Source organism: Lithobates pipiens, unplaced genomic scaffold, assembly GCF_037356315.1.
Source record: "Lithobates pipiens isolate NorthernLeopardFrog02 unplaced genomic scaffold, aLitPip1_a1.2 Scaffold_19, whole genome shotgun sequence".
NCBI classification, from domain to species: domain Eukaryota; kingdom Metazoa; phylum Chordata; class Amphibia; order Anura; family Ranidae; genus Lithobates; species Lithobates pipiens.
Genome location: NW_027507764.1, coordinates 421,558,868 through 421,771,041, shown reverse-complemented (window position 1 = coordinate 421,771,041; position 212,174 = coordinate 421,558,868). Strand labels below are relative to the sequence as shown.

General features: G+C 41.7%; 2 protein-coding genes and 1 long non-coding RNA gene across 5 annotated transcripts; 1 reads left to right on the top strand and 2 right to left on the bottom strand.

Moving 5' to 3' along the window:
- Positions 1-1,654: 1,654 nt before the first annotated feature.
- On the bottom strand, positions 1,655-23,499 carry RIOK3 (RIO kinase 3). The gene is made up of 13 exons (XM_077492574.1): positions 23,083-23,499; positions 16,770-16,891; positions 15,170-15,315; positions 14,775-14,882; positions 9,849-9,958; positions 7,924-8,067; positions 7,704-7,831; positions 7,169-7,351; positions 5,884-6,043; positions 5,674-5,754; positions 5,233-5,322; positions 4,413-4,520; positions 1,655-2,540 (listed from the first exon to the last, which is right to left on the bottom strand). The coding sequence occupies exons 1-13, from the start codon at positions 23,482-23,484 to the stop codon at positions 2,430-2,432; spliced, it is 1,893 nt and encodes a 630-aa protein (XP_077348700.1). The 5' UTR covers positions 23,485-23,499; the 3' UTR covers positions 1,655-2,429.
- Positions 23,500-28,359: 4,860 nt separating this feature from the next.
- Positions 28,360-198,250, top strand: SLC35D4 (solute carrier family 35 member D4). Of its 3 annotated transcripts, none has more exons than XM_077492571.1 (15): positions 28,360-28,580; positions 36,909-36,955; positions 41,655-41,732; positions 63,806-63,887; positions 65,399-65,476; positions 68,777-68,802; positions 69,329-69,380; positions 78,403-78,451; positions 80,279-80,324; positions 80,705-80,740; positions 85,042-85,076; positions 108,387-108,456; positions 112,519-112,612; positions 166,360-166,424; positions 194,837-198,250. In XM_077492571.1, exons 1-15 carry the CDS (start codon positions 28,509-28,511, stop codon positions 194,895-194,897), a joined length of 891 nt encoding a protein of 296 aa, XP_077348697.1. In that variant the 5' UTR covers positions 28,360-28,508; the 3' UTR covers positions 194,898-198,250. The 3 variants fall into 3 exon arrangements, with proteins under 3 accessions (XP_077348697.1, XP_077348698.1, XP_077348699.1); XM_077492572.1 differs by lacking the exon at positions 194,837-198,250 and adding an exon at positions 179,311-179,487; XM_077492573.1 differs by lacking the exons at positions 166,360-166,424; positions 194,837-198,250 and adding an exon at positions 143,333-143,466.
- On the bottom strand, positions 63,881-82,207 carry LOC143997126 (uncharacterized). The gene is made up of 3 exons (XR_013277649.1): positions 82,039-82,207; positions 69,558-69,634; positions 63,881-64,306 (listed from the first exon to the last, which is right to left on the bottom strand). It is a non-coding gene; the product is annotated as an uncharacterized LOC143997126 (long non-coding RNA).
- Positions 198,251-212,174: the final 13,924 nt, after the last annotated feature.

Here is a 212,174-nt window from a genome sequence, read left to right as displayed (position 1 = left end):
GCACTGCCACTTTGTTCTTTTACTGACAAATTATATACTGTGTGTCATTTCTGTATTGCTTCAATGGCCAAATGTTGCAGCCATTTTATCGTTAACCACATTCTCTCATCAAAAAATAAAAAATTGGTTTAGAAATGGTTTAAAATGTCAGATTTATGCCCACTACTGGAAACTAAAAATACTGCCTGTTATTTACAGTTTCATAGAACACTGATTGTATAGATTTCGGTATACTTCTAGAGGTTGGACTAGAGACTTGTGTCTCTCTCTTAGGGCTCATTTGCTTCAGCACACAATAAAGTGCCTACCACGATTTTTTTTTTATGCTTCAGTGATGATTTTTTTTTAAATTTGGCAGATGCCCCATGTGAGAGATTTCATATTTGCAATACAGCCAAAACAAAGCAAAGCAAAGCTGAATAAAAGCCTCTCAAAAGCTTCAGGTGCTGTAGGGCGAGCTTTGTTATAGACCTCTGGAGGCTTTGAAGAAGCTTTGAAGTACCATGAAAGCAACATGGGGGTACCATTTTTTTTTTAAATAAAGCTAAGCACAGCAAACACAATGTGTGAACAGGACTGTAAGGTAACCAATTTTATTTTGTGACAGGGGCTTTGAGAAGCATTCAGAGTGCTAAAAAAGTATGTCCGATGCCACATTTTGAAGCAAGTGTAAAGGCCCCTTTCACACGTGCGGACCATATGTCATCCATCCCTTTTCAGATGAAATACAAACATAAATGCATACATATGCGATAGCGGGTGTCAGTGGATAAACATCCGCTGACACCCAATATCATCCGTCTCCACTATGATCCGATTCTGCAGACGGAGGAAAATCCCATTTTTCTATCTGTCTACAGAGCGGATCGGATGAACACGGACAGACGGTCCGTGTTCATCCGATCCCCCATAGAGGAGAGCGGAGATCTGACAGGGCGGTCCCTGCACATCAACGGAGCGATCCCCGCTGCGCAAGCGGATGTTCACGGGGTGGATCATCACGGATCAGTCCCGTGTGAAGGGGGCCTAAAGCAGCCCTTTCCCACAAGCCATCCTGTCCATTCAACATTATGTAACTGGTTACTAACATTTATAGGTAAATTTGATCAAGGAAAATTCCGATTGCCTCTTTGGGACCCGGAAGGAATTTTTTCCCCCTGCTGTAGCAAATTGGATCATGCTTTGCTGGGGGTTTTTGCCTTCTTCTGGATCAACTGTGGGAATAGGATTGGGTATACGGGATTGTATGACATTTTTTATTTATTTATTTTGAATTTGATGGACTGGTGTCTTTTTTCAACCTGACTGTATTTCTATGATCCTATTCACAGAATACAAAGTGTTCTCTGATTGGACAAGATGAGGTAAGGGGAATCCCCAGTTTTGAAATTCTTCAGATTATAACAGTGAGAGGAACCAGATGGATGCAAACTGTGCCGCCATTACTACAAAAAGACACACACACACACACACACACACACACACACGTTATTATATAACCAGCAGCTGAAGATCCTGGGAGGGCAGAAAGCCCCCTTGAACAATAAAAACAAAGTTTAGTGTATTTTATTGCTTTTAACTGTAAGATGCTGTGTTCCTATTGTTTGGAGAGGAGAAAAAAATAAATAAATAAATAAGTAAAATCAGAAACAAATGCATTCAAAACTCTATTTATTTTAGACCTGGAGATTACACAGATACATTACTATTATGTCTGTTATGTAGTTGTCATTAGAATTATATAGAAGCAAGAAAGAAAAAAAAAACTTTAGTAAAAAGCACATCATTGTTCTTTTCTAGATAGAACTTTTAGGCCACAGGCTAATTAGAGTCAAATGGATCAGATTATTAATGTTAAAAACTATCCTGGTTAATATAGGTTTAGATTATATTATCTCATGTTGATGTTTTGAGAGATCTATAGTTATTTGATAAAAGGGTCAGCACCCTTCTGAAAACTCCATGTAATTCCAGAAGTTAACAAAATGTATATTTGCTCAATCCAAAATCTGTGAGGAAAAAACTATTTCCCCTTCACTCTCAACTCCATAGTAAAATATTTCACTTTCACAATATTTTTTTTTTTTCTTTTTTTTAACCAGTCACCCCAAGCACACTTTTCTGGATTCAACCCATCTGCTTTCACACGGCTCAATGAGTAGCAAAGCAACTGGACCATCTTATGATAAAAAATAAAAAAAACTTAGAGCAAAGTCTGCACTTCTGTGCCACGCCAAACCATGTTGGAGGCATGTAAGCAGACATCATACTCTAGATCGGGAACGGTGTTCTCGAGGGTGAATGGTGATCTCTATCAGCACTTCCAACCTGCATTTGGCAGGGAAATGAAGCACTGCGTTAATGTTGTCAGGAGACAACCATTTTTTGCCTTGTTTGTTCAGCAACTCTGCATGGGCATCACATCAGGGTTATTCATCATATATTCTTGGAGGTCCATCATCATCATCTTTCTGAAAGGTAGAAACCTTCTTTGCATGATTTTGAACATGATCTTCATTCATTTTCTCCAGGGCTTCAATCTAGAGGAAAGAGAATTAAGTGTATTACCACAGATCCAAAATTAACAGCAACTGGGTTAAAGACCACATCTGTCTGTGTTGTCCCAACAGCACCAACGTTAGATTCAAGCTTAAACTGGAAAACAGCTGACGTAGGACAGGTTTAATCCAACCAGGTGCTTCAGAGTAATACAGACCATTCTAATTTCAGACACTTTGATAAATGAGGGCCTATTATCCCAAACATGAACATGTTGGATACCACCAAAAGGGGCTAAGCTACAAATAAAGGTTTCATTTCTTAACAGCATAGAATTCATTTGGAAATATACATTTCAAACCCTTGAAAAGGTTCTCCTTCCCACACACTCATTTATAAAGCTATGAATCCGACATTCAATCATTCACTGCATTTCTAATTTTCTGGCGCACGCGTTTTAAATTATAGTGACTTACCTGTAATAAACATTGGTGAATACCGCATTCTCAGCTTTATACATTTGAGGAGAACACTCACCCCCTTCTCTTTAATTCCCCCCTTACTTTTTTTTTTTTTTCCACTGGGCCGCCCTTCATAAAAACATACTAACATGCCCATTGAATCCAGGAGTTTCTCTGTAGTACCTGGCATTCACTGCTGCACACTGGGTCCCACGCCTTCCTCCTTTACATTATCTGGAAGCTGGCCATCTCTTTCTGGTACTTGCAGCTGGCCCCCTGATGACAAGCCATGTACTATACTGAGGCCTCCTGGGATTCATGGCATAGAATCTCAAGAGGCTGCAGGCAACTGGGAAAGTCATTCTGGCCTAGGTGAAAATTCTTGGAAATTTTCCCAAATATAAAGTGTGCTTAAAAGATAAGTTCCCGTTTTACAAATAAAGAAAATGTATTTTTTATTTAGTTATTGTCGTAGGAACCTAGAAAACATTGCATCCATGATCAGCAGATCACGGGCGCCACGCAGGACTCCTACAGACTGTCAGTGTAAGCTGTCTGTATCTTTTATGATCAGGCAGTTTCACAAAGACAGGAAGAATCAAGAACTACTACAGAACTCAAAAACACCATGGTAGTTCAGCGAATTATTCCAGGCCGACAGCCGCAAAGGCATTTACAGAGCTCTGAATGAATAACACGGCCATATAGGTGCAGTCCTGCACTGCTGCTCTCCTTTCAAATGGTGACAGCCAGGCATGGGGAGAAGTTCCCTGGTCTGCTGTCATAGGGACTGCGGAAACCCAGGAGCAGGAACATGTTATACCTTAAAAACAGGTGTAACATGTTCCCGAAGGTGAACTTATCCTTTAACTCTTCCCTTCCCCAGCATCAAAATACTCATCTTCCTTTAGCCCCCCCTGGTGCCAAGGAAGTGACCTGGAACAGATGTTCCCTCATAGTTGTACATGCCAAGTATTTCCCTTCACTTTAAAATGAACAAACAGAGCCGTAGAGGAGCAAAAAGGGAGGTGGGCTTTAACTGAGCCCGTTTGGCCTGCATTGTCAAAAGCACGGTTTCACGTTAAAAAGGTTAGTATCCACTGTTTTAGGCATATGTAGATGCTGCCAAAAGGCTACCACTTATGGGATGCAAGTGAAAATTCCCAATATGCTTTTCTTTTCATGTTCTCAAGATACCCATATTATCTGCTGGGGCTGTGTTGGCACACACCTTGTACAAAAAACAAAATTGCTTGTATCAAAACAAAAATTAGGAGGACATCTGAATTAATTAGCAACAACAAGTAAACTACACTTCATTGGAAGCTGAACAATAGGTCTTTTCACTTGATCTTGTCCTATTCTACAAAACCATGCAGAGTTGCAGTATGAAGGTTTTGTTAGGCCTTTTATTCAGCACACAATCTATAATAAAATAAAAATGTGATTTACCTCTGCAAGGAAATCCACTTGATTATCAGAGGTGATATTCAGGCCAGAGACCATATTGAAGAGTTCACGTTCATTGGGAGTCTCTGCAACACCACATTTCTGGAAGAACTAGTGAGCAATGCAAATAATATCTTAGTCATTTAACAAGATCTGTGTGTGTCAAATTACTTCAGCAAAAATGAAAATGCTTGCTATTCTGTTTTCCCAGCCAAAACCATCTATTTTAGTCTTGCATGAGGAATGGAAAATCCAGTTATCCAGGGAATCTTTAAAGAGAATTTCCTCATATACAATCTCAGGGATAATGGTTTTCTTTGGATGGGTAATGGGGAAAATCTGCACTAGAAACACAGGAAGGCCATGAAATGCTGAAAGGGCCTTCAGCCTTCCCCTATGCTCTAATATGAAGCATTATGTCTCTCCATGTTGCTGGTGGTGATTTTCCTTTACTTTCTATCTGTGAAATTACTGTCAAGAAAACAGTAATTAAATAGAATCAATAGGGCCCTGATCAGATGTAGAAACTTAAAAAAAAAAAAAAAAACCTGACCTTATTATCATTCCCCACCTCTATCCAAAGCTAGAAGAAAAAAAGAAAGCTTTGACTGGCCAAATATTTATTACAAAAAAATGTTACCACTCCTGCATTATTTATATAAGCAGGACATAATCAGCAATTAATACGAGTTTAACATGCACACACATATCAAGTATCTATCTGTCCAAGTTGGACCAATGTAACAGTATGCAATGTCTGGAATTAAGTTTAGCTTACACTCCACCACAGATTTATTCTTTAAAATGTTTAATCTTTATGTACCTGTGACACATTTCTGCAGTCCCTGTACAGAAATTCCAGTCCATGTGGATGCGTAGGCTCAACTGACTGACTTACATCAATAAGCCACACCTGTGAGAGAAAAAAAAAAAATAATTAAAAAAAAGAAATTTATATATATCGCCCAAAACAAAACCTTTGATAATTTGCCAATCTTACAACATAAATGCATTCACTTTTCAAGTTTAAAAGTATACAGCATACTGCGAAGTATGCATGAGCAGCATTACAGTGTACATCTAAACTTAGCCAAAACCAAGACTGTAAAAAAGGCTTAACTGTTACATACAATGTTAGCAACACCTCAAGCTCTCGAGTCCTAAACCATATGTTCATGTAAAATGTATTCAATCATGAAATAAATGTTATCTTTATTATCTCTCCATCTTCAAGCTCTGATACGGAGCAAGCAAATACACTTACCTTCCCATTATGCCACATCATGTTATATTCACTCAGATCAGCGTGAACAAGAGTACACTCTTCATAAAGCTGCTTCATCATCTAACAAAAAAAAATAAAAAATCAATAAACCCAAACATGCTCCAAGCTTCAAATTAGTCAATGCAGTAATGCACCATACTAAATGTCAGTTTTGGAACCAACACTGTACTGTCATAAATGTAAACTTACAGCAAGGACCTGGTAATAAGCAACTTTGGAGTCTTCCAAACCAAGCTTAGCTTCTTTAAGGGTGGGAGCAGGTACCTGATCCTTCCCAATAAAAGACATGACCAAAACATGCTTCTTTAACAGAACAACTTCTGGGCAAGGAATGCCAGCTTTCGCCATTCTGCAAAAACACAGAAAAAAAAAAAAAAAAATTTATACAAAACATTACAAATATTACATGCTTTGTATCATTTGTGGTTAGCTGTACTTGCTGGGCTTCATTTAGTGTATGGCTTGATGATGTGACTAAGACATCTAAAACTACTGTCAGTAACATCAGTACAAGAATGATAGGACATACCTAACAACCTTCCCTTAGAATGGACACAGGGCAAAAAAGCAAGTGTAATAGTGCAACACCTGTGAACCGTTTGGTCAAGTTCCTGGCTATATCTTTTCAGCGCCCAGACTCCCAATCTGCACTACAATGGCTATGTGATCACCTTACAGCAAACATAGCCCGCAATATAACTACATTAGTTTGTCTGGTACCATGGCTCAGCCCTGCATTTTTTTTTTTTTTTTTTTTACATGCCTTCAACACTCATGTAGAGCAGGGGCGCTCAACCGGTGGCCCGCAGAGCCTGCTGACACGGTCCCCCAACCTCCTGATCTAGTAATGTGGGTCAGCAAGCCCAGATCGTGGGTTGCCAACCTACCATCCCAGAGTATCAGAGTGGATGGAGCCAGCGTTGCAAAGGGAGCAATAGCCGCATAAGCCAATGCTTCCTGTACAGCACCAGCTCACGTGCTAGATGAAGTGCATTTGGTATCACTCCGCCTGGGAAAGGAACCTAACAGCCAGCAGAAACCGAAAGCTAAAAAAGGTCAGTTTTTACTCATCACAGCTTTTTAATAAATAAATAAAAAAGGGGAAGGAGTTTGTTATTAGGCCGCTTTCAAATCATCCATGGGTGCGGCACAGTGCACCTGAGCCTTCCCTGTGGGAGAAGTTACACCAGTGGTTGGGGGGTGTGTGGTAAACACATGTAAATAAGTCCTTATTGTCCTGAGCTGCTCTCACACCTGCATCGCAAGTGCAGTGCAATGCACCTGCGTCTTTCTTGCACTGAATCAATGACTTCCAGTAAAAAAAAAAAAAAAAAAAAAAAAAATCTGCAAGTTTGGTGCACTTTCTAAAAGTGCACAAAAACTCCACCACACCTGCAAGATATAATAGATCTAGAGTACTCCTGCCATTGCATCATTTTGATATGCTTCAAATATCGCTGGCAGCTCTGCATACCTCTTCAGGTTATGCTTTTCCTTTTCGGCCCACATTCGGATAATTTTGCGTGGATTCAATTTGCTGAAGCGATCCTTGAACCTGTAATCATCCTTAATATATTTGTCTCTGTTCTTAAACTCATTTAGAGTTGTCTTGAATACCTTTAGGGCACATTCAGCAGGTACTTTCTGGTCTTCCATGCTTTGAAAAAATTAAAATAAGATTGAAATCGACATATAAACTAATGACGCAGCAGGCAAGAACATCTGAAAGTTTAATCCACCCAAAAGTAACATTTTAGTTTTAGCTGGATGCAAATTTTCTAAATGAGCTTCTGGCTTCTTATATCTGAATACTCCAACAGCATGATCTCTGTGCCTGCAAACACTTTGTTTAGAGATTCAGGCGTGAATGTGCACAGCTCTCACTAATAGTCCCCAAGAGATCAAAGACATTGACTGTTGGTTTAACTCAACCCAACTGAAATATCCCTTTTGGGTGAACCAATCCTTTAAAAAAAAAAAAAAAAATCAAGCTTTTATTATCCCCATACCTTCCTCCATTTGCGTGAAACACAACGGATTCTTTTCCAGTGCTTACACAACCATTAATGGTGTCCAGTATCCCAGAATTCACCATTTTGTACAAAAGTAGTCTGGTCTTTGGGTCCACCACTTTTTCCTATAACACATTAAATCAAAAAAATAAGTTAGCGCGGTCTACATAAACAGCATGCACATGAGTAATAAAATGTAAAGACAAGTTAGACTTACAGCTGTTGACACTTCCTTTTTGTCATGCACTCTGGCACTCTTGCGCTGTTCAGAGATTGAGTGTTGCTTTAATGCATTGAAAACCTGATTGGACAACTTCAAATCCATTCCGATTCCATCTCCAACTTGAAACTCTGGGGCAAACTGAAAGATTTAAACAAAGGTTAGGTTCATCACGTTCTGAAGATTTTATTATCAATATTACGGCAAATATAAAGCATATCCTACTGGTCCTAATTAACAGTTTAGCTCAGTCAAAATAAACCTTTAATCAAAAACTTTATTGGACCTCATTTTCCCCCTCTCGCAGAATAAAAAAAAAAAAAAAAACAAACACACAAACACACACACACAAACACACAAACACACACGTTATCATGCTGGCCATGAAAAACACTTTCTAAAGGCACACAGAGATAACACTGCCCTAAGCCTTTGACCAAAAGCTAGCCAACGCCTTCAGCAGTGTTTGAATCTAGCCTTTAAAGCAATATATAGCGCTTTTCTCCTTTTTGTCTTTATTATGTTCAGGACAAAGAGCAAAACTTTTTTTTTTTTTATACTTTATAATTAACAAATGAAAAAACTGAAATCTGAAAATGTCATATTCAACACACTCAGCATTGGTTTTGAGTCTGCTAACCAAGTTTTCTGCACTTCTTTGCTTCAAAAGAAAAGATAGGTTGGGGGTCCTAACAAATTTTGTAGCAAAAATAAATAAATGTGGATTTTTAGGAGCTTATTCAGTTGGCCGAATAAGGCTGCCCTCCATGCAGGGCTGCTGGGAGATGCTTGTGCTTCCATCTCAGAGGTGCATGTAGGCAGCCCATAGAGGAAGTGGATGGACACGCAGTGGATGCACAGACACAATCACACGTCATTTGGGCATGGATCCGAACACAGATCCGTGCACCCCCTCCAGCTATAATTTGAAACTTTGACATGTGATTTTGTTTGTGCAGCTGCTGTGTATCCATCGACTTCTATGGGTTGTCTGTATGTATTGAGGACAGGCCTAACCGCCCGTCTGACTGAGCTCTAAACATGTGTAAAAATTAAAAAAATAAATAAATAAATTCCCCCGAAGTAATATAGGAGCTGCAATCGCTTACATTCTTCTAAGAATGCTAAACTAAGTTGTTAGACCAACACACTGAATTTTACACTTTTTAGGTCACTAACCCAGAACAAGCAAGCATGCCAGTTAGAAAAGTCACATGGCCTTCTCTTCTAATTGTTCAGGGGGTTAGTTAAAAACAAACATACTGAAGAAAGAGTCAGTATGATAGCCAGCCTGCTAGATCTTTGCAATGAAAGCTTTCTTCTTTAAAGAAAGGTTTGTTAAAACATTTATATAAAGCAATAAAAAAATATTACATAAAATATATATCAGATTGTAAGCATAAAAAATGTGACTGTACCCAAAACACAATGAGGGGAATTTACTAAAACTGGGAGCAGGTGTGTGTATGGTAACAAAGCAGCTTTGAAAACCAGAAGCTGACTGGCTGCCATGCCAAGCTAACCCAGATTCTGCCTGCTCTAGTTTTAGTAAATTTTCACCATTATAGTTTTACTATACAGGTACCTCCATTTACAGACCTGGTAAAATACTTGGTAACAACACCCTAGGTACTCTAGGTTCCTCCCACAAACCAAAATTTCAGTAAGGCAACTGCCTTTTATCAAAATAGCTGCTGTGACCATTGCTTGTGAGCAAATGACTGGGTTAGGGATGTTAAACTGTAGTTAACATTAAACCAGAGGCTTAAATGAACAATTTCATGGTGCCTGTAATGCTTTGCAAAATGATGTCAGCATGATAGAAATGGCTAAAATAGATACATCTTGTGATATTTAAAAATAATTTGGTATTCTGCTATTCTTCCAAACAGTATATAACAAGCGTGTTCTCCTCTGCTTACATTCTCCATCCGAGCTGTATTCTTCCTGCCGCACACGACTTCATCATGTTTGGTTGTAATGTCTTTACCTTTACCAATGAATCCTTTTTTGGGGGTGGTGGTTGGTTTATCTGTATATGAGCATATGAGAACATCACTGGAACACAATTACTCTAACATTTCAAGAAAGTTTTTTAATCCTAAAAAAGTATATACATAGCGGCCACTTTCCATAGGTCCCCCAAAGTGAGATTGGACACTTTCACACTGTATTGAAGCCTCGTTCTAGTGACTCCCATCAAGAACAGCTTAAAGGGAATCTCTCAGGATACAGTCTGTTTTTTGTTTTTTGTTTTTTTAAGTTGCGAGCTCTGGGACTGTCGATCCTAATCTCCGATAAGCAAGAGAGTCACTGACCCAGAACAAACAAGCGCACATTATCTTTCCTGATAACTAACACCTCATTATTCCAGGCTAGTGACTTAAGCCCGGTACACACTATAGGCTTTTTTTCCTTCAATCCAGAGGGACAAACAAAAAAAACTGACAGAGTAATGTACTAACACAATGGATGTTAGAGCAGCGATATCCCCAGCTATGCTATTGTGTTCTGATGGGAACAATGAATAGTGCTGGCAGCCATTGACTACCAGTGCTGATCAGATGCAGGTGGGATGATGGTTTCCCAGCATGCTTGTTCAGAAAATGGTCATCAGATCAGCTTCTGATGGACAGGCAGCTGTACACATGGGTGGAAAGTTGACCAGTTTCTACTGTACTGGCGATTAAAGCTGGCCACGCACAGCTCTATAGTTGGCATCACCCAACTTGACAAAAGAATTTAAGTAGCCAAGTGGAAAACTGACAACTGAACAGTGACAGCATCCTATGAGATGTAGTCATTGTACAGGTTTTCAGCTGTGGGTGCTGTGGCTCCTTGAATATATTAACCGTCAGAGGAGATTCCTCAATTCACACTGTTTAGCATGGGTGTAGAAGCCTATTAGATTTCTCTAATTAAAAGAGGAGTTTCCCATAAAAAAAAAAAAAAAAAGTCAGCAGCTACAAATACTGCAGCTGCTGACTTTTAATAATCAGACACTTACCTGTCCCAGGGTCCAGCGATGCAGGGGGGAACGAAGCCCTGCTCATCCCCCCCCCCCTCCATCGCTGCAATTGTGGGCACCCAGCTGTGGCTTCACAGCCGGGCACCCACTGCACATGACAGGAGGGAGGGGGCGGAGCTGAGCCCTTCCTGCGCCGAGGGGAAGAGACGTCAGGAGCCCAGGCACTGAAGGAGGCAGACTACGAGGGACCCCCTAGCAACCGGCATTTAGAGGAGAGTTAAAAATATATTTTTCCCCCAAATGTTTTTTATTTTTTTGTGGGTGGAACACCACTTTAAGCCCATGGTCAGGACAAGAGAAATCTATGCGAGTAGGACTAGCATTACCAAGCAGCTAAGCAAGGATGAAAGCCCCAGCATATGCACCCTTAAAAACAAGGCAGCAGGTGATAGACCCGTAACTCTGCCCTGCACAGGGCACTAGGATTAACAAGATTGTCTACATTGACATGAGTAAACATGGCACTAAGCTTCTGAACATAAAAGATGAATGTATTGACAAACAGTATTGTGATCACTTTGAGAGCTCCTAAAACACTTACGCTGGTTGCTATAAAAAGGTAGTCGAAAGTGGCACAATAATTTACATTCTTGGATCGGTAGGTGTAACTTAAGATGTGCATGTTGCCAAAAATGTTATACTTATTTTAGGCAGTACCGATACAGATAGCGCTTTCTTATTTTAAGCGGGTGCAGGCATTGTTTACAAGGTTTGTCTGGGCGCATAAGAAACCACGTCTTTCACACACCTTATTAACCCTACCAAAACAATATGGTGGCTTGACGTTGCCAAATGTTAGGCGATATTACCAAGCAGTTGGTAGAATAATCACTTGGTAACGCCATAGTGACCTGAAGCTGTGGGTGCAAGTAGAACAGTGCCAATCTCCAATACCTCTAAGGAGGGCGCTGTGGTGTTGGGATTTTGTGCCTACAGATCTAAAATCTCATCCCTTGATAGGGAATACTTTGAAACAATGCCTACATGCCATTAATTATGCGGAACAAAAAGACATCTCCATTGACCCCAATAATTGGGAACCCCGACCACGCAATTTTTGATTCTATGGGAGAGTGAGCAAACTATTGCATCAGTTTGTGACGGGAGATAGAGGGCCTACTATGGAGGAGCTGACTAATCCCGGGGGCCCCTACCAACTTGAGTTCTGGAATGCAGCTCAATTATAATACTTTCTTCAGACTATACCAGACCCGCAGGCATATACTAGACAATTGACTAAAATTTGATGAGTATTGCTCGGGAACAAAACCATTGTCTCACGTCCTCTCAGAGATGTACAAGTTACTTAACTCCCCTAGGGAGCAACCAGAACTGGCCTGTGTGTTAAAATGGAGTACAGATCTGCATCGCACATTTACGGATTTACTAATTCAAATTATGATTGAGCTTTCTTATAAATCTTCAATCTGTACCAAAATACAGGAAACCAATTATAAGATATTTACAAGATGGTATATGACACCTAGTCAACTTCATGCCATCTTTCCAGATGCGTCAGAGCATTGCTGGCGATGTGGTACAGATAAAGGGACGATTTTGCATATATTTTGGACGTGTCCCAAGTTTACTTCTTTCCGGGCAATGGTTCAAACGATTGCACAGAAATTTACTAAATCTTCAAATCCCGAATGACCCGGAGTTTTTTTATTTATTTTTTATTACGCATTACCACTATTCCAACAAAAACAAAAAATCTGTCCTATGTCATTTACTAAATGGAGCTAAATCCTGTATACCATTGATGTGGAAACAGCATTATGGCTGAGGAAGGTGGAAGATATTAGAAAGATGGAGAACCCGATATTGACAGCAACTGATAGAGACAGGAGATTTATAAAAAAAGACATGGACCTCTTGGAATTTGTTAGTTAATTCAGAAGAGGGTAGTTCCCTCTTAGGGCTGTGAAACACGGATATGAGTCTGAGTTAAGAGCTATGATGTGCGATCAAAGAGACATCAGATGCGATACCAAGCACCATTTTTGGAATCCTTCCCCTATCCCCCCCCCCCCCCCTCCATTTAGATTTGTTTTTTTAAGTTAAAGTATACAGAATGAAGCAGAGGAGCTTTGTCACATAAGGTAATAAACAGGAACTTAGATTACTGTAGCAGTGAGATACTTAGATTTTTGAGTTCTTGTATGTATAAATTGAATATATGTAAAGTTTCTTTTGTAACATATGCTTATTATTTTAGGAGACTATGATCTCTCTGCCCTCCTAAAACTCACAAATGACTTACTAACAGCCAAAACGAACAGTCATTATTCCATACGCTTACTCTTGAACCTTTCTGCTGCCTCTGGTACAGTCAACCACCCCCTCCTCTTCAAAAAACTCAATTTGCTGGGTCTCCAAGGCTGCACTCCGTTGGTTCGATTCTTATCCATCTCTTCGCACCTTCAGTGTCACTTACAACTCCACTTCCTCTTCTCCAACTCCCCTTTCTGTTGGGGTCCCTCAAGGTTCTGTCATTGGACCTCTACTATTCTCAATCTACATGTCCTCCCTGGGTCAGCTGATAGCCTCCCGTGGCTTTCACTACCATTTATATGCTGATGACACCCAAATCTATCTCTCTGACCCTCAGCTCACCCCATCAATCTCCTCACGCATCACTGATCTACTAACAGACATATCAACCTGGATGTCAAACCACTTCCTCAAACTTAATCTATTTCCTCTCCCACGTGCCCTTTCCCCTGCCTTCTCTGTCAAGATCAATGGCACATCTATCAGTCTGTCCACACATGCCAGGGTGCTAGGGGGTAACCTTAGACTCTGAACTGTCCTTTCAGGCCCACATACAATCCCTGTCCAAATCATGCTGCCTTAGCAACATTTCCAGAATACACCCCTTTTTAACTAATGACACCACCAAGCTTCTAATTCATTCCCTGGTCATCTCTCGCCTCTACTACTGCAACTCCCTCCTCATTGGGTTACCTTTACATAGACTATCCCCCCCCCCCCTTCAGTCCATAATGAATGCCGCTGCCAGACTCATCCACCTTACCAGCCATTCAGTGTCCTCCAACCCTCTCTGCCAATCCCTCCACTGGCTTCCACTCACCCAACAAATGAAATTAAAAGTACTAACAATTTACAAAGCCATCCATAACTCTGCCCCCTAGTTACATCACTAACCTAATCCCAAAATACCAACCAAGCCACTCTCTTCGGTCATTCCAAGACCTCCTGCTCTCTAGCTCCCTTGTCACCTCCTCCCATGCTCGCCTCCAGGATTTCTCCAGAGCTTCTTCCATCCTTTGGAACTTCCTAATCCAATCTGTCCGACTGTCCCCTAATCTATCCATCTTTAGGCAATCCCTGAAAACCCTTCTCTTCAAAGAAGCCTATCCTGCTTCTAACGAACACTGTTTTACTTCCTCCATCAGCTCATCCCCCACAGCTATTACCTTTTGTATCAATTGACCCTTTTTAGATTTTAAGCTCTAATGGGCAGGGCCCTCCGATTCCTCTTGTACCAAATTGTAATGTAAATGTAATGTCTGCCCTCATGTTGTAAAGCGCTGCGCAAACTGTTGGCGCTATATAAAACCTGTATAATATTAATAATAATCTCTCATTCTGTAAATACTGTTACAGTATGTATATGCAATTAAAAAAACATTAAAAAATTAAAACAATGTAATAAAACCAGCAAGTGAGAAGACAGTCACTCCATTTCATTTTACTAATGAACTAAATCAATAGGAGTATCAGAGTTTGAAGCGCTGCCAGGAATCTAGTATGAGGTCTCAACAGAGCATAAATATAGCATCATCTGTATCCTCACCAGCTTTATATGGGTCGTGGCGTGTATCCTGCCAATCCACTTCATCCTCGGAACTGTCAGTATCTTCACATGGATGCACCTTGCGATAGTTTTCAAAGGATATGGAAACTGCAAACATCAGAGTATCATGTTAAACTCGTTTGCTGTATATTCTTGGCCACATCAAGATGGATTTACTAAAACTGGAATGTGCAAAATGTGATGCAGCTGTGCATAGTAATCAGCTTCTAACTTCAGCTTGTTAGATTAAGCTTTGGAAACACACACACACACACACACACACACACACACACACCTGGAAGCTAATTTGTTTCTATGCAGAGCCACACCAGATTTTGCACTCTCTAGTTTTAGTAAATCAGCCCCACACTGTCCTCATCACTAGGCCACGTTACCTTTACTGTCGCCATTAAATTTCTTCTCCTCTCTGAGAAGCTGAGCATCATACTCCTTGTCAAACTGCGTCTGCAGCATCTGAGCCAACACGGCATCACTTGATGTATCAATGTTCTCACTGGTTAAGAAAGCACCTTCATCGGCACTAAAATAAGAGTAGAAGATGGAGGTTAACTGATTCAACTGACAAGACACAGTATTATTGCAGCAGAACTTCATGCTCCCAATCAACACTGACTAACTGTTTATCCTTCAGCTGACAGCTTTAGTAAAATGTATAGAAAAGTACATCATGTTTGCTTGTTTTAAACTTTTTTTTTTTTTTCCACATTTCTTCAGTTACTTTCTGGTTTCCAAGCCTAGGAAAATGATGTCATACATTCAGGAGGAGGCGATTCTCAGCTAAGAACACCCTCTCCTGTTTGCAAGCCTGAGCCAAGGGCAGGTGGATTCCAAGATGTAAATGCTAAATGAATCATCTGCACTTACTTAAGATGGCCATGCCTAAGAATGCTAGGGGGTGTTTTTCAAAGTAATTTCTCAACAAAAGAAAGCATAGAGACATAGATGGATGGGGGAGTTTGCTTTGAATATTAAAAATGAATCAAATAGCATTTTTGGTTTGTGGTGCTCAGATGAAGTATAGTTCCACTTTAAGTGGATCTAGTGTAGGGCTGCATTCACACCTGGCCACTTTAAATTGCAGGCAGATTTGCCACGATTTTGCCCGTGATTGCAAAACGCCCGGGTGTGAATGACAAATAGCACATTTTAGATGCCATCAATTTGAATGGCACCTAAAAACACGGTGTGGTTCTGCAGCAATTGTCCCACGGTAAATCACACTGCAATCATGGCAAACCACATTGCGTGAAGGATGTTGCCCAAAAGAAGTGCCTGAACTTTTTTGTGCGACAAGCTTTATGCGACATGGTTTGCCGCACGATTTATCGCTGGACAATCGCGGCAGAACCACACCACACGCGGTTTTAGGTGCCATTCGAATGAATGGCATCTGAAATGTGTTGTGCGATTTGTCATTCACACCTGGGAGTTTCGAAATCGTGGACAGAAACGCGGCACATCTGTCCACCATTCAAAATGCCCAGGTGTGAATGCAGCCTAAAGGAGGAGGAAGAATACCATAGAAAGAATAACTGCTTAAAACAAATCTTAAAAGTGCAATGCTACTGTTGGTGAACTTATCAGGCCTTCATTCCTTCTCATATTCCTCAACCATGATAAAAAACAGTCTCATTTGTATGCACTTGGTGGTTATATGCCAATTTCAACTGGCATTTTTTGACAACTCCTGCAAGAGTTGCATAGGACTTTGAACTGTCTTCCCATAGTATGCTTTATAAATGATATATGGTTTTACATGAGCAGCATGGCTGCTTTCTTCTGTGAGGTTTCAATTCTTCTGAAAGTGCTAATAATGAAGAAAGGTCTGAATTAAGATAAATCTCATGAATATCTTATGTTTTGTACAGCTAGTATATATTGTGATAGATTTATTCAGCACCAGCTTCAAATTAGTGATCACCGGGAATAATAGATCTTAAAATAGGAGAAGATAGAAGCTGATAAAGAACTTACAGCACTTCTTCCGGGAACACATGTCTCTCTTCTTCTAGCTGCAGCTCTCTGGCCAGCTCTTCACTCATGACATCTGTCAGGGAGCACTGACTTACAGGCTTTGCAGGTAAACCCCAAGGGCTCTGAAATGGAGGAGAGAAGCTTTACACAATGCAATAAGCAACTAGTAACCTGTCAAACAGAGTGGATTTACAGAATTGTGAATACATTTTTCATAGGAGATAAATACCCTATTTATCGGCGTATAACACGCACCCTTTTCCCCTTAAAAACAGGGGGAAAAAAATCATGGGTGCGTGTTATACGCTGATCCCCCACCGTAGTGAGCCTCTGGGCGGCTTTCAGCTGCCTTCGGCCCTTCTCAGCGGACGAAAGCCGTTGAGAGTGGGCGAAAGCTGCCCAGAACTACAGAGCGCCGCCAAGATACACAGGACACCCGGCTCTGTATCTCGGAGGCGCCATTTTTAAAAGGCAAAGCTGCAAATGACACTGACAAGGGTGCAACGATGGACAAGGCTGCATGACAAAGCTGCATATGACAGACAAGGCTGCAGATGGACACTGATAAGGCTGCATTGATGGGCATTTAAATGTAAGTTTTTTTTTTCCTTAAACTTCCCTCCTAAACTTAGGGTGCGTGTTATACGCCGATAAATACGGTAAATGGTACCTGCCATTCATTTTACAAAAAATTACTTAAAATGTGAACGCCAGGCAAGCAACTAAATACACAGATAAAATACACACACAAGATTGTTTGACCTGTCAAAGGATTTGTATTTCTGTCCATCCAGTCCTGAGATTTACACAATTCTGCCACAGAGCAGAGTTAAGTCCAGCAGGAACAGAAGTGTACTTTCACTTACATGTCCTCTCCCCTACCCACCATTCTGTGACTGGACAGTGAAAGGAGTAGGAGCACAGTGATTAGTTCATTTTTCTGTCACCTTGATCTCTCCTCATACAGCATGCTCTTTGCACTGCAGAAAATCTGATTACTTGTGCTGCTTCTCCCTCCTCCTCTGAGATATGCAGAACAGGGACTGAAAGGACGACACCAAATCAAAATTGGGTACTTACACTAATGGTACTAAGGTATTTAAATTATAGAGGTTATTATTATTATTATTTTTTTTTATTGATTACAGAGCTGCATTAGTTGTGCCTTTTAGATGTGCCTGGAGTTCAGCTTTAAAATTATATTCCTATTACTCTGAATGATCTTTGAAAGAGGAAGTAAATCCTGATGGGTTTACTTCCTCTTTCATTCCCTGCAAAGGTAAAGCATAAAATGGACTACTGTGCATCGCATAGTAGTCCATTATGTGTCACTTACCTGACACAGGAGCCAGCGATGTCACCGCTGTCCCCTGTAGTCCGGAGCATCCATCTTCTCGGTGGGTCTCGCTGCTCTGCCGCTGTCATTCGGCGAAGCGGCGATGACGTCGCTCCCACGCATACGCACGGGAGCCCCCACTTGCGGCATATTGCCGTTGATCGGTGCCTGTCTTTCAGCAAATATCTCCTAAACCGTGTAGGTTTAGGAGATATTTCTTGGACCTACAGGTAAGCCTTAATCTAGGCTTACCTGTAGGTCAAAGTTGGTTGTAAGTGCTCATGCACACGGACGTTTAAAAAAACTGGCTGCAAAGCTAGCTCCGATGCCTGGAAAAATTGTTGTTTTTTTTACCGCGTTTTGCATTGGCGTTTTTGCGCGTTTTTTAGCGTTAGCGTTAAGTAGCGTTTTTTAAGAAACACATCTCTTGGCTATAGCACTCAGAAAACAAAGAAAATATGTTACGCGTTTATGCGCGTTTATGCGCGTTTTCCCGCGATTCGCGTTTTTACAGCTCTAGCTCCACGCCACGGAACGCACTGGTCCTGGGTTTTTTTTACAGCTTAAAAACGCCTATGCCATTTGCAGCTCAAAAACGCCTAGGTGGGCATGAAGCCATAGACTAACATGGATGGCCGTTTTTAAGCTGCAAAAAAAGCTCAAAAAAGTGGCTGTAAAAACGTCCATGTGCATGAGGCCTAAGGGTTTACAACCACTTTAAGTTTGTAAGCTGACTTTGTGAAGATCCTCACCCATTCATTTTCTTGGATTCTGTGACACGTAATCACTATATGCTGTGAGAAGTCACACATATCACAGAGCCTGCCTTCTGATCTACTGGGGTGCTGAGAGGAGGCAGAGCCTATACAGGAATCACTGCTTGAAGGCAGCATAGTACTATGGGATATGTAGATGTTGGAAATTAAATTTTATTTGAACCCTTATGGTTTGTACACACGATCGGACTTTCCATCAACCAAACCATGGAATTTTGTCCAAAGGGTGTTGGCCCAAACTTGTCTTGCATACACACGACCACACAATTGTCAGCCAACAATTACGAACATAGTAACGTACTACATTGTTTTCCAGCTCTTTAGCGCCACCCTTTGGGCTCCTTCTGCTAATTTTGTGTTAGCAGAAGATTGGCGAGTATTGATTGGCACTTTTCAGTTCATTTCTGAATGGGCGTTCGTCAACCAGCCACGCTGCGGAATCGGAGGAGATAACGTGTTATTTATTATTGGCCTTGGAGTTATTGCTTGGACATTTTTTTGGTTGAATAATGATTTGATATATTTTTGGATGCATAGAATGCACTTTTTGGTTAAGTTCTATTGGCAGATAGCATGTCTAATGTTCTATAAATATTGATGATTGAACATTTCCAGAATAGACACGGTCTCAAATTCCTGGTAATGCTAAAAAAAGAGAGGGGGGAGAAAGAGACAAGTCTCTTTAAAGAATAATGGGATTTTAATTGAGACTCTCAATTAAAATCCCATTATTCTTTAAAGAGACTTGTCTCTTTTCTCCCCCCTCTCTTTTTAGCATGTCTAATGTTATGTGTTTTCTTTTTGTAATACACAATAAAAATATAAAAAAAAATGTGTAGAATAATACTTGGCTATGTGTTTTACTTCAAATAACAGTTTGGGAGTAGGCAGTTACATTTAAAAAAATACAATGTAAAATTGATAAGGGATGCCCACATATGGGATAATGGTGTTGTGGCAACTTGCCCAAATTAAAAAAAAAAAAAAAAAAAAAAAAAAAAGTGCATAATAGTACTCTTAATATCACAAAAGGCCTTTTAAAGTTAAAGCGGAGGTCCACCCTAAAATGGACCTCCGCTCATCGGAATCCCCCCCCCTCCGGCGCCACAATCGGCACCTTTCAGGGGGGAGGGGGGTGCAGTTACCTGGATAATCCAGGTAACTGCACCCACTTCCGGGCTAGCTCTCTGCGGAAAGGGGCGTACGTTACGCCCCTTTCCGCAAGCGCCCGCCCCCTTCAGCAAGTGCCCTGCTGCCCGCTGGGAAACACACAGCTCCCAGAGGCAGCGGGGACCGTCCGGATTGCGCCGCGCGGCTCGCGCATGCGCAGTAGGGAACCGGGAAATGAAGCCGAAAGGCTCCATTTCCTGATTCCCATACCCAAGATGGCGGCGGCACGAGCGAGCGATCGGCTTCGGGTGCCGACATCGCGGGCGCGCTGGACAGGTAAGTGTCACTATTTAAAAGTCAGCAGCTGCAGTATTTGTAGCTGCTGGCTTTTAAAAAAAAAAAAAAAAAAAAAAAAAAACGCGGAGTCCCGGTGGACTCCCGCTTTAATCTGAAATAACTCCATTATCACCAGCAAAGCAGATTCATTATTATCCCATTAAAGAAGAGAATGTGCGCTCCATTTGGAGATTTCCTAAGTTGCCATGTCACAATCTTGTAAACGCTAGTTTACAAGACCGACCGCTTCTGAGCATGCATGTTTGTACTTTGGACTTTTGTACACACGCTCTGAAAATCCAACAGACATGTCTGCAGAAATGTGGAAACCTGCTAACCAACATTTTGTTGGCGGAAAGTCCGACAACAATTGTCCAATGGAGCGTACACAGGGTTGGATTTACCAACAACAGCCTGTCATCGAACATTTCCCATCAGAAAGTCAGATCGTGTTAACGCAGCTTTACTTTTTAAAACAAAACAGTTTCAGATAGGAATGCAAAGTACTGGCATAACCTCTGTTCCCAGCTCCATAGGGGCTTAGGAAGGTGGTGTGCACAAACAGCAGTACACTGATCTTCCCAGTGAATTAATGTACAGAGGGGCGTGTCAGTGCAAGCCTGACCATTGGGGGAAGGCAGGCTGTTCTCCCAGGACAGCCAGAAAACTGACCACATTGAGATGGATGTGCTTTCATGCCTTGTGTGGTCAGTTTGAAAATACTCTCTCCCCCCACTCTTACCATGTGAGAGCAAGCAGAATACACTTAATCTGGTCTTTCACCAATAGCCGGGGTCCCCATTGACTATTAGGAACTGATCAAACTTTATAAAACTGAGATAAATTGTATTTTCTACAAGTGTGCCACCCTGCTGATCTTCTTCTGCCTATAAAGAGGCCAATGCAATATCATAAAAGCAGTAGAACAGAGAAGATATAATCAGTGAGTCAGACAGAAATTCCAGGTTATGTGTGACATCACTGACATCAGATATTGTGCAATAGGTGAACAAAGTACAGCAGTAATTCCATAAACACGGTACGGTAATAAATAGCAATGGGTGTGCTGCTAAATAATCTGCCAGGAGTCACCAGAATGGGAGGAGTTCGTGTCATCTAATGAGACGATTAAAATAAAGATCATACAAACCAGTCAATGCTAATTCTATGAAAAAGTCTTTTTTTTGTCTATTGAGGGCAATAGGATTATAGTAATTCTTGGATATATTGGTTATGTTTGGACTCTAGCAAACTGTGACTCTTAGTGAACACAACATACAGGTATACGAGAAATAATTATAGACACTGACACAAGTACACCTACACAGGTTGAACTGGATGGACCATTATCTTTATTCAACCTTACTAACTATAAAACCCTTCTGAAGGCAACAGTAGAACCCAGATACCCAATAATTACTATGCTGCTATATCCCTCTTGGGCACTAAAATTTTTAATAAATAAAATAGTTTTTTTGGTATATACAGATATCTTTCATCAGAGCGCAGGTCATATTTATTTTCTTTACTGCCATCTGGGACTCCATTAGAGAGATTTATTCTCACTTCCTGTCCAGCTGACACCAGTCTCTCCAGTATATAAAGTACCACACAGTTCTAATTAGGAAAGAGCTTGTGTTGTGAATCTGGGCTTAACTCCAAAGCCAGAAGAGCTGACATTTCTGGTCCAATGAGCTGCAGGCAGGGGATTGCCCACCCCCACAGCTGCTGTTACAAGGGGTGGGAATTGTTGGTGACATCATCGACCTAATATGACCACAGCTCATTGGACCAGGAAATGACAGCTGGGCATGAACCCAATTCTGGACAAAGGCAACACTATCCCTACTTCTGATTAAAGATCACACCGAAATATTGTATTGTAACTATTCCAAAGATTTTCCCCATTATTTCTGGTGACAACTCAGATTTGGGATTTCCCTCACTTTCATTCTTAGGGGCTGTGGTCACCAGGACAAGGGGAGTGAATCTAGTGTGGTCAGAAAAAAAAAAAACCCAGACAGTGGTTCTAACCAGCACTATTCTATTAAACATAAAACTTGCTTTAGATACAGTCACACGGCCAGGAGAATAGACTTTAGATACAGTCACATGACCAGGAATATTAAAGTGGAATTCCAGTCTAGGAGAAAGCTTAAAACGACCCCCACTTATTTCTAACACCTGTACTACCTACCCTGTAGAAGATGTGTATACTTACCTATTCTCAGGGTGCTCCAGTTCAGTCACATGATCAAGCCCCAGCGGCCATCAGGGAAGAGGAGAGATCAGTGACAACAGAGGGAATGTCTGTGCGGTGACATCACCCATTGGCTTTTTATGGGGCATCTGTTCATCCGCTCCCATCATGTGACCTGGGTATAGGTAAGTATACACAGCTACCTTCTCTACAGGGTCGTTGGTATAGGTCTTGGGGGGCGGGTACATTTGTTTAGCTAGTTGTAGCTCAGAGTTCCACTTTAACTTTAGATCCAGCAGAGCTGTCAGAGGTGGGGCAGTGCCCGGCTGGTATAAGGAGCACCACATGGCAGCTGTGTCCTTATATGGTGATGGGCCTGGTGTGACCCCACCTGTGCCCCTGTGTACACACACATTATATATATATATATATATATATATATATATATATATATATATATATAATCTACACACACACACTTTTTTTTTTTAATTATACACACACACATCTCAGTATAGAGAGGGGTGACCATGATGTAGGTGATTGGGGTCTCACCGGCCGGGATTCGGGTGTGATGATGCCCCCTCGCTCCATCTTCTCATTCAGACTAGAATGGGTGCTGAGTGTGGACGGAATGTCGGTCGGTGGTGGCGGTAGGTAGGTTGGTAGGTCGTACAGAAGGTGTAGAGAGATGGCGGACTGTGGGATATGTCCGGACTTGTCCCTCGGTGCTGGTCTCTGGAAGACACTGGCTGTATAGATGTATGAGGACGGAGAAGAGGTCCTAGGATTGTCCTGGTTCCGGGATTGACAGATAACAATGACAGGCAGTAGCTGGGCTCGGTGTGAGGGCTCAGAGTCGGGACAATCGTCTTCTATACCGGGGGTGACGGAGCAGCGCAATGCACTCTGGGAGTAGTGTGACTGTTCCCCTCCCACACTAGGACCGCCCTCCATACGTCTGCATGTCCTCACCGATGAGGAATGTGACTTGTAGAGCTGACAGAGCGGGCCTCTCTGTGTCTCACAAATCCTCCATTCCTATAAGGAGAAGAGGAGTTCAACGCTAAACTAGTTTTCATTTTTTATTATAAGTTGAAGGTGTTTGAATAAATAAGGTGATAGAAGAATGCTATATAGTATTGTGGAGTTCTCTCCAATCATTTACTCAGCAACTTCGGTAAAATGTCTACCGATACCAGCGTGCTCTAGCGTCCGATCCGCGGACTGACGTCACCCGTACTTAGTCACACAGAGCGGGGACAATGATTGGGTGTGCGTGACAGGCAGTCATACATTATCAGGAGGGGGTTTACAGAGGAGATACCATGAATGTGTTACCATGGGGATGGCACTCCTTCCTGACTACATGACGTCTTTGTTATGGATCCTATTATATCATGTTGTCATGACATACTGTCCTATATGTTATAGATCATTATATGGTGTACTGTCCTATATGTTATAACTCATTATGTGACATACTTTCCTATGTGTTATAGATCATTATATGACATACTATCCTATATGATATAAATCATTATATGACATATTATCCTATATGATATAGATCATGATATGACATACTGTCCTATATAATATAGATTGTTATAGATCACTATATGACATACTTTCTTATATGTTATAGATTATTATATGATGTACTGTCCTATGTGTTATATATCATTATATGACATACTATCCTATATGTTATAGATCATTATATGACATACTATCCTATATTATATACTGTCATATATGTTATAGATCATTATATGACATACTGTCCTATGTGTTATACATCATTATATGAAATACTATCCTATATGATATAGATAATTATATGACATACTATCCTATATGTTATAGATCATGATATGACATACTGTCCTATATGATATAGTTCATTTTATGACATACTATCCTATATGTTATAGATCATTATATGACATACTTTCCAATGTGTTATAGATCATTATTTGACATATTGCCCTATTATTCTAAATCATTATATGATCTATATTCAGCCATTCACAGAGAGCTTTGTATTTTATGAATGAATATGGGGTTTCCTTTGATTGGCTGAGGTAGCAATTGTGAAGTCATTCACCTGATTCTCGACCAATTAGAGGAAATCTTGTATTTATTCAGAAAAAACAAAGCTCCCTATGAATGGCTGAGCAGAACCTGAATAGAGGAGGAAGAAGGGGGCGTGTCTCCATCAGATCACCTTTATTGCAGCTGAGCCCAGAGCTACAAGGCTGCTAAACCCCCCTCAGCTTCTAAAAATTCAACAGCAGGAAGAGCACGGGGCAGCCCTGCAGTGAAGATATCCACAGAATCCAGCAGCCTGCACATTGTGGGACATTCTTCATTAGAGATAGGTAAAGCTGGTAACTAAACATCAGCTTTAATTTGATTTAAACCCCAATAAAAGGCTGCTGCCTTATTTCTTTCACTATTTATGTCTAGTTTGTTTATTATTAAGCTCATTTCTTTTACAGGTTTGTGGGTAAGTGTTGTGGGATGTTCAATCACATGCAAGCTATCTGGACACCAAAAACAGGGCTGTAGGAAGGCATGGAGACACAATGGAATCCCCCCAAGGTGAGAGGGAAGACCCAACTTTGACAGCTGTCTCAAGTGTCCTCACTGAGAGATCAAACCTTTACTCCCTGTTTTATAGACAGCTGTCACATTTTAAACACTTGCTGGCCATATACAGTATCTCACAAAAGTGAGTACACCCCTCACATATATATATAATGTTTGGGGGTTCTAAGTAATTTTGTAGAAGAAAAAATATTTTAACTTGAAAGCAACAAATGTCCGAAAAATGTTTAGTGTTTAAGTGGTTAAACTTTTTTCACTCACACACAAAGTCTATTCCATTGACAAATTGTTACAATGTTTATACTTGAGTTCAACTGATAAAGAATGTTGTGATTATTGGAAGACTGCCCGGTTTTTCTCTTCCTTTCTTTTGAGGGCTGTGGCTAAGAAGAGCAGAGAGAATTCCCTTGCATAGAAAGAATTGTGAAACACTTTCGTCAATATCCCGATAACGATTCTTGACGATTAATTGTGCAGCTCCAGTGTACAGCTTGTATAACAGTGTAAATTTGCTGCCCCCCTTTAAAATAACTCAACACACAGCCATTAATGTCTAAACCGCTGGTAACAAAAATGAGTACACCCCCAAGTGAAAGTTCCCAAATTGGGCCCAATTAGCCATTTTCCCTACCCAGTGTCATGTGACTTGTTAGCGTTACAAGGTCTCATGTGTGAATGGGGAGCAGGTGTGCTAAATTTGGTGTTATTGCTCTCATTCTCTCATACTGGTCACTGGAAGTTCAACATGGCTCCCCATGGCAAAAGAACTCTCTGAGTATATCAAAAAAGAATTGTTGCTCTACATAAAGATGGCCTAGGCTATAAAAAGATTGCCAAGACCCTGAAACTGAGCTGCAGCATGGTGGCCAAGACCATACCGCGGTTTAACAGGACAGGTTCCACTCAGAACAGGCTTTGCCATGGTCAGCCAAAGAAGTTGAGTACACTTGCTCAGCGTCATATCCAGAGGTTGTCTTTGGGAAATAGACGTATGAGTGCTGCCAGCATTGCTGCAGAGGTTGAAAGGGTGGGGGGTCAGCCTGTCGGTGCTCAGACCATGCGCCACACGCTGCATCAAATTGTTCTGCATGGCTGTTGTCCCAGAAGGAATCCTCTTCTAAAGAAAGCCCCCAAACAATTTGCTGAAGACAAGCAGACTAAGGACATGAATTACTGGAACCACGTCCTGTGGTCTGATGAGACCAAGATAAATGTTTTTGTTTCAGATAGTGTCAAGCGTGTGTGGAGGCAACCAGGTGAGGAGTTCAAAGACAAGTGTGTCTTGTCTACAGTCAAGCATGGTGGTGGGAGTGTCATGGTCTGGGGCTACACGAGTTCTGCCAGCACTGGGGAGCTACAGTTCATTGAGGGAACCATGAATGCCAACATGTACTGTGGCATACTGAAGTAGCGTATGATCCCCTTCCTTCAGAGACTGGGCCGCAGGGCAGTATTCCAACATGATAACGACCCCAAACACACCTCCAAGATGACCACTGCCTTGCTAAAGAAGCTGAGGGTAAAGGTGATGGACTGGCCAAGCACGTCTTCAGACCTAAACCCTACTGAGCATCTGTGGGGCATCCTCAAACAGAAGGTGGAGGAGTGCAAAGTCTCTAACATCCACCAGCTCTGTGATGTCGTCATGGAGGAGTGGAAGAGGACTCCAGTGGCAACCTGTGATGCTCTGGTGAACTCCACGTCCAAGAGGATTAAGGCAGTGCTGGAAAATAATGGTGGCCACACAAAATTGTGATACTTTGGGCCCAATTTGGATATTTTCACTTAGGGGTGTACTCACTTTTGTTGCCAGCGGTTTAGACATTAATGGTTGTGTGTTGAGTTATTTTGAGGGGGCAGCAAATTTTCACTGTTATACAAGCTGTACACTCACTAGTTTACATTGTTGCAAAGTGTAATTTCTTTAGTGTTGTCACATGAAAAGATATAATAAAATATTTTGTGAGATACTGTATTGTAGATATAAAAAGAAAAATAAATACAGCACTAAACCTAAATCTACACTAGTAGATTTACAAGATACACATAAACACAATAAGATAACCAAAGGAAAAAGCCGCGCACATACATAAATACTATAGTAATATAGTATTTATGTATGTGCGTGGCTTTTTCCTTTTGTTATTGTATTGTAGATATACAGCGGCAAGGCAGCTCAGCTGCACCAGATCAGGTACCTAGTAAAAATTCCAGTATATATCCCATAATTTGTAGACTATACCTTTTGCACAAACCAATCAATATACGCTCATTGGAATTTTTTTATGAAGAATATGTAGCAGAATACATATTGGCCTAAATTTATAAAGAAATTTGATTGAAATATATATATATATATATATATTGGATATGTTTAGGGCTGGGTTCAAACTATTGTGAATTGGATGCGGGCAATAGCAGGACATTTTGACCGACTCTCTATGGAGCCGGTTCACATATCTCCGCTGCGGCTTCGGTGCGAATTTGCACAGAAGTCCTGTGCGTCTTTTGGTCCATTTCAGCTCTGAATTCAACCAAAAATGCGGGCTGAAATCGGAGCTGAAACGGTGAACGGGGATGCACCGGACCCCTGCTGTGAGCCGCATGCGAAGATAGTGTGAACCTAGCCTTATAGCAGAAAGTAAAAAATAATTTTTTTCTTTTTCAAAATTGTCTTTTTTTTTGTTTATAGTGCAAAAAACGCAGAGGTGATCAAATACCACCAAAACAAAGCTCTATTTGTAGCAAAAAAAGGACATCAATTTTATTTGGCTACAGAGTCGCACAACCGCACAATTGTCAGTTAAAGTAATGCAGTGCCTTTTTGCATAAAATGGCCTGGTCATAAGGGGGGGGGGGGTACATTTTCCAGAGGTGATTAAATCCCTCCTTATGTGATGTATGATGTCCCTTTCTTCTTCTATGAACTAAAAAATAAAGTTTTTGCTGGAGATCCACTTTGAACCATTTTACAAATAATCATTACAAATCTACTTTGCTGCCACTCCATTCCTTTCCTCTTTTTTTTTTTCGGTGGTGTTTCACTGGTGTGACCTTGTTTCTCCTGTCCTCCCCACTGACAGCACGATGTGATCTGACTGCTCCCCACCATAGATGATCCGACAAAGCAATCACCAGCCTCCTCTGGGTTCCCAGTGACTTAAATAGTGGGCGGAGATATGCAAATCTTCGCCCAGGTCCCGCCCACAATAAACAGAAGCGTGTGCAGGCAAAGGAAATGGCGTACGCTGATTGGAGGAGGCGCAGAGCAACGTGGAAGTGTCATGGCAGCTTGCTGCTGAGCCTTCTCCTGTGCTGATTGTATTGAAGGAATAAAGAGCGATCGGAGCGGTGGAATGCGGTGACAGATGTATTTTAGGGGACCCGTGGTGGGTCTCACCTTCTGCTTTTTCTATCTGGCCTCTTACTTCACAAACAAGGTGAGATGAGGGGGTGGAGGAGCACACATCTGTGCAGGGATGAGTGGAGGGAGGTGTGTGTGTGTAGGTGTTGGGAAGTTCACTTACAGAGCTGGGATACATGTGATTAGTAAAGTGATCAGATCTTCCAATGTCAGCTCAGGCTGGAAGCAGCTTACTGATGGGGGCTGTCAGGAGGTCATAGCTCTGTACACACTCAGGGTGGTACACCTGTGTACAGATAACAAGGTATAGGCAGCCAGGTGTGTGCCTTCATCTTGCCACTAGTCTGGCTGCCAGCATAAGTGCCCAACACTGTGTGCTAGTATATAGGGTAGTCTGATGGGTCTGATCGTTATAGCAGAAGAGCAATCATTCAAAATGCCTGTTCTCACCTATTTGTTGCATCTCTGTACTGCTGATCCCCCTGCTTCCTCTTTGCAGACACTTTGTTCAAACAGCCAGATGTGATCCTCTTTGAAATCCATGAGACAGGGTGACAATGCAGGTGCATAATGGGGAGGTAGAGGCAGAGCGTGGTTGTCATGCTATAAGGCACTGGTCATCAACCCTGTCCTCAGGGTCCACTAACAGGCCAGGTTTGCAAGATAACTGAAATACATCCCAGGTGAGATCATTTGCCACTCAGTGATTGCAGTATTGTAGTCTGCATCTCCCCAAGGTAATACATAAAACCTGGCCTGTTACTGGACCCTGAGGACAGGGTTGATGACCACTGCTATAAGGACTTCTATCATAGGACAGATTAACCTTTTCAATACCGGGCGCTTAAACACCTTCCTGCCCATAACAATTTTGAGCTTTCAGCACTGTTGCACTTTGAATGACAAATGCTACACTGTACCCAAATGAAATTTTTATCATTTTTTCCCCACAAATAGAGCTTTCTTTTGGTGGTATTTGATCACCTCTACGTTTTTTTATTTTTTGCTAAACAAATAAAAAAAGAAATTATTTTTTTGTTTCAGTTTCAAAACTTTGTAAATAAGTATGTTTTCTCCAGAACCGATGGGCACCAATGAGGTGAAACCAATGAAGTGGCACTGATGAGGTGGCATCGATGGACACTGATATGTGGCACAAATTTGCACTGATAGCTGCCACGAATTGGCATGGATAGGTGACACTGATGGGCACTGATAGGTGGCACTGATAGGCGGCATTGTATTATACTGTACTGATGGATGCCAATCAGTGCCAAACAATCATGCATGCCAATCGGTGATAACCATTGTGGGCACTGATTGGCATCCATTGTGGGCACTGACTGGCATCCCTGGTGGTCTAGGGTGGCATACCTGGTGCTGGGCATCCCTGGTGGTCTGGTAGCGTCCCTGGTGGTCCAGTGTAGGCATCCTCGGGGGGGGGGGGGCTGCGCTGCGCTGATAATCGATCAGCACAGACCCCCCCCCCCTGTCAGAGGAGCAGCCGATCGGCTTTCCTCTACTAGTGTCTGACAGACGTGAGTGAGGAAAAGCCGATCACCGGCTCTTCCTATTTACACTGTGATCAGCTGTGATGACATCCAGTCAGGATTTTGAAACCACTTTCCTAGCCATGCTTCTGCTATAGGGCGGGCGGCAAGTGGTTAATATAAGTGCTCAACCTGTGGCCCTTCTAGCTGTTGCAGAACTACAAGTCCCATCATGCCTCAGCCTTTGGGAGTCATGCTTGTAACTGTCAGCCTTGCCATGCCTCATGGGACTTGTAGTTCTGCAACTGCTGGAGATACTTAGAAAAAGGAGGCAGGTGCTCTGAAATGTGTTATACACACCCCCCTTTTCACCCTCTATGGAGGCTACTTTGATCCAGTTAGCCTGCAGACACCTTCAGGCGGTCCTGGAGTCTTTGCATGACAACTGTTTGTGCTGGCTGGCTGTGCTGCTCTTCAGTTTGCTTACCCATATGTAGGTGTGCTTTTATTAAATGATCTATGCTCATATTGATGTTTGGGCTGTGGCCACGTTTGTTTTTTTTACATGTTATTGAGGATTCCCAGACCTGATGAGCCCTGCCGCACCACAATCTGAGCCGTTATCCATCCGTTTTTTTTTTTTTTTTTTTTTTTATACCACTCGCATCTTCTGCTACGATATATATCCCACATAGACCTTCACTAAGGCTGATAATTGATGTATTCCACCCTGATCCATCCCACTGAAACCCAAGACTCCATAGGAGTACTCGACTTGGAGCCTCTCTGCTACATTGTAACCCTTTTTCATGCAGAGGCATGATGGGACTTATAGTTTGCAACAGCTGTAGGTCCGCTAATTGCATATCCCTGCCCTAGAGAATAAAATAGAGGTAGTTGCAATTTTTCTATGACACACAATATTACCGCACAGGTCTAGGAAACGCAAAATTTCATTAAAAAACACACTAACGTGAATTGTAGGGCAAACAAACGCAATAAATTGCCCATATTTTTGATAAAATATAAAAGACGAGGTTGCACAAGTAAATAGATACCCAACATGCCAAACCTTAAATTTTATGTGCGCCCGTGAAATGGCAACAAACTTCAGTACTCAATATTTTCTATAGGCGCACTTCAAAAGCCCCCTACAGGTATCAATTTAGTGTTACGGAGGAGGTCTTGTGTTAGAATTATTGCTTTCACTCCAGCATATGTGGCGATATGTAACTACTTACTATTAATACTTACTGAGCTCCATCTCGATCCAGCGATGTTGCACGAGACACTCTGCTGTCTAGGACCTCCTGATTGTCTAAGACACAGCAGCACCGCCATTGGCTCCCACTGCTGTCAGTCAAAGTCAGTGAGCCAATAAGGGGAGCGAGGGGGTGGGGCTGAGCCACAGCTGCGTGTCTGAATAGACACACAGAGCAGCAGCTCGGGTGCCCCCATAACAAGCTGCTTGCTCTGGGGGCAATCGGCAGGTTGGAGGGGCCAGGAGCGCCGGTGAGGGACCCGAGAAGAAGAGGATCTGGGCTGCTTTGTGCAAAACCATTACACAAAGCAGGTAAGTATAACATTTTTGTTATTTTTAAACAAAAAAAGAGACTTTATCATCCCTTTAAAACCAAAAATAAAAATGTCATTGATTTGCCTCTTGCCACTTCTTAGATGTGTATTGAAGGAAGAATACACATGACTTGTTTTTAGACAATATTTGCTCAGCTTTAACTAACAGGGATCCAGCTGCACAACATGACTCAACGATGTCGGGATGAAAATTGGAGCCAGCTTAGTCCACTGTCATTTTAAAAGGGAAGAGGTATTTTTATGGCTTTTCACAGTACAATTCTATAAACAAGAGCGGGTAAACCTTTACTGTCATTACATTACAATTCACAGAGCTTCTTTACCCCCTTCATGATGGAAGGTAAAACAAATGCTACTGCCTGAACACATTTTTGCAACGTTGACATGTGTTAGTAAAACTGTACATCTAGCAACTACTTTATTTATCCAGGTGAATTAGACTAGGGTCACAACCATGTGTTTTGCAGTGCATTTTTAGATTTGCAGAAATGTACTGCAGTCCATTTAAAGCAAAGTTCCCACCTGTAAAAAAATAAAACTCAGCAACTACAAATTCTGTAGCTGCTGACATTTAGGCTGCTTTCGCACTGAAAGCGCCGGCTGTTAGCGCTAAAGCGCCACCCTTCGGCTGTTAGCGGGGCACCTTTAACCCCAAAAAAGGGTTAACAACTCCCGGTTTGTGGTGCGTTTTAAAGAGGAAGTAAACCCTGATGGGTTTACTTCCTCTTTCATTCCCTGCAAAGGTAAAGCATAATGGACTACTATGCATCGCATAGTAGTCCATTATGTGTCACTTACCTGACACAGGAGCCAGCGAAGTCACCGCTGTCCCCTGTAGTCCGGCGCATCCATCTTCTCGGTGGGTCTCGCCGCTCAGCTACTGTCATTTGGCGAAGCCGCGATGACGTCACTCCCGCGCATGCGCACGGGAGCCGCCACGCGCGGCATATCGCCGTTGACTGGTGCCGTGCCGCAAAGGCCGTAGACAGCGGTGCCTGTCTTTTGGCAAATATCTCCTAAACCGTGTAGGTTTAGGAGATATTTCTTGGACGTAGGTCAAAGTGTGTTGTAAGGGTTTACAACCACTTAAAGGCATTTTGAAAGTGCTGCCCATTCATTACAATGGTCAGGGCATTTTGGGAGCGCTAAATACAGCGCTCCCAACCCGCCCCAAAGATGCTGCTTACAGGACTTTTCGGAAACGTCCCGCAAGTGCACCGCCTCGCAAGTGCACCGCCTGAGTGTGAAAAGACACACTGGAATGAATGGGAGGTGGTTTTCAGGTGCTTTTCAGAGGCTATTTCTAGCACTAAAGTGCCTGAAAACTGCCCCAGTGTGACAGGGGTCTTAATATAAGCACACTTGCCAGTCTAGGTATCCTGCAATGTTGGCACCCCTAGCTGACTCGTCAATCGGCTTTGGGTGCAGGCACCAGCATCTTCACTAAGGGAAAGAGGAAGTGAAGCCTTGCAGCTTGACAGCCTGTTTCCTACTGCGCATGCACGAGTCTCGTTGCACTTTCTGAATGGTCCCGCTGTCTTTAGGGACCTGTTTTCTGGGACCCCACTGCTAGTGCATCCAGGGGCAGCAGTGTTTTAGCAGAGAGAAACGATTGGCATTGCTAAATGCGCCAAAACGCTAGGCACATTTAATTATTTTAATGGCCACAATAAATTATTATTCTGGTCAATGAAATGAATTAAAGCTCTTCATGCCTGTTAATGTGCCTAAAAGCTTGTAAAAGTTTTAGACACCTTTACAAGCGTCAGGCTTTTTTTCTGTCATAACGCTGCTGCCAGGAGAAAAGGCTTCTAAGCCCACGTACACACGGTCGGAGATTTTGCCAACCAAATCAGTCGGATTTTGCCCGTCGGATTTTGCCCGTCGGATTTAGTCTGACGGATTGTGTCTGAAACTGTTGCATACACGCGGTCGGGCCAAGTTGGCGAAAAATCCGATCTTTCAGAACGTGATGACGTAATTTCGTTACGATGGGACTACATTCAGGCTAGTAGCCAATAGCTTTGATGTAGGAATTTGATCTGAGCATGCGTGGCACTTGGTCCGATGAAAATGCTCTACACATGATCGGATTAGGTCCGTCCGGCCCAGTTGGTCGGGAAATATTTCCAACATGTTGGAAAATTAGGTCGGACGGAGATTCAGACGGAATCAGTCCAATGCATAGCACACACAGTCGGATTATCTGATGACACGGTCCGATAAGACTCATTCCGACAGATTCTCCGACCGTGTGTACAAGGGCTTTGAGAGTTTGTAAAATGTCCTGTGTGCATGAGACCCAAATCTCCTGTACCTCTGAAGCCCAATCTGCACTTTGATCACGCTTCGGAGGCTGACAGGCATGCCAAATTGTACTGCAACTATTTGTATGCCACATGGTTGCAGGTCGTTTACAGGGCTTCCTCATTTGCTTGAATGTGTAGTGTTTGGGCAGCAATTTACGCAAATATGCAGGCCCTCTGCGCTAAGGACCAGGCGCAGAGAGGCTGCATATTTGCCTACGGCTGGCGCCATAGGGTTAGGCTTTGACAAAAAAAAAAACGGGAAGCTGATTGGTTTCTATGCTGAGCAGCACCAGTTTTTGCACTTTCCAGTTTTAGTAAATCAACCTCTTAAGCCTTGTACACACGTTCGGATTTTCCACAGACAAAGTATCAGACTTTTGTCCGAAGGGCATGTGCCGTGAACTTGTCTTGCCTACAAACGGTACACAATTGTCTGCCTACAAACACGAATGTAGTGACGTACTAAATGTACTATGAGCCGATAAAGAGGCAGTTCAATTTTCAGGCGCCAGCCTTTGGGCTCCTTCTGCTAATTTCATGTTAGTAGAAGTTTGGTGAGTGTTGATTCGTGCTTTTATTTTGCGCTTTTCAGTTAGTTTCCAAACGGCCATTTGTCAACCAGAAATGTTGTGGAATTGGAGGAGCTAACGTGTTATTTATTAACTGCCTTGAAGTTTTTTGCTTTGACCCAAGTCCAGTCCAGGAACAGGAGGAGGAGGATTTCTTGGACCAAAAATTGGTTGCTTTATTAATCGTGACCAACTATATCATATGCCTTTGCTGCGGGAGCTCCAGGAGAATAATCCGGATAATTTTCGGAATTATCTCTGGATGACAGACCCCTGCTTTCACCAATTCTTGGCATGGTTGACACCCTATATTAAGAAGCAGGACACATGCATGAGGCTTTTATTTTATTTTTTGGTTGAATAATGATTTGATTTGGTATATTTTCTATATTTTTGGATGCATAGAATGCACTTTTTGGTTAAGCTCTATTGGCAAATAGCATGTCTAATTTTATTTGTTATTTCTTCTTTTAATGCACAATAAAAAAAATTGTGGAGAATATTTGGCTATGTGTTTTAATTCAAATGACAATTTGGGAGTAGGCAGTTACATTTAAAAATAAAAAATACAATGTAAAATTAACAAGGGACACCGACATAGTTGTATCTTTGATCTTAAAAACGACGGGATAATGGTGTTGCGGTAACTTGCCCAAAAAAACCCCCAAGCATAATGATTTTCTTGATATCACTAGAAAATAAAAGCCTTTTAAAATATGTTTGGCAGAACTCCATCAGTATCACCAGCAAAGCAGCTTCATTATTATCCCATTAAAGAAGAGAATTGTGCGCTGCATTTCGAGATTTCATAATTTGCCACGTCGCAAATGTTAATTCTCTGTTATGAACGCTAGTTTACAAGACCGACTGCTTCTGGCTCATCCTTGCTTCTGAGCATGCGTGTTTGTACTTTGGACTTGTGTACACACGACCGGAAAATCTGACAACAGACATTTGGCGGAAAATTTATAAGCCTGCCATCCAGCGTTTTTCCGATGGAGCATACAAACGGTCGGATTTTAGGCCAACAGTCTGTCAACGCACAATTCTTGTCGGAAAATCCGATCGTGTGTATGCAGCTTAAGTATCATTTACCCACATCTCAATTTTGTGCTCACTTAAGGTAGTTAACACTTCTATTTAGGGGGTGTTGTGCAACAACCCTTTCAGCGATATATTCAAAATAACCTGGACCCTCTAAAGCCTCATACACACGGTCGGTCTTTGTACAAACTTTTCCGTGGACTTTTGTACAAAGGGCGTGGTCCACAAGTTTGTATTGCATACACACGGTCGGACTTTTTGACAACAAACACGAACGTAGTGATGTCACAACGTACTGACGCCACTTCAAAAGAGGACGTTCAATGACTCCAGCGCCACCTTTGGTCAACTTCTGTATTGTAGTCTGATCTTTTGCATTGGTTCTGAGCATGCGTGTTTGTACCTTGTACAAAAGTCTGATGCTTTTGCGTACACACGGTCGGACTTTGCTCCATCGGACTTTTGTTGCCAGAAAGTTTGTCCGTTCACACAGCCAACAAAAGTCTGATGAAAACAGAAAAAGTTTGTCCAACGGAGCGTACACACAGTCGGATGTTGCTCCAAAACAGCTCATTTGCATGTTTGTTGTCAAAAAGTCCGACCGTGTGTACGGGCCTTTATTACTAAGCCTAAAACTAGTATTTGGACCAAACTTCCCTTAGGGCCAGTTCTCACCAGGATCACATGTGTTAATATCAATGTTTTAGTGGTTCACTTTCTTTATTGTCTTAGACTGTGTGTTCTTCAAACTCCTGTGAATTATAGAGCCTTATTTAAGTAGAGCAGCTTTAGCACAGCTTTGCAAATCTTAGGGTGGTCAAACACACTTTGATTTTATTATCCAATCAATGATTAATTTGATCAAAACAATTGAACCAGAGACCAACTGAAATAGCCATACTGCCCTTCCAATTACTTTCAACTCCATGTAGATTGGATTCCACCAAAATAAGTTGATTGGCCAAGGCAGAATATTATTAACCATTAGCGGCACCGATACTTTTGTGAATACGATTGATTGTATTTCTATCGATCAGAATATGAGTCTACATGGTGGAAACAGATATGAACGATTAACTTTTTGTTTAACTATCAATTGAAATCTGCTTCCCAGTATGTGGCATTTTGATCAAATGTGTAATTGACTAGAGCCCTATTATACTTTTTAAAAGAAATCAAAGCATCTATGACCACCATTAGTGAGTACTCTGTGTGAAGAAGTGTATTTACACACGAAGAGCCTTGTTCTAGGGTTGGTATGTCTCTGAATCCCTAATAGTAGATAATAGGTCTATGTGACCCACTTTACTCATGTATTGTTGTGAGCAAGTCCTAGCATTTTTATGTTTTTAACTTAATTGATGTCTGTCCAATTAACGTGGTCTTTGTTTTCCAGTATGTTCTGTCTATTCTGAAATTCACCTATCCTACCCTTTTTCAAGGGTAAGTATTATATACACATGTGGGTATATTTAATGATGGAAATGGGAATCATTCTGTAATACTTTTGTCTGTTGGATCATTATTTGGTGTCACACATAAGCAGAAATAAATGGAAACAAATTAAAAAAACAAAAAAAGTTGTTTGCATACCATGTCCATTTTTAATTAACTTGACTTTACCAGTTGGAAGAATGAATGAGATGACAAATGTTGCCCAAAATGCCCTCTAATATCTGAAATGTGTATATATATATATATATATATATATAATATATAATATATAATATATATATACATACATACACTGCTGGCTGTCCCCCAGGGTGGGTATGGCTGGCAGGTACTGCTGGCTTTCCTCCAGGGCGAGTATCACTTTGCCTATGACAGCTGCCGGCTATACGGAAAGAATGGGTTCTGCTCTCTACTGCAGCCTTGTGCTTCTTATACCACTGGCTCCATTCTTCACACTGATGCTCTGGGATGGTGTGTCAGGAACACACGGTTTGGGCTTGCTGCTCCTCCATCCCAGTTCAGGAGGTGGCGGGCCACATAAGGGGATCAGCGATTGGGCACCCCTGCTTTACAACATTCACATCAGTCCCTTTTACTCATGGAGCCTACAATCCCCCGTTTTGACCTCCCATTCCTGCGTATACTAGGGCCAACATAGACAGAAGCCAATTAAATGTCTAGCATGTTTTGGAGTGTGGGAGAAAACCCACCAATGTACAGGAAAATCATACACACTCCATGCAGATAGCATCCTGGCTAAATTTTAAACTGTGGAGCCTAGTGCTACAAGGCAGAAATGCTAATTACCAAGTCAGGGGTCTTCAAACTACGGCCCTCCAGTTGTTCAGGAACTACAATTCCCATCATGCCTAGTCATGTCTGTGAATGTCAGAGATTTACAATGCCTCATGGGAGGTGTAGTTCCGCAACAGCTGGAGGGCCGTAGTTTGAGGATCCCTGTACTAAGTCATCGTGCTGCCCTGCATGTAATTAATACTAATTTCCAGTCTTGGATATTGTGGGAGAGTTGTGATATCAGTACCAGGTATGAAGACCACCTCTTATTTATGGTCTTGCTGATACCTGTCACCAGTTTAGGAAGTAAAGGGAGGCTGCCCAGCAGTGTGGTGATATACATTCACGGTCCAGTGAGCGGCCAGAAAACAATTACCCTACTTACTATGGTTTGTGACAGTGGTGTGCAAATCTCTGAACAGAACTACAAATGCGTGGGCAGAATTTTTTTATTATAACTGTAACTTAAAGTGATTGTAAAGTTGTCTTCTTTTTTTTTTTTTTTTTTAATAGCAAACATGTTTTACTTTCCTGCTCTATGTAATGGGTTTTCACAGAGCAGCCTCCTCCTCTTCTCAGGTTCTTCACCAGAGTTCATGGCCCCTCCCTCCTGTTGAGTGCCCCCACAGCAAACAGCTTGCTACGGGGGGGCACCTGACCTGAGCTGCAGTTCCGTGTGTCCATTCAGACATGGAGACGCAGTTTGCCCCGCCCCCCTCCTCATTGGCTAACTGACAGCAGCGGGAGCCAATGGCGCCGCTACTGTGTCTCAGCCAATCAGGAGTCCTGGATGGCCGAGGCACATGTGTACATCACTGGATAGGGATGGGCTCAGAAGAGTAGTGGGGGGGGGGGGGGCTGAGGGGATCTGCTGCACACAGGTTTTTTTTTTTCTTGATGTATAGAATGCATTAGGATAAAAAGAACCTTCTGTCTTAACAGCTCTTTTAAGCGGTTTTGCTGGGTTTCTGCTTTAAACAGCAAAGTAATCAGAAGGTATTTTCTTATTTTCACAGCTTCCATCTCTCCTAGATCTTCTGGTTCCACCAAATCTAGTAAGGCTCCATGCACACTGAAGCTCAAAAAAGCTTTTTCTGGACGCCAGATTGCTGGCAGAAAACGCTGGTTGAAAAACTTGCTTTTAACAGCGTTTTGTACTAGCGTTTACGAGCGTTTATGGGCGTTTTCAATAAAAATACACAGAGGACACTCCAAAAATCCCACAGTACATTCCAAACTCCCACAATGCATTGAAAAAATAGAATGCCGAACACTAATTAACGCGCGTTTATCAGCGTTTGTCGTTTTTTGGCGGTGAAAAACGGCACTTTGAACGCGAATTTCTGGCGTTCAGAAAAAAGCCCATAAACTCCACTGCTCATTAAAGCTGAAAAACGTCCATGTGTGCATGGACACATAGGCTACCATAGAGTGGAGTTTATGGGATTTTAAAAATAAACGCCCAAACTCCAATAAACTGCAGTTTATGAGCTCCAGTGTGCATGGAGCTTTACTATACAGAAGAAGCACTAAAAAGTTATGACTTAAGTTCAGCTTTAAATGGCTTCATGTTTAATAAGTGATGTGTACCTTGCACATGGGTGCCTGAGCCTGTCCAACATAAATTCTTGCATCTTTCCCTCACCCGTGAAGCCCAGGTGCAGCATACAGCCGCTCATAGACATGAATGGCTGTAAGAGGCTGTACTTTGGTGTATGAATGTATCCTACACTTGGGTATAGTGTACTGCTGTGTGTTAAAAAAATAAAAAAAATAATACATTTTCTAACAATAACCCAGCTGTAAGGTCTATCCCACGCTAGCCTGTAATCGAACTGATGAAACCCAACTCATGGTGGCCCCCCAGCAATCCAGTAAATGGGGCTACTGCACACGCTATGTACACTAGGGACCAAGTTGGAGCATTTTGCTTGCACAGCTGGGCAGTGCAGGGCAATCCAGAAAACTCAAGGGGCAAAAAAAAGGTAAAGTTGGCCATACACAGATCCAATTTTGGCCAAATTTGTCCGTGTTTGGTTCTGTCGGAAAATTGCCATCAGAACAGCAACTGCATCCTATCAACTGAGGCCGAATTAGAGAATTTTATGTATGTATGACTGGCCTTGGTATGTAATTTTGCAAGCTTCAATGATGGGCGTGGGGAGTTTACTTAAAAGATAACTCAATTTTCATGGGGGAAAATAAATAAATAAAAGATAATAAATATATATAATCTCTCTCTAGCTATATCATCACACACACTATACATAGTACATTTAGTTCACAAACCATGTTATTAAAATAACTTTTTTCAATCTGCAGCTGCTAAGCAATATGGCAACCATAAATGTAATTTCCTGCTTGTGTAATTGGCTCACTGATTTTCTCCCCAGGAGTTAAATACATTTAAAGGGGTGCAGACCCTGCAGCTTTTCTCATTAGAACACTGAGAATGCACTAGCTGATTATAATGAACCAGACCCTGCATTCAGAATCAATCTGGTGACAAAAAACAGTTATATCTTCTGTTTCCATGTCCCCTTTCCTCGGTGGGCGGATGAGCAAGGTGTCGCTCCCTTTCTGATGGAAACTAAGCAGAATCTTGCTCCTCTTTGATGGAGCAATTCCTCACTCATCTGTCCAGCAAGGAAACAATGCATGAAAACCGATGAGTATTTGTCTGCCCCCTATAGTTCTCACTGGTAAGGGTTTTTGTTCTTTTTTTCATTTAATGCATACTTTTTAAGCCCCCGTTCACACCTAAGCGTATTAGATGCGGCTGGATACTGCATCCAATTCCCAGGACATTTTAAAATACATTAATTTGAATGCATCTGGTTCACATATGTGCATTGCATTCGCACTGCGCATTGCACAAAAAAAGCGTGCGCTTTCTGGGCATTTCGATGCGAATTACAAGCCCATTATCTTCTATGGGAACGTATCTGATTCGCAGATGCATTCCGTTCTGAACACAAATTATCTCCTTCTCCTCACTACACCTCCCCCTCCCTGCTCATTGATCCGCAGCTAAAACGCATAGGAACCTCTGAACAATTGATTTTTATCTTAGCAGTGAAACCGGAGCTTCATTTTGCAACGCACGTGTAAACCTGGGCTAACAGTAGCAGAATTGTTTTTTGTGCCAAGACCCATATTAAAGCGGGAGTCGACCGGGACTCCGCGTTTTTTTTTTTTTTTTTTTTTTTTTTTTTTTTTTTTTTTTTTTTTAAAAGCCAGCAGCTACAAATACTGCAGCTGCTGACTTTTAAAATAGTGACACTTACCTGTCCAGCGCGCCCGCGATGTCGGCACCCGAAGCCGATCGCTAGGTCGTCTGTCGGGTCCTGCCGCCGCCATCTTGGGTATGGGAATCAGGAAATGGAGCCTTTCGGCTTCATTTCCCGGTTCCCTACTGCGCATGCGCGAATTGCGCTGCGCAATAAGGACGCTCCCCGCTGCCTCTGGGAGCTGTGTGTTTCCCAGCAGGCAGCGGGGCACTTGCGGGAAGGGGCGGGCACTTGCGGAAAGGGGCGTAAGTTACGCCCCTTTCCGCAGAGAGCTGTCCCGGAAGTGGGTGCAGTTACCTGGATTATCCAGGTAACTGCACCCCCCTCCCCCCTAAAAGGTGCCGATTGTGGCACCGGAGGGGGGGAGGGTTCCGATGAGCGGAAGGTCCACTTTAGGGTGGACCTCCGCTTTAAGAGATTTTTGCACATGAGGCCCATATAGTTTTTAGCAACAGTAATGTGACCAATGTTGTGTTTCTTTTTCCTTCTAAAGGAGAAAAAACAATATTCATTAATTATTTGAAGTGTCATTGCCTGTATTAATATGTTTCTCGTCTTTCTCACTATATATGCTGAAGATGATTGTCATTTGTTTCTTGCAGGTGGCAGACATTAGTGGGTGGAGTCTTTCTTCATGTATGTTGGAAAATAGGCTGGGTGGAGATTAACTGCTCTTCCAGGTAAGTTGAACTCCCCCCCCTCTGGTATTTATCTATTTTTCAGGTTAGTTTAACAAGGGGGATGTGTTCCAGACCTCTCCCACCAGCCACTGATCTCTTTGACCGGCCTTCTTCCAGGTTTTAATCTTTTAGCTATTTTTATTGGCCAAGCCAAGATGACGTTGTTCCCGCACAGGAATCCATTCAAGCATCCATGGGATGTGATCTTCAGTTATTTTGAAGTTTGAAGAACACGCGTGTTTGAAGTGTTGATTGAACCTTAAAATTCTCCAGATCTCAATCCATTCAAGCATCTGTTCGGATGTGATCTTCAGCAATTTTAATTGGTCAGGCTGAGGTGATGTCACTCCTGTACAGGAGTTCATTCATCACTACAGATGTCAAAATTGTACAATGAGCTGCGTGTGCACAGCCCAGTGTACATTGCAAACAGGCAGGTAAGAATATTTTATTACAGAAGTCATAGGGGTTGATTTACTAAAACTGGAGAGTGCCAAATCTGGTGCAGCCCTGCATAGAAACGAATCAGCTTCCAGGTTTTATTGTCAAAACCTAATTGAACAAGCTAAAGTTAGATGCTGATTGGCTACCGTGCACAGCTGCACCAGATTCTGCACTCTTCATTTTTAGTAAATCAACCCCATAGTATGTCTCTTCTGTAATAAAAAGCCTATTTGCACATTATTTATTTATTTATTTATTTATTTATTATTATTTTTTTTTTATATAGTAACGTTTCACTTTTAGCAGGGGATTCCCAAGGCCCAATTATTAAAAGGAATTATTACAGGATAAAAAGGTTAAGAAAAGCTGGCATAGAGAGGGAAAAACACTCTATGCACCCCTAAAAGACCTAAATTGTGTCTGGTAATGTATCTGTATTAACCTTTTTACTGATCTAAATTTTGGACAGCTTCATAAAGACCATTGCACTAGGTCTGGTGTACACCATTGTTTAGCTGTAGTCTGTCTAGCAGCTGCCAACACAAACAAATGCAGTTTTTTACCTCCCGCATGATCAAGCACTGAGAGCGTGCAAATATACTTTTCAAAGTAGGAATGCTCTACTGTAATAAATTAACCCCAGCATATAAGGATAGAGGTTCCTCTGTAAAGGATAATGACACTGAAATATAAACCTCTTCCATTGTATCAGTGCTTCTCTCGCATATCTTACCCCTATATTGACCTGGGGTCGCAAAATATTTAGCTCAAAAACAGTGATCGCTTTGGCTTGCAAATAACTACACCAAAGTAATCATGTTGTCCCTGAAGTTGATGTGTTGAAAGCAGAAAAAATGGGCATCAGTTTGTTGTGTATGGGATGCGTAACTACAGACAAGTCAGGGTGCCCATTTCCACAACCCAAGGCTCCTACTATGGCAAGGTGTTGTAGTCTGATGAATCCTGTTTTTATTTTTTAATTTTTTTTACATCCTGTGGATGACTAGGTGCGTGTGTGTTGCTTACCTGGGGAAGAGATGGCACCAGGATACAGTATGGGATAATGGTAATCCAGTGAAAACAGTGTGATGCTTTGGCCAGTGTTCTGCTGGAAAACCTTTTGTCCTGCCATTCATGCTGATCAAATACACCCCTAGCAGGATAGTGCACACTGACACGCTGCAGAAATGGTTTGAGAAACGCAACAAGTTTGAGGTGTTGACCTCCAAATTCCCTTTAGATCTCAGTCCATTCAAACATCTGTGGGATGTGCTGGAAAAACAAGTCCAATCTACGGAGACCCCACCTTGCAATTTAATGGTCTCAACTTCCCCCCCACTGGTTATTTACTGTAGCAGGGCGGCCGCTCTGTGCCAGACCGCGAACGTGATCTGACACTTCTGGGCCTGGGGCACGTAATGCCGGCAGCCCACTCTTGCTGTGATTCTACACAGCGGGAGCTGATAGGCAGGTATGGCAGACTCTATGTCCACCAGCACCTGCCAACTCTTCCATACACAGGCAAAATGACAGTCTGCCTATGTAAACAAGGCAGTGAGAATGGAAAACGGGAACGCCGATCCATGCCTTCCACTAATAAAAGCACCTCCCCCCACTACACTGAAACACCAGCTAGGCACACAGTTGACCCTTTTATTGCCCCTGATGTTAAACCCCTTCCCTGCCAGTGTCATTAGGACCGGGACAGAGCATATTTTTAGCAGTGTATTGGTGTCACTGGTCCCCAAAAAGTGTGAAAAAAAGTCTGTGTCCAATTCGTCCACCTCAATATCGTAGTCCCACTATAGCTGATTGCCGCCATTAGTAGTATAAAAAAAAAAAATCCCATAGTTTATAGACACTAAATTTTGTGCAAACCAATCAATATACACTTAATGGGATTGTTTTTACCAAAAATATGTATCAGAATACATATTGACCTAAATTTATGAAGAAATGTAATTTTTTTACTTTTGTTTTTATTGGATGTGTTTTTATAGCAGAATGTAAAAAAAAATACTGTTTTCAAAACTGTCTAATATATATATATATATATATATATATATATATATATATATATATATATATATATAATAATATAATATAATTTTTTTTTTTATAGCGCAAAATATAAAAACCACAGAGTTGATCAAATACCACTGAAAGAAAGCTCTATTTGTGGGAAAAATAGGACATACATTTTATTTGGGTACAGTGTCACATGTATTATGTCCAATTGTCAGTTAAAATAACACCGTGCTGTCTCACAAAAACTGGCCTGATCACGAAGGGGGGTAAATCTTATGGAGGTCAAGTGGTTAACCACTTCAGCCCCGGAAGAATTTACCCCCTTCCTGACCAGAGCACTTTTTGCAATACGGCACTGCGTCACTTTAACTGACAGTTGCGCAGTCATGAGACGTTGCACCCAAACAAAATTTACATCCTTTTTTTTCCCCACAAATAGAGCTTTCTTTTGGTGGTATTTCATCACCTCTGTGATTTATATTTTTTGCTCTTTAAACAAGACCGATCTGTATTGTTCTACATATTTTTTTTAAAAGAAATTGCAATAAGCGTATATTGATTGGTTTGCGCGGAAGTTATAGCATCTACAAAATAGGGGATAGATTTATGGCATTTTTATTATTATTATTATTATTATTATTATTATTATTATTATTTTTTTGTGTGTGTGTCCCAGTATGATGGCACCCTCTTCTGTATGGCGAGAAGTAAGGGAGCCCAACTCAGACCGACAAGCACAGTTGGAGGTGCTCAGATGGATTTGGAGGAGGTGCTTGCAGAATTCCAGATGGAATATTTCTTTTGGGCTGGGGTCCCATTTGGATCGGTCTGGGTAGGTGACAGGACCCCAAACTTCACTGTCATAAAGAAGAATTGGGATGATGACACCCATCAAATCATTCTCTGCAGCTATTACCTTTTGTACCACCCTCTCCCTTTAGAATGTAAGCTCTACGAGCAGGGCCCTCCTGTACCTTTTTGTATTGAACTGTACTGTAATTGTGTTGTTCCCCCCCATATGTTGTAAAGCGCTGCATAAACTGTTGGCACTATATAAATCGTGTGTAGTAATAATAATAATGACGCTGTCAAATATTCTGAGCCAGACTCACTGGTGGTTTTAGGTGGTACAGCTCTCTCCTGGTGGCATAGAAGGCTCTGCATGCCTTTGTCTTTTAGAGCCTCTATGGCTGGCTTGAAACTTCCTGATTTGTTACTTTCTAGGCCGAACACCATGATTTTTGTTTTGCTTTGGTTGATTGGTAGTGCCCATGTGGTGCTGTATTTCTCCAGGGCTTCCAGGCTGTCTTGTAGGCCTTTCTCTGTTTGGTGACAGAAGTAGGAGGCCATCCACATACAGCAGGAACTTCACCTCAGTGTCATGTAGAGTCAGTCCTGGTTCATGGGAGCATTCTAGAGCTGCAGCCAGTTCATTGATGTAGTGTAGATGTTGAAGAGGGTTGGACTTCGGCTGCAGCCCTGTCTGACTCCTCAGGCCTGCCGTAAGTGTTCAGTTCTTTTTCCATTCACCTTTATGCTGCAGCTGTTTTCAGTGTATAAACTCTTGATAACATATGTTTTCTCTCCTATTGCAGTCTTCAATAGTTTGAGGAACAGGCCTGGGTGCCACATGGAGTCAAATGCCTTCTTAAAGTCCACAAACTGTATTGTGGACATTGTTCTTGATGAGGCTGTGCAGGATGTAGATGTGGTTTGTAGTGCGTTGGTTTGGCATGAACCCTGCCTGACTTCTGCTGAGGACATTGTGTTGTGTCAGGAAGTCGAGGATACTGTTAAAATAGTTTCCCTAGCGTGCTGCTGACACATATGCCCCTGAAGTTGGCTGGATCATACTGGTCTCCACTCTTATGGATGGGTGTTATGAGGCCTTGGTTCCATACTGTAGGGTAGTAACCAGCACTCGAGACCAGATTGAACACTTTGCATAGTGCAGAGTGTACATCTGGGGAGCAGTGTTTAATGTCCGTTAGGTGTTCCTTAATGCTTTGCATTCTTTGTCGAACCGTTTGTTGGATAGTTTCTTGTAGTTGGCTTTTCTCAGCTGGGCTGTTTCTGCGATGGTGTGTAGTATTTTATGGAAGCCCTTTGCTGCCTGGTTCACACCTCGTGGGCTTATCTCATAGGCGTTGTTTTGAAAGTTTTCAAGCTGTTTTTTAATGTCTGGTCTGTCAGTTACCACCTCTGTATTTTGTTGTAGACTGTTTGGACCATTTAAATGATGGTGGCAGGTTGAAGAGAGAGGCTCGGTGGCATTTTGGTGATGGTTTGCTAGAAGATTTAATGTATAGCAGTAGTTGGTTGTGGGGTGACTGTAAAACCATTAATGAGTGTGCGGTTCATATCTGGGATGGCATAGTCTACCACACTGCTGCCTACATGGGAGCTAAATGTGTAGGTTCCTAGAGAGTCTCTCTTGGTATGGCTGTTTTAGGATGTAGAGGCCCAGACTGCGACAAAAATTCAGCAATTTTCTTAAATTTTTGTTGGTTGTACTGTCATAGCTGTTTGTTTGTATCTGTATTGACTCATGATCGTAATTTGCATGGCCTACTATATAAGTGTTGCCATCAGAACTTGTATAGTCCCTTTCCCTTTCTGTCCTAGCATTGAGGTCTCCACAGATGAGCACTTGTCCCAGGTATTGGAAGTATATAACTTCACTTTGTAGAAACACATAGGTGTCTGTTCTAAAATATGGGGGCTCTGCTGGGGCAATGTATGCTGCACACAGGTAGATTTTAGACTGACAGGTAAGGATGGAGCTACTTATTCTTAGCCAGATGTGGCTCTCTCCCTTTTTATTTTTTTTATTTTTATTGCATTGATGTTCCCATGTAGCTCCTCCCTTATACAAGACTAGTATTCCTCCTAAACACCCACCCTGTGTGATGTTTTTATCTTTCTGTGCGGGGACAGAGAATTCCCTATAGCCAGTAGGGTTTCATCCTGTACATGTTTCCAGGAGGATTTGTATGTCCTTCTCACATAGTCTTTGCTTGAAATCTGGATCATTTACTTTGGATCCGAAGGCTGAAGCGTTTAGACCCTGAATGTTCCAGCTACTGATTACTAATGATGTCTTTTTTTGTTTGTATATTAATATACCTTGTAATGGGTAAATTTCCTGGGACAAACCGGGTTATGGGTGGTTGTCGTTGTCTTTTTTGCTCAGTCACTTAGTTTATAGCATGATGCGCTGAGGAGGTTCTTATCCTGTCCTTTTCTCTGCTCTGTAGTGATCTTAACATCCATCTTGGGGTGGGTGGTTTACTCCATTCTTGCCATCTTCATGGCCCTGTTTTCGTCTGTGTATTGTTGTTGTATTGTATTGTATTATTGGGGAGGTTTGGGGTCTTGCCGTTTTTTAATTGTGAATGTCTGAGAATGGTTTGTGCCATGTTCAGGGTTATGAGTTCTCTCAAGAACAATGTCTTTGAATTCTCTTGCCAGGTGACTGACCCCTTGTTTTTTCGTATGTTTGTTGTCATAGAGGTGTCGGGGTATTCTAGAATGGTGGTGTGCCAGGTTGATGGAACGCTTTGACCTGGTTTTGTCTGCCAGCTCTGTGTTGATTTGTTTATGTTGTTTGGTATGTCCCTCCTTGGAAGAAGGGAGGACAGAATTACCTTGGAATTTTTTGTTTTGCAGTCTGTTAGTTGCAGTAATTTGTCCACGATAACTTCCTGTTGTTCCTTGATGTTTGTGCCTGTGTGTGATGAAATGTTTGGGGTTCGTGAAATATGGATCATTGACTCCTGTTGCCTGTTCAGTTGTGGAACAATGAATTTTGGAGAATCTTGTTCCTGGGAACAGCCGTTTAGGCTTATTTCCCAAAGGTATTTCCCATTTGAGTTTATTTTTTCAAAACTATTTCATGAGTTTGTTGCCTGTTCTTGTAGTTTGATGATTTGTTTGGGGTTTCTGGATTATTGGAGTTGGCTGTTGCTGGGCTTTGTAATGTTAATTTTAGGAAGTTGATGAGTCTCACCAGTCTGTTGATGGGCACTTTGTACAGATCATCCCCCTTCTTCTTTTTTTTTTTTTTCCCCAATATAATTTTTATTAATTAATTACAAGTGTAAAAACCATTACAATATACATAGTATGGGAATACAATTGTCCCTTACGGTTAACATAGTACAATAGCATTCATTATATCACGAAAATATATACATCTTTTCACACCTTTTAGTATTGTATAGTAAAGAGAAGAATTCAAAGTAAATCCTATTACCTCGTCCTAATAAGCCCTAGTAAGACCATATAAACATCACATCTAAACCTTCCTACTGATTCTGAGAGAGGCTCATTTCGATACGTGTAAGGCCTGCTGAGAATAAGTAATCAATTTGTATGCTGCGATAATGACTATGGAAACATATGTCACTAGATACTCCCTACTCCGCCTCCGCACCCCTTACGGGAGCTTGCTGTGCAGAGGGGGTAGGGACACATCCGTTCCATTAATAAGCTGTAGTCCAAAGTCTAGGGAGCTTTACCTAATTGCACCTGTGCGGTGATGACACGCTCTTACTTCAATTCCTAGCATCCACCTAATGTGTACTTTCCCTTGGACTCTTGGCTGGAGTCCTTTAGACCCACAGTAAAGTTATTTTATACAGTTTACTACCTAAGTGTTGCTGTTTGTATTTATCACTATGTGCTGTAAAGTAGTACTCCAACATAAGGACAACGTTGAAAGGGGCTTAATATATTTGACTATAGTCGTCGAATCACAGGGAGGTCCTATAGGTAATCCAACATGTCCACAGTGCCGTGTATTTAGCAGGAGTATTATGAGCTTGATGGATTAATTGTTCCATCTCAGAGATTTTTTCAACCCTTGTAATCCAGTTCTCCACTGTTGGAGGTGTTGTAGTCCTCCAGAGAAAAGGGATACATTGTTTAGCTGCATTTATTAGATGCGGTATGATTGAGTGCTTGAGGCTTATATATGAAGTGGGTGCGTAGTTTAGCAAAAATTGCATCGGCGTAAAGTCTAGCGTTCTCGATGTAATTTCTGAAATTAATTTGTGAATGTTTTCCCAAAAGGATGTAATTAGCGTACACTCCCACCAGATGTGTAGAATAGTTCCAGTTGCTTGGCCGCACCGCCAGCATAATGGAGAAACAGAGGGAAAGAACTTATGTAGTATGATCGGCGTTCGGTACCATCTCGTGAAAACTTTATATGAGTTCTCCTGAGTTGATACGTTAACCGAGCTTTTGTGAATGTTACGAAAGACTTGTTCCCACTCCTCATTCGCGAGATCTAGGTTAAGGTCCTTCTCCCAGTTGCGTACCACTAGCAAGTCTTTGGAGTCGTGTTTTTTGAACAGTAGTGAGTATACCTCCGAAATGAGGTGCCTGAGAGGAGGTGTACCTACGCACAAAGTTTCGAATGAGTTCAAATTTCTACTCCAGTGTGATAGCTGAGCAGCACTGTGGAGGAAGTGTCGGAGTTGTAGAAATTTAAAGAATGGGATATCATAACCGGGGAGGGACAGACCCATCTCTCGAAAAGGAAGGATTGTACCATTTACAACTAATTGTGAAGCTCGCAAAATCTGCCTCTCAGAATCTCTCGCTGTCTCTCGAGTGGAAATTCCAGGGGGGAAATCTGGATTGTTAGTTAGGGGAGTCATCGGACCCTGAGATGTAGTCCAGTTTAATTGCGCGGCTACGTCCCTAAACACTCGCACTGATGCACCTGTGAGCGGGTGCGTGGTAGCAGCTTTAGGCGTGTTTTTCTCTCAGAGATCCACGGCAAGTGCATTATAGGAATAGGGTCGAATGAGTCCTCTAAGTTTATCCAATCTTTCGTAGCTGTGTGCACATGCCAATCAATGATTCTTGTAAGGTGGCAAGCTGAGTGATACCTACGTATGTCTGGTAGGCTAAGACCCCCTAGAGCTTTAGGCAGCGCTAGTGTGTCCCAACTTATCCTGGGGGATTTTGATGCCCATATAAAGTTTCTGCACAACCTCTTGTAGGTCGCAAAAAATAGTGCAGGAAGTTTAATCGGCACAGTTTGCATTATGTATAAAATGCAAGGCAAGATGTTAATTTTTATGATAGCTATGCGGCCAAACCAAGAGAACTTGCCATTCGTCCATGTGGAGAGGTCATTTTGTAAGGATTGAAGGAATGGTTTGTAGTTTGTCGTAGAGGTCGTCTAGCAAGGAGGGTAGTTGTATTCCTAGGTATGTGAGGGCTTTGGGTTCCCAGCTAAAGGGGAAATTTAGCTTACAGAGGTCAACGGTGGCCGAGGGGAGAGAGACATTTAAAGCTTTCGATTTTGAAAAGTTAATTTGCAGGTTGGACAATTTGTTGAAAAGCATGAAGTCGTTTAAGATGTTCGGTAGTGTAATTAGCGGGTCTGAAAGGAACAAAAGAATGTCATCGGCATATGCCGCTACTTTATATTGTTTATGTCCGATATCGATGCCTTTAATATCATTATTTTCCCTAAGTTTTCGTAAAAGGGGTTCAAGAGTAAGAATGAAAATTAGTGGCGAAAGCGGGCATCCCTGTCGAGTTCCGTTCGACACGGAGAAGGCGTCCGACAGGCATCCATTGATTCTTACTTTAGCTGTGGGAAAGGAATACAACATCGCCACCATTTGTCGAAAATGTGCGGGTATGCCCAACGTTTGTAAGGTAGCGGCTACATAGTCCCATGCTACCCTGTCGAACGCCTTCTCCGCATCCAACGATAGGAAAAAAACTTTTTGTTGTGATTTATTAGTAAGCCAGTGTTGTATATGCAATGCTTTTATAGTATTGTCCCTAGCCTTTCTTCCAGGAACAAAACCGACTTGGTCTAGCGAAATTATTTGTGGGAGAATCCGGAGGAGGCGGTTAGCTAGAATTTGGGCAAATAATTTTACATCCACGTTCAGAAGTGAGATGAGCCTATAATTTGTAACAATGGTGTCATCTTTACCGGGTTTGGAAATCAACGTTATGTGAGCTTCTAATAAATCTTTATTGACTGAGTCTGCGGGAGAAAGAGAATTAAACATGTTTAGAAGGTGCGGGGAGAGTATCTCCTGAAAAGTCCTATAGTATCCAACAGTCAGGCCATCAGGACCCGGACTTTTGCCAGGCTTTAATTGCTTCAATGCTAAGTTAAGTTCTTCAGTGGTAATCTGTCCGTCTAAAGTTTGTATGTTGTCTATCTCTATTTGGGAAGTTCCGTATTTGGTAAGGAAGTCTAATAGTAATTTTTGCCTGTCGGTAGTCTAAGCCAGATCATCCCTTTTAACCACTTTCAGACCGGACCATTTTGCTGGTCAATGACCAGAGGTCTTTTTACAATTTGGCACTGCGCTGCTTTAACTGGTAATTGCGCGGTCATGCAATGTTGTACCCAAACAAAATTTGCGTCCTTTTTTTCCCACAAATAGAGCTTTCTTTTAAAGGTATTTGACTGACTGCGATTTTTATTTTTTGCGATATAAATGTAAAAAGACCGCAAATGTTGAAAAAAAAATGATATTTTCTACTTTTTGTTATTAGAAAAATCCAATAAACTCAATTTTAGTCATACATTTAGGCCAAAATGTATTCAGCCACATGTCTTTGGTAAAAAAAAAAAGTCAATAACTGTATATTTATTGGTTTGCGCAAAAGTTGTCACATCTACAAACTAAGGTACGTTTTCTGGAATTTACGCAGCTTTTAGTTTATGACTGCCTATCTCATTTCTTGAGGTGCCAAAAAGGCAAGGCAGTACAAAACCCCCCCAAATGACCCCATTTTGGAAAGTAGATACCCTAAGGAAATTGATAAGAGGCATGTTGAGCCCATTGAATATTTTATTTTTTTGCCTCAAGCGATTGAATAATGACAAAGTTGTCACTAAATGATATATTGCTCACACATGCCATGGTTATATGTGGAATTGTACCCCAAAATACATTCTGCTGCTTCTCCTGAGTACGGGGATACCACATGTGGTCGACTTTTTGGAAGCCTAGCCGCGTACGGGGCCCCGAAAACCAAGCACCGCCTTCAGGATTTCTAAGGGCATACATTTGTAATTTCACTCCTCACTACCTATCACAGTTTTGAAGGCCATAAAATGCCAAGATGGCACAAAACACCCACAAATGACCCCATTTTAGAAAGTAGACGCCCCAAGCTATTTGCTGAGAGGCATGTTGAGTCCATGGAATATTTTATATTTTGCCACAAGTTGCGGGAAAATTACAAACTTTTAATATTTTTTTTTTTTTTTCCCCAAAGTTGTCACTAAATGATATATTGCTCACACATGCTATTGGCATATGTGAAATGACACCCCAAAATAAATTCTGCTGCTTCTCCTGAGTACGGAGATACCACATATGTGGGACTTTTTGGGAGCCTAGCCGCATACGGGGCCCCGAAAACCAAGCACCGCCTTCAGGCTTTCTAAGGGCGTAAATTTTTGACTTCACTCCTCACTACCTATTACAGTTTTGAAGGCCATAAAATGCCAAGATGGCACAAACCCCCCCCCCAAATGACCCCATTTTGGAAAGTAGACACCCCTAAATTTAGGGGTACACTGGTGAGACTCACAGGTAAAAAAGCACCTAGGCTGTCAGCGACTGTATCAAAACGCTACAAAAAAAACTGTTGGCGATCGCAGGGATCAGGCCTGACTCTGCGAACGCTGCAGTTATGTGTGTTGTGTTTTGTAAGTGACAGTGATCGATCGATCGATATTGCACTTGGGTGGGCTGGGCTGGGCTTGGCGGAGGGGCTAAACGCAGGTGCTAGCAGGTATCTGGGCTGATCCCGCTAACAATGCATTTTGGGAAACCTAAACTGCTGGCGACGCTAATATAGATCTGATCAGATACTATATTACTAAGGGAGGTGTATGCTTTGCGCGTGGGTGTTAGCGGTACTGGCACTAACCTGACGCTGCCTGGGGCGACGAAGACCTTATCTGACCCTCAAACTTATATCACCCGCCGGGTGATCAGGGGGTTAAACCTTTATTAGGTAATAAATGGCGGGTGCCCTGAAACTATAAAAAAATAACTAACCAACCAGCGTCACCTGTAACAGTTATATGGTGATCACTGGTGAAAGGGTTAACTAGGGGGCAATCAGGGGGCTTTATGCGGTAGTATATGGGGGTCCCTGGCGCTATAAAAAGCTGCGGCGAACCTAAATGCCTACCTGCCTAACTAGCGTCACCTGTGACACTAATACAGCGATCAGAAAAACGATCGCTTATTAGGCTGGGTTCACACTGGAGCGATGCGGGAACGCCACGAATCCGCGGTGGGTTCCCGCATCACACTGCCCTATGCGAACTGCTGGGAGTGTCAGTGAAATGTTAATGACACCCCCAGATCAGTTCGCATATCGCAGTGCGATCTGCAAACTCGGACAGGAATCGGATCGCATGGTGTGAACACCCATGCGATCCGATTCTGCTGCGGACCAAAAAAAGGGTCCCGTGCGAGTTTGCGGCGGGTGCGATGCGAATTCAGCCATACTATCTGTATGGCTGAACTCGAATCGCATAGAGATCGGATGTGATTTGCACTGCAGTGCGGTGCAAAATCACATCCGTTCTCATAAACAGCTGCAATGTGAACCCAGCATTAGTGACACTGGCGACGGGGGTGATCACTGGGTTAAACCTTTATTGGGGGGGTTAGGGGGGTACCCTAGAACTAAAGGGGGCTAACCCTAACTGCCCTAACAGTTATTACAGTCACAAATGACACCAATGCAAAAAAATAAAAAAATTAAAATGCAATTGGTGTCACTGTGACTGGGGGTGCAGGGGTGATTGGGGGGGTGAAGGGGGGGTGAGAGTGTGCCTGGCATGTTCTACTGTATTGTGTAGTGTTGGTGCAACTCACCGATCCTCTCTCCTCTGTGCCGCAACGAAAAATACCGACACGGAGGAGAGATTACATCAGTTCCTCTGCCTGTGTTTACATTACAGGAGAGGAAGTGATGTCACGCTTCACTTCCATTCGTCAGGAGCGATCGCGAGGGGGTGGCCATGAACGAATGGCCACCCCCTCATCCCTGATCGCTCCTGAACGGATACCGACCGCCGCTGGCACCGGGGGGGGCCCGATCGGGCCCCCCACCCGTGGGAAGGCAAGGACGTACATGTACGCCCATATGCCTGCCCGTGCCATTCTGTCGACGTACATCGTCGTGCGGCGGTCGGCAAGTGGTTAATTCTGTTTCATGATTGTGGAGTATCATTTGTGATTTTAGTGCATTTATTTATTCCCTCAATTGAGCATTTTCTTGTTGTAGCTGTTGCATTGTAGATCTAATTTCTAATAGGACAGATTTGATTTCAGACTCGAATGTGTTCAGCTCTTCCCTCAGCTGGTCATTTACATTTTTGTCACCTAACTGTCTTCGAAGCTGTTCTTTGAACTGTACAAAATCTCTCTCTAGATGAGATAAGCAATCTCTGAGGATGTTGGGTGAGGGGACATCAGGCATGTCTATGGACTTTGCTGGTATCTGTTTCTCATCATTTTTATCTGTAGTTTTTAAATCCTTATAAACCTTGGCCTGATCTTTAATTTGGGGGAAGAATTGCGTAAACTCCTCTAATTGTTCGTCTGTGCCTTGTGCCATGATGGTGCCATTGTGATATATGCTCAGGGTGCGTACTGCACAATTATCATCCCTGACCTTGATCCACCTGCCCTTGTAGATACCTCCCATTGTAATTTTCTTGTAATATTTAGAGAAAGCTCTATGCCAGGCTTCCGTGTTCTCAGTATAGAATAACAAATCTGTTTTCTTAATGCCACGTTCAGTGCTGGTGTAGTCGGCATACAGAGTCTCTGGGTTTTTCTCAAGAAGTTTTTTTTTTTTTTTTTTTCATGTCTTTCTTTGCTCTTTTGCTCTTTTCTCCCTCTGAGTAAACACTCTTCAAGACATCAGACCCCCTGCTGGCTTTGGCTTGTGATTGGGGTATTTGCTTTCTGCTGTTCCATTTTTAAGTATAGAAGTTTGTGTAAAGCAAAATGTATATTTTCTAGGTTTCTTTGTTTGCTGTTATAGCAGGATGGTCCTACCTTGTGTCACTGTTTTGCTTGATTCCTGCACTTTATAGCACGCTTGTTCTTGGAAGTGCGAGCTCTCCACCGCTACTGCGTTTTCTTGATTAGCCCTTTTAGATGGGCACTGATGATGTAACAACCACAAATTTACATTGGAGCTACATTATTTTGGCATCCATTCTTGCATCTACAGATGCTGGGGCTGTGCTGGGCATGCTTTACAGTGAGTACAGACAGGGCCGTCTTTAAGGCAGGGCAAAAGGGGCAGCTGCCCTGGGCCATGTCATTGTTGTGGGGCCCAAAGCAGCTGCCTCATACCTGCTAACTATGTCCGTTTAAATTCCCTTTTCCCTTGAGGTTTTAGTCCTGTGCTGTGTCCCGATATCTCAGTGTGATGTGCTGGTACTAATGCTGCCATGCTCTGCCCTATTGTTGTTGTGTACGGATAACTTACCTGCAGACCCTGTGTTTACATGTAAATAACCTGCATTCATATGTAAATAGCAGCAGCATTCATAAGTAAACAGCTGCAGCCAGCGGCATTGATATGTAAATAAAGGCGGCATTCATATGTATATCATGCCCCCCCTGCAGTGAGGAGGTGATGTGCTGTAACCTCTAGCAACTAATCAGTGAGCCGTAATGTGTGCTGTAACCTCTAGCAACCAGTCAGTAAGCAGTAATGATATGCTGTAACAGCTGGCAACCAATCGCAATTGCTGCCTGATCTGATACAGTAAACTGATTTTAAGTCTAGCTGCTATTTATTGTATGTCTCAGAGAAGGTGGAAAATGAAATTGCATGGGCGGCCCAAGAAAAATTTTGCTCAGGGTCCAATCAATATTAAAGACGGCCCTGGGTACAGATAACCACAATTGGCATGCAGACAGAAAAAAAAAAAAAAAGTTGGTTTGGAAGAGACCTAAAAAGTACACCCTTTAAGTGTCCATATCTCTTCTACACTGTGTTTTTAGATAGCACAACTTGGAACAGTGCAAGCAAAGCTCACATCCACTTTAGGAGGATGATATTTATTTAATTGGTTCAGACCTGCTCAGTTCTAAAATTGCTCAAAGGCATACCCACACAAGTTGAAAAAACGGTAAATCATATTTTGCATTTAGCAGAGGGCTCCATGAGCCTATAAAACTGCATCTTTTTATGTTTATTTTTTATACCAGTTATCCTGGATTTTCTGAAAGTATAATGGGTTATTTTTTATTTTTTATTTTTAGCCATTTCAGATTTGGTGATGTTCTTTCGAAACAGAAAGGGGGGTAAAAAAAGTCTGTAAAACAGGACACTTCCCTATTCTACAGTTTTTTATATTAAAATAACTTTGCATTAAGGCTCGGCCTAATAAAAAGTGATATTTTAGTTCTCGGTAGAGTTTGGTGTGCTGGGTCATTATTTAATTCTTGGTTCTTATATGTGATATTCAAGATATCCCCTGCCATAAATCTGTGCTTTCTGAGCAGTCAGGAATTTTACGTGTTCCTGTCCATCGTGTATGGAATTCTCTGTAATGGTAAAAAAAATAAAATAAAAAAAAAAAAAGGTAAGGGATCCAACCTGGAGAAAGTAAAGTTTTTAAAGCGGAACTAAAGTCTGCTGTAATCACCTTGTGCCCAGGATTGCAACATCTGCCCCTGGCATCTTCATCCAGTCTTCTTTGGGTTGGCATTTTTGCCTGGGATAACAAAATTCCCATACGTTCAGAGGGGCGTTAATTCATACACTGTGCGGTGCATGCATGGCTTAGTGTACATTCAAAAGATGTATTGCTGGCCGGCAGGTAGGAAGTATTTATTGCAGAAGAGGCATGATGAGTCTCTATTGCAATACAAACCTACCTGCCAGTAATGTTTCATATAAAGGTTATAGTTACACTTTAACAGGTGTGCAGACCTGGGAAGTCAAGTACAAAGATTTCGCCAAGCCTTTGAGAGATGTAAGAAATTCAGTATTTCCAACATTTTCCAAAAATGTAAATATGTTTTGGGTGGCCTGGCCTTTTTAATTGTTTTGAATCATAAAAAGTAGTTGATAGTAATTTATACATAGCTTTTCTTTTCAAAGTAATAAACTTATTTACTTAGTTACTTATTTTGTCTTTTCAAGCTTACTTTTTTTTTTTTTTTTTTTTTAAACTACATAAATCGAGTTCAAAGGTTTCTTGGGTTTGCGATGGTTGATAAAACACTAGGGAACTCTGCCATGTACTTTGTTTTCAAGGCTTTGCATGAAGTGCTGATGAGTGACTTAACAACTTGTACTGTAGTCATGGATCTGGCATTACAAAGCAAACAAGAAGCCAATTCGTCTATGCTCTGTTTGTTTTTTCTTTAAAGCCTGGGTTTTAAATATTCACGTGCATCCCACATTTCTTAAAGACTAAATTTTATTCATTCTATTTAATATTATTTATTTTATTAATACTTTTATTGTTCTATATGTAAGCTCTAATGAGCAGGGCCCTCTGATTCCTCTTGTACCAAATTGTAATGTCTGCCTTTATTTTGTTAAGCGCTGCACAAACTGTTGGCGCTATATAAAACCTGTATAATAATAATAATAATAATAATAATAATAATAATAATAATAATAATTATTATTATTAATAGTTGTATTTTTAAAATATTTGTAGTATGTCAGGTTACCACCAGATGGCAGTATGTGCCTCCAAAAAGAGGCATGTTGAAGTGCATAGTTTTTAGAACAATGGTATGCAGCAATAAATATTAGAAAGCTATTGAGAATGTGGATAAAAAAAAAAACATGCATACACTAAACGGGTCAATATGTGTGCTGCAGAATGGTTTTCAATAATTGAGGTGTACTTCATTTATTTACTTAAAGTGGCCTTGTCACCTCTGGGTCACTTATAAAGGATCATATGTACTTCCCTTAATTAGGACCAGAGTCTTTAAATACCACAGCTTTGCTGCTGTTCAGCAGGTTTTTGAAAGTTCTTGCTGTGTTAAATACCCGCTCTGCTCCTGCACCATATGCTGAGGGTACTCCTGCTGACTCATGTGTGATGCCATTGCTGGTTTATAAAAACAATCAAAAAAAAAAAAAAAAAAGGCAAAAAAACTTGCTGCAATACTCTTTCAATGCAAAGCTGCTCTTGCAGTACTTGTATACCTCCATAAGATGTCCGCTGTCTTCTGCGTTAAATAACACCTAGCTTCCATGAATCCAGAAGGCACTAGCACCCAGGCCCACTGCTTTTTGGATTGGCAGCTATTGAAACCCTTCGACTGTGAGCCACAGTGTACAGGAAAGGGAGTGTCTGAGAAACTAATAATGGATGCATTTGCTTTCTCGGGATAGGTAAAGAGATGGATGGATAGATAGATATAGAAAGTTCCTTGAAAAATTATTCATACCCCTTGACATTTTCTGCGTTTTGTCATGTTACAACCAAAAACATAAGTGTATTTTATTGACATTTAATGTGATAGACCAACACAAATAATTGTGAAGTGGAAGGAAAATGATAAATGGTTACTTTTTTTTAAATTTTTATAAATATCTGAAAAGTGTGGCGTGCATTGGTATTCAGCCCCCTTTACTCTGATAGCCCTAAATAAAATCGAGTGCAGCGAATTTGACACCCAATTGAGTAAATATAGTCCCTCTGTGTGTTTATGTTAATCTCAGTATAAATAAAACTGTTCTGTGCAGCCCTCAGGGGGTTGTTAGAGAACCTTAGTGAACAAACCGCATCATGAATGCCAAGGAACACACCAGAAAGGTGTTTAAAGTTTAAAGGAGTTGTAAAGGCTGAAGGTTTTTTTTTATCTTAGTGCATTCTATGCATTAAGATAAAAAAAGCCTTCTGTGTGTAGCAGCCTCCCCAGCACTCCTAATACTTATCTGAGCCCCATCTCTGTCCAGCGATGTCCACAAATCCCTCTCCCTCCTGATTGGCTGAAAGACAGCAGCGCCATTGGCTCCCCGCGGCTGTCAATCAAAGTCAGTTAGCAAATCCAGGGAGAGAGGGGATGGGACCTAATGGCAGCTCCGTGTCTGGATACAAGGAGCTGCAGCTCGGCTTGGTTGCCCTCATAGCAAGCTGCTTGCTGTGGGGGCATTCGTCAGGAGAGAGGGGCCAGGAGCAGCAAAGAGGCACCTGAGAAGAGGAGGATACAGGCTGCCCTGTGCAAAACCAACTGCATAGAGCAGGTAAGTATATGTTTTGTTGTGTGTGTTTTTTTTGTTTAGTTTTTTTTGTTTTGTTTTTTATTAGACTTCACAATCACTTTAAAGCAGGGTTAGGCTATTAAAAAAAATATCCCAATCTTTGAACATCTCACGGAGCACTGTTCAATCCATCATCTGAAAATAGAGCATGGCAAAACTACCAAGACATGGCTGTCCACCTAAACTGACAGGCCGAGCTGCCAATAGGCCCATGGTAACACTGGAGGACCTGCAGCTCAGGTGGGAGAATCTGTCCCTAGGACAACTATTAGTCAACAAATCTGGCCTTTATGGAAGAAAGCCATTGTTGAAAGAAAGCCATAAGAAGTCCCGTTTGCGAGAAGCCATATGGGGAACATGGCAAACGTGGAAGAAGCTGCTCTGGTCAGATGAGACCAAAATTGAACTTTTTGGCCTGAAAGCAAAGTGCTATGTGTGGCAGCATCATGTTGTAGGGGTGCTTTTTTTCAGCAGGGACAGGAAAGCTGGTCAGAGTTGATGGGAAGATGGATGGAGCCAAATACAGGGCAATCTTAGAAGAAAACCTGTTAGAGTCTGCAAAAATCTTGAGACTGGGGCAGGGGTTCACCTTCCAGTAGGACAATGACCCTAAACATACAGCCAGAGCTACAATGGACTGGTTTAGATAAAATGGCCCATTCAAAGTCCAGACCTAAATCAAATTAAGCATCTGTGGCAAGACTTGAAAATTGCTGTTCAGACGCTCTCCATCCAATCTGACAGAGCTTGAGCTATTAAAGAAGAATGGGCAAAAATGGCACTCTAGATGTGCAAAGCTGGTAGAGACATTGCAGTAAAAGGTGGTTCTACAGGTTCTAAGTATTGATTCTGGGGGGCTGAATACAAATTTATGCCACACTGTTCACATATTTATTTGTAAAAAAATTTGAAAACCATTTATCATTTTCCTTCGACTTCATAATTATGTGCCACTTTGTGTTGGTCTATCACATTAAATCCCAATAAAATACATTGTTTGTGGTTCTAACATGACAAAATGTGGAAAATTTCAAGGGGTGCTTTTTCAAGGCACTATTATTACTTTTGTGTTTCTTTATAGCAATTGGATTGGACCTGTTTAGACCAGGGGTCTCAAACTGGCAGCCCTCCAGCTGTTGAAAAACTACAAGTCCCATCATGCCTCTGCCTGTGGGAGTCATGCTTGTAACTGTCAGCCTTGCAACGCCTCATGGGACTTGAAGTTTTGCAACAGCTGGAGGGCCACCAGTTTGAGACCCCTGGTTTAGACTGTTACATATTGTAGAAACCTTAAGATGTATTTTAAAATATATCTGTATGTTATATATTGTAAAATATAAATGTAATACATAGCAGCTTATCAGGCCTTAGATTTAGTGGACTGTCATTGTACACAGCCTTTTGAACTAGAAACTGAGTGGAGTATTTTATATATATATATATATATATATATATATATATATATATATATATATATATTTTTTGCAACAAAACTTAGTTTCATTCTTCCCCTTTTATTCAAAACTATAAAAGTTTTGTCTTTAAAATACTTTATATTTTTAGGCTTCAGCATAAACAGTAAATACAAATATGTATAAGATTTATGCGTTCACTTTACTATTTTCGAGAGTCTCCTCTTTGCCAATGATAGCTCTGTGGCAAAGGTGATTAAAGGAATAATTATAAAGTCTCCCCTTCATTTACAGTATATTGTGCATAAACACAAAATTTTCACTAAAAAGCAATTTAAAAATACTTCAAACTCTCCAGAATCTACTTACTCCTACTCAAGACATGTATGAACTAAAATATGGAGACAGCACCCCATTGAAATGAAAACACCCATGCGTGAAAGAGGACTTTGCTGAACATCAGGTTAAAAATATGAACTGTGTAGCAAGCCCTACTTGTCAACCCCATTCAGGCACCATCCCTATCAAATTCTGAGCAAAAACAATCGGGGAGTCCACCAACCCCTAGGAGGAGACCACAAAAATGGAACTTTAAATTGTGCCAGAGACGCAGATGGCATCTCTGCTGACGTTATGGGTGAATGGAAGACCGGTGTTCTGTCAAAAAACTGTCCGGCCATATAGTGTCTGCTCTGTACTTGCACAGCCCTTGCGCAGTACAGAGGAGAAGGAGACTCCAAAAGTCTCAGAAGAAGAACAGCGCCTGCGCACTGAGTCCAGGTGCAAGCCCCACCATCCCGGTGGACATACGGTAGCACACAGTAACAGGGCCCCTCGCCACGCTTCGGGCATGGCCTCAATTTGCTCGGCTGTTTTTTATTCTAACTCTCTATGTCCACTTGGCTGGTGGGGCTTGAACCTGGACTCGCAGCGCAGGCGTCCATCTTCGGTGACCTTCAGCATCTCCTTGTCCTCTGTACTACGCAAGCGCAGTACAGGGTGGACACTATCCGGGGGACAATATTGGACACATCACCGGCACTGGACAAAAGTAATATAGTTGGTTCAGTTGGCTGGCAAGTTGTTTGAAGGTAATACTGAAAAGTATTAGTAATTGTGGACTGCACTGGACAGTTTGAAGACGAAGATTTATAAGCAGATATCATAAGTACATTACTCTTAAGGTTTCTGTCTACTAGTGATTGTTTTCATCCCTCCAAGTTTTTACATCTGCCATCCTAGCCATATTAACGGTTTATGCACAAGCGTAGATCCTGAGGAAGAACATCATAAAAAAACACGTTGATCCTTTACACTTTCAAGATGTTGATTATATGCCACTGAAAATTTTAAGTTTTTTTGGGATATGGCTTATGATAGATCTGTATATGGCTTTTAATGTGATATTTAAAAATTTGTGATTTTATTGAATGATTGTATGTCATTGTGTTCTCTATTCTGGCACAATTAAAATGTACTATTTTTGTGGTCTCCTCCTTACCCTTGCAGTCATACCACGGGGATGGTTGACTCCCATGTTTCTTTTCGTATTGGCTCAGTATCATGTAGCTGGTGGAGACTGGAATGTTGTTTGGGGGGTGGGTCCTTTCTTGCACCTCCTGACCAACACTCCTGAAAGTGAAGACCGAGTGTGAAGGCAGGGAGTGGCATGAGTGCCAGAGTAGCTGGCTAATGTCTGCACTGTAAGTGGATGGAATTGGAATTCACAGTCCTCAGGGCACGATGCACAAGTGGCTTGGTACCAGAGCAGGAGGTAGTAGAGGAAGCTAAGAAGCAGGCTGGAGTCAGCCACAACCGGGCAGCATGGGACCAAATCAGCAGGCAGAGTAAGTCTAGCAAGCAGGCCAAGGTTGGTAACAGCCAGGCAAAGCAGTGTCAGCAGGCAAAGGGGAGTCCAGTAATCAGGCTGAGGTCAAGAGCAATCAGATAAGCAGGTGTAAGGCAGCAAGTATAGGCAAAGGAGAAGCCAGGTTACACACTGCTAGGCAAATCTAGTGGATCAGGTCTCCAGAGACACAGGAACAAGCTGAAAAACATTTGGCAACTTATTTTAATGACAAATTAGTTTAAATAGGCCGCTGGGTACCAAGTGTGTGCGCTAATTGTTACGTGCACACGTGGCAAACTATTTTTTTAATGTATGGTTGCATATTATTTTATTTTTTTTCATCAGGATGTTCCCCCTTTTTTTTTTTTTTTTTTTTTTTTTTACTTTGAACAGTATCTTTATTGTAACAAAAATAACAATTTACAAATAGAATATATGCATAGGAAATGTCAAATATGCATTGGCGATCTTGCCAACGGTTTTCTTTTAATAGACATCTCGTATACTTTATATATTATACTGCATGCTGAGACATGCATTTACATGTATAACAGAAAAGATATTATTAATAATAATAATCATGCTACATTGTTGACACGTGTGTCCTCATCACTCAGTTTCCATTAAATAGCAAAAATGCTGGTGGAGGGCTGTATTTACCGTAGGTAAAAAAAAAGAAGGAAGGATCACCTTGCTAACTAAGGGTTTCTGCGGCTTGTAGCCATCTATCCCAAATTTTAATATATTTGGCCATGCATGCTCTGTGCTTGTATATGAGTTTTTTAGCTTTTTTTTTTTTAATGGTATCATTCTTCCCCTTATTTCTACCTGGTGATCCTGCCTGTAATACACTCATTCTCCCAGGGTGTCACTACTCACCCACTGTACTGTACCTATAAGAGGGAGAGCATTGTGATCCTTGGCTGCTTGCTCTTAATTTAGACTACAGAACACTTCCTCCAGTCCATACGCATATTAATAAACCAGCTAAGCTTTATTATATCATCAAAATACTGTTTTTATTTTATCTCTTTTCTATATTTGTTTTTTGTGTTTTTCAGATCTGATGTTATATCATGGCTTCCTGCCTCAGCTTTCTTTGTGGGAATTATTTATGCTGGTTCCAGGGCTTTGTCAAGACTGGTATCTATTATAACAAATATCTCTTTGCTTCTGCTTTGATCCCCCCCACCCCAAGTTTTTATTCATTTTAAACCTGTTTTTCATAATGACAATCTCATTTGGCTTTAATTTCTTCTCTATTGCTTATTATAAAGGCATGGTCTGTCTGCTGGGACGTTGCCAGCAGGAGTGCACTTTATGTGATGAGCTGGATTGTTGTCTCTTGCTAAGGACTCTGCGTGTCTCTAGTGTTTACGTTAAATTATATGGACACCCACATAAAATATCAGTGTTTGCTTTATGTAATGCTATAAAAGCCATCATTTTTATTACACTATTACACTTTTTTTTTCCTTAATAAAAAGAGCTTTCTTAGGATTCTGTCTGTAGGATGTATAAAAATCTTCAAAGCTGGCGAATTTTGAAAGTACATTAAAGGACTAGAATGAAAAAAAAAAAAAAAAAAAAAAAAATTTCTGTTATTATAATATATAATATATTTTCCTTTGACAACACTAAATGACAGTTTGCTATAATGTAGTGAGTGTACAGCTTTTATAACAGTGTAAATTTGCTGTCCCCTTAAAATAACTCAACACACAGCCATTAATGTCTAAACTGTTGCCAACAAAAGTGAGTACACCCCTAAGTGAAAATGTCCAAATTGGGCCCAAACAGCCATTTTACCCTCCCCGGTGTAATGTGACTAGTTATAGTCTCTATAAGCTGTACACTAGAGCACGATTCTGGTCAAAATGAGAATCACAATTTTTTTTCTTAGAATAAAGTACTCTCACAACATAAAATCTTTCACGTTATACAAAAAAAAATTGGGCTAAGTTTACTGGGTATTTATTTTTTATTTGTTAATTTATTAAAGTAGAAGAAGAAATTCTGAAGAAATTCCTTCAGATTTACCAAAACCATATAATATGATGTCAAACCTTAGGAGTATCAATTTGTATGTAATCAGGCAGGCCCTTGTACTACATGGGTTTTGGTAAATCTGAAGACAAAAATAAGCAGAAAATCTGATATGCCCTGTACACACAATAGGATTTTCCGATGGAAAATGTGTGATAGAACCTTGTTGAAAAACCCATGGATTTTGTTGTCAGAAAATCCTATCGTGTGTACAGGGCAATAGTGTGTGTGTGTGTGTGTGTGTGTGTGTGTGTGTGTGTGTGTGTGTGTGTGTGTGTGTGTGTGTGGGACTTCATTCAACTCTTTGCACCACGGTGTGTTGCAATGAGCTGTGTAAAGTGTATTTTTTTTTATGGCATTTCAGTAAAGTAAATAAAAACTGTTAAAAAGTAGCAACCCATCGTACTGCTCCACACTGCCCCTGGGCAACACACCAGCATGCACATGTTTTATTTTGCGGGTTAGCGTGATTGTGACTTGTCAGAGCCCAGAGAATTGGTGATCTAAAACTGAAATATTAGTTGTGGGTGGACTGATTAATGTAATATGTTACATGCACATTGGTATTCTGTGTATTCTTATTATAAACTGTGTGTCTTTCTCTGCAGCCCATTCCTGTGTTTTTGACTCTACACAATGCAGCCGAAGCTGTGACATATGGTGTTCAAAAAGCATTCTTCAGAGAGGTGGGATATCCTGAAAGCTTTAAAATAATACTAAAGTCTTGTGTTGTTGTTTTTGTTATTTTTAAGCAAAAAAAAAAGTTATACATGTCTGCTCTGAGCAGTGTTTTTTCACAGAGCATCCCAGATCCTCCTCTTCTCTGGTCCCTCACCGGCGCTCCTGGTCTCTCCCTCCTGTTGAGTCCCCCCACAGCAAGCCGCTTTCTATGGGGGCACCTGAGACGAGCTGCAACTCCATGTGTCTGTTCAGAGACGCAGCCTGGCCCCACCCCCTTTTCCTCATCATTAGGGCACTGACTTTGACAGCAGCAGGAGCCAATGGTGCCGCACTGCTGTCCCAACCAATGAGGGGAGTTCCGGACAGCCGAGTCTCCCGTGCAACATTGCTGGATCTAGATGGACCTCAGGTAAGTATTAGGGGGGCTGAGGGTGGCTGCTGCACACAGAAGGTTTTTATCTTAATGTGTGGAATGCATTCAGATAAAAACAATCTTCTGCCTCTACAATCGCTTTAATTCACATTCCTTTAAAGTGATAATATGTAATATATTGCAGTTTATCAATCCTTAAATAATCCTTGCCGCTTTTATTCTTGGTTATTTATTTTTCTCCCAAAAGGTATCTATAGTTATAATCTGGCACATGCTTCAGCCTGTCTGTGGTAGGCAGGAGCAAACACTACATACACGTTCTTCTCTCAGTAAAAGTGGCGTTGCTTGTGCTGTTGCTACAGACCCAGGGGCCCCCAGTGTAAATTGTGGACCTAGCGCCCTCATTACTGTGACTTCCCATGGCTACCCCTGCCCTTACTGCTCCCACTTGATTTACCTTTTCCCCCCACTGTTATAACACCTTATTCACATCTCTCCAGTTTTTCAGTAATGCATGTATTAAAAATTATCCCAAATTCAGTTTTGATGCCATGTTGTGCTCATCTGTGCATTCGGCTCTTACTATCGGGCTCACTTCATGCAGCAGTTTAAGTGTTACAAAGAGTGCTGCATTATCTTTTTAGGGGCACCATGCTAAAATTACACTATTAAAGTGCATTTCCACATTTGCAGTCAAATTGGAATAATACCCACCTCTGTACGTTAGATTTTCCTGTTCACTTGTACAAAATTGAAAAATTGTTGCCCATCTCTTTACTTAACTACCTCAATACAGGGCACTTACACCCCCTTCCTGCCCAGGCCATTTTTCACCTTTCAGCGCTGTCACACTTTGAATGACAATTGCGCGGTCACGCTACACTGTAACCATGTGAAATTGTTATCATTTTTTTATTTAATCACTCCTGGGTTTTTTATTCTTTCCTATAAAAACAAAACAAAAAAATAAGAATTTTGAAGAAAAAAAAGTTTTTCTTAGTTTCTGTCAGTACATTTTGTAAATAAGTAATTTTTCTCCTTCACTGATGGTCGCTGATCAGGCTGCACTGATGGGCACTGATTAGGTGGCACTGATGAGGAGGCACGAATATTCCGCACTTATGGGCACTGATAGGTGGCACTGATTAGTGCTGATGTGCGGCATTGATGGGCAGCACTGAATACATAAATATTCACATAACTATTCACATAAGTATTCACAGCTTTGCTCAATACTTTGTTGAATCACCTTTTGGCACCAATTACAGCCTCAAGTCTTTTTGAATATGATGCTACAAGCTTGGCATTCCCATTTTTAAGGAGTTTCTCCCATTCTTGTTTGATGCACAGCCATTTTCCGATCTCTACAGAGATGTTCAATTGTGTTCAGGTCTATGGCTGGGCCACTAAAGGACATTCACAGAGTTGTCACGTAGCGACTCCTTTGTTATATTGGTAGTGTGCTTAGGGTCGTTGTCCAGTTGGAAGATGAACCTTCACTTCAGTCTGAGGTCCATAGCACTCTGCAGCAGGTTTTGATCAAGGATGTCTCTGTACATTGCTGCATTCATCTTTCCCTCAATCCTACCTAATCTCCAAGTTCCTGCTTCTAAAATACATCCCCACAGCATGATGCTGCCAACACCATGCTTCACAATAGGGATGGTATTGGCCAGGTTTCCTCCAGACATGACACTTTCCATTCAGGCCAAAGATTATAATCGTTTCATCAGAGCAGAGAATTTTGTTTCTCCTGCTCTGAGAGTCCTTTAGGGGCATTTTGGCAAACTCCAGGCAAGCTGTCATTTGCCTTTTACTTAGGAGTGGTTTCCATCTGGCCACTCTGCCATATAGGCTTGATTTGGTGGAGTGCTGCAGAGATGGTTCTTCTTCTGGAAGGTTCTCCTCTCTCCATAGAGAAACACTGGAGCTCTGTCAGAGTGACCATTGGGATCATGGTCACCTCCCTGACTAAACCCCTAATTCCCCAATCGCTCAGTTTGGTCGAGAGGTCCGCTCTAGGTAGAGTCCTGGTGGTTCCAAACTTCTTCCATTTATGGATGATGGAGGTCAATGTGCTCTTTGGGACCTTCAATGCTGCAGAAATTTTTCTGTACCTTCCCCAGATCTGTGCCTCGATACAACCCTGTCTTGGAGGTCTATAGACAATTTCTTGGACTTCATGGCTTGGTTTGTGCTCTGACATGCACTGTTAACTCTGAGACCTTATATAAACCGGTGTGTGCCTTTCCAAATCATGTCCAATCAACTGAATTTACCACAGTTGGACTTTAATCAAGTTGTAGAAACAGTTCAAGGATGATCAGTGGGAACAGGATGCACCTGAGCGAAATATTGAGCGTCATGGCAAAGGCTGTAAATACTTATGTACATGTCATTTTTCTTCAATTTTATTTTTAAGAAATGTGTAAAGATTTCAAACAAACTTCTTTCACATTGTCATTATAGGGTATTGTTTTGTAGAATTTTGAGGAAAACAAAAAGAGGGAAACAATTAATTTAATCTATTTTGGAATAAGTCTGTAACATAACAAAATATGGAAAAAGCGAAGCGCTCTTTATACTTTCTAGATGCACTGTATATTTAAAGATTATGTCCAGGCAACGTGTTGTTTTTTTTTTTTTGTTTTTTTTGAGAAACCAGACAGAAATTCCTCTAGCTTTTCAGATTCAAGGCAAGTCACTAACATCCTGTTAGACTTGTTCATTATCTGGCACAATTATTGGTGTACTGTTGACAGCTCAGTCCTTCAGGTTGATATAGTGCTTAAAAGCGCCATTTTGATTTTTCATATCTGCTGTTCTGTAATCTACTCGTTGATCGCATTCAGATTTTGTGTAAAGGGTTTTGTTATATGGCAAACTTGTCTGTTATTTTTAGAATAAACAATATTCATCTTTTTATTTGTAGCAAAGCTCTTATACAAGAACCTGCAGGTAAGAAACAAATTGTGTCTTTTAACTTATGTTGGGTGTGTTGTGCTTTGTATTTGAAAGGATGGCTGTACTTCTGTGATGAATGTGTGCAGACCAGGACTGAGAACAAAGAACACATCAGGGATCCTGCAAGGTTTGCATTTTGCCCTCCATAGTGGACTGGCTGAAATCCTATGGAACAGGAGGAGGGCTTGGCCAAACTTGTGCAGGGGCTGCTTTCTGCCCTCCTTATTGTTCTCCGCCATGGTCTGCGGCCATGGTGCTCTCTACACTGTACAGTTCAGACAGGCTGAAAGTATACAAAACATTGTTTACATTGTCCTCATCCTATGCAGATAGTTCTTGAAGTAGATAAAACCTAGTGTAGTGACATTCAGCTCTAGTCCTTGAGTCCTGCTGAAACACATGTATACTCCTTATACTTATAGATAGATATTCAACTATCAGATCTGCAGTTAAGTATACAAAAACTCTAGCCTTGCCTTTTCAAGTTTAGGTTGTTACAGATGACATTTTCATTTTTCAGTGTAATACTTTTACTGATCTCAGCGGGGTGTCTTCCATTACATGACTCTCAGGTATGTTTGTTTTTTCTCTACCTGTAGCTACTTTTGTTCTATAAGCCGATAATTGTCTCATTAGAACTTTCTCTTGTAAAAGTGTACATGTTGAATAAAAAAACAGTTGAGCCAAGAGAAAGCTTATGAGTGTTTAGAAAAAAACCAAGGAATGAATGCATGTTATGTTATACTTACTTTCTGTAGGCTGGACATAGCAGGGAAAGGTGCGGAGCTTGGCAAGAGTATGGTGCAGCTTCAAATCTCAACAGCGCCTGTAAATTTAGTAAGATGTCAGGCATTCATTGAGTTTCTGCTAGGCTTATATGAATGAAGTGTCACACTCTGTTCAAGGTAAGATTTCTAAAATATACCGTATTTATCGGCTTATAACACCCACTTTTTTCCCCCTAAAATCAGGGGGAAATCGGGGGGTGCGTGTTATACGCTGATCCCCCGCTGTTTCTATCCCCTTCTGCCACTCTCTGCGGCTTCCAGGTATTTTTGGCTATCTTTGGCCGTTCTCGGCTATCTTTGGCCGTTCTCGGCTATCTTTGGCCGTTCTCGGCTATCTTTGGCCGTTCTCGGCTATCTTTGGCCGTTCTCGGCTATCTTCGGCCGTTCTCGGCTATCTTCGGCCGTTCTCGGCTATCTTCGGCCGTTCTCGGCTATCTTTGGCCGTTCTCGGCTATCTTTGGCCGTTCTCGGCTATCTTTGGCCGCTCTCGGCTATCTTTGGCCGCTCTCGGCTATCTTTGGCCGCTCTCGGCTATCTTTGGCCGCTCTCGGCTATCTTTGGCCGCTCTCGGCTATCTTTGGCCGCTCTCGGCTATCTTTGGCCGCTCTCGGCTATCTTCGGCCGCTCTCGGCTATCTTCGGCCATTCTCGGCGGCTTTCGGAAACCTTTATTCGCATTCATGTCTGGAGGCCACATCAAGCTACTGAAACAGATTTTTAACTATTCATATACAAGGTGATTTTTTCAAACTGAAGAACTAGAATAAGGAAACAAAAGGTTAACAGTAGGGCCTTCCTTTTTACTTTAGAACAAAAGCTAAACTTTTTTTCATTTTGGATAGAGTAAGGGAGGTTTATAACCCCTGTCAGTTTTTTGTGATCTGTGTACCATTGGGGAGATTTCCCATCACTTCCTGGCCCATAACCAACACAGGAAGCGAGAGGAAATCCCTCAAAAGTGAAGGAATCCTGGGATGTCATCAGAACTAGTTTCCTCATTGGAAGGTTTCCTCTGTATTCCAGGTCTTATGACAGCCCAAAATTTGGGATTTTCTTTAAATTTCAATGATAATGGTAAACTGGACAAATAGAGAGGGTGAATATCCCTAGCGGGGACACAGACAGCAATAAAGACCTGACAATCCAATCCCTCTCCAGTCTATCCAAAAAAAAAAAAAACAAATAATAAAGTTTTGCCTTTAGTTACACTTTAAGACACACACGAAAGTTAGGCCTCTTTCACACATATGGACAGTTCGTCTGCTTTTCATCCATCTGTTGCCGGATGAAAAACGGACATCAATCCACCTATGGAAAAAACAATTGACAGCGGATAATTTCCTATTTTTATCCATTTTCATCCGCTTCTGTCAACAACATCCGTGTTTTTTTTTTTTTTTTTTTTTACGAATGAAAGCCATATTTTTCATCCATTTAAAAAAAAACAGATATAAATTGACGAACGGTCCATTTTTGCATGAAAAAATGACTCCGGGACTCAAGTGGTTAAGGACTCTAGTTGACAGATGTAAAAAAACGGATGAAAAACTGATGTAAACTTCATCAGCATGTGTGAAAGGGGCCTTATCCTGTCACACTCGGGTTCGGTTCACACTGAGGCAGCACGACTTACAGCGCGACTGCCTCAGGCGACCTGGGCACGACCGCTGCGGCGACTTGCAAAATGACTTCTGTATAGAAGTCAATGCAAGTCGCCCCCAAAGTCGTACAGGAACCTTTTTCTTAGTCGGAGTGACACGTGTTTCGCTCCAATTAGAATGGTTCCATTGTACAGAACGGGACAAGTGGTCCTAGTGTGAACCGACCCTAACAAATTTCCTGGCTGTAAGCAACAAAACGATGTCCTAGAAGCAAAAACTATAAACATAACTTTAATGATGTTTTATTACTTGTTATTCAGTATGATCAGCTTTTGTAATCTAATCAGCTGCAACACTGGACTGGTTTCATTCTGGGAATTTAAGCTGGGAAACGTGTATTGATATTTTTAAAGAAACGACTTCATTATGAAGTTGTCACTGTACATTACTTATTGGTTTAAAGGTTTTCAGTTTTGTTCCTGTAAAGATTCTCAATTCTGCAGTCACTAAAATGGTTATCTCTTTGCTTTATTTTTACCTTTCACTACCTCTGTTCTCACATTTGCTGTGCTGGCAGATGGCCGTCTTAATGCACCTCATGCTTTCTATAGATTAACTTCCCACAAAGATCCCTGAGATGGAGATTGTATATTTTCCACTGTACTAAATGGATTCAGTGTGCAGGGGACCAGTTTTCTTTTTTTTTTTTTTTTTTTCTCATTTCTTAATGGCGCCCACAAATCATATTTCAGAGTGAGCCATCTGTATTTTATTCACCATAGCTGAGAAACTTTAATCAAGTAATGTGTATAGGCACCACTTAGAATAATGCTCTGTGCAAAACCACTGCACAGGGCAGGTAACTATAATATGTTTGTTATTTATCATTTAAAAAAAACAAGACTTTAGTATCACTTTAAAGTGGCTGTTAACCCACTTTGCCAACTTTACATAATCCTCCTTGTTCCCTAATGACAGGAGCTCCTGTCTGTGTTTTATACAAAAAAATGCCTCCTTTTTTGCTGTATTTCAGAGCGCTTCCCCACGATTGTGTGACCTGCCGGCTCTCTCCTCTGCCCGTTTGACAGATGCAGCAGTCAGGGCCGAGGATGAGAGAGAGAGAGAGAGAGAGAGCCAGCCGGTCAAATGATTGTGGGGAACTGCTCTGAAAAAACACAGACAGGGACTTCTGTCATTAGGGAACAAGGAGGATTATGTAAGATTTTAACAGTTCTGAGAGCAGCAGGAGTTGCGGGGGTGGGCACTGTTACAGGAGCCGACAGGGAGGGATTGTGGGGGAGAGGCCGACAGAGGAGAGAGCAAAAAAGGGAGCCACATAAACTGACCATGGTGTCAGGGCTCAGCAGCCATGTTAAACCATTGTTGGCTTACGGGGGGGGGGGGGGGCAGAACCAGGCAGGATCAGCCAGGTATTACAGGTGATACCGGGCGCCAAGCTACACAGCGCAAACACTATGCTGTATAACATGCTTTAAAGGGACAGGATACATTTTTATTTTCTGTTTAGGTTAACAAGCGCTTTAAGGATTAACCCTTTTGCTGCCACCATGGTGGGGGGGGGGTATTACACACATTCTGGCTTCAGCTGAAAGCGTTTGGGCGGGTCCGCTGTTGCCTGATCTCTCGCCCACCACTCCCCCGCTTACTGGGCTCCGCTTGCCCATTGGTGGGCCCAGAATGTGCCGACGGGTAGAGGGGAAGGAGAAGCGCGGACAAACTTCGCTCTCCTCCCCTTCTTGTGTCACTTCAAGGTCACATTCTTGGTGTCCCCGGTTCGCTTTGCCAGTGTGTGATTTGCAATGTGATCTGCATTTCAAAACATTCAGTGGAATACAGGGGAGACAGGCAGGGTCTTTTAGACCCTGCGTATCTCCATAAAGAGAACCCTTTACCTAAAAATCATTGAGTAAAAAAAAATCATATTTTTTTTTTTTACAAAATAAAAGTTACACCCAAGCGTATAAGGCCCCCCCCCCCAACCCACATATATACACACACGCACGCACGCACGAACGTAAACACTTGTGTCGGGGCGCCTACGTGTGAAAACATTGATTGCGATGCGCATGTTGCATATCGCCGCGTACTCTGCAGTGAGAGCAATAATTCTAACACCAGATCTCCTCCATAATACTAAATTAATACCTATAGAGGGCTTTTGAAGCGTCGCCTATAGAAAATATTTTTTTTTTTTACGTGACATGTTGCTTAAAGATTCATGCAGCTAAAAAAACAAAAAAAATGCTTTTTTTGAGCTTTTATTTCCCTGCCTAAGGATACTTTCAGGGTGTTGTGGGCGTTATCGGTAAAGTGGCACTATAGTTAGTGCTGTTTTAGCAGTGCTTTTCGGCCACTAGCGGGGGGGGGGGATAACCCCCGCTAGCGGCCGAAAAAGGGTTAAAACCGCCTGCATAGTGCCGCTGCAACAGCAATATGCCGGCAGTTGTTTTCAATGGGAAGGGGCGCGTTAGGGGCGGTAAAAACACTGCTCCTACAGCGCTCCAAAGATGCTGCTTGCAGGACTTTTTGTACCGTCCTGCAACCGCACCTCTCCAGTGTAAAAGCCCTCGGGCTTTCACAAGTAGTGGTCATAAGGGCAAACAGAAGCCCAAATAGTAGGGGTAATATGAATGAATGTGTGGGTACAAAAAGCAAAACAGGGTGCAAAATACAATAAACACAAAGAGCAAAATACAGGTGAATATTCCTATTTCGACACAAATTGAAGTAAAATAAAAATATTTGTTTTAAAGTAAGATATTGCCTACTAAATACTTGTCCTGCCCCTTTAAATTCCCGCCGAGGCACCCCTTTTGCATCTATATCAGCACTGGCAACCCTAATGGACATAAAATAAAGTTTGGTTTTAAATATTGTGTAATGCTGCGTACACGCGATTGGAGAAACCGGTGAGAGCTTTTTGGCCGGAAAATGCGATTGTGTTTATGCTCCATCGGACGATTGCTGGCCGAATTTAGAATTTTTCAGTTGGAAAAAGTTCCTATCCTAAAATCCGTTCGTGTGTATGCAATTCCGACACGCAAAAACTCACGCATGCTCAGATTCAACTACAAGATGGAAGCTATTGACTACTGGCTATTGTACTTCCTTTTTCTAGTCCCGTCATACGTGTTGTATGTCTGTGTTCTTGACGGTCGGAATTTGTTGTGACCGTGTGTATGCAAGACAGCTTGAGCGAAATCCCGTTGGAATTCCGTTGGGAAAATAATCGGAGCTTTTTACGACCAAAATTCCGATCGTGTGTATGCGGCATTAGAGTGGTATAGGAATAAATTTTTTTTTTTCTCCAAATAATTCCTCAAAATAACTTAGACCTTATGCACATTGGTTGTTTAGCGCTGATGCATGGGGCACTGGCATTTAGCTTCTGGCACAGATGCACTGTCCAGCCTCCTTGCCAGCAGCCTGCCAAACTCTGAGAAGCTGACAGCTGCAGAAGCCGGGTGGTGCACCTAGCAGTATGTAAGTTTAGTGCGGTATAGGCCCAGGGGTGAATCTCCGGAATGCAAGATATCTGTGTTCTGGGCATTCATCTCTGGGCACATAATGCTCAAAATATACAACAGTGTTAAACAATGAGTGTGCATGGAGCCTTGTACAACCCCAGACAAATTTTCTTATTTTAAATTGTAAACATAGTACGTAACTGCGTCGGCTTTGCCCGGATAGTCAGTTTTTTTAAATATTGCTCTGGCATTGGTGTATCCAAGACCGTGTTCTGGGATGGTGGATGAGGTTCCTGACCAGCAGGAATAATAGGTAGTGACTTTCAATATGCACAAGCAATTTTCATGACACAACCACTACTACACACAAACCTCACTGATGGCTCAGTTGTGCAGGTGCGTTATTGTGGACACTGCGATTCTTTTCTCTTAGGGCAGTTCACACCACAATTTCTGCATTCCAGAGTTTCTGCGTGCGCATATTTTAGGTGTTTTATGTTCCGTTATAGTACTTTATTCCCCTCCTTTTATTTTCATCATTTCAATTCAGAAAGTGTGCATTCCAGTGTGTTGTTCCCCTCTTATTTTCCTCATCTCAATTTTAAAAGTGCGTTCTGGTGCGTTTGTGATGCATTTTGCCACTTTCCATATGCGTTCCATACAGAAAAAAATGCAGCAGATTCTACTTTGACTGCACTTGAACACACTAATGAAAGCATGTGCATTTTCAGACTACAATAAGTAATAGGGGAGATTTCTTCATCCATTTGGATTTGCATTGTAAGGAGGTTCAGTGAAGCACAATTACTATGTGACATTGCAAATCGGGATGCAGAACCTGTGTCTATAATGAGCAAATGTCACTGTTTATGTACACAAAAACTAACTGTATACAGAAACAAGGCTTCTAAAACATTGACACATATTTATAAGATTATTTCTATCAAGATGATTTATTTTAAGAGTGATTTACTTTTTTCACGTATATCTAAAAGTTTGTTGGGCTACGCGTCCTCTCTAAAGCAAACATATAAGGCCATGCAAAGACGACACACATCAGTGGATCTTCATTTTGGCTTTGCATTTTTTTTACTAATAATAAGTCATACAGTGAGCAATGATTTTGAACTGGTAAATCATTCCGTGGATTTCCTTTGAGAATCCAGAAGCTTTGCTTATTGCCCTGGATGATTACTACCCATACATGATGACCTAACAGTTCACCTCTGATCCTACTCTGTATATAGTAGCTGAACTGTAATGTTATTGTACCGTGTCTAAACTCGCGTCAGCTGCCCTGTTTTTAAACGGTTTGTTCAATACGCCTTCAATAACTAGAACAATTCACAGCTTCACATACTGTATCCTGGGGCAATTGTATGTGTGTCATTTAGTTACGTGTTGTAGCAGAGCAATGGGTTTATCGCAGGACTGAGTTTGCACAAAGCAGGCAATAGGTCGCTACAAGGCATCATAATGGTGTATTTTTTATTTCGTTAATAGCATACCGGTACTTTACTTAACACAGCATTGTATCTAAAGTGTCTAGAATGGAAGGCAGCCGGTTGCCTAATGAGCTGTATGAAGTGGTAATTATCCCAGCTGCATGTTCTGCTACTGGGGGTCCTTTATAGAAAATCAGGGAAATTACCTTGCTGGAAATTGTCTGTTTAAATATTAGCTTAAACAATACCTTGCAGGTTTACACTAATAAGAGCATTGTAAGTATTGTGATTTATTGGCATAAATTGTTGTTATTGTGCCAGTAATTTCTTTATGTTTAAAGTATTAAAAAAAAAAAAAGTACACTATATTGTCAAAAGTATTGGGACACCTTTACACGCAGATGTAGGTATATATATATATATATATATATATATATATAATATACACACACACACTATATTACCAAAAGTATTGGGATGCCTGTCTTTACACGCACGTGAACTTTAATGGCATCCCAGTCTTAGTCTGTAGGGTTCAATATTGAGTTGGCCCACCCTTTTCAGCTATAGCAGCTTCAAATCTTCTGGGAAGGCTGTCCACAAGGTTTAGGAGTGGGAATGTTTACCCATTCTTCCAGAAGCTTATTTGTGAGGTCAGGCACTGATGTTGAACAAGTAGGCCTGGCTCGCAGTCTCCAGTTTTTCCCAAAAGTATTCTATCCTGTTGAGGTCAGGACTCTGTGTAGGCCAGTCAAGTTCCTCCACCCCAAACTCCCTCATCTATGTCTTTATGGACCTTGTTTTTTGCACTGGTGCGCAGTCATGTTGGAACAGGAAGAGGCCATCCCCAAACTGTTCCCACAAAGATAGGAGCATGACATTGTCCAAAATGTCTTGGTATACTGACGCCTTAAGTGTTCCCTTTACTGGTACTAGGGGGCCAAGCCCAACCCCTGAAAAACAATCCCACACCATAATCCTCCCCTCCACCAAATGATTTGGACCAGTGCACAAGTCAAAGTCCATAAAGACATGGATGAGCTAGTTTGGGGTGGAGGAACTTTACTGGCCTGCACTTCAACCCGACAAAACACCTTTGGATGAATTGGAGTGGAGACTGCGAGCCAGGCCTTCTCGTCCACATCAGTGCCTGACCTCACAAATACTCTTCTGGAAGAATGGTCAAACATTCCCATAGACACACTCCTAAAACCTTGTGGACAGCCTTCCCAGAAGAGATGAAGCTGTTATAGCTGCAAAGGGTGGGCTAACTCAATATTGAACCCTATGGACGAAGAATGGATGCCATTAAAGTTCATGTGTGTGTAAAGGTAGGCATCCCAATATTTTTAACAATATAGTATACATCAACTAAAGTAAGTACACAAAAGTGAGGCAACCCCAAGTGAGAGTACAAGGAAAGGTGGATTTGAGGAGCTGAACTGGAACTTTACCGTCAGGCAGGGAGCATTTGTTGGAATTGATGACCAAACCACTAGCATAAAGTGCCACCTCCCATGCAGAAGAATGACGGTGACCTTCACTAGGATATCCAATTGAAGTCAACAAAAAGAGACCCAGATGGTCATCTTATATGTCCATAATTTATCGATTAAAATCAGGACAACAGGAAGATGAAAGGTATCAACATATTCTGCGGGGCCAAACAAGCTCCCTTCATCAGAGTTCAAATAAGTATAAAAAAACTTCCTAGCGGATTCTATATATAAAAGCTAAAAAGAAGTTGTTCCAAATTGGCGAGAGATCATTGATGACCATAATTTGATAAACTTGTGCAGCGAGTTTCTCAAGCACACGTTCTATATGACCATAAATATATTCTGATCAGAATAAAATTATTCTAATTAAAAAATTAAAACACTTTGCAGAATATTTTAAAGTTGGAGTCCCAGTGGAAGCTTTTTTTTTTTTTTTTCTCCCCCCATTTGAGCCCTGATGAAGGGGGGTTGTTTGGCCCTTCACACATGTATGCAATCTTTCATCTTCCCTTCCCATGAACCTAATCAATATTTAATATGGACTACTAAGATTACTGTCTGACGCTCATTTTTTGTGGATTTCACAGGAAAAGAATATTGAAAAGGAAGGACTGAAAGGGTTAAGAATACCAAATGCCAGGGTGTTGCATATCAATTGTCATCTGTGTGCATTTCAGCTTTTATTTACCAGTTTGTCTGGATTTCAGCTTTCAAAAGATTATACATTCTCCTAAATATTGTATATACACTGTATTATCTTTGTTTTCTTTACAGTTTGATAGAGACGGTTATTTTTGGGCTGTGATTCATCTAGTTTGTTCAGGTACGTCCACCTGATGGCACATAACATAACGTTAAACTTGGCTGAAAGTAATTAACTAACCCTCAAAATTAAAGTGAATCTGTTCCCCATGTTAAATATTTAAATGTATAGCCTAAAAGCTGACACCACAAGATGTATGTTCTCTTTTAACCATAAAAGCCTCTTCTGTGCTTCCCGATTTACTATTGGTAGTAGACTTCTTGGCTAAATGTAGTCAACTGCCATTCTATCACTGAAGACCACCATCCTATATTTGCAGGTTTGTGGTCTATACCCGTCACCCGTTGTGCCCAAGTGTTTGTGAAGAGATATCCTGATATAATCAGGGTTTTTGTAAAAGTTATTCTTATTTTTTCATCTAACTAGAGAAACTGCTTTTGAAATTTTTTGTCTTAGGAAATTAATTTGTAGATACAGTGAAAGATTTACATATGCATTTCAGCTATAGTATTTCAGAATAACCACAATTACCAAATGTATATCCAACATGAATTCTAAGCCCTTGTACACACGATCGGACATTCTGACAACCAAATGCGTTGGATTTTGTCCGAAACTGTTGTATACACACGGTCGGACAAAGTTGTCGGAAAATCCGATTGTACATAACGTGATAACGTTATTTCATTACGACGGGACTACGTTCAGGCTAGTAGCCAATAGTTTTGGTCTAGGAATTTGTTCTGAGCATGCGTAGCACTTTGTACGTTGGAGTAGGCTACACATGATCTGAGTATGTCCGATCGGAGCATGTTGTCTGAAAATTTTATAGACAAGTTGGAAAAGTTGGTCCGTCGGATATTCCGACGAAAACAGTCCGATGGAGACCACACACAGTCGGATTATCCGACAATACGGTCCGATTGAACACATTCCGTCGGAATCTCCGACCGTGTGTACAAGGGCTAATACGTCTTAACACTTTGCAGCTTGCAAATTCGTTTTTTTTTTTTCATCTTATTTCATGTCGCCTATAACCAAACCCTTATATATAGGGTATATATAGGGTATTGCTGGAGCTCAGTCTAGGGGCTGACTTTATGCATATGTTTACATAGTACACACGATCAGAAAATCGGAAGAAAAATACTGCTTTCAAATCGATCATACGATAATGTTATCGCTTGAACACAGCTTTCGAGAGCCGAACACAACCGTTCATGAGAAATTATCCGAAGGGACAAACGCAAAAGCTTTTCTCGTAGAATATCAAAACAAAAGATTTTTGAATAATCAGTACAGTATTCAACCGAAAAAAATCAGAAGACCAAAACCACGCATGCTCGGAAACTAAAGAATACATTACATTACATTACAATACAATACAATACAATACAATACATTACTTCTTAGTAACCTCTTCGTTTTAGATACGAGACTAGCATGCAAAAAACAGACGACCATTCATCCGATATTCTCATCGCGTGTATGAGGCTTAACAATGGTCTTTTAGCTAACACCCTTCTTCAGATTTCGCTATCCTCTTACATTAGAGTATGACTTCAAAACATTTTTTAAATCTCCTGAAAATCCCACCTTTGACAGTTGTTAATGGAACCCAGACAACAAATGTCACAATTGGAAGAAATCCCTCCACTATTGTTGCAGTGAATACTTTGCATTGCTCACTTTCTCTGAGGACAGTTGCCACCAGAACAAATAGTGACGTTACGTTACATCTCGCCAATGAGGACACAGATGCCAATGACAACCTGCCATAGCTCTAACCTTCCCCCATTTAACTCAAATTGGAAAAAAAAACAAAAACGCTTGACTGAAGTTATACATTTAAAGATAATGCATGTTCTGTGATCTTTTTTTATCTAGGATGCTACAGAGTATTCCAGAAATCTCAGAAGTCAAGTTTGCTAAGGTAGTATACATGAATAATGGTAACTAAATATACATTTATAATATAAATGTACATTAGTATAAGTTCTGTGTCTCTCAGGACTTTGTGCTATATTGAATTTGGGGCCGCTTAACAATGGAAACTGGAACTATTTGTTCCTTCTCTGAGGAGCACACTTAAAAAAAATAAACATTCTTAAACTGTGTGGATTATAATTCAATAGTAACAAAGGATACAACACAATGGTGTGAGGAAATATATGTACTTGCCAAGGGCAGTTGTGTTTTTTGCTCATTACTTTTTATATTACATAATTATGGCATGACAAAGCACTGCATCCAAACAAAATATAACCCAGCATTTTTATGACAGCCGTCTCATTTTATTTTTCTTTTTCTCAGTGACCTTGATCAACAGTATATAAATTATTTTTTCAGGTAAGTATGATCTATATATTTTTTGGGGTGGTGTATAATTGTTTAGGGCTGGGTTCACACTATTGCAAATTGGATGTGGGTTCCCCACATCCAATAAGCAACAGCAGGAGATTTTGACCGTCTATGGAGCCGGTTCAAATATCTCCGCTGCGGCTCCAGTTTGCACAGGAGTACTGTGCGTCTTTTGTTCCGTTTCAGGTCAGAATTAAACCAAAAATTCGGGCTGAAATTGGACCTGAAACCGTGAACGGGGATGCACTGGACCCCTGCTGTGAGCCACGTGTGAAGATAGTGTGAACCCAGCCTCAAACAAACATAAGGTGAAATGGGGAATGTTGGTGAATATTGCCTATATACTTTATATTTTGAATCTATATCAATGATTTTTACTACTGATGAGTTAAACCTTATACCATCACTACCCTGATCAGCCGTGTATAAACTATTTTTTTCAGGTTTGTATAACCTATATACTATATTTCTATCGTCTATTAACATAAACTGAAATGAGAAAACATAGTGACTTTTGTCAAATATGTTTTATATTGTGAGTATTCCATATGAATAGCCTCCTCTGTTGGTGAATCAAACCTTCTAGGTCTGTTATGGTGCCCATTGGCAGGACACATGGGTTCATCCAGAGTGTGGAGTCTAAATACTAGTGGGTCTTCAAGGGAGCGTCCTGTAAGGGATATTGGCCTGGAACCCTAGTAGCAGCCTGCTTTCTTTTTCTACATACTGCACCAGATCGTGGCCCCCAAGATTGCCCCACCAGAGACCACAGGGGTGACACGAATGGAGGAGCTGTGGTGTGGAGACCGTAAACAATGCCGTAGTTGAGAGAGTTGTCAGGTTTAAGCAGGGGTCGAGGCAGACAGCAAGCAGAGCACAGTCAGACAGTCCGGGTCAGGAATAAATACAGACGGGTAGAATACAGGCACTTTGGATCAGCAACAATCAGGCAATGGCAGGCTTCAATACTATAGCTCTGATATAGCTGATAAGAGGACACAGTGCCAGCCTTTTAAAAGGCTGGTGCTTCAATACCATTAGAACACTCCTAGTGGTGTTGGCGTTTGATGCATGTTAGAAATCCATGAACTGAACTATAAGAAGAGTTGCAAGGAAGGAAGGATGGACTGCAGCAGGCCACAGAGAACTGGAACACGGCTGGAAAGCAAGAGCAATGCCTGAACAGGCTGGACAGAGATGTAACAATGCCACTACAGGATATGTTGGTGACAACAGCTTGCAGAAAGAATTGCAGTGCAAAGCAGTTGACATGCTGGAGGTCTTACCTGTTGCTGTGGATGAGAATAGACATCTGACTCGCCACCTGCTAGTTGGGTAAGTATTCAACATCATTTTTCACAGGTGCTTCAGGCTCAATCTTCCTTACATAGCAACATGGTCATGTTGGAATATCTTTATTTATTTATTTTTCTTTGTGCACATGCTCTTTCTGCTCTTCCACTCCCAGTTCTTTATGCTGACACAATGACAAGTTTCCGACTTGCTTAAGAAGAGAGGAGGGGTATCTGACAAAGTCAGTTACAGTGCAGTAGATGTGGTCAAACTCTGGGGCCTATTGGACTGCACAGTGATATTTTAACACCCTGTATAACTGCTCCAACGTGACAATATAGGTGAACTATGAAATGAATACTTTCAGGACAGTGTCTTTCTAAGTGAATACTTACTACAACTTCAGTCAGTTTACCATATTGCAGAACACTGCAATATATAAAGTATGCTTATGGAATTTTTCAGTTTCTCAGCCAAGAAACAAATGATCCCACTGGAAACCAACTTATGGGGACAGGGCTTCTTTGGGTGTCAGATTATGTTAAGATAGGATATTAGGTGTCCAGGTTTCATATTACTTTTTGCATCCAAGATAACGGATGGACATACTGTAGCTGTAAGTTCACAGTTGTGCATCATCTGTAAACTGGTTTGCCCTTTTGAACAGCTGAAAATTGGACTATATCGTACACTTACATTTTGCAACTCTAAAACTGGCACATTTTAATACAGCACATCATCACGTTTTCAGCTTATGTCATTTTGATGTTTTATAGAATTACTTTTTTTTTTTTTTTTTTCTAAATAATTTGTTTTAGATTTGTCAGTCTCTGTATATTCTGTGCTCATTTGTCACTATTGGGGCTAGTTTTTCTGTTTTTAAATGAAATACGGAAGTGTCTTTAAGCAGCTTGGTGCAACTAAGAAGTGGCTTGAACCAACTTTTTCTAAGAACTGGAGGGAAAATCAAAGCAGAACAGATGGCATCTGAAAATATATTACATTTAATTCTCTTCTGAGTCTACAGCCCATCTACACAAGCCTAAAAATTAATGGAAACAACGTCTACTTTCAAAGGCAAAGCCAATTTCTTTGTTTACTCTCTCTCGTCAATAGTCACATGTCGTGACTATAATGATGCCTGACATTTCTTATCAATAGCCATAGAAAATAAAAATCTGTAATATAATCGCCCTCCTAAACATTATTGCGAGCGCTATGTTAATACTTGCTATTCTCACTTTCTTAGTATTGATACATTTATGCATATGCTGAGTTCCCCTGAGGCAAACCCTTTCTAGCACATTCTACTATATCTACAAATGCATGTTTTCTTTTAATACTGGCTGTCTTCATTCTGGAAACTAAACAAACAGGATTGCGTTTCCCAGGCCTGGCCGCGTGGCTACCCTCGTGCTTGCGGAGAAATAAGTTATGAGGTGATATCACAGCAGTTTAATGAATGTGCAGGGATTTCTCGCTAATACATGACAGACTGTTTGATTGCTCAGAACCGCAGGAATGTGGTAGGATTACAATAATCAGTGTAAGGAAACTGTTTAGAGTTTCCAACTGGAATTTTCTGTTTAAATTCTTTGTTCTAGACTTCAGCTAAGAGAATCCAGTTTATATAAAGCAATATGCTCCCAAAACAAGCTAGACAAGGACTGGCCTGTTGTGTCTTGACTATATATTCCACATCCCCTTGCTGCTTGTAAAAAGTTGCGTCACAAGAGCCTAAGTACATTTCAGGTTGGGTTCTCCTTCTGGTAGCCTACTAGAATACAAGCATTATGGAGGCCGAGTGGGGTGAGAGGACATCTATTCATGTAGGATTGAACTCTCACATCCTCCCCTTTTTTTTTTTTTTTTTTTTTTTTTGGTCCTGTAAAAAGATGTCTTTAAAGGATTTTTCCTTGGATACACCTTGAAAGCTTTTTTTTTTCTGCTGGCGGAAATGCATTTCCTGCTCTTTCTTTTCCACGCATGAAGGAGTACCAGCCAGTGGGGGTTATTTACTCAAGGAAAATTCACTTTGCACTGAAAGTGCACTTGGAAGTAAAGTCGCTGTAGATCCGAGGGGGAGATGCAAGGAAAATAAAAAACAGCATTTTAGCTTGCACATGATTGGGTGATAAAATCAGCAGAGCTTCCACTCATTTTAGATCTACCCCTCAAATTTAGAGCAACTGCACTTCCAAGTGCACTTGCAGTGCAAAGTGGTTTTGCCTTTCATAAATAACCCCCAGTGTGTCTTCCAGTTTACTTGCAGTTTTGAAGAAAAGGGGACGCTAGTTAGATTAGGGGGTGGACAGGAAAATGTGAGCTAACCCTTAAGCCGCGTACACACGGGCGGACTGTATGGCCTACTTAGTCCGTCGAAACACATTTCAGCGGACAGTCCGCTCGTGTGTGGGCTTCAGCGGACTTTTTCAGCGTGCAGTCTGGCGTACTAAGTATTTCAGAATTTCCGTAATACTGTCCGTCATACTTTGGTTTCAGCGGACAATCCGCTCGTGAGTAGGCTAGTTCGACGGACTAAGAATGGCGCATGCTCAGAAAGGATTTACACGGCGGAAGGTTGCATTGCTGTGTATTCGACGTCCTATTTCTAGTCCCGTCGTACGTGCTGTACACGTCATCGCGCAAGCTTTCGACGGACTGTTTGTGCATCCGTGTGTGGTCAAGTCCGTTCATTCGAAAGTATGACTGACTGTCCGTCGGATTGTATGACGGACTAAGTAGGCCATACAATCCGCCCGTGTGTACGCGGCTTTATACATATTGGACTGCACATTCATATTCACACACATGGAGCAACTGCTGTAAAAAGGAAATGGAGGTAGTTTGTACAGTAGGCCCACAAAGCTAACATACCAGGATATCCGGGACGTATCTTTTTGCATTTTGTCCTGTATAAGATGTTAGGAAGTCTTTAATATCTTGTTCTGAGAAAACATGCATACAATTTTTGTTTGCAATTTTGTGTCTTGCAGTGTTGTCCTGTTGGCCTCTGCCTCACATCCTACTGGTAAGTTGTATATAGTTAATGCAAATATTATTTTGATATTTTGGGCTCGGTTACAGTTCTTGAAATATGTGTTTGTGTAAAAGCATGTGTATCCTAATGTGCAAAAGGACCAGGATTTCTAGTGTCTACTACTTGTTACTATAAATGACCACTCCTCTAGACTCTCTCCCAACAATTGTGGTTTAGTTTATGATATGATGACCTGCCCTTTTCTGCTACCATCATTCTTCATATCCTGGCTGGTGCAAAAATTTTAAAGCGGACCTTCATCCTTTTCCACTAGCTGCCTCCTCTCCACCCCTTCTTCCATCCTGTATACGTATTGCACTTTTTTTTTTTTTTTTTTACGGCTCTCTTAGGCAAAGGAAAAAGTCTGGCCCCGCCTCCCGCACATCAGTCGCCTTGGGCAAATGACCTGCACACTGCCTCGCTGTGCCTCCTGAAATATGCACATCACATATTCCAGGAGAAATAGCCTTCCATTCCAAAAAGGAGTTGTGCCTATCGGCATGTCATTGGGAGGCCTGCCTACTGAACCAGGAAAAGCCAGCGGGCCTCTTGTTGACGTCAGAAAAAATACATGGAGAAGTGCAAAAGAGTTGTGGCCAGGCAGGAGAGGATCTTAGCGGGACAACACTGGATAGGTGAGTATCTGAAATGTGCAGACACCACCTTAAGGTAGGAGGGGGTGAAAAAAATCAGCTTTAACGTCACAGAAGAGAAATGCAGGACATAGTGTTTGAAATTCAGTTGCCTGGAGCCACTGATCAGTGTATTCTGACAGCAGCGGAATCTGCTGTCAGAATACAATGTCCCTGATGAGTGGATAACACCATCCACTTTGCTTGTGTGGATGGAGGAACTAAAAAACTAACCATCTATGCCCGACTTTAGTCTTTAAAATCATTCCTGACCAACAGCACGCAAATATGAAAAAATGAATACATCTTGTCCGCTCTCTGCTGGGTTGGTAAAGACTCTTGTGGGCCAGTGCAAACCATCCAAAGGAGGTCCCTCTGCTCAGTGATACCACTGCAGCAGTAAAGTTTTTCAGTTTAAACAAGCAGGCGCGTAGATAGCCATATATGTATTACAACCAAATGTAAATAGTACTATTTCTGTCATTCCACATATAGCCGAGATCCCAAGTCATTTTATTACTAAAAAACCAGGGTCCAGAACTTAAACATGGAAAAATAGCATTCTAAATTTAGTTAGACCTCATTTATAATACTGTCTCCGCTCTGGAGGCCTAACTTACAAAAATATATTGATGAGATAAAACAAGTCCAGAGATGAAGAGAGCAGTGTTAATTGTTTTTTTTACCAATGAACTAAATGGAAATAAAATGAACAATCAAATCAATATTTGCTGTGACCACCCTTTACCTTCAAAACCGCACCAATTCTTCTAGGTAATCTTGCACTCAGTTTTGGAAGGAACTCGGCAGGTAGGTTGTTCCAAACATGTTTGAGAAATAACCACAAATATTCTGTGGATGTAGGGTCCCAAAAAAATCCTTCTGTGCCTGCATGTGATCCCGGTCAGACTCAATGATGTTGAGATAAGTGGTCTGTGGGGACCAAACCATCACTTTCAGTACTGGTTGTTCTTTATGCTGAAGATGGATCTTAATGACTTTGGCTGTGTGTTTTGGGGGTTGTTGTCCTTCTGCAAAAAAAAGTTGGTGTCATCACCTGCCTCCTGATGATATGAAATAATGGATAAATATCTGTCTGTATTTCTCAGCATTGAGGACATCATTGATTCTGACCAAATCTCCAATTCCATTTGAAGAAATGTAGCCCACACCTTGCATGGAACCTTCACCATGCTTCACTGTTGCCTGCAGACACTCATTATTGTACTGCTCTCCAGCAAACTAACTGCCTCCTGCCACAGCCAAATATTTAATATTTTGACTCGTCAGTCCTGAGCACCTGTTGACATTTTTCTGCACCCCATTTCCTATGTTTTTGTGCATAGTTGAGTAGTTTAGCCTAGTTTCCACGTCGGATGTATGGCTTTTTGGACACAATTCTTCCATGAACACCACTTCTGGACAGTAGATGTGTGTACCATGTGTGTACCTGGGTCCCACTGATTTCTGCCAGTACTGTGCTGATGGCACTGCTGGACATCTTCTGATGTTGAAGGGAAGTAAGCATGATGTGTCTTTCATCTGCTTCATTAAGTTTCTGTGGCTGACCACTGCGTCTACGGTCCTTTAACATTGCCTATTTCTTTGTGCTTCTTCAAAGGGGCTTAAACAGCACATCTTGAAACCCCATTCTGCTTTGAAATCTTTGTCTGGAAGAGACCTTGCTGATACAATATACCTACCTTCTTTCTTGTCACTGTGCTCCAGCTTGCAATGGTGTATGACCTGTGGCATGAAATTGTCCTCTACATCTTCTTCACCTTTTGTAGCAGAGTTTAGCGGTTTATCCACGGCTCTTGCAAAGCTTTTTCTGTTAAAGTTAAAGGGGTTGTAAACCTTTATGGTTTCAGGCTCCCCCCCCCCCCCATTTTACTTACCTGACAGTGATCTTTCTCTGGCCGCTGGTGTCTCGTGTCCTGATTGGATAGATTGATAGCAGCGCAGCCATTGGTTCCTGCTGCTGTCAATCAAATCCAATGATGTTGGATCAAGTTCTGCATTCTGTGTGAATAAACACCAATGCGGGATTTGGGAGTGCACCCGCATGGGTGTCCACCAAGGAGTGCGCTTCTCCAACGTGGACACTCAATGTGGGGAGGAGCCACCAGCGCCATTGAGGGACCCCAGAAGAGTTGGTTCGGGGCCACTCTGCAAAAGGAACTGCACAGTGGAGGTAAGTATGACGTTTGTATTTAAATGAAAAAAAAAAAAAAGAGGATTTACAACCCCTTACATATGAAATTGATGATCATTCGCGCCTGCTTGGTGTAATTGGTTAATCATGCACCTCACTCTAATCCTACAAAATCCCTGACTTTGTGCAAGTGTAAAAAGTGTGAAAATGTAAGAATTGATGCTGGATTGAAGCTAAAAAGGTAGTCACACCAAATATTTTATTCTGTTCGGTCTCATTGCATTTTGTAAATTTATAAAAATAAACCATTAAAATATACAGTATATATTTTTGAAAGCATTCTTACTTTATAGCATTTCTTCACACCTTCCTAAAACTTTTGTACAATACTGTATGATGGGTACTGCGCAAAGACAAGGTCCATAAAGACATGGATGAGAAAGTTTGGGTTGGAGGAACTTGACTGGCCTGACCTCAACCCAATCAAAATGCTTTGGGATGAATTAGAGCGGAGACTGTGAGCCAGGCCTGCTCATTCGTATCAGTGCCTGACCTCACAAATAAGCTTCTGGAAGAATGGTCAAATTCCCATAGACACATTCTTAACCACTTCCCCACCAGCGCACGCTGATGTTCATTGGCAAAATGGCACGGGCAGGCATATTGGCGTACAGGTACGTCCAATCTTAAATGCCGCCCTGCCATCGCGAGCGCGCTGCCGGCGGCACGCTCGCGTGCTGGTCGAGACCCCCGATTGCCGCGAGCATGCCCGTGATCATCTCATGGGGCAGCTGAACTGGGAGATGCCATTGTAAACAGCATCCCCCTGGTCTGCCTAGCAACAAGTGACGCTGATCTCTGCTCCATGTGAATGGAGGAGAGATCAGTGTTCACTAAAAGAAAGCCCAGCCCCCAACAGTTAGTAACACACCCCTAGGAACACTTAACCCCTACACTGCCACCCACTGGTTAACCCCTTCACTGCCAGTGTCATTTACACAGGAATCACTGCATTTGTATATGGTTGCTGTATAATGACAATGGTCCCAAAAATGTCCATAAAACTATCTCCTATTTTGTAAACGCTATAACTTTTGCGCAAACCAATCAATAATCGCTTTATTGCGTTTTTTTTTTTTTTTACCAAAAATATGTAGAAGAATACGTATCGGCCTAAACTGAGGGAAAAAAAATTTTTATATATATTTTTGGGGGATATTTATTATAACAAAAAGTAAAAAATAATGCGTTTTTTTTTTCAAAATTGTCGCTCTATTTTTGTTTATAGCGCAAAAAATAAAAACCACAGGGGTGATCAAATATGACCAAAAGAAAGCTCTATTTGTGGGGAAAAAAAGTACGTCAATTTTGTTTGGGAGCCATGTCGCATGGCCGTGCAATTGTCAGTTAAAGCGACGCAGTAGAACTGAGCACTCCCACCCCCCCCCCACTTCCCCTGTTAAAGGGGGTCCCACCATTGCTCACTACATCACTCACCCCCATCACTTCTCTCCCCCCCCAAAAAAAAAAAAAAAAGCGACGCAGTGCCGAATCGCAAAAAGTGGTCTGGTCTTTGGCCAGCAAAATGGTCCGGGGCTGAAGTGGTTAAACCTTGTGGACAGCCTTCCCAGAAGAGTTTAAGTTGTTATAGCTGCAAAGGGTGGGCCAACTCAATATTCAACCCTGTACCTAAGATTGGGATGCCAATATGTGTGTGTAAAGGCAGGTGTCCCAATACATTTGGTAATATAGTGTAGATACACTGTAAATTACACTGTCACAGATTTTGCTAACTTTTCACTACCACTGACTGCACCAACCTCTATTCCGGGTTGGGTGTGTTAAATTTCACTGCCACTGCACTGACCACCTATAAAGGGGGGCAAATAAATAGCACTGCTACTGAGCACCAGTGAAGTAGGGGCCTAAGGGCATTGCCACTATTGCTGGGGATAACAGACACCAGTGCTGGGTGGTTATTATTGCAATCACTGTTATACCAATGCAGGTTTATTTTTATTTTTATTTTTTTATTGCGATTTGTGAAACCAGTGTGGGTTTATTATTGTGATCATTGACACCAATGATGGGGGTTGTTACTGCAGTCACTCACCCCAGTGATGGGGTTTATTATTGTGACCACTGACACCAGTGCTAGTGGTAATCATTGTGATTATGTGGTCTCTGACAGCAATGATTGGAGTGTTGCAATCACTGACACCAATGCTGAGGCTATTCCCTGACACCAGTGCTGGGTGTTCTTACTGTGGTTGTTTGTGCGGTCACTGACACCAATGCTGAGGCGGGTATTGCAGTCACTGACACCGGTACAGGGGATTATAATTTCAGATGAAGACCTCAATGGTTGGGGATATTGTGGTCACCGACACCAATGATGACTCCAACTTTCTGTTAGTGTGCATTGCAGTACCAGTATTTTTAGGTGTTGAGGTGGGTTAAATCCTAGTCATTTTGATTGGGCTGCCTAATTTGAAGCAATGCCCTTCAACACATGAAAACATTTGCTATGCAGCCCTCTGGAAACATCAGGTCTGTGCTTGCAACCCTTCCATTATTTTCACGTTGACCGCCACTGATCTATCCTTTTTAGGTTTTATATACTGCTATAGCAAAATCTTTTTATAGAGAGTCAGTTAGGTTAGATTTATAAAAGTCAGCTGATTTTTAGCAAGTCGAGTCACAGGGCCATAATCTTCATGCTTACTTCACTACTAAATCATTGATCCAGAAAAAGCATACGTATCAAGTGTTCAACACCAGATCAGCAGTTTCTTCTCCTAGGCTATTGACTAGTCGAGTAGTGAAGCAAAAATGAAGGTGACTGCTCTGAAACATGCATTTTTAAAAATCAATTATGGCATAATGAAATGGCTCATTCTGGCAACTTTTTCTGTAAAATTCAGCCTTACTATTATTATATTACTATACATGATTTATGTGGTGCCAACAGTTTGCAAAGTGCTTTATAAAATAAAGGAAGACAGTACAGTTATAATGCAATTCAATAAAGGAAGATTCAAAGGGCCCTACTTGTAAGTAGTACAAGTTAAAGGAGTTGAGGGAGAAAGTAAAAGAACAGTTTATTAGGTGGAGGCAAGATAGGTTTTCCTGAAGAGATGAGTTTTCACGGATCACCTAAAGGGTGGACAGAGTAGTATTATTATTATTATTATTATTATTATTATTATTATTCATGATTTATATAGCGCCAACAGTTTACGCACCGATTTTCTATGTATAGGGGGGAACAACACAATTATAGTACAGTTCAATACAAAAGGTACAGGAGGGCCCTGCTCATACAGTTTACATTCTAAAGGGAGGGGTTGGTATAAAAGGTAATAGCTGCAGAGAATGATTTGATGGGGGTGACTCGGGGTCAGGTAGGTGGGTGTTGGATAGGCTTCCCTGAATGAATTTGTTTTCAGAGATCTCCTAAAGGTTGACAGGGTAGGGGCTGATCGGGTATACTGGGGCAGGGAGTTCCAGAGGATGGGAGAGGCTCTGGAGAAGTCTTGAAGGTGAGAATGGTAGGAGGCAATAAGGAGTCTAAAGAGCAGGAGGTCCTGGGAGGAGCGGAGGGGACGATTTGGGTGATATCTGCAAATGAGGGTGGTGAAATGGATGGGGGGGCACGATGTTGTGAATGGCCTTGTATGTTATGGTTAGCATTTTGAATTTTACACGGTGGGGTAGGGGGAACCAGTGAAGGTATTGGCAGAGAGGAGTAGCAGTCACGGATCAGTTTGTGAGGTGTATTAGTCTAGCAGCAGAATTAATTATGGACTGAAGGGTTATAGCCTGCTTAAAGTCGTTGTAAACCCTTACAACCAACTTTGACCTACAGGTAAGCCTAGATTAAGGCTTACCTGTAGGTCCAAGAAATATCTCCTAAACCTATACGGAGATATTTACCCGCATGCGCCGTAGACAGCGGTGAGCAGGCGCACTGGGCAGGCCGCAGATCGCAGTGATTCGCCGGAGCCACGAGACCCGGAAGCCGCTTTGGGATACATGCCAGCGGCGAAGACGGAGGACCGCTTCGGGGGCTTCGTTCTCATGTAAGTTATTCATAATGAGCTAGTATGCTATGTATACTAGCTCATTATGCCTTTGCCTTACAGGGTGTGTTTTTTAGGGTAGCCCATTAAGGAGAGAGTTGCAGTAGTCAAGGCGGGAAATAATCAAGAAATGAATAAGTTGCTTTGTGGTGTCATTAGTTGGGAAGGGTTGCATTCTGGAGATGTTGCGAAGGTTAAGGCGGCAGGGTTTAGCCAGTGATTGGATATGGGGGCTGAAGGAGAGGTCAGAGTCAAGGATTACACCCAGGACCCTGGCATGTGTGGGGGGACCAATGGTTTTGTTTATTAATGGTGAAGTCACGGAGGGGGGGGGGGGGTTTGTCGACCGTGAAGAAGGAAATATAAGAAGCTCAGTTTTAGAAAGATTGAGTTTGAGGAAGTGGTGCGATATCCATATCGATATGTTATTCAGTAAGTTTGAGATCCGTGAGGAGATCAAGGGGGTGAGTTGAGGAGTGGAGAGATGGATCTGGGTGAGTAGGAGATAGCTGAATAAGTTGGAGTAAGGTGTTCCAGAGGAAGGGAAAGGCTCTAGAGCACAGGTGTCAAACTGGCGGCCCTCCAACTGTTGCCGCAAGTACCATGAGGCATTGCAAGGCTGACAGTTACAAGCATGATTCCCATAGGCAGAGGCATCTACGGTAGGGGGCAGTGGCTCTCCTCCATCACGGCAGACCTTTTTTTTAATGTCCCACAAGCGCACCTCTCTAGTGTGAAAGAACTCAGGCTTTTACACTAGAGTGACAGGAGAGATACTTGGTAGTCTTAAAGTGGATGTAAACCCAGTTCATGAAACTTGAGCTGGGCAAATATCTGCATTGTTTTGTTATCTCTTCAAGCACTAGGTCCCATAGCTGTCTCCTGCTCCGTTCTTCTGTTATCAGCCTGATAGCGCCTGACAAGTTCTCCGTCACATATGATAAAAGCAGCCAGAGTTTTGTGCTTGGGTGGATATTTTAAATAGATTAGCACAGAGCTGAATGATTCAACAAACAGCTGAAAGTCTCCTCCTATGAGGAGAAGGTGTGTATGCCTTTCCTCCAATCAGCTGTCTTGGCTGTGTGACCAGGCTTCACTGCAGTGCTAACCAGGAAGAGAAAATCTCCTTACACGACTTTCTAAACAGTATATAAACATGAAGACTGCAGATATACATATAAAACGTATGTAGGGCGTTTGTTTCACCTCTGTGTATCATCTGAGGCTGTTCACTTCACTTGATATATGTGAGGGTTTACATCCACTTTAAAGAGTTCCATCTGCACAGTTTTTGTGGACATGGGCTTTAGAAGACTGAGAGTGAGCTCTGCAGACATTTTTACAGCCGTTTTCTTATTCCGGATCACAATCCTGCATAATGTACTTTTTTGACTTTTTCGATCAGTTGACCATGTCAACTGCGCTTATGCATGGCAGACGATATTTCACCGGAAACTGAATTTGCCTTCATAATCTTTGATAGTGTACCTCACGACAACGCAAATAAATGGTCAACTTCAGTCACTGAGGCACCAGCTAAGCAGGCACAAACAGTTTGTCCTCTTTGAAACTCGGTAAGCTCTGACATGACATTGTATTACTAGCAGAGCATGCAGTGAATGACAAACGCGAGGCTTTCCACCTGTTCGCTAGATGTCTCCTCATACGGCAGAAGCAAAAGAAGTTCTGTATTTTTGTCTAACCCCTGTTGTTTAGGACAGAGTTAGAATTTTGAATTATTCTTTGGGGGAGTTGAAACCAGTGGAAAGGTTGGCAGAGTAGGGTGGAAGACACGGAGCTGTTTGTAAGGTGGATGAGTCTGGTAGCAGCATTCATGATCAACCAAAAGGGAGATAGATAGCATGTGTAAGGGCATGCCTAGATCCTTGGTGTAGCAGAAAGGGCTTTATATAATGTCCTGCTGCTGTACTAGGTACTGTACCAGAGACCTTCTTTCTGGCAATAGTGGTGAGCCCACCTGGATTGCTGCCAGCTGTCTCATTTTTCTTATGCATAGAGTAGCCCTCTGCCTGCATCTCCTCAGCATTTCATATTTTTATCGAGCAGATCTTGGCCAATAATAAACTCCCATGATACAATGGGGTTCCCTATTATTTTCTGTGCAAGCTGTGCTGCGTTATTACTAAAAATGAATTCCTCATTTTGAAGTTGTTTTCTACTTTTCACTACACCGGAGTCATCCATTTTATGTAGCGTGTGGGGCAGTTTGCATGAGGTGTCCTCATTCAGTCATGTGTTCTTTTACTTAACAGGCAAAGCTACCAGAGGGATTTCTAATAAAACAATCTTGACTTCCTTTCTGTTCTTATTTTTATTTCCATTTGTGTAGATTGTTATGCAACATTTTAGTACAACAGTTAGAGAGAAAACAAAGATCTTAAGGCACAGCCATGACACCGCAGTCAACGCACTTGGATATTTGGTCATTAATGAGAATAACGTTTAAAAAAAAAAAAAGGGTGAACTGCCACCAAAGCTTAGTGAGGGGTTAGCATAGTTATATAGTTTTCTAGCCTCTCCTTTTGTTTTGCTGTTCTGCTTTGCCTGTGATAAGCCGAGAGAATGCTTGCCAAGCAAATAAAGGCTATCTAGGTTCATCCACAAGAAAGTACATTGCAACACTAGCAAGCCTAAATACATCTTGCTTAAAGGGAACGTGTAGTGCCTATGCATTGAGCATATAATTTGAGGAATTTTCATAGCGTTTGCTGCAAAATATTTGAAGTGACTTTTCGTTTTAACATGCTTGTTCTTGTTGCAATAAATCTACAGATTTGCAGAATAGCCACTAGAGGAAGCTCTGTATTTGACTTGGCTTCACATACCCTCTCCGCTTGGCAGCTGCTGGGATAGTAAATGGGTCACAAATGGAGCGCATTACTTTCAGCGTGTTTGCTGATTGATAGAGAAGAAGCACTAAAGCATGATCATGGTGTAGCAGAGCTGCAGTGTAAAATTAGCAAATGCATCTGCTCCTATATGCATATAAAATCAACCCCTTAAGACTGTATGCTTACATATGTGGCAGCATTGACTGGTCCTTATGCCATGCTGCCACACATATGACCTACAGTTGTGCTCAAAAGTTTGCATACCCTGGCAGAAATTGTGAAATTTTGGCATTGATATTGAAAATATTAATGCTCATGCCAAAAAACTGTCTTTTATTTAACCCCCGGCAGTATTCCCGAGTCTTGCTCGGGGTGAAAATTCAGTACCATTAGCGGTAACACCAAGCCAGACTCTGGATCGCATCGCTGGATCCAGGATGAGTTTATTTACCTTATCCGCTGGATCCAGCGATGTCCCCCCGCTGTACGAGCGGCTCGTCCTCTACTCAATCTATCAGGGAGCTGAGCTCAGTTCCCTGCGAGCATTGCGACGCACGGGGACGGAGAACGGCGCAAAATTAAAAAAGTTAAATACACACATTACATACAGTATAATGTAATCTTACAGATTACATTGCTGTATGTAATTATTTCACATCCCTTTTGTCCCTAGTGGTCTGCCCAGTGCCCTGCATGTAGTTTTATATTATAAAAACTGTTCTTTCTGCCTGGAAACTGGAGATTGTCCATAGCAACCAAAACTGTCCCTTTACAGCAAAAGTGGTTTTAGACCAGCTAGAAAGCAGTGATAATAAATTAGAATCACTCGCAGAATTGAGTGATAGTGATTTGTGGGGAGATCCATCATCAAACACTGAAAAGTAATGACAGTGACAATTCTGCAACTGAGCAAATTTCAGTGTTTTTGATTTGATTACATTATTGAATAATTTTTATTATTATATTCTTATTTGGTATAATCATTGTTATTTATGTGGCTCCTGAAGAGCACGCGCTATATGGTTTTTGAAATTTAATGTTTCCCTTAAACTGCGGTAACTGTAAGCTTAATCAAATCAGCTGCTCCTTCGGGGGTCAGTGCTACATTTATTATATTATAATTTATGATTTCATTTTTCAAACTTTATCATACCCAGGATGTCTACTAGACTCTGGTTTGGACAGATTTAAGTGAGTTATTCCTAAGAATTACAGGACTACAATATAAAACGCCCCCACGAATAAGTCTTTTTACGACAAAACGTACGTCGGGTGGCAGACATGTTGATGTCATTGCGATACAGCGTAGGTTGGATGGGCGATTGCATGCCGGCCGGCATTTTTTATGGGCGTTTTTACTGCTTTCTATGTAAGTGTATTTCTTTACTTTTTATTAAATTTGTTATACGGAATTATGCTATGGTGAGTCTTTCCATTTCCCTGGAATCCCGGGTACTGCCTTTCTGCTTCACGTGCTGCTGTTGACGGTCCCGGCCTGTTTCATTCAAAAAGGGAGCCTACTGTGATCATGGTCTGAGGAGGCACTGTGGAGATTGACTATGGGCATGAAATCGCTTGCCTTTTGGTAAGCGCATATTTTGTGTGGTGGTGGTCACGATCCTTGGTGTGTTTTGGTTGCACAGAAGATTGAACACTTTTTTTTCACATTATTATTACACTCATTATCACTATTTTTTTTTATTATCATGAATATATATTTTTTACATTTCATTTTTATTGCTACTATTAATCTAATAATATTTATTTTTCCATGAATTCTTATGAAATTTAGGTATTAAGTTTTCACTGGACTATTAGTTTATTAGACTTTTTTATCACTTCACTGGGATTTTTCAAATTTCAAATTTCAGTTTTAACACTTGTTATTTATAATTCTTTTTATAAATGATGGTATGTTTGATTTATTAGAGGTGTATATCAACTTTTTTTACTACTATTGCAATGAATCACTCATAGGTGTTTATATTTCATTTTATTTACAGTATTTATGTATGTGCGTGGCTTTTTTCTTTTGTTACAATATAAAACGCCAAATTTCCAGGTTAAATAACTGTACCGCATTCAGCACCTAAAATCTGAAATAATCATACCACCAGGGAGGTTAAGGATAGTGATCACATGAAGCCATTTATTATCACAGTTTTTTGGATCCTTTTTAAATTATGATAGCAGAAATCGCCCAAATGGCCCTGATAAAAAGTTGACATACCCTGGAATGTTTGGCCTTGGTACATACACAGAAGGTGGCACACACACAGGTTAAAATGGCAATTAAAGGCTAATTTCCCACATTTGTGGCTTTTTAAATCACAAATAGTGTCTGTGTATAAATAGTCAATGAGTTGATTAGCTCTCAGATGGATCCCCTAAGCGGGCTAGACACTGAGCCATGAGGAGGTAGAAAAGAACAGTCAACACATAACAAAGTAATGGAACTTTATAAAGATGGAAAAGGATATAAAAAGATACCCAAAGCCGCGAATATGCCAGTCAGTACCAGTTAATCCCTTATTAAGAAGTGGAAAATTTGGGGCTCTTTTAATGCCAAGGTCGGGTAGACCAATAAAGATTGCAGCCACAACTGGCGGAAGAATTGCCAAGGATGCAAAGAAATCCCACAGGTAACCTCAAGAGAAATACAGGCTCTCCAAAAAAGATGGTGTGGTTGTTTTTAAGGAGCACAATTCAACGATACTTGAACAAAAAAGAGCTGCATGGTTGAACTGCCAGAAGGAAGCCTTTACTGTGCCATTGCCCCCCAAAAAAAGCCCAATGAGGCATGTCAAGGTAGTGTTGGGCATATTGTAACCAGGCTTTTTTGTGGAACTTGTGCAGTAAAGGCTTCTTTCTGGCAACTTGACCATGCAGCTCTTTTTTGTTCAAGTATCATCGTATTGTGCTCCTTAAAAACAACCACACCATCTTTTTCCAGAGCAGTCTGTATTTCTCCCGAGGTTACCTGTGGGTTTTTATTTTTATCCCGAACAATTCCTGTGGCAGTTGTGGCTGAAATTTTTCTTGATCTATCTGACCTTGGCTTGGTATCAAGAGATCCCCAAATTCTCCACTTCTTATTAAATGATTGAACAGTAATGACTGGCATATTCAAGGCTTTGGATATCTTTTTTTTATATTCTTTTCCATCATTGTAAAGTTTCATTACCTTGTTACGCAGACCTTTTGACTGTTCTTTTCTGCTCCCCAAAGCTAAGTATCTAGCCTGCTTAGTGCATCCATGTGAGGGCTAACAAACTCCTTGACTATTTATAGACAGACACTAATTGCAATTTAAAAAGCCACAAATGTGTGAAATTAACCTCTAATAGTCATTTTAACCTGTGTGTGCCATCTTCTGTGTCTGTACCAAGGCCAAACATTCCAGGGTATGTAAACACTTCATCTGCCATTTAGGTGATTTCTGTTATCATTATGATTTTAAAAGGAGCCATAAAACAATGTGATAATAAATGGCTTCATGTGATCACTATGCTTGAATAAAAGACATTTCTTTGGCATGATTAGTCGTATTTCAATATAAATGCCAAAATTTCACAATTTCTGCCAGAGTATGCAAACTTTTGAGCACAACTGTATGTTTGTTTGTGCTAGGAGTGGACTTGATTGTGCGCACTGAGACTGAGCTGTTGCCGACAGCTCCTGGTCTCGTTGTAATTTCCACCTATGGCTTGTGTGATGTCACACAACTTGACTGATTGAAACCCCACTCTGACCGCTAATGTCCGTTTTACAGTTAAAATGTGCCTCTTCTTCAGTAAAGAATCTGTCTTTGAACTTTGCAAACTATCCAGGGATACATACACACATCTGTAAACCAGAGATGCAGAGAGGCTTTGCCTTGTGTTATTATATCTTATACCTTGTGCTATTGTTTATATGTGTACAGTATTTAGCATAATTGTGCACTATTCACCCCGGATACCAAGGATGCTAGTTGGCAGGGGCTGCCTGCATTTTAGCTACTGAAGATGCTAGGTGACAGGAAATGCCTGCATCATTGCAACTGAGGATGCTAGAGGGCAGGGGCTGCCTGCTTCCTAGCAATGGAAGACATTAGGTGACAGGAGATGCCTGTGACCTAGCAGCCAAGGATAGGCAGCAGGGGGTTGTCTGTGTCCTAGCAGCTGAGGATGCTAGGCGGCAGGGGCCATCAGTGTACTAACAAGTGAAGTGTATTTGCTCTGTAAATTGTACATATGTAATGCTTGCACAAGCATTATTAGTGTACAGACAAGATTTTAGGTTAGATCTTGCTGCCATCAAGATTTACTGTACATTAAAAAGCTTAAGCCCTAATGCTGTAAAGGAGCCTAGTAAAGTCCCCCAACATGACAAAGAGCATGTGTTTAGCCTAACTACTTCTGTCCTTGTGTGATTACTTTATATATTTAAATGGAAGACTAAAGATACAAGTATAACTTGCCCTTGCTTGATTCTTGTCAAGATCATATGTAGAATTCTCTTGGACTAGTCACCACAGTAGTTGGGTAAAAGAGCCCTGGCCATAACGGAGTTAGGATTAGATCCTAAACTGGCAAAATGCCAGACAACTGTGAAGAACTAGTTGGAAATTGTACTTGTTCAGCTTCACCATATTTGCAGAGGCGATCTGCAGAAAGATGGGAAGAATGTGGAGTTTTTTCAGATGGTGAAGAGGAGACTTGACTGCTTTGTCATTTTGAAACGCAACACTGTAGTTAAAGTAGAAAAAGAGATAAAAGGCTTCCTGCACAAAATGTTCCACTGTGCAAATTAACAAACAAATCTGTAATTATAGAATTCGAAAATTAGCATGCAAGACCCACAGACCACATCTTGCCATTGGTCCCCTTAATCAATCCATCAATGCTTAAATGCTTTCAGAGAATCTTTTGTCCCCTGCCAGCTGCATCATTTACCTTGATAAATCCGCTGTTGTTGTAAAGATTTATCTTCCTGTTTTATGTGAAGGTTTTGCTAGATGTGTGAATAGCTTCCTCCTTTTTTTTCTTTAGGTTCATCAGTCCCTCCCTAAACATTTTTGTGGATTTGTTTATGTTGTCATTTGTATTTACTGGGAATTCTACGTACGTCTAGAATAGAAAATGATAATGCTTAATGATTATAAATGTTCTATGTTAATGTTTACCTGCTGGGTGTCTTGGAGTAAATGTAATGCTTCGAAAACTAATAGGAAATGTTATTTTTACAAAGGGGGTCAAGTGGCTTTATTTTACTTTGCATTCAAAAGTCGTTTTCTAGATTTTTTTTTTTCGGGTATTTTAAAGCTAAACTCAATGAAAACGTCTAATACACGTGAGAGCTGTTTCACCTGCCAAAGAATTTATATATCTTTTCATTCAGTCCTGCGAGTCCTGTGTCTATTCATACAGCCCCTTCACACAGCATAGCCACGTGAATGACACCATGTACGGTTAAAGAAAAGGGGTGACCACTGTTTACTCCCAGTCTGCTGACTGGATAGTGACAGAGCTGCATCAGACTGATTAGGTCATTCCTCGTCACTCAGCTCCTATCCACATGGTACTTCTAAAGGACATTAGCATGCAGCACACCGGTTTGGCTCCCAGCCCTCTCCCTCGCTCTCCCAGTGAGTTAGAGGGGTCAACGCTGGCAATCCTCATTTGGCTTACTCTGGGTTTGCGTTAACATTAGATCCCTCTAGGAACAATTATGTTTTAAATATGCTCATTACAGCTGTTAATTAAACCCTCCCGCCCAGCCCTGGCCATCCCTTTCATAGGGCTACGAGTGGGTGCTGATAGGTATTGAGCCTTACCCAGAAAAAATTGAGCGAGGAAGCTGTAAATTGCAGGGTGTACTGGCCAAATTGTCTCTATTCAATGGTGCAAAAATCCACTTGCCTAAGATTTGAACTTTGGGTGACAGTGGCCCTTCATTTGTAACATTGGGTTGTCAATTTTAAAACTGGCCATTTTGGTGTTGAAAGTGAAAAATGCAGTGCAAGGCCTGTTTCTGTCTCTATGCCTGCAAAAGTCAAAAGTTTTGGGATCCACTTTGCTGCGAGCTTTCTAATTTCCAATTCATTGTGGATAATGGCACAAACTCTCATGTGATGTTCCCAGATATGCAGCAATGCTTTTAGCTGACATTCGGTGGTCCTCCATGATCATGTCATGGATGGCTTTCACATTTGCAGGAACAGAGAGAAACGGGCCTTCCACTGGATTTCTCACTTTCAACACCGAAATGGCCAGTTTTAAAATTGGTAACCCAATGTTTAACTGTTGCATATGAAAGGCCACTGTCACCCAAAGTTTGTGACATTTCATCATGGATCTACTTCACACATTTTCCTTGGAGAAACAGGAACTTGTTTCTGGTCCTATGCTCTTCCACACTGAATTTTTCTGGAGTTGCTGCCTATCACGTACCTGATGGAGACTGGAATGTGATGGAGGCTTCCCTTGCCCCTCCTGCCTACACTCCTGAAGATGGGAACATAAAGTGTAAAGGCAAGAAGTGGCACAAGTGCCGGGTAGCTGGTTGGTGGTGTCCCCTCTGTAGGTGGGTAGATCTGGCAGTCACGGTCCTTGGAGCAGGAAGTAGAAGCAGCTTGGCACCGGAGTATGGGCAGGAGTGTAACCAGGAGACGAGCAGCAATCGGCAACAACCAGGCAGCAGGGTACCGAATCAACAGGCAAAGCAAGTCCGGAAGGCAGGCCAGGGTCAGGTACAGTCGGGCAATGAGGTACCAAATCAGTAGGCAGATCAAGTCCAGTAAACAAGCCAAAGTCAGGATACCAGGTAACAAAGGTAACCAGGTAACAAAGTAAGGGAACAAGCAGAGGCGAAGTCCAAAGGTGAGCCAGGTCATACACGAACAAACAGGAGCAGCAGATCAGGTCTTGGTAGCTCAGGAATAAGCTGAAGATCATCCAGCACTGTTTACAGTGACATAGCAGTTTAAATAGGCCACTGGCGCCAAGTGCGAATTGGTGTGTGCATGTGCGCACGCGCACATACCCGTGCGTGATGAACTGGCATTGCAGGAATTATGTTAGTCCTTTTGCTTATGAATATTGGCATGGGTGCTATGTGTACAAGTATGAGCAGGTATCCGCACTGGCCTTTTAGTGATGGAAGTCCGGTTTACCTTACACAACCATTTTAAATTTGGACCTGAAAAAGAAAGATAAGTTAAAATCAGATTTTTGCACCATTGAATATAGACAAATTGGCCAGTACACCATGCAATTTACAGCTTCCTCGCTCAGTTTTTTCTGGGTAAGGCTCAGTACTTAGTCTGAACTGTCGGTTCGGACTAATGATCGAGAGTCGGTGGGACCAGCTCCTGATCATGTGACCACTGTGACAGACAATCACATTTGTCATGTTATTGACTGTCACATGATCAGAAGGCAGTCCCACTGACTCTCGATCACCAGTATAAACCGGGAGCTGTCTTTGACAGCTTGGTCACGGTACTGGGAGCCCACAGTGGGCACTCTGTTAGCACATAAAGCTCTGCCGCCCGTTCAAGCTCTCTGTCTTTGCTGCCACATGTAGAGTTGATTTAAAGCCTCAGGCAAAATCATGAACTCAGAATCTTAATTCTGTGCTCCATACAAATGTTTCTCCTAACCCTAGATACAAGTAACTTCCCTGTGCACAGCTCAACACCCTCCCCTTCCCATGGTAATGGTACTCGCCTATCTAATAGCTGCTGATTATTATCCTTTAAGTGGGCAGTGAAGGACCCGCTCCTTTTAATAGACTGACACCACTGCAATACAGTAAAGCCCTGATTGATTCAAACTGTTGACCTTACATTTCCTAGCCTAAGGCCAGATGTGCGGGAGGTTAAATGGAAAATGCATAAAGACAGATTCCATTACATACACTAGCTGTATTTGAAAATACATTTAGTGAATTTTAATTTTTTTTTCTTAATGAATTCATAATTAAAGTGATTTATTTTTTATTTTTTCAGTTTGCCTGTAGTTATACTATTTTAATGATTTTGCCAATGAATTTGGAAAATATGACCACTTACTGCTACCTGAGGAATGCTAAATTTAATTTTACACAGAGAACTGTGGTAGTTTTGTCACTGAATGCTAATCACTTTGATGACATTTGACATAAAAATTCATTGGTCTGTGCATGTTGGCCATTTTCCTTATTACTGCCCAAGAGGCTCTAATGATTAGTGCACTATTCACTTGCAGATAAATAGATAAGAATGATCAGAAGACTTTACAACATTCTAGTAATTCTAACAATATGAAGGCCGGATTCAGAGGCGGCTCTAGGCTTTAGGCAAAATTTAGACATGCGGCCCCACTCACGCCCTTTGCAGGGGTTAAAGTGTTTGTTAATGCATAATAGAGCCCCTCTATTAGAGCCTGGCATAGCACAATATGTAAGCTATTTTGAAAAACGAGTGTTCTAAATACCGAATTTCAGCTGTCTTCAGGCCGGCCACATTACTTGTTTCCGCTTTTACAGCTCCGATGGATGTCTTCTGCGGGAGGAGCCATGATCTCCCTCTGACATAAGCTGGGGAGATCACCTGACTGCTCGTCTCCTCCGCAGAATCCATACGTAGGAGCTTTAAAGCGCCCGTGAGTCATGTGACCAGCCTGAAGACGTCTGAAATTCGGTATTTAGAACACTCGTTTTTCAAAACCACTTGCGTAGTGTTCTATGCCAGCCTCTAATAGAGGGGCTGGCAGTGACAGCTTTAGGTTTTTCTTTTACAATTATAGGGGCGGGGGGGCAGGGTCAGGCCAGAGACAGACATACAGGGAGGTGACAGGTAGGCAGGAGGGGGAGAGAGGAGAGCTGAGATCAGGCAGTGTATGACGGAGAGACGCACTCTGACCACGGTGATCATGGCTCAGCAGCCATTATTTTCGTGGTCAGCGCAGAGAGGGCATTTAGGAAGTGTAGGAAGTGGCAAGTTCAGGGAGGTTTTTTTTTTTTTTTTTTTTTTTTTATTTTTTTTTTACAGTTTAGAGGGGGCAGATTACACAGCACAAGCACTGTGTTGTGTAATCTGCTTTAACGGACCAGAATCTTTATTTGTTTTTTTCTTTTTTTGGGTTAACAAACACTTTAAGGAAGCACCCAGAGGCGGAGCATCTAATTACTGCTGCTGCTTTTGTGGGGGGGGGGGGGGGGATGTGTACTGCGCAATCACTTGGGAAGAATAATAGAAGAGGGTCAGCAGGGACTGGCACAGTACACATCCTACTCACACAGACAGCAGCAGTAATAAGATGCTCCGCCTCTGAGTTCTTCCTTAGCCCCTGAAAAACATAGGGTGGGTATGGGGAAAGGGACTGGGAACCATGGGGTAGGGGAGAAGGATGAGGTGGTAAAAAGGGGGAAGTGGGTAGGAGATGAGGGATGGGTAGAGGAGAACTGGAGTGAAATTGGGGGATCCTGGTCTGTAGAGGAAATGAGGGAGGATGAGAGGGAGAGCGATCCTTGCATCAGAATGCTCACTGGGAGGTAAGAAAGAGAAAGGGGAGGGGGAGTGGATGCATTGATCAGGCTGCATTTCTCCTCTTCTGGTTGCTGGCTTCAAACTTCCCATCCACAAATCCCCTTCTCTTAGGCAAAATTCTGTCGGGGAGTGTGGGTGGGAAAGACACAGGTGGAGAGGGCGGAAGGAAGAGGAGCAGAATCATCTCTCTCTCCTCTCCCGTCTGTGAGGAGTGGGGGAACTGTCAGCGCTGGTTCTCTCTCTGGCTGTGATCCGGAGCTCTTAGTGAGCTTCCAACCCCAACTAATTGGTCCTGATCGCAGCCCCAGATTTTAAAGCTTACAGACTGGCCAGGACTTGGCACTGTACTGATGGCAGGGGGATCCCCGCTGCCAGCCTCAGAGGCGGCTCTTCAATTAGGCAAATTAAGTGGTTGCGAGGCCCCTGTGAGCGTGAAGCCTTAGGGGACCGCCTAATTTCCTAATTTGCCTAATTAAAGAGCCGCCTGTGGCCAGATTAATGGATTATTAAATTCATATTGTTATTAACCTGCTTAAATTCAGCTATTAAAGCAAGCTTATTATCACCTGTATGGGCAGGGCTGGCCCTACCGTGGGACCATGGGTCCCGGGCGGCAGGTTCTGAGGGGGGGGCACATTGATGCCCAAGAAGACATTGGCGGAACTCCCGCCGATCACTCCACTTCTTATCCCACTGTGAGGGTGGCCTGGGCGGCGCCGCTGCTGATGGAGGTAATGGCAGAGCACTCGCTGCCATACTCACACAGCGGACCACCAGCCATCCTCTCCGTGGCTCCCCCTATTGCTGCTGACATGTCGGGACGACAAGAGAAGGTCAGATGACCAGCTGACGGCCAACAACGTGAAGGGCAGGAGCTTCCTGCTGTGCACGGAGACCCCATGATGAAAGAGGCGCGGCTGACACTGAGAGAAAATAAGGGTCAGCGCCATTGATCTCATCACCACCCCTGCCTGTGTCTAAACCCTTCCCACCACTACTGCCTGTGTCTAAACCCCCTGCCACCCCTGCCTGTGTCTAAACCACCCTGCCTGTGTCTAAACCCCCCCTGCCTGTGTCTAAACTCTCCTGCCACCCCTGTCTGTGTCTAAACCCTCCCCACCACTACTGCCTGTGTCTAAACCCCCTGCCACCACTGCCTGTGTCTAAACCCCCTGCCACCACTGCCTGTGTCTAAACCACCCTGCCTGTGTCTAAACCCCCCATCACCCCTGCCTGTGTCTAACCCCCCCCCCGCCTGTGTCTAACCCCCCCCCCCCCACCACCACTGCCTGTGTCTAACACCCTGCCTGTGTCTAAACCTCCCTGCCTGTGTCTAAACTCTCCTGCCACCCCTGTCTGTGTCTAAACCCCCCACCACCACCATTGCCTCTGACTGAATCCCCCCCACCACCACCACATCTGCCTCTGACTGAACTCACCACCATTGTTGCATGTAAATCTGACTTCCTGATAAATTTAATTTTTCCAGAAAAAACGCTTGATACGAATGTTATAAATTTGAGTTGTGGTTTAGTAAGTAAATCCCCAAGGAAAACAAGACTTAGTACTTGGTGGAGAAATCCTTGTTGGCAAGCACAGAGGTAAGACATTTCTTGTAGTTGGTTACCAGGTTTGCATACATCTTAGGAGGGATTTTGGGTCCACTCTTCTTTACAGATCTTCTCTAAATCCTTAAGGTTTCTTGGCTGTCACTTGGCAACGTGAAGTTTCAGCTCCCTCCATAAATTTTCTATAGGATTAAGGTCTTAAAACAAGCTGGCTAGTCTAGCTAGCTTACTCCATGAGCTTAATGTGTTTCTTCTTGAGCCACTCCTTTGTTGCCTTGGTGGTATATTTTGGATTATTGTCATGCTGGAAGACCCATTCACAACCCATCTTCAGTGTTCTGCCTGAGGGAAGAATATCCAAGTTTTTAAAATACATGGCCCCGTCCATTGGCCCCTCAATGCGGCAAAGTCGGCTTGTACTTTAGTAGAGAAACGGTTTCAAAGCATAATGTTTCCACTTCTGTGCTTGACTGTAGGAATAGTGTTCTTAGGGTCATAGTCTGCATTTTTCTTCCTCAAAAATGGCAAGACGAGTTCATTCCAGAGCTTAGACGTTCATTGGCAAACTTCAGACGGGCCTGCACATGTGACTTCTTGAGGGGGCATACCTTGCGGGCGCTGCAGGGTTTCACTGCATGGCGGCATATTCTGTTACCACAAGGCAAACTCTCTTGTATGGAGCTCCAGACCGAGGGCGATTGATGGCTATTGTATTTCTTCCATTTGCAAATAATCGCTCCAACAGTTGTCTTCTTCTCACCAAGCTTCTTGCTGATGGTCTTGTGGCCCATTCTAGCCTTGTGCAGGTCTACAATCTTGTCGCTGACGTTATTTGTCAGCTCTTTGGTTTTGCCCATGATGATCGGTTTGGATGGAAGAAAGATTCTGTGGATTTTTGTACGTATAATGAGCTGTCATTAGGAGCACCTTCTTAAATGGACAGGACTAATCTGTGTACCACATAAGCACATACTGTAGCCAGTCTGTGGGGGCCAGAATTATTGTTGGTTGGTAGGGGATCAAATACTTATTTTATCGAAAAGTAATTTTCCCCACTGTAAGGCCCCTTTCACATGGAGTACACTCTGAGTAGATCAGCAGGGGGTCTGTCTGCTGATTCCCTGCAGATTGGAGCAGAGCAGGTAGATGACCGGTCCATGTCCACTGTTTATGCAGAACAGACACGGACAGGGCCTGCTCTGCACTAAGAGCAGACGGTATAAAAGGACCCAGCTGTCTGTTTTAGCACCAACTGCCCTCCAATTTGATACGCCTAGATGGAGGACAATGGATCCCTCCCTTTCTCTTTCCTTTCTCTCTCTCTTTTATCGGATCAGAGGTAGGAGGGTGTAAATGGACACAAGTCTGTTTTACACTCGCCAGTCCATAGAGGTGAATGGACTGTCTGATCAGGCCTGACTGAGAAGCTGACATGCAGACCTGCTAAGACCCTTCATGTGAAAGAAGCCTAAAGGTGACAATGCTGCTTTGAATATAGGAGTTTTGCAGCAGTGTTATCATCCCACCACATGAAGCTACATGAGGTGGATTTCACTGGCAGGCTCAACAGGTATTTTTGAGACTTTGGAAGGGGATGAGGGCTGCATTCACACTGGAGCATATCGCTCTCAGGTGGAAAGTCACGTGTTTTTGCCGCAATCTTTACCCCTTTTTCGCAGTGTTTTTTTGCCACGATTTTGTACAGGTCAAAAGGTCACCAATGGAAAAAAGCAGAAAAACGGCTGTAATCTGCCCAAAAAGAAGCTCATGTACTTTTTTGAGCTTCAGGCGACAGAATGCTCATATATGAACAGGGGCCATTTAAATGAATGGGTTTTTGATTGTAGGGCGTTTTTGAACTTTTGAGATGAGAGTTTTACGAGTTGAAAATGCTCAGGTGTGAATGGGCCCTAAGGGAAAGCTATAAGTTGCACATACAATTACATTATAAATGTCTCAGCACCTATTTTTAAAGGATTTTTTGACCCTCTGTGATCTTTCCTCTGATAAGATCTCAGGGGGTTCCTTTTTGTACTGCTCATACACACCAGCCCCATTCATTCCTTTGGGTAGGTCATAATTCAAGGGACCACTAGAGGCTGCCATGAGGCTTACCCATAGAAATCAATGGGGCCACGGTTCACATGGGTTATATTAAAGGAAGCCAACTGGTACCTTGTCAGAGGAAAGATTGCCAGGGAGGAAGGTAATTATTATCCCGAATGGTGTAGTGATTTTTTTTTATGAAGTTGCCCTTTACTGGAAGGCTGTAGTTCTATTTTTAAAGTTTACATATAAATAGTAAAAAGAACATGTAAAAAAAATAGCAAAGAGAAGAAGGAAATGGTAGATAATAAACCCAAATAGTGATTAATAACTTGTTATAAACTGGCATCCTGATGTTCCACCCGACTAGAGGTCTTCAAATATCTGTTTTTTTTTTAAACTCTTTAAATGTCTTCGTGCTTCATGTTCTGTTTTTTTTTTTTTCCCTTAAGGTGACCTCCTCAGTGCCTTGGAATTCCCCTTCCTTTATTTCTATAGATTCCATAGTGGGTGTTGTGCCAGGTAAGATAAAAGGCTTATAAATTACTTCTGTATAATTTCTACACTGGAAACAAGTTAGAGTACATATTTATAATAGATTACTGTTAGCTTAACAAGTGAATGTATGGAGGAACATTACCAAAGCATTGTTTTTAAAAAGGAAAACTTTCAAGAGACATCTTTGGTAGTCTTTATTTGGTATGTACAGTATGTTCTACATACATGGCAGTATTTGGAGAAAAAAAAAAAGTTAAACAGTTTCAGAGACATATTTTAAAAAGAGTCTAGAAAGTTGACATTCTTTAATACCGTATATACTCGAGTATAAGCCGAGATTTTCAGCCTCTTTTTTGAGGCTGAAAGTGCCCCCCTCGGCTTATACTCGAGTCATCGCTGTCTGCCCGCTCGATCAGCGTGTCGAGCAGACAGACAGCGGCCATTCTATTCAAAAGCCGCGCCTCCGGCTCCGCCTTCGCCTGTGATAGGCGGAACACTGAATTTCCCAGCAGCCTGTGTTCCGCCTATCATGGACATCGTATCATCCTCGTACTACGGACGAGGATGATACGACGTCTGTGATAGGCGGAACACAGGCTGCTGGGAAATTCAGTGTTCCGCCTATCACAGGCGAAGGCGGCGGCGCAGCTTTTGAATTTTACAATGGCCGCCGACGAAGAGGGCACGGGACGGAGGCAAGGCAAGGCACGGCACGGCACGGGACGGGACGGGGGCAAGGCAAGGCACGACACGGGACGGATGCAAGGCAAGGCACGGCACGGGACGGAGGCAAGGAGGCAAGGCACGGGACGGAGGCTCGGGACAAAGGTAGGCTGGACACACACACACACACACACACACACACACACACACACACACACACACACACACACACACACACACACACACACACACACACACACACGGATGGAGACACACACAGGGATGGATGGATGGATGGATGGAGACACACACACACAGGGATGGATGGATGGATGGATGGAGACACACACACACAGGGATGGATGGATGGATGGATGGAGACACACACACACAGGGATGGATGGATGGACACACACACACACAGGGATGGATGGACGGACACACAGGGATGGACGGACACACAGGGATGGACGGACACACAGGGATGGACGGACACACACACAGGGATGGACAGGCATGTCTCACCCTCGGCTTATACACGAGTCAATAAGTTTGCCAGTTTTTTTGGGGGTAAATTGGGGGCCTCGGCTTATATTCGGGTCGGCCTATACTCGAGTATATACGGTATATAATTTCTTTATTATAATGTCATATTTGCATTGTGATTGTGTTTTTTAAAGCTGGCCATACATTTATACGATTTCCTTAGTAGATTTCCTTTAGATTTACCTTCAACTATGTAGTGCAAGGGTCTGCCTGATTACATACAAATTGAAAGGGTTTAGGTTTGACCTCCTATATGGTTTTGGTAAATCTAAAGAAAAATTGTACAAGAAAATTGTATAATATATGGCCAACCTTGAGCAGCTAAAACACCCCACTTAACACAGTCATATATTCATTTAATAAAATGTATTTTATACCTAATGTGTGCAAATACCTGAACTGGATTTGGAATGAGCTTCTGTAACCCCCCCCCCCATATAGTAGAACTTGGGCTCCGAGAGGGAGGAGTAGTACATCTGCACCCAGGAGTGTTGCCTGTAGGTACTGACAAGAGTAGAGAAGGATGATCTCATCAGTCATCAGTTTGCAGTTTCTTCTTCACTGCCCAGTCACAGGCCAAAAGTAGGGAGTTGACCTAGCTGTTGCAGCAGAGGAAAAGTCAGGTCACCAATCTTTATAGAATTGCTGAACAGTAGAAAACATTGGGCAAGTAAGGAAATAAAAAAGTATATATGTATGTATATATATATGTGTGTGTGTGTGTGTGTGTGTGTGTATATGTATATGTATATGTATATATATATATATATATATATATATATATATATATATATATATATATATATATATATATATATATATATATATATATATATATATATATATATATATAAATAGTGTGTGTGTGTATATATTTGTACCAGTGCACAAAGCAAGGTCCATCAAGACATGGGTGAGCGAGTTTGGGGTAGAGGAACTTGACTAACCTGCACCTGTCCTGACCTCAACCCGATAGAACACCTTTAGGATGAATTACAGTGGAGACTGCGAGCCAGGCCTTCTCTCCAACATCAGTATAGGTGTAGACAGAAAAGATATTCTCCTGCGCTCGTGCTGGTGGTTTTAGTACAAAATGGTAGTATTTTCAAATGATCTATTATATGACGAGAACATGAATGTCCCGCTGCCTGAACTGACTGGGGGAAGTCTGGAAAAGCTGGGTGATGAGGAAGAAAGGAGGGGTGTGACCGAACGCTTGAATCAAGTTGATAAAATTTATTCTAAATAAATGAATACAACGAAAATTACTACGTGTTCATAAAAACAGGTTACCATATTTTCTATTTGATAAAATAATGGAAACGGTTAAAAAACCCATGCAAGGATATAGGCTGAATAAATGGCTAACGCGTTTTGAGGGGATTCCTCTTCATCAGAGCCTTGGAAGACAGAAAATGGTCTGTATTATGTACCGTACATACCATACGGAACCAAGAGCATTGTGATGTGGATGGGTGGGGACACCACTAGAACAGAGGAGAATCCACCATCTGTCATGTGACACATCTCCCACAGTCATTGCTCTCTATATAAATCCACCACATGATACAGACCATTTTCTGTCTTCCAAGGCTCTAATGAAGAGGAATCCCTTTGAAAAGCATTAACCATTGATTCAGTCTATACACTTGCATGGGTTTTTTAATCGTTTCCATTACATTATTTTATCAAATGAGAATATTGTAACCTGTTTTTATGAACACTTAGTAATTTTCGTTGTATTCATTTATTTGTTTAGAATAAACTTTATTTACCAACTTGATTCATGCCTTAGGTCACGCGCCTCCTTTCTCCCTCATTACCCAGCTTCTCCAACATCAATGCCTGATCTCACAAATGGTCAAATATTTCCATCGACACACTCCTAAACCTTGTGGACAGCCTTCTACGAAGAGTTGAGGCTGTTATAGCTGCAAAGTGCAGGCCAACTCAATAGATATAGATATATATATATATATATATATATATATATATATATATATATATATTTATTAGGGCTGGGAAAATTAAAGATTAATTCCTTGATTAATTGTTCATTTTTTTGATCGATCAAAATTCTTTTGATCGGTACTCACCTCTCCGCCGACTTCAGGGAGTTCCGTCGGAGATCTGGCGATGTCATGGACATCACCAGACTCCTCCCCCCTTCCCCAAGTGCCTCGGTCTGCTAACGAAGGGAAAGGGGAGGAGTCCGGTGACGTCACCGGACAGCCTGGACAGTGATGGTAAACATGGATGTGGTTAACTGGGATCATTCAGTGAGCTAAGTGTAGGCAAATTTGATGACCTCCATTTTTAACATTGTTGTAAAAAAAAAAATGTAAACACTCTGGTATGTCTGCGTGACTGGCTAAAGTGATGCCTACTTGCCTACTATAAAGTGACTGACAGTCAATATACTAGATAAGTTTTATAATTAAAGTTAAACTAACTTTCTACGTTTTTCTTAAAGTTTAATAAAAAAAATTACTTACATCAGTGCTACAGTTTGAATTTAAAACTTATTTGTGTGAACTGTGAAGTTAAGTCATGGATTGTGGAAACTAACTAGTGTCGGGTGATTGTATATAGTGTATACCACATTTACCACTGACTAATGCAGAGTTGCAATGCAAGGAGATCAGCTAAAAGTAGTTGGATCTGTATGTGCGTTATAATTAATCGATTAAAAAAAAAATAGATTAATCCAACACGAAAATTTTAATCAGTAACAGCCCTAATATATTATAAAAACAGTGGTAGTATGGAATGTATGTGTGTGTGTTTTCAGATCATGAAGGATAAAATACCGTTTCTTTAACTGATCTGACCGGATTATCACAACAGTTTTACTGAAATTATGTATTGATCTTCCAGTGGGATTTTGGGTTTCCTGTTGATGCTGCTATCTGTAAAATTAAGGAGCAGTCTGTCTCCTGCACATCACGTCTCCTGGACCTTCCTAGCTAAGGTAAGTGACTTCTATTTAGAATGCTTCCTACCGTACAATTATGTAAAAGAAAAGCCACAGCTTGCTTTGTTCTTCCTCTCATCTCGTGGGCAATGGTAGAGAGGGCGGCGGGGTCTTATGATTTTTGGCTGTCCAATAGCTTCCAAGAGCCACAAGTGTGAAAATGTCAACAGCTTAGAAATGAGCTGTTCACATTTTCTATAGCAGTGGCCGGCAGTGAATGTCCACCCACATAAATTCTGGTGTGGGTGTGACATCACTTGTCAGATGGAAGAGGCGCATTCACACATGGAGCAGCAAGTTGGCTCCCTCCTGCCATTCACTTAGCATACTGCTGGTCTCTAAACACACTGTACCACTACAACACATGTGCCATACAGGCTTTGATGCAAGCCACACTGGTGCTGTTACTGCCAATGCCCCCCCCCCCCCCCCTCCCAGGGCCGGATTAAGAGCATCATGTGCTTGGTGCTGAGGATTTTGGTGGGCCTTTTACTGGGCACCCTTCTGCTTTCCATGAGCCTGTGCTGGCATGCGCCCAAACTCAAAAGTAGCGCAGCCGCACAGGCATAACACTAGGGAAGCCTGGCATTTGATTTGCCATGTTTCTGTAAGGGCCGTGCATTGGTGTGCACTCTGAGCTGAAAGAGTGCAGCTGCACAGGCCTAACACTATGGAAGCCCCAGACTTCTGTAAGAGCCCTGCATTGGCGTGCCCCAGGCTTCTGTTAGGACTGCTCATGCAGTGCCCATTATCAATCCCATCACCCTGCCCAGGCGGTGCATGTGGAATGCAGGGCCTGTCAGGGGAGATCTCTTCCCGTTGACCCATTGCTTTCCATGTCCTTTTTGGGTGGCTGGGCCTATATTAAGGTAGGGGCCTGGAGCTGCAGCTCCAATAGCCCCTATGTTAATCCAGCCCTGCCCCGCCCCCTGCCCTCTCCAGAAGCCTTCTGGAAAGCAATGTGGTGGTGCTGGGATTCCTCCCAGACTCTCTGGAACTTGCTGCTACTGCACTAAGCTAAACCTATACACTCCCAGCTCTGCGCTAGCCGGTGACACTCACTGGTGGAACCGCACTTCAGGACTAATGAGCATTTATTCACTCGCTGCCGCTGCAGTGATTCACTTTTCTATACTTATCCAGTTTAACAAATGTAAACATTTTTGCTAGTGTGCATAAAATCTTAATGTCTCTTAAAGTTGTTATTTAGCCCTTTCCTTGCTTTGAAATGTGTAAATGCATGTGAAATGTGTGTTTAACCACTTCAATACAGGGCACTTTCACCCCCTTCCTTCCCAGCCCAATTTTCAGCTTTCAGCGCTCTAGCGCTTTCAGTGACAATTGCGCGGTCATGCTACACTGTACCCAAATGAAATTGTTATCATTTTGTTCGCACAAATAGAGCTTTATTTTGGTGTTATTTATTCACGACTCCGTTTTTTTTTTTTTGCGATATAAGTGCAAAAAAAGCGGAAATTTGGGAAAAAAACAATATTTTCTTTTTTCTATTTGAAAAGAAATCCAATAAAATCAAATTTTGTCATAAATTTAAGCCAAAATGTATTCTGCTACATGTTTTTGGTAAAAAAAATTCCGTTAAGTGTATAATAATTGGTTTGTGTGATCACGGACATATGTACGCAAATGATCATGTACATATGTGTGCAGGTGATCACGTACATATGTGTGCAGATAATCATTGGGACATGTGATTTTAGTGGGACATATGTGGGGGACATGTTTTTATTATTAGGGACATGTGTTTTTATTATTTGGGGACATGTATGTTTTGGGGACATGTGTGTTTTGGGGACATATGTGGGGACTGTGTTTTCACTGTGTGGTGTGTTGTGTGTTTACACTACACTGATGATCAGTGAGTAAAAAGCTGTGAAAAGCAGCCCATACTCACTGATCATCAGCCGGCTGCAGCGTTCTGCTCTCCTCTTCTCAGCGGTGACTTCCGTGTGAGGAGAGGAGAGCCGATTGCCTAGCAACCGGCTGTTTGTTTACATCACATGACGGCCGTGATTGGACACGGCCGTCATGTGATCAGGAGGGCCAATCACAGAGCCCTCCTGCCGATCTGAGATGTGCCGTGTCCGGGTGACACGAGCACATCGGGATCGCGCCGCTGCGCGGGCGATCCCGCTGCTCCTGAAGGACGTTCCTGAACGTCCTATCAGGAGCAGGCGGCTCCCACCCGGCCGTATATATACATTGGCCGGGTGGGAAGTGGTTAAAAACACCTGCCCATGTATTTTGCAGCCATTTTCATTTATATGGTGGATTCATTTGGATAATGTCTGGAAATTTGCTTTATGTCCCCCCACTTCCCTGAGTGGATACCTGCCAAATATACTTGCCTTCAGCCCCACTCCTGAGTTCTTTATTGTGCGTTTTACATTATATGTACCCACTTTCTCAGTCAATGCAATTCTTTTGAATTGAAAAGTATAATTGTTTTTTTAATGTAGCTTCCATGTTCTTGTTTATTTAATGATGGTTATTACTGTAGCACAGTTGTGGTTGAAACAAGATTAGTCCTATTTCCGTCCTATATTCTATATATCTACTTTTTTATTATTTTTATTCTAGTTAGCAGCTACTAATACTCTTTTAAAAATCAGTTACTGTCTTCTCGCAGGCAGTTCTTTTTATGGACACTACCATCTTGCATATGGGAGCCGGATATGGTTTCCTGAGGAACCACAGCCTGCTCCTCGCTGCACATGTGCAAATTTGTGCAACACATTGGGAGGGAGCGGGACCAGGGATGTCATCCTTACCTAGGAGAGGATTACAGAAATGGGAGTGGGTGCTGATAAAATCTGTACCCTTCTCCCCTCCACAAAAAAAACAGGCTGGGAGGGGGGAGCAGGCCAGCAGGACTTTTTGAGTGAAGTTCCACTTTAAAGGCTAGGCTCAGCTTTAAAAAAAAAATGCACATCTTTCTGCAGGTAAAAAAAAAAGTGCAGTTTATGATTATTATTATATTTTTCTGGAAAGCATTGCATACGCTATCAGCTTCAGCAGCCAACAGCTGCAAAGCTGCAAAGGATGTTGGGACTTGTAGTTTCCCAATCAGAAAGGACTGTGAATGAATGAATGAATGGCGTGGCCAGAGCCTTGCACACCCATGTTATTTTCAAACCGTGACAGCCGGTGCCCAGAGAAGATGCCCGTCTGCTGTCACTGGGGAGGAGAGGCTGCAGCTACTGGAACATGTTACATGTTCCACCTGCATTTAGTTTGGTTCAGGTAACATGTTCCAAAAGGTGAACTTATCCTTTATGTAAATCTGTCTCAATTAACCTTTCCACTCAAATTCTTTACTAGGCACCTTCCAGTGGTAATAGTTACCTTTGTCGCCACAGTGGAACTGCAGAGATCCACATTTCAGGTGGGAGAATCTGTCCACAGGACAACTATTAGTGGTGCCTTGGTCTAATTAATGCCGTTACCTTCTAACAATGGCCAGTTATTGGCCACTTGGTCTTCAAGCACTTCATTCTGAAGGTGCCATTAAATCTTGTGTACTTTTCCACACCTCGGAGTACCAGAATTTTTAGAGAACAGCAGTGTGGAAGTGACTGTAATCATAGGTATTTCATGGCTGGTGGTAAGGGGGTGGGGGGCAATTGTCTCCTTGTGACATGTTTGTCCTTAGTAACGTTTGTGGTTATTAATTTAACAAGGAACGAAGCAAAACCTTATAACCATTCAGAATTTGCATTAATTGTCTTTAACACCAGTATAATATAAACCCAGAGCAGTTGCTGTGGGTTCTGTAGTTCCTGGTTGCACATCTGTTTAATTCATGAATCCCCTGTGTCTGCTATGTTGTATTAAATTTCATATACTATACATAATACGCTTATGTCCCAGGAGATGTGCTTTTAGGATTGCTGGGCTCACCACTAAATATACGTATACTCTGCTGACTTGTAGTTACTGTAACGACAGCATAGTTTGATACAAGCAGCAGTAATTAGATGTTGAAAATTCTGAGCCTTTTGGGAATGTAATCCTCTTATGATTTTCATTACTTTGATATTGTCCATACGCAGTAAGTGGCACAGGGCGGACACTTCATGTTTTAGCGGAATGTTCTCAGATCCATGGGAATTAATGATTCCTTTTAAAGGACCTGTCACTATTAATTAAACAAAGAGAAAAATTTGTTTATATAAAGCCTTTCACCTTTTAGAGTGATATTTGGAATGCACTTCCAGAAGTTGGTTGCTGCAAGGCAAGTGGAAATAATTAACTGTTATAGATGTTCAAGTATTGTGTGCTATGGCATTATTCTAGTTGGGGATTGAATGCTGATGCCAGCCATCCATTTGGGATCTGGATTTTGTCCCTCAAGCGTTGTCAGACCTCTTGTATATTTGAAGTCTGAATCCTCTGGTAAGCAGCTGTGTTTACGAATGGTGGCTGATGTACAATACAGGTGTCAATTCATGAAGATAGAGATTTCACTTCATGGTGGACTTAAAATTTTGGGACTTTTATTTTTTATTTTTTTGGACTTATCAGACCGGTTTAAATTGACGTTGTTTGCAGTATTGAAATTGTTTGCGACTGCGCGACGCATTTCTAGTTAATCTATTCTGGCCAGGATGCATTAATGTGCGAAAAAATGTTTTACTAATAAATATCCGAAAAGTAAGGCATGCATTTGTGTTCAGCCCCCTTTACTCTGACACCCCTAACTAAAATCTAGTAAAAAACAATTGCCTTCAGAAGTCACCTAATTCGTAAATCGAGTCCGTCTGTGTGTAATTTAATCTCAGTATAAATACAGCTGTTCTGTGAAGCCCTCAGTGGTTTGTTATAGAACCTTGGTGAACAAGCCGCATCATGAAGGCCAAGGAACACACCAGACAGATCTTGGATAAAGATGTGGAGAAGTTTAAAGCTGGGTTAGGTTATAAAACAATATCCCAAGCTTTGAGCATCTCACGGAGCACTGTTCAATCTATCATCCCAAAATGGAAAGAGTATGGCACAACTGCAAACCTACCAAGACATGGCCATCCACCTAAACTGAGAGGCCGGGCAAGGAGAGCATTAATCGGAGATGCGGCCAAGAGGCCCATGGTAACTCTGGAGGAGCTGCAGAGATCCACAGCTCAGGTGGGAGACTCTGTCCACAGGACAACTATTAGTCGTGCACTCCACAAATCTGGCCTTTATGGAAGAGTGGCAAGAGGAAAGCAATTGTTGAAAGAAAGCCATAAGAAATCCTGTTTGCAGTTTGCGAGAAGCCGTGTGGGGGACACAACAAACCTGTTGGAGGTGCTCTGGTCAAATGAGACCAAAATTCTACTTTTTGGCCTGAAAGCAAAAGCTATGTGTGGCGGAAAACTAACACTGCACATCACCCTGAACACACCTTCTCCACTGTGAAACATGGTGGTGGCAGAATCCTGTTGTTGGGATGCTTTTCTTCAGCAGGGACATGGAAGCTGGACAGAGTTGATGGGAAGATGGATGGAGAAAACCCAGGGCAATCTTAGAAGAAAATCTGTTAGAATCTGCAAAAGTCTTGAGGTTGGGGAGGAGGTTCACCTTCCAGCAGGACAACAACCCTAAACATACAGCCAGAGCTACAATGGAAAGGTTTCAATTGGGGATCTCCAAACTACGGCCCTCCAGCTGTTGCAGAACTACACGTCCCATCAGGCATTGTAAAACTCGACATTTACAGACTTGACTAGGTATGATGGGAATTGTAGTTCTTGAACAACTGGAGGGCCATAGTATCCAAATGACAATCTGTGGCAAGACTTGAAAATTGCTGGTCACAGATGCTCTCCATCCAATCTGACAGAGCTTGAGCTATTTTGCAAAGAAGAATGTGCAAAAATGTCACTCTCTAGATGTGCAATGCTGGTAGAGACATCCCCAAAAAGACTTGCAGCTGTAATTGCAGCGAAAGGTGGTTCTACAAAGTATTGTCTCAGGGGGGCCTAATACAAATGCACGTCACACTTTTCACATATATTTATTTGTAAACAATTTTGAAAACCATTTATCGTTTTCCTTCCACTTTACAATTATGTGCCACTTTGTGTTGGCCTATCACATAAAATCCCAATAAAATACATTTAAGTTTTTTGGTTGTAACATGACAAAATGTGTAAAATTTCAAGGGGTATGAATACTTTTTCAAGGCACTGTATGTGTGTATGGATACATAGGCTAACATAAAGGTGTTTACAGTCTGAACAAATAAATGCCAAATGCCTGTAAAATCTTCCTTTTTTTTTCTGCCCAGTGTGTATGAGGGCTAAGTATGGCTAAAGGCTGCTTGACATTTTTTCTGCAAGATTCACTAAAGTGTAAAATAAATTCACTTAAAGTGTTGCTAAACCCACAACAGTCAAATCAGTCTGTATATGCAGCAAAGAATGCTGGTTATACTCACTGTGGAACCTAAGGGGTTAAATATTCTGCATTATGTAAAGAAAACTGTTCTCTGATCCTCCACTTCCACAGTCCCCAAACCGTCTCCTTATAGAACAGAGCCTTGGTTGCAAGCGGCACATGTTCAGTTTGGTGTCTATTGTTAGAGAGGTTTTTTTTTTTTTTTCTTGGGAGAGTGTATGTGATCAGCACAGGGCCAATCAGCACTGTCCAGACAAAGGGTCAGGGGCCCTGCAGCCTCAGGACAGTCAGAGCAGAATGAAAACTTCTCCTACAAGCATTAACCAGACTCTGATAGAAGTCACAAGACTGCTGTTTGCTGCTGGTGAGAAAAGGTATTTAGCAGTTTATATTTACTAAAATAATTGCAATTCCATGTTCTGTGTATGGGAGACCATATATAGTGAATGCAGGGTCCTGGGTTTAGTACAACTTTAAGATGAATTTAAACATTAGAAACATTTTGTTTGTCATTACAAAATGGTGCATTCTTATGTTCTTTGGTTGGCATAACTGGGTTTATTTACTAAAGCTAGAGAGGGCAAAATTAGTTACAATTCTGCAGAGAAACCAATCGGTTTCCAGGTTTCATTGCTAAAGCTTAATTAAGCTTCATTAAACAAGCTGAGGTTAGAAGCATATTGGTTTCTCTGCATAATTTGTTGAATATGATTATTATGTGATATTATTTTGAGAATACGTTCATCAGTTAACCTTAACAAACCTAAAATACATATTTAAACTAAGACTTCTAAGGGAAGGGGTAGCAATTGTCACAATGGGGGGGAGTTTACTAAAATTAGTGCACCCAGAATCTGGTTCAGCTGTTCATGGTATCCAATCGGCTTCTAACTTTAGCTTGTTCAATTAAGCTTTGGCAATAATACCTGGAAGCTGATTGGTTTCTATGCAGATCTGCACCAGATTTTGCACTCTCCAGTTTTAGTAAATCAACTCCAAAGTGTCAGATCTTAATTTGATAGCCTGTCTCTCATCTTTGCGACTGGCACAGTCACATCTTCCCTTCCACGATTGGTGATATGTTGCTCAGGCACTGAGCACTTCATTGTGGGAGCGATGCCTGTGACAATCCAGTATTACTTATTTCTGGGACAAAAATCTCTAACCTGGCTGCTCTGACTGGCAGGAGTGCCTCTATTACAAAAACTTCCCAATTCCTTTAGCATTAAAGACTGATCACATAATGCGTCAAAACTCTGTCTGGAGTCTATTGCTCTATGCCGCTTTCAGCAATATTTCATAGATCATAGAGTTATTAGTATCTATTTTACATTTGGGAGCATGCAATGTAGATCTAATCACCTATTAAAAACCATGATAAGTTAAATATAATTTTTAAAGACATTTTTGTAATCTAAAGCCGCGTACACACGGGCGGATTGTATGGCCTACTTAGTCCGCCATACAATCCGACGGACAGTCCGTCCTACTTTCGAATGAACGGACTTGACCACACACGGATGCACAAACAGTCCGTCGAAAGCTTGCGCGATGACGTGTACAGCACGTACGACGGGACTAGAAATAGGAAGTCCAATACACAGCAATGCACCCTTCCGCCGTGTAAATCCTTTCTGAGCATGCGCCATTCTTAGTCCGTCGAACTAGCCTACTGACGAGCAGATTGTCCGCTGAAACCAAAGTATGACGGACAGTATTTCGAAAAATCCGAAATACTTAGTACGCCAGACTGCACGCTGAAAAAGTCAGCTGAAGCCCACACACGAGCGGACTGTCCGCTGAAATGTGTTTCGACGGACTAAGTAGGCCATACAGTCCGCCCGTGTGTACGCGGCTTAACTTTTAAATGTTGAGTTATTAAATGAAACCGTCTTTTATTTAACCCCTTCCCGACCAGCCGCCACAGTTATACTGCGGCAGGTTGGCACTGCTGCACGAGCCATCGTAGCTGTACATCAGCTCTTTAAAACGCTGTAGCAGGTGTGCGGAGCCGATTTGCATTCCCACCGGGCACCCACAACTGCTTGTGACAGAGCGAGAACTGGGATCTGTGGTTGAACACACAAATCCCAGTTCTCTCATTGGAGAGGAGACAGATCGTGCTTCTACTAAGTAGGAACACCGATTGATCATCTCCCCTAGTCAGTTCCCCCCACAGTTAGAACACACCTAGGGAACAGTTAACCCCTTGATCGCCCCCTAGTGTTGAAGAGTAAGTAAACTCTCCCACTCTGCTTCTTTTCATTTAGTCCATTATAATTAATTATCAAGCTATAGCCACTGTAATCCAGCCCAAATCGAATATTACTTACTGTTTAAAGAAACTTTAAAAAACTTGTTTCCAGGGGTTAGGCAGCGCCATCTTAAGAAATGTTTTCTGAGTCAACAGTGGAGTGTATTTCCGCCCTTACATTGAGCACTTCCTGTACTGTTAACCAAGCCTCCTTCTCAATCCAACGTTTCTATGGCAACCCTGCTTCCCTGTTCATAGCTTGTTTTTATTTCATAGTATTTACTTGTGCCGATGTCTAATGTTTGCCTTTGTCAGTCTTATCAGCTTCAGCTGATAAGACTGCAGTAATGACAAAGTTTACACTGCATGTGATATCACATGGTCACATGGTGTGTAGGAGGAAGCTCTGAATGATTCTGCAGACTTCTGGGATTTCGATGTTGTGTGCCGTAGGAAGTCCTGATAAGATAGACAAGCACATAGAGTGTGCCGTAAATCAGGGGAGATCTGGACATGCTCAGTGACTTCATTCTAAAGAACAAAAAGGATTACAAGAATACTAAGCAAGTAAGGCGATATCTACAAGCAGTGTTCATTGGGGTTTTATGCTGATTTACATGGCACAAAGTTGTGGGGGAGAGTTTACAACCACTTTAAGCCCTTCCCTGCCAGTGACGTTTATACAGTAATCAGTGGCTATTTATAGCTCTGATCGCTGTATAAATGTCAATGGTCCCAAAAAACATCAAAAGTGTCTGATCTGGCCAACTCATTGTCGCAGTGCTGCTAAAAATCGCATATCGCCGCCATTACTATGAAAAAAAATGACATAAATCTATTCCCTGTTTTGTAGACACTATAACTTTTGCGCAAACCAATCAATATACGCTTATTGCGATTTTTTTATTTTATTTTTTTAAAAAAACCTAAACTGATGAAGAAATGTGTGTGTGTTTTTTTTTTTTTTTTTTGTTTTTTTTTTTAATTGGGATATTTATTATAGCAAAAATATTGTGTTATTTTCAAAATCGTCGCCTTTTTTTTTTGTTTATAGCGCAAAAAATAAAAACCTAAGAGGTGATAAAATAGCCCAAAAGAAATCTCTATTTGTGGGGAAAAAAGGACATGCATTTTGTTTGGGTACAACATTGCTCAACCGCTCAATTGTCAGTTAAAGCGATGCACTGCCATATCGCAAAAAATGGCCTGGTCAGGAAGGGGCCAAATCCTTCTGGGGCTGAAGTGGTTAACAAGCCTGTGTACAGAAGAAGCATAGCTCCCATTTCAGTAAGCACTAGTAACGTCGATCTAAATAAAACACATTTTCCTTGGTTCTCTGGGTTACTGCACTTATTCTTTGTACAATATAATATAAAAGCATTCCCAATTTTATGGGATTCGCAAGATCGACTCCCTTTAAATAGAATATGCTTTCGAAAATTGTAAATGGCCCAGAACTGTGGTTTTTCCAGTCCCTAATTAGCATGTCTGTTCTTTCCATGACATCAGTGCTTAAACAGTGTGAACCCCATAAGAACTCTGGCTTTTTATTTTTGACTAGTAGGCAGTCTGAAGGGATTCAGTTACTTTCCATTATTTGCCCTACAAATGAAAGTATTTACTGCAAACAAAAAAGGAAATGAATAGAAGCACTAGGATTGTCGGGAACATTCAGAAGCGGCTTGCTTTTCGTATTGGAGTAACTTTTCTGATATACTTTACCAAGAAAGTGATACATATTTTTCACACTTTATAATTAAACCTGTTGGCCGTTTTAAACATTTTAAAGCGAACCTTCAGTCTTTTTTTTTTCATCTTTCCATCTATTAAATCTTCTGCCCTTGTTGTTTTAACTTTGGATAGTAAAACATTTTTTTTCTGCCAGTAAATACCTTATACAGCCCACTTACCGTTTCTTCTCTGGTCATTAGCCTAGGCTTATTACATCATGCACAGCGCTCTCTCTCACTCTCGTGAGAGTTTGCCAGGAACGGAGTGGGGGATGAGTCATAAGAGGGCCAATGAGGGATGCAGAGCTGGAGGGCTGTTTGTGTAAATCCAGGAAGTGAACAGGCAGCAGCTTCAGTTGCCCACAGTTAAAATGGATTCAGCCAGACTCGGTGGAGGGAGATTTCTGCAGCATATTTGGCAAGTGCAGAATCGCAGTATATATAAAATAATATGCAAATTGGTTGGAGGGAAGCTTCAGAATGGCAAAAATGTTTTTATTACAAATTATGTGAGCAGATTACAGTTCTCTTTAAGTAAAACTAGTGGCTAAAAGTAGACATCACATGGCTATAAAGCGTTTTTTTGTGCCTTTCTAATTTAGTTTATTGTGTTATTTCAGGGCAAAACTTCTGACCTAAGCTCTTCCTAGACTAGAGGGTAACTCCACTTGCTTGGAAGAAATAATAGGAGCGAATAAAAAAAAAAATATAACATATTGTTGCACAAGTTATAATGTACTTAAAAATTCCTATTTCAATCTGCAGCTCTGTAATTTGTTGTAAAATTCAATGCAATATGGTAACCCGGAGGCATTCTGTACACAGAACACCTCCAAAAATATAAATTCCTCCTTCTAGGAAGTCTGCACTAAGATGCAAGTTAGGTTTTAGGCTTCCTGTGCAATAAAAATTTAATTTTTGGTGATACTTTCTAAGGGTTAATTACTTGTAAAGGAATGCAGACACTGTCATTTATCTAATCTGAACACTGAAAGTGCATTAGCTGATTATAATGAACCAGTCACTCCTATTCAGAATCACTTTGCACCGGACATTATGAAACGAACCAGTGGGGATGGGGATCTGCAACATAGTTTTCTAAGTACATTGATCATCCAGAGGAAATCGTGTTTTTTTTTTTTTTATGGGGGGGGGGGGGGGTTCTCAAAAAAAATAAAAGTGGACTTGCACTCTAAAGGGGAGTCTGCAGTTCATAAAAACAAGGGTGCTTCATTTAAGAGAATTCTCTCTCCAATTAAAGTAAATATCAGCATTCATGGAAAGAAAACAAATAGCGGTAGAAAAAATTATATATGCTTACTTACTGCAAGGGATGATGCCGAGCTTCATTTAACAAGATCTCTCAGAATGCTGAGTATCCCATATCTCACAAGATAGTGCCCTAGCGCTGTGTAGAATTGTACACACTTGTGTTTTCTGGTCCTTAGCGTTTTTAAAGAGGAAGTAAACTCTCCCACTCTGATGCTTCTTTTCATTTAGTCCATTATAATAAGTAATTATCAAACTATAGCCACTGTAATCCAGCCCAAATTGCATATTACTGTTTAAAGAAACTTTAAAAAAAATTGTTTCCAGGGGTTAGGCAGCGCCATCTTAAGTATTGTTTTCTGAGTCCACAGTGGAGTGTATTTCCGCCCTTACATTGAGCACTTCCTGTACTGTTAACCAAGCCTCCTTCTCAAAACAAAGTTTCTATGGCAAAACCCTGATTCCCTGTTCATAGCTGACTTGTTTTATTTCATAGTATTTACTTGTGCCGATGTCTAATGTTTGCCTTTGTCAGTCTTTTCAGCTTCAGTTGATAAGACTGCAGTAATGGCCAAGTTTACACTGCATGTCATGTCACATGGTCACATGGTGTGTAGGAGGAAGCTCTGAATGATTCTGCAGCCTCCTGGGAGTTCAGTAGTGTGCCGTAGGAAGTCCTGATAACAGATGGATAAGCACATAGAGAGTGTGCTGTAAATCAGGGGAGATCTGGGCATGCTCAGTGACTTCATTCTAAAGAACAAAAAGGATTACAACAATACTAAGCAAGTAAGGAGATATCTACAAGCAGTGTTCATTGGGGTTTTTTATGCTGATTTACATGGGACAAAGTTGTGGGGGAGGGTTTACAACCACTTTAATGACTCCTTCCTATATCTATATGGGTAGTAAAACTGCTCATAATCATGGTGGGCCAGTAGGACTGTGCAGGGGGCATGAAGAATTGTTGGGCTCCAACACTGCCTGTCAGAACTGCCCAGGGTTTGGCATAAGGACAAGATTTTAAGGCTTTCAGCAGTTTTTCCATTTTTTATTTTTGCTAAAAGAGTCTGTTTAAATTGAAGTTTGCACTACCTTATGAATAAGCCTTTATACAGTGGATATAAAAAGTCTACACACCCCTGTTAAAATGTCAGGTTCATGTGATGTAAAAAAAAAATTGGGCAAAGATAAATAAATTAGAACTTTTTCGACCTTTTTAATGTAACCTATAAACTGTACAACTCAGTTGAACAACAAACTGAAATCTTTTTTTAGGTGGAGGGAAGTAAAAATAAAAAAAATAAAGTAATATGGTTACATAAGTGTGCACACCCTAAACCTAGGTTCGCATTGGAGCGATTTGGAAGCATCACATTACAAGTCGCAGTCTATTGAAGACAATGGCACTGTTCCAATCAGTGCGATACCGATCTTGCGGCGCCACACCGATTTGCAAAAGTAGTTCCTGCACTACTTTTGCCGATTTTCAGGTGCGACTTCAATAGACATCTGTGCATGAAGCCACACAGATGTCTATCAAGTAGCACCTGAAATCACTCTGACCTTGCTATTTTGAAATTGCACTACTTCAAGTGAAGTAGCCCAATTTCAAAGTAGCATCAATGTGAACCAGGGCTTAAACTAATACTTTGTTGAAGCACCTTTTGATTTTATTACAGCACTCAGTCTTTTTGGGTATGAGTACACCTTGACTTCGCAATATTTGCCCACTCTGCAAAAAAACACTCCAAATCTGTCAGATTGCGAGGTCATCTCCTGTGCACAGTCCTCTACTGATCACCCCACAGATTTTCAATCAGATTCAGGTCTGGGCTCTGGCTTGGCCATTCCAAATCTTTAATCTTCTTCTGGTAAAGCCATTCCTTTGTTGATTTGGATATATGTTGTGGGTCATTGTCCTGCTGAAAGATGAAGTTCTTCATGTTCAGCTTTCTAGCGGAAGCCTGAAGGTTTTGTGCCAATATTGACTGGTATTTGGAACTGTTCATAATTCCCTCTACCTTGACTTGTTCCAGCTGAAGAAAAACAGCCCCAAAGCATGATGCTGCCACCACCATTCTTCATGATGGGTATGGTTTTCTGTTGGTGATGCACAGTCTTGTTTATGTGCCAAACATATCTTTTGGAATTATGGCCAAAACGTTCAACCTTGGTTTCATCAGACAATAACGCATTTTCCCACATGTTTTTGGGAGACTTCAGATGTGTTTTTGCAAAATTTAGCAGGGCTTGGATGTTGTTCTTCGTAAGAAAAGGCTTCCATCTTGCCACTCTTCCCCATAGCCCAGACATATGAAGAATACAGGAGACTGTTGTCACATGTACCACACAGCCAGTACTTGCCAGATAGTCTTGCAGTTCCTTTAATGTTGCTGTAGGCCTCTGGACAGCCTCCCTGACCAGTTTTCTTCTCGTCTTTTCATAAATTTTGGAGGGACATCCAGTTCTTGGTAATGTCACTGTTGTGCCATATTTTCTCCACTTGATGACTGTCTTCACTGTGTTCCATCGTATATCCAATGCCTTGGAAATTCTTTTATACCCTTCTCCTGACTGATACCTTTTAACAATGAGATCCCTCCTAATCCTTTCGAAGCTCTCTGCGGACCATGGGTTTTGCTGTAGGATGCCACTAAGATAAGTTTATAGGTCACATTAACCGCTTCCAGACCAGCCGCCGCAGTTTTACTACAGCAGGTTGGCTCACCTGCGTGAAACCGCGTAACTGTACATGGTCTCGCAGGGTCCGGATAGCAGACTTGTGCTCCTGTTTGCACAGCGGGGGTGCTGATGCTCATGGCCGGCAGTCACGATGACTGGCAGCCATGAGGGGTCATGACCAGGAGACACAGAACAGGGACAAGTGTATGTTAACACACACTTCCTTGTTCTGTTGTGACAAGAGTGACAGATCGTGTGTTCCTATTAGCTAGGAACCATGATTTGTCACTTACTGTAGTTAGTCCCTCCCCCTTGAGTTGGAATCACCTCCTAGGGAATGCAGTTAACCCCTACACTGCCCCTAGGGTTAACCCCTTCACTGCCAGTGAAATTTTTACAGTAATCAATGCATTTTTTAATCGCACTGATCGCTGTATTAATGCCAATGGTTCCAAAAATGTGTAAAAATTGTCTGTGTCCACCATAATGTCATAGTCACGATTAAAAATCACAGGTCCCCGCCATTACTAGTAAAAAAAAAAAAATACAAAAAATGCTATAAATCTATCCCCTATTTTGTAGACGCTATAACTTTTGCGCAAACCAATCAATATACGCTCATTGCAATTTTTTTTTTCCAAAAATATGTAGAAGAAATACATAATGGTCTAAAATGAGGAAAAATAAATTTTTATATATTTTTGGGGGATATTTATTATAGCAAAATGTAAACAATAATGTTTTTTTTTTTTTTTTTTTTTTGTTTTTGTTTTTTTTTGGTTTTGTTTTTGAATTGTCGCTCTTTTTTGTTTATAGCGAAAAAAAAGAAAAACTGCATGTTGTAATATGTTGGTCGATTTATGTAGGATATTGTATTAAAGTACCATATTGACCAGAAATTCAGTTGAGTTGTCCAAGCCAACTGAATTTTAACATATCAAAGGGACAGCTGAAGACCCTTTCATGTGTCAATCTTATGCAAGTCTACCTAGGTGTATGAGGTATGGCCTGTTAACCTAATTGAACATTTCAAAGGGTACATTGTTTACATACTCAGGGCTCATGTAGGACCATAGAAGAAGTATTTACTGATGGTAATTAGACTTGAGGGGGTATTTATGGGAAACATTTGGTTGACCTAGCAGAACACCCCCAGTGTCAGACCAGTACTTGAGAGGACATTCAAGCTGGCATTCATTCAGTCAGTCTTGTCTCTGGCTGTGTGTAATTATGAAGGCACAGGTACAGGAAACATGGGACTCTGAAGGCTAGTATATTTACTAGCGTTGTCATATTTACTCTGTTGGATTTTGTCATTTGTTGCAAGACTTTGTTCTGTGTTGGAAGTCAAAGTGCATCTCTCTGGAAAAATTGGATTGCTGCGGAAGATTATAATAACTACTAATTAGTTATCTACCCACTATATACGATATATCCCTACATTGGTGCCGACAACAATTGGAGGTGATATATCACTACACCGCAGAGGCGATCAAATACCACCAAAAGAAAGCTCTATTTGTGGGGAAAAAAGGACGTAAATTTTCTTTGGGTACAACATCGCACAACCGCGCAATTGTCCGTTAAACCGACGCAGTGCCAAATTGCAAAAAGTGCTCTGGTCAGGAAGGGGGTAAATTCTTCTGGGGCTGAAGTGGTTAAAGGTGGAAAAAGTTTTGAAATGATTTATCTTTATCATTTTTTTACATTACAGAAATCTGACATTTTAACAGGATTTTTTTTTTATATGCACTGTATGTGTTTTGTCATTTTTGGTCTTCTAATGTGTATATATTGCACTGCTCTGTGTAACATCTTTTTATGGACAGTTGCAAAGGGTCAGCAAGTTGGATTCTGAGTGCATGCATTGCTTGTGTTCGTTTTGGGAGGAATGACCTGTTTAAATTTTCCAGTGATGCACAAGTATGAGAACAATGTGGTTTTGGGCTTACTCAGAGTATGTCTTTCCGCTGCCTTTGTTTTTATATGGACACACAGACTCCTGTGGAGCCATGTACTTCATTTGTTCAGTGCTTTGGGGGCATGAGAGAAGACGGACTCCCAAGCTGAGTGTAGATTTACTGTGTGTTAATGGTTTTCTGTAGGAAGTCGTATCCCACTAACATTGTTACCACAAAGTATACACCATTGTTAACGGGGAAGTGCCTATTTTAAAAATCTTTGTTTTCCATCTGAATGGATTTGTGGCATAATATCAGATATTCTTACAGAAGAAAGAGAATGCCTTAATTTTAATTTTAGCCTACAAAGATCTGTATTTCGTCTGGGGGCAGGCAACAGATTTAAAACGTTAAATTACTCCGATACAGATAATTTATTACCACTGATAACGTAATTTCACCAAGTTTGGACATTGGTCAGGATGCCAATGGGGTACACACAATTGGATGCCCTTGGCACAGCTGTGTTCTGTAGAGAAGATTTTCTCTTGGGTTGGTATTTTGTGGCTGGTGGTCTTTTATTCCCACAGGTAAGAGAGATCTTATATGTAACTGGTGTACACATGTATGCTAGCATGCTATGAATGACTGAATTGATTGTCCAGCAGTTGTTTTTTTCCAAACAGCTAGCCAATGTTTTTGTGTATCACTTTGGTTCACGTAATGGTGAAACTGGAAAGTATACTGATGGTAAACAGTGAAGATCTAGAAGGAATGTTCTATAGTGTAGTAAACCAGGCATGAGAAAATTATTCACTGTACAGGATTCCAGGGATGGGTCTTGGATAGGAGGTATGTGTCCCCATTGTTTGGATTGTAATCCCTTGAGGGGTATAATAAAAAGCAGTTGGAGTACCCAGGTATTCTCACCCACCCAGGGTTAGGGGTTCCAAGGTGATCTGGCAGAGAGGGAAAACTTTTTACAGTTTTCTCAGTATTATTAAGTCCTGATATGGGACCCAGAGTCCAGAGAACTTGGGTGGGAAAAGCCTCCAACCCTGACTACAGATATAATGGTACTGTAAAAGTTAACCTGTCTGTCAGAGAGAGCTAAAAAGGGTAGGGAGTAGGCAGCAGGTGTCCATGGGGTGTGGTGTTGAACAGGACACAGTTGTGAAAAAGCTGTGGGCTGTTTATCTGCTGGGCTGGGTCAGGTTTATGCTGGCGGTGAATTGAATCTTTGTGCTGTACCAGTAGTTTCTGGACTATTTTTGTTTGGTTTATGCTGAAGTAAGGCTACTTTCACACTGTAGCCTTGGCCACGTTGGCGGTAAAGTGCCGCTCATTTTAGCGGTGCTTTTTGGCTGCTAGCGGGTCCCTTTTAACCCCTGCTAGAGGCCGAAGAAAGGGTTAAAAGCGCCTGTGTTGCGGCGCTTTTGAATTACGTTTCAGGCGCTTCGGAAGCACTGCCCATTCATTCCAATGGGCACTTTCAGGACTTTTTTTTCCCATCCCACAAGCAAGCGCACCTCCCCAGTGTGAAAGCAGTCAGGCTTTCACTCTGGGGTGGCGTGGGAGGCAGTTTTAAGGAGCTTTACAGGCGCTATTTTTAGCACTAAAACACTTGAAAACTGCCTTTGTGAAAGGGGTCTAAAGCTATTTTTGTTTGCCTGTTATGAGGAAATATAAAATGTTTGTTTGCTTTCACATAGATGACTGGGTAGTGATCTGGACCCCAAATATCACATGACTAATAATAGGATACAGTGTAGAGGGTTCTCTGCTTGGGACTGTTCAACATATAATTCACTGTAAAAGCCAGCATTGTGAAGTTCTACAGCAGCTGGTAATGACATCTGACCATGTTATGTCTTCGTTGTAATACATTTAGGGCAAAGGAACAATGATTTTCTTAAGAGCCCACCACACCCTAACTATATATTTTGTCCTGGTGCTCCCAGCTGCTCTATTTACTTAGAACTGAGAATAAAAAGCATGTCTGGGCTCAACCAGCCCAAAAGCATAAAAATAGAAATAGCCCACTGCATTTATCAAAGATGGTAAACAATTTTATTAGATAAACCACAAATTGTATGCATTTAAAACAATAACGGACAGACACAAGCAAACGTTAATAAAAACAAGCCAGCTCTTGCAAACAAGTCCACCTCTTGCAGTCCCATGAATGATACCAAGATAGCAGCGGCATGTGGCAATTGTTCAATAATAATAAATCTAGCGTTGAGGGTTATACCCTTCAGTCCACAATACCTCTTAAGAATGAATAGCTTGTGCACCTATGGAGGCCAAGAGATATAAAAACTGTCAATGCTCATGGAGTACAATGTGCATACATATACTCAATGTCAGTCTGCTGCATAGTTGGGTCCAGTAGTGATAAGGGCTACCGGCCACATATACACAAATTTTGCTGACAATATCCTGATGGCGTTTGGACAACCCAAGAAGGGGAAAACTTTTCCAATGGTCTAGAGGAGGTATGTCAAACCGGATGGTTGTGTACGGACTGCAATTGATTGGGCCTCTGACGCAGCCGGCAGTGACCGGAGAAACCGGTCAGGCATTGCCACAGTCTTATTCTTATGACCCTGTTGACCTTGTGATGGCACCCACTTGTCAGTGCTTTTGAATGCACCCTGCAATGGATTACCGATTCCTGTACCATCAAGGAGTGGGCCACGTTTCTGGATCTGATAAGTATACCTTACACCCCAAGAACTCGGGAACTACGCAATATTTTATATACAACCTTTGGATTACAGGTTCCTAGGGGATCGGGACTATCAGTTTGCTTTTTTCAGCCATATGTTACAATGTGAGGGAGACCATACAGGAGTGGATATGCCACTGAGTGTCTTTAGTGGCTCTATATTGTGTGTACACAACCATCCTGTTTGACATTGTGAAAGGTTGCTCTGTCTCATAAAAAAAAGAAACTCTTTTCAAAAAACATAGCAAACCTAGTGTATCAACGTGATAAAGAGTTCAATAAACAAATGTCCATGTGTATCAAAAATTATTTCATTAGTATTCCACTAAATGGATGTGCTATCCACCATTCCCAGTGATAATAAATCCAAATTAAATTTTAATTGGCCTCTTACCAACTTCCGATGATCTCTAAATTATAAGAGATCATCTAATGCATGAGGTAAGAAAATGCCTGGCCACATCCTGTGTGTCTCCCGACCTCCAAGATGGATGGATGGGTCCGACTGCTCCAGGCCCAGTGTCCCAACACCTCTCACTCTGGACCCTGGCTCCAAACTGAAAGTGTATTCCATCCATCCATCCACCCATCCAGCATGTCTACACTTATAATTAGCGCAAGACTTTCACACACATTTCTATCCTCTTTGACTTACCTCCTCTAGACCATTGGAAATGTTTTCCCCTTCTTGCGTTGCCCAAACACCATCAGGACATTGTCAGCACAATTTGTGTATATGTGGCCAGTAACCCTTATCACTATTGGATCCAAAGATGCAGCAGACTAACATTGGGGATTTGCACATTTTACTCCATAAGCATTGACAGTTTTTATATATCTTGGCCTCCATAGGTGCACGAGCTAGTTATTTATTCTTAAGAGATTTTGTGGATTGAAGGGTATAACCCTCAACACTAGATTTATTATTATTGTACAATTGCCACATGCCGCTGTTATCTTGGTCTTATTCATGGGTCTGCAAGAGGTGGACTTGGCTGGTTTTTATTAGCGTTTGTGTCTGTTCGTCATTGTTAATTTAAATATACGTTTGTGGTTTATCTAATCAAATTGTTTGCTGTCTTTGATGCATGCAGTGGGCTATTTCTATTTTTATGCCTTTTGGGCTGGTTGAGCTGAGACAGGTTTTTTATTCTCAGTTCTAACTATGCATTTACTGAAAGCTCCCACTCCATTCATTTCAATAATTAATCTCAATAATTCAACTAAGTTTGTTTTCTTTTGAACTTTTTTTGATCATTGTAATTTTGTGTTAAGCATTACCTTGGGGGCCCTTTCATTTTGTAGTATTTGCTCTATTTACTTGCCAAGGCCAAATTAAAAATCTGTTACCTCTGTGTATGGGGAAGCCTGTGATTCTCTAATCTTGCTCCCATGATGTAGCACTGGGTGACAGAGCAGCCAATCCACAGGCCTGAGTGCATTGAAGTGGGGGCACACCGAGGGCACACTAGCATGGAGAAAGTCCAAACCAACGTAATGCTTACATGGGGCTTCATTGCTTGGCTGTTTTGGGCAAATTGAAGGTAAGTATTGTATTGGTGGGATATAAGGATAAAGGAACCATTGAACCCAGATTTAGTCACAACCAATCCTCCCTACAGCAAAAATATCCCTGCAGCTACTCCAATGTGCAGAAATTGACCTTTTACACTGCCTGGCCTATTCGCTGGTGCAGTGTTCCTTGATCCAGGTGCTACTTGTGTCCTATAAAAGCTATTAGTCCTGGTCTAGGCCTACAGAATGATGACTTTCCTCATCTTTAGCTACTAACAGTACTAGGCATGCCAACATTTTGCCCAAGATTTCACAAACCACTGAAAACAAATTACACTACCCCTTGATTGGTCAGACAATGTAAACTTCAAATGATGTACGTTAGAGGTATGTGGCATTAAGGGATGTACGATATTGTCTACTAGATCTGAAGTCATCTGTTGCATGTATTAGAAACATACCTTTGCAACACAGTTAATTAGCAACTGTCTGCATACTTGCATGTGTTGATGTGTTCATCCATATATTATTATATACATATATCAATTCAGATAAGAGCAAGGAGCTATGACAATTTACAGAGCAACCCATTACTGACTTCTTTTACTATGAGGTAAAAAAATGTAGTGGGCCTGTTTCCAATCTCAGTTATGTGGGTCTCACCTGCCATAGGCTACCTGTGAAAAATTATAGTAACTTGACAGTTTGTGTTTGGGAAATGTATTCTGCATATGGTCATGGTTAGATGGAAGGTGAGTAGTAATACGTTAAAGTATACCAAACCTGTGCATAGCGGGTGCATCACTTGACTTTTTCAAGGTGTAAGCAGCTGGGCACTCATCTCAAGACGTTATTTCACCCATGCTGAGATTTTCGTCGGCCTGCTCCTTTAGATTGTTATTGCTATCTTACAACCTGTTGACTTCTGATCTTCGTACACATAACCTCTCTTTCCTACGCAAATGGGAACATGTGCTTAAAATGTAATTCTCTCCATTGCAAAAAGACCACATTTTGCTCTTTGCCTGTAAGGCCTCCTTAGCCAACAACTACCAACAAACTGGTTACAAAATGATGACTTGTTGGTGTAAGACCTCCAAAGTCTTGCATGAAATTGATCCAAGAGTGTTTCCTTTGTGTTGGATGTGTAACCAGGAACTTTGTACACTACTACACATCTTTTGGTCTTGCCCTACAATATGCGACTTCTGGATGCAAGTTACGAATACCATTTATAGGGTGATTAATGTGTCCCTTACAAATGACCCTGCAGCCTGCCTGTGTCACTACAATGTCATTTAAACAATATAAAACTCTCTCCTTAAACCCCTCCTTTAGTGCGGCCAAAACTTTCATCCCAGTTATGTGGAAGTAACCTTCTCCACCAGCAATTGAGCAATGGCTGGACCGAACGTCCTATTTCTAGTTGATGGAGCAACTAACAGCCAACTTCAAGGACCAAACTGTGAAGCACTTCAAAGTTTGGACACCCTGATGGTGTCACAGTAGACCACAGAGGTTCTTTGGAGCGGCAAGCCCCCCCCCCCCCCCTTCACCCTTTAAAACCACCCTTTAAAGCAAAAAAACAAAACAAACAAAAAATACCCCCATCTTTTCGCTGCTGAGCCCATTTTACCTATTTCTGTTAAAACAAAAAATGAGTAGTGGAGCTTTGCAATGTATTAACCTACCACTGGAGGTTTATAGCCTGCCAGCTGGTATTTACAGTCTCTGTACATCTACTACAATCCTAATTGATGTATTGTGATGGCTCATTCTTTCTAACTGTCTGTACTTGTAAGTAATAAGATTGCTATACTGTCTGTTTCACTTTGTTGGAGTTTGAAATAAAGGATTTATAAAGTCAAGCACGGTGTATTTTCAATGAGTTATTCTTTTCACGTTTGGCTGAAAGGATTTTTTTTTTTAAAGGGTTACATTTGTGCTTGCTTTCTTTCTGTTCTATGATGGTGTTTCATTTATAAATTTGAATATTCTCCTTGTGTCTTTATGTATGTTAGACAATGCAGTTGTCATCTTTGCTAAATAACTTCTGAGAAGAAATCATTTTAAAGAAGACACTTGTATATTATATTCACATAGTTCTTAAGGCTTTGCGCTGAGGCCTTCAATGAGGTAAGGGGAGCAGTGAAGTACAATCACTGTATGACCCTGCTAAACAAATTGCAGTGCCTATTTTTGTAAAAAATAAATAAATAAAAAGCCACTATACTGCCCAGCATTTTTATGTATAATATAACATTTATATGTAAAAAAAAATTTATAACTATACGTAGAAAAGTTATTTTAAAATTTACATCGTAACATTACCATGTTTAAAAATGGTAGAAGCCTGTAATTTCCTTTTTAAATCAAAGTAGTCAACAGTTGACATAAGAAACTGACAATTTGACAAATGAGCAAGGTAATCGTGTGTTGTCACCAGTAATAATTTCCATTTTAAACCTGATTTATTTGTGCAATAATAGCTGTGGGTTGATCGCTAATTATACAAATGAGAGAGGCTGCCTACAGATTATTATCTCCATACATTATGATGGCAGCACACAGACGGAAGGAAAGCATTAACATGATAGGCATATTCTTGTAAGCTCATCTCTTCCACAGTGCCTACTATACATGCTCATTTGGAATTTTTGATGTGATCTTTTTTCCAAGTACGATTGCTGGATTACAAACAAGATAGATTCTGTAGGTTTTTTATTAAGTTGAATTTGTGTGTAAGTTGAATATGTACATTTTTTAAGTGCAACTCCAGCCAAAAAGCTCACTGTACAGGGGGGACAGGCAGGTAGGGAAGTTTAATGCAGAAGAGACGAAGCATGCCTCTTCTGCATTAAAATTCCTGTCTGTTCACCCATTTTTTATAATTTGCATAAAGTTCCACTTTTAGCACTGACATGGAATTTAAATGTGGCCAGTTATGTTGCAAACATGCACAGTTTTGGGGAAAACTTGGGTTCTCATTACATAGTTTGGGGTTTGTCAGACCTTTTGCTATCGTCAGTCTTTGTCTTCATTGGGGAGATTTTACCTCACCGCCTGTACAAATGGCATTAGTCTATGGGACAGAAAGTGGAGGGAAAGGTAAACCTTAGGGGGTTATACAGACAGTTATAAAAATCTGATATAACCTAAAAACCACAGATGGTTTTCAGCGTCTACTGGGGTCATTTTCTCTCATTTCCTGTTCCAGGTGAACAGAAAGTGAGGAGAAATGTATTAAACATGGACAGTAACAATCTTGAAGCATTTCATACACTTCCCACTCCAATCTAAAACTGGGAAAAACATTTTTTAAAACTTCTACTTGCACAAAAGTAGTAGAAGTAGTAAGAGCATTACTTAGAAGTTTTAATAAAAACAGTCAAGTTCAGCTTTAAATGGGAAAGAGCTAAAATCACTTGCTAACTCTGTTGAATAATTATAGCAAATATCACAGCTTGGTTAAATATTTTAGTACTGACTTGGGATCACAAGTTGGGCTGGATGGATTTGGGGCTAAATGCTGACATATGAGCCCGTTTTTAATATTTCACAATTCAAACATTACAGCATTATATACTAGGCTGTTGGCAGGCCCAGAGCAAATGCCCTTTTAGCTGCTTTATTAAAAGAGCCCTGAATAAAACTTTTTATATTTGTTCTCTTATGAGCTAACCGATTCCTTGTATGAATCCTGTTTAAGCCAACACTGACTTCTGTGTTGTAAATTTTGTAGGAAAAAGCCTTTTCGCATGGGCTACTCCATTATATTTGCAATGAATTATCATTCTAGAGGCACACATTCTGAGCTTGAGGGACGTTAAACAAAAACATTTGGATGGATGGAGGTTAGGTTTTTAGTTTTTATATAATCTTTATTTTGTTTGACATTTAATCCATACAAAACAATGAAAAGAAAAAGGGATAAGGAAAAAGGAAAGGCAGAGAATTCACCTCAAGAACAAACATTAATATAAGAAGCGTAATAAGTTATTGCACCATAACCATTATGAGCCTAAACCTGTCCTAGATTTTCTATCTAAGTGGACATTCCCCTCAAACTTTGGGGGAAGGGGAAAGGGCTTGCATAATAAAGCAATGAAAAAAACCTCACTATATCTTAGGCGCTCAAAAAATGAAGTAGGAACATATAAAACATAAAAAATATACAAGTACAGCTAAGGACTCTATGAATCGGTAGACACAAACACACCTGGTTCATTGGCTGATTGGGTAGGACTAAACTAGGAACACCAATTTTAGTTCTGTATCTGGTTCTGAACCTGATTCAGGTTCCGGTTCGCTTGGACAAGTTGCTCAAATGCACGGTCCGCCTAGGTTAGCAAAGCAATATCTAGACTAGAGGAAACTGGGGCCTGTCCAGAGGTATGAGTGCTATGAGGCCCAGATTGAATTGAAGTGCTCACAAGTTCCCTTGCAAGTGCCCAGCCTTTCCTCTGCTTCCATTATCTCCATCACCTTCCCAAGCTAGACCTGCTTGCTCGGAACTCGCAGGCTTTTTGGTATAAGGCGCTTTGCGGCATTGAAAAAGTGAGGGAGAGCACTGCATTTATAGTGAGAATGGGGATTGGTGGGGATGTGAAGCAAAAACTGCTTCTGAGAAAAAGGTATGTCAATACCAACACTATCCGATATGCGCCTGCGGACAGCAGACCAAAAGAGTGATAATGGACAATCCCACCAAATCTGGAGTGTTCCCTTCTGCCTGCACCCATCCAGCGCAAGTCAGAGACTGATGGGTAAATTCTATGAAGGGACATGGGCACACGTTTTTTTTTTCCTTGCGTTTTAGAATCCACGGAGCTAAAATGTGTGAGGCAGTACAAGTGGTGCAATTGCTCCTCAGCAAACTCACACTGGAGATCACACTCCCAGGTTTTTAGTTTTAAATAGAGTGGGGAAGAGTTGTTTCTGTCTTTACCCCATTGTTGTGGGGCAGGAGCAGAAAAGTATGGGAAAATCTCCCAAATACAAGTTGCAATTGTTGCAGAAGCCTGAAAGCAAAGACAGCAATTAAATCAGATGTTCTAACTTTTCCTACCCTTACTATTAATGTTTTTTGTTTTTTTGTTTTTATCTGTTTCCCTGCTGAAGAGATTTGCCTTCATGTCCTGCCCTGACAGGAAATGAGGGAAGACTCCCTAATAGCAATAAAAAACAGACCGAGTATGTAATCTGCTCTGCTCAATAAAATAAATGAAAGAAAACATTGCAGCAGGCAGGGTTTCTGTTGCTACTTCTAATGCATATTCCATGGCTGTAATGGGTTTGAAACATAGCAGGTTATGACAGGGTCTTTTAACAGATTTATGCCTGGGAAGATCAATTTAATAAAAATTCACTGTGTCTAAGCTGATGTTGAACTTGTTTCTGAGAATGTGTTGGCATCATCCTTGCTTCACAAGGCCAAAGATGTCTTTTCTAAAAAATGGCCATTTTTATTAGCTTTATATTATTTGTAACAAAGGAGGGGCCCCATACAGGGGGTGTCCTTTGATGGCTATAGTATCTACGGCACAGCAAAAAGATAAGATTCCATTAAGTGATTCTGGTGAAATCTTTACAAATAGGATCTAAATTAATAAGTATGGTCTCTCTGCAGATGCATAATTTTATTTGTAGATTATTCTTTGAGAGGTATAGCCCACCTTATATACAAACCTGGAACCTATTTCGTTTTACGCATTAACAAACAAAAATCAATGCATATTTTCTTAAGAGGTGGTTAAAGTTAGAGTTTTTTTTAAGATAATAAATATGTTATACTTGCTCCGTGCAGTTGGTTTTGCACAGGGCCGCCTAGATCCTCCACTTCTCGGGTCCCTCTTTGGTGATCCTGGCTCCTCCCTCCTGTTGGGTGCCCCCACAGCAAGCAGCTTGCTATGGGGACACACGGTCCGAGTCACCGCTCCCTGGACCCATTCAGACATAGAGCTGCGACCCGGCCCTGCCCCCTCTCTCTCCTGACTGGCTGAATGATTTTGGTTGACAGCAGTGGGAGCCAGTCATGCCTCCCTGCTGTCTCAGCTGATGAGGAGGGGAGTCCCTGGCAGCTTAGGCACTCCTGCAACATTGCATAATAAAGACGGGCTTAAGTAAGTATGAGGGGGGCTGAAGGTGGCTGTTGCACACAGTTTTTTTTTTATCTTAATGCAAAAAATGCATTAAAATAAAAAAAACCTTCTGCCTTTACAATCCCTTTAAGAAAACGCTAACTATGATTATCTCTAATAGCCAAAGTGTCATGGTTATGCAGTTATCTTCCTCTGTTTGCTTACCTCCCCTCATGTGTTCTGACTAAGAGGACAGCCACTTCCACCTGGTGGTTTTTATAACCTCTCCTCTAAGCATGGCTCCACCCCAGGCCCTATCAGGGAACCCTATATTAACCTGTGCACTGCGTGGCAGCGGTGCTGATCAACCATTATGTGTTTGGCTTCCTGTTTCCTGCTTGCCGTGTGCTCTACGTTTTGACTCTGTTACCGACCTTGGCGTGTTCTCTACGATTACTGTCTGCTTGCGACCTTGACCTTTTGCATGTTTCCGATCATCCCTGTCTGCCTGTGACCCTGAACCTTTGGCGTGTACTCTGTTGTTCCTGTCTGCTAGTTGCCCTGACCTCTGCCATATCCCCTTACTATCCTTGTCGTTTCAGCCTGCTGCTTCCTTCTCCTGTAGTCTACTGTGAGCGTGAGCTGTGAGACCCTAGGGGTTGCGACCTGGAGCCAGACTGCAGCGACGTCCATCCTCACCACTGGAGGCTCTGGCGAACACCCTCTGGCTCTTAGACTCCGTGCCCTGGGGAATCTATGCTCCAGCTCCCATTGGGATCTGTGTTAGTGATCCTGTAGACCTGTGTCCTGAATCTCCCTGGGTACAATCCGCAGCAGTCAGTCCTAAGGTCCACTACCTAGTGGTGCATTTCTGACTCCTACGGAGTGCATCTGTCACCTGGTCTCAGTTGACCTGCCACAAAGGTCATAATCTCTGATTCACATGGGATCCAAATGGGTATTTCATTTCTATCCAGTTACTTTAACAATAATGTCCTCCATTCTTCTACGCTAATACAAGAACAGTGAGACGCCCACCACCTTTTCAGCTATTCAGCCATAGAACAGTGCTATTGAATATCTTTAGGTTACTTCCTACTATATACGCACCTTTACAAAATATAGCTTCAATTCCTCAAACTGGCTAAACTGTATAGTACTTTCTTGTTGTGGTGACAGCTGAAGAGATCTTTCTTCACACTTTAGTATCAGATTTATCAATTGTGGTAAACTGAAGAGGATCTGGACCTGATTTATAAGTGTGAATTAAGTAAATCTGTGCAGATTTCAAATAAGCACTCATGACCAGAAGAAGCTCTGCACACAATTGGGTGTGTTGGGTGTTCCCACAGGTGCATTGTTTCAGCTCATTGCACACATCAATATATTTGGGCCTTAGGTTTTATGCACGAATGGTTGTTACAGTGCATAGGCAGATCTGTGTGCATTGGTACACTTCAATATTCATAAAGGGGTTTGTTAAAGAAGATCTTAATGCAATTACTAAACTGATGTCATTTCAGAATTTTTTAAAGCTGAAACTTTAATTTAACCCCTACACTCCTAAGGGTAAAACGAATCTAAATGTCTAAGCACAATTTTGAAACTTTGACGTGTTAGTAAAACTGTACATATCATAACAACTACTTTGTGCATCCAGGTGGATGATAATGCGTTTTTCTCTGAACAAATTGGGCTTACTTTTGGTGGTAAATGGTAATGGGTATCTGCTGATTATTATTTGTTTATATTATCAAAGGAAAACTGTCCCAAAATTTCTTGCTACCACCAGAACCTTCAACCAAAGATCAACCCAAATTAAATTCTCCTGCTCCTGGTGATTTTGGGAGCACTGTGTACAGAGCTCCCAAACCACCCCAAAGATGCTGCTTGCAGGACTTTTTCTAACGTCCCACAAGTACACCACCCGGGTGTGAAAGGCACCCATTGCAATGAATGGGAGGCAGTTTTCAGGTGCTATTTCTAGCGCTAAAACGCCAAAACACTGCCTCGGTGTGAAAGGGGTCTAACCCTGGCACTGACCTAGATCAAACCTTGATCTAGGTATTTTTTTTTTTGTATTGATTTTTTTTATTATTATTTATTTTTGCACACACTTTTCTCTGCAAGGAGAGGGAGAGATACGAAGTATCTCTCGCCTACATTCACAGAGAAAGAAAACACGGGGGTAAGAGTCACAGTGACTGACCACTGTGATAGCCAATCAGATGCTATCACAGCAATCGGGTGACATGAAATCGAGAGTTCTGGGTCCCGATCGTTGGTATGGGGCTCTCCTTGAGACCCCGGTCTCTGTGTTGGGAGCGCGCCATGCGGTGTGCTCCCAGCACAAAGGGGGATATGCAAATATGTGGCCCCGCAGAAAACAAAACAGTCCAGTGGGGCCACAAATTATTGTACAGTGGACGGGTTAAGATACCCAGTGATCCTGCCATATTCAGGCATTGTCTGTTTTGGGCAGACCTCTAACTCTGTTTTGCCTCTATGTTGACACCCTGTCACATGCTCCCCTTACTAAGACTACAAGGACTCCCATTACAAAGGCATGGTCCAGCATGATCCTTATGAGGAAGCTGGTCCGAGCAATGATATGCAACAATTGGAGCAAGTGCATATAGACAGGAAATGACCAAAGCTCACCTAAAACAACGTCCCCCAGGTCCTAAATTATTTACGGTACCTTTTTTTTTTTTTTTTTTTTTTTTTCCCTCTCAGATCAATATTTTCCATAGTTATGAGATATCCACAAAAGCTATGCTAAATAATAATATATGGATTGGTTTCTCTACCTACTCACTGTGAGAATATTATATTTTAAAGTTCTGCATATCCATTGGATCTAATATCCTCATAAGGAGTAATCAGTTCATATTTTATTATTAATAGATAGAAATTGATTGAAATAGGATGGAGGAGATCAGTAACACTGAGATGCCAAAAATGAAGAAATGGTTAAAACCTTATTTTAGATTAAAAAATGACATTTAGCATTTAGTGCTTTAGTAAAAAAAATGTGGCATTTATTGCCTTAGCAAACTAAATGTCACCCAGTTTAGAATAGGGGATGTCCCAATTCTTTCCAAAATTATTTGTGTGTTGTAACACAATAGCCATTGGATCCACATTAGAACACATGGTGTGTGTGTGTGTGTGTGTGTGTGTGTGTGTGTGTGTGTGTGTGTGTGTGTGTGTAATATATACATTCACAGTATATCAGTAGTACACAGGATCAGGTTGCAACATTGTAACTAGAAATATCCAATGATAAATAGCTTGCACAACAATCTTTAAAAAAAAAAAAAAAAAAATCTGAGCTTTGGTGATCAACCATGAATCCACAGCGACTTTATAGCTGAGTAGCAAGCAAGGAACCACACCCACCAGTTCAGTTTTTTTATTTTGTTCTAGTACTTCCACATTTTGATACACTTTGCAGTAGCCACAGTCCAATGTCAATGAATTTCTGATCTGGAGATACAGATTAAAAAAAAAAAAAAAAAAAACGGAGCACGGAGACGGCCAAGGCCTTAGCTATTGGCACACTGAGAGGCGCACAGTAAAGAGAAGTGATAATACTGTAAAAAAAAAAAAACAGAATTGCAGCTCAGCCACTCAGGCAGTACTACTTCTGATACGTTTCAGTGGAATTGTTACTCTTTCACAAGATGGACCATAGGTGTGTAGCTCTTACAGTGACACTAAACTCTACACTAAAAAAAAAAAAAAATTATATGTATTTATAACTATCTTCTTTTGCTCTCAGCCTTCTCCAAATTGCCAAATTCCTTTTCTTTGCTGCTGTGATCTGATTTCCTGTTAAAAGGTGGATATGTTCATTCTTTATGGTCCCAATATAAGAAGATAGCCAACCTGTTGCTTGCTCTCGGGATAGACTGTTGACTATTGACTGCTATGGGATATGGGCAAGCAAAATGTCTTTCTTCAGCAAAACTTAACGCAAACAGTCCATAATTCTGGTGTCTTGAAAACAAATCAGTGGCTCGCCAACAACCAACCGGTGCTCATTTTGCTTCGTGTGTTTTTGTTTTTTTGTTTTTAGTTTTTTTGAGCAACCAAATTGAAGCTATCAAATGTTATTTTGCTCTTGTATTAATGTCAGTCCTTTTTATTACAGTGCTAATGTTACTGGAATCTGGATCCCCAGAGAATGTTGCCAAATTAAATTTTTTGGTGTGCTCTGTAATCTTTGCTATTTATATGAAATCTCTCTGTGTATGTCTTATTATCAGGATATAAAACGTATATGCTATGATTATGCAATACCTAGATTTAATAAAACAAAATAGAAAAAAAAACTGCCTGACATCTATTGTGTGTGTGTGCACAGGAAACCCGCATTAGTTCTCCCTTTTCCAGACATTTGGATTTCTAGCTGAGTCAGTTGAAGTCGCTTTGTGTTGTTGTTGTGCAGGCTTGCTCTGGTTAGTCATAGGAAGGGGAAGTGTGTTTCTTGGCCATTATCTTACAGAGGTGCTGCCACATGCTTTCACTTGGCTGCCTCGCTCATGTTGCCTTCACTCAATGTCTGAATTAGTCTGGGTGGAGTTATTTAATATCGTACATGATTTAACAAATGTTCTACCAAAGCTCAAAGTCTGCTTACTTCTGCTTCCTCTGCCTTCATAGTTAACCTGTTCAGTTCCGCTAAGCTTGTGTAACTGTGTCTCGATGGGGCTATGGAAATACTCGTCGGAGATCACTGTAATGGAATCCACATACATAAAGATATTTCTAACCAGTCCCATTTTAATATTCATAGTTAGAGGTATGTTATACAACTTACTCAAAGGCTTTATTTGCCAAACAGCGCTGTTTGCCATAGAAACAGATGGCCATGCTCTTGGCTGAGAGTCCTGGAGACTTTCCTATGTACCACTGTTTAACATCAGCATTAAATCAACCCAAAATGTAATATCTTGCAGTTTACCAATCCTTAAAGATTTTGTCCACATTCATTTTCTTTCTTTTTTTTTCCCTTTTTTATTTTCACCTGGTGATCCAACCAGTAACACACTTCCTGTCTGTCTCCATCTTCGATGGAGGGGCAATGAAGACACCTTTTGGACAGCAGCATTGTCATTGTGGGGGTTGGGTATTCTTATGCGGGGTACACACTCATATTGCTTGTTCGGCAGAAGCCGGTCATGAGACCAGCTTCTGTTAGATGAGGAGTTGTACGCACGGGCCAAAAGTCACCCAGTTCCTGCTGAACTGACCGTTTTCGGCCCGTGTGTACCTGGCCTTTAGATACACCAGCAGATCTAGATGGACTTAAGTTTAATGGCAAACTCCAGCTAATGCTTGTTAACCTTTTGGGACAAAGATTTACATGAATGAAAGCAGACCATTGTAAGCACCCCTGTCCGTATTAAATATTTTTTCTCAACACTCTTAAGCTGGCCATACACTAGTAAACTTTTTGTTTAAAAATGTTAATTTTATAATCTTCAATTGGGTTCAAATTAACATTTGTTTTCAACTGCAGTAATGAGAAATTTTGAAGGAGCAGTATGGGAAATGTGTCTGGAACTAATACATTTCTAACCATTTCTTTTATTCCAAAATTGATTGTTTAAAAGCACTTTTTAACCTCTTCTACACAGTGAAGATGGGCTCTGGCGTGCTCGGGATCCTAGTCCCAACCCACCTGCCCCATCCCGCCAGGAAGCCAACACTGCACACACCGCCAATCAAAGGCAGTGCGACATTTCCCGATCTGTGCAGCTGCAGACCGGGAAATGTCTTGCTGCCTGTAATTGGCAGTGTGCAGTGTCGGCTTCCTGGTGGATTTGGAACTAGGATCCCGAAGACGCCAGAGCCCATCTCTGCTACCAAGCTAGAAGCCTCCCTTGAAGTCACATGCCCTGCCCTGTCCTCTTATACAATGTATTCTGCTAGTATGCGGCTCATACCTCTCCTACCCAGGCTTGGTGGGAATAGATGAGTTTTTTTTTTACATGTTGAATCAGGGATTACATGTTGTTACAAGGTTACGTGAGTCTGTTCTTCATTTTTGGTTGTGTATGTTTTGTAAGCTATAGTTTATGATGTATCATTATGAAACAAAATACTTGTCTGATAGTTACGCGTTAATCAATACACCCAATAAAAATTTATTGGAATGGAAATTTTGAAATACTTTTGAATGACATTGACATTAAAGCTGCTGCTCAAAGGGAACATCACTCACTAGAAACTAGGTGCTAGCCCAGATTATTGAGCTGTACAGATAAATAAATGCAGGAGACTTGGACGGCTGCACTCTGAAAAAAAATCATCCGCTCTATTGTTGTAATGACATCTTCAGTAGCAAAAGCAAAGCACTTTTGTTGGCTGAAGGAGAAGTCAATGCATTTCACACTATCTCAGCACAACTGTCTTACTTTCTATGTTCCCTTCCTGGACCCTGCAGGCTTTAACAGGTGCCTCCCCCCATTTAAAGACCTTTGCCTCGGTGAAGGTCTCATTCGTAAATTACGCTCTTCCTCATAGCGTATCCTGCTAGACTTCTCTTTCCTGCAGGATCCAAATGGGAAAGGGACCTGAATACCATCTTCACTGATGACCAGAAGCACTGTATACTTTTCTTTGCCCACAAATCTTCTTTGTGTAGCAAATACCAAGAGACTACATATAAAATTCTGTCACGTTGGTACAGGACTCCCACTGTTCTAGCGTCCATGTTTCCTGGACACAGTCCTTGACGATGCGGAGCCAAGGTCGGTACAATATTTCATATCTTTGGGACTTATGGGACTGTCCATTAAGTCTTTTTGGCGACAAGTCCTACAAATTTTTTGCAAAAAAAGGGACGTCTCCCTTTTTGACAACCCTGCTGCAGTGCTTCTCAACCCCCATGTCCAGTAATGCCACGTACACACGATCAAACAATCCGGTGGAAAAGTCCGCTGGACAATCCCCCATGTGTGGGCTCCGGCGGACTTTTTTTTACCCGAAAGTCCAGCAGACTAGGAAAGTAGTTTTGCACCAAAATATGTCCGCTGGGCTGGCAGTCCGGCAGACAATACGGCCATGTGTGTGCTAGTCTGCCGTACTTTTGAAATGAACTGACTTTTCCCACCCGGAGAAAAGTCCGCTCGTTTTGAGCGCAGCTCCAGGTAGCCGTCGCTGACACCGTCACCTGGTATGGACTTAAAGGGGAATCCCTACGCTGAAAAAAACGACGTGAGGGTCCCCCTCTAGGTCCATATCAGACCCTTATCCGAGCACGCTACCCGGCCAGTCAGGAAAGGGGGTGGGGGACGAGCGAGCGCTCCCCCCCCCCCCCAGCCGTACTAGGCCACAAGCCCTTAACATGGGGGGTGCTTTGGGGAAGGGGGGCCGCATGGCCCCCCCACCCCAAAGCACCTTGTCCCCATATTGATGAGGACAAGGGCCTCTTCCCAATAACCCTGGCCGTTGTCTAGGTCTGTGAGCGGGGGGCTTATCGGAATCCATGAGCCCCCTTTAATAAGGGGGCCCCGGATACCGGCCTCCCACCCTATGTGAATGAGTATGGGGTACAATGTACCCCTACCCATTCACCTGTGAAAAAAAAAAAGTTAAAAAAACACAACACACTAGGTTTAAAAATAATTTATTGCACTGCTCCGGGGGTCTTCCGTCTTGGGGGGTCTTCTCGCCCGACTCCGCTATTTTCTGCTAGCTCTTTTACTAGCGAAGGAGCCCGGCTTTCTTCGCCGCCCGGGGGTCTTCTTCCGACTTTGGGGGGTCTTGTCCCCCTCTTTGGTTGTTCTTGCCGGGCCTCCACGCCTTCTTCTAGCTCTTTTACAAGCGGTGGCCCGGTCTTCTGTCACCGTCTTCTCTTCTGTTCTTCTCTTCTTGAGCTGTTGCCTCATCGCTGTCTCTGGCCACAATGACAGGCACGCGGCGTGCGGCGACTTATAGGGACATCGCCGGATGATGTCCTCACCCATTATGATGTCACAGTCCCAGAGGATGCTGGGATGTCCCAGAGACATAGGCCTATCTGTACTTATTCATGTTATGTTGTCATGTTGTGTTATTTTGACTCTAACAATCAATGCCATTTTCACTGTGCCCTTTGTAGTATTGTTTATTGTCAATTGATGTAACCTCTTCAAAAGTTGATATACATGTGAACCATTACTGATTTGTCCATCCATGTTACTCTTAAAAAGATCTATTAAAATAAGGTTTAGAAAACCCAACATAAGGGAATTTTGGGGGGAAAAATGTACCTATATACAGGGCACTTGTCAAGATGTACCTGAAGTATATTTAATGAAGTTCTTGCTATGAGGGCACTTGAGCAAGCTCACTCCCGAGCCGCTGCTCTGTGACTGGGCATTGTCCATTAACACACACAGCGTGGTTCAGCCGTGAGCCTGCTCTATCCTCATTGGCTCACTGGCTGTGATTGACAGCAGTAGGAGCCAATGGCTTCTGCTGCCATGTGAGCCAATGAAGAGAGAGAGACCCTGGAGAGGTGCTGCTCTCATGCACATCACTGGATCAAGATGAGGGAGCTGCACCCAGAAGGTTTATTATGTTTAATGTATAGAATGCATTATGGTAAAAATACCTTCTGCCTTTAGAACCACTTTAATATTGGAGACAAAATACTGTTATATTGGCTTGCATATTGGCTATTGTCACTATTAGCATATGTGTATTATTTTGTCTGTTAACACTCTTTACATTTTTTTTTTCTTTCTGCATTACCATACCTTTCTGTTCATAGAGTTGAGGTTAAATTTATCATTATACATTGGAGGATGCATCATTACCTGTTATTGACTAACCGACAGCATGTGGTAAAAGGATCCTGCTGAGAAGCCTAGAATAAATGATACTGCTAATAATTAGTGCTCATTAATTTGATGATGCCACCAGCAGATAAATGTCACCAGTATTAAAATTAATATTTTACAAAACTTGATTTATATAATCATATTGATGGTTTTTTCCTCGCCAAATTAACCTTTTTATTCGTAAGCTACAAAATCAGAAATAATTAAAATACGCACAGGATAGATGTCCAGTACCTGCTGGAATTAAATGTGGCCGTGTTGTCCATATCATCCAGTTTGTTTGTTTTTTAAACTTGCACATGAAAAATGAAAGTTAGATTCTCTTATCGCACACATGGTAGGAGTCAGATTAAAAACGGACCCGCTCAAACATGTTAAAATTAATATAAGTAATAGAAGGGTTGGGATGATTTCCTTTTCTTGGAGAAAATGCTGCTCCCAAATTTGTGACTTGGGTATTTGGTCACATGATCTCTGGTGAAAGACGAGATCAGCCAATGTGAACTGCTGATTATCCCCTTTAGCACTGATCACATGAGCATTTGCCAATGCCTTCACATCTGTACCAACACAGGGGCAGTCTGGAGCACCTGGGATCGTGTATGTATCCATTCCATGAAGACTGTTAAAGCGGTATTACCCCAAAAACAAAAATGTATTATACTGAAGCTTACCAATTCTTAAATGTTATGGCTGCATTCGTTTTCTTTAGATTTTTTTTTTCCCTTTATTTTAACCTGGCTGGTGATTCAGCCAGTATGTCTGTTGTTATTCCTATTCCTTTAACACAGCTACAAAAAGGGCAGAGGGTTGAGACAAACCATTTATCATTGACAGGGGTGCTTACAATGGTCAGGGGTGCTTACAATGGTTAGGAGTGCTTTTTTAATGCATGTCAAGCCTTTGTTTTTCACGTTTGACTGGAGTACGCCTTTTAATTAAAAGCTGGTGAGACGCTTGTTTTTCTTCTGCTCCTACATATGAGCCTGAAAGACCTTTTCCTTGTACATAAACAGCAGTTGCAGCATTTGTTACTTATTGAAGGAAACTGTTCTGAAAGCTGGTGAAAGTATTACTCAGTGTCTGAGAATACAGACAGCTGGCATTCCTCAGCAAATATGTATGTGTGTTGTATTTAATCTTTAAAGGCACTACTTTCCGATACTGTTGTGCAACAAAAAACTGGCCTTCGATTTGATTTGTGTTCGGAGAAAAGCGTGGTGCATGGAATGAAGTGGAAGTTTCAGCAGCTATGCCCACTGAAGCTTTTTGTGGATATGGATCTAAAGAGGAAGCAGCTCACCAGAATTTGCTTGATATTGACGCAAGTTAAGATCCACAATGCCCAATTCTTCATGTTGGGTTTCTTATCTATTAATACTGTCTTAAAGTTAGTGTATGTATTTATTTTTTATTTTTTTACTTTTTAATTTTGAGTACAACGGGAAATGGTTAAAACTCTGTTTTAACATTTGCTCTATTGTCCTATTGTTTCCACGGTAAGAGCTGTGAAAATGTGGAATAGTGTTCCTCAAGAGCTGGTTCTGACCAGCTCAGTAAATTGTTTTAGGAAAGGCCTTGATTTTTTCCTAGATACACATATAATATAAATGGTTTCTACTATTTATAGGTAAAGTTGATCCAGGGAATATCCAATAGCCTCTTTGGGGATCAGGAAGGATTTTTTTTTCCCCGGTTGGAGCAAATTGGATCATGCTTTTTTTTTTTTTTTTTTTTTGCCTTCCTCTGGATCAACTGTGGGTATAGGATTGTATATATAGGACTTGTGTTTTTTTTTTTTTTTCAACCAGACTTATGCCACGTACACACGATCAGAATTTCGGCCAGCAAAAGACAGATGAGAGCTTTTCATCGGAAAATGCGACCGTGTGTATGCTCCATCGGAATTTAGCTGTCTGAATTTCCGCCAGCCAAAAATTGATAGCATGTTCTCAATTTTCCTGATGGAAAAACTTTCTGTCTGTAATTCCGATCGTGTGTATGCAATTCTGGCACGCCAAAAATCACGCATGCTCAGATTCAACTACGAGACAGAAGCTATTGGCTACTGGCTTTTGAACTTCCTTTTTCTAGTCACGTCGTACGTTTTATACGTCACCACGTTATAAACGATCGGAATTTGATGTGACCATGTGTAGGCAAAACAGCTTGAGCCGAATTCCGTCGGGAAAACCATCAGAGCTTTTTCCGATGAGAATTCCGATGGCGTGTACGTGGCATAACTAACTATTGGGGGGAATCTCTTCCCTTCCCTTCCCGTGCCAGAGACACAAGAAATGATTGGAAACATCAACAATGTTCTAGAAATTCTCAACTTTTGTAGCTGTCACTGGAAAAATGTAATTGGTGTTGTTAAAATTTCAATACAGATCTACTGTAGAGCCTGCAATGTCTGGCAAACCGTTCCATCTCTGTCATGTTGGATGGGAACTGTCAGTAAACAGCAACTTTCAACTCATGTTGCAGATTTCCATTAGATTAGGCCATTTTAAGATATTCAAGTTCTTGGTTTTAAACCACTTCCCTGTAGTGCTGGCTGTATGCCTAGGGTAGTTGGTCTGTTTGGAAGGTACCCCTCCATCCCAATCTCCGTTGTCTTGCACACTTAAAAAAAGGCAAATTGTCCTCCAGAACTGCCATTGATTTTTTTTTTTTAAATAGTCTATTTTATATTTATGAAATATGTCCCCAAATTGATGCTACTACCACCACCACTATAGGGGATGGTGTTCTCAGGGTGAACCAATGTTGGCTTTTCAACTCAGCTAGCAGTTTGTGCTGAAGCAAAAAAACTGTTGGACTCACCAGGCCAGGGAACCTTTTTTCACATTTGCGTCTTCTTTTACAAGCTTTTTAGAATATTCCAACTGTGATTTATGCGTTTTTTTCAGCAGCGCCCCTGTCCTCTTATCACCAGTGTTCATTTTGGCAGCAAATTTCAATTTAGTTTTAGTCCTAGTACTAAAATGCCATTTTAGTTTGTCCCATTTTAGTCATCGTATGTTAGTCAACTAAAATCTCCAGTACATTTTAGTCTAATATAATCATTTTAGTCAACTAAAATTAATGTGCACAGTACACAGCCCCCCGCCCTCTGCACGATACACAGCCCGCCACAGCAAACACCCCCACAGTACACAGCCCCCCACCCTATACACAATACAAAGCCCCCCCCCCCCCCCACAGTGCCCAAAACACAGGTCCCACCCTCTGCACAATACAAAGCCCCCCACAGTACACAAAACACAGGCCCATCCTCTGCACAATACAAAGCCCCCCACAGTACACAGCACAGACCCCACCCTCCGCACAGTACAAAGCTCCCCACAGTACACAGCACAGCCCCCACCCTCTGCACAATTAAAAGCTCCCCCACAGTACACAGCATAGCCCCCCACCCTCTGCACATTACAACCCCCCCCCCCCCCCCACAGTACACAGCCCCCACCTTCTGCACAATACAAAGCCCCCACAGTACACAGCACAGCCCCCCACCCTCTGCACAATACAAAGCCCCCACAGTACACAGCACAGCCCCCCACCCTCTGCACAATACAACCCCCCCACAGTACACAGCACAGCCCCCACCTTCTGCACAATACAAAGCCCCCCACAGTACACAGCACAGCCCCCACCCTCTGCACAATGCAAACCCCCCCCCCCCACAGTACACAGCACAGCCCCCACCTTCTGCACAATACAAAGCCCCCCACAGTACACAGCACAGCCCCCACCTTCTGCACAATACAAAACCCCCCACAGTACACAGCACAGCCCCCCACCCTTTGCACAATACAAAGCCCCCCACAATACACAGCCCCCCCGCATTTCCAGGAGATCCCCAGTCTGCTGGGACAGCACTGCCAGCGTACTCTAACGTTAAGTATAAATCACTGCCAGCCCTTTCTCATACACAGCTCCTCCTGTGTCATTCTCATTGTAAATCAAAGTCTGTAAATTTACCTCATAGCTTTGTCCTTGCATGGACATGATCACATGGCTGCTCTCCTCTGAAGATTCATGAATGGTCATGTGACTCTCCTCCAATCTAAAGCAACACTTGGAGGAGGAGAGCGCCCAACAAGAATGAAGCTATTGAGGTTAGAAGCTTCAGCTTACAATGAGTGACACAAGAGGAAGAGCAGTATAGGATAAGGGGCTGGCAATGATTTTTTCTTAATGATAGACTTTGCTGGCAGTGTTGTCCAAGGGCCAGGAGGAGAGGCGGGTGGCTGGCTTGACCACCCCCCAATGTGTGTCACCTGGGGTGGACCGCCCGATCCCCGCCCCCTATTGGTAAAAAAAAAAAAAAAAAATATCGGTGTATAACATGCTCACTGTGTTATACGCTGATAAATTCAGTAAATTCATGAGGGGTAAACGTCCCTCATTGCCATTAATGTCCTGTCAGTTGACGAAAATGTGCTGTACTTTTAGTTTAGTTTTCATCCCTGTAAAAAAGCCTCTGATGAAAATTATGATGACAAAATGTCAACGAAAACGAACACTGCTTATCACACTTCCATAAAGTCCTGCTTTGTGCAACATCAGGGCTATAGCAACTCCAACAACTGAATCTCTTTAAGGAGTTATGGCTTCATACATAGTCCGACCTGTACACTCTATCTGGATCTGCTCTGTTCCTAGGCTTGGAGGGAAATGCTCCTTGTCTGTGTCATATTTTCAAACCTGTTTCATTTTTCTTCTTTGTTCTCATCACTTTATAAACTACTCTAACTTACTTTTTTTGCTTTCTCAAAAGAACCAAGTTTTCCACTTATTTTTTTATTCTAATAAGCTTTACGAGCTTGGTGGATGATTTGTCATCCTTCCAATAGGTTGTGTCATAAAAGTATTGTGAACGCTCCAGCTATTTCTATGTATGACCTCCAAGCACACTTGTTCATATCCTTAATACCATCTGTGTTTCTATACTGTCTCGCATATCTAAGTTGTAAACTCCAAAAAAAACTGGTGAAATTAACTTTCAATTACATTCTGCCTCAAGCTATGATTTATGTATCTTTTAAAAAAAGTTCAAATGTCAGTTCCTCACAACCATAGTAACTTTGGAAGTCTAGTAAATTGTTATCTCTGCGCAACACAAAAAGTGCTATACCACTACAGAATCAATAGTGAATAAAAAATGTCTCCAAATCTACTAATGTTGCTCTCACATTGTGTTGTTTTTCCACATCAACCCATAATCATATCAAATGGTGCCAGGCAACATCTCCCCAAGCAGTGAATAAATCCAGTGACTTAATGCTATGTGTGATCAAGAAATAAATATACATTAATTTACAAAAAAATCAAGAATAAAAGAAATTGCCTATATTATTGTTTCCTTTTGAAAAAGTCACACAGGAAGAGACGAAACGTATCAGGGCGGTTCCTACATAGGTATTAAGCCACTGGATTTGTGTATTGCGTCGGATGATATTGCACGACACTATTTGATATATGTTAATTACTTTGAAAGTCAGTGCACAGTTTATTATGTTCTTATTTAATTAGCTACTGCTTTTCCCATCATTTTTTTTTTTTATTTTACAACACTGGGACTGAGCACTTATTTATAGCAGACAGACCCTCCCAATGTGCACTCTTGTTTCAGCATGTTATCTCCAAATTAGAATTTAAATACATAAGATTGAATAGGTCTAGAGAAAAGTGATAATTTCATGATGATTATTTAAAGTTGTTCAATGTTCATGTACATTGTGCTTAAACAAGTGTTGTTTGTTCTTTGTACAGTACAGAACATTGGCTGATATCCAGAAAGGCCACGAGTGACAATATATTTGTTTGTTTTGTTTTGCCTGGCAAGTCTTCAAAATTGTATGTACTTCAAAATACTGAATATGCTGATTATATAGCTATAAAATAAATATATCCCCTTTGTGGAATATGTTGGCCATACATTCCTTTTTATGAAGGGCAATCCTTTGTAAGCAATTGTATGATGGGCTTTCTGTCTCTTAAGAAAGAACAAGTCCCCTGCCTGTGCCTCTGTTTGCAGAGAATGACTGGTTATTTTTTGACTGGAAAAATGTATTAGTCCTTTGAGCATAATTAATTGCCCTTTATACTAATACTGTATGAACAAAATGTTTTCAGCAGCTGTTATTCACTTAATTTTTTTATTTGAGAATTTCGGTTCATCTATGGCCAGGTTTACTGTTCATTTTCTTTAGAAAGCAGCCGCAACCTGAGTAGAAAGTATGTCTCCTGAAAAGAAAGACTGTCCTCTTCCTCAGCAAGGGAATCAGCAGGCAGTATGAGGTTTGCTGATTGCACACTTTCAGGTCTAACGCTATAATTGGTGTGTTGGACCTCGGCAGAAAGACCACTGCTTCCACACAGAAGGAAAGAGTCCTTCTCTGTAGCATGCTGGCAGGGTACTGCCTTTTCTACACAGGCTGTGACTGCTTTCTAAAGAAAATGAGCTGTGAACATCTTTTATTTCCATGCACCAGGAATGTTTAGCTTATTAGTTGAACGTTTAATTGTATTTTTAAGGGTTCATTTACCAAAAATACAATTTCCTCTTTTTATAACAAAAGGGAGACACCGTTCAATAGCATTCCATATGTATGGTTAAAGTAAAAGTGTGGAATTGTAAAAAAAAAAAAAAAACAACAAAAATAAATTTATAATCCCTTCCATGCTGCAGCATTGGTCTGATTCTGCAGCTGTTTCCCTGCAGCTCTAAGCCCAAAAACTGAGCGATCACATGACTGTTGATCACTCGGTTCCTGGTCTGTTCAGAGCAGATCCATGATGGTCAGTCACCACTCTCTGCTCTTTCCCTCCAGAGCTCACTAGAGCACCAAGCTGGAGAGGAAGCGGGAGCTCTCTGAGCAAGCTGCTGGACATACATCTGGGTGGATCCCAACATTGTCAGGATCCTTCCGGAGCCAGGAGTGGCTGTAGGACATCAGCCAACAGCAGGCTTTAGCTGGAGAGCAAAAGTAAGTGCACTGCTGTGACCCAAAAGTGAAGTATGACCAAAAAAAGCTTTGGCCATACTGTCTTTTAAGCCATCTAAAGTTCAAACGGTTTCATTTGGTTTAATCCTCTGCCAGTTTTTTTATTTTCTGGACTGGGAAAGAGAACAACCTGTGCAAACCAAGGACCGTCATGTGTTGCAAGCCATAGGCTGCTCACCTGCTCGGCATGGCATAAAGGGGCCTTATGTACAGTGGAATACAAAACATGGTACAGCCAATGCTAAGTGCTCTACTACAGTCAAGAAGGCCAGTGAAAGACAAATGACTGTTGTTTTGAGGCATCTTAATGTGATTATTGCAATCCTAACCAATGTGTTTCGGAGTTTTACAGTGGTTCCAAAGGCTTTTCTTTTTTTTTCTTGAGACAACATACATGTTTAATTTACCTGCTCTGTGCAATAGTATTGCACAGAGTGGCTGCTCGGTTCCTTTTCTGGGGTGCTGTCTCCTCCTCCTCTTCTTTGAGTACAAGCTGTGTGCTGAGGGAGCACTCATGGGGACGTGATCCCGAGCTGGGCTGTGTGTGTCCATAAACACAATCGGCATGGTTCAGCTCTGCCCCCTACTCTCTTTTCACAGGATTTGACTGACCTCAGCAGGAGCCAATGATTCCCTCAGCTCTAAGCCCTGTGGAGAGAGGAAGAGAAAGCAGCACTGCTGCAGATGGCAAGGTGGCACAGTGCTGGATCGAGATGGTACACAGGGAGGAAGGAGGAAAGAGCACATAGTGGGACATTTTTTACCCTAATGCAGGGAATGCATTAAGGTAGAAAATGTCTTGACTTTAGAACCTCTTTAATTTATTCCCTTTCAATTATAGCCAAAGCATTTTGGGGGAGGTTTTAATATATCACCTTTATCAGAGCTATGATGATCAACAATCAAATCATCTTTGAATTAACGTAATTCTAAAGGCTGAAGGTTTTTACCTCTGTGCATATGGATGAAGGTAAAAATCCTGTGTGCAGAAGCCCCCCCCATCCCCACTAATACTCACCTGAGCTTCATCATGTTCCAGGAAAGTGCATGAGTGACTCTCCTTAGACTCTCACTGCTCATTGGCTGAGACAGCAGCCATTGGCTCTTGCTGCGGCCAATCACGCTCAGTGAGCCAATGAGGAGAGAGAGGGCTGAACTGCAGCTCTGTCTGCATAGACATGCAAAGCTGCAGCTCATCTGCTTGGGTGCCCCCATTGCAAGCTGCTTGCTCTAGGGACACTCGACATGAGGGAGGATCCAGCAGTGTGCGTCAGTGCGGGTCCCAAGAAGAGAAGGATCAGGGCTGCTCAGTGCAAAACCACTGCACAGAGCAGATAAGTATGATAGGTTTGTCTTTTTTCTTTTTTTTAAAGAACATTTGTGCCTTTTTAATATCACTTTAAGAACCAATCATCCACATATTTCTATGTTCTGTAAGGCTTTACCCTTCCGAGTTTGAGTGGAACTTTCAGCAACCCATAAAATATTCGTTTTTCATTCCTGTATGTGTCACTTTACAGGTGATTTTGTTCCATTTCATGTCCTAGGAACAGATTTCAAGTGACAAAATCTTTTTTGATGGAATGGAAAACTGTATTAAAAATATACCGAAGTAAAGTTAGAACGTTTAAATGTCCAATCATCCGCAAGCAAACATGCTGTTTTTTTTTTCCTTGCATGTAATTGGGTATTTTTTGCAAAGTGAAGCTTTCCTCCTTTACTAAGCTCTGGAGCAACCGCACATTGCAAAGTGCACAGTCTACTTCTTTTTTTTTTTTTAAATCAACTATATACTATATCAACTATATAATGCCTGCAGAGTGCCCATTGACCTAAAAAAAATTCCAGTAAAACAACTCTACTCTGAGAATTTCTTCACATTTCCTGAATGAAAGATCTGTCCAACTGCTTTGTACTGGGAACTGATGAGACTGCAGACTGAGATTGCCCAGCTGTTTGTAGAAATAGAAAGGGGGCTTTAACCACTTCAGCCCCAAAAGAATTTACCCCCTTCCTAACCAGAGCACTTTTTTCGATTTGGCACTGCGGTTGTGGTTGTGCAACGTTGCACCCAAACAAAATTGACGTCCTTTTTTACCTACAAATAGAGCTTTCTTTGGTGGTATTTGATCACCTCTGCAGTCTTTATTTTTTGTGCTATAAACAAAAAAAGGGCGACAATTTTGAAAAAAAAAAAGCAATTTTTGCTATAATAAATATCCCCAAGCAATATACATTTTTTTCCCATCAGTTTAGGCAGATATGTATTCTTCTACATAATTTTGTTAAAAAATTGCAGTAAGCATATATTGATTGGTTTGCGCAAAAGTTATGGCATCTACAAAATAGGGGATAGATTTATGGTATTTTTATATATTCTTTTTTTTTTTTATTAGTGATGGCAGCGATCTGCGATTTTTATTATGACTGCGAGATTATGGCGGACAGTTTTGACACTATTTTGGGACCATTGTCATTTATACAGCAATCAGTGCTATAAAAATGCAGGGATTACCGTATAAATGACACTGGCAGGGAAGGGGGTAACCACTAGGGGGCGATTAAGTGTGTCCTAGGGAGTGAGTCTAACTGTGGGGGGAATGGGCTACCTTGCACATGGCAGTGATCACTGCTCCCGATGAAACGGAGCAGTAGATCTCTGTCTTGTCACTAGGCAGAACGGGAAAATGCCTTGTTTACATCTCCCCGTTCTGCTGCTCCATGACATGATTTTGTGAGTCCGCGGGTCCTGTGGATACGGTCATGGAGCACGTGGCGGGTGTGCACCCACAATGCCGCTTCTCGTACCTGTACGCCCATTTGCACAGCCGTGCCATTGTGCCGACGTATATCGTCGTGCACTGGTCGGCAAGTTTGACTCCCTAATGCCTGTACAGCAGTCATAATGATTGCCATTCCCTTCTTTTGACCAACAGCCACTGCCATTGTGACACCAAATGATGGTGCCATGCTTGTCTTTACAATACAGACAAATCATTAGACAGTCCATTTGACAGCAATGTCAATACCAATCAACACTGCGCTATCCCAAAAAAATAAAAAAAGCTGCTAACACAATCACAAGGATATAAAACGGTGAACAAATTGCAAATCTTAAACTATAGTGTAGCGCTAAAAAAGAAAAGTGACCTTATATATAACTTTTCAGTAATCTCACAGTATTAAATAAATGTCAAACCAAGATTATATAACATTCATTTGAAAATAATATTCATCCAAATACACCTTATGTGCACAATTTTTTGTGTAAAAAAATTTAATAAAAGATGAAAATATCTGGTTATAAAATATAAAGTGATGCAAAGAAGTCCAAAAAGAGATACAAAAAAGTCTGATCCAAAAGATTGATCCAATCCACACGTGAAGTAGAAATCACCGTCCACCTTCTTTATATGAAGACAGCATGCAGACACCACGTGGTATTCCCATCACCAGTTATGATATAGGCTTACCAGATATAATGGATCCAAACGAATATACATTCGAAGGATCACAAAGGCTTATGCACTCTTATGCAGATCTCTCAAAGATAAACTCTCCAGGGAACTTTCAGATCAAACTATTCCATTCAAGTACTTAATAATGAAATATCTTCAGCAATGTAATCCAGCTCACATTGTCGAACCCATGCAAAAGGAAATAGGGGCCACAATAGTGTAATTCCGTTTTAAAAGAATTTAATAAAAAAGTAATGAACTTACATGTATACAATGAATCAAGCGCTTATTTAATAAAAAACACAGCTGCAGTAGGAGTCCCGACGCGTTTCGTCCTCAAAAGACGTCATCTGAGGACGAAACGCGTCGGGACTCCTACTGCAGCTGTGTTTTTTATGAAATAAGCGCTTGATTCATTGTATACATGTAAGTTCATTACTTTTTTATTAAATTTTCTTTTAAAACGGAATTACACTATTGTGGCCCCTATTTCCTTTTGCATGGGTTCGACAATGTGAGCTGGATTACATTGCTGAAGATATTTCATTATTAAGTACTTGAATGGAATAGTTTGATCTGAAAGTTCCCTGGAGAGTTTATCTTTGAGAGATCTGCATAAGAGTGCATAAGCCTTTGTGATCCTTCGAATGTATATTCGTTTGGATCCATTATATCTGGTAAGCCTATATCATAACTGGTGATGGGAATACCACGTGGTGTCTGCATGCTGTCTTCATATAAAGAAGGTGGACGGTGATTTCTACTTCACGTGTGGATTGGATCAATATCTATAAGAGACTTTTTTGTATCTCTTTTTGGACTTCTTTGCATCACTTTATATTTTATAACCAGATATTTTCATCTTTTATTAAATTTTTTTACACAAAAAATTGTGCACATAAGGTGTATTTGGATGAATATTATTTTCAAATGAATGTTATATAATCTTGGTTTGACATTTATTTAATACTGTGAGATTACTGAAAAGTTATATATAAGGTCACTTTTATTTTTTAGCGCTACACTATAGTTTAATATTTGCCATTTGACAGCAATGCATACTTATTTGAAATCCCTACTTCATAGACACTGCTGAGAAAATCATGTAGCTCTACATACAGTGTAATTTGTTGTCTTGCAAGCCCTGTATTTGCCTTCAGCTTTTTATTTCTATTGAAATCTAACGTTTGTCTGATACTTGGTTTATATTTAAAATGTAAGTCTGGATTACATGCTGCATCCTGTAGATGCGAAAGTAACTGGCAAAAATCTGTAAGAAAAGAATTCTCTTTTAGCAGAAATAAAAATAGATTGTGTTTTTGTAGATACTCCCCAAAACAGTTCAGAGAACTATTGTGCAAATATTTTAGTGGAAAAATCTGGACAATTCTTTGGCAACTCTACTTATTAATGACAGGGTGAAATCGCTCCGTCCGCATCTCGTATGCCAAGTTTTCTTATTGTGTTTTCTAAACAAGTAGGCACATGATCTCCCCTGAGCTGAACCTGTGATCCCGTCTCTCTCTGTGAATTGGCATCAGCCAGGAAGTCGTGCAAGGACACAGGAGACCAGAACACTCCCTGGCCACTCTTTGTGAGGCTTCATTCTTTCTAACGCTATTCAAAGCTCAAATATTTCTGACCAAAATAGGATGCTTTTTAACATTCCTTTCATTGTGAAAGACACAACATGAAAAACAAAGCAAAGACCATCAACACTGCTGCATAGTTTTTGTGTTATATGTTAGACGGGTAAAAGTAAAAACAGCCCTGAGTCTAGTATTTATTAAAACACTTAAAAATCCAAACTGGATGACAATTGACAATTTTTTAAAATAAAATACTTATTACCTTTTGTTGCATCACAGTGCTGCTGATCTCCTGCAGCCCCTTTTGAAGCTGCCTCATGTCTACATGCACTTCAATGATGGCTGCATGGCAATCTTTTGGGCAGGTTTCCTGGTGATGACAACAGTGGACCATGCCCAAATACAGTGCCAGATTTATAAGGGGGTAAAAGGGGCAATGCCCCCAGGCCCCTCTGCCAGAGGGGGCCCCAGACTTCCTTTAGGCTGGGTTCACACTGCAGTACTGAGCGGCTCACAGCAGGGGGTCTGGTGCGTCCTTGTTTCGCGTTTTCAGGTCCGATTTCGGTCTGAATTCAGACCTGAAACAGACCAGAAGACGCACAGGACCTGTGTGCAATTCGCTCCAGAGATGTGTGAACCAGTTCCATTGATGGCCGGTCACAATCTCCTGACATGTGAATTGGATGTGGAGAAACCCGCATCCAATTTGCAATAGTGTGAACCCAGCCTTAAAAAAAAAAAAAAAAAAAGAAATTAAACGTATTTTTCCTCGAGACTTCAGTGGTGCGTTGTTGAGGAAATCGTCCTGTTTGCCAAGCTCTGGTCATGTCTCACTCCATCTCAACTGTCAGTTTTATTACAAGATGAGAAGTTTGCTGATACCTTTCCATGTGTTAATGTAGCTCTTTCAATATATTTGAGCATTATAGTCACTAGTTGTTCGGGAGAAAGGTTGTTCAGAAAATTGTTTCTGAAGAATTATTTGAGAACTTCAATGACCCATTAAAGACGAAAGCCTGGTCCACACAATGAAATTATTGGACGAATGATCGTCAATATTATTATTATTTTTTTTTGTATGCGGCTAGTCTCATATTGGAAATAGAGGTTACCAAAGTTATGAGAATTCTCGTTTGACCAAATAAAAATTTGGAAGGGATATAGTTTAATGCATTGTATTTCCAGGCGGCAACTGTACTGATTAAAGTGGTTGTATACTCCTTTTTTTTGTAACTTTTACCTACAGGAAAGCCTATAATAAGGCTTACCTGTAGGTAAAAAAAATATCTCCTAAACCTGTACGGTTTAGGAGATATTCCCCTCGGTATGCGCCGCTGACTGCAGCGGCGCATGCGCACGAGGGGATTCTCGGCCTGAAAATCCGGCAGTGGCCAGCGGCCGGAAAGAAATCTCCCGCGCGCATGCGTGGGAGTGACGATATCGCGGCTCCGGCCACTCACAGCGCCGGAGCCGCGATACCCGGAAGAAACGCCGAGGGAGCATGTCAGCTCCCTCGGCGTGGATCGTGCCAGATGTCGGGGCCTCGTTCTAAGGTAAGTATTTCATAATGAGCTAGTATGTGGTGCATACTAGCTCATTATGCCTTTTGCTTTGCAGGTGTTAAAAAAAAAAAAAATAGCGGGTTTACTACCGCTTTAAATTAAAATTGTACGATCTGGTATCGTACGAGAACATTTTTTGTGGTTGTTCCATCAGATAATTTTGTATGAATTACCGTATCTTGATCGGCCTTCGAAAGCTGTGTACTAATGATCAGATTATATATTATATTATATCAGATTGCTTAGAAAGCGGTATTTTTCGTACGATTTTCTGATCGTGTGTACCGGCCATAAGTGCTCTGTACCTACTGGCCGATGAGAGCAGTGTCCTTGGGATGATACCGTTTTTAATGAGATGGTTAAAGATTTTGCAAATGCTAAGTGCAGGAAGAAAGACTTTTTGTAAATATTGTAGTGTGATGCATACCTGATGTATGAATTGCCAGTTCTTTTTACCTGTGTAATGTGTATTCTAATGCCCTGTACACACGGTCGGACTTAATGACGGAAAATGTGCGATCGGATCTTGTTATCGGAAAATACGATCGTGTGTGGGCTCCATCGGACTTTTTCCATCTGAATTTCCGACACACAAAGTTTGAGCACAGGATCTAAAATTTTCCGACAACAAAATCCGATCATTTAAATCTCGATCGTGTGTAGACAATTCTGACGGACAAAGTGCCACGTATGCTCAGAATAAATTATGAGACGAAAGCTATTGGATACTTTTTATAGTCCTGTGGTATGTGTTCTACGTCACCGCGTTCTGAACGATCGGATTTTCTGACAACTTTGTGTGACCGTGTGTATACAAGACAAGTTTGGGCCAAAATCCGTTGGAAAAAATCAGACGGATTTTGTCGTCGGAATGTCCGACCGTGTGTACAGGACATTACAGTCAATAAAATTGAGGGGGAAAAAAATCAGACCAGTGTCTTCTTCAGAACCTAACTTTTATTATGATTATATTTTTTTTAAAACAAATGCTGTTTATAATTCATTCCAGTTCACTTTTTTATTTGTCGTATAATTGAATTTCTATGTTGACGGGCCCCAGAACTTAAAGGGCCCCCCAAGGTCAAAATCCGGCACTGCCCACAGAATGAATGTTGAAACTGGCACTGTATTAGCAGCACTTGTTACAGGTTGACACAAGAATTGGGACGAAACTCATATGGACATGCACTTATGTTCATATGAGTTGAGATGCACAAATCATTCTGCACATTTACCACCACTGCCTACACATTGTTTATTCTGAATGGCTAAAGGATTGGGTAATTCTGCACCTGCACCGCATGAATGACTTATTCCGAGTGATGTAAACCTCAAAAATGTATAGGTAGCGACACATTTGCAGAATTAACTCAACCTTTAGTTGTTCAGAATGACTGAAGCAAAGTTAATTCTTCTCTGTCGTTGCTGCTGACTACACGTCTGCACCTCGGCCCTTAATTCAGTAGACAGCTGTGGGCCACATGATCCATTCATGCTGTACACATGTGTTTGCACAAACATTTACATGCATGCAGCATAAAATACTGTCAAAAGCAAAGTGTGGATTGATTTAGAATTTTCTTGTTTTGATTTACTCAGCAGAACGCAACATATTGTACACCTATGTAATGTTCATAAGCCCTTACACAAAGGGAACTTGTGTTAGAACCTCTCTGCATTATTTTAATGAAAACTGAAAATTGAAAAAGAAAATGACTTGAAATTTCTTTAACATGTTTAGGCATTTATCAGATTTAATGTTTGGGTTTACATATACAGTAAAACCTTTGTTGGAGAGTAACTTGGTGTAAGAGCGTTTTGCAAGACCAGCAAAAACTTTTATATAAATTTTGACTTGATATACAAGTAATGCCATGTCACAGCTGAGTATAAAAGAGAAGAGCAACATATTGCTATACTTATGCTGCATACACATGAGCGGAATGTCCGACAGGAAAAAGTCCAACGGAAGCTTTTCATTGTATATTCCAATCGTGTGTATGCCCCATCTGACTTTTTACGTCAAAAATTCTGAAGGACCAAGAAAGAGAACATGTTTTATATATTTCTGACGGAACCAATTCCGATCTGGAAAACCGCTCGTCTGTATGCTGTTTTCCGACGGACCAAAAACGATGCATGCTCTGAAGCAAGTACGAGACGGAAGCTATTGGCTACTGGCTATTGAATTTCCTTTTTCTAGTCCCATCGTAACGCGTTGTACGTCACTGCGTTCTTGACGGTCGGACTTTGGTGTGATCCTGTGTACGCAAGACAGTTTCAGCGGAATTCCGTCGGAAAAACCTTCAGAGTTTATTCCGACACGAAAACTGGTCGTGTGTACAGGGCAATAGAGGCGCCTCTCTTCTCTTTTGTACTCTGTAGCTCCTGCTGGATTTATCTTCTAATCCCCTTGTGGAGACTGTCATTTGTGGATGGACATTTTATGGTTACACAACCTGGTCACATTGCTATAACCTTTTTAATTAAATGTTTAAGGGACAAATCATTTGAGTTTCCATTATTTCTTCTGAGGAAATTTGCTTTGATATATGAGTGCGTTGGATTACAAGCATGTTTTCGGAACAAATTGTGCTCGCAATCCAAGGTTTTACTGTACTTAATTACTCTGTTTTAAAGCTGAACTCTGGACATTAACCCTTCTCTCTCTTCTGGACATTAACCCCCTCTCTGTCTTTGTCCTTTCCCCCAGATAGTCATTCTAAGCTAAAAGCCCCTTAACATGCTGCGGTCATGTAGTGAACCAGGCTCCACTTCTAGCTCCTTCATTGCAGTGGCTCCTATTGGAGTGTCCACATTGCTGCCTGGATGCATACCAACATAATATAAAGGTGACTGGTTGGAGTGAGCACAGGCTACAGCACTGGATCACCAGTTGTCACTCAAATAAGCAGTGTTGGCAAGGGACATGAACAGAAGTGTTAGGTGCTTCAGATTTTAATTTTTTCTTACTCTAAAGCTGGCCATACACCATTCAATTTTCTTTAGATTTACCTTCAGCTTTCTAGTTCAAGGGCCTGCCTGATTGCATAGAAATTGAGTGTTTTGAGTGTTGGGGGGGGGGGGGGGGGGGTAGGCGTTGTTAATTTATTTGTCTTAGTTTTCTGCTTTTTTTAAATATGCAAGCTTTGTACTAGAGTATGATACTGTCCCTAAAACACATGGACCTGGAATATATACCTGTTCCAACCTTTTCCATGCGTTGTTTTTGGTCTGTCGGAACAGCATACAGACGAACGGTTTTCCCAATAGGAATTGATTCCGTCGGAAAGATTTAAAACATGTTCTACTCTAGGTCCATCAGAATTTTTGAAAAAAAAGTCAGATGAACCCCACACAATCAGAATATCCGATGAAATTAGTCCGTCTGACTTTTTTTGCTCGAAATTCCGACCGTGTATACACGGCATAAGCAGTCATGGAGGCTGACATCATAGTGAACATGTTGCTTTTCCCTGCATTGACAAAGAATGGGTTAACGTTTAAGCAAAGTGGGATTAAACACTTATGATCTAGGAGTTCTGCTAATTTTATTATATTATTTTATTATAATAGAAGCCTTCTCAGCTTGAGAAACAAAGGCAGTGTTAATAGGTCTAAACCATTGTGTGTAGACCTGGAACACTACGACCCATTCAGACAACTCTTCTCCATTGTGGTTTGTAACCACATATGTGTTAATGTGTATTATTTTACGTATTAATGTGCATTACAGTAAGGCTGCTCATTCATAATAATACAACAATATAGGTTTTAACAGACCTGCAATATTCTCCCAGACCCACAGTACCCAATGCTAGATTTAAAAGAGGGCAAAAGGGGAAACTGCCTCTCTATACAAAAATAATATAAAACCCCCTTTAAAAAAATAAACAATAAAATAATTTAAAATCTATAATAATAAAAAAAACTTTCTTTTAATAAATGCATTTTGGGAAGTAATATTTTGGCCATCATTTGTAAAAGTTTTTACTCTGAACTTGTATATTGTCGTGTTTTTAAAAAACAAATGATGGGAGCTCAAGCGAACCACGCTGTGACTGTGTGTGTGTGTGTGTGTGTGTGTGTGTGTGTGTGTGTACGTGCCCAGGCATGACCTCATAATGACGTGTCATGCATTTTAAACATGTGTGACTCTCATTGAAAATGTAAAACAGTTCTGCATATGAAAGGCCCCCCGAAACTGACATCCCCAGGCCCCCAAGGTCTAAATCTAGCCCCTACAGCACCACAATGCATAGATGGTTTACAACTGTGTGTTTTCTTGCTTTAAAAATGTGTTGTGGTATGTTGGCTAGGTGTATTGGGGTGCTATACACAATGGCACGTTACCATGCGTTATCACAATGTACAGCAATGTAGGAAACTGTATGCTGCCTGTTCAAAGGCAGTTGTATGTATTACCATGTGTTTTGGTAATGTGCGTGTTATCACATGTGAATCACCCTTTAAAGTGGAACACTAGCCAAAGTTGTTTAGGGTTGAGTAAGAACATTGACCTAGTATTCTTGACAGCATACTCTTACTATCTGTAATTGCAGCGGGCTGAACTTCCTGTTTTTGCTTTTAGTATGTTCTCCAATCTAACCCTTCCCCATTTTCTCTAAAAGGATAAAAATGTCTAGAAATGCAATCTGAATATCCACGTGATTTGTCTTCTAAAGTCCATTTTAGTAATATGTATTTTCATTTTTGTATTGAAGGTTCTTACCGCGGTTGTGTCACTATTTGTCTTCGAAATATCCTTGAATGTTCCCTTGACTATATGGTAAGATCATTGTTCAAAGATCCTTTTTTTGCTTAGTAGAGTTGATAGTTGCAGACAAAACATTGCTCCCTGATTACAGTTTAGTCTCAGGACTGAAGCTCAATATAGTATGAAAAGTCTTATTTTCTGAATAATGAGAAACTCAATACATAATGTTTATTTATTTTATTTTTATTTTTCAAAGCGGCTAAAACAATTCTGATTATAATGCACATTAAAATCATAAGGGTCATGTCACCTCATACTGATTTTGGCTGGTTTCATCTATGAGATGGAGATCTGCGATTTAAAGTAGGCATTACTCAAAAGTGTAAATAATTACTTAAATAACATGCATGGAATACGGCTTGTCAGCTCCATGCTTCCGGTTTTTCTTTCAGACTGTATTGCATCAGTATCCCTCATTAGCTTTTGTCAGTAGTCTGAGAACCCCCACATGTTTCCAACACACCTACTGCAGGCTCCTTACTGTCGCTACAATACAGGCAGCAATATGTAACAACCAGCAATCGGAGTCAAGCCTACCTTAGCACTTTCAATATGAATTTTGTTACAGAGACAAAGAGGAATTTTACTCACTACCTGCTAAGGCAACCCATAGAGAGTTCCTGCTTAACCGGCCAAGATTTGAACCGTGTATGGCCGGCCTAAAAGTATATCTAAAGTCAAGACATTTTCATTTGGATAAAACAGAGAATCATTAAAACCCTGTCATGTTTTTTTTCTAGATTTCATTGGGTAGATTTCCCTTCACTTGTCCTGTAGCAGGAAGTGAGAGGAAATCTCCCCAAAATTAGGAAATTCCTGATTGTCACCAGAGCTAGTTTCCACATTTAAAAGATTTCCCCTCCAAGCTACAATGAATGTTCTCCTTCATATCCCCGTTATGTTGGAGGAACTGTGGAAACATTGCTACTCATGCTCATATTTTGGTGGTCCTGTCCTCTAATCCGCCCTCATTGGGTCAACATTCTCAGGATGATATACCTGATAGCAGACATCCACTTTCCTAATGACCCATGGACCATACTTTTTCATGCCACTCGTGAGCCAATTGGCAGATATAAACGCTCCCTCATCCCACGCTTTCTGAATGCAGCTAATGCCCCATACACACAGTCGGAAATTCTGACGGCAAAATCAGTCTGATTTTTTCTGACAGATTTTGGCTCAAACTTGTCTTGCATACACGTGGTCGCACAAAGTTGTCGGAAAAAACAATCGTTCAGAATGCGGTGATGTAGAACACGTACGACGGAACTATAAAGAGGGCAGTAGCCAATAGCTTTCATCTCGTAATTTATTCTGAGCATGTGTGGCACTTTGTCCATCGGAAATTGTCTACACACGATCTGAATTTAAACAATTGGATTTTGTTGTTGGAAAATTTTAGATCCTGCTCTCAAACTTTGTGTGTCAGAAATTCCAAAGAAAAGTCCGATGGAGCCCATACACGATCGGATTTTCCAACAACAAGATCCGATCATACATTTTCCGTCTGAAAGTCTGACCGTGTGTACAGGGCATAAGGCTCTCATACCGGCCTTTTGGGACCAACCTCTAATTCCACCCATAAAGTCCTGGCTACATAACGTTAACAAGGTCTGTCTGTTGGAAGACCTTACCCATATTGCCAAAGGAGACATTAAACGCCACACTTTAACTTGGACTTCATGGATTATTATTATTATTATTATACAGGATTTATATAGAGCCAAAAGTTTGTGCAGTGCTTTACAACATGAGGGCAGACAGAACACTTGCAATACAAATCAATACAGGAGGGATCAGAGGGCCCTGATCGTTAGATCTTACAATCTAGAAGGGAGGGTCAAGTGGAAACAAAAGGTAATAACTGTGGGGGATGAGCTGATGGAGAAAATGAAAATATGGTTGTTAGGTGTGGGTAGGGCAGGCTTCTCTGAAGAGAGGGGTTTTCAGGGATTGTCTAAATGCTAATAAAGTAGGAGATAAGCGGACAAATTGGGTTAGGGCATTCCATAGGATTGGAGAGGCTTTGGAAAAGTCCTGGAGGCGAGCATGGGAGGAGGTGACGAGGGAGCTAGAGAGCAGGAGGTCTTTTGAGGAACAAAGAGAACGAGTAGGTTGGTATTTAGAGACTAGGCTAATGATGTAGCTGGGGGCTAAATTGTGGATGGCTTTGTATGTAGTTGTTAGTATTTTGAATTTAATTCTTTGGCCGAGCGGAAGCCAGTGGAGGGATTGACAGATAGGAGTAGCAGACACAGAGCGATTGGTAAGGTGGATGAGTCTGGCAGCAGCATTCATGATGGATTGAAGAGGTGATAGACTATGTAGAGGTGATAGACTATGTAGAGGTAAGCCATTGAGAAGGGAGTTGCAGTTGTCAAGCCGAGAGATGACCAGCGAGTGAATTAAGAGCTTTGTTGTGTCATTGGTTAGAAAGGGGCATATTTTGGAGATGTTGCAGAGGTTGAGGCGGCAGGGTTTGGACAGTGATTGGACGTGTTGCTTAAAGGAGCGTTCAGAGTCCAGGACTACACCTAGAACCTTGGCATATGGGGATGTGCTTATAGTTGTGCCATCGATTTTGACAGAGATCAGGGGAAGGGGCATATGGGGAGGAAAAATTATAAGTTTGGTTTGGGATAGATTGAGTTTGAGGAAGTGGTGTGACATCCAGACTGATATATCTGATAGTAAATTGGTGATACAGAGGGAGTGAGCTGAGGGGTAGAGAAATAGATTTGGGTGTCGTCAGCGCAGAGAGATGTTCAGCTGACCCAAGGAGGAGGTGTAGATTGGAAATAGGAGAGGTCCAAGAACAGAACCTTGGGGGACCCCAACTGAGAAAGGAAGAGGAGATGAGGAAGTATAGTTGTAAGAAACCCTAAAGGTGCAGTTGGATAAGTAGGAAGAGAACCAGCGAAGACTACAGTCACAGAGACCAAAGGCATGAAGTAGGAGTACAGAATAGTTTTGATTGGTTTTGGCCATTAGTAGATTGTTTGTTTGTTAGTTTTAGGAGTGTTGAGGACGAAATTCAGACTGAAGGGGATCAAGAAGGCTATTATCAGCGAGGTGGACGCTCAGTCGGTTGTAGACCAGACGTTCTAGGAGTTTGGATAAGAAAGGGAGCAAGGAGATGGGGCATAGATTGTTAAGATTGGATGGGTCCAGTGAGGGATTTTTAAGTATGGGTCTGACAAGTGCATGTTTTAGAGAGTTGAAAAAGATGCCAGAAGAGAGGGAGTGATTGAAGATGTGGGTTAGAGAGTGTAGCATAGAGCCAGACGGTAAACGTAGCATTTGTGAGGGAACAGTAGCCAGAGGGCAGGTGGTAAGGTGGATATTAGCAAGTAGTTTATCAACCTCATCTATAGTGGTGGGGTTGAAAGAGGGAAGTAATGACTGTGCCTGTGGGCATGAAGTGTAATGTGTGGAGGGTATCGGAACAGTAGAGATCTCCTCGCGAATTGTATCAATCCTCTGTTTGAAGTGATTGGCGATCTCCTGGGCAGTGAGTGAGTTGGTGGATGGAGGTGGTGGAGGACGAAGTAGAGAATTGAAGGTAGAGAAGAGTTGACAGGGACGGGATGGGATGATAAGTTGCTAATGAGAGTGATGAAATAGGTCTGCTTGGCAGAGAGGGGGCTGGAATTGTGTTTTTGGAGGGCAGATTTATATCGGTTGAAATCTCTCTGAGACTTAGTCTTACACCACAGGCGCTCATGAGCATGACTACGTTTTTTCAATCTTCTAGTATCATCTCTTTGCCAAGGTTGGAGGGGTCGGGCCTGATTCTGTGTGTAGTGAGGGGGGCCAGTGAGTCCAGTGAGGCTAGAAGTGAAGCGTTGTAGACAGAAGTGGCTAGGTTGGTGCGGGATAGTGATATTTTGTTGTAGAGGTTGTCGATAGCAGAGAAGAGAAGGGTTGAGATGACGTAGGTTTCTGCAGGTAAATTTTAGGCAGTTGGAGGGAGAGTAGGTGGAGGAGAGGGAAAGAGTGAAACTAATAAGGTGGTGATCAGAGAGAGGGAATGGATAATTAGAAATATTGCTTGGAGTTCAAAGGTGAGAGAAAACGAGGTCAAGGGTATTGCCTTCGGAGTGAGTACGAGCATGTTTCCACTGCTTCAGGTCAAAGCAGGAGGTTAGGCTGAGAAGTTTGGAAGTGGCAGGAGTGTTAGTATTAATAGGGATGTTGAAGTCCCCGAAAATAATTGTGGGGATTTCAGAAGAAAGAAAGTAGGGTAGCCAGGCAGAGAAGTCATTAAGAAAGGTTGATACTGGTCTAGGGGGCCTGTAGGTCACCGCTATCCTCAGAGAAACTGGAGTGAAAAGACGAATGCAGTGTGCTTTGAAAGAGGAGAGTGACAGAGTGGGAGGTGGCTGAAGTACCTGAAATGTGCTATGTGGGGCTAGAAGGATTCCGACACCTCCTCGGAATCCTCTGCCCTTGTTGTTTTAACTTTGGATAGTAAAACATATATTTTTTTTTCTGCCAGTAAATACCTTATACAGCCCACTTCCTGTTTCTTGTCTGGAAAAATCCCTAGGTGTTTGACATCATGCTCTCTCTCACTCTGGTGAGAGTTTGCCAGGAAGGGAAGGGGGGGGGGGGGGTGAGTCATAAGAGGGCCAATCAGAGCTGCAGAGCTGGAGGTGTGCCTCTGTGTAAATCCAGGAAGTGAACAGGCAGCAGCTTCAGCTACCCACAGTTAAAATGATTACAGCCAGACTTAGTGGAGGGATATTTATGCAGCATATTTGGCAAATACAGAATCGCAGTATATATAAAAAAAAAATTGCAAAGTGGTTGGAGGGAAGTTTTAGAATGGCAAAGATGTTTTTAATATGAATTATGTGAGCAGACTGCAGTTGCTCTTTAAAGAGGAACTGCAGTTTGCTCATTTAATCTGCAATAAAAACATCTTTGCCATTCTGAAGCTTCTCTCCAACCACTTTGCATATTATTTTATATATACTGTGATTCTGTACTTGCCAATATGCTGCAGAAATCTCTCTCCTCTGAGTCTGGCTGTATCCATTTTAACTGTGGGCAGCTGAAGCTGCTGCCTGTTCACTTCCTGGATTTACACAGAGGCACACCTCCAGCTCCGCAGCTCTCATTGGCCCTCCTTTCCTGGCAAACTCTAACGAGTGAGAGAGCTGTGCATGAGGTCATAAGCCTAGGCTAATGACCAGACAAGAAATAGGAAGTGTATAACGGTATTTATTGACCGAAAAAGTTTTACTATCCAAAGTTAAAACGACAAGGGCAGAAGATGTAATAGATGGAAACATGAAAAAATGACTGAAGGTCCGCTTTAATGACAATCGAATTACTTTGGGTATTTTTAGCTCATGAGAAAACATAACGCGCGTATTTATCACTGCAGTTTATGTTTATTTCATAGTGAATATGATAATGACCTCATATTCATACTACATTGTAACACGCTATAAACACCATTTGTTTTTTATTAGGGACTCCTTAATACCGTATATACTCGAGTATAGGCCGACCCGAATATAAGCCGAGGCCCCCAATTTACCCCCAAAAAAACTGGCAAACTTATTGACTCGTGTATAAGCCGAGGGTGAGACATGCCTGTCCATCCCTGTGTGTGTGTCCGTCCATCCCTGTGTGTCCGTCCATCCCTGTGTGTCCGTCCATCCCTGTGTGTCCGTCCATCCATCCCTGTGTGTGTGTGTGTCCATCCATCCCTGTGTGTGTGTGTCTCCATCCATCCATCCATCCATCCCTGTGTGTGTGTGTCTCCATCCATCCATCCATCCATCCCTGTGTGTGTGTGTCTCCATCCATCCATCCATCCATCCCTGTGTGTGTCTCCATCCATCCGTGTGTGTGTGTGTGTGTGTGTGTGTGTCCAGCCTACCTTTGTCCCGAGCCTCCGTCCCGTGCCTTGCCTCCTTGCCTCCGTCCCGTGCCGTGCCTTGCCTTGCATCCGTCCCGTGTCGTGCCTTGCCTTGCCCCCGTCCCGTCCCGTGCCGTGCCGTGCCTTGCCTTGCCTCCGTCCCGTGCCCTCTTCGTCGGCGGCCATTGTAAAATTCAAAAGCTGCGCCGCCGCCTTCGCCTGTGATAGGCGGAACACTGAATTTCCCAGCAGCCTGTGTTCCGCCTATCACAGACGTCGTATCATCCTCGTCCGTAGTACGAGGATGATACGATGTCCGTGATAGGCGGAACACAGGCTGCTGGGAAATTCAGTGTTCCGCCTATCACAGGCGAAGGCGGAGCCGGAGGCGCGGCTTTTGAATAGAATGGCCGCTGTCTGTCTGCTCGACACGCTGATCGAGCGGGCAGACAGCGATGACTCGAGTATAAGCCGAGGGGGGCACTTTCAGCCTCAAAAAAGAGGCTGAAAATCTCGGCTTATACTCGAGTATATACGTATCAAATATCCATGGTGGGAATCTGCTTTTTCTTCAAGACAGCAAGATAGCCATGTTGGATGTTCTCTGCTAGTGAGAGAGTTAAATGCTTTGGGGTGTTATTATGGAGTGGAGGCTTTGATGGCAGGTGAATACAAGCATCGGATCAATGGAAAGAAGCCCATCTCGCACACTGCGGACCCTGGTGTTCTCGTGTCTGAGAATGGCCTCTTCTCACTTGTTTCTTGAAGCAACTCAATCCTGCTTCTCTGATCTACGCTAATCTACATGACTTGTAACTTGGCTTCTTTCCCAGGCATGGAGCTCAATGAAGAAGCAAAAAAAAGAAAAAAAACATTCCAGAGGTCACACATAGTATGCAGAAAGTTTGAACTGCACCATTTCTAATACGCCAAATCAAGAGAAAAATATTATGCTGTATTATGTGATATTACTTTCTGTTATATTTTACAGTCCTGAGATTATCCAGACACCATTTACCCAGAATATATTAATAATAAGAAGGGAAAGAAAGCAGTGTATCCTTGCTATTCTCTGTTCCAGTAATGTACACGGAAATGATCTGAATTTGTTCCACTGTTGTGTGTGTGTGTGTGTGTGTGTGTGTGTGTGTGTGTGTGTGTGCGTGTGTGTGTGTATATATATATATAGATAGAGATATATACACACACACACACACACTTGTGCTCAAAAGTTTGCATACCCTGCCAGAAATTGTGAAATTTTGGCATTAATATTGAAAATATAACTGATCATGCCAAAAAAAAACTGTCTTTTATTTAAGGATAAGTGATTGCATGAAGCCATTTATTATCACAAAGTTGTTTTTTTTTTTTTTTTTAATAACAAACATGTTATACTTACCTCCACTGTGCAGCTCGAGTGGCCCCGAACCTGCTCTTCTGGGGTCCCTCGGCGGCTGTCTCTGCTTCCTCTCGCAAGTACTTCTCGCGTTAATGCGAGCTCCCTCGCATGGTGAGAAGCACTTGTGGGTGCGCCCCCTGGATATAGCCGCTCGCTGTATCACATGGTCCGTGTCATTGGCTGTGATTGACAGCAGCGCAAGCCAATGGCTGCACTCCTTTCAATCCATCCACTCCAGCCAATCAGCGACCAGGCTGAGTGGCGAACAGGACGTTGGGGGGGCGACCACGGGACTTTCGAGGGGGGTCAGGTAAGTTAAAAGGGGGGACTGTTGTTTTTTCACCTTAATGCATTATATTTACTTTTACAACCTCTTTAATTTCTCATATTTGTGGCTTTTTAAATCACAATTAGTGTCTTTGTATAAATAGTCATATGTTTATTAGCTCTCACTTGGATGCTCCAATCAGGCTAGACACTGAGCCATGAGGAGGTAGAAAAAAAACAGTCAAAAGACCTGTGTAACAAGGTAATGGAACTTTATAAAGATGGAAAAGGATATACAAAAGATACCCAAAGCCTTGAATATGCCATTTTAGATTTTTTTTTATATCTTTTAAAGTGGATTTTTTGTTTTGTTATGTCATAATGTAGAGTATAAGATTTCCTATCATTTGAGCCCAGTCTTGCCACAAAGAGTTAATCCAGCTCTGAGCAATCCACTTTTATTGTTCAGTGAGCTAAATCTTGACAAACAGAAAAACTTTGTCAAATCCTCCCCCTTGCTGTGAGTGACAGGTGATTTACATATCTCGTGCACTAGCCTAAGAGATATGCATTATTTTTTAATTCCCTCCCACTTTTCTTCTGCTGCTCTGCAAGGATTGGCTGTTCCACACCTGAGCATGATTTGGACTTTTCTGGGTTTTAACTGGATGTTAGTGATCATAGCAGAAGTTCAGTGTAAGAAATACACAGGAGAAAATGTTGATAAGGGGAGTGTAGAGGTGGGCGGGGAGTCTACTGGCATCACGACTCCACCCACTGAACCCTGGAAAACCGACCCACCCACAAAATCTGCAATTTTTCGGGTCCCATAGCAGACAGAGGGGAGACATTTGACAGATAAGTATAGATGCAGGAGGCATGTATATCCTTCTAGATAACCAATATTGCAGTAGTTTAGAAAGGATGAGCGCGTGGGTTTACATCCACTTTAAGGTTTAATTCAACTGATTGTTATAGAGTTCTAATATACACACTGTAGGACTTAGAATGGGATTTGCAATTACCTGATTGGGCACACCTGAGCACAACTATATATATAAAATCACAATTTTAATACAGAAGTTTACATACCCTTGCAGAATTTGATTTCTTGTCCATTTTTCAGAGAATATGAATGATAATTCAAAAACTTTTCTTTCACTCATGGTTAGTGCTTGGCTAAAGCTATTTATTATCAATAAACTGTGTTTACGCTTTTTAAATCATAATGGCAACAGAAACTACCCAAATTACCCTGATCAAAGGTTTACATACCCCAGTTTTTAAATCCGTGTATTGCCCCCTTTAACATCACTGACAGCTTGAAGTCTTTTGTGGTATTTATGGATGAGGCTCTTTATCTTCGCAGATGGTAAAGTTGCCCATTCCTGTTGGTAATAAGTCTCCAGCTCCTGTAAATTCTCGGGCTGTCTTGTATGAACTGCACGCTTGCGATCTCCCCAGAGTGGCTCAATGATATTGAGGTCAGGAGACTGAGATGGCCACTCCAGAACCTTTGCTTTATTCTGCTGTAGCCAATGACAGGTTGACTTGGCCTTGTGTTTTGGATCGTTGTCATGTTGGAATGTCCAAGTAGGTCCCATGCACAGCTTCCTGGCTGATGAATGCAAATGTTCCTCCAGTATTTTTTGATAACATACTACATTCATCTTGCCAACAATTTTGACCAAATTCCCTGTGGCTTTGTAACTCACACATCCCCAAAACATCAGCGATCCACTTCTATCTTTCATCATAGGCCTTGTTGATGCCCCTCCAAATGTAGCGTTTATGGTTATGGCCAAAAAGCTAAATTTTTGTCTCATCAATCCAAATGACTTTACGCCAGAAGGTTTGAGGCTTGTCTCTGTGCTGTTTGGCATTTTGTAAGCGGGATACTTTGTGACATTTGCATAGTAATGGCTTTTTTCTGGCGACTCGACCATGCAGCCCATCTTTCTTCAAATGCCTCCTTATTGTGCATCTTGAAACAGCCACACCACATGTTTTCAGAGAGTCCTGTATTTCACCTGAAGTTATTTGTGGGTTTTTCTTTGCATCCCAAACAATTCTCCTGGCAGTTGTGGCTGAAATTTTAGTTGGGCTACCTGACCGTGGTCAACAGAACCCCTCATTTGCCACTTCTTGATTAGAGTTTGAACACTGCTGATTGGCATTCTCAAGTCTTTGGATATCTTTTTATATCACTTTCCTGTTTTATACAGATCTAATATGTTTTCCCACAGATCCTTTGACAATTCTTTTGCTTTCACCATGACTCAGAATCCAAAAACGTTAGTGTAGTGCTGGATGAAAGATGTAAGGGTCTGTCAGGAGTCCAGAAACTCATTGACCTTTTATACACACACACTAATTACAAGCAAACAGATCACAGGTGAAGATGGTTACCTTTAATAGCCATTCAAACCCCTTTGTGTCAACTTGTGTGCATGTTATCATGCCAAAATCACCAGGGGTATGTCAACTTTTGATCAGGGTCATTTGGGTAGTTTCTGTTGCCATTATGATTTAAAAAGAGTAAACACAGTCGATTGATAATAAATGGCTTCAGCCAAACACTAACCATGAGTGAAAGAAATGTTTGTGTTATCATTCATATTCTCTGAAAAATAGCCAATAAATCATAAATTCTGCCAGGGTATGTAAACTTATCAACACAACTGTATATTGTGCTGGTGACTGCATTCTCATGTGGTTTTGATAACGCACGGATTCCATGTGAAATGCATCAAACTTGCCATCTCTGTCTGTGCTAAGTTGTTTTTATGGACATTTGTTTATTTCAATAAAGCCGAATTGCATAGTGTGGGAGTGCAGCCACCCGATTTTTTATTTTTTTTTGTTTGTTTGAATCTCCCTCCTCCATAACTGAGCGAATACACACCCCCTTACAATTAATTATCGGGTAAGCTGCAGTACATGACCCCCTCTATATAATAAATATGGGTCACACACAGTACATGACTCCTTACATATAACTTGGGGTCAGATATAGTAAAAAAAAAAAAAACCTTCTTCCATAACTGGTCAGAAGCACTACATAACCCCCTTCCATAAATAAGCACAGAAATGGAAATAAGCTGGCTTTTCTTTTAGTTCTACGTGTGCTATATTTTTAGCAGTATAAAGTAACATTAATGTTTGTAGCTGAGTTTATTTCTCTCTATTTTTATTACCTTAGTCTAAAGCAAAAAAGTAAGGCAACATAAACTTACAGGGTGTATTTGTCCTTGATTCGCTTTTGTAAAAAAATAAAAATAGTAAATTCACCTAATTAAGATTCAGTGGGATTTGCTCATCATTCCCTGGCATATTTATTATATGACATTTACTGGATGAATATTAATAGTACAGTAGCAGCTATTTTTTCACCTTTTTTAGATGAATCATTTTGGGAATGTTTTGGGCAAATCTTGTTAAAGTAGGACTTAAAGTTTGTTGTTTAAAAAATTGCCTTTACAAACATGTCCTACGTGCCTGCTTTGTGAATGGTTTTGCACAGAGCAAACCTGATCATCCACTTCTCAGGTCCCCCTCTGGTGTTCTGGCCCCTTCCCCCTGCCAAGTGCCCCCATAGCAAGCCGCTTGCTATGGGAGCACTTGTTCGAGCTCACCCTGCTGTGTCTTTGTGTCATGGCCACTCCGGAGCCCCCACCACCTGCTCCCTCCTCATTGGCTCTGATTGACAGCAGCTGGAACCAATGACGCCTGCTGCTGCATCTCAGCCAATAAGGAGGGAGAGACCCAGGAGAGCTGCTGCTCTTGTGCACAATGCTGGATAAAGTTCAGGCTTAGTTAAGTATTTGGGGGGGGGGGGCCTGAGGAGGAGCTGCAAATTTAAGGTTTTTTACCTTCATGCATAGAATGCAGCCTAACTGTATCTGAGCACCCCCCTTCAACATCGAAATTTGGTGCATCCTATTACAAGGAGGCTCTATGCCTTTGAGACCTTACATGAAAAGTATGATATTCCCAACCAACTGTTCTACTTTTATCTACAAGTTAGACACTTTTTTAGCTCCAAATCACCAACTCTAACCCTGAACAAGCCCACAGCCTTCGAACACCTATGCGCTCAGGGGCCTCGCCAATTCATCTGATCTCCTCTATCCATAAAATCCTCCATGAGTCAATCCCCTTAAATGAATCTTCACATTTGTACATGAGTAAATGGGGCAATTTGATGGGTAAACCTATCAATCTACAAACGTCAGACAAGATTTGGGCCTCCACCTTTTAAAGCCTCTAAATGTGTTACACAAAGGGAAACGGCCATAAAAATCCTTATGTTCTGGTATAGAACCCCTGATGTCATCCACAAGTTTGACCCCTCAGTCTCGCCGCGCTGTTGGCGATGCGGGACTGCCACTGGCTCCTTATTTCACATCTTTTGGGAATGCTCCCTGATATGGTCCTTTTGGAGGGAGGTGGGGTCATTGGTGCTGGGGGTGACGGGGGGGTGGGGGGGGGGGGTTTCCCTTTCCATATGAGCCCTTAAACTGCTTGTTGGGCCTCCCTGTTCCAGGTTTATCTAAAGATACAAACCGGCTGATCTCCTATATCTTATTAGCTGCTAAGAGGCTCATTCTGCTATGCTGGTTGTCCGGTGCTCCCCCTCCCTGGCCCAGGTTCCTCCAAGTGTTGTCCGAGATATGGAGAATGGAGTTCCTGGCCGCCTCTGTACACAATTTAGTCCCCCAGTTTGACAAAATCTGGGAGCCCTGGGATCGGTCGGAATTTGGGACATCCCCACCCGGTAATCTTCATTAACCACAACTGGCCGCTGTAACATAGCCCACCTGGAGATTACCTTCCTCCCTCTCACCCTCCTTCTTGGGTACTAGATTTGGCTGCCCCTCCTTGGTGTCTCACTTTGCTACTCCTAAGTGTGTTACTACTGTGTTGTTGCACTATGGCCTCCCGGCCCAATATAATGTGGTTACTTCACCTTTTTTTTATAAACTGTAAGTTGCTTACTCTTTCTGTTATAGCTATGCAGAACACCCATGTGTCCTGCATATGTGGACGTTACCCTCTAGCTTTTATATTCCAAGGTTTTTGTTATACTCTTTAATCATTTATGCTCAATGATTGTTACCACGCTTCATATCATTGTATTTATTTTGAAAATAATTTAATAAAAATACAATAAAAAAAAAAACTTTATCTGAGCACCACAAACTGTTTTGTATATAAAAAATTAATTAAAATAGCGTTTTCAAATGTATCCATCCATCCATGTCTCCCCCTAACATTTCTAGCTGTGGCCATCTTGTGTAAGGGCAGATCATTTTATGTAGCATTTACTTTCTGGAATTAATCTGCCCTTGCAGGCAGGTGTCCAGCTCAGGCATGCAAGCAGGAGGGTGTGCTTAACTGAGAAAGCCCCTCCTCCCCTACTCCCAGATGAAGAAAAATATGCCAATGAGGACTCATGGAATGTATGACATCATTTTGGACTAGGCTAGAAACCAGCAAGCAACTAATGAAATGTAAAAAACAAAAACAAAAAAAAAAGGTAAACAAAAAGTTTAAAACAAGTAAACGTACTATACCTTTCTATTTGATAATGCTAATGTTGAAAATAGGTACTTACTATTGATTGAGAGCGTTTATTACCACTTCATATAACAGACATGGTCTTTTTGTCCTTTACCCCCGTTTCTCTGACATGGCAGCACCGTTTTGGATGTCACAGGGCATCTGCAGAAATCACTGGCACCTGGAAATGTAAATATTAGTTAACAGAACAATATTAAAGTTTTTCAATAATTGTATATGTGTTCCCCCCCCCCCCCCCCCCCCCTCTTGAACAACAGGGATGCTGAAGAGCCTGGTGTCCATCGGCATTACACATCAGTCAGCCGTAACGTTATGACCACCCACCATAACCCATGGAGACATGAAGTCCACTAGACCTCTGAAAATACACTGTGGTATATGGCACCAAGCCTTCAGCAGCAGATCCTTTAACCTGTAAGGTGCAAGGTGGGACCTCCATGGATTGGACTTTCCCAGCACATCCACAGATGCCCGATTGTATGAGCTCTGTAGAATTTGGAGACTAAGTCAACACGTCAGACTTGTGTACCTCAAATCCTTCCTGAGTTCATCAGAACAGATCACCTTATTCCATTGCCCCTGTGGTCAAGTTCTGATGCTCATGTTCATATTGTAGGTGCTTTTGGCTGTGGACACGGGTCAGCATGGGCACCCTGACCAGTCTGTGGCTACGCAGCCCCATTCACAAAAAAGTGTTCCGACACCTTTCTATTGAAACCAGTATTAACTTGTTCAGTAATCTGAGCTACAGTAATTCATCTATTGGCTCAGAATACACAGATCGGCCTTTGCTCCTCATGACCCTGTTAAAGGTTTTGCTGGTTTTCCTTCCTTGGACCATTTTTGGTTGGTCCTGACTACTGCAGATCAGGAAGAGCTGCAATTTTTTTAGATGCTCTGACCCAGTACACCCAGCCAAGACAATTTTGCCCGTGTCAAAGTCACTCAAATCCTTACGCTTGCACGTTTTTTTTTCTGCTTTCAACATATCAACATCAGGGACATGTTCACTTGCTGCCTAATATATCCCACCCACTTTTAGATGCCATTGTAAGGAGTTAATCAAGGTTATTCACCGGTCAGTGGTCATAATGTTATGGCTGGTTGGCACAGAGTGAATGTGGAAAATCGAATCATAAGTGAAAAAAATGGTCAAATGTTGGGAAAATGTATAGTTAAATCAACAATAAATATGCCTCTATGAAAAACTTTGATTTACTATAATCTATATTGAAGTGAATTGATATGAAGTTAACCCGTGGGCTGATTATACATCCAGTGAGATAATGGAGTATTTGGGGCAGAGCTTCTAATTTCCATTGGTTGTTTGAAAGGAACACAAGTCCAGGTCCATGTGAAATAGTGTGCTAAAGACCTGGATAGTGTATGTCAGTGGTAGGTCCCATTCAGATTTACATCCATGGTGGTACTAAGCCTTAGTGGGCAAGTCGTGATTTATTCATCCAATTGAAAGCTATTCATATAGCCGGTGGAGGATGCATGACATGGAAATGGGAGCAATATGCTTCCAGCAGAGGGCACTCTGTGGCAGAATTAATAATTCTCGTGTTAAAGAATAGTTTGACACAGAGAAATGGAAAAAAATGAAAGCAGACAAAGTGAACTGTCCTTGGTGGTTTGGCGTGTCTGGACAAGATTTGCTCAGAAACTAGACTTTCAAAGTGTTATAGAGCGGGAAGACACATCAACCAGGCTTCTAGTGGAATTGTTTTCTTACTCTGACATGATTTATAGAATTTAATTTCATTCTGTAAAAAGACAGCGGATAAAGTCTAGTGGATCCACCTAGATTTTTCATTGGTCTGTCTGCTTCAAAGTTATTTCTGGTCCTGTAATCATTCTTGGCATAGCTGTATGTTTATCCCAAGCATTTCTAAAATATTTTACAGAATTTTTCTGTACAGGATTATTCAATGATCTCATGCTTTCACCTATGTGCTATTAGGATTAATATAACTGGTTCCAGCTTATCTGCATACTCATAAAACTTGGCCAACATACTTATTTCACTGATAGTATTGATAAAGTCAGCGGGAGTTTAACCCTTTCATATCCATTTGTGTGAGCTTTTTTTTTTTGTACACTTGTTTAAAAAACTAATTTCGGGGCCTGAATATTATTTATCATCCCCTAAAATAGTATACAATATATTATCCAATAATTTTCATAAAATATGAGGTATTGGGTTGGGAGGGGAGGGGAGGTTAGAGAGAGGGTTTAAATGCTTGCTTGACACATTCCCTTTAATGAGACATCAGAGGTCTTTTAGCACACTGCCCTAAGACCTTCAACCCTTTGTGAGGACAGACGGTGTTCAAATCTATATTACAACTGATAATGAGATCTGCCAGAAAATGCAGTATATTACATAGAAGGGGAAGGTTAGAAGGAATTTAAAGGCTCTCAAAATTTATAGAGTTAGGACTGTAGATAATACTGGGGAGGGGGGTCTTGTTGCAGCTTACGCATATATTTGCAAATGTGTGCAGCCAATCTCCTGTTTTTAGCATGACCTGTGACAGGACAATTTGGTTTAATGCAGGCTGACTGGTAAGTTGAGCTGGGAATTTTTCTGTTTTTGTTTGGCATGTGTCGCCCTTCCATGTGTTCCTTGCTGTTCAGGCCAGTTGTGGGTTTGGGGAGTTGCCATTTGTACTGTTGGTTATTTGGTGAGGGGATGCATTGGACACCTTTGCTGCCATTGTGCTATTTGCTGGGTGCCTAGTGCGCCACTGTGCCTTTTGAGAAGTGGGCCCCTCCAGGCAAACCTGCCCTCAATCTATTACTATACTATATATGTGCACCCACTATGGAGGCCCTCAACATTTATAGAGTTAGGACTGCAGATAATACTGGGGTGCCTGGAGCTTATAGTTGAGGTGTAAGGGTCCTTTCACACGGGGCGGATCAGTGGTGATCCGCCCCGTGGATATCCGTTTGCTCAGCGGGGATCGCTCCGTCGATCCCTGCTGAGCAGGGAGATGACAGGTCCGTCTCTGCACACTGCGCAGGGACAGACCTGTCACAGCGACGCTCTCCCCTATGGGAGATTGGATGACGACGGACCGCAGTGTCCGTCGTCACCCGATCCGATCCGCAGACGGATGGAAAAATAGGTTTTTCCTCCGTCACACTTTTTCGGATCGGAGCGGGTCAGATGTCAGCAGACATGTCACCGCTGATATCCGACGCTCTATAGAGCTCTATGGAGCATCCGTTCAGGTCCGCCTGAAAAACTGACAGGCGGGCCTGAACGGATCGTCAGTGTGAAAGGGGCCCAAGTCATTTACTACAAATGTGTTATCTTGCTGTAGGAGAATATCTAGATTACCCAGAAGAAAAACATGTCAATACAGCAAGAACATGTAAACTCCAAGCACATAATCCATGGGGAAATGCATAAGAAGTACAGCCAAAGCTTGTTTTGCGCCATTCACACCTGAGCATATCAATTTACTGTCCTTTTTTCGGGCGTTTTTTAAGATTTTTTTGTAGCTTTTTACAAGCTTTTTAAAAACATTTTAGAAGTGTAGCACAAGTGTTTTAAAGATTCAGGTGTTTTAGAAAGTACTAGGGCAAGGAGAGGGAGAGGAAATAAAAGGTAGAGAGCTGCCATTTGACCGTTTTCTGCTCAAGTTAAGCATTTCTATAGAAGTCTATGGGAACAAAAACACTTGTAATCTGCCAAAAAGAGGCTCATATACTTTGAGCTTCAGGTGTTTTGCTTCAGGCAACAGAACACTCAGATGTGAACAGGGGCCATCGAAATGAATGGGATTTGGTTTGTTGAGTGTTTTAGAGCTACAAGCTTCAAGCAGAAAATCACTCAGGTGTAAACGGGCCTCGTAAAACTGTCAGGAGTGGCGTGATCCACATTAACTAAGCAGATAGACCTGTTTTGGATCTATCTGCACCACCAATACCAGTTTCTATTTCAGAAGGAATTAGAAACTAGTACAGATCTGTCCCTAATTAACAGAGGGAATACAGCAGCTTTCCAGAGCGAAAACTCCTGGAGCTTCACACCAGGTGTGACCTTATTGTACAGAATGTGAACAGTTAGTAGGCAGCCCACATTCATCTCTCTGCATGTGCAGAGATTACACCACAGAAGCAGAGCCTGTAGAATCTACAGCCCTGCTCCCCCCTCCCACTCTGAGTCAAGCAGGGAGTTTGGGACAGGCCGAGAGATTGAAGCATGCGGCTCCAGCTCTCCATCCTCTGTGCTACCTGTCTTGGACATGGCAGAACAGGGCACGGCACCACTTTTGTTAATTGGGAGAAGCATCTGCTCCATTTTTTATGTCTAGAAGAGTGGTGCAAGCTTGTGCTTGTGCCACTCTTTTTGATAATTCCCCCAATGTCACGCGTAAACTAATTTTGTGTACTTGCTCATTTTAATTGTGAGCTATGGATATGCTTCTCAGTTAAGAGGTACAAGTTAGATGTTGGCCTCCAGCAGATTAGGATATGTTTCTAATTTCAGTCAAGGAGGATTTAGTTGTAAATGGATTTTCCTTGTATATAATGGCTAGCATGTGGCCCAGCACGCACAGAAACAGGCTTTTTTCCCTAATGTACACATTTTTATGGCATATGATTTTTTTCCTCATATTGGTGCATATCAAGAGATAAATACATACATACTAAATAGACATTCTATGTGCTGTGCAAATTTAAATTTAAACTTCTATTTCTGGATGCAGCATCGGATGCAGCATCGGATTGATGCTGCATCCACCTAGGTGTGTAAAGTTTTTTTTGTTTTTTCTAAATCCAAAACTTTTTTTCTTTTAATTCGTACCTCTTTGGCCTTTGTCTTTTACCAGCTTTACATACAGCTGATTCAGAGTCTTTGCCTATTGTAAGTGGTTTTGTGGAATAGGGCTGGGCTGGGTTGTAAACCAGAAGCTTTAATTGGCAACTGGTATAATGGATGTGTGATGCCAACAGCTAGGTCTCTAGTTGAGCACATCCAGTGTTGTCATTTAATGTTTAAAGCACTGGTGTGAATAAGTAGAAGCACTAAAACAAGTAGTAAAGAGAGAATTATTGAAGAATCACATGTCAATGAATTGACATTTCTGTTTGTATATTTGATTTATGCATTTTGATTATATGTGTAGAAAGCGCTGCACTGTTATTATTTATCCTAGTATTGTATAACACAGATATAAGAAAGTGTGGAAAGTGGTACGGTAGCAGCTTTCATTTACGTTTCTTGTTAATAAGCAAATTGATATATTTGGTTTAACCTAGCAGCTCGCAAAGTAAATTTATACAGTGGGGACGGAAAGTATTCAGACCCCCTTAAATTTTTCACTCTTTGTTTTATATTGCATCCATTTGCCAAAATCATTTTAAGTTCATTTTTTCCCTCATTAATGTACACACAGCACCCCATATTGACAGAATAACACAGAATTGTTGACATTTTTTGCAGATTTATTAAAGAAAAACTGAAATATCACATGGTCCTAAGTATTCAGACCCTTTGCTGTTACACTCATATATTTAACTCAGGTGCTGTCCATTTCTTCTGATCATCCTTGAGCTGGTTCTACACCTTCATTTGAATCCAGCTGTGTTTGATTATACTGATTGGACTTGATTAGGAAAGCCACACAGCTGTCTATAGAAGACCTTACAGCACACAGTGCATGTCAGAGCAAATGCGAATCATGAGGTCAAAGGAACTGCCTAAAGAGCTCAGAGACAGAATTGTGGCAAAGCACAGATCTGGCCAAGGTTACAAAAAAAATCTGCTGCAATTAAGGTTCCTAAGAGCACAGAGGCCTCCATAATCCTTAAATGGAAGACGCTTGGGAGGACCAGAACCCTTCCGAAAGCTGGCCATCTGGCCAAACTGAGCTATCGGGGGAGAAGAGCCTTGGTGAGAGAGGTAAAGAAGAACCCAAAGATCGCTGTGGCTGAACTCTCTAGAGATGCAGTCGGGAGATGGGAGAAAGTTGTAGAAAGTCAACCATCACTGCAGCCCTCCACCAGTCGGGGCCTTATGGCAGAGTGGCTCAACAGAAGCCTCTCCTCAGTGCAAGACACATGAAAGCCGCATGCAGTTTGCAGAAAAAAAACACCTGAAGGACTCCAAGATGCTGAGAAATCAGATTCTCTGGTCTGATGTGACCAAGATAGAACTTTTTGGCCTTAATTCTAAGCTGTATGTGGTCACCTGTCCATTACAGTCCCAACAGTGAAGCATGGTGGTGGCAGCATCATGCTGTGGGGGTGTTTTTCAGCTGCAGGGACAGGACAACTGGTTGCAATCAAGGGAAAGATGAATGAGGCCAAGTACAGGGTTAACCTGGACGAAAACCTTCTCCAGGACCTCAGACTGGGCTGAAGGTTTACCTTCCAACAAACCAATCACCCAAAGCACACAGCTCAAATAACAAAGGAGTGGCTTCATAACAACTCCGTGGCTGTTCTTGAATGGCCCAGCCAGAGCTCAGACTTAAACCCAATTGAGCATCTCTGGAGAGATCTAAAAATGCCTGTCCGCCAATGTTTAACATCCAACCTGACAAAACTGGAGAGGCTCTGCAAGGAGGAATGGCAGAGGATCCCCAAATCCAGGTGTGAAAAACTTGTTGCATCTTTCCCAAAAAGACTCATGGCTGTATTAGATCAACAGGGTGCTTCTACTAAATACTGAGCAAAGGGTCTGAATACTTAGGACCATGTGATATTTCAGTTTTTCTTTTTTTAATAAATCTGCAAAAATGTCAACAATTCTGTGTTTTTCTGTCATTATGGGGTGCTGTGTGTACATTAATGAGTTAAAAAATTTACTTAAATGATTTTAGCAAATGGCTGCAATATGACAAAGAGTGGAAAAATGTAAGGGGGTCTGAATACTTTCCGTCTTCACTGTATATTGTATTCAGCTTCCTTTCACTGTTTTGCTAATTGCACGTTGAAGGTTAATTTAGATAAACATAATATTTTACATTGTGATGCCAACAACTATACTCAGATTAGGAATAAACCACTTTTTTTTTTTTGATAAGTTTTGTGTTGAAAATGATGAAATGTAGATATTGTGATTGATTTACTAAAACTGGAGAGTATACAGTGCCTTGCGAAAGTATTCGGCCCCCTTGAACTTTTCAACCTTTTGCCACATTTCAGGCTTCAAACATAAAGATATAACATTTTAATTTTTTGTGAAGAATCACCAACAAGTGGGACACAATTATGAAGTGGAACGAAATCTATTGGATTTATGAAACTTTTTTAACTAATAAAAAAATTAAAAGTGGGGCGTGCAAAATTATTCGGCCCCCTTGCATTAATACTTTGTAGAGCCACCTTTTGCTGCGATTACAGCTGCAAGTCGCTTGGGGTATGTCTCCATCAGTTTTGCACATCGAGAGACTGAAATTCTTGGCCATTCTTCCTTGCAAAACAGCTCAGTTAGGTTGGATGAAGAGCGTTTGTGAACAGCAGTTTTCAGCTCTTTCCACAGATTCTCGTTTGGATTCAGGTCTGGACTTTGACTTGGCCATTCTAACACCTTGATACGTTTATTTGTGAACCATTCCTTTGTAGATTTTGCTGTATGTTTGGGATCATTGTCTTGTTGGAAGATAAATCTCCGTCCCAGTTTCAGGTCTTTTGCAGACTCCAACATCCAGAATGGTCCTGTATTTGGCTGCATCCATCTTCCCCTCAATTTTAACCATCTTCCCTGTCCCTGCTGAAGAAAAGCAGGCCCAAACCATGATGCTGCCACCACCATGTTTGACAGTGGGGATGGTGTGTTGAGGGTGATGAGCTGTGTTGCTTTTACGCCAAACATATAGTTTTGCATTGTGGGCAAAAAGTTCGATTTTGGTTTCATCTGACCAGAGCACTTTCTTCCACATGTTTGGTGTGTCTCCCAGGTGGCTTGTGGAAAACTTTAGACAAGACTTTTTATGGATATCTTTGAGAAATGGCTTTCTTCTTGCCACTCTTCCATAAAGGCCAGATTTGTGCAGTGTACGACTGATTGTTGTCCTATGGACAGACTCTCCCACCTCAGCTGTAGTTCTCTGCAGTTCATCCAGAGTGATCATGGGCCTCTTGGCTACATCTCTGATCAGTCTTCTCCTTGTCTGAGTTGAAAGTTTAGAGGGACGGCCAGGTCTTGGTAGATTTGCAGTGGTCTGATACTCCTTCCATTTCAAAATGATCGATTGTACAGTGCTCCTTGGGATGTTTAAAGCTTGGGAAATCTTTTTGTATCCAAATCTGGCTTTAAACTTCTCCACAACAGTATTACGGACCTGCCTGGTGTGTTCCTTGGTCTTCATGATGCTTTCTGCGCTTTCAACAGAACCCTGAGACTATCACAGAGCAGGTGCATTTATACAGAGACTTGATTACACACAGGTGGATTCTATTTATCACCATCAGTCATTTAGGACAACATTGGATCATTCAGAGATCCTCGCTGAACTTCTGGAGTGTGTTTGCTGCACTGAAAGTAAAGGGGCCAAATAATTTTGCACGCACCACTTTTCAGTTTTTTATTTGCTAAAAAAGTTTAAAATATCCACTAGATTTCGTTCCACTTCACAATTGTGTCCCACTTGTTGGTGATTCTTCACAAAAAATTAAAATTTTATATCTTTATGTTTGAAGCCTGAAATGTGGCAAAAGGTTGAAAAGTTCAAGGGGGCCGAATACTTTCGCAAGGCACTGTATAATCTGGTGCATCTCTGCATAGAAACCAATCAGCTTCCAGGTTTTTTTGTTAGCTGATCGGCTACCATGCACAGCTGCACCAGATTTTGCACTCTCCAGTTATAGTAATGTCCCGTACACACGATCTGAAAATCGCACGAAAAACTTTCAAATCGATCGTACAATAATCTGATCGTGAGTACATCGCTTTCGAGAGCTGATGACGACAGTTCATCCGATGTTACTTGATCAGATGAGCACGGAAATTTTCCTTGTACGATACCAGATTGTATGATTTTTGTTTTAGTCAGTACAGTTGTCGTCCTAAAATACAATACAAATACACCACAACACATGACATCACTTCAGAATTTTTTTTCTGTCGTGCGAGAATTTTTGTGACTTTAGCAACCTATTCAATTTCTACTTGCGACTAGTAAGCAAAAAAGTCGGACGATCTGCCATCTGATTTTCGGATCCTGTGTATGGGGCATTAGTCTCCCCCAATGTCTGTTTAACCCCTGCTGACTGTATAACATACATATACGGCGCCAAAATGGCACTGCTGGGCAGGATCGCATACCTAGCACATGATCCTGCACGTCCGGATAGGGGCACACATGGACGCAACCGGCGGCCCGCTCCCGCTGTAGTTATACACAGCAGATCTGTGGGTACTTTGGACTCAAATGTCTGCTGGCACCCACTGATCCTTCGGTACTGAGGGATAATGGAGATCACTGTTCTGTCAGTAGGGGAGGCATGGATCCTGTGTTCCTGCAAAGCAGGGAAATGGATCCATGCCTTTCCCTAGCAAAATCACTAGCTAGGCACACGGTTAAGCCTTTGATCACCCCTGATGTTAACCCCTTCCCAGCCAGTGTCATTAGTACAGTGACAGTGCATATATTTAGCACTGATATAGCAGGGCGGCAATATCACAGTCCTGCTATAAGTCGCTGATCGCTGACATTACTAGTAAATAAAGAAATAAAAATATCTCATAGTTTGTAGATGCTCTAACTTTTGTGAAAACCAAATCAGTGTACGCTTATTGGGATTTTTCTACCAAAATATGTAGCAGAATACATATTGGCCTAAATTGAGGAAGACATTTTATATATATATATATATATATATATATACATAGATATAATTATAATATAATATTTTGTATTTTTTTTTCATATGGCCTGGACATGAAGGGGCAACTTTTACCTTGCACCACCTGATCTTCACCTGTATTCACTCCCCCTATATTTAGGACTTCTAACAAACCTCTCCCCTTCTCTAGACTTTCCTTCTACATGCAGTTGGTACTTTTCAACTCTTGAAATACACCCCTAAACTCCACTCTTTTCACACCTATATGATCTTGAAATGAATTGCCAAATTAACAGGTATTGTATTAATGCACACTGGTTTTAGAAAAAAGCAGATAAATTAAAACATTTAAAATCACATTAATCTGTTAAAGCTTTTATGATACTTTAGTAATTGTGTGTTTGATCTTTTGCACTGTTCTGGTTATTGAAGTGTGACATCACATGACATACCACTCATGTCCCTTATATGCTTATAGTATAGTTTTATATGCTAAATATTCCTCACAAACAGCACAGTCCCCTGACTTACTATTTAACTTATGACAAAGCCAGACGTCCTACCACTCGTTGTTATCATTTGTTTCATGTAAGTGGCAGTGAGGCATGGCAAATTAAAAATTACACGAGTTTCACATGCTGTGAAGGGCATCGTGCCCAGACCAATGACCCTCTCCAAATTCACTCTACAGTTATTACTCACTAAGGAAATTTATTGTCTCATAAGGCAACTAGCATGCAAGATTTAATTCCAAGATTGCTTATACTGTGGTTTTAAACAGATTTTATTACGCAAGATATACATTTCAGCCATTGCCAAACTGGAAACCAAAACAAAATTCAGAAACGGTATACCAGTAAGGTTTTTGTGGGACAGAAGGAACTAAAAAGCCTTCCACTAAAACACTGAAATACTGTATTTTCTACTTAACCTACATAGTATACATGTATACTATGTTGCCTATATTGGCCTTTTTCAACCAGGGTGCTTTAAGTTTCTTCAGGGGTGCCTTTCCAAAAAAAATGTATCAAAAATTGTTTATAAGGCAGCATTTGGACTAAACCTGCCTTTTAGTTTCACAAAGCCACGAGTTTTCATTATGCACCATTACGACTTTCTAGACACTGGCATCCTATGATGTCAGTTAATGAGGATGTCTGTTGCCTACACAGCATCCTTGTTTGACCCTCCTATACCCCCCTCCCTCAGCACTGGGGTCACATTAGCTGACTGATGAAGAGAAATTGAGGGAGAAGAGAAACATTGGAATACTAGTCAGTACCGGGTGTGCAAAAGTGTTTTTTCTTTCGAAGAATAAACCACCTCTAACGTTGGGTGTCCTATGTGTGGATGTGGCTGCATTGTGTAAAGCTATTAGAATAGTTTTTTTACGTATTATAATGGAGCGCCTTGAGACTGTCCATAATTTTATAGGGTGTGTTGACTGAAAAAAGGTTGAGAAACACTGGCTTATGCCGTGTACACACGATCAAATTGTCCGGCGTACTTAGTCTGGCAAACAATCTGGCGGATAGTCTGGCGGACTTTCTACCGAACGGACTTGGACACACACGGACGCACGGAAAGTCCGGCGATTGCTAGCGCGATGACGTACAGCACGTGCGACAGGACTAGAAAAAGGAAGTTCAACAGCCAGTAGCAAATAGCTTCCTTTTCGTACTTGCTTCTGAGCATGCGTCATTCTTAGTCCGCCGGACTAGCATTCTCACAAACGTATTGTCCGCTGAAACCAAAGTCCGGCGGAAAGATTGGGCTGCAAAACTACTTTCCAAGTCCGCCGGACTTTACGCTGAAAAAGTCAGCTGAAGCCCACACACGATCGGATTGTCCAGTGAAATGCGGGACTAAGTACGCCGGACAATTTGATCGTGTGTACGCGGCATTATATTTACCCATGATGCTTCCTGGAACTGGCCTAAACATTTCTAAAGCAACTGTTACCTAAAGTGTGCTTTGTCAATGCAGGGCAGAATAATAAAAGTTCACTTTAATTTCTGCACCCACATCTGCTTATACATACTTTCCGTTCAGTCTCCTTCTACTCCATTTACCAAGAGAAACAATGAGGTTGATTTACTAAAATTGGAGCAGTCAAAATCTGGTGCAGCTTTAGATTGAAACCAATTGGCTTCCAGGTTTTATTGTCAAAGCTTAAACAAGCTGAAGTTGAAAGCTGATTGGCTACCATGCACGGCTGCACCAGATTCTGAGTGCTCCAGTTTTAGTAAATCTCCCCCCCACCAATGTGTCATACCCAGTATAGCCTATGTCAGTGATGGCGAACCTTGGCACCCCAGATGTTTTGGAACTACATTTCCCATGATGCTCATGCACTCTGCAGTGTAGTTGAGCATCATGGGAAATGTAGTTCCAAAACATCTGGGGTGCCAAGGTTCGCCATCACTGGCCTATGTTCTAAATCAGTGGTTCTCCACTCCTGTCCTCAGGACCCACTAAGGCTCGATTCACATCTATGCAGCGTTTCTGCAGTGCCTTTTTGCGGTGCTTGCCGCGTTTTTGGACATGCGTTTTTACCGCCATTTAGCAGTTTGTTGTTTTTTTTTTTTTTGCTTTTTTTTTTTTTTACACTGTAGCTGGTTGCTAAGGAGAGGTGGAGGCCGCCACGTCCTTAGCAAACCGATGAGTCATCAGCTGTAAAAAAAAAATGGCAGCAAAAAAAAGAGAGAAAAAAAACGGCGTGGGGTCCCCCCCAGGTCCATTCCAGGCCCTTGGATCTAGTATGCATTCAGAGGGGACCCCACACCAAAAATAAAAAATAAAATGGCATGGGGTCCCCCCAAAATCCATACCAGACCCTCATCCGAGCATGCAGCCCCGCAGGTCAGGAAAGGGAAGGGATGAGCGAGCGTCCCCCCATGTTGAGGGTATGCGGCCTGGTATTCAGGAAGGGGGGGGGCGCTCACTCGTCCCCTCCCTTTCCTGACCTGGTAGGCTGCATGCTCGGATAAAGGTCTGGTATGGATTTTGGGGGGGCCCCATGGCATTAAAAAAAAAAAAAATTGGTGTGGGGTATCCCCTCCGAATCCATACTAGACCCAAGGGCTTGGCATGGAACGGGGGGACCCCACGCCATTTTTTTTCTCGTTTTTTTTTTTTTTTTTTTTACATACAGCGAGAAGTCAGCTGACAGCTGATGACTCATCGATTGCTAAGGACGCGGCAGCCGGCATCCCGGCCCTCTCCTTGGCAAATTGCGGTAAAACGCGGTAATTGTGTTTTGTATGCGGGTTCATTGAATTCTATTACATGCAAAAAGCTGCATTTTGCGGGAAAAAAAGTCCCTGACCCATTCATAAAATGCAGAGACACTAAATGCATTGATGTGAACATGTTCCATAGGAACCCATGTTTAAAAAAAAAATTCCCTGCATTTCTGCAAAATGCATCAAAAAACGCATTTGTGTGAATCGAGCCTAACAGACCGGGTTTGTAAGATAACTGAAATACATCATATGTGATACCATTTGCTGCTCAGTGATTGCAGTATTCTAGTCTGCATCTCCCCAAGGTAATACTTCAAATCTGGCCTGTTAGTCAGTCCTGGGGACAGTAGTTGAAAACCACTGATCTAAATGGAGACTGACTCAATGCTTAACATAGGTATTTGCAGGCCCAACCGCAGCACTGTTACCTAGGATTATTTTAACCACTTCCCGATCGGCGCACGCATGTATGTCGGCAGAATGGCACGGGCAGGCAAATGGGCGTACCTGTATGTCCCTTTAAATTTGCCGCCCTGCCATCGCTCGCGTGCCGGTCGGGACCCCCGTGAGTCCGGTTGCGGGTCCCGCGGGAATACCCGCAATCTTCTCACGGGGCGGCTGAACTAGGAGATGCCATTGTAAACAGCATCTCCCAGTTCTGCCTAGCAACAAGTGACATTGATCTCTGCTCCATGTCATTGGAGCAGAGATCAGTGTTCACTAAAAGAAAGCCCAGCCCCCAACAGTTAGTAACACGCCCCTAGGAACACTTAACCCCTACACTGCCACTCACTGGTTAACCCCTTCACTGCCAGTGTCATTTACACAGGAATCACTGCATTTGTATAGCAGTGATTGCTGTATAAATGACAATGGTCCCAAAAATGTGTCAAAAATGTCTGATGTGTCCACCATAATGTTGCAGTCACAATAGAAATCGCTGATTGCCGCCATTACTAGTAAAAAAAAATTATTAATAAAAATGCCATAAAACTATTCCCTATTTTGTAAACACTATAACTTTTGCGCAAACCAATCAATAATCGCTTATTGCGTTTTTTATTTTTTTTTACCAAAAATATGTAGAAGAATACGTATCGACCTAAACTGAGGGAAAAAATGTTTTTTTTTTATATATATTTTTGGGGGATATTTTTTATAACAAAAAGTAAAAAAATAATGCGTTTTTTTTTCAAAATTGTCGCTCTATTTTTGTTTATAGCGCAAAAAATAAAAACCGAAGGGGTGATCAAAAATCACCACAAGAAAGCTCTATTTGTGGGAAAAAAAGGACATCAATTTTGTTTGGGAGCCACATCGCACGACCGCGCAATTGTCAGTTAAAGCGACGTGCCGAATCGTAAAAAGTGGTCTGGTCTTAAGCCAGCAAAATGGTCCGGGAATAAAGTGGTTAAGCCAGGTCAGGTTCACTTTTACTGTCTTGTTTGTAGTGTGAGCCAGTGGCGGCTGGTGAAGTTTTAGGATGGGGGGCGCCAGACCCCGCCCTTCCTTTTTAACCCCTCCCACTTGGTGAAATGGTCGTGGTTTCAGCAGAATAGTGGGTGTGGCTCTAAGGTGGTGTGGTTAGTGTCTGAGATGAACGAGGGAAGGAGGGAGAGGGATGGAGGGACAGTGGGCCCAGATCCTACACAACAATAGAAATATGTGTATTCTAGAAAGTTTAACAATCAGCAGATAAAGATATTTCAAACACCTGGTGTTAGCACTTCAATCCTCCCCGCACCATGGTTGGTATGGTGTCAGGATAATTGAAGCGCATTATTTCTATTATAACATTGTAATATAAAATGAAATCATTCAACTCACCATAATGCAGAATCAGTGGGAGCCCTAAGCGTGTCACTAGCCACGTCGTCAGCCACCAGATGCCATCAGGTTTCCCCATTGGAGTCCGTCCTTACATCAGGTTCCCCCAGCGGAGTCCCTCCTTTCATGCAGCCTGTGTCCCACCAAATTGCAGCAGCATGTGTCCCCATCAAATTGCAGCAGCATTTGTCATCACCAAATTGCAGCAGAATTCAATTCCAGAGAATTCTAGAGAATTGGGATTTGCTCGGGGAGTATCGGATTCACCTACTTGAGTAAACCAATGTCTTCTATGATGTTGAGCTTTAGATCAGGATTGATGGGCTGTAACCTATAGTAACCCAGTTTCCTATGTTTTATTGATCCTGCCCTTATTGAACTTTATTTTAACATGTGTGTTTTCTTTCCGTAGTTTCCTGATATGTTCCCTTGGAGAGGCTCTTCTAATATATACTGAGAGGTCAGGGGTGTGAAGAAGATGTACATGATACAAGACCAGCCCATCGGATCTGTCCGTTTCTGTCATACCATATGTCTGTGCGAATTTCATCAATGCTAATCAACGAGTACCTGTAAATCAAGCAACGTACCAGAGCTTAAACATTTGCTGCCCACACAGGACCAGCAGCACAAAGGACCGCTACCATGTGCAGTTAACCACAGCAGCCAATCCGAAACTAAAAACAGTAAATGGAAACCTGATTGGGCACTCAACTTTCCTGAATTACTGAACTTTGCAAATCATCATTGCACTTTGTATTGCTTTATGAAACAATACTGTATGTGTTTTGCTTGGCAAATCTGCTATATTAGCTCAAACCAGCAAAATGCAACATGCACTTGTTTTAATGTAGCCTGTTTAGAGCTGTAATGGCATCAAAGTAGTAATTTATCATTGTAGACGGTTTTGCTCATTGTGATAATAACCTCTGAGAGTTGAGGGGGGGAAGTACTAATGACTGAATTACAGGTAGACAGGCTCACTGTAGTTTTTCTTTGAAGTATACCAGGGATTAAGTTAACCTTATCGGACGGGTACCTAGACTTAACAATGTGTGGGTGGCTGCAGCAGCAACTACAGATCATGGCAGACCCATAGATGAATTTTAATTGGCCCCTGCTGGCAACCTTTCCTGCTTTTATAGATCCTAACTTAAAGTATGTCTAAACCAACTACAGGCACTGCATCTGTCTGAATACAACATCTGGCCATCTTCTCTGCTTAGGGCAGATGGGAAAATCGAGAGGGTAATTGAGAAATCTTAATGTGTATGGTTAGCATAAGACCGCTAAACAAATTCCTCCCTTATGCACATGCTGCAAAGGGGGATCTGTGGCTAGCAACAACTAATATTCTGAAGTCTCATCTTGTATGTCCAAGGTCCCCTCTTCTTGATTGGAAATGTCACAAGGGGCGCAGGGGTTGTGTCAGAAGAAACAAACAATACTGGATTGGTGTTATCTTCATATGCAAACTGATTTTCTGTTTGTCTCAAGAGCCCCTTTAATGGGCCCCCCTTCCACTCGCAGGCCCCATAGCAGCCAGAAGGGCTGCTATGACTATTGTTACACCATTGGGTGGCGCTATCCAGTGCAGGTACTAGTTAACCAATGTTAACCAAACCCCAGACACATTATTTCATAATAGTTTGTGTAACTGCATGAAATAAATCCACATATATGATGGCAACCAAGCTAAGTGATTCCATCCAAATACAATGAGCAGACTGTGTATAACTGGGGTTACTCTGCAGGTATACCACTTCAGCCACGGAAGGATTCCCGACCAGGCCATTTTTTGCGATACGGCACTGCGTTACTTTAGCTGACAAGTGTGCGTTCCTGTACCCCAAAAAATGTATATCCTTTTTTTTTTTTTTCCCCCACAAATAGAGCTTACTTTTGGTGTGTTTGATCTACAAACTAAATTTTGAAAAAAATTGGGCGCTATTACATACAAAATAGGGGATAGATTTATGGCATTTTTATTATTATTTTTTTTACTAGTAATGGGAGTGATCTGCGATTTTTAGCGGGATTGCGACGGACAGATCGGACACCTAACTGACGTTTTTGACACTTTTTTGGGGAACCAGTGACATATTATATAGTGATCAGTGTTAAAAATATGCACTGACATTGTACTAATGACACTGGCAGGGAAGGGGTTAACATCAGGAGCGGTCAAGGGGTTCAGTATTTTCCCTGGGTGTGTTTACTAACCGTGTGGGGGATGGGCTGCCTTGGACAACGCACAGATCCGTCTTCCTGCATAACAAAAATACAGGATCTCTGTGTCATCTCCTGACAGAACCGTGATCTGCCTTGTTTACACAGGCAGATCCCCGTTCTGTCACTGCGGGGAACGTTCGTGGGCGGCTGCTGAACAGAGTCTGCTGGACCTGCTAATAGGCTCCCCCACTGGCCAATTGTTGTGAGCGCCCACAGAAAGCCATGTACGAACCCGAGGTACACCTATGGCGATTCACGGAGTCGAGCCAACCTGCCACAGTATAATATAACTGCGGTGGCTGGTCGACAAGCGGTTAATGTCTTGGTAGTAAATGATTTTAAGTGGAAGTCTAACTATATTTTTTCATTTTAGTTTTGGATACATTCAGGAAGGCGTATACCATGTGTCAGGTTTCTGTTGTAGACTTAGGGCTCCTTCACACAGACGTGTCCATGTATGCTCCGTCGATCCCAGCTGAGCAGGAAGATGACATGTCTGTCTCTGCACACTGTGCAGGGACGGACCTGTCAGAGCACTGCTCTCCCCTAGTGCAGATCAGATGAAGACGGACCGTAGAGTCTGTCGTCGCCAGATTCGATCCGCACATGGATGGAAAAGTAGTTTTTTTCCTCTGTCACACTTTTTCGGATCGGAGTGGGTTAGATGTCAGCGGACATGTCACCGCTGACGTCCATTGCTCCATAGAGGTCTATGGAGCATCCGTTCAGGTCCACCTAAAAAACGGACAGGTGGACCTGAACGGACAGTCCGCGTGAAAGAGGCCTTAACAGTTGGAACAGGAAGGAATGCTGTCTATGAGGTCACACATAGAAAGAACAAAAAAAACAGGGGGTTCTAACCCTTTTTTTTAACTGTACTAAAAAAAGTTCTTATTGCTACGTGTGCTAATTCCCTATCTGAGATGGCACCAGCCCACCTTAATAGTGGGTGGGCTGTTGCCATAATGTGCCAAGTGAGGCACACTTACCCCACATAGTTTCTCCTCCAGTGATGTCAGGTCTAGGCACTAGTTGCCACTTCTTCCCATGTTGCTGCTTTTGAGTCCTACAGCATTTCTCTTCACTGGGTGGCCACTGGTGATGTAATTCCTGCACAAGCACACAACATTTACATTGCCCCCCGCATTATTTTTGGCGTTTTACCAAGCCAGGACTGTTCACTGCATGGTGCAATATACGTAGAATCTACCAAATCTGATAGATTATAGGAATTTTGACAAAAATGTTTGCATGTCTCTTCTGCCTAAAAAATCCTAGCTATTTTGTGTTGTGGGACTTTCTGCTGTAAAGCCCCATACATACTATCCGTTTTTCTGCTGAGTTTTTCCTTCAGATTTACCAAACCATGTAGTGCAAGGGCCTGCCTGATTGCATACAAATTGAAATTCTTAAGGTTTGACCTCATATTATATGGTTTTGGTAAATCTGAAGGAAAAAAATCAGCAGAAAATCTGATAGTGTGTTTGGGGCTTTAGTTATTTTTCTAATATCTGTATATGTTAAACTGAGTCAACCCATACAGCCCTGGCCAAAAAATTGAGAATGACAGAAAAATAAATAATCTGCTGCTTCAGTGTTTGTAGATCTTTTTGTCAGATGTTACTACGGTATACTAAAGTATAAATACAAGCATTTCATAAGTGTCAAAGGCTTTTATTGACAATTACATTAATTTTAGGCAGTCACTCTTTGCAGTGTTGACCCTTCTTTTTTCAAGACCTCTACAACCCACCCTGGTATGCTGTCAATCAACTTCTGGGCCGCATCCTAACTGATGGTAGCCCATTCTTGCATAATCAATGCTTGAGTTTGTCAGAATTTGTGGGGTTTTTTGTTCACCCATTGGGAACGTGAGGATTGACCACAAGTTCCCAATAGGATTAAGGTCTGGGGAGTTTCCTGGTCATAGACCCAAAATTTCGATGTTTTTTTCCTCAAGCCACTTAAACTATTCATGGATGGTCGAGAGAAGTTGCTCTTGGAAGATGTTTTTGTAGTATTCTTTAATCATGGCTGTGTTCTTAGTTCTTCTTCAAAATTGTGAGTTTTCCCACTCTCTTGTCTGAGAAGCAACCCCACACATAAATGGTCTCTTGCTTTACTGTACACCTTTTCTTCTATGGACGACAAGGTTTTTTTCCGGATGACTCAAACTGTTGGAAAGGGGATTCATCAGAGAAAATGACTTTACCCCAGTCCTCAGCAGTCCAATCCCTGTACCTTTTTGCAGAATGTCAGTCTGTCCCTGATGTTTTTCCTGGAGAGAAGTGGCTTCTTTGCTGCCCTTCTTGACACCAGACCATCCTCCAAAAGTCTTCTCCTCACTGAGCGTGCAGATGTACTCACAGCTGCCTTCTGCCATTCCTGAACAAGCTCTGCACTGGTTGTGCCCCGATCCCGCAGCTAAATCAGGAGGAGATGGTCTTGTCACTTCCTGGACTTTCTTGGGCGCCCTGAAGCCTTCTTCACAACAATTGAACCTCTCTCTTTCTTTGAAGTTCTTAAGTCGAAAAATGGTTGATTTAGGTTCAATCTTAGTAGCAGCAATATCCTTACCCGTGAATCCCTTTTTGTGCAAAGCACTTATGGACCGACCGCCCGCCATCATTTATACGGCAGTGCTTTGAAGAGGAATATCATTGTTATGGCAGCAGCTAGCTTCCATAACCCCGGCATCCTCATCTTCAGCGGGCAGTCCGCTTCCAGATAAAAGTAGTCTCAGCGGTGGATTCGCCACAAGATCACTTTTATCAGCAGTGGGAGAGGGACCCCGCGCTCCGTTGCCCTCCGCTGCTGGTGATCGGGTCCTCTCCCCTCTGTGGTATGGAGCTGAGTGAAGGGAAGATTTTTTTTTTATTATCATTATTGCATTTTAGAGTCTTTTTGACCCCCAGAGCTCATATTTAAGAGGTCCTATCATGCTTTTTTTTCTATTACAAGGGATGTTTAAATTCCTTGTAATAAAAGTTACACAATTTTTTCTTTTTTTTTTTTTTAAAGAACAGTGTAAAAATAAAAGGTAAAATAAATAATAATAATAAAAAAATGTTTTAAACGCGCCCCGTCCCGCTGCAGAAGCAAACGCATAGGTAAGTAGCGTCCGCATATGAAAACGGTGTTCAAATCACACATGTGAGGTATCACCCCCATCGTTGGAGCGAGAGCAATAATTCTAGCCCTAGACCTTCTCTGTAACTTAAAACATGCAACCTGTAGAATTTTTTAAACATCACATATGGAAATTTCTAAGGATAAAAGTTTGTTGCCATTCCACGAGCAGGCACAACTTTGAAGTATGACATGTTGGGTATCAGTTTACTTGGTGTAACATCATCTTTCACAATATAAAAAAAATTGGGCTAACTTTACTGTTGTCTTATATTTTGTTATTCAAAATGTGTATTTTTCCCCCCAAAAAAGTGCACTTTTAAGACCACTGCACAAATAAGGTGTGACAGAAAGTATTGCAATGACCGCCTTTTTATTCTCTAGGGTGTTAGAATAAAATATGTATAATGTTTGGGGGGTTTCTAAGTAAATTTCTAGCAAAAAAAAATTATTTTAACTTGTAAACAACAAGTTTAAAAAATTAGGCTCTGTCTTAAAGTGGTTAACAGAGGAAGAACAATGATTTAAAGCACCACCCTCCTTTTAAAGCATTTAGTCTATTATTTTAACTCCATCAGCATTACAGAGGGATTTCCAGCTTTGTCCTCTGCAACACTGACACCTGTTTTAAAGAGAGAATCACTGACATGTCAGCTGGTCCTTTTCTGGCAAGGCTGAAATGCAGTCGGATTTTTTTTTCTGGGGGGTATTAAGTTAATTTTCATGGCAAAGAGGGACTTTGCAAATCATCTGATCACTCTTCATAACATTCTGAAGTATATGCAAATTGGCATCATAAAAACTGAAGCAGCAGACTTTGTGAAAATGATTTGTGTCATTCTTAAATCTTTTGGCCAGGGCTGTACATGATTCAAAACCAAATAAAAGGTGCTGCTCAAGGTTCGCTCGGGTTCTCTTCCATGGCTAACCGCTGGGAAAGCAGGCAAGGACAGAGCTCATCCTGGCTTCAAATACCGTGTTTCCCCGAAAATAAGCCTGGGTCTTATATTAATTTTGGCAACAAAAGACACAGGAGGGCTTATTTTTGGGGTAGGTCTTAACATGTAATGTGCTGTCTTCTCTCCCCCTCTCTCTCCCTGCCTGAAAGGAATCCCCAGTGTGAAGTTAGTTAAAATGCTTGTAAACTCCTATAATCCACTCTATTACAGTAGTATATAATGTATGTTTCTGTAATAAAATTGTGCCAAATACCTTTGTTATAGCGCTGCCCTGTGCTTCTGTGACCCACCAAAGCTTTTTTCCCTGCAATTATATTATAGAAACACACACATTGTACGTTATATATACTACTGTACTAGAGTGGATTATAGGATTTTCCAAGAATTTTAAACAATGGCTTATTTTCCAGGTAGGGCTTATATTGCAACACTCCTGGAAAATAACGCTAGGTCTTATTTTCAGGGATACACTGTATCAAATGAAAAAAAGGAAGGTCCTATAAGCCACACATCTTTACGCAACCCTGTGGATCGGTGTATCACAGGCTTAGCCCAGGCTCCAACCGGGCCATGCCGCTTTTAGTTTTGATGTCACTGGTTTTGAAAACTATGTACAGGTGCATCTCAAAAAATTATAATAGTTGATTTTATTTCAGTAATTCAATTTAAAAAGTGAAACTCATATTCTATAGATTCATTACACACAGAGTAATATATGTCAAGCGTTTCTTTATTTTAATTTTGATGATTATGGCTTACAGCTAGTGAAAACTCAAAATTTGGTATCTCAGAAAATTAGAAAACAACCAAAGACCAATAAAAGAAAAATATTTTGAAGACAGGAATGTTAGTTTACTGAAAAGTATGTCCATGTACAGTATCGTATGCACGCAATACTTGATCGGGGCTTCTTTTGCATGAATTATTGCATCAATGCGGTGTGGCATGGAGGCGATAAGCCTGTGGCACTGCTAGGGTGTTATGGTAGCCCAAGTTGCTTTGATAGTGGTCTTCCGCTCATCTGCATTGTTGGGTCTGGTGTCTCTCATCTTCCTCTTGACGATACCCACAGATTATCTATGGGGTTTAGGTCAGGAGAGTTTGCTGGCCTATCAAGCACAGTGATGCAATGATCATTAAAGCAGGTAGTGCTACTTTTGGCAGTGTGGGAAGGTGCCAAGTCCTGCTGGAAAATGAAATTGGCATCTCCATAAAGCTGGGCAGCAGAAGGAAGTATGAAGTGCTCTAGAATTTCCTGGTAGATGGCTTCGCTGACTTTGGACTTGATAAAACACAGTGGACCAACACCAGCAGATAAAATGGCTCCCCAAATCATCACGGACTGTGGAAACTTCACACTGGATCTTATGCAACTTTGATTCTGTGCCTCTCCACTCTTCCTCCAAATTCTGGGACCTTGATTTTTAAAGCAGGAGTCCACCGGGACTCCGCATTTTTTTTTTTTTTTTTTTTTTTTTTTAAAGCCAGCAGCTACAAATACTGCAGCTGCTGACTTTTAAAATAGTGACACTTACCTGTCCAGCGCGCCCGCGATGTCGGCACCCGAAACCGATCTCTAGGTCGTCTGTCGGGTCCTGCCGCCGCCATCTTGGGTATGGGAATCAGGAAATGGAGCCTTTCGGCTTCATTTCCCGGTTCCCTACTGCGCATGCGCGAATCGCGCTGCGCAATAAGGACGCTCCCCGCTGCCTCTGGGATCTGTGTGTTTCCCAGCAGGCAGCGGGGCACTTGCGGGAAGGGGCGGGCACTTGCGGAAAGGGGCGTAAGTTATGCCCCTTTCCGCAGAGAGCTATCCCGGAAGTGGGTGCAGTTAACTGGATTATCCAGGTAACTGCACCCCCCTCCCCCCTGAAAGGTGCCGATTGTGGCACCGGAGGGGGGAGGGTTCCGATGAGCGGAAGGTCCACTTTAGGGTGGACCTCCGCTTTAAATGAAATTCGAAATTTACTTTAATCTGAAAAGAGGACTTTGAACCACTGAGCAACAGGACAAGCCACTTCTGACGTTGTCTCTGGTTCAGGAGTAGTTTGACACAAGGAATGCTACAGTTGTAGCCCATGTTCTGGATACATCTGTGTGTGGTGGCTCTTAAAGCACTGACACCAACCGTTGTCCACACCTTGTGAGTCTCCCCCAAATTCTTTAATGGCCTTTACTTCACAATCCTCTCAAGGCTGTGGTTATCCCTTTGCTTGTGCATCTTTTTCTCACACACTTTTTCCTACCTCTCAACTATCCATTAATATGCTTGGATACAGCACTCTGTGAACAGCCAGCTTCTTTAGCAATGACCTTTTGTGACTTACCCTCCATTTAAAGTGTAAGTTCACCTTTACAAAAAATCTGTAAGGTGAACTTGCACTGGAATCCCCCCTCCCCCCAATCCAGCTGACCTGGAGTCCCGCGATTACCCGCTGTGAGACATCAGATTGACGATTTACCAGTCCGGGGGTTTGAAATCCCTGCGGCTTTCTCTCCTATTCTCCAGCACTGACAGGACGGGCTAGGTTGGTTCTGATTGGTCAGCGCCATCCATTTAGAATGCCTCCTATCCATACATGCAGAGATGTACGTTTTAGGAGATTAAGCCGCAGAGATATCAAATCCCTGGACCGGTAAAGCAGCAATCCGATATCTCACAGCGGGTGATCACGTAACCGGGTGGGTTAGGAAGGGGGTCTAGGGTAAGTCCACCTTACAAATTTTCTGTAAAGGTGACCTTACCCTTTAAAGGCTCAAGAAACCTTTACAGGTGTTTTGAGTTCATTGGCTGATTAGAGTGTGACAATATAAATATACAATATTGAAATTTTTCACAATATTCAAAATTTCTGAGACTGAATTCCAGGTTTTTTCTAGCTGTAAGGAATAATCAAAATGAAAAGAAGAATGAAATGCTTGGAATATATCACTCTGTGCAAAAAATCTATATAATATGAGTTTCACTTTTTGAATTAAATTACTGAAATAAATTAACTGTTTGATGATATTTAAATTTTTTGAGACACACCTGAATACAGAGATTTCTTTTACTGTCCAGTGTTATATTTTAAAGTGCATATATGACTATGAAATATATATGATTTGTTTGCAACTGTACTTTTTTTTTTTTTTTTTTATAGCACTTTATAAAAGAAATCCTTATTAATTATTAGGATGGTAAAGCGATAGTAAACCCTATAGAGGGAAAGACACTGTATGAGAAAAGAAAAATGCTGCGCAGCGATAGTAAGCCCAAAAACAAAAATGTTCCATATTACAGCTTACCAAGTCTGTGGTGGCTGCATTTTTTTTCACATGGTGATCTGGCCAGTAAAGCATACAAGATTAAAATGTTTTGTCAGGGTAAATCGTAAAAAAAGGTGAATGGAGGAATACACTGATCAGTAGCTGTAGCCAATTATTGATGGAACATTTCCAACATGTTCCTTAACCACTTGCCGACCGCCACACGACGATATACGTCGACAGAATGGCACGGGCAGGCATATGGGCGTATCGGGCCCCCCCCGGTGCCAGCGGCGGTCGGTATCCGTGCAGGAGCGATCCGGGATGAGGGGGCGGCCATTCATTCATGGCCACCCCCTCGCGATCGCTCCTGACGAATGGAAGTGAAGCATTGCATCACTTCCTCTCCTGTAATGTAAACACAGGCAGAGGAAGTGATGTAATCTCTCCTCCGTGTCGGTATTTTTCGTTCCGGCACCGAGGAGAGAGGATCGGTGAGTTGCACCAACACGACACTACACAGTAGAACATGCCAGGCACACTCACACCCCCCCTTCACCCCCCGATCACCCCCCCAATTACCCCTGCCCCCCCAGTCACAGTGACACCAATTGCATTTTTATTTTTTTTTTATTATTTTTTTTTAATTTTTTGCATTGGTGTCATTTGTGACTGTAATAACTGTTAGGGCAGTTAGGGTTAGCCCCCTTTAGTTCTAATGTACCCCCCTAACCCCCCCAATAAAGGTTTAACCCTGTGATCACCCCCCGTCGCCAGTGTCACTAAGGCTGGGTTCACATTGCAGCGGTTTATGAGAACGGATGTGATTCGCACCGCACTGCAGTGCAAATCACATCCGATCTCTGTGCGATTCGAGTTCAGCCATACAGATAGTATGGCTGAATTCGCGCCGCACCCGCCGCAAATTCGCACGGGACCCTTTTTTTGGTCCGCAGCAGAATCGGATCGCATGGGTGTTCACACCATGCGATCCGAGTTTGCAGATCGCACTGCGATATGCGAACTGATCTGGGGGTGTCATTAACATTTCACTGACACTCCCAGCAGTTCGCATAGGGCAGTGTGAACTGCCGCCGGGAGGCATGCGATGCGGGAACCCGCCGCGGATTCGTGGCGTTCCCGCATCGCTCCAGTGTGAACCCAGCCTAATAAGCGATCGTTTTTCTGATCGCTGTATTAGTGTCACAGGTGACGCTAGTTAGGCAGGTAGGTATTTAGGTTCGCCGCAGCTTTTTATAGCGCCAGGGACCCCCATATACTACCGCATAAAGCCCCCTGATTGCCCCCTAGTTAACCCTTTCACCAGTGATCACCATATAACTGTTACAGGTGACGCTGGTTGGTTAGTTATTTTTTTATAGTTTCAGGGCACCCGCCATTTATTACCTAGTCTCACTAGTGTACCCCTAAATTTAGGGGTGTCTACTTTCCAAAATGGGGTCATTTGGGGGGGGGGGGGTTTGTGCCATCTTGGCATTTTATGGCCTTCAAAACTGTAACGCCCTTAGAAAGCCTGAAGGCGGTGCTTGGTTTTCGGGGCCCCGTACGCGGCTAGGCTCCCAAAAAGTCCCACATATGTGGTATCCCCGTACTCAGGAGAAGCAGCAGAATTTATTTTGGGGTGTCATTTCACATATGCCCATGGCATGCGTGAGCAATATATCATTTAGTGACAACTTTGTGAAAATAAAATAAAAATAAAAGAGTTTGTAATTTTCCCGCAACTTGTGGCAAAATATAAAATATTCCATGGACTCAACATGCCTCTCAGCAAATAGCTTGGGGTGTCTACTTTCTAAAATGGGGTCATTTGTGGGGGTTTTGTGCCATCCTGGCATTTTATGGCCTTCAAAACTGTAATAGGTAGTGAGGAGTGAAGTCAAAAATTTACGCCTTTAGAAAGCCTGAAGGCGGTGCTTGGTTTTTCGGGGCCCCGTACGCGGCTAGGCTCCCAAAAAGTCCCACATATGTGGTATCCCCGTACTCAGGAGAAGCAGCAGAACTTATTTTGGGGTGTCATTTCACATATGCCCATAGCATGTGTGAGCAATATATCATTTAGTGACAACTTTGTGAAAAAAAATAAAAATAAATAAAAGTTTGTAATTTTCCCGCAACTTGTGCCAAATATAAAATATTCCATGGACTCAACATGCCTCTCAGCAAATAGTTTGGGGTGTCTACTTTCTAAAATGGGGTCATTTGTGGGGGTTTTGTGCCATATTGGCATTTTATGGCCTTCAAAACTGTGATAGGTAGTGAGGAGTGAAATTACAAACGTATGCCCTTAGAAATCCTGAAGGCGGTGCTTGGCTTTCGGGGCCCCGTACGTGGCTAGGCTTCCAAAAAGTCGACCACATGTGGTATCCCAGTACTCAGGAGAAGCAGCAGAATGTATTTTGGGGTAAAATTCCACATATAACCATGGCATGTGTGAGCAATATATCATTTAGTGACAACTTCGTGTCATTATTCAATCGCTTGAGGCAAAAAAATAAAATATTCAATGGGCTCAACATGCCTCTTATCAATTTCCTTAGGGTATCTACTTTCCAAAATGGGGTCATTTGGGGGGGGGGTTTGTACTGCCCTGCCTTTTTAGCACCTCAAGAAATGAGATAGGCAGTCATAAACTAAAAGCTGCGTAAATTCCAGAAAACGTACCTTAGTTTGTAGATGTGACAACTTTTGCGCAAACCAATAAATATACAGTTATTGACTTTTTTTTTACCAAAGACATGTGGCTGAATACATTTTGGCCTAAATGTATGACTAAAATTGAGTTTATTGGATTTTTCTAATAACAAAAAGTAGAAAATATCATTTTTTTTTTCAAAATTTGCGGTCTTTTTACGTTTATATCGCAAAAAATAAAAATCGCAGAGTCAGTCAAATACCTTTAAAAGAAAGCTCTATTTGTGGGAAAAAAAGGACGCAAATTTTGTTTGGGTACAACATTGCATGACCGCGCAATTACCAGTTAAAGCAGCGCAGTGCCAAATTGTAAAAAGACCTCTGGTCATTGACCAGCAAAATGGTCCGGTCTGAAAGTGGTTAAGCAGAAGGTAAACAATCGACTTTTGTTTGGCAGGGGAGCCCATACAGTATCGCACAAAAGTGAGTACACCCCTCACATTTTTGTAAATATTTTATTATATCTTTTCATGTGACCGCATTGAAGAAATTACACTTTGCTACAACGTAAAGTAGTGAGTGTACAGCTTGTATATCAGTGTAAATTTGCTGTCCCCTCAAAATAACTCAACACATAGCCATTAATGTCTAAACCACTGGCAACAAAAGTGAGTACACCCCTAAGTGAAAATGTTCAAATTGGGCCCAATTAGCCATTTTCACTCCCCAATGTCATGTGACCCATTAGTGTTACAAGGCCTCAGGTGTGATTGGGGAGCAGTGAAAAAAAAGAATTGTTGCTCTACATAAAGATGGCCTAGGCTATAAGAAGATTACCAAGATCCTGAAACTGAGCTGCGGCAAGGTTGCCAAGACCACGCAGCGTTTTACCAGGACAGGTTCCACTCAGAACAGACCTCGCCATGGTCGACCAAAGAAGTTGAGTGTACGTGCTCAGTGTCATATCCAGAGGTTGTCTTTGGTAAATAGACGTATGAGTGCTGCCAGCATTGCAGAGGTTGAAGGGATGGGAGGGTAAGCCTGTCAGTGCTCAGACCATTCGCCGCACACTGCTTCCAATCGGTCTGCCTGGCTGTCATCCCAGAAGGAAGCCTCTTCTAAAGATGATGCACAAGTGACAAGAAAGCCAGAAAAACAGTTTTGTGAAGACAAGCAGTCTAAGGACATGGATTACTGGAACCATGTCCTGTGGTCTGATGAGACCAAGATAATCTTATTTGGTTCAGATGGTGTCAAGCATGTGTGGTGGCAACCAGGTGAGGAGTACAAAGACAAGTTTGTCTTGCCTGCAGTCAAGCATGGTGATGGGAGTGTCATGGTCTGGGGCTGCATGAGTGCTGCCATCACTGGGGAGCTACAGTTCACTGAGGGAACCATGAATGCCAACATGTACTGTGACATACTGAAGCAGAGCATGATCCCCTCCCTTCAGAGACTGGGGCGCAGGGCAGTATTTCAACATAACGACCCCAAACACACCTCCAAGATGACCACTGCCTTGCTAAAGAAGCTGAGGGTAAAGGTGATGGACTGGCCAAGCATGTCTCCAGACCTAAATCCTATTGAGCATCTGTGGGCCATCCTCAAACAGAAGGTGGAGGAGTACAAGCTCTCTAACATCCACCAGCTCCGTGATGTCATCATAGAGGAGTGTAAAGGGACTCCAGTGGCAACCTGTGAAGCTCTGGTGAACTCCATGCCAAGTAGTTCCTGTACTACTTTTGGCAACTTTGGGGGCGATTTCAATAGACATCTGTCAAATCACCTCCCAAGTTGGACTGCATTGCCGGGTTGATATCTATCCCGCAGCAATGTGAACCTAGGCTAAATGGATATTTCCAGTTAGGTGGAGGATACAGAATCAATTGGAGGGTCACATACCACTGGGTATATTGAGAACACTGTTGGGTACCAGCTGGTAGGGTTTGGACAAAGGATACCCAAACGTCAAACAAAAAAAAATGACACAACGTTTTACCAAAATTGAGTATATATTTTTTTTGGGATGCACTAAAATTCATTTTACTGTATTTTTTTCCCCCAAAAATACAAGGTTGATAACCAGTTGCTTAAAGACTGTCCAGCGTTAAATATCGCAAAAAAATTATTTTTATTCTACAGGGCTCCTGCTTTCAGAAAATATATTATGTTCTGGGGGTTGCAATTCATTTTATAGCAAAAAATGCAGGCAAAAAAAAACCCCATAGAAAATGAATATAGCTTCCACATTTACAGAATGCTAAGCAGCAGATTAGATTTTTTATTTGGTGTTTAATGCTGATTTAAGTATGGCTTGCTCATTTAATTGTGATTTAAAGAAGTGTACATAATTCAAAATATTTAGAATGCCAAATATTCCAAATACCCCTGTGGTTATCAGTTTCTCCTATGTTACCCCAACATTTTGTACAGTTATCGTCAACACTTTTGGGATGCATGTACATGCTTTGCAGACAAACTCCTATACCTGGATTGAAGGAAGCTCAGGCTTATGTTAAGCACACACAGCGACTGTACAGACATTGCACTGTACATAACATTTGGTGTGCACAGCTGCATGTTCTGTGAACTTTAAACACACAGAAAGTACACATTCATGCTGTGCCGAACACCAAACATTATACCTATAGCAGAAGAGAGGCCAATAAAGGTGTGACTAGTCTGTTATGAATATTTATATTTTCTGAGCTCATGGCACCTGCTGATAAAGACGATTTTATAGCCTTGACTGTAAAACTTGCAAGATGATATGAATGCTATGTACAGGTATCCGTTGGCAGTAAAAGACACATATTGTCAGTTGATCTTTTACAGAACTAAAGAGAAGCAAATACTTTTACAATTGTTTCAATTTATACAGATAAAGTATGTATAGATTGGCCAGTTTTATAGGTTTTCTTACATACAGCTAAGGAAGGGGAGTTGATGGCTTTTGATATAAAAATATTTCTTTAAATTAAATTCAAAACCGCAAATAATAAATCACAGAAGGAAGGAAGTAAATTAGCTTTTTCCAAAAATATTTGTAGCACTAACCCCCGAAGGAGCTGCTGGTTATTTTTGGGCTTACCGTTACCTTTCGTTCTCCTTGTGACACGTCTAGGGGATGTCCCGTGGTAGATGGCCCAGTAACTTGAGACTGACGATAGATGCAGTTGAATGGATTTTATTTGCAAACTTAACCATTGAACAGTCTTTTAACTTGGGATCAGAGGGTTGTAAAGGAAAGTTCAGGTACTCTCAATGTCAAAGTCTATAAACGTTAAGGAACTTGCTTACTTTGACTGCATCCAGAGAATAGCCATTAGCACTCAGGTTGGACAGTCCCTCTCTTATCTGCCAAAAAGGTGCTTACTCAGGAACAAAGTTTTTATCACTGACGTTGTTACAGAACACGTAGGGAAACTAAGCTGTAGGACACTTGTAGGATACCTGGATCTTTCAGCCCACTTGGTGATATCCCCAAGACCGGATTCTCTTGGCTACTTCAGCCCTTCCAGGCTCTTGTTAAGAAAACCAACCTTGTGTTGTGTTCTAAAGAGTCCTCCCCTGGAATGCTCGAAGTACACAGGGTCTCTCCCGGACCGGAGACAGCACCCATCCACCTCGGAATCCTTCCTTAGTTCCTTTGCCTTTGGCTAGCCAGCCTCGAGGCATCAAAGTCAGGTGGAACCACACCCCATGCCAAAGCCTTGCCGAGGGCTGGTCAGGAGGACCATGACCATATACTCAGCACAGCATACTGGACCGGAACCCAGAACCACGTGACGTCCGTGTCTTAAATACCCTCTGCCAGAGGGCACAGCGGGAGGGCCACTCCCACTGACCTGACTTTGAGATGGAATAATTCAAGCACCTCACCAGACCATAGTTCCACACCTGCCACCAGAGACAGTGCCCCCTGTGGCCAGGCTGAACATCTCACAGTCCAGTCAGACTGACACAGAAGGCAAATTTAGACAAATAGGCCCAAACCAAACTGTGGTTTGGGAAAAGCTTTAACTTTGAAAACATAGCACGTGCTCTTCAGGAGGCCGCCGCTACACATTCATGTATTTTGAAGCTGAACTTTATTTTTGTTATATTGGACCAGGGACATAACTGAACGGTGTCTTACATCCTGCTGGCTGATTCTTATTGTATCCCTCCTGACACTTGCCACCCCTTTTCCTCCATTAAGAAAACACCTTGTATTGTTATACAGTTGAGCTCAACAGTTTGCACACCCTGGCAGAAATTGTGACATCTTGGCATTAATATTGAAACTATGACTGATCATGCTAAAAGACTGTCTTTTATTTAAGGATAGTGATCACATGAAGACATTTATTATCACATAGTTTTTTGGATCTTTTTTAAATTATAATGTTAACAGAAATCACCCAAATTGCCCTAATGAAAATTTGACATACCGTGGAATGTTTGGCCTTGGTACAAACACAGAAGGTGGCACACACACAGGTTAAAATGGCAATTAAAGGTTAATTTCTCACATTTGTGTCTTTTTAAATCACAATTAGTTTCTGTGTATAAATAGTCAATGAGTTTGTTAGTTCTCACATGGATGCACTAAGCAGACTAGACACTGAGCCATGAAGTGGTAGAAAAGAACAGTCAAAAGACCTGCATAACAAAGTAATGGAACTTTAGAAGGATGGAAACGGATGGAAAAAGATACCCAAAGCCCTGCATATGCCACTCAGTACCATTTAATCCATTAAGAAGTGGAAAATGTGGGGCTCTTTTGATACCAAGCCAGGGTCAGGTGGACCAAGAAAGATTGCAGCTACAACTGGCGGAAGAATTTCTCCAAGATACAAAGAAAAACCCAAAGGTGTCATCAGGAGAAATACAGGCTGCTCTTCAAAAATATGGTGTGGTTCTTTTGAAGGAGCACAATTTAACGATACTTGAACAAAAGAGAGCTCCATGGTTGAGCTGCCAGAAGGAAGCCTTTACTGTGCTAATGCCACCAAAAAGCCAATGAGGCTTCACCAACTTAGACTATTGTGTTCTGATCCATCACATATAATTCAGACTAAAAAAACATTGAACTAAAGGCTGTAATGTAACAAAATAGGTAAAAACGTTTTAGCAGGGCCATTTGGGTGATTGATGTTTCGGCTCCTTTTAAAATCATAATGATAACAGAAATCACCCAAATGGCCCTGCTAAAAAGTTTACATACCCTGGAATGTTTGGCCTTGGCACAGACACAGAAGGTGGCACAAACAAACAGCCGCTGTTTCAAACAAATGCGGCGCCAGATGAGGACAGCTGCGAGGAGGATCCGAAGTTAGCAAATGGAGGATTTCTACAATAGGAGGCAGCCAGCAGAATGTAGGACACTTGTCATTACAGGCAAGTTATGTCAGTGTATCAAAAAAAATAAAAACAATTAAACTTCAGCTTTAAGCATTAGTGTATATATATATATATATATATATATATAAGGGATAGTGATAATCAATGTACACTTGTGATGGGAACTTAGTAAACATACAA

Bases quoted from the DNA above. Each gene is read 5' to 3' on its own strand.
- RIOK3 (XM_077492574.1), bottom strand. From the start codon at position 23,484: ATGGAGGGCGGTCCTAGTGTGGGAGGGGAACAGTCACACTACTCCCAG. The intron at 16,892-23,082 runs GTGAGACCCCAA...CCTCCATTTCAG, and splicing joins TCACACCCGAATCCCGGCCG to AGCCCTTGGGGTTTACCTGC. The intron at 7,352-7,703 runs GTATGGGGATAA...ATTTTTTCAAAG, and splicing joins TTTCACGCAAATGGAGGAAG to CATGGAAGACCAGAAAGTAC.
- SLC35D4 (XM_077492571.1), top strand. From the start codon at position 28,509: ATGTATTTTAGGGGACCCGTGGTGGGTCTCACCTTCTGCTTTTTCTAT. The intron at 41,733-63,805 runs GTAAGTTGAACT...TGTGTTTTTCAG, and splicing joins GAGATTAACTGCTCTTCCAG to ATCTGATGTTATATCATGGC. The intron at 85,077-108,386 runs GTAAGTTGTATA...TTTTCCCTTAAG, and splicing joins CTCTGCCTCACATCCTACTG to GTGACCTCCTCAGTGCCTTG.